The 270,786-nt window shown below is 37.9% G+C and overlaps 3 protein-coding genes across 3 annotated transcripts; 2 read left to right on the top strand and 1 right to left on the bottom strand.

Moving 5' to 3' along the window:
• The first annotated feature begins 38,191 nt into the window (after window positions 1-38,191).
• Window positions 38,192-40,274, top strand: LOC309809188 (intraflagellar transport protein 70A-like). Its single transcript, XM_082630078.1, has one exon. The coding sequence runs from the start codon at window positions 38,203-38,205 to the stop codon at window positions 40,201-40,203; it is 2,001 nt and encodes a 666-aa protein (XP_082486204.1). The 5' UTR covers window positions 38,192-38,202; the 3' UTR covers window positions 40,204-40,274.
• Window positions 40,275-49,528: 9,254 nt separating this feature from the next.
• Window positions 49,529-191,206, bottom strand: AGPS (alkylglycerone phosphate synthase). Its single transcript, XM_082630379.1, has 20 exons — window positions 190,860-191,206; window positions 155,273-155,362; window positions 143,955-144,045; window positions 141,767-141,887; window positions 141,597-141,671; window positions 137,176-137,247; window positions 135,373-135,452; window positions 134,065-134,145; window positions 124,678-124,803; window positions 122,054-122,162; window positions 109,670-109,797; window positions 99,815-99,866; window positions 95,427-95,503; window positions 93,439-93,551; window positions 87,107-87,176; window positions 85,968-86,029; window positions 82,129-82,218; window positions 71,196-71,295; window positions 68,989-69,046; window positions 49,529-53,207 (listed from the first exon to the last, which is right to left on the bottom strand). The coding sequence occupies exons 1-20, from the start codon at window positions 191,189-191,191 to the stop codon at window positions 53,086-53,088; spliced, it is 2,049 nt and encodes a 682-aa protein (XP_082486505.1). The 5' UTR covers window positions 191,192-191,206; the 3' UTR covers window positions 49,529-53,085.
• An 11-nt stretch (window positions 191,207-191,217) lies between these two features.
• Window positions 191,218-254,559, top strand: LOC309809313 (uncharacterized protein). Its single transcript, XM_082630383.1, has 2 exons — window positions 191,218-191,685; window positions 254,432-254,559. Exon 1 carries the CDS (start codon window positions 191,242-191,244, stop codon window positions 191,596-191,598), a length of 357 nt encoding a protein of 118 aa, XP_082486509.1. The 5' UTR covers window positions 191,218-191,241; the 3' UTR covers window positions 191,599-191,685; window positions 254,432-254,559.
• The last annotated feature ends 16,227 nt before the right edge of the window (window positions 254,560-270,786 follow it).

Raw genomic sequence — 270,786 nt, 5'->3', positions numbered from 1 at the left:
TGGGGCGCGAGGACAAGACCGCGATGGAGCCGAGTGCCCTCAGCATCCTGCATCCCCGGCGCAACCTAGGATGTTTTGAGATCACCCTATGACTAAGAACTACTACTTGCTTGTAAATGTCAAGAGGAATTATGAACATTTGTAGAAAAGTAACTGTTTGACTAATTTCCGGTCCTGTGGAGCAAATACACTACCCTATGTACTTAGAACCTGGCGCTGACAACTAGGCCGTGGCAAGCTTCAAGGTTATAGAATCATAAATGGGATTAGATAACCCAGATAGTGTGGCTCAGACTCCAGCACTTTAAAAATATTATTAAAACTCCAGAAAAAAAGGCAAATAATTTTGAAGGGAAAGTAAGATATAACAGACCCCCAGTAAAGAGAGAAAAGGAATTCTGGAGATGGTAGTAAGGACCTGGCAACCCCTGGAGGATTTCTAGAGTACATGTTAGAATAAATTAAATATTTTAGAACGTAAGACATAAAGAAACAAGTGGTGATTTATAGCTCAGAAAGATTTTTTTTTTTAGATTTGAGCTATGGCAAAAAGAAAAACAGAAAGAAAAGGAAAGGATGAAGAAAATTTATTGAGAAGACCAGAATTGGCAGTAAGAATTTGCAATTCCAGTGCACCACCTGGAAGTCTTTGCATTTTAAATTATCTGTTACTTTTTAATTGACCAGATTAATTATTTCCACCTTGCCACTTGGCAGATAGGTCATTGTTCCTTTTCACAGCATTAATGAACCCATCCACTTTTTTCTCCATGTAATTAAGACTGTGAGTTACAGATCACATTCTTAAATTGGCTTACTGTACAGCCAACTCAGTATTTATTAAACAAAATATATGACATCAGGTATTTCTCATTGACAAAATGTTGAGTTTCTACTGAGTTTTCCTCCAGTTGTTGTGAGAGTGGAGACTTTGTGTTTTTTGGGTTTGTTATTGTTGAAAAGAAATAAAGACCTATAAAGGTTATAGCATCCAGAGTGGTGTTTCATTCTTAATGTACTTAAAGTCTGGAGACTTAAAAGGCAGCTGATAGATTCTTGTTCAAGTATTTCTATTGCCACCCAAATTCTGACCAAGGCCTTTCATGAGCTTTTTGAAAAGAAATAACTTTGGGTATGCTGTTAAAGTTAGTTAAGTGAAATATATTGCTCTCTTCTGTTAGCTTTATTTCTAGGCCATTTAGGAAACCCTAGGAACATTAAGAGTTACTCAGTGCATTGAATACAGTAGCAGAACACAGTAGAGAAAGCTTTATTTGTGGTGTCTATAGCCCTCAGGAGACAAGCTTTAATTTAAGCCAACCCAAGCTGTCTCCTAAAGCATTCGGTTTCACTCAAGACTTCTGGATCTCAACTCGCTTCCCAGAGAAACTAAATTTAGAACTAAAGGTTAAGATGTTTTAATCTTTCAGGGCTTAAACGGGATTTTCTCCATGAAAATGAGTCTTGTGGAGCACCTAATCAAGAGGAAAGCTGTTGGACAGAAATCTTAATGGTGGTCATTGTCGCTGCAGGCAAAAAACGAGCAACACGAGTTCAAAATAGTAATGCTAGTTCATTGTTTTTACATACTGAAAGCTTTCGAGAAATTCTGTTTGCATTGTCTGAATACAATGGGATTGGGACCAAAGACGTAACAACTGACGTTTTTCCAATTCTTAACTCCATTTCTTTGTGGAAATGGAATCTTTTAGTCACAGGTAATAACTAAGCTCTACTAATCACTCTGTGACAGAACTATTCAAGTATGTAACATAACATAATTTCCTAACTTCTTTAATGGAACTTACATTTTGCAATCTTTTGTCTCGCAGTGGTAAAACTTTATGGTATTCTCCTTTTGTCTACTGAGATTTCAGGTGGTTAACTGCTGTATTTCCTTCCAACCCAAATGCAAGTGCAGTAATGATATCCATGTGCTTCAATAAAGGCACACTGGCCTGTGGTTATGTTTTCAATAAGTGCCTAAACACACATTCTCACATAGAGTCAGAGTAGCTGGAATGGCATTTCATCTTGGTTCCACGCATGGCAGACTCTGGTAGTGACAAAAAACATACAAAGCTAATTACAGCATGGCTTAGCGTAGCCCCGTCTTTTGCACTAAAAGGGACGACTTAAACGTGTGTCACCCATTGTTGCGATGGCTTGAAACAGCATGCAGTCTTCAAATGAACAGAGCATTTCAAATTCATGTCATAGGCATGTGTGGGAATAGAGGTGATGGGAAAAGAAACATATTCATTTCAGGAACTGGAGTCTTTACACTCCCTGTTGGAGTCCAGTTTGGAGCCTGGACCCAAATCATTTTGGGCTGGGTAAAGCTGAAGCCTGGGGCCCCGGAAAGCACAATAATTAAAGGGAAACCTGCTCAGAGAAATAAGGCTTTTCATTTCCAGGAAGCTAACCAAACTAGGAGACCACCTCAACACATTACCAGTTCTAGCTGGCCAATTTCACTACGGGGACAGTGTCATTCTAAATGACAGCAAGTCTATCTCTCTGCTGTCTCCTTCAGGAATAGGCTGCCAGGAAGCAAAAGCATCTGTTTTGAGGAAACCTTTGGGCATCATAAAAGTTCCCTGCTCCCCCTTCAACCAGATTTTACTTCTGTGCAGGCACAAGAAGGCTGCCACACACAGCACTTAGGAAACCTGCGTGTTGCAATGGCCAGCTCAGCGGCTCTCACTTCTGGCTTGGTTCTCTGGAGCCACATCTTTACCAACACCTCCCTCTGTGCCTCCTCCTTGCCTCTCTCCCTCCCCTTCCCAGAATTAGCTGGAGTCTGGATCAGGAGCCTTGGGGACTGGAAGGGGAGAAAATGGGAACCATGACTGGACTAGATTTGAGAGCTTACCCCTCTGTATAAAATACTGTACAGGCCGTTTTAAAATAATAATCATGAGGGATCTATCCAGTGATTGCAATACTGGTTTTCAGTTTTCTGATGTTTGGTATAACATGCTACTTTATGTTTAGAAATACTGACATTTTTATTGGTATAATAATGTTATTTTGGTCATCAGTTAACTGGGCTGTCTCCAATTCCAACCCCACCTGCCCCCTACCTATCTCCCACCCCTATCACTGATACCCTCACCACACATCCTCCTAGCCCCTCCGTACCATGCAGCACTTTTTTTTTTTTTGCAGTACGCGGGCCTCTCACTGTTGTGGCCTCTCCCATTGCGGAGCACAGGCTCCGGACGCGCAGGCTCAGTGGCCATGGCTCACGGGCCCAGCCGCTCCGCGGCAGTGGGATCTTCCCGGACCGGGGCACGAACCCGTGTCCCCTGCATCGACAGGCGGACTCTCAACCAGGGAAGCCCACCATGCAGCATTTTAAACTCTACTGTTCACCTCAACTGGACTTGGCGGCAGGAGCCAGATCTCTCCACAAGGGAAGGGGCGGGGTAAATCCTAAGTGGGTTCATCCCTCCTGGTCAGCGGGAGGAAAATCATACTTCCACAACTGGAAATTACTGGCCACAATTGAAGCATGGTGCAGAGATGGGGTTCCTGAGACCTCCACTCAAGAAAGCCAAACATGGCAGAAGGATGAGACCCGCGGGGCCAGTGACCTCAAAGGTGGCAGCTCCAAGGGAACTGCAGGGTGCAGTGGGGATGGGGACTGAAAGGAAACCGCCAAGCCAGGAGCAGATGGTATTTATATCAGAATGGCAGCGTATGCTTATCATTTATATTTGTATGACTTAATAGTTTTACTTGATATTTTTCAGTAAGTTAATAAATTTTTGTATATGAAATATAGTAAATGTTTGCTTTCACTGAACCTAAACATTTTTAAAATTAATTCTGAACACTTTTGAATAAAGTAACTTCCAAGAAGCTACTTACACAAAATAAATACTCCATCCCCAATACTGGTGGTGGTGTTTTGCTTCAGAATTGTGATTATTTTAGGGAGACCTCCTCCCCTTGCCCCAGGACCAAGACTTTCTACATCAGAGATAGTGCTTACATAACTGATCTGCATGATTATGATTAAACCACAGAGCCCAACAGGGTGCCTTCAAGCCATTTCTCTCCTGTTATCAATTTCTCTTTCCAAAGTTTCCATTTCAACTGACAATGCCCAGAAAGAGAATTGAGAATCTTGGATTCCCTGAAACAAGGAATTACATTGCTTGTTTATCCCAAGATACCTAATCTTGTCCATTTGGATAGCCATTTCCTCTTCCTCCTACAATGTGGCATGGTGAAAAGATCCAGGCAGACCTAGGTCTGGATCTGGTTTGTCACTTATCACCTCCATGACCTTGAGTAAGTTATTTGATCTCTTTGAATTCCAATCATCTCATCTGGAAAACTGTGATGACTTTACACACCTTTCAGGGCTCACGTGTGAGGACTGTATAAATCCCATATCTCAATATGTGGCATTTATTCTCCAAGTAAATGATAGCTTTTGTGATTATTGACTGAGACACAGAAAATTCTAACTGAACTAGGATGGTGGTCCACAGTAACAAGGAAAAAATTACCATAGTTTCATATACAAGTCTTAGAATTATTGAACCTTCACCCAAGACACATGATATAAGAGTGTTGAGGATTTTGTCTCAAAAAGAAATGAAATGCTTCCAAAATCTACCTGGTATATATGGGCCCATTATTAATCAGGATAGGCTAATTTTTTTGCAGGAAGAAAAAATTCCCTGAACTTCAGAGCTTTTGACAACTGAGGTTTATTTCTTGCTCAGGCTACATGCCACTTCATGTCAGCTGTGGCAATGCTACACCTTGTCTCCACTTCAGGAGCCAGACTAACGGGACAGCCCTTGTATGGGATATTGAAGGTCCCCTGAAAAAGGAGAAAGAAAACATTGGGAAGCCACATGATGCCTCTGAAAGCTTTTGCTCAGAAGTGGCACATGTCACTTCTGGTCACATTTCATTGGACAAAGAGAGTCATATGACCAAGTCTGACATCAACAGGGTGAAGAAGCATAATTCTGCCCCAGAAAGGATAAGTAAATATTTTGAACAATATTACAATCTATCACAGGTCAACTAAACAAATATATGAAGCTAAAAGTCTGGATATTAATGAAAATGAAAAAGGAAAGTTATAGGGAATGAAAAGACAAGACATCGGTCAAACTTGAGGAGCTAAAGAAAATTTGATGTCTGATCACAACAAAGACTGAGCAAGGGTCCAGGTCTCATGACTTACTTGGTATATTTTGTAAATGACCTGGGGGCTTCCCTGGTGGCGCAGTGGTTAAGAATCTGCCTGCCAATGCAGGGGACGTGGGTTCAAGCCCTGGTCCAGGAAGATCCCACATGCTGTGGAGCAACTAAGCCCATGCACCACAACTACTGAGCCTGCGCTCTAGAGCCTGCAAGCCCAAACTACTGAAGCCCGCACACCTAGAGCCCGAGCTCTGCAACAAGAGAAGCCATGACAATGAGAAACCCACGCACCGCAACAAAGAGTAGCCCCCGCTCGCTGCAACGACAGAAAGCCACGTGCAACAACAAAGACCCAGTGCAGCCAAAAAAAAAGATGCTATAAATGACCTGGAAAGAATCTGGCAGGACTGGCCATCTAGAACTTAGTACTGTAGTGCTCTGAAATACTTCTGGCAATATGGTTGCAGAATAAGAAAAGTTACAATTTGTTAATATCGGGGGGAAAGCTTGACATTTCTTGACAAACACAATTCATCAGTATGGTGATGTCTATAATGAAAGACGTCTAGGGCCACAGGATGGTGCTCAGCGGTTTGGTGGTGAATGCAGTGCAGCCCAGAAAGCAGAGTGCCGCCTGGAAAAAGCAAGAAACATGACAGGTGTAATGGGGCCAGTCCCAACGGGTGGGCAGCTCTGTGAGCTAGGATGTCTTTGATCCTGACATTCTGTTGGTTACATAATAGGCATTGTTGACCTCACTTCTCGGCCGGTGGCCTGGCACAGGAATCCCCTTCCAAAATCCAATAGAAAGGGCTGAAAGGTTCCTGCCTATTTGCTTGAGCCTCACAGAGCCAGCTAACAGCTCTGAGCAGGCTGCATCTCCTCTGTCCACCACCACCCCTGCCCCTCTGCCAGATCGTAAGGCAGAAGTTTCCATATCTGCTTCCACATCTGCCTGGATTATAGTTATTGTAGGCAACCCAGGAGTCAGCCTGAATTGTTAGCCTCTTCCCCTAAGGTTTTGGTGTTGCCTAGACATGACTTTGTGCTCTGGTACAACCCTACTGAGGCCCAACTGCAGGCTCCCCCACGGACACACTGGCCCCTGGAAGGCAACCTTAGTGAGGGGCACAGAGCATAGTAGTTCTCAGTTATGACCCTCTGGACTCTCACACCCAGAAACACTTAACTCAGTTGCATGCTCCCTCACAAGGTGATGGGATCTGGTTGCAGCTGCTCACATAATGGCACCTGCCGTTAACTAGAAGCCATGTAGCGCGCCTGTGCTGACATGCCCTCAGTGGCTCTTTGCCCTCTCCCCATCTGAGATGTGAGGATGGTTAATTGGAAACATCCTTGTTAGAAACCCACTATTATGCAGTGCCTGACTATTCTTCTGCATGCATTAATTCCACTTCTGTGTATCCCAGATCCTTTATGTAACTGGGGCAACTGGTTTTGAGGAGGAGTTCTAGAGCTGCCCTAAGCAAAGATGAAGCTCACTGATATGGATGGATTTGAAATAACTGGATCACATACCAGACCAGGAGAATGGTTCCAAGGTGAAAATGCCCCTAAGGCTCACTGGTCAGTGGTAGATATGCAGCTATGCCAGCTACCCCAATGCAGTGGAAAGCCATAGGGGTCCACCATTGTTATTTTTTAAATATCTTTCGCTCAGTACCCTTCTTCCAAAACACACCTGGTCTTCTGGAAGGCGTTCCACTCCACTGGCCACAGGAGTGGAAGCATGTAACACAGTTTGGCCCAATCGTGGTACTTCATACACTTGTTTCTAATCCAGCCGAGACTAAACAAAATCTTTCTCTGAGATTTTTAAATAACTTGCCTCTTAGATCAGTGAACTAGGTCTCCACTTGAGGATGGCTCATCCAAAAGATTTTCACATTATGAGGAAAGAGATTTTGTCTATTTGCTCACCATGGTATCCCTTGCTCTTTAATCACTTCTTCCCCATGATTTCAGCTTACACATCATTTCAGCCAGCCATGGTTCCAGCTCAACCTTAGGTCCGCCTTATAGCTTATGCTTCTGGACTGCCTGCATCTCTCCATATTTTCCAATTCAAAATTCCAGGAGCATAGATCAGATTGGTACAGCCCATATTTTACCACCAGGCCACACTGGGTCAGTCAACTGGATGGCTGCTCTGGGTGAGGTGCCCAGCCCAGGTCCAATCAGCCTGGGCTGCAGGGCAAGGTCACATGGTACCACATTGGGCTACCTTGGCAGGAGGGCTGTGATCATGGTATTTCCTTAGGGCATGGGGGTGAGGTGAGCCAGTGAAGCAAGCACAGAACTGATACATCCAGTACAGGTCTGAAGAGAGAAAGAAAGAAGCAGCAAGGACCACACTTTATTCTTTCTAGCATCCCTAATGCCCATATAGGGCTTTCATATGCATTCAATGAATGGAAGAACATATTTCATAAATGAAATTAATGAAGCAGAAGCAAGTGCTACTTGGAAGACAATTACTCTAACACCAGGACAAAAAGGAATCAGGACACTGCTCAGCAGCCCTCCTGAACTAGAGCTGTTCCTGGCATGCTCTTAAGTTCCCAAACCCCAGACCTGCCCTTCAGAGGCTGCCCTCTCAGAGAGTGAGCAAGGAAAAACCCTGTCTGCCAGATGTTTCACCCAGAACCTCCGAACCTCCCTCTGGCCCTGAAAATTGCCCCCTGCCAACAACAGGAGTTTGACCCAAGAGGCATCTGGAGTGAGAGGACTTTACCTGCACTCCCTAATCAATCTCAGGTTTGGCAAGAGTGACCAGGAGTGTCAAAAAATCTTTAGTCCAACAGATGCTTCTCCTGAGCTCTCACAACTAACAAAGTTGTCAACTATGTTAAAGAACAAGAAGCCAAAATACTATTTGAGTCCAGTGCCCTTGCTTGAGAGACATGGAAGGGAAAGTATTGGGCTTGGACCCCAAAGGGGTGAATTTGAGTTTGAGTTTGACCTTGAACAAGTCACTTGGCCCCTAAGGCCCTCACTTTCCTTTAAAAGTAGGATAATTACGTCTGTTCTCCCCACACCTCACTTGGTTATAGTAAAGACCAATTTAGACAACACTTGGGGACAGCGTTTGTAAATGGGTAAAATGCTGCCGAGATGTGAGAGATTCTTCCTAGCATGAGCACGCAGTTAACAAGAAGATGGACTGGTGGTAGCAAAATCCACAGGTAACGAGGTCAGTGAGGACGCTGCTGCTGGTCACCAGCTACAGGCAATGTTAACCTGAACCCAGGCAGAAGCAGTGGGAATGGAAGACAGGGACAGGGACCTTCTCAATTTTCTGGCCCATATGAGGCAACTAAGTTGTTTTTTTTGTGTGTGTGTGGTACGCGGGCCTCTCGCTGCTGTGGCCTCTCCCGTTGTGGAGCACAGGCTCCGGACGCGCAGGCTCAGCGGCCATGGCTCATGGGCCCAGCCGCTCTGCGGCATGTGGGATCTTCCTAGACCGGGGCACGAATCCGTGTCCCCTGCATCAGCAGGCGGACTCTCAACCACTGAGCCACCTGGGAAGCCCTAAGTTTTTAAATAAATGAAAGAAGTGTAATCTCAATTTGTTATAAAGAAATCATCTTATCAAAACATTACCTGTTTAAAAAAAAATTACCTGTTACAGTAATTTCCGAAATTCTGAGTTTCACTCCTATTTTGTAACACCAGTGAACTTGGTATATATTTTATTATTGTATTTATCATCTCGATATAATGTATTTGTTAAATTTTTCATCTCCTCTTCTAGACTCAAATCCCTGCAGGGCAAGGGCCATGTTTTATTAATACTGACATCTCTCTTGGTGCCTAGCACACCGCTTGACGCATAATAAACAAGTAATGTGCGATCCACAAATGAAAGATTAATCATATCACTATGGATTTATTTATTACTGCAAATCTTCACAATAGGTTTGCAAGGCAGGTATTTTAATTCCCATTTTAAAGATGAAGAAACTAAGACTCAGAGAGGTTAACAAAATAAGCTACCTAAGGTCCCATAGCTGGTAGAGTCTGTATTCAAGTGGGCTGTTCCAGAGTCCACATTGCCTCTGCCTGTTTCCTCAGGGCCCAGCTATTAGTAACAGTCCTGGAGGGTTGTGTCCTTGTGATTTTGCGTTTGTCTCCAAGTTGCCAAACTCCTGTGCAATCTGGACCTTGTTTTGGTTGGACACACATTTCACTTTTGGGAGAAGTGAAAGGGCTTCTGGGAGTAAGGCACTACTGTGAAGACCAAGGGAGGACTGAGTATATAAGACCTCCTCTGAAAATGACCATCTTCTTCTGGACCAATCCTCGGGGATAATGTCTGATACAAACCTTTAAACAAAACTAAAGGAACTGCACACTGTCCTCAGCTTGAGGAAACCTGGCATGTACCAGCTCGTCCTATGGGGTCTTGATCATTTCAAGACAAGGACAGCAATGGAGAGGGAGAAAGGGACTCCACATCTGTCTAGATGGGCAGGCAGCTGGCATCAGTTGTCCAGGTAGGAAAGGAGGTTTCTAGCACCACTGATGACCCAGAATGTGTGGTTTTACGGCTGCATGTCACTGGTAAGGAAAACCAAACTGCTAGTCTCTGCTTGCTATGTCCCTGTGTCGTGTTACTTCGGTTTTTGTCACATATCATGAGCACATCCGACCAGCTAATGCACTGATGCTCAAACATGTTCCTCTAATAGAGAAACCAGAATTCACTGTGCTCTCTGTAGAGCACCATTAAAAATTGCTACATTGGGGCTTCCCTGGTGGCGCAGTGGTTGAGAGTCTAACTGCCGATGCAGGGGACACGGGTTCGTGCCCCGGTCCGGGAGGATCCCACATGCCGCGGAGCGGCTGGGCCTGTGAGCCATGGCCGCTGAGCCTGCGCGTCTGGAACCTGTGCTCCGCAACGGGAGAGGCCACAGCAGTGAGAGGCCCGCGTACCACAAAAAAAAAAAAAAAAAAAATTGCTACATTGAATTTCACTATGAAAACACATGACAACCTTATTAAGAGACAAGGTACCAGGCGCTAGAGATTTAATGATATTTAACTAAACTCAGAGAGTAGAGAAAGGTATAAATTGTAAATGTACAAAAGGGTACAAAATGTAAAATGTATAAAATGTAAGTGTCTTCTTCCTGAACCGCCATCCGTCTTACTCCCTTCCAGAGAGAACCACGGTTGACAGTTTATGTATCCTTCCAGAAATGTTTCCATGTCTGTATAAACATATATAGAACATGTATATCCTTTTTCAAAAAAACAATAAGGAGTTCACATTACAGATGCTCTTTTGTACTTCAGTATATCCACAAACATGTGATAAATAATATAAACCATTTATTATTAAACAGTTTTGAATGAAATCATAAATGAGTTGTGAATGAGTAAAGGAATGAGATATACTATCTGCCTTGAAATGGCCCTGAAATGATCATTTAGCTGTAAACTATCCAAGGACCCTGCTCTTATTTCCCAGTCAGTCCCACCTTCTTGTTTTTGAAAGGTGCCCTCCCCTCATCAGTCAAGTAGGACCGTTTGTGAGCATTGACCTCCACCCCACCGTCTCATCCCGGAACCCCAAACAAAAGGAGAAGCAGTTTGGGTTTTTCTTTGACAGCCTAAGTACCCACCTCTAAAATCTCACTAATTTATTTGAAATGAGTCTGAGTTACAGGATAATTCAGTACATAGACTCTCACTGAGACTAAAAACATTTTTCTTTTCAAATAAAGTTCAGGCTTTCTTTTCAAATAAAGTTCTCCTGCTTTTTGAGGCAGGAGATCAAAGGTGAGTCTCTCCCTGCCCTCCCTTGTAAATGGAGAGACACCCACATATCTATAAGGAGAGCTGAGCATCCGAGGAGGTGTGTGATAAGCGTCAAAGAGTGGCACAGGCAATATCCTGATGGTACAGAACGTCTTGCTATAGAGCACAGGGAATTTAGAATCAGCCCTCAGAACAACTGTGTTCTGAGCTGAACCTGAGCTGAGCTTTAGACCTTGAGGTCAGTTATTTATGACCTTGTCTTTGTCCCCCACTAGAAGGACAACCAAGTTCCTCAAGGGATTCCCCGATGGCACCTAGCACAGTGTTTGGAACATAGTAGGTGTTCAATAAATGATAAAGTAAATTCACACTTAAGGCTATCAGTTGCCTGATATTTGAGACCCGATGTGCACATGGGATAGATAGTGGCTGCTGGCTCAGGGCAATTCTAAGGTTATTGTTATTTCTGTCTTTGATATTTCTTTGTAGAAATATAAGACACAAACATCTGTGTATAAATGCTCTTTTTAAAAATAATTAATTAATTTATTTATTGGCTGTGTTGGGTCTTTGTTGCTGCGCGTGGGCTTTCTCTAGCTGCGGCAAGCGGGGAGCTACGCTTCGTCGCAGTGTGCGGGCTTCTCATTGCGGTGGCTTCTCTTGTTGTGGAGCACGGGCTCTAGGCATGCGGGCTTCAGTAGTTGTGGCACGCGGGCTCAGTAGTTGTGGCACACGAGCTCTAGAGCGCAGGCTCAGTAGTTATGGCATATAAATGCTCTTTGACAGCTGACTTTTGGAGGGGGAATAGGGGTGGGGAAGGAAGTGAGAGGCCTCTTTGTTCAAAGGAAGTGCAAAGGAGTAGAGAGAGAGAGAGACAGAAGTGAGTCCTGATCCAACTACCGACAGATGTTCTGTGATCGCTCCTGGCTTCAGAGACACTGAGAGCTGCAGTTCTCAGGTAGCCACAGACCTGCCTGAAAGTGACAAGGAGGGCCATTCGTTAAAGCCCTCAAACCATTTCCAGAGGCCAGATTCAGGGTTCCGGGCTGGGCCTGCCTCTCCAGGCATGCTACCTGGGCCTTGAGGCCGGGAAGATTACCTTGATGGCCACAGCAATTTGGCAGAAATGAAAAGGCACTGAGATATTGGGCGAGCTATTAGTGGCTGTGTTTGTGATCTTCTGGCACCTGCAGCCCAGGCTGGCTGGTTTTGCAGCTTGCCCTGGTACTCAGGCCTGGCATTTCAGAAAGTTCTGGCAGCAGAACCTGGGAAATAGTACCTTTAAAAAAATGTGCAGAAAGCTAACGTCACATTGGCAAAGCTCACCTGGGGCCACCTCCAACTGTCGTCCCCTTTTCAGCTCACCATTTTTACTCTCCCTTTAGTGATCAGAGCCTATGTTGTCCTTTCCATGCCCTCGTTGGGGGGAGGCCTGTGGATGCTCTTCCACTGTCCACTGGTTTATTACTCCTTCCTCCCTACAGTTTGACAGCTGGGCAAGACAGCTGAAGCAATTCCCATATGGGTTGTCAGCAAAGACTGGGGTAGAGGGGAAATGGTTTAGACATGCAGCATACACACCGAACTCCCCATCGCAGGTGGGCCCAGGGGACTGTGCAGAGCACGAGGAGTGCCCTCAGGTCTCCTTCTGTAACCCAGGGCAGGCCGGACAGAGCTGGTGGTGGGACATAGGGCCTTTCCTGCTACCCTCTGGGCATTAGCTGGGGTTCCTTGGTTGCAAGCAACAGAAACCAAATATGGTAAGTTTAAGAAAAAAGAGTGTGCTGAAAAGATACATGGTAGATCACAAAATCAACACAAAGTCTTACAAAGGGCAGGAGGAAGGGAAGGACTTGAGATCCAAGTTATGAGGCATGAGCACTTACTACCCCCTTCGAAACATTTTTTTGTCCCAGTATCCAGCTGTTCAAGCCTCCTGGTGAATCAGATTGGCTTAACCAAGACTTCACAGAGCAGAGGGGAGGGCTTGTTCCCAAAGGGACATGAGGGTTCTACCAAGAGACAGTGGGACAACAGCTGGGTGGCCAAAAGGAACAGGTGTTCACCACCTCAAACCACAGAATCCCTTGCTCTTCACTCCCGTGTTTGCTCTACCTTGCTAATAACTAGATTTTACTATGAGGAAAATGGTGGGAAAGTTAAGGGAATCAAGGACAGGAGGGAACCCAGTTACTGTTGGCAACTCTCTGACAAGAGACCTTGAGAGGGGAGTCCTGGAGCTGTTTCCACTTCCTTGAAAACCTGAATAGAGGAATAGCATTCATCCAAATCAGAAACCTGGGAGACACCTAGATGCCTCCATTTTCTTTCCTCTTTTCCGCAAATCAGATCGGGTGCCAATTTCTTTCACTTTGTACCCTGAACACTTCTCATCTCTACACAACCCTTCAGGCCTCCAACTTTTCACCTGCCCAGGGCCAGAGCCTCCTAACCGGTCTCCTTGCCTTCAGGCTTCTCCCTCCAATACTCTCCCACGGCAGCCAGAGGGATCGCTTAGAAACCCACATCTGATCGTGTCTCTCCCTCTAAGGGGCTTCCATTGCGCTCAGGAGAGCCTTAGCACCACAAAAGGATCCTTATGCTTACTCTCTGGCTTACTTCTCCAGATCTCTTGCAAGTTTCTCCTTTCTTCACCATTTTCACCACTTGAAATTTCACATGAAATTAGTGCCTGCTAACCGTTTGCATTGAAGAGGTGGGTAAAAGAACTGTCTTCTCCCACTGCCTGAATACAGGGTGCTGTGGACTGGATTGTGTCCCTCAAAATTCATATGGTGAAGCCCTAATCTCTGTGTGATTGTATTTGGGAAAAGGACCTAGAAGGAGGTAATAAAGCTTCAGCGAGATCATACGGGTAGGACCTTAATACAGTGGGATTGGTGTTCTTATAAGATGAGGAGGAAGGACCAGAACTCTCTCTGTGTCACGTGAGGACAATGAGAAGGCAGCCATCTGCAAGCAGAAATCAACCCTGCCAGATGACCCTGATCTGGGACTTCTAGCCTCTAGAATTGTGAGAAATAAATTTCTGTTATTTAAGCCACCCGGTCTATGGTATTTTGTTACGACAGCCCAGGCTGACTAAGACAGGGGCATACTGTGAAATAGTCTGCATAAACCTTGACATCCCTTTGAAGTCTTTTGCTGTAGAATAAGTTTTGATATTCTTGCATTCTGCCTCATACTAGTCTCATTGGCTTGGATATACATGTATTGTTTAAAATCACATACAAAGTGAATCAGGCCATAGTTTTCTGCTGACTTCGAGTCTTCCCAGCCCAATACACCCCTCCTCACCACAGTAAGGAGGGTTTAGAACCCAGTTCAAAAGCCACGTCAGCTGTCTCCCCCTCAAGGCTTTTGCACCCTTTGTTCTCTGTTGGAACATCGTCTCCCTGACCGTCTTTTGTCTACTTGGGGAACGCTTTAAAGGAAAAACTCAGTTGTCAATTCCTCTTTTAAGATGCTCCCGGCCTCACACCTCAATGTGGAGCTGATATCCTCCTTCATGCACTCACTATGCCCTTGGCAGATATATAGCCCCTTATTACTCACACGTATGTTTACATGCCTGACCCCTACTGAATTGTAAGCTCCTTGAGGGTGGGCACAAGGTCTGATTTATCTGCAAGTTCTGAGGGTCTAGCAGGGGGCCAAGCACAAAGTACATGCTCCATAATTGCTGAAGAATGAATGAATGAATGAATGAATGAGTAAATCAGCTTAAATTACAACAGGAGTCATTTCGGTGGGATATACTTGGGGATGGTGATAAAACACAAAATGTTCCACAAAGACTGACAGTGAAATCTCCACAGCTGAAGAGCAGCAGCAGGGCAAGCAGAGGTCTGCCCCAGAAGGCACAGCCACTTGGCTCTCAGAGAAGTAGGGGGATGAGTTAGAGGGTCTCCTGAGATTTCTACAACTTGTATTAGTGGGCCTGCTCCCTAAATGCTCACTGCCTCTCACACTGACCCACCTTTCCAGCTCTATCTAAGGTAGTTGAGCCCCTTAGTATCTCATGCTTGCATTGTCACACTTATTTCTTAATCAGGACACTGGTCTAAAAGCAACCTCCCTCTTCAATCACTCTACATATCACCTGCCAGAAGCATTCACCCCCCACAAAATCCCACCCCAATCCTCCACATATCTGGAGAACTTGGTCTACGGAATTGCAGGTCTTCCAGTTTCTAGCCTCATCTTACTTCTCAACAATAGTCAACACAGTGAACCGGCAACACCAGCTCTAGTTATTCACAGCAGTGCATTCAATGGACAAAACTCCCAGCCCTTGGGGACCTCAGCTTCCAGCCCCACAGCCTCGTCTACCCCACCACGCTTCACTGTCTTTCCCACCTGCTCCCCACTACCTGAAAACACATCCTTAGTCCCACTTCCTGGCTCCTGCTCCTGCTCTCCCCTGGCCTAGAACGTCCCCTCTGCTGGAGCCGCACTTACCTGAATCTCAGTTCAGTGTCTCCTGTCTCTGAGGACAGCCATCTTTTTCACCTTCCTCTGAACTCCTGAGGCCCTCACTCAGTCACCACCCACTTGCTACTATTTATGTTATGCTACCCTTGTTTCTGGGCACATACGTACGCGGCTTTGTGTGGATATACATATGTGTGCATCTTTCTATCACTACGATGTAGACTGTATACCTAAAGGCAGAAATGGGTTTCTATCTGCCTCCTTCTGGGTCTCGCTCAGTGCCCTGCACACGGAACTCAATAAATACTGGTGGAAGCAGGGAAGTGAGTTGGCAGCGAATAGCTCTGACCTCGTTGGCTTCATTTCCCACTTCCCAGGATGCCCACTTCTGTCACTCTGCCTGGCTCTTGTCAGCTGAGGCACTTGCAGACATCTGTGAGTTTAGGGTGATGCCCTGCATCAGGGCACTGGTAATGGGAGAGGAACCCAAGTCTTGAAGGTGTCCCAAGGCAGACATTTTCCTTCAAGAGTGATAGAACTGGCCAGGTCCTTCTTCCTTTCTTGATTTCTTCAGAATAGAAGCTGTTATATATACTCTGGGATGTATTCTAGCTAGTGGAGATTCTCTTTTTATTTTTGTGAGGGACAAAGATGTTAGAGCAGAGAGGAAAAATCAGGCAGCAAGAGCTGGGGTATCCTCTCGGGAACTCAGTTACACACATGTGTATGTCCATGCACAAAGGCATGTACAGTGCTCTCAGGGAGTCCATTACACACACGTGTGCACACACACGCACAGAGACTCACAGGCCAGGGAACTCACAGCAGGTACTGCCACTAGAATAAAATCACAACATAGGTCTCAGCAGCACCATGTCCAGGTGGTTGCCCTGGCAGATTGGACAGAACCTGCTCAAACCACACAGGATGGGCTTAGTCTCTCCTTCACAGCAGAATCCACAGCCACTACCATTTCCTAGTGTCTCCAGCAATTCCTACCACAATCTGCCAAGAGGGAAGAAAGGGAAGCGGTTCACAGATATTATCACTTGTACAGCAATGTGGACTCCTCTAAACTGGCTTTCTTGTCTGCCAAACATGGCAGCCAAGACAGCTTCTGCCCTGGGACAAAATCAAAGAAGAATTTAAGAAAAAAAAAAATCTTCTCAGACAGCAAGACCCACAATGCTCTGGGGCCACGTCTAATTAACTTACAGCCTCTGATGTCAACAGCTTCCAAGGCTGGCATGGTGCATTTGCAAACACATTCCAGGAGGGTCAACATGATCTGGTGTTGACACAGGCCCGTAACTGTCAGAGGCAGTAGTTTTCGATTTATAGATGCTGTAAAGTTTGGCAATATGATTGCTACAATGTGTGGTGTGTTTTTGACAATAATCAGGAGGTGGGGGGTTGGGGAGTATTGGCTCCAGATTTGCCCATGGACTTGGGCTACTGAGGGCAAACCTGTAGTGATTTCTGCTACTGCAAAGCAACTGCAATAATGGTTCCAAACAATGAGCCCTAGAATGTTAAGCAGTTCTTTACTAGCAAACTCTAGACTTCTATAACAGACCAAAGGTACATTATTCATTCAATAAACATTGATTACCACCTATCATATGCCAGGCACATAGTGCAGAATGAGCACCATGGAAGCACCAAGAAATGGGGGGTAAGTTTACCTCCAGGGGACTCAATAAATGTTAGGTCTCATGGCTTCCAAGAACCCTCTTGGAAGAACAATGATGGAAGAAAAACAAAAACAAAGGAGAAGAATGGTGAACACAGCTGCATCAGCCTTTGCTCCTATCACCTCAAGATGTGAGTGTCCATAGGTGCAGGTGTGGGACTTGTTTGTGTGGGCTGAAAAAGGAAGAGTGACTTTTCATTGTCTGAGACCCAGAGATAGTACTAGACCTGATTATTGACCAAAATAAAACATCACTGAATATATTTTTCATTTATTATCACTTACAGAGCAAGGCCAGCATTTGGAAGTACTTAGAGTCTGGGGTTCGAAAGCCTGGACAATATGGTTCCCAGCTGTGCAGAAGAGTACCTGTTGTTTCTTTGTGTGTGCACATACACGTGCATGTGTGTGAAAAGGTCCATGTGCTGGTCTGAATCTCTCCAAATAGAGCCCTTATGGTTCTCAAAAGCAGAGGCAGACAGGTCATTGAGAGCCATGCAACTAGCAAATATTTACTAAACACCTCCAGGGTGCCAAGCATGCTGCTGAAACACAGGGGCTAAAGGACAAACTATGTTACTCTCTGAAGTTAATGTTCATCTGCTTAAGAACAGAGAGGAAATAACATATTTAGATTCAGATTCACATACTCATCTTCAGGAAATTCCAACCAGGAAAGGCTTTTATCTTTACCAAAAAAGAAAAGGGGAAAAAAAGGTTATCACTATCTACTAGAGTGGCTAAAATTCAGAACACTGACACCACCAAGTGCTGATAAGGATGTGGAGCAGCAGGAACTTTCACACACTGCTGGTAGGAGTACAAAATGGAACAGCCACTTTAGAAGACAGGTTGGCCGTTTCTCACAAAAATAAACATACTCTTACCATATGTTCCAGCAATCATGCTCCTTGGTATTTACACAAAGGAGTTGAAAACTGATGTTCACACACAGACAAAAAAAACCTGCACACAGATTTAAGGCAGCTTTATGCATAATTGCCAAAACTTGAAAGTAAAAATAAACTGTGGTACATCCAAACAATAGAATGTTATACAGTGCTAAAAAGAAATGAGCTATCAAGCCATAAAAAGACAGGGAAGAGGGACTTCCCTGGTGGCGCAGTGGTTAAGAATCTGCCTGCCGACGCAGGTGGCACAGGTTCGATCCCTGGTCCAGGAAGATCCCACATGCCGCAGAGCAACTGAGCCCATGCGCCGCAACTACTGAGCCTGCACTCTAGAGCCCGCAAGCCACAACTACGGAGCCTGCATGCCACAACTACTGAAGCCCATGCACCCTAGAGCCCACGAGCCACAACTACCAAGCCCGCAAACCACAACTACTGAGCCACGTGCTGAAACTACTGAAGCCTGTGCACCTAGAGCCTGTGCTCTGCAACAAGAGAAGCCACCGCAATGAGAAGCCTGCGCACCGCAACAAAGAGTAGACCCCGCTCACGGCAACTAGAGAGAAAGCCCGCGCGCAGCAGTGAAAGCCCCAGCGCAGCCAAAAAATAAACAAATAAATAAATAAATAAGGTGTTCCAAGCTGTGGAAACTTGAAGAGTGGATCTGATGGGTAAGTTTCTTATCTAGGGCCCTCAGCAGATTTCTTGGGTTCTTTTTGACATGGAAATATTTTACATTTTTATGTTGAAATTATTCCTTCTGAGAGCATATAGCCATGTTCAGAAGTGGGATAGTGATTCCAATGAGCCTGTACCCAGCCCCAGGAATTGGGTCATTGCTTCCAACCCAGGAGCCAGACAAGGTCTGTTCAAAGGAGCCAGTGCAGACAGGGGCTCTCAGTGCTCTGTGGCCAGAAAAAAACTGTATTGAAGAGTGAGAATGCTTGACCAGGCATGGTCACATGGTTGTGATATATTAAGTGAAAAAAAGTACTTTGCAAAAGAGCCTAAATGGGATGGTACCAATTCTGTTTGATCTTAGATGAAAGACATACCAATTGTTAACAGCAGTTGTCTCAGGGTAACAGGCTAATGTGTGACTTTTGTGTTCTGCTTTGTGCACCTCTATGTTCTAAATTTTTTACAATAGATATGTATTATTTTTTAATCAAGGGCAAGAGAGAGAAAGTATGAGAGAGAATAATTGTCCATCAACAGAGTCCACTGAGGGTTTGGGTTTATCAAGATGAAAAATAACCAATAGGAAACCCCTCATACGTCTGACTCAGGGCAAGACTCTGAAGGAGGACTAGGGTATGTGTGTTAAAATGAAAACTGTACACGTGAGAACATAAACCCACACGTGCTGTTTTTAAGTCAATTACTTGGGCCACAGCAGTAAGGATCTGCCCAGTTCTTATCCACACCCAGGAGAAGAGAATCAAAAGAGCACGAAGTATTTGAACGTGACAGGTTTCCCCATCAATGCCCAACCTCTTCAAGCATGGAAAGAAAAGTCTCACTCTAAAGCTATAAAAGGCAAGAATGGTAATGTCTGTAGCCCCAAAACAGATACAAATCAGACAACCAGAGTTATGGGCCTGAGGGTTTAAATCTTAACAGATTGAGAGTAGGGAGGTGAGGGAGGAGATAGAAATTAAATAATCCTGAACCACAGCCAGGGATCAAAACCTAACACCTTCTCCTTGATAAGACGGCTCTTCCAGGAGCCTGTTAACACCTCATAACTTAGCTGACACCCACAAGGGAAACACACAACAATCCACACACCCAAAAGTGATCACAGTCTCTGGAGCAGAACAGAGAATTCTTCCAGAAGGGCTCAGCAGTGAAGAAGAGAAAATGGCGGTATTTTTTAATGTCCCTCAATACTCCCGAATGTGGTTTGTCCTTTCAAATCTTCAGGTGCCTGGGAATGCACATTTTTGTATTTCAGTGAAAGGGCTCCTGTTTGAGGTAGTGGGCTTCCAGATACTGTCTAGGGGGCTGGATGAGAAGTCGAGGACGGGCTGTGACTTCCTATCGAGGGCTAGCTACTGGCTCCACTGAGGTGCTGCTACCCTGAGTCCTTCTAACATGGCGAGAAACATCCTGAGTCAAGGTCACTGCTGAGGTCGGAGCTCTCAGTTGAAGGCCAGATCTATGAGGGCAAGCAGGTGTCATTCCCATCCTGAGCCTACTTTTTAAAAAATAACTAGAGCTTAAAAATTCTCAGAAGTCATATGAATTGGCAAGATATTTCATCAGGGGTTGGACAAGTAGGATTAGGGTTAAGTATGTGTTTAATAATGGCCTTTTAGATTTTTATGATGTACGAATAACACTGATATTCATATACCCTTTATCCTTCACAACAAAGCTATATGGGAAGTAATAGTGTCACTTCCATTTTATGTGAAGAAACTGAGCCTCAGGGCAACTGACTTCCACAAGACGGTGAGCTAGTAAGTGACAGAGCTGGGATAGGAACCCAGACCTTCTCGCTCAGCATTCTGTCTGCACTGCCTGCCTTAGGGTAGCTGTCAGAGTACTAAGATCCCATAGCTACTTCCAAGCAGGAACTCCCAAGCAGGGCTTGCAATGGGAGCCTGGACAGTCTGGGAGTCTTTTCAGGACAGGGATCATGTCCTGTTTTCCTTTGTCTCAGGGGCTGGTGTGTGGAAGACTCATCATGAATAGTGAATGAAGGAGGAAGAGGGGCAGGAAAACTTGAGGCACCCAGTGGGACTCAGTGCCAGATCACAGACTAATGGGTTTTGGCCAGTCAGCATCATTCCCACCATGGGCTCTGTCAGGAGGTAAAGCAATAAAACTTCTTAGAGCACCTACTGGAGCAAATGCGGCACAGTGACTGCACCTGTGGGCATGTGTTAACCTCCCTCCTCACCCTTCGGGGACTTTCAGAAACCACCTTGGGCCACTTCTAAGGTCAGGGCATGGGGTCCTGCTTGAGCAGGTGGAGAAGGGAGGAGGAGGACTTGAGCCACTGAAGATTGAAGCAGGTGATATTTAAATTACTTTTGTGTTTAAAGATAGGATCATACCTGGTTTTGAACTTATCAATCTATAGTGGGCATCTTTCTAAATCAGCAAACATACACTTCTCTATCACCATGGTTAATAGCTGTATTGTTCTTCACAATATACAAGAATACAATAATCTATTTAACTGACACCCTATTGAGGGTCATTTATATTGCTTCCCCCCCACTTTTTTTTTTTTTTTTTTGCTGTGATAACCATGCTGCTGTGAACATCCCTGCAAAGACAATTTCTGAACTTAATAAAGAGGATTGGCTGGTCAGAAGAAAAAATGGTGTCTTTCAGCTTAGGGAGGAGAATTGGGGCAGGCTTCACGGCACACATGAAATGTGAGCTGGACCTGATGTTTAGGTATAGAGACTATGAGATGATAATGAGGAAGAAGTCAGCCCAAGCAGATGGCTTACTGAGAGCAAAGGTACGGAGGCAGGAAAGCATGAGGTGCCCATAGGGAAAGAGAACACTGTGTAATGAAATTAGAGCACAGAGAGGATGAAGCAGAGGGGCTGGAAATCAGATTCCCAAGTGGGCTGGATGGAACTCAGGGGGGCTCTGATCATCAGTCAAAGGGATCTAGTATTGTACAACAGATCAACAAGACGGTTTCAGGTTCATCCTCTTAGAGGTCATCCATCCAAGTGTCAGTACTCAACAGGTAACTCAAAGTCAATTCTTCTGTTAATGGTTGCAATGGAAAAAGAATGCCCTTGATTCTAGACTGGAAGACTTAAAAGAAAATACACAGACCCAAAAGTTCAGTGAGGTATGCATGAAAGAACTTGGCATGGACTTGTCACACAGTTAAGTGTTTAACAAAAGCTAACTCAGGCTGAACCATCATAACAAGGGGTTATTTTTTTTTTATTTTTTTTTTTTTTTGCGGTATGCGGGCCTCTCACTGCTGTGGCCTCTCCCGTTACGGAGCACAGGCTCCGGATGCGCAGGCTCAGTGGCCATGGCTCACGGGCCCAGCCGCTCCGCGGCATGTGGGATCTTCCCAGACAGGGACACGAACCCGTGTCCCCTGCATCAGCAGGCGGACTCTCAACCACTGCGCCACCAGGGAAGCCCCCAACAAGGGGTCATTTTTAAATTCTGAGATTATGAAGTTAGAAACTTAGCTTTTTTCATGTTGACTTTGTTCTGCCTGCTTTGTGGTTTTAGTTTCCAATAAAGTCGCATGGGGAGAAGGCAAGCTTGCTTCAAGGAGAGAGAAGGAAAAGCCCCACACATCCAGGCAGCTCCTGGAATTAGTTTTTGGATTGTTTATCTCTTTAGTATTCAAACCCTCGCCATCTGATCATCAAAATCACTCCAGTCTAAATTGGCCTAGGATTTTTTTTTCTGTGTTTGGAGTTTATATTAGAAATTAAGATTTACTGCCTTTGCAGGCCATTTTTAGCCTTTTTATGAAAAAAGTAGAGGCAATAGAGACCCACTTGTCCAATGTGTCATTTTAAACATGGTGGGCAAGCGGAGGGTGGCAGCTTTATTTATCACCACACGCTCACTGGAGTGCTGGTAAATGGAATTGCTTGCTCTACCAAGCACACAGGGAATAAGCACAGCAGTGAGGGGGGGTTTACAGCAGCTCTGTGATCTTGAATTATGAAAGGATTAGACAGGTTTGAGAGAAGGGAGCCTCTGCTGTTTTTCTTCCCTCTTCTGTAAAAATTTGAAGGTGAGGAAAAGCCTAGAAAAAAGACAATTTAAAAAGTCCACCAGATGATGCTCATTGGAAAATGGGGTGGGAGATTTCTGATTACTTCCTCTGGTTACTTGCCAAGTCAGAAATCACGATGCAAATAATGACTTCTCTCTCTAGAGTGAGGAATTCATTAGTGTTAGACCCACAGTCCTGCTGGGGCCCTGAAGCACTTGCTTTCACTGCCAGCCTTAAGGCCCACATAGCATTCTGTTTTCATGAATTTGAGTTGAAGCCCATGTCTGCTTAACAATGTTATTAGTAAGTGAACTGTATTTTTTGGAGCTGCTTTTCTCTTTGCTGCTAAATTGCATCAAATCCAATTGATCTGCAAGCTGATAGTATTTGGATATCTTTGCTAAGGAAGCTATGGCTACCACTAGTACCATTTTTAGGCCAATCCCCTACCTGCCTAACCTTTACACCATGCCCATAGGTCCCTCTCTGCTCATCCCAGTATCCTCAGGTGCCACTGCAAGGCACGCCCGACAGAAGCCTTCTTCCCAGGAACCTTATTCAGGGGCTTTAGTGCAATGAGCGACTCTCCTGCAGCTCCATCCTCAGCCTTCCTCTCCATCCTCATTGGGAGACACCAAGCTCCTTGAATTAAGTCATGTTCTCTCTTATTTCTGGGATAGAAGTAAAGGCTGGCCCTTGGAAAGAAAAACCCATCTGTCTCAGTCAGTGAGACTCATAACAAAACACCATAGACTGGGTGGCTTAAACAGCAGAAATTCATTTCTCACTGGCTGGAGGCTGGAAGTCCAAGATCAGGGTGCCAGCATGGTTGGATTCTGCTGAGGACTCTCTTCTTGGCTTGCAGATGGCTGCCTTCTTGCTGTGTCCTCACAAGGTGAAAAGAGAGAAATCTCTCTTCCTCTTCTTATAAGGACACTAATCCCATCATGAGGGTCCCATCCTCATGACCTCATCCAACTCGACCTCCCAAAGGTCCCATCTCCAAATATCATCGCATTTAAGGTTAAGACTTCAACTTATAAATTTTGGGGGGATACAAATATTCGGTTCATAACCATCAAATAGGCTTTGCTTTAGGACTTGACTTAAATGCTACTCCTGCTGGGAGTGTTTCCTAAAATGTCCAAGGCTATGTCTTCTCACAATATCCCATGATTATCATGGTACTTACCATACTGTTTGGCAGCAGTATGTCTTCTCCTACTGGGCTGAACATTTTGAGGGCAGAAACTGTGTTATTCACAGATGGGTCCCTACTACCCAACATAACGCATATAGTAAGTACTTAAATGCCTGTTGCCTTACTGCATTAGTCAGGGTAATGCTAGTTGTTTCAACAAAAACAAAATTTAAGACATAGAAGTGTATTTCTCAGTGCACAGTCCAGTGAAGTTGTTCAGCAGGCAGCCTTAAACAGGGTGATTCAGGGACTCAGATTCCTTCTATCTTGTGGCTCTGCCATCCCCTCGGGCTTTAGAGTACTATTCCAGTAGGCAGATGGGAAAGAAAGGATGGAAATGATACACCTGTTGCCTAATCACTTCTGCCTGGAAATGACATGCTTTTCTTCCAATCATATCCCATTGGTATGAACTGGCCTCAGCTAGGTGCAAAGGATGAGAGGGCAGGGGGAGCAGGCTGAGAAATATGATCCCTAATGGGCAGCTGCTTCCAAACAACTGCCCCTTACTATGGGATGAATGAATGAATGAAATCAAAGATACAGTACAGTGGAAAGAATGCAGGAATGTTGGGACCAAGAGGGAAACCATGTTAAATCTCCAAACACTCTGATTTTATAAAAGCAAGAGGTCCAAAGTAGATAACTGACTGACCCCTGATCACACAACTATTTAGTAGAAGACCTGGGGTTTAAACTCAGGTGACCTTGGTTCTTGCCCTAGTTTGTTGAATGGAAAAGTCACCCCTCCCCATACTTCTCTGAACCTGTTTTGTCATCTGTAAAATGAAAGTTTTGTACCAAATGCTCCCTAAGATCCAGCCCAGCAAAGGGGCTAAAACTAAGATCTTAGAGGTTTGTTCTGAAAATGGTACAGTTCAGATCCCTGGAATCACACTTCACCACCAATTTAGAAGTGAAAATTTGATCCATCAATCAGCTGTTTTATCTGCACATCCTCTGTTGATCAGAAATCATCCTTCAAAGAAATGAACCACATTGTGAAGGTGTTTAGAATCAGGCAGATGGAACACTGTTTACATGTCTTTATTCATCCAGATGTGGTCTGGGTTTGCACCTGAGGTCAGTGAGCATGGCCTGAATGCCTGTGTCATTCCTCAGGCAGACCTTAGACCATCACAAAGTGAGACTGAGAGTGAGACTGTTGCTCAGTTATTCGAGATAGGAATTCGACGTCTGATGGGATTCTTTTTTCCTTTTTTTTTTTTGTGGTACGCGGGCCTCTCACTGTTGTGGTCTCTCCCGTTGCGGAGCACAGGCTCCGGACGCGCAGGCTCAGTGGCCATGGCTCACGGGCCCAGCCGCTCCACGGCATGTGGGATCTTCCCGGACCGGGGCACGAACCCGTGTCCCCTGCATCGGCAGGCGGGCTCTCAACCACTGCACCACCAGGGAAGCCCTCTTTTTTTTTTTTTTTAATTAATTTTTATTGGAGTATAGTTGCTTTACAATGTTGTTAGCTTTTGCTGTACAGCAAGGTGAATCAGTTATACATATACATATATCCCCTGTTTTTTTAGATTTCCTTCCCATTTAGGTCACCACAGAGCACTGAGTAGAGTTCCTTATGCTATACAACAGGTTCTCATTAGTTATCTTTTTCATACATAGTATATATGTCAACCCCAATCTCCTAATTCATCCCACCCCATTTCCCCTTGGTATCCATAAGTTTGTTCTCTACATCTGTGTCTCTATTTCTGCTTTGCAAATAAGTTCATCTGTACCATTTTTCTAGATTCCACATATAAGCGGTATTATACGATATTTGTTTTTCTCTTTCTTACTTCACTCTGTATGACAGTTTCTAGGTCTATCCACATCTCTGAAAATGGCATTATTTCATTCCTTTATATAGCTGAGTAATATTCCATTGTATATATGTACCATATCTTCTTTATCCATTCCTCTGTTGATGGACACTTAGTCTGCTTCCATGACCTGGCTATTGTAAACAGTGCTGCAGTGAACACTGGGGTGCATGTATCTTTTTGAATTATGGTTTCCTCCAGGTATATGCCCAGGAGTGGGATTGCTGGGTCATATGGTAGTTCTATTTTTAGTTTTTTGAGGACAACTGATGGTATTCTGATTGTTAATACCAACCCTGTTCTTTCTTTTTAAACAGTTCTAACCATACATTTCATGCTATTCAGGTGTGCTCTAAATCTCAAATTTTAAAACAACTGGGTAGAAAAGATAAAAGAGGACTGAATAGCATGCTGACTTCATTAGAAGCCTATTTTAGGAAATAAAAAAAACCTTCAATGATAGAAGTTTTCAAATGAACTTCAAATGGAGACAAACTTACTAGTCATCTTTCAGAAGTTACTGAGAAACTTCAAATGTTTTTTGGCCCCAAGACTTTCTTTTAACTGTAATAACATTTTAGACTCTCATATAGATAAATGACTGAGGCTTTAGTCCTCAAAGTACAAATCAGTAAGAATGTGTCCTCGAACTCTTATTACAAGTTTCTATTTTCAGTTCAACCATTGTATCTCCTCAAGAGAAAATGAAAGGGATCCCGAGTGTCCTGAAGGCTGTATGTTCCCATGCATATATCTCAATAAACATAATCATAGTATCTCTTTATACCTCCCAAACTTCAAGTCCTTTCACTGTGAAATCCTGTTCTGACTTATGTGTCTTACTTCCATGTCCTATTTCCCTTTCCCTGCTCTGTATCCCTTGAGAAGAATGTCGACTGCCTGAGGATGGCAAAAGAGTGGCACAGAAACAACACCACTTTAAAAATTACTGGCAAAGCACTCCCTGGTTCCACCTGGCGAGAGGCCCCTGCCCCATCGCCTCCAGCCCACCACTGCCATTCCACACAATTTACCTTCCACCCCAAATAGGGAGCACCAGTCTATAAAGAACAAAGGAAAGAGCAAGCTGTCTAAAGAGTCTTAATTCTTCTTCATGGAAGAAAGCAACATGGTACTGTTGACCTCCAGGGGTTGGATTAGATGATTTTCCACATGGTTTATTGTGAAAGGTTTTATTGCACATTCACCTCACAGATCCCTCCACAATTTACTTGCCATAAAAATGGCTACCATATGTGGCAGGTTTTAAAAATGTCCATCAGCCAAATGGATTTGCTTCTCATGTGGCCACCCGGAGTGGGCAGCTTTTCCTCCACACACCTCAAGAAGGTTCTAAGCGAGTGGGTAGGGTCACCCTGATGAGCTGTAATGAATGTGGCTCCCAGGAGAGAGGTGACAGACTCTGCTTCTACGACCCTCAGAGACACATCTTGGTTACCATTTTTCTTCTATACTGGCGGGTGTTTTCTTTGCTTGCTTTTCTTCTTTGGGAGGTGAATTTTTAAAAACATTTCTCTGTAGGTCATAAAACACTTGTATTCCTAGATTCCATGAAGGCAGAATGAACCAACATGGCCCACAGCCACTATCTCAGTGGGCTATACCAATCCTCACACTCTCCCAAGTGTTCTCATTTATAAGCTACCAACATTACTAACCTATCTGTTAAAAACACAGGGAGAGAGATTTATCGTGATTTACTAGAAGCAATGCAGTTGTTTCCTTAGCAGGAAGTCATTGTCCATACATCCATTAGCTAGTAACAATACTAAAAAAAAAAAATCATATACATGGATGCACTTCTCTTTACATAACAGATGCTACTTCTCAAAGCGAGACAGCCTATTGAGAAATCCTTCAAGATCGAGTTAATTCATGCCTCCTCCATAGACCCAATAATCAGGTGTGATTTCTCTCTTGACCTCTCTTCTGTCACTTGTCATAGTGTCCCCTAGCTATTCCTGGGGGACCCAAAAGGCAGCCTCATAGGGGTCTGAGAACCAGCCTGTTAACAGCAGTGCCCCATCTTTCTTCAGTAGTGCTTCTCCCTCCTGCTGTACAACCCAGCCTGGAGAGGATACTTCTCATCAGAAGAACACCATTATCTGTCGCTGGGTGCCAGCAAGATTTCCCATACTGCAGGCACCAGAAGGAAGCTGGAGAAGGTCAGGGAAGGCGGACGGCCTCCTCCTGTTCCCTCAGAGCCTTGTCTTGTCAACTGGCTTGGGAATTTCCATCTAGGCCCAATAAAATTTCTCGTGAGAAGCTCCATCAGCTTCTGATCTTCATCCCTCTTTCCATAATGGCTTTAAATTGATCCAAAGGACCATGGAGGGTCCCTCCATTCGTCATCCTCTTGGCCCAACCGGCATTTTTTTTTTTTTTTTTTTGCATTACGTGGGCCTCTCACTTTTGTGGCCTCTCCCGTTGCGGAGCACAGGCTCCGGACGCGCAGGCTCAGCGGCCATGGCTCACAGGCCCAGCCGCTCCACGGCATGTGGGATCTTCCTGGACTGGGGCACGAACCCGTGTCCCCTGCATCGGCAGGCGGACTCTCAACCACTGCGCCACCAGGGAAGCCCCAAACCGGCATTTTTGATCCCCATCTCTCTCCCCTTTAATAACAGCAAGGGGGAGGGAAACATTGTTTTAGAAGTTAGTAGCAGAACTCACCAGGTAGAGACTTGCCTTTTGTTTACCAAGATAAGCCACTTTGGTTGAAGCAAAATGGTCCTTAGGACATAGGTAGGATGGAGACAAGAAGGTTTATAAAGTGAGAAGAATTTTTGAGTTTACAGGAGCAGTGCTGGAGGAAGAGGGGGCCTGGGAAAGGGGATAAACTAGGAGAGATGAGAAGGGATGGCCCAGCAAGAGAGGGGAGTCTATGACTCAAGGAAAAGAGAAAGTGAGTGAGAAACTCACAGTGAAGGATATGACAAATGGACTTTTTAGAATAGGAATTATTAATGTTTTCAATATAAAGTTGTTTATTCTGCCATGGACATCAGTGTTATATTAAAAGGAGCTCGATTAAATTCACTCAATGAAACAAGCTATAGGTTTAAAAATAATGATTATTAATTAATAAAGATCATTTAAATTAGTTCAACATATCAAAATATGTTACATATATAGGCACCCAAATAAACTGAAGTTCTTTTTCACACACAGCTACACATTGTACCTAGGGTACGAGACAGGGTTTCACAGCTTCTCTTTAACACAATTACTCTCACATACACCCCCCTCCTAATTGTTACTCCTACTCAGTACCTAGTGGGAATGGTATTTGGGAGAGAGTAAGGAAAATGAGTGTATTCCATATTTGTATAGCTATAAGACCTAAAGAGGGGATATGCAGCAAGAAGTAATACGTAAGAGAAATCAAGAATTCAGGGAAAGTGAAAAATCTATAAAATATTGGGGTGGGGTAGAGTTGCCAGATAAAATACAGAATGCCCAGTTAAATCTGAATTTCAGATAAACAAATGACTTTTTAAGTTATGTCCCAGGTATATTTCTCCTTACAGATGTCCTGTAGTTTTATTTGCAAAAGCTGGCAGACCTAGAGTAAGGGAATGCTGGACTACGTAAAAAACATTTTATATGTCACAGAAGAGTACGGCTTGGGTACAGTGAATGTCTGGGTTAAATAATATTGTACATTTTCAGAGGCACTGTATTTAGAGTCAGGCTCAAAGCCCTTCACAAACTTGTATCAGTTACATGGTTTTTCAGACTACGAAACACATGATGTGGATATTCTCTCTCAACATCAACACTAGCCATAAAACCTTCAAGGAGGTTCTAACACCACTGTCTTACTAATTGTCTAAAAAAACTAGCTATTCTATCTCTAAAGGGAATTGTTATTTAGACCCTTCAACTTACAGAGAAACTAATCACTAGAGAGGCAAGTGAATAGCTTGTCCTTCAGCTCCCTACATATAGGGTCAACAGAATGAAATGTAGCCTGGGGACTCTTACCTAACAAAACTAGGCCAGCTGAGTCACCATATAATCAAGTGAGGCCCTTACTACCTGGCTTTATCAGGCAATAACAATCACGCTTTTAAAATGTCCAAATTTTGTTTTACAAAAGATCTAAGCTATCCACAGAGGCAATGTGAAACAACAGGAAATACTTTTCAATTTAAAAAAAGGTTATTACAAATGTGCTTAATAAAATACAAGGTAAATGTACTTAATAAAGTTACAGCTTAACGTGAAATGTGGGGAACCTGTTTCATTTTTATTAAAGCTGGATTTATTGCTTTGGTTTATTGGTTTATGTTCTCAGAACTTAATTTAGACTCTAGATGATTTGCCCAAAGGAAAGCAGCTGGGTCAGCTGTGTGTTGGACTATACAAGCCAAGGGGTTGTAATATAGGTATTAACTAATCTTGGCCTGTGCCAGCATCCCCCAAACATACACAAAACATTCAAAAAAAATACCTTTCTAACTTATTCCTAATTTCAACAGGATGAACTTTCTACAAACATACCATGTGCTTTTCTTTTCACCTTTGCACTGAAATTCTACCTCTCTCTCTCTCTCATATCTGTTAGCTTAAATCCTACCCATCCATTAAGGCTTCTCTACAGTATCACCCCACTTCTCTAGCCTGTCAGCTCTCAATGGGGCTGCACTACTCTAATGGGGCATTTTGAATATTTGTGGGAATGTTCTTCTGGTGTTGGCCTGACCAAGCACTTAAACATATTAAACTGCATACTATTTTACTATAAGTCATTTTTCTTTTATTTCTTTATATTATAGTAGGGATATTATGTTGATTTTTAAAAATTAAGTGTGTAAGGAAAGATAAGGGACCAAGAATAGCCATGACACTTCACTTCTGAAAAAGGAAAGTATAGAGGGGGTATTTCCCCAACCATATTTGGATTTTTAATGGAGCTACAGAAATTAAGAAAATGTTATGTTGGTCCAAAACTTGATAAACTGACAACGGAATAGAACAGAGAGCCCAGAAACAGGCCTATGCATATATGTAACTTTGTATATTATAGAAGAGGCATGTCAAATTGAGGTGGACTGAGAGACTGTTCAATAAATGGACCTGAGAAAGAAGGGTTATCCATTTTGGAAAAAAATCAAATTGAATCTCTTCCTCACATCATAAATAAAAACCAACTCCAGATGTATTAAAAATTTAAGTGCAGAAACAAAACTTAAAAAAATATGTGAATAGAATTTAGCCATGGAGTAAGGAAAAGTTTTTAAAACAAAAATAAAAAGCATTGACTGCAAAAGGAAAAATTAATAAATTTGACGACATTAAATTTAGTACTTTATCTTAAAGAAAGTGAAACATTACAAACTGGAAGAAGATGTTTGCAATTCACATAACTGATAAAGGATTAGTATCATGAGTATATAAAGAGCTCCTAAATATCAATTTCAAAAAACACACACTAACAACCTAGTAGAAAAATGAGCAAAAGACAAGACAAAAGAGAAACTACATATGGCCAATAAACATGAATTCTAACAATATGAAGTATTAGAGATAATATAAATTTATAGAATCTTTTATACACTGCTGGTGGGAATTAAATTAGAGCAACTATTGCAGAAAACTACTAAAGTTTTATCTACTAAGGTTAAACATGCCAATACCCTAATGACACAATAATTCCACCTCTAGGTTTATATACAGGAAAACTCCTGACATGTATACCAAGACACATGTACAGAAATGTCCACAGCAGCACTTTTCAAACAGTAACTATTTAGAAACAACCCAAATGCCCATCAACAGAAGAGTGAGTAAGTCATGGAATATTCACACAATGTTATACAGTAGAGCAGTTAAAACCACTGAACCACACTGCCACATGTAATGATATGGATTAATCTCAGAATTACAACATTAACTGAAGAGTATATGCTACGTGAACTTTTTTCATAAGGCTAAAACAATTAAAATAAAAATATGTTCAAAAATGCATACAGATTCAATGAAATTATGTAAAAAGGGAAACAAGACAATGACCAATATGGAATTCAGGGTAATGGTTACCCAGGACAAGGGACACAGAAGGATGGTTCAGGAGCCATCTGCATCTCTAGAGTCAGATGTAGGTTATGGTAAAGGTCCTATCTTTTCTGTTGGGGGGTGGTTTCACTGGTAATTATTACATTATTTAAAATAACTAGCTAAACAAATAGAAGACTAGATGGGGACCATACATAGATCACTAATGGAGAGTGTGTCAATGATCAAGGATTATGATTAGTCAGCTCATGCACCTACAGTTTAAAAGAAAGATGAAAGGAAAGAAGGAAGTAAAGAAAAATGAGGACAAAAGAGAAAACAAATTATGTGTGCAGGATGTTATATATGATACATTTTATATATTATATATAAACTTCATTTCAAAATAGTAAAGAGGGCTTTGGAAGATATTTGTTATAAAAGGGAGGAGCAAGGTACCTGACAGGGTTGCAAAACACTGCTCTAGCCAAATGAGGGTTCATTTTTATTATAAATTCTGACCCTCCATGTCATGTTATATCACTCTTAAGGCACTGCATATATCGCCTGGGTTGTGATTTTTTTAAATGTATTTTTAGTGTCTCCCCTGGACTGTATGTATGTTTCTTGAAGGTTCTGAATTCTCCACAATGTACAGTGCCTTGGGTAGAGTAAGCACTCATTAATTTGTCGAAATAACAAAATATACTATTTAACTTGGTACTTTAATTTCTTGAAGAATCAGGTTCAATGAAGACACTAATTTATGCCAGATAACTGCCCTCCACATTCTGGAGTTTATCAGGCACTCAGGAATACAGCATCTGAAGTATCAGGAGAACGTCTACTCCTGGATGGCAGATGTTTAACTCAGTAATTTTGGTCCATACTTGTTTAAGCCTAAAATACTCTAATTTAAAGATTCCCAAGGAATCCCAATAGCTCCATTTATGTAATAATAATAGATAAAGTGTATTAAGTATTTACTATGGGCCAGATGCTTTGTATTATCTTGAACAAAGAAATTATTTTGGTCTCTTTTACCCATAAGGGAACCATGATACAGTGAGGTTAAGAACCTTTTCCATGTCTACATTGTTGGTGATGGCAGAACAGTGATTTGACTTCAGGTAGTTTTATACCAAATTAGCCTCTTTCAAATATGTTATGCCAGGGTTGCCAAGGCCAGAGAAGAACAAAACCTAGAAGTTAAAGGCTTAATGGGGTCCCCACAGTAAAACTCTGAAATAAGAAGGGAGATAAAATGCCTTGAAATCTTTGGAAGAGTTCTAGGAAGAGACGAGGGGAAGCCATTTAGGAGAAGTGTTGCAGATCCAGGAGAGAGATGGTGGTGGCAGAAACCAGAGCAATGGTAGTAGAAATTGGAGAGAAGTATAGAGAGTTGAGATATTTCAGAAGCAGAACTGTCAGAACTTGATTCTTTGGACCAGGGGAATGTGGGAGCAGGAGGCTTGAAGGACAGGTTTGGTTTCTGAGTTGGTCTCTTAGTCCACCAGCACAGGCCCTGGGTGTGTGTTCCATAACTCTCAACGGAGAAAGCCTTAAAAACTAGTACACTACTTTTCAGACAATTGGATAGCTGGTTATCAACACCATCATGGATGGCTCTCTGATGGAAAAACATTTTGGAGGCTTTGCAAGCCAGAAAATGTGTTCAGAGGCTGATGACATTCTTCTTTTAGGAATATCATCTTCTGACCACAGATTCAAAGACTTTCCCCATCCAATTTATTATTTTCATAGCTGTACTGCAGAAATGAAAACAAGCATAGACAGAATATATCTGACTATGAAAGGTACCAGTCTTGGAAGAAAGAAGTGATATTACGAATCATTTCTTGCCTCTTGTAAATGAGAGCAATGAAAAATGCTCAAGTGATCTGATTTAGGTAACAGTGCATTCCACAGCACACTCCAACTGCAGGGAATGAATTTTTCAATGGCAGTACCCAAAATTGTGTGTTCTCTGCTAATTCCTTTTCATAAATCATAATGTTATTGTGTTCTGCCTAATAAAGTAGTTTGGATAAAAACACCATAAGCCTTGAAATAGAAACCCATTTGATCAAAAGCAAGATAAATCAAGAAGAAAATATATTACCATCTAAAATATTAATAGAGCTGGAACTATCAGAGAAAAAAGATTAAGCTCTCAATGAGGTTAAATTTCTCACCATCTAAGCATAAACGTTCCCAAGTGTTGATTCAGCATACAGTCTTTTCCAAAAGTCTTAAAAGATTGAACAGTTGCTCCTAAAGGTCAGTGAACTACATCACATATTTGGCACTAATTTATTCTTTTCTTCCCTGATTATAGGTTGGGGGGTGGTGAGAGGTGAGAGGTGGTGGAAGAAGGGTCGGTTTTATCATCACCAATGGACACACGGGGACAAAAAATAAAGCTGGACTCCAGAGGAAGCAAGGAAGCTAAGCCTCTCAATCTGCCATCCTGCATAGAATGGCCTGAAATGAATAGGAGACAGAAATAACAACTTGGAAAATGATTTTGCAGAAGGTCTTCCTTTATCATAGAAGATGTTTAACCACAGCTGTGGTTGAAACACTCATAGAAAAACAATGTTTGTCAAAAAGATGTGGCTATTTTTACAAGATAAATAAAACAATCATTTCCAATTAGTTTTAAAAGAGAATGCCAAATAGAATATACATGGGATTTGATCATCTCACACTTTGATAGGCAGAAACATAAGCACGTTAAGAACCAAACATCATGCTTTTAGCCCCTATACATTTTGCCCAAATGGAATTCTCCTACATGGTAAACATGTCTCCCGTTATGCAACAAAATCCACCTGAGCCCAACACCATTTTTCCAAAGTCTAATTTCTTTCAATAGGCACTAAATCTTTTTATTGCAACCACCAAATGCTTTCTTATTGCTAGAAATGGTACAATACACTAACTTTTTGATATATACTCTAGCTTTTCAAGACTCTGTTGGAAACAAAATGATCCTTTATGACATTTTATAATATTCCACCCCATTTACTGCTTTCCAGAATTTCTATCATTAATTAAAGGGCCTTCTTTCACCATCCCCCTCCCAAAAAAAACCTAATCTATTCCCCAACTGCCTGCCATAGACTAAATAAAAGTCAGTCTATCACAGCAGCAGGGATGGTCATGCCAATTTCACAGCGTGATTTGTGCACTCATTTCATTTTGAAAATGACCCTGCCCTCCATCTGTCTAAGCCGAATGTCCTGCTTTTTCCAAGCCAGGCCTCAGGAGCAGCAGCACATGAAATAAGGAGGAAGGCACAGAACGTCTCCCTCCTGCCCGCTTCAGCAGCCACACTCACAGACAACTACCAGCACAAAGAGGGGAACCTCAACTGATGCCTGTAGGGGCTGGAGAAATATGGGGGACAGCAGAGATTCCTTCTATTTTGCTTACATCTCCAAGAAGCATTTGAAGGTGAATGCTTTCATGATGCAAATACAACTCTGAAAACCAGACTGATACACTAAACATATAAAAGGCAATTTCCAGTTTTCATGTTCTGTCTTCTTGATTTATTAACAACTTACCCAAAGTAACATCTCAATATAAAAAAACCTAAAATACGTAAGGACTTTAAAAGATTGAGCCTTTTAGATAATTTTTTCCCCTAGAGCTAAGTGTCAATCAGGCGAGCATAAAGGAGAAGACACCCTATTCCTTGATCATTCAGCAGCACTCGGTGCATCCCTCAAACCATGTACCTCTTTAGGTTGAAGACCAGAAACAGCTGCAGCCAGAGAATAAGAAGCCTCGAAGTCAGATTACAGTGGTCTTGCTCACCTGTTTTCTCTGGGAATCTTGCGTGGCCCACTCAACCCCTTTGGAATGGGTGCAGTTTGTCCCTTTCTTGGTATTCATGCAGTGGAAGGTTCCTTGTCCAGTCTCAGAATTCAGAAAAACACAGCTTTGGCAACCTTCGCAGCAAGGGAGAAGAATGTATGAGTACATGAAGTCAATCGCTTGACAGTGTAGCATTCAGATGCCCTACTGAAGTCTCTTTTTAGCTCTAACAGGTGACTAGGGATTTCACCACCTCCCACTTATCACTTCCTAACATCTGCTCACAGTTGCAACTCAGGGAAGGAAGTTCAAATTCTGCTACCCTAACCAAGTTGCTTGATTGTTTTAATGGGAAAATAAAAACCAAGAAAGCAAGACACTAGTGTTCCTTCAAAGCTGGGCCCTTATGTGATTCATAGATTGAATTAATTCATCAGTCACTATCTCCTAATGAACTTAGCTTTTGGATTTCATGGTTTAGCTGCTTCTTTTCTCCATCTGTGATATATAGAATACAGGCTGATTATTAAGATTAGAGATAATATGTGTGAATAGTCTAAGAGAGTGTCATGCAATAAATATGCCTGATGTTGGCTCTAAAATGTATATACAGAAAAGATTTATAAGTAGCAATACTATTAAGGAGGCAGATCATGGATTTGCATTGAAGTCTTTAATTATATAGCAAAGACATGCTTTTAGTTGAACTATGTTTATCCTGGGTGGTGGCAAGGCCTATGAAAGACCCTCACCTCAGGCCACCAGTGGAGGAACTGCATATGACAAATATTCATAAATTACAGCTAATTTTATTATCTTGAAAACTGCACACATACTACCTCACTGGGATAAGCCAGTTTTGTCTTTTGCTATCTTGTCTGCTTCTCTAATTCTTGACTGAAAAATTGTATTCATTTCCCCCAAATTCTGTAGTCTCCAGATCAGTCTAAACAATAGGTATTTTTTCTAATTAGTGATCCAATATAATTTTATAGGATAATTAAGTCCCTAGTTTTTCACTGCCCCATAATGGGCACTATTAAATTCAAAAGAATTTATACAAAAATAGCCCCCAAGGTAGTACCATGGAATCTAGAGCATCTATTCCAAATACATGACAAAGGAACAAAAGAAAATCCAGAATGGTTTCTTGTACAGTCCAGCAAATTTCCACAGAGATCTTCAAACTAAGAATCTGAGGGGGAAAAAAATTAAAGTGTAGGAAAATTTTCTTTTTATTTTAATTGAAGGAAAAGCCACTGTTTATCAGCATAACAATATCCAAAAACATTATTAAAGCCCGACAAGTACAGGCTGGATGTCTCACACACACACACACACACACACACACACACACACACACATCAGAGACTAAGTAGGTTGGAGAGGTAAAAGAGTAACAGTACACAGAAAAAGGAACACTTTGGGTCGTGCTTCATCCTCCCCTCCACCCTTCTTGGAAAACACGAGGTCATGGATTTCTCCAATGTTTCTACCTCGCAGTGAAATTTGGAGGATCAAGGCAGTATGTAGGGCCAAGTTTAAATGCTAATATGAACTCAGTAACATTTGTAGTTTTGGAAAAGGGCGGTGGGGTGAGATGCAGAGGCGCTTGGAACTAAAGCCAAACCTCTCCAAATACCAGATAAAATCCAAAGCATTCTTTCCTGCTGTCAACCTCTGGAAACGACAGAATAAGAACTCCTGGTCGCTGTACTTTTTTTTTTTTTTTTTTTTTTTGCGGTACGCGGGCCTCTCACTGCTGTGGCCTCTCCTGTTGCGGAGCACAGGCTCCGGACGCGCAGGCCCAGCGGCCATGGCTCCCGGGCCCAGCCGCTCCGCGGCATGTGGGATCTTCCCGGCCGGGGGCACGAACCCGTGGCCCCTGCGTCGGCAGGCGGACTCTCAACCACTGCGCCACCAGGGAAGTCCCGCTGTACTATTTTGTTCTTAGAAAGTGTGCCCTCGGAGCGGCTCAAAGACAGAAGCTCTACTCTAATTCTGGGAGAATACGAAGCTGACATTCATTCCTCTTTACCCATTCCCGTTTCTTTCACTAAAATAACGTGGAACGACAATATTTGTATGTATTGCACAGTGCAGAAGGCTCAAAAACGGAAGGGACTTCGGACCATAAACCTTCCTCCCCAGCGCCAGGGACCGAGGTGACACAACAATCCTTATTTACCATACGAAGGGAAGGCGACCCCGCGACCTCACCCGTGGGTCCGTGCGGCAGAGACTACGCCTCCCAGAATGCAGCACGACCACGTCCCGACGCCGGCGCCACCGGACCGATGCATGCCGGGAAGTAGAGTTTTTCCGTCTCTGAACGGCCCGGAGTTTCCTCTGCCCTCTAACGCCGCTCACACTCTGCAGTCTTCAGAGGCCAGGCCAGTAATAGGCACACTCATATTCGTGACTGTTTTAAACCCCAGCTTGGTCGTTCCGCTGCAAAGTAACTTTGGGAGCACGCAAAAAAAAAAAAAAAAGCCCACAAAACCCACATTCTTTGCAGTCCTACGTTTCCGGTTGGCTGGTTGCCGTGGTAACTGGGACGCACAGCGGCGGAGAAGGTTATGGCGGGGCTGGGCGGTGCGCCCATCCCCGACGGGGAGTTCACCGCGGTCGTGTACCGGCTCATCCGGGATGCCCGCTACGCCGAGGCCGTGCAGCTGCTGGGCGGAGAGCTCCAGCGGAGCCCGAGGAGCCGCGCCGGCCTGTCGCTGCTGGGCTACTGCTACTACCGCCTGCAGGAGTTCGCGCTGGCCGCCGAGTGCTATGAGCAGCTGGGCCAGCTGCACCCGGAGCTGGAGCAGTACCGCCTGTACCAGGCCCAGGCCCTGTACAAGGCCTGCCTGTACCCAGAGGCCACCCGCGTCGCCTTCCTCCTCCTGGACAACCCCGCCTACCACAATCGGGTCCTCCGTCTCCAAGCCGCGATCAAGTACAGCGAGGGCGATCTGCCCGGGGCCAGGAGCCTGGTGGAGCAGCTACTGAGTGGGGAAGGAGGAGGAGAAGACAGCGGGGGAGAGAACGAGCTCGATGGCCAGGTCAACCTGGGCTGTTTGCTCTACAAGGAGGGACATTATGAAGCCGCGTGTTCCAAGTTCTCTGCTGCCTTGGAGGCTTCGGGCTACCGGCCTGACCTTTCCTACAACCTGGCTTTGGCCTATTACAGCAGCCGGCAGTATGCATCCGCGCTGAAGCATATCGCCGACATTATTGAGCATGGCATCCGCCAGCACCCAGAGCTGGGTGTGGGCATGACCACTGAGGGCATTGATGTTCGAAGTGTTGGCAACACCTTAGTCCTTCACCAGACTGCTCTGGTGGAAGCCTTCAACCTTAAGGCCGCCATAGAATACCAACTGAGAAACTATGAGGCGGCCCAGGAAGCCCTCACGGATATGCCTCCGAGGGCAGAGGAAGAGTTAGACCCTGTGACCCTGCACAACCAGGCGCTAATGAACATGGATGCCAGGCCTACAGAAGGGTTTGAGAAGCTACAGTTTTTGCTCCAACAGAATCCCTTTCCCCCAGAGACCTTTGGCAACCTGTTGCTGCTCTACTGTAAATATGAGTATTTTGACCTGGCAGCAGATGTCCTGGCAGAGAATGCCCATTTGACTTACAAGTTCCTCACACCCTATCTCTATGACTTCTTGGATGCCATGATCACTTGCCAGACAGCTCCTGAAGAGGCTTTCATTAAGCTTGATGGGCTAGCAGGGATGCTGACTGAACAGCTCTGGAAACTAACCATACAAGTGCAGGAAGCAAGACACAATAGAGATGATGAAACTGTCAAAAAGGTAGTGAATGAATATGATGACACCCTTGAGAAGTATATTCCCGTGCTGATGGCCCAGGCCAAAATCTACTGGAACCTTGAAAATTATCCAATGGTGGAAAAGATCTTCCGCAAATCTGTGGAATTCTGTAATGACCATGATGTGTGGAAGCTGAATGTGGCTCATGTTCTGTTCATGCAGGAAAACAAATACAAAGAAGCCATAGGTTTTTATGAGCCCATAGTCAAGAAGCATTATGACAACATCCTGAATGTCAGTGCTATTGTGCTGGCTAACCTGTGTGTTTCATATATTATGACAAGTCAAAACGAAGAAGCCGAGGAGTTGATGAGGAAGATTGAAAAGGAGGAAGAGCAGCTCTCCTATGAGGACCCAGATAAGAAAATCTACCATCTCTGCATTGTGAATCTGGTGATAGGGACGCTCTATTGTGCCAAAGGAAATTATGACTTTGGTATTTCTCGGGTTATCAAAAGCTTGGAACCTTATAATAAAAAACTGGGAACTGATACCTGGTATTATGCCAAAAGATGCTTCCTGTCATTACTAGAAAACATGTCAAAACACATGATTGTGCTTCGTGACAGTGTTATTCAAGAATGTGTCCAGTTTCTAGAACATTGTGAACTTTATGGCAGGAACATACCTGCTGTTATTGAACAACCCCTGGAAGAAGAAAGAATGCATATTGGAAAGAATACAGTCACTTATGAATCCAGACAATTAAAAGCTTTGATTTATGAGATTATAGGATGGAATATGTAGTAATATCTGACAGTGGCCTTATCATAATGGCTTTACATCTGTTTTTCACTCTGTTTTATCTGTAGTTAGCTATTGGCCTCTTTAGATTTATTACATGTTGAACTTTGTAAACTTTAAAATTATAAAAATAACTAATATTTTGTTTTTAAAATCTTCACAAAGTGAAATATAAGAACTTTGACACCTAGAAAGACTTATGAAAAATTCAAAACTGCATGGAGACACTATTTCTATTAGAAATTGTTAGCACCTATGTTTCATCTCCTTTGTTATCATTTGTACTTCGTGCATTTTGAAAGTCCCCTGCACAAGGATTATGTTATCCAGGGATTTGGCACTATCAGGCCCAGAACTCAGTAGTTAAGGTATAGGATTTCTAGGCTCTTAATAAGAACCTCAGGGATTGTGTGTCCTATCCTCACAGCCTACCCTCATTATTATATTAATTTTAATGCATACATATTATATAGCATTTAGGGTGTTTTGTCAGGGTTTTTCAATATAAATGTAATGCTTTATGTAACCAAAATACATTATAAATGTTTGGTGTTTTTTCTTTTTTTCAAACATTCAAGAGTCACTGTGAGATCTTATGCCCTTAACAAAATTATGGTGCTGTGGTTTAGAGACAATAAACAATTGTCAAAGCAAGAATTTTACATGGTTTTCTTTTGTTCCATTTGTTAATAATTTGAATACATGAACAAGATATATTTACTGTTTTTTCATAACTGTGCTCTCATTTAACAATGAGGAATAGCAGAGGTATCATGAGAACTCTTTTCTTAATTCCTACCTTTGTGTTTGCAATTTAGGATATGTTAATGCTGGAGTTGTTTCTGTGTGGTGGCCTCTCAGGTAAGGAAAAATCTAAACTATTCCCATGACCCCACCAAACTTCTCTCCCACCTCCATCACTGATGAAAAGGTCGATTCTGAAACCTCATCTGGTAGATTCATAACGCTAGGCCATGCCCACAACCCTTCCAATGAAAACCCCACTCATTCTGCTTAGGCATTTTTATTTTCTGAACCATACAAGAGCTTTACTATTTGTTTCCCCACCCCTTTTCTCTCCATAAATCAACCCCAACTCGACCTTAGAGAAAAACAAAGTAGCTTTAATTATATGAAATTGCTGATTTTGGAAGTGTTTGAACTACAAAACTAGCATTTTTTTATGGTTCAACCTAATAGCATTCTACTGAAAGATAGTGAACCCCTGCCATGATGAGATGATGATTTCTTTCCTTCAAGGAGAAATCACTTAGCCACATAGGTACCCAGACAGGGACTCACATAGGTACTCAGCATAAATCCTCTGTAGCATGACCTCCTGGGTGCTCAAATCCTATTAGATCTATCAGAAAATGTGGCTTATTATGAAGTCCAATGGTTTTGAATTTATAGCACTTTTCATCTAATTATGTAAGCTGATACCATTTACCACTGATGTTTGAGCCCACACTGGGAGGACAATCAGTGTTTAATGACCTCTTCAGTGCATCCCTTAGCACAATTCCATCACTGGGAAATGTTCTTTAACAACTTTTGTACTAAAAGTGTTGCTGCTTCTTTGTGCAGTAGCTCTGTGCACTCTCAATCTTCATAGCCCCTTAAGATTTGGAAAGTAAATGAACTGAAATCTTATTTTTTAACAGCCATGTGAAAAAAAAATTTTTTTTTGCACATTTCCTCTAAACTTTTTTTCTTAAAAAAAAAAAAAGCATAAAATGTAAGTAATGTTAACCACCCAAAAGCAAATGTTTTCCAGATTCCCTTTTGCAAATAGCCCAGCCTTTATTCAACCACACTTTATTTACCCAGGTGCTGTGTGTTTGTGGTTTGCATGTATGTGTAATTTAGCTTTTCAGAATATAAAAAGCTTTTCAGAAGTTTTTAACCCTTTGCTGCTGGGCAGTTGGGATTTCCTCGTTAGTAACGCATCAGGAAATCCTGACTGCTCCTACCACTGAGTAAAGGAATAAAGGTCAATCATGGTGGCATTTGTCCCCTTCCTTACACTGGCTCTCCAGAGAGGCACCCACCAGGATTGACAGATTGCTGCCTGGCGACAGCAAAGACTCATGAACCAAGCCTACAAAACTGGCCAGCCGTCAGAGCCCTGGAGGAGACTGGGGAAGGGTCTAACTCCCCAGGCTCTTATTGTTCTTTATTTTCAGGATATACTTCTTTTTTTTTTTTTTTTTTTGCAGTACGCGGGCCTCTCACTGTTGTGGCCTCTCCCGTTGCGGAGCACAGGCTCCGGACCCGCAGGCTCAGCGGCCATGGCTCACGGGCCTAGCTGCTCCGCGGCATGTGGGATCTTCCCGGACCGGGGCACGAACCCATGTCCCCTGCATCGGCAGGCGGGCTCTCAACCACTGCGCCACCAGGGAAGCCCCAGGATATACTTCTTTTAAACTCACCTTCAAAGTACTCACCTCTGCTTATTGATACTAATAAGCAAGTGACTTTATGATGACTCCACATTGCCATTTGAATGAAGGCTTTCATCCCTAAAGCTCTGATGAAAAGCTTTGTTCTTTGCTCCTAGAACTTCATGTACTCAGTGCTAAAAGCACTTTTCTTGACAAAAAAAGATTTCCCTATATTTTTCAAGCCTTTGCTCCTTTAAGATTTCTTCATAATATCTGCACAGTGTATTTTAAAAAGATCAAATATTAAATCCATTATTTCATAACCTTAGTCAACCCATCTCCACACAAATGTTCAGAATATACGCATGTGTTTGTTGTACCCAAGTAGTTATTTCCATTTTCTCAGACATAAACAAAAACTTGTTCTGTGCAGAACCACCAAGCAGACTCATTTGATCAGTGACATGACATGCCTACAAAAGGATTCATATTTCTCATGACAGCCCCTCTTTGAATTTACCCTCAGCTGTGGCACAGATATTGACACTAATGTCATCTGTGAAGGTCAGGTGTAGAGTGGCTAACGCTGACCCATTCATGAGAAGCAGACAACTGGGAAAACTATGGGGATGGCAGAGATCATCGAGCAATGAGACAGCTGTAATCACAGAAGATGACAATCCCTCCCAAAGGGGTGATATAGGAACATAGAGGTATGGCCTCTCAGACCTCAGAGGAGCACCTCAGGTGGAATCCAAACAGAATTGTCAGTGATAGGTTTGGCCTGAGGTTAGAACAATTTGTGTGTTTGTTGAGGGCTATGGGGTAGATGCCCAAGTAAATAAGCTTCTAATGAGATAAGAAAGGGCAAATGAGAAAAAAATAATTTATTTTTAAAGAAAGGGCAAATGGCTTGGAGGGGAAGTGTTAAGAGAGTAACTTTCTGACCCTTCTGCCCTATAATCCTTGCTTGGGCTCATTTCCACACTGGCATTCGGAGGGTTAGCAGTGCTGGAAATCTGTTCGGGTAAGCAGAATATGGCTATCTACACTAACTGATTTTAAAAGGATAACATCACCAAAGACAAACCTTTCATTTCTGGTGAACATGAGCATTTTTAAATACAATCTTTGGTCTTATGTTCCTTTGTCTTTTTTTTTTTTTTTTTAATGACTATTGGTGATCTGGAAACATCTGGGAGGTTGTGCTTTCCTGAGGGTATTCTCTGCCACACTGAGCAGCTTCCTACCAATGGTGTGACTTGCAGCTCACTATCCACCATTCACTAACTGCCTCTTATCCCCTGCTGACCTACCACTGGGACTAATGTGACATTTGGGGCTTTCGTTTCCACTTATTGGGCTATATACCCTTAGTATTAGTTAAATAGCACATTTTGTAATGTGCCAGTAACTCTGGGTTCTTGGTTGTCCAACCACATAATCACCATGACTGTAACCATCAAGCTCTGTACTTATACCTTCATTCTAATTATAAAATATATGCAACTTTTTGAGTACCCTAATCCTACAGCAGCAACCTTAATTCTTAAATTAGCAGTTTTAAGGAACTGTGACTTTCCGAAGAACCTAGATTGGTCTTAGATTATAATAAAACATTTCTTTAATCTTAAATAGTTTTCAATTTCTAGTCTCTCTACAGGAATATGTATAACTTATAGTAACAGGTTACTCTTACATTTTTAAGTACAGCTCAAAGGAATACAATATTAAAGTTATAAAAATGCAAATTTATTAAGTCCATCAAACACAGCGCTTCCTTTCATGAGTTTCATATTAAATCTATAAAGGCATCAATGCAGGGATTACGCATTTACAGAGCATGACAGCATCTGGGACAAAAGGCTTCCTGGTATTTCTATGGCATGTAGTCATGAAGACAGCTGTTTCCCCTCTGTACTTGTGCCCTTCTGTAGAGGGCAATGACTAACAATCTACTTTAAAAAGCAGAAATTCTGTATACATCAGACTTACTACCTAGCACAAGCAGCCTAGAGCAGTGAAGCAGCCAGCACAGAGGCTGGATTTTGTCAGACCTGGCACCATCTCCTGGCAATGCCACTTCCCAGCTACTAACAGTGTGTGTTATTCAACGTCGCTAAATCTCAGTTATTTCACCGGAAAAAAGGGGACGATACCATACATTTCACAGAGTTGTTGTGATAACAATCAGAACCTCTTGTCTAGGGTTAAGTGCCCAGCAGTGTCTGGCTAATAACAGTTAAATTAGAAAATAAATTATTAATGCAATAATCAATTCTAGGGTAGTGTTTGACAAAAATACAGAGACTCATCAGAATCACTGAGACTGACTTAGAAGGGACCTCAGAGTTTTTCATTTTACAAAAGATATTAGGCCCAAATAGGAAAAGTGACTAGTAGTTTGGTAGAGAAAAATGGAGCGTCTGCAAAATTTCCAGAATAGAACCCTTTTCACTGTGTTCTTAGACTCAGAACTCCACCTTCTCCTAAGTTATTTTACAGCTTTACAGTGACAAATTTCAGTCATTTTAAAAAATTATCTTTCCAGATCTAATGTGGACACAATGAGGTACAAAGGAGGTGACAGAACTATGCAGGAATGGATCTACAGGTTGTCCATCAGTCAATACTACGCCCATCAACAGATCACATCAGAAAATGCAGCACACGATGAGTTTACGAGTATATTGAAAAAGAAAGAGACATGCCCCTGAAGGCAAACACAGGCAAAAGTAAATGTGATGGCAGTTATAAAGACTTCATTTGTTTTTCTGATAGGGTAGCACAGGAAATTGGAGCAGCAAGCTTTAGCAAAGGATTTCAGTCTGGCAGCTGGCGATGTTAAATCCAAGTAGACGTCATTTGCATGTTTAATGTTTGTCTGGCATAAACATTGATTCATTGAAAAAAGGCCTATTTGTTGACAAAATGTAAAAATATGAGGTGAACACGAGCATGTCAAGTGGAAATGTGCGCTAGCTGAACCCTGAATGCTCTTTCCTGGATGTGTTATTGGGCAGGCCCTTGTTGTGTGTTGCAGGTGCCTGCCATTACTTGGTTGAGAATCCAGACAGTACATGTCTCAATTCTATTGATGTCCCAAAGCTGGATGGGACAAAAAATACTCTGGGTAAGAGTCAAGATTCTAAAATTTTGAAAATCTGGAACTAAATACAGTAAGATACAAATTTTAGTAAGAATAAATATAAGTAATGAGGCTTTAAAAAAATCAGCCTCAGGGATTAATCTCCAAAATACACAAACAGCTCATGCAGCTCAATATCAAAAAAACAAATGACCCAATCAAAAAATGGGGGGGAGGATCTAAATAGACATTTCTCCAAAGAAGACCTACAGATGGCAAAAAAACACATGAAAAGATGCTCAACATCACTAATTATCAGAGAAATGCAAATCAAAACTACAATGAGGTATCACCTCACACTGGTCAGAATGGCCATCATGAAAAAATCTACAAACAACAAATGCTGGGGCGGGTGTGGAGAAAAGGGAATCCTCTTGCACTGCTGGTGGGAATGTAAATTGGTACAGCCAGTATGGAGAACAGTATGGAGGTCCCTTAAAAAACTAAAAACAGAACTACCGTATGACCCAGCAATCCCACTCCTGGGCATATACCCAGAGAAAACCGTAATTCAAAAAGATACATGCAACCCAATGTTCATTGCAGGACTATTTATAATAGCCAGGACATGGAAGCAACCTAAATGTCCATCCACAGAGGAATGGATAAAGATGTGGTACATACATACAATGGAATATTACTCAGCCATAAAAAGCAACAAAACAGTGCCATTTGCAGAGACGTTGATAGACCCAGAAACTGTCATACAGTGAAGTAAAAAAGAGAAAAACAAATATCGAATAATATCGCTTATATGTGGAATCTAGAAAAATGGTACAGATGAACTTATTTGCAAAGCAGAAATAGAGACACAGATGTAGAGAACAAATTTATGAATACCGAGGCGAGGGGGGAAGCCGGGGGTGGGATGAATTGGGAGACTGGGATTGACATATATACCTACTATGTATAAAATAGATAACTAATGAGAGAACCTACTGTTTAGCACAGGGAACTCTACTCAATGCTCTGTGGTGACCTAAATGGGAAGGAAATCTAAAAAACAGGGGATATATGTATACGTATAACTGATTCACCCTGCTGTACAACAGAAACTAATACAACATTGTAAACCAACTATACTCCAATAAAAATGAATATAAAATAAAAAATCAGCCTCCATGGAGATGCGGCCAAAATGGCACATGCAGAAAAGACAAACTGTTAAATTCAAGTTCAGTGTGAGATGAGAGTGCAATGTCCACCGTCCACCAAAAATGCAAGACTGACTAAAGAATACTGGAATAAGGAATAAGGGAATCATTGGTCCTATTCTGGAACATTCAGAACTCGACACCCCATTTTAAGAACATGAAAAGGGCACATATGGAGAGAGATCAGGATGACGAAGGGTCTAGAATAGACAGGAGCCACAGCTGACTGAAGAAGGTCTGGGGGAACGTGAGCTGTCTTTAGATGCCTGCAGAGCTGCCCTTCAACAGAGCAGCTGGGCAATTCTTCATGACTACACAAGACAGACGTTACGGTAATGGATAGAAGAGGGAGACAGATTTCAGTCTTATAAGTAAAAACCTCTTAATACCGGAAGATTTCAGAAACTGGGAAAAGGCCTGCTGGAAAAGCAGTAAATTCCCATGTGGTCACAGCACATGTTCACAAAAACTGGTGATCTATTTGTGGTCTGAGGGGTAGGGAGGTCAGATACCACTTGTGTTTGGGAAAAAGATGAGATGATTTCTAAGGTTCATTCAGTCTGAGCCTTATATGAGCCTGGCAGAAAACTGCTTTCTTTAACTAACTATAACTAACTTATATAAGAGCTGAACTCTTAGTATGGCAAGTTATTATTTAAATGTATCAAGTAAGACTGTGTTCGACAGGTCCAATCTTCAGTTATTTCAGAGCCCAGACAACTACAACCTTCCCTCCAGTGTGGGAGCCACAGGCAGGGACAAAATCAGTATCTGTGCACTTGTCATTCACTACTAGAGAGGCTACTTATGGGAACAGACTGTAAAGATTAGATGGAATCAACATGAAAAAAAGCAACAATTTCCGTAACAATGAATGGTTTTGGTATTGTTTTATTTTTTTCCCAGCACATCTTAAAAATCACACATGGGCATTTGCTTATAGAACAGTACATTCTAGGAAAAGCAGTAAAAGGAGATCCAAACATACACTGAAAGCACAGTTATATAGACTATATGTTGAGCCCTTTGGAAAACAGTATGGCTCAGTCTGAATTGACAAAGCTATGCTGGACTCCCTTAAGAATTTTCCTTCCCACTACATATCCACTTTTAAGACTATTAATGTAAAGAGAAGAACTATTTGTATGCTTAGTTACAGCAGTATAATGGCTTACATACAAGTGCTTACCCACACGTAGTTCCCAAAAGATGACTACAGTACTGGCAGGAATATGCACTGCCTTAGAGGAAGATTCAGGATAAGATATTATTCAAGTCAAGTTGTATCAGAGCCAAAGTATTTCACAGGCTTAGCGAAAAAGGACAAAAATTAAGAAATATAATCTACACATATTTCTCAGATTTATCATTGTTCAGAAACAGAAATATTCATTATTCTGAAGGCACCATCACACACAAAAAGGACTGACACCCAACATAAAGAATAGGAACCCACCCCCCTCCCCTCCTCCAGGCTCTCCTCCTCAGGGAGCTGTGTGAGCGAACACCCAAAACAGGTAGTGGGTGTCTCCAGGACTAAGTATGCCACATCCACCAAGCCACACCTTAGGGCTACTAAGCTGGGACAGAAGGAATGAAAATGCAAGAAAGAAAGTACATGTAAATCCCACTGACTGAATAGGTGTATGTGAGAATACAGGTCCACCACACCATTAGTTAAATATGCTAGAATAGGAGATTGAAACCAACACTGTGGAAAGGATCTTCTGTGTTTCCACACACAACTACTTCATTCCTGACGTGTTCCTGAAGAGGAATAGCCTTGAACTGCTACACAAGCTCTGGCCTTAAAGACTTATCCTCTCCCACTCATTTTAAATAATGGCTATTTCATGGAAAAAAAAATCCCAACAAGGCACTGTGAGCTTTAAATAGCTCAAAAAATAATTATTTAGAGAAACTTTACACCAGCACAAGCGTTTCATGTCCTTTTTGGATATGTGAACAAGACTGCTTTAGGGGTTAAACAACGTTTCATAGGGTGCTTACGAAAAACACTGCCAACAATAAGATGCCTTAAAAACATGTATATATGCTGCTTAGAAATCCACACTAAAATATTTTTTTTCCTTCTCTCTCTCTCTCTCTTGCTGATTTGGAAGTTCAGAGTCTTTGAAAAATGCTCTTAATGATATGTAATGTGTTATTTTTGTTGTGGGGAAAAAAAAAGTACAAAATAATCTCCTTTGGGAACCAAAAAAGAAACCTTTTCATGTTCACAGAACTAAAGTTACTTAATTCTGTGATGGTTCTTTGGCTTCAGTGGTCCTTACTCACGTTTGTTAAGGAATTCTTGTGGTTAGGAGAGCACAAGAGCGCTCATTCTTTGAGGATCTTCCAAGGTTCAAATGGGAATGCTTCAGGTTCACAGGAGACTAAACACCTCCTAGGAATATAACATTGATTTAAAATAATTAGAGAGTAATAAAACCTAGCTAACAATATATTCATCTATAAATCCAAAAGGATTTAGTTATATTTAGGTTGCACTTGATCATGCTTCATCAATAAAATTATAAAAATTAATTTTGTTTTCAAATCAGAGGAAATATGAAGATGAAAAACTAAAATCGAAAGACAAACCCAGACGCAAACAGAAGAATGAACAGCTTCACACCCCGTCTGAAGAAAAAAATCTCTTAAACCCAGGTCCATTTTATTAATAATATAAGTTTCTATAATCTGTTGACATTACAGGTAGTTTTTACAGTTAAATTTCACACTAAGACAAACACTGTTTGCTTTAGGGAGCAGAAAGCTGAGTAACTTACATCCTTCATGTTACACACTGTATTTCAATAGTTTAAAACAATCTTTTACACCTTCTGGATTTCCACATCAATGTACTATATGAAATTAATGAGGATTAAATGTATATATTGACAGGTGGCTCATTTGGGAACGTGAAGCCTTGGGCAAAGGTAAGCTTTCATAAAGCCAAAGGTGATTCTGGATTCTTCAATCCTATCCTGGCACTTGTTATTTTCGGCTTTTCTCCCACCACGAGCTAAACCCTAATTAAAATCGAAATCACCAAAGATTAAGTGGTAACAAAAAGCTATTAAAGATGTCCTTAACTCCTGTCTCAGTGCTTCTTAAAATGTAGATATGCTTTCCACAGAATTCCACCTTGGCTGCTTCAAGCACCAGCATGTGCAGTTTGTGCATCAATGCATAATAAATGTTTGCATTCTACGTTTACATAGAATAGATGTTCAACCAAACTCAGCCCATTTGAACAGCCAAGGTTACAGACTTCAGCTTGGGACCACAGGACTTCTCTGAGCAGCTATAGTTAAGAAGTTGCAGCTATAAAAGAATATGACAATGGAAAACCTCTGAAGCCAACATGCAAAAGTCATTTTCAAAACTGCAAGCTAGGACTCAGCAGTTACTAAGAGAATATTCTGAAAAAGAGGTTTTCTTGCAACCATCTGTATCTGGTTTAATACACACACTGATGGAAGTTCATCCTTCACTGAGTTTTTGTTTTCCAAAATACATCAACACAGCTATGTATACTAGAATGCTTCCAGCTTCATAAACAGCTTTTAAGTAAGAGTACTATAGTATGTAAGCATTTAGGAAGAAAACTCCCAATTCCTCAAGAGAGGAAAGAATTTAATCCTCTTTCTTTGTGGTAAAATGCTGGGTACAATAAACATGTGGCTTCTGCAATTCTTACTAAACTAAAAAAGCTCATGTTACTTAGCATAACACTAATAAACTCACTTATATACTGTAAAGTGCACCAAACATTAAGGCAGCTGTTTCTCTAGGGGTCAATAAAGCCTGTTCATACTGACTCTAGTATTCAATGCCATTTCTCACTAGCAGCAAGTTCCCATTCCCACTAAAATGTCAACCCAAATGTGACATCATCAAATAAAATATTAGAAATATGACTAATTTAAGAAAGACAAATTGGTGTTATGCAGTTATGCAGCTGAGGCACCTCTCAGAGGTGGGTGCGTGGAAGCAGGGAAAGCCTTTCTGATTTACTAAATCAGAGTGAAACAGTACTGATGAGTGTTTATGTGTTTCAAAATGATCCCTGTAGAAATGATTCTAAGTACAAAATGTAGTCCTCACTACAAAATCAAGGTTGGAGAGGCATGCATGCATGGAAGAAAACAAACGCATAAATCACTAATTTCTATAAGGTTCATGTAGAATAGTGAACAATTTCAGGTGTTACATTTCCTAATTCTGAGGTTATTGAAAACTGAACTCCCTAGGAAAGAATGTTATAACAATCACGTGCAAAGGAATGGATCTGCTTATGAATCTGTCAGTTTTATTTTTAAAAAATTACTCAGAAACATGTATACACTCCAGTGAGATATTAGTATCGTATTAAATTTTACATTTTGATCACCAATTAGAGAAATTACTTTCATGAATAGATGCATTTCATAAAGCTGAGATTTTTATAATTCTAGAAGTGTAATTTCCTCATCAAGTATCCAACTATTTCAAATATCAAGGGCTTGAAGTAAAGATCTGCTGGAAATTTTATAATTAAAAATAAATCACCAATGAAGAGAGGCAGCTTCTAATAAATAAATATTTAGTTTTTGTCGTTAAACTAATGTTTCATTTTGATTTGCTTACAGATTTTAAGTTTATTAGTTTGAGGCCAATTTTATTTGTTAAAAATTATTCATCATTTTGAAGTCTTAAAAATATCATTTTGTGAATCAATTTTAGATTTTCTGGTTAAGGCTACTTCAGATATAAAAGGTATCAAACTGCCCAAAAATACTTTGGAGCTGTTGCTACATAGACAGTGTGTCCTTCTAAAGGATAGTCTGCATTTTGACTCATATTAGCTGATCAAATATTAATTCTAAAAAAATTATCAAAAGTTAGGTATTGCATTAAGAAAAGAATCTGTCTCAAAATGTGAATCATGAACCTTGACAGACAGTGACTCAAAGTAATCATTTCATTTATTTTAATATCCAGGTTTGAATGTAAAAATGTTTGCTAAATGTGGTTAACGTTCTCCCTATTGTTTAAGAAATATGATATTTCAAACTTTTGATTATGGTATGTATATTAATACATTATTTTTTTTAATTTAGGTTAAACCAGTAATTCAAAAAAGACATTAAACCATTATTAAAAACTAAATTGAAACTTTACTTTTATATGGAAATTTATCATGTTGTTTGGGTTAATTTTTTTAAAAAAGGTTTTTTGTCATTGAAACTGTTGAGGTTTTCAAATTCAGTAGCTGAATGATGACTGTGTTTCTTTAGCCGAAACAGTTCTTTGAACTGGAGACATTCAGTGTAAGAAGTCTTCCCTCTTCTGCTCCTGTTGTAGCTTCTTCTGCATCTCAGCAACAAGAATGTGAAATGAGAAACATTAGAACTGTAAGTTGAATAAAGACATTCCTTTCATGGTAAACCTGTTCTTCACGTACAATGAATGATAAGTCAGCTTTTCTTATAAAACATATTATGAACGAATTAGGATATAACAATATGTTATCTCAGTGATACAAATACAACTCATACCTCAGTAGAAACAGAAACATGGAGAACAAAAACATGTCCCCTGACAGAATAAAGCATACTAATGATTTAAGGTTTTATAACTGTATACTAATTTCAAAGAAAAATGTAGGCCAAGCACCTTACAGAACTGAAGGCATCCTAAATAAGAGGTTGCCTATATTCTTTCATGGGTATTCTCCCTTAATGACCTATTCACACTAGAATGCACTCTTAAAAAAACATACATGTATATCACTCCTCAGTGGAATCCTTCCCTAGATAGCTGCTTCCCAGAAACGTCCTTTTAAAAAAGAGACTAGAGAAACAATAGATGACACCAAAATCTGGCTTTGTTCCTAAGAAGAAGCATCAATACAAAACAGCTGGCAGCATCTTCTGAAATTAACCACTGGCAGCCTTGTGCTGCCTGACTGAAATTTGAAATGACAACCAGTTGGCTGTAAACTGATACACCTACAATGAGAGAGATTTAGGAATACCATCTGTCAATCCATAGATGTAGAAACAAAACAAACTACAGAATGAAACAAACTTATTTTAAACCAACAAACAAAGGTAGCTGAAATAAAGTCCATGATATATCTGATTACTGGTATAACCATAGTTAAAGACTTAAAAAAAAAGTGACATTTTTCTTAACAATAGTAATGGATTTATAAAAGGTTTCTGTTTCCAAAGATGTTATTGGGGTCCACATATTCCTTGACAGACTTCAGCATCCCAAAGCCGACATCAGAGATACTTTCCTTTAGCCACTGCTTCCGTAACTTGCCCACTGGAAAAACAAAATAAAAAATGCTTCAATATACACTATGATGCTGGGAACCAATCAATCTTATGACCATGAATGAACAAACACTGTGTGATAAATGCTTTTATTCAAAAATGAGAAATGTTTTGCTGTATTTGATTTATTGAGCCCACCAGACTATCAAGCTCATTAAGCTCAGTGTACTCCCAGGGGAGCCTGTGCTCCACAGTGTCTCCTTTCTTTGTAAACTGTAAAATGGAGATGAAGGGAGCCTGCACTGAGATTATGGCCCATTTTACAAATAACAAAATGAGAAAAACATGCATTTCAAAAGAACCCACCTCCTGTCTTTACCAGAACATGCCAAAGTTTCAGAGAAAATAAAGTTAACTAAAGAAAACATATCCAGATGAATTTGCTGGGTGTACTACAGCAAAAACTGACAAGCTATATATCCATAAAATATTTTGAGAACAAAAGCTTTTAAAAAATTGAGAATATCTGAACTTTGGGCTTAAGAAAAAAATCTGGTTATGAGCTTTCCATTTGCATTTTCTTTTCATATGACTTTAAAATAAATTTGCCTGTTCAAATAATTGTTATTTTCTTCCTATTATTTTTCCAGAATTAGAGTTTTTTTAGGCACTAAATAAATCAAATACCCAAACCATCTTAAATTTAATTATCTGCTTTTATACACTGTATCATGTTCCCCTTCTTTGTTTCTAAGTCTTGCTAATTTATTCTGAGAATAATGAATATAATCGTTAGCAGCATAAATTATATTTAAAAAGGCATTCAACGAAAATGTAACCTTTTCTAAGCAGAACTTTTATAAGAAAGGATATGTACTTAATCTATAAAAGAATTCTGAAATGTCAATTTACTTTGGCATTAAAAAGCAAAGCAGGATGCTGATTTATCTATGGGAAAATGGATAAATCTTATTTACGGGTAGGATTATTTGTAGTTAGTATTTTTCAAATGTATTATTGTAATAATTGAATTCAAATGGTCATTTTCCACAAATGTTCATTAATGATCCAAAGTCATCAGCAGCGATTTAATTGGCCAACTAAAATGGGAAGCCTTCTTTCATTAAAGTATTCAGCCTGTCATTCTAAAATGCACTCTCATTTATCAGGCTTCAGTGATCCACCACAGCATCTGCCTTTTGGAAAACTTAAATACCATTTTAAGCTCAACTCAAACCGTCTTTTGTGTCCAGTACTCCAGGAAACCACCAGTTGTCGTTAAAATAATAAATAGCATGACATTCTCAGAAAGCAAAATATTTCTGCTTGGCTTCTAGAAATAAAAAAGCATTGCTGGTATTAAGATGAGGAAAAATGCTCTACAGAAGGAAAAAGAAATCTTAAATTCAAAATAAAAATTCTGTTTAAAAGAGCTCTAAAACCAGAAGCCAAACAGTACAAACTGCTATTCATGCAATCTCTACCACCTAAAAGATGTTCTACCGGGTCCTCCTACTATCTCCCTAAGGGACAACTCACCACAATGACTCAGCCTTAGTTTTCTCATATGCAAAGGGATTAGAAGCTACAGAATCTTTTCACTCCAAATATCCTACGATTTTTGCACTAAGAAAAAGTTACAAATCAGTTATTTCCAGATTTGCTCCAAGGTATTAAAAGAAAAAAAAAACTACTCTGTGAATGGTAGAAGTGGCATTATTATAAGCTACCGACACTGAGGCAACTCAAGAGAGTGGGATGAAAAGCAGTCAATGCCAGTCTCCACTGTTATCTGTAATATAGTTTCACTGAATGTGTCCTGTGGTTATGGATGTAATTGTCCTGAAAAGACTGCAAACAACTGCTCCGACAAGATGGAGCACATTAGAACCTCAGCAGGATGCCCAACAGCTAGCTCCTCTGCCTGGTTTTACACCTCTAGTAATAATCCAATTCCACAAGGAGCTGAACCATCCTCTGAGAAGCCACCCAACAGCCACTGCATATTTAATGAAGTCGCTCACCAAGCGCTGGAAAACAGAAGGTGCTTGAAGTGCATCATTAGTTCTGTCAGAAGGATAATTTACACATCTATCTTGTCAAATTTTCTATGGTTTATACTTTTACAATAATCAATCTAACATACATTTGATTAGTGAACTAGAAAGTTAAAAAAATAAAAGGCAGTACAGGCAGCATAGCTGTGGCCCCTCAAAAACATATCTGATAAAATAATTTAACCCCTTGATGGCCTGATGGCAGAGGTCTGTAAGCTTCTTCTGTTAGTGATAACAGAATTTGAACTGAGGTCAGAAATCACAGTTTATGCAATTAAAGGGACTAGAAATCTTTTTGGATTTGCTTAACAATTTAAGTCAACTACATTACAGGATAAATGTACACAGAGAAAAGAGAGTTTAAGTAAAAATGCTTAATGAGCGTTTATAATACAAGATTATAGGAAATAGTCTTCATAAAATTCTAGAGAACCTTCTCTGGCTGCCTCAGATGAATTGATAAATTAAAAAAACAACAATGAAACATCAAAGGCCCTAATCCCAAAGATGGGATCATACTTCAAAGTAGAAGACTTTTATTCTAGAGTTAAACAACAACAATAATAATGCCATTTGTACAATCTTTATTTGCACTGCTAGGCATTTTAGAAATTAGATTATACTGATCTGGACATGTGTAACACATGTGTGTGCACAACTATATAGTAGCTGCTTACATATCTGTAGACTCATTTTCAGAAAAGGAAGCATGCCATACTAAAGGGGAGAAGGGATGAATGAAAACAGCAAATAACAGGTGGCCAAAGACTACTTCAACATTCCTTGTATGTATAGTTATCCATGAAAAGTCATGTGTACCTTCATACCACATGAAGCTTATTCCTCTTTCCAGACTTGGATTATCTGATGTGGGATATTCATGACTACTGACTCAACTACACTCCTGTGACTTCTGATCCTCTAGAAGTGTAAACCTAGCTTGAGAGCCAACACTAGAGCTACAAAAAGCCAAATCCACCATTTCTGAAAATAAGAAAGAGACCCCGTATTCCATAATTCTCATTTTTTCTACATATTCAATGCTCAAAATACTTAAGCCAGGTATTTAAGAGTCTTAGATGTATTTTTAAAGGTACAAAAATCATAGGCCAGCCAAATACAGAAAACTAATGGAGGAAATTCTTTGTCTGCTTAAATTAAAAGTGGTGTTCACTTTTTTTTTTCTTTTTTTTCTTTTTTTTTTTTTGCGGTACGCGGGCCTCTCACTGCGGCGGCCTCTCCCGTTGCGGAGCACAGGCTCCGGACGCGCAGGCTCAGCGGCCATGGCTCACGGGCCCAGCCGCTCCGTGGCATGTGGGATCCTCCCGGACCGGGGCACGAACCTGTGTCCCCTGCATCGGCAGGCGGACTCTCAACCACTGCGCCATCAGGGAAGCCCCTGGAGTTCACTTTTTTACAATTTAATTTCTTATACTGTATATACAGACAGAATAAAATAAGTATTCTGTGTTTTTCTCCATAATATACAATACATTAAAAAATTATACTTTGGGGACTTCCCTGGTGGTCCAGTGGTTAAGACTTCACCTTCCAACACAGGGGGTGTGGTTTGATCCCTGGTTGGGCAACTAAGATCCCACATGCCTTGCGGCCAAAAAGCCAAAACATAAAACAGAAGCAATAGTGTAACGAATTCAATAAAGACTTTAAAAATGGTCCACATCAAAAAAAATCTTTAAAAAAAAATTATACTTTGGAACAGAGAAAATAGAAGCTTTTTGAAATCACAGGCTCAACAGTCCCCTTTGGATGCTAACAGCTTCAAGAAATAACACATTTTGTGGGAAGATCAACAGCAAAGACTGAACAGACATGTATATAAGAGGGATGGGTAATGGGAGTCTTTTGTGTGGAAAATGTGAACATGTTGGCCAGCCTAGCCACCAAAAATTATCTGGAACTAATCTTTGTGGTCTAAGGGACTGAAGACTTAGCAGAAACTACCTAATAATCTCATCTTAAAAGGGACACATCTAGGGTCTGCTAGCCAGAGTTCTTTTTAGCTAAATTAAAAACTCTCTGAATTATGAATTTGATTACAAGGCTGAAAAGACTTATTATACACTTATTTAAAAAACAAATCATGGGCTTCCCTGGTGGTGCAGTGGTTAAGAATCTGCCTGCCAATGCAGGGGACATGGATTCGAGCCCTGGTCCGGGAAGATCCCACATGCCACAGAGCAGCTAAGCCTGTGCACCACAACTACTGAGGCTGCGCTCTAGAGCCCGTGCTCCGCAACAAGAGAAGCTACTGCAATGAGAAGCCTGCGCACCGCAACGAAGAGTAGCCCCTGCTCACTGCAACTAGAGAAAGCCCGCACACAACAACGAAGACCCAACTCAGCCACAAATAAAAATAAATAAAATTTATTAAAAAAATTAAAAACAAATTATGAAATGGGCTGTACGTTTAGAAGATTACTGAAGCTGAAGCTCAGAAGGAGAATTTAGCCAAAGTTAAAAGCACCTAACTGTTACTGAAATAACAGTATTTTGAAAGTTCTACTTTGGGCATCCTGGATACCTTTTTAACACTATTCTACAGGTCAGATTTAAAAAAGAAAATCTGGATTTAGCTTCTTGTATGAGTGATCTGAGCACTGACTTTGTATTTCAAGATTTAATTAACCCAACTAAACTACTGGTGGATTATCTAAGGAACTAGCGCTAAAGGGACACCAACCTCTTGTCAGATGAGGTTCTGGCCCCACGCAACTTGATCTGTACTGATGAGAACAGAGAAGGACAATGGACAATTTCCACTCTTTCTGGTATCTGGTGATCTAACTATGATGATGTTTCTTTGGGAGGGAGTGGCGTGGGGTAGAACGTTCAACCTGAAAGAGGATTTAGTTGTCCGTCGGTTTGTGCTCTAAGGCATCTGTGTGTGTGTGTTTGGCTTTGGTGGAGGTACATGCTGAAGCCAACAGGTTTCCAGCTGAGGGATGCGAATATCCAGCTTTTAAAGACACATGAGATGGGACTATAACTATCGCGGAGTCTGATTTAATGGATACTTAAAGTCACGTTTGATTTATTAAGTCATCTGATGTATTTTCTACTACTAATGAAACTTCTGACATCAAGATGAAAGATTCATAGATAATTAAAATCTGGTATTATAAGATTTTTCTCTTATTAAATATTTTTATATGTCAGTTTTCTTTATGCTAAGGTTTTATCTGTGCAGTTTATATAGCAGCTCTAAGATCTTACAGATCCTTGAATAGGTCTTTAGAGATTATGAAACAGAAAAAAAAACCCTGAATCATCAAGATAATAACAGATCACAAGAGCTGGATTCAATCTGTCTTCAGAACACAATCAAGTGCTAATTCTGCTATACATCCCCAAAAGATGGCTTGACACGCTCGAAGTTTAAACCAAGTGGCAATTAATGCCTATACAACAGAGCTGAAAGCAAGTGAACAGGCCAAATAACATGAAATAGATAAGGACAGAAAAGGACAGTCAACATCATATGCTCCTTGAAGACTAGGGCCATGTTTTATTCATTTTTGTAGTGCTGTTGCATAATATAGTGTATGCCACACAGTAAGAATTCAAAAAATGTTAGTTAAAAAATAAATGTTGAACCACAGTTATCTATAAGCCATTTTAGATAAGATGTAGGGATGCAAATATCCAGGGAAAGGCAATCTGGGTTTCCTTAATTTCCTTTGGTTTTATCTGTCTTGCATTCCCTATATTCTGACATTATTTCTTGGATATACTCAGAGCTATTCTATATTAGCTAAGATAGGAGAAGGTATGCCACAGAACCTAACTCTCTTTTCCTTCAAATCTCTAGGAATCTTTGGACTATATCAATAGCTCTCAACAGAGGCAATTCTGCACCCTAAGGGACACTAAGCAATGTCTAGAGAAGTTTTTGGTTGTCGTAACTGGGGTGATGTTACCAGCATCTAGTGGGCAGAGGCCAGGGATGCTGCTAACATACTACAATGCACAGGACGGCCCCCACACAAAGAATCTAGTCAAAAATGTCAACAGTGACAAGACCAAGAAATCTCGGATTATATGTTTCCAAAGGTCTGTATCCTAGGAGCCCAACACTTTCCATAAAAGCAACATATCTTCACTGCTACAACCAACTGGATTAGCAGTGAATGGCTTTTACTATAGCAAGGTGACCTTGTTCTAAATTTGAGGCTACTGACCAAACTGAAAGAAATTCTGGAAAAGTGGTAGACAGAAGTTATACTCTGAGAAAACCTACCATTAATGACAAATGCTAGTTTATTTCAGAACTTAACTCCTAAAGACTTGAATCTAATATCTACTGAAAAAAACTTTTAAGCCGTATTTTTGGGCCATTTTCCCAGCCAATGTGTGAAAATATATATGAAATAAAGCTTCACAGCACTGTCTGGTAGAACTTCCTGTGTCGATAGAAATGTTCTGTATCTGCAGTATTTAACACAGTAGCCCCTAGCCACATGTGGATATCAAGCACTTGAAAGGTGGCTACTGCAAATGAGGAAATAAATTTTTATTTCATTTTATAATTAATTTAAATTTAAATAGCCACAAGTACCCTAGTGGTTTCTGTGTTAGACAACAAAGACAGAACATTAAAAATTAACTTTACCTAAAGTTACTTTTAACAGATCTTATACTTGAAAATATCTATTAGGATTAATTGTCTGCTAATCACCTGAAACTGACTATAAAAACTTAATTATTCTGTAACAATATAATAATGTAGTAGAGGTATTCTGAGACTAACATCTAGTACTTAGAGAGTCTTGGTCATAAAATTGCTAGGGAGAAAAAGTTCTCTTTAGAGGTCCAAAGAGAAGTGGTATTATCCAAGCCACCCATTCTCTCCTGGTGGCTGAGACAATACACCTGAAGCTGGAAGTTACTACAGGTACATATAGCACAAGGTAAGAGATGGCAAACACAACGTTGTCCCTGCCCTTTGTCTGGGACTGGGCATCTGTAATTGCAAGGGTAGGAAGGAGCAGGGATCAATACATTCTTACAACAGATTTTCTGTCAGCTCTCAAATCTGTTCATCCTATGACATAGCTGAAATAGTTAAATGTTCAATTACATCATGGATTAAATTGGCTTTTACAGTCTGGTCTTAGAATCTCACTATTTACAACATTGCTTCGGTGGAAAAATATTATAATCAACTTTAAGTTTTGTGAGAAAAAGCCAATAACAAAGAAGAAACTGAAGGAAAAAAAGTTAAGAGTAAAACAAACTTTCTGCTACCCTATGGTAATCTGATCAAGATTCAATATTGGAAAGGCTATACTCATCTGGTAGCTATCAAAAGACCAAAATCACAACCAGCATATTGACACTGATATAGTCAAGATACAGAACATTTCCATCCCCACAAAGATCCTTGTGTTGCCTATTTATAGTCATCCCCGCCCCACACCCAACTCCTGGAAACCACCAATCTGTTCTCTATTTCTCTAATTTTGTCATTTCAAAAATGTTATAGAAATACTATCACACAGAATGCAACCTTTCAGAATTGGCTTTTTTTCACTCAGCATAATTTCCTGGAGATTCATCCAAGTTGCTGCATGCGTTAATGGTTCGTTTCCCCTTACCACTGAGTTGTAATGTATTCCATGGTATAGACGTACCACAGTTTGTTTAGCCATTTAATGGTTGAAGGACATCTGAGCTGACTCCAGTTTGGGACTACTATGAGTAAATCTGCTCTGAATATACATATACAGGTTTATGTTTTCAATTCTCTGGTATAAATGCCCAAGAGTATAATTGTTGGGTTGAATGGTAGTTACATGTTTGATTTTATAAGAAACTGCCAACTGTTTTTACAGAATGACTGTACCACGTTATATTCCAACCAGTAACGTATGATTGATCTAATTTCTCTACATACTTGCCAGCATTTGACACTGCCACTATTTTTTTATTTTAGCTTTCTGATAGGTGTATAGTGGTTTCTCTTGTGGTTTCAATTTGCATTTCCCTAATGGTTATTGATGTTGAACATCTTTTCATGTAATTATTTGTCACTTGTATATCCTCTTCAGTGAAATGATTCTTCATATCTTTTGCCCAGTTTCTAATTGAATTGTTTGTATTTTACTATTGAGTTTTGAGAGTTATTTATATATTATAGATATAGGTCTTTTATTGGATATGTGGTTTGCACATATTTTCTCTTACTCTGTAGCCTAACTTTTCATCCTCTTAACAGAGTCTTCCACAGAGCAAACATTTTTAATTTTGATGAGATCCAATTTATCAGTTTTTCCTGTAATGGACTGTACTTTTGGGGAACAGTCTGAGAACTCTTTGCCCAACTCTAGATCTTGAATATTTTCTTTTTTTTCTAAAAGTTTTATTATTTTATGTTTTACATTTAAGTATATTATCTGTGTTGAGTTAATTTTGGCGTGAGGTGTGAGGTTCAGATCAAGGTTCTTTTTTTTTTTTTTTAACCTATCAATGTCCAATTGTTCCAGCACCATTTGGTGAAAAAGCTATATATTTCCTGCACTGGACTGCTTTATACCTTTGTCAAAATTGGTTGGACATATTCGTGTGGGTCTATTTCTGAGCTCTCTATTCTGTTCCATTGATCAATATGTCACTCCTCCAATACCACACAGTCTTGATGACTGTATATTATAAGTCTTGAAATCAGGTAAATTGATTCCTATGACTCTTTTTCTCAGAATTGTTTTAGCCATCTAGTTCCTTTGCCTTATCATATAAATTTGAGAATAATCTTTTCTATATCTAAGAAAAGTCTTTCTGAAATTTTGAAAGGAATTGTATTAAATAGGTAGATCAATCTAGGGAGAATTGACATCTTTATACTAGGTTGTTTTCTACCAATCCATGAACACATCTCTCCATTTATTTAGGTCTTTGATTTTTTTCATCAGCATTCTGTTATTTTCAGAACACAGATCCTGTATATATTTTATTAGATTTATGCATAGGCATGTACATATTTTGTTAATTTAAATGTCTTATTTGGAACATATGTAAATGGTACTTGCATTTTAAATCTCAGTTTCTATACGCTTGTTGTTAATATATAGAAATGCAATTGATCTTGGTGTGTGCTCTTGTACGCTGCAATCTTGCTGATCTTTTTCTAGTAGATTTTTTTTAGGGGGGGTTTCTACAAAGACAATCATGTCATCTATAAACAGCAATAGTTTCATTCATCCTTTCCAATCTGTATGTCTTTTATTTCACACTGCAGGTTTTTAACAAAGCTGATCTTTTGCTCATTATTTTGAGTAGTCTCTTTTTACTTTTAAAGTTCCTGATACTATTGGATTATGTTAAGACCACAAAAACTGTTAAGAGCAGCTACCCCATAATTATTCTCTGAACAATAGGAAATAATTTTGGTTAGGTAAAGACATCAATATTTAAACTAAGACTGGTTATATTTAATCAAGGTTTTTTACTTCCTGACAAGGCCTTAGGTATAATTTTAGCAAATGAACAACTTAAAAACTTAAGTCGTAAATTGAAATTTAAATATATGGCTGACATAAACGCTGCTGTTTAAACTGACCAGCTCGTCAGTTACAAAAACAAGCACTATGAAGATTAAGTTAAGCAGGCTTTGTATTTCCTATAGCCTCCAGTTCCAGACTACATCTGTTTTCTTTGATACACAAAACCAGAGTTAAAATAGCTCCATTTATCACAGCATGATTGTAGGCAGACAAACCAGCCTGTCTGTTTCCAGATAGTGAAAGCAACTGTTATTAATCACAATTACAGGCCAAACCCTCTAACAGAAACTACATCAATACTCTCCCAACCCCCAGCCCTTCTACTTTTGAACTCAAAAATGGTACTGAGAATGTCATGATACTGCCTGAAGGTCAGTAACTAAAGATGCTCCTATGAGGTTGCCTTGAGTTTTAAGTTCAGGATGCAAATTAAGAAAAATCTTTTCTACACATATAAAAAGCAATCTTTTGAGAGCTCTATTATTAACTTTAGAAGGATAATTAAACCCATTCTATTTAAAATTTATATGGAAAGATTTCTGCTTTATGAAACTATACTGAATAGCACAGGATATTTGAAATTTACAAATTAGGTGATTAACTTTAAGCAGAGAAGCATGTATGAAAATAGACATTTTTTATAGCAAATTTTGTTGCCAATTGTGCTGCTCTTTCATACAGCTTGTAACAGAACCTCCTATAGGGTGAGACTAACTGCAGGTTATAGATGAAAATGTTAAGATAATTACTGAATTATATTCCTTGAATATATGGGGTTTTTTCAAATAAACTGTAACCCTTTCTTCAATGGTTAGAGTAGGGGGTTAAGAATACAAACCAGAGTTTCACTTGGTGCTGTCTACTGCTTTTATTTTTTTAGAAGACTACTGTTTCTTAAGCACCTACTATATGCAGGACACTTCTGATGCTTTACATACATTATCACACTTAAGTCTTACAATAATCTGAGGTAGGTACTATTCCCATTTTGCAGATGAGAAAACTGCAGCTCAGAGAAGTTATTTCCCTAAGGTCACACAGGTAGTTAAGTACAGAGCCAAGAGTCAAATACAGATTTGATTCCAAAGCCTATGTTTTTCCCCTCTGTTTGTAAGCCTCTCAAACTTGCGTTTGTTTTAAGATAAAGCTTAAATGGGATCTTACATATACAATGCATCTACGGAAGAACACTAAAATGGCTGGTGTTGGGCAGTTGTAGTGAAAGGCACATTATTTTACCCTACATTTCCACTGAATAACTGACTCTGCTAATACACATTCTCAGAAATATTATGGAATAAACTGAGCCTTTTCATGATTAAACATGACCCTATATTCAAACAAGGCCTGATTATTAAACGTTTGAAATTAAATTAGCAAGGAGACTAATGCCATTCTAACATGAAAAATTCAGAGATGTCTGAGAATTTGCAAAATTGCCCCAAATTCTGTGAGCGCTTGGGCACTTAACTACTCACATAACATATTCATTGAGCATCTACTTCTAAGGAGAACAGCCAGTTACTGTTCTAGGGACTGGGGAACACAGTGACAGACAAGATACAGTCAGTAACCTCACTGAACTTATTCGAATGAGGGACACATAAACTATACAAGAGAATAAGGAAGACACCTCTAAGAAGGTGATATTTTTATCAGACATTTTCATGATGGGAAAGTGAGCCATGCAAATATCTGGGGGGGGGGGAAACAAGAGAAAGAACATCAGGAAGAGACAGAATAAATAGCAAACGCCTTGAAGGGGGAAGAGGGTTGATATGCCTGAGAAATAGCAAGGACACTACTGCTAGAGGGAAAAAGTAGTAAGAGATGAAGACAGAGAGATAAAACACACAATGTATATCCTTGAAGGACCTGATAAGGACTTTGGATTTTATTCTGAATGTGAGGAGAAAATACTGAGTTTTAAAAAGATTACTTGGGCAGCAAGAGAAATGACAGCAGGGGAACAGGAGTGAAGGTGGACAGACCAATTAAGAGGCTGCAATTGTCCCAGCAGGAAAAAACAGTGATTTGAACTACGGTGGTGGTGGTGATCCCTTCTGGTATTTGGGAGTCATCTGCATAAGGATGGTGTTTTAAGTCCTGGGACTAAAGTAATCATTGAGGGAGTGAGGAAACACGGAGGAACAAACTGGCTCTGGGCTGAGCCCTGGAGCACGCCAGTGTTTATAAAGCGGTTTAGAAGACAACCTAGCAAAGGGAAAGCATCTTCATTTTACCAGCACATATGAAATATATTTTATGTTCAGGCTTACCTAGTTTCTTTTTCTAAGCCATAGAGGAATCCAAGTGGTTCAGAATTTGTTTACACACAGTCATATTTTTGACTGCATGAAAATAAAAAATATGAGAAATGTGATAGAAATAAAAGATTCCTATTTAAATGAGGCAGAACCTCTCAATAAATTAATATGCAATCAAACCTTGCTACATTCAAGTTCAAGTTAATAATTTCTAAAATTAAATTATTTCATCAACCTTGGAGTCTTCAACAAAAAAAGGCTTATAAGCCTAGAACCTGAAAATGCACATAAATTATACAAGGAGTTTTATTGTAACATGATCTGACCTGCATTTGTTTTATTACCTGATACTGCTGACATGTTAGAAACCTATAATCAGGAAGTATAAAAACGACCAGAAAGTCAAACTGACTTACGTGCAAGAACTGAGAAAACAATGAAATAGCTATGATGAGGAAATTAAAATGTTCATTCATTTCTGTTTTAACATCTAAAGCAGGACAAGCAACTAACTTAGTGTCAAAATTAAAGAAACAGAGGTTTTACATTTTAAAAGAGAAAGACTAATGTTTAGTATTTCTTCTCATATACTTTTAAATGCATGTGCCTCTTTTCAAAGGCTTTCACTTTCAATCTTTTTAGCTTTTGGCCTATTTTCACTATTTTATGTTCTTAAGTCAGAGGACAAGGACCCTGAAGCAGGATGACCTGAGTTCAAACTCAAATTCTGGCACTAACAATTACTGCTGATACTTTGGAGTAAGTTACTGTACACTCAGAGGCTTAATACATCTTCATCTGAAAGACAGGAACAATATCTACTCCACAGCATTTTGATCGGGATTAAAGGAGACTGTCATGCAGAGCACCTAGCAAATACTTACAGCTTTATAAATGTTAATTCCTTTCCCAATTTTATCTTCCTTCTCTTTGATGTTTTAACATCTATAGCATTTACATGTTTATTAAAGTCACCTTTTGAGTGCTTTTCAAAGAAAATGGGAGACTCTTATCTTGGTTAAAATATGATGATATCATAATCCTACCAGTTTTGATCAGCAGCCTTTTGAAATGCTATAATATTTTACTTTACTGGACTGTAAGATCTTTCAAGGGAAGGACTACCATTCTTTGAAATTCTATTGTCTAGTGGACCAGTAATATTTATAATGTGGAAAACATATTATACAACATTATTAAAAAGCATTTGGCATACTTGGTATCAAAAATATCCCAGGAGCTATTTATATTTTTTGCTTTGGAATCAAGAATTGAATAATCATGATCTTTTAGTTAATGAAGGCTTATATCTTTTCAACTATTCTTTAAATTAATTTCTATTTGCGTTTACTGAATAATAAAATAGATGATTAACCATAGCTTTCACAAATAAAGTCTAAGTCTCAAATAAATTTGTACTAGAATTACTTAACTCTTTATTATTTTAAATTTGTGTGTATTTTTTTTTTCCTGTAATGACAGCCTCACACATACATTATTTCTAGTATGTTTATGTAGGTTCTGTTAGAGCCTGCTAAGAAGCTCTCAGTGTCTGAGGTGTACCTGAATAAGTATTGTCAACACTTCTGCCATACTAGACTTTCAGCATCTCACATATAGACACTATTGGCGGGACCTGAATATCCTCATAGATCCTAAAGGAGTAAAGTGTCATTAGCAAGAAAAAAAAGCGTTGGTTTGGCTTTCCTCCACAATGTTGCAGGTCATTTGGTCACTTCCATAACTTCTGTAGAATTTATCGCACTGTAAAGCTTAAGTAAATGAAGAATATCCTCTCACAATTAAGGAAATTAGTTCATATAACCCAGTTATCTAAATAACAATTAAGCCTCTATTTCTTTCTATATAGTACAAGATTTAGCTATTCTCACCCTCTTGCAGAATCACATCTCTCTCATATTTACTATCACAAACATAGCTCCTATAGTTCCTGACCTTAAAGGAAAAAGTGCACTTGTTGGCTGCTGACATGTACCAAAAGGCAAAATTGTTGGCTATGGAAAGGAAAATTCTTTTTTTCTTCAAATAAGTAAGTATAGCTAAATTATTCTGTTTCCTCCCTCCATGCAATCAATTTAGAATGAAGAACATATTACTTAATGATATTATGTAATTTTACAAGTACACTTGTAAATTACATAGTAATACAGTGGCACCCTAAAACAAAATATACAAAAAAGATTTAAAATAAAGTATATAGCTTTCTGAACACTTTAAAGGAAGGTGCTGAAATTCTAAGCACTTTTATGAAATACCTCATGTTTATAGTTCCAAAATTAGGTTTAGACTTTTAGATTAATCAAAAGTTTTTAATTTCACTTGAGACGTTTCTAATATCCAATTTCTTCCCTTCTTCATTTTTGTCGTTCTAACATTCATTAGAATCTCCATCAAAAGGTAATAAACAGGAGAAGGAGGAAAAGAACAAATTCATTCACTTTAATGCTTATCAGTCAGCTAAGTTAGAAATTTATTTGTGGAGGTTAAGAAAAAGTAGAGGGAATGCAAAAGATTAAATTGATACAATGATGTTGGGAATTGTCTTTCTATTTCATTCATCCACATTAGCAATCTTCTTCAGGCCTGGGTGCAATAATGTCATATGAACACAGATCCTCCACAGCCCACTCTGTTTTCTACCAAAGTTCTTTCAATCATCCTACAAACATGTATGGAGGGCTGACTGGGGCCAAGCACTATTCTAGGTGCTGGTACACAGAAATGAAACAGAAGTCCCTGTCCTTATGGATCCTACTTAACCAGTAGGAGGAGATAGCTAATCTCAAGAAGTATAAATATATAGCATGTTAGATAATGCTAAATGCTATGATGGAAAATCAAACAGGGAAACAGGGATATGGAGAATCCAGAGTAGGAGTATAAGCTGAAATTTTTAAATTCAGTGGTCATTTATCTTCATGCATTTCCCTAAAAAAATTTTTTTAATTAAAAAAATCTATACATCTATTTTCTAGGCACCAATTTATATTGAAGGATATATTAAAAACACTGGTAGATATGTCTAGGTAGATATAACATAGGTAGATATATCATAATTTTTATTACTGATGTGATCAACTCTCCAATAAAAATACTACAATGATCAAAAAGAAATACTAAAACAGAATTAAAATCTTGAAAAAAGATTTTTTCATATCCCGCCTTGATTAATTTGCTGAATTTTGGGTGGGCAGAACAAACAGCTATTCAATATATGGTACAACTGACTTTAGCTACATTCCAATAGTGGATGAAAAACATTTCGGTAGGGCTTCCCTGGTGGTGCGGTGGTTGGGAGTCTGCCTTCCAGTGCAGGGGACATGGGTTCGGGCCCTGGCCTGGGCGGATCCCACATGCCGAGGAGCAGCCGAGCCTGTGCACCACAACTGCTGAGCCTGTGCTCTGGAGCCCGTGAGCCACAACTACTGAGCCCGTGTGCCACAACTACTGAAGCCCACACCCCTGGGGCCCGTGCTCCCCAATAGGAGAGGCCACTGCAATGGGAGGCCTGCGCACCGTAATGAAGAGCGGCCCCCGCTCGCTGCAACCGGAGAGAGCCTGCGCACAGCAACGAAGACCCAGCACAGCCAAAAATAAAAATAAATAAAATAAATAAATTTATTAAAAAAAAAAAAAAAACATTTAGGTAGGTTCTTTTTCCCCCTTTAAAAATGTTTGCTCTAATGGTCAAATACCTCCCAGGCTTGCTGGGCTATCTTGGGTGACATGAAGTTCCTGAGAACTCAGAAGGCTGTCTAGGTTCTGTTATCTAGGCAGGCTTGTCAAATCAAGCTTCTGTCAGTTACTACCACAGCACAGGCAACCTCAGTGACAGACATAACAACTTCAAAGAGAGCCCTAGTGCTCTCAAATTACTCATATTATGAGCCCCCCAGCACTGTATCAAACCAAATATTTTAAACAGTAGGAATAGTAGAAATTCTACCCCCAAAAAAGAATACCTCCATGGTGATGCGACAGGCTCCCTCCATTAGCGAGGATTTCTTCTCTAGCAGCTGCCTAGAAACAAAACAACAAATTTGGAAACAAAACAACAAAGAGATCACTTTGAGGTGAAAGAGTAAGACCCAACTCCCAAAGGAGATACGTACTTTCTGGGTTAAGTAATAAACGAGAAGCCTAATTTTCCTTTCTCTTAGGTTAACTGTATTTAAAAAGCAATTAAAATATGCAGCCTAGCTTTATAAGTTTTTTTCTAGTGAATAGTCACAGTGTCTACAATTGTTACATCAAGATTCTAGAAAAGAAAAAGAAGGCAAAAGGATCAATTCATCAGCACTAAATGATTAATAACAATAAAAAAAAAGTTTTGTGAGGAGTCTGGTCCTACTCTGCAGTAAACATCTCATTATACCAACAAACATTAATTGACTGTATATGGTATGTCCAGAAAAGTACTAAGCAATTTACCTGGAATAACTCAGTTATTTTCACTAAAGCCTTATGGAATAATTTCAATTACTCCTATTTCACAGATAAAGAAATGAAGCTTAGATGGTTAAATTACTCACCTAATATCATACAGTGGGCATAAGACTCAAGATTACTTACAAAGCTATCAGGGATTAATGATAAAAACCCTTATGGAGAACATTTCTTAGGTCAATGCCTTGGGACAAATTACTTCTCAGGCTTATGGATATCTAAGTGTGAAAAAAAAAACCTTGTTTTACCCTCTTAACATGTTAGGCTCCAAATAGGCTCCTTATAGAGCAATAAGGTTAGAAAGATAAACACTTAAAGCAATATATAGAATGACTGAAGTATGGGGTGAAAGAAGGGTTACAGAAACTGGAATTATATTCAATTCATGAGTATATAACAGATATGAGGTAAAATCCCTACAGTGCCTTGAACCTCCTAGAACTACTTGGGTGTGTATAAACCATCAGAGTTAGGCCACAGTAGAAGAGGCCCTCTCTTCAGGAGGGACAGATGGACCACATCTCATTGCAAAGTAATTTATAAGAACCCTCTTCACTGAGGATTTAGGGGTTTTCAAATGAATCATACATATGCTAGCCCTACTCTAAGAGATTATGTCTTCTAAAAAATTATTTTAAGTAAAGCAATAACTACTTGAAACCAGCAGCACTTAGAGAATGGCAGTTTGGCTTGGGAAAGAAGGAACACCTTCATTTTTGTAGTACTACGGGGAAGGGGCCTTTGGGTAGCCAGAGGGCAATACCAAAACACTAAAAGGCTAAGGTGACAGGAAAGGACTCAAACTTTTGAGGATGATGGATATGTTCATTATTTTGATTGGGGTTACAATTTCACAGGTGCATACATATGTCAAAACCCATGAAACTGTACATATTATGTGCAGTTTACTATATCTCAATTATACTTCAGAAAAGCTGTTTTTAAAAAAAAAAAAAAAGAAAAGAAAAAAAAGGAGGCATAAGAGGGAGCCAACCATACTCTGTGGTTTGGGTCTAAAAGTGTGCCACTGAAAATCATCTTGTGGTACTACCTTTGGCAGGCAGGCAACAGAGTTAACACTAGGACACCTGAGGTTTTATTTTTAACAAACCCCAGTCTCCTCCTGCTTCCTCCACAGTCTAGTCTGTTTCTTCAACTCTAGGCATACTTGTCATCAGAAATATTGACTATCAAACAGAAGACGTTATAAAAATTAGACGCTTAAGGTCATTTAAGAAATGTAATAGAAACTTCTGGCAAATGAACCTCAAAGGCCTACATATAACTTAAGCAAACAAAAAAATTATAAACCTAGAATTAGGAAATTACAGCAACACAGGCCAAGAGCTTTAGAGCCGCTGACCTCAAAAGCAGTCACCATATGGAGCTGGCTGGGCTGCTGAAGTGATATCAAGGGTCCCTATAGTCTTCTGTTATTTAATTTAATCAGGTATTATGTACTATAAGTAATATCCAAAGAATCACAGGCAACAGAATATTAATTTTAGAATATTAATTGTAATATGTATAAGGAATATGAATTTTAGACTTCTAATTCAGTATTCAATCCAGTGTAAAAATTATGTTTCTCATTTCTATGGGCTATCAACCAGGTAAACCACAAGTTATTAAAGACAGTCAAACTAAAATTCATAAATTGATAGTAAAGTTTACTTAAATTAATAAAAGAATATAAGAGCTATATTCATGTATGCAAAATTACCTCAGTTTGTTCAAACACAGTCAGTGGGTCACTGATTCCCCTGTAGTTAAAGGCAAAGTAGAAATAGATACATGCACCTGCATCATAAGTCTGAGTCACCCTAAAAAAAAAACAGACAAAATCCCCCACAAGGCTTTAAGTGAAATCAGATTTAACATCTAGAAACTTAAAGACAAGATTGTCTGAATGATTTGCTTAAGCCATAATCTCATTCTCTACCCACCCTCTTACTCCGTGGATGGAAAACAGATTTGCTGGATAAAGGATATCTAAGAACTACTTGTACTATTTTTATAACTTTTTTGTTAAGTCTGGACTATTACCCTCAAAATTTTTTTTAATTTTAAGATAATGTAAATATTTCTCCAACTGGCCTGAAATAAACAAAATTCCACTTCCTCAGAAGGGATTTTTTTTTTTCTTTTTTAACAAAGTATACTGCAGTTATAGACAGCCCCAAAACAGACTACATGGAACTTGGTGATCCATTTTAAGTCTTCTAAGCTTCCTCAAAGTTAACAAATATATATGAGAACTTAAAACCAGAAAACAAGAAAAATGTTCAAATACCAAAAATGATCAGACTGGGTAAAACACAGCACCTTCACCAAGTTCACATTATTAGTAACAACTTTAAAAACAAATTGAATGACATGGCCTTAAGAGAGTATCTCTGAAGGTTTTACACTCTAGGTCCCATATGTGTGCATGTTGTATATGTATTTGCAAAAGATATCAAGAATGTTAGATTAATAAATCATATACATGATATATATCTGAGCTTTCAAAATGTAATTAGGTGAAGCATTTAAAAGGGAGCCAAGGTAATCACAGTCAAATCTCTGAACGCAATTTACAAAGGTTCCCACAAAGAATTTAACAGAAAGAGCAAATACAGAGGAAATACTTTTTTTACTACACAATACAAACAGAATCTAATCAATACTTTTTTTTACTACACAATACAAACAGAATCTAATCCAAAATTTTAATGGCCTTTTAGGCCAAATGTTAGGTGCCTCAGAACAGAAGAAATGAACTGTTTAACAATGCTACTGTCAATCTGCCAGCTGTGTTTTTCTTCTAGTGTTAATTCACCCATAAAAAAGATCCCTTGAATGTTTACATTTTAACTACCAGATTTAAAAGGTTAAGAAAAATTGGAAAACCATGTTAACTGCAAGGGCACTATCACTATGAATAACCAAATTTAAATAAATTTAAAGGATACATGAATGAAATGAGTTTACAGAAATTAGTAAAATATACATCACTCATATGAGAATCATTAATATCAGTAAATAGAAAATATAACTAAATATTAATAGAACATTGCCACCTTCCAACAAATCCAGGAGCTATATTACACAATACAGTTTGCAGTAGATAAGGAGGCTTCTAAAATTATAACAAAGCTTGAGTGATCAGTATCTCAAACAAAGTAGAAATAACATTTTTTGGAAAACCTTAATCTGGGGCCATTTCAGAAAGTGACAGAACTAATACCTTTTAATAGATCAATTCTATCATTTAAGACACTTAAACACTAATGTCTTCCAAAATCATCTGGACAAGAGAAAGTGTGGCTGCCAAAGTCATTATATTATTCTTTAATTTCTAAAAACTTTTTGTGCTATATACTTTTTGGAGTACTGTACTTATGTTAGACTCACTGGCTAGGAAGTCCTTCCCACAAAACTTCCTCAGAAAATTTAGGGTTAGAATTCCTATTCCAGTATACAAAGTACCTTTTAAAAGACAGAAATGAAATAAATGAACTTAATAAATGCATCCTACAGCTGAATTCTTTTCCTTGGGATCTCTGATTTCAATGAGATCTATAACTATTTTAAATTAATTTCAGAATAGCTTTTTAAAAAACTGGTTTAAAAATTACGTCTCATACATTCAACATTTATACTCAACACAGAATAATCTCCTTAGCCACTGTTAGTCAGCTCAAATCAAACTAAAGTAAAATCAAACTACAGTTAAGTGTTAATCAAGTATGTGCTATAAAAACTATATTTAAAACTCCTATTTAGCAAAATCATTCAATTAACTTAGACTTTGCACATTCTACACTTTGGTTTTATAGGATGATCACAGAAGCTAAGCGTTAGGCTTTTATCAGAAAATCCTTCTTAAAAATACAGCTATAGCCCCGGGAGGAAGATGGCGGAAGAGTAAGACGCGGAGATCACCTTCCTCCCCACAGATACATCAGAAATTCATCTACACGTGGAACAACTCCTACAGAACACCTACTGAACGCTGACAGAAGACCTCAGACCCCCCAAAAGGCAAGAAACTCCCCACATACCTGGGTAGGGCAAAAGAAAAAAGAATATACAGAGACAAAAGGATAGGGACGGGACCTGCACCCGTGGGAGGGAGCCGTGAAGGAGGAAAGGTTTCCACACACTAGAAGCCCCTTCGCGGGCGGAGACTGCAGGTGGCGGAGGGGGAAAGCTTCGGAGTAGCGGAGGAGAGCACAGCAACAGGGGTGTGGAGGGCAAAGCGGAGAGATTCCGGCACAGACGATCGGTGCCCTCAGGCACACACCAGCCCGAGAGGCTTCTCTGCTCGGCCACCGGGGCAGGCGGGGCTGGGAGCTGTTATCGGCTTTCAGTCGGAGCGCAGGGAGAGGACTGGGGCTGGCGGCAGGAAGAGAGCCTGAAGGGGTTAGTGCACCACGGCTAGCCCGGAGGGAGTCCGGGGGAAAAAGTCTGGAGCTGCCGAAGAGGCAAGAGACTTTTTCTTCCCTTTTGTTTCCTGGTGCGCGAGGAGAGGGCATTAAGAGGGCTGCTTGGGGAAGCGCCGGAGACGGGCGCAAGCCGCGGCTAAAGGCGCGGACCCCGGAGACGGGCGTGGGACACTGGTGCTGCTGCTGCTGCTGCCGCGGGGCCTGGGTGCGAGCGCGGGTCACTGTCCGCCCCGCCTTCCGGGGGGCCTGTGCACCCCCCCACTGCCGGGGTCCCGGGACCCAGGGACGGCTTTCCCGGGAAAGCGCACGGAGCGCCTCGGGCTGCTGCAACGTCACGCCGGCCTCTGCCGCCGCAGGCCCGCCCCACACTGCGCGCCCCTCCCTCCCCTCTGCCTGAGTGAGCCAGAGCCCCCGAATCAGCGGCTCCTTTAAACCCGTCCTGTCCGAGCGAAGAACGGACGCCCTCCGGCGACCTACGCGCAGAGGCGGGGCCAGGTCCAAGGCTGAGACCCGGGAGCTGTGAGAGCAGAGAAGAGACAGGGAAATCTCTCTGTGCAGCCTCGGAGGCAGCGGATTAAAGCTCCACGGTCCACTTGATGTGCCCTGCGTCTGTGGAGTGCATGAATGGACAGCGAATCATCCCAAATTGAGGAAGTGGACTTTGAGGACAAGATTTAAGACTTTCCCCCCTTTTCCTCTTTTTACAACGAATTATCCCAAATTAAGGAGGTGGACTTAGCAATATTTCAGCCTTCTCGCCCTTTTCCTCTTTTTACAACGAAGTATCCCAAATTGAGGAGGTGGACTTGGAGAGCAAGATTTTTTATTTTTCCCCCTGCTCTCTTTTTGTGAATGTGTATGTGTATTCTTCTGTGTAAGATTCTCTCTGTATAGCTTTGCTTCCACCATGTCCCAGGGTTCTATCTGTCCGTTTTTTTTTTCAATAATTACTTTTTAATTTTAATAACGCTACTATATTTCATACTTTATTCTATTTTACTTTACCTGCTCTTTCTTTTTTTCCTACCTTCCCTTCCTCCCTCCCTCCGCCCCTCCTTTCCTTCTTTCTCTCTTTCTTTCCTTCCTCCCTCCCTCCCTCCCTCCCTTCTTCCTTTCACTCTTTCTCATTCCTTCCTCCCTCCCTCCCTCCCTCCTTTCTTTCTTTCCTTCTTCCTTTCTTTCTCTCTCTCTTTCTTTCTTCTACTAATTCTTTCTTTCTACTTTTTCTCCCTTTTATTCTGAGCCGCGTAGATGAAAGGCTCTTGGTGCTGCAGCCAGGAGTCAGTGCTGTGCCTCTGAAGTGGGAGAGCCAACTTCAGGACACGGGTCCACAAGAGACCTCCCAGCTCCACATAATATCAAGCGGCGAAAATCTCCCAGAGATCTCCATCTCAACACCAGCACCCAGCTTCAGTCAACGACCAGCAAGCTACAGTGCTGGTCACCCTATGCCAAGCAACTAGCAAGGCAGGAACACAACCCCACCCATTAGCAGAGAGGCTGCCTAAAAACATAATAAGGCCACAGGCACCCCAAAACACACCACCAGACGTGGACCTGTCCACCAGAAAGACAAGATCGAGCCTCAACCACCAGAACACAGGCACTAGTCCCCCCCACCAGGAAGCCTACACAACCTACTGAAACAACCTTAGCCACTGGGGACAGACACCAAAAACAACGGGAACTACGAATCTGCAGCCTGCAAAAAGGAGACCCCAAACACAGTAACATAAGCAAAATGAGAAGACAGAAAAACACACAGCAGGTGAAGGAGCAAGATAAAAACCTACCAGACCTAACAAATGAAGAGGTAATAGGCAGTCTACCTGAAAAAGAATTCAGAATAATGATAGTAAAGCTGATCCAAGATTCTATTTCCAAGATCCAAAATCTTGGAAATAGAATAGACAAAATGCAAGAAACAGTTAACAAGGACCTAGAAGAACTAAAGATGAATCAAGCATCGATTAAAAACACAATAAATGAAATGAAAAATACTCTAGATGGGATCAATAGCAGAATAACTGAGGCAGAAGAACGGATAAGTGAGGTGGAAGATAAAATAGTGGAAATAACTGCTGCAGAGCAAAATAAAGAACAAAGAATGAAAAGAACAGAGGACAGTCTCAGAGACCTCTGGGACAACATTAAACGCACCAACATTCGAATTATAGGGGTTCCAGAAGAAGAAGAGAAAAAGAAAGGGACTGAGAAAATATTTGAAGAGATTATAGTTGAAAACTTCCCTAATAATGGGAAAGGAACTAGTTAATCAAGTCCAGGAGGCACAGAGAGTCCCATACAGAATAAATCCAAGGAGAAATACGCCAAGACACATATTAATCAAACTGTCAAAAATTAAACACAAAGAAATCATATTAAAAGCAGCAAAGGAAAAAAAACAAATAACACACAAGGGAATCCCCATCAGGTTAACAGCTGATCTCTCAGCAGAAACTCTACAAGCCAGAAGGGAGTGGCAGGACATACTTAAAGTGATGAAGGACAGAAACCTGCAACCAAGATTACTCTACCCAGCAAGGATCTCATTCAGATTTGATGGAGAAATTAAAACGTTTACAGACAAGCAAAAGCTGAGAGAGTTCAGCACCACCAAACCAGCTTTACAACAAATGCTAAAGGAACTTCTCTAGGCAAGAAACACAACAGAAGGAATACACCTACAATAACGAACCCAAAGCAGTTAAGGAAATGGGAATTGGAACATACATATCAATAATTACCTTAAATGTAAATGGATTAAATGCTCCCACCAAAAGACATAGACTGGCTGAATGGATACAAAAACAAGACCCATATATATGCTGTCTACAAGAGACCCACTTCAAACCTAAAGACACATACAGATTGAAAGTAAGGGGATGGAAAAAGATATTCCATGCAAATGGAAATCAAAAGAAAGCTAGAGTAGCAATTCTTATATCAGACAAAATAGACTTTAAAATAAAGACTATTAGAAGAGACAAAGGACACTACATAATGATAAAGGGATCGATCCAAGAAGAAGATATAACAATTGTAAATATTTATGCACCCAACATAGGAGCACCTCAATACATAAAGCAAATACTAACAGCCATAAAAGGGGAAATCGACAGTAACACACTCATAGTAGGGGACTTTAACACCCCACTTTCACCAATGGACAGATCATCCAAAATGAAAGTAAATAAGGAAACACAAGCTTTAAATGATACATTAAACAAGATGGACTTAATTGATATTTATAGGACATTCCATCCAAAAACAACAGAATACACATTTTTCTCAAGTGCTCATGGAACATTCTCCAGGATAGATCATATCTTGGGTCACAAATCAAGCCTTGGTAAATTTAAGAAAATTGAAATTGTATCAAGTATCTTTTCCGACCACAATGCTATGAGACTAGACATCAATTACAGGAAAAGATCTGTAAAAAGTACAAACACATGGAGGCTAAACAATACACTACTCAATAACGAAGTGATCACTGGAGAAATCAAAGAGGAAATAAAAAAATACCTAGAAACAAATGACAATGGAGACACAACGAACCAAAACCTATGGAATGCAGCAAAAGCAGTTCTAAGGGGGAAGTTTATAGCAATACAATCCCACCTTAAGAAACAGGAAACATCTCGAGTAAACAACCTGACCCTGCACCTAAAGTAATTAGAGAAAGAAGAACAAAAAACCCCCAAAGTTAGCAGAAGGAAAGAAATCATAAAGATCAGATCAGAAATAAATGAAAAAGAAATGAAGGAAACGATAGCAAAGATCAATAAAAGTAAAAGCTGGTTCTTTGAGAAGATAAACAAAATTGACAAACCATTAGCCAGACTCATCAAGAAAAAAAGGGAGAAGACTCAAATCAATAGAATGAGAAATGAAAAAGGAGAAGTAACAACTGACACTGCAGAAATACAAAAGATCATGAGAGATTACTACAAGCAACTCTATGCCAATAAAATGGACAACCTGGAAGAAATGGACAAATTCTTAGAAATGCACAACCTGCCAAGACTGAATCAGGAAGAAATAGAAAATATGAATAGACCAATCACAAGCGCTGAAATTGAAATTGAAATTGAAAGCTTTTGACAAAATTCAACACCCATTTATGATAAAAACCCTCCAGAATGTGGGCATACAGGGAACCTACCTCAACATAATAAAGGCCATATACAACAAACCCACAGCAAACATCATTCTCAATGGTGAAAAACTGAAAGCATTTCCTCTAAGATCAGGAACAAGACAAGGATGTCCACTCTCACCACTATTATTCAACATAGTTTTGGAAGTCCTAGCCACAGCAATCAGGGAAGAAAAAGAAATAAAAGGAATACAAATCAGAAAAGAAGAAGTAAAACTGTCACTGCTTGCAAATGACATGATACTATACATAGAGAATCCTAAAGATGTCACCAGAAAACTACTGGAGCTAATCAGTGAATTTGGTTAAGTTGCAGGATACAAAATTAATGCACAGAAATCTCTTGCATTCCTATACACTAATGATGAAAAATCTGAAAGAGAAATTAAGGAAACACTCCCATTTACCATTGCAACAAGAAGAATAAAATACCTAGGAATAAACCTACCTAGGGAGACAAAAGACCTGTATGCAGAAAAGTATAAGACACTGATGAAAGAAATTAAAGATGATACCAACAGATGGAGAGATATACCATGTTCTTGGATTGGAAGAATCAATATTGTGAAAATGACTACACTACCCAAAGCAATCTATAGATTTAGTGTAATCCCTATCAAATTAACAATGGCATTTTTTATGGAACTAGAACAAAAAATCTTAAAATTTGTATGGTGACAGAAAAGACCCCGAAGAGCCAAAGCAGTCTTGAGGGAAAAAAACGGAGCTGGAGGAATCAGACTCCCTCACTTCAGACTATACTACAAAGCTAGAGTAATCAAGACAATATGGTACTGGCACAAAAACAGAAATATAGATCAATGGAACAGGATAGAAAGCCCAGAGATAAACCCACGCACCTATGCTCGACTAATCTATGACAAAGGAGGCAAGGATATACAATGGAGAAAAGACAGTCTCTTCAATAAGTGGGGCTGGGAAAACTGGACAGCTACATGTAAAAGAATGAAATTAGAACACTCCCTAACACCATACAGAAAAATAAACTCAAAATGGATTAGAGACCTAAATGTAAGACCGGACACTAAAAAACTCTTAGAGGAAAACATAGGAAGAAGACTCTTTGACATAAATCACAGCAAGATCTTTTTTGATCCACCTCCTAATGAATAATGGAAGAGTAATGAAATAAAAACAAAAATAAACAAATGGGACCTAATGAAACGTAAAAGCTTTTGCACAGCAAAGGAAACCATAAACAAGACCAAAAGACAACCCTCAGAATGGGAGAAAATATTTGCAAGTGAATCAAGGGACAAAGGATTAATCTCCAGTATATATAAACAGCTCATGCAGCTCAATATTAAAAAAACAAACAACCCAGTCCAAAAATGGGCAGAAGACCTAAATAGACATTTCTCCAAAGAAGACATACAGATGGCCAAGAGGCACATGAAGAGCTGCTCAACATCACTAATTATTAAAGAAATGCAAATCAAAACTACAATGAGGTATCATCTCACACCAGTTAGAATGGGCGTCATCAGAAAATCTACAAACAACAAATGCTGAAGAGGGTGTGCAGTAAAGGGAACCCTCTTGTACTGTTGGTGGGAAGGTAAATTGATACAGCCACTATGGAGAACAGTATGGAGGTTCCTTAAAAAACTAAAAATAAAATTACCATATGATCCAGCAATCCCACTACTGGGCATATATCCAGAGAAAACCATAATTCAAAAAGACACATGCACCCCAATGTTCACTGCAGTACTATTTACAAGAACCAGGTCATGGAAGCAACCTAAATGCCCATCTACAGACGAATGGATAAAGAAGATGTGGTACATATACACAATGGAATATTACTCGGCCATAAAAAGGAATGAAATTGGCTCATTTGTTGAGACGTGGATGGATCTAGAGACTGTCATACAGAGTGAAGTAAGTCAGAAAGAGAAAAACAAATATCGTATATTAACGCATATATGTGGAACCTAGAAAAATGGTACAGATGAACCAGTTTGCAGGGCAGAAACTGAGACACAGATGTAGAGAACAAACGTATGGACACCAAGGGGGGGAATGTGGCAGGGGGTGGGGGTGGGGGTGTGATGAATTGGGTGATTGGGATTGACATGCATGCACTGATGTGTATAAAATTGATGACTAATAAGAACCTGCTATATACAAAAATAAATAAAATTCAAAAATGAAAAAAAATAACATGCAGTATAAAAAAAAAAAAGAAAGCACAATCTAGCAAATTTTAAAAGGTATCTGTCCCTATGGGGCAACAAGTAGAATTAAGAAACATAATATGGTAATAGGAAAGTACAAGATGGGAGAATGTAAAAAAAGGAAAAAAAAAATCATAGAAGAGATTCCAGTTTAAAGAGTACATAAGTATTTCTAGTCTTGCAAAGCAAATATACAGAAATTATCATGCTCTGTCAACATATCAAGAGGGCCTAACAATTGGATGCCTTCATGATAATTTGTCATTAAGGTAGAAAAACAAATATCCAAATTTTCCATACTAATACTAGTATGGATTGTCTACCTCAACCTTCATGTAACTACGTCACAATAATACATACGATGGCATTTATATAGCCCTTTATATGCTTTCTCATTTCATTCTTACAATAGTCCCTTCAAGGAGATATATTACCACTACTTTACTAATGATAAACTTAGAGCTCCAAGAGATTAAATTCCTAATAAATAGCAGAACAGTGCTTTCACTCTTTAGACACATGCAACGTTACAAAATAAAGAAATTTAAAAACTAAGCAGGAAGTTGCCATGGTGATGTAGCAGGCAGGAAGGCCCAGATCTGCCTTCCTAGGCTGATATCAAGTGGTTCCAGGCTAATCAAAAGAACAATCATCATGAATAGAAATATACAGAAATGCTGTTGTGCTGAAGCACAACTGCTGTTTCAGAGACCAGCACTTAACAAAAAAGATACTATGTTAATTCGAAAATTACCTAACTTTTATTCATGTTTATATTGTAAGTTTTTTGTTTGTTTCTAAATATTGGAGTTATATTCCTGAAAACCACACACACACAGAGAAAAAAAGAGAAGCAGTTATATAATACAGAATGTTCAATAAATTTTAAAGTGCTAGATTAGTACTGTATCATTTACTTTAAGGTTCCCCTTCTCATGATCTGTCCTAATTTCGCTTGATTCTCTATTCTAATTAATTTGGTAACTTCTGTAGAGAAGTCAAATGCTCAATTCAATCTTTATACATTTAATCTTCTGGTGTTCACACAGAAAATTAATATCAAAAGACTGAACACAAAGTGCCCCTTCTTAAGAAAACCTCCTTTGGGGCTTCTGCTATTTAACTAAGAGACGACAAAATCATCAGTTAACTGTGCTCCAATATGGATCATAACTGTCCCATATGGAAGATACTAGCCCCATGTGGCATTTTAAATTTAAAGTATTTGAAATTAATAAAATTTAAAATTCAGTTCCACAGTCATACTAGCCACATTTCAACAGCTCAACAGCCACATGTGGCTATGGCTATCCTTCTGGATAGGGCAGATACAGAACATTTCCATGATCACAGAAAGATCTATTAGAAAGCAACAAGTTAATCTTCATTTGGATCTTCTGGCTCCACTCATTCCTATATTCCATACCCACTGATTTAATCAACAACCGACAAAGTGGTTAAAGTGCCTTTTCTCTGTTAAAGAAAGGGCTACATTGAATGTGTGTGTAGTTTATAGCTTCTTGACCATATACGTAATTTATAGTTTCAGTGAATGAAGGAGTCCTTCTCGTACTCCAGCAGCTCAGACATCTGGCTCTTTACCATCATGCTGTCCAGACAGGGTGGAAGGCTCACTCATGGAAGGGTGTTGTTCTACTCCTATCGGGCTCAGGACTACTGTAAAAATCCTAGTGGCACAGTCCTAACAAGGTGGCAAGTGAAGTTTAGGAAAGCTTGCTAAGTGGAACAGACTGAAGCTTTTCCTCAGCTCACAAATTACACTTCTCCATTAATAAAAAAAAAAAAAACAGTTGGGTTTTTTTTTCAGAATAAGAAGTATAAGAACAACAACAAAAAACTCACCTGCATGTAGCAAGAGGAGCAAACTGAACACCTTTCTCTTTGCATTCCCTTGTTATTCTTTCTTTTACATTTCTACAGAGATCTACAACCCTAGAAAAAAATAATTGAATACAATATTAAGTTTTCACATAATTACAAAAAATCTAAATAGTGCTGATTTATCAGCATATTCAAGTCAGAAATTCTCTTAACTAAAACTTTCATACTCATTCCTTCAAGAATGAACAAGAGCTTTGATCATTCAAACTGGCCTTCCATTCATGACTTCAAGGGAGCAAAGTCCTTTCCCTTTTTGTCACAGGAAAGACAGAAGTCAGGGAAGTATACTCAAGTCTCCTGAAGGCAGTTTCCTAAGCTAAGGAAAATCCAATTTCAAAATAAATTTAATTACAAGATTCTAAAAGCTTTTTTAAAAGCTCTAAAGAAAATGTTAATGAAAATTCAATTCTGGGTTATAAGAATACCAATCTATATCCCATCTAAGAAGTCTTCCTTAATTTAAAAATAATTTAATTAATAATCATAGTGCTATACCAAATGTTCAATAGCCTATTTTCAAGCACTAAGCTAAAATCCAGCTCAACAAAGACTTACTGGACATGAACTACGTGTAAAGTTGTGCTAGACTGTTTAATATGTTCAATATGAACAATGAAAACAGACAAGTGAGGCATAGTTCTTAAAGGGGAGGGAAGATTGATAATATTTAAAAATATTAATCTGTTTTTTAATGTGAGCTGTAACATATTGTTATAACCATATATTCTGTTTCATCTGGAAAATAAAACTCTTAAAGTATATATGAGCCATTTTATTCTCCAATAAATATCCTGGCTACATATTGACACTGATTCTGTGTTTTAAACCTTAGTCTGTTTAGAATCATGAGAAAGGAAAAGATACCAAAGAAACTTAAAAGGTTGGCCCAATTTGATAAAAACAATAACATTTAAATGGATTATGCTTTACTGAACACATTAAAGTTATCTATATTTCCAATAAGAACAAAGAATAAATGATTAAAATATAAATATGAAAAAGGTTTTAGTGTTTTATTAGCGTGTCAATTTTTACTTTTATAGTATCTGAAAGTTTTATAAAATCTGACTTTACAAAACAGCACTCAAGTTTTAAGTTCTGCTTTATTCTGTGAGAGCTGCAGGCAGATACAATTTATCAATGTTATCTATGCCTTATTTATAGAATGGTAAGGATCCGTGTTTCTTAAAAATCCTTCATAAAGTATTTAGATTATTGAAATTTAATGTCTTTAATTGAAAATCCAACTTACAAAACAGATACTTTAAATATAAATAAAGGGACTTCCCTGGTGGTGCAGTGGATGGGACTCCGCGCTCCCAGTGCAGGGGGCCTGGGTTTGATCCCTGCTCGGGAAACTGGATCCCACATGCATGCTGCAGCTGGGAGTTCGCATGCTGCAACTAAGGAGCCCGCATGCAGCAACTAGGACCCGGCGCAACCAGATAAAAAAAATTTAAATATAAATAAAATCTACTAAACTTTAATATCTACAGGAGTTAATGAATATTACAAATTTATAAAAGTAACAAGTTCTTTATCATGACTCTAGAGAACAGAATTCAAGTGCTACTTGAATGAGGTACTTTCTAGAAATTATTTGTATGGAGTTCTGAGAGTATTTTCTAACAGAACTCATGCAAAGGTCAATACAGTCCATTTGGACCAGTCACTACATAGGAAGTAAACAAAACTGTGTATACCTTTTTTTTTTTTTTGCCGTATGGCATGCAGGATCTTAGTTCCCTGACCAGCTGGAAGCAAGGAGTCTTAACCACTGGACCACCAGGGAAGTCCTGTACTGTGTATACTTTTAAATTCTTACCTGACCTATTAGCAAATTTAACACTATTGACCATTTCCTCCTTGAAAAAAATTTCCCTCAGCTCCTCTCACAGCACTGGTTTTCCTCCAAATCTTCTAGATTTTATTCCCCAATCTCCTTTGCTAGCGCTTATTTGTACAACTTAAATGAATCCTTTGTTTGTATCCCTTAAATGTTGGGGTTCCTTGGACTTCTTTCTCAGGCCTTCTTTCTTTTCTCTTCATTCATTTACCTGTTAAGTGTTTGTATATCTCCTTTGGTTTTAATCACAAATCTCAAGCTGATGTCTCTAAAATCTTCAAATCTCCAACTCGGACCTCTTAGGCAGCTATTTTTATAGGCTACGTTCTTACACTATTCCATAGTTCATTCATAGGACTCTATGCAGAATATTCACTGAGCACCTAATAGGTGCAGTCATTGTGCTAGGGCCACAGAGGAATACATAAAAACTAGTAAGACCAATAATCCTTTAAGAAACTTATGCATGAAAAGGCCAAGCAACCTAATAATGTGTGAGGGTTGAAGACCCTGATCCCATGGGTTGCTGCTAAACAAGGTCTCTACCTAGCTAAAGGTTTGAAAGAGAAAGCAAGTTACTAAATGGTAACAAATAAATTTTATGTCAGGAATACAGCTGCTTTCCCTTAATTTTATTTATTAAAACTTCAGTTGAAGACGTTGTTTTAAATGAAAACCAAGTACGTAACCCTGTATGAAACATATAGTCAGTGAGTCAAAAAAGTATTTAAGAATATACAAGGAAAGTATAAAGAAAAATGAAAAGATAGTGCATGACTAGCTTCCACAGTTGGAAGAATTTAAAGACAAAATGGCAATCATAGGTAAGTAGTAATTGATGACAAGGAAATTCATACTACTGAAGAAGTAACACTACACTAACCCACTTTCCCCAGCAAGAAAAGGTATTAAAGACTAAAATGGTCTCTGAGACATCTATGAACAGCTCCCAAACTATATCTGCTGTTCAAACATGTCAGATGTTGATGAAGTGATAATTCTTTTTATTTATAAGATTTATTCCCCTTATTAAAATTTAGCATCAAAAATTGAATGCTGTGAATAACATATTGATACTATAAATTTGATTGCTGTCTTACAATGCATGGACTATTAGCATCAATACAGCAAAAGTCAAAACCCATAGTAGATGAAGACAATGTAGAAAAGTAAAAAGTTTTCTGGGGGAGTAAAAAAAGAGGTTAGGGTAGAACAAAAATGATAAGATAGGTAACATTTAACAGGTATATTCAGGGGGACTTGTTATATCCTATATACTTTATTATAGATTTAAAATAGTAAATTTTATAAAGAAAAAGTAAAATGTAAGGCATACTAGATTAAAAATGTGCTAACAACCTTAAAAATTTTTTATTAGTGAGTTAACTCACAAGTCTATCTTTAATAAAACCACTTCACATTTCCTAATCAGGTTTTATTATTAATTCCCTAACCAATATTTGTATGTATATATGTGTATAATTTAAAAACAGAAATTATACATAATTTCTTAAATTGGGTTTCTTTCAGAAATCACTTAAATTCAAGTTAGGATCTTGCTTAACAGTGTACGTACAAATATCAAAAGCTAAATGAAATACTACAAAAGAAGGTTATATTTTGGGGGGACTTTTTAGAGAACATTTAAGCATATTAACCATTTAAGAATTTAAATCAAAGCTAAGTAAAACCACATAGTGACATTTAGTGTTCAGTACAATTCTTTAAAATGTAAACTGCGGTAATAACTTCCTTCTATGGGACACGGACAAGTCTGTCTAAAATTTTAAAAATGGCTTGCAAATATGACATTCTGATGAAGATATTAAGTTAAATAAAAGTGATTACCTTGTTTCAATGCTTCCTTACAAAACTTACATATTCACACACAATAAATTATTTCAACAATTGTATAGCATATTTTAATAATATCAGGCATTTTATTTCATTTTACCTGTCCCAAGGAGCAGAAGTCTCAAAAGATTCCCCTAATACATAGTATTCCAAACCCAAGTCCTGTTAAGACATATACACAAAATTAAGAAATTACAACAGATGCAGAAGAGTCCATAATATTATTAGTATTTCATGTTCATTATTAGTATTTCATGTTTCTAATTCAACCTCCTGGGCTCTTTACTATTTACCTCAAAAGAGCATGGGAAAGTGGCCCCAAGTGTGAGATATAACCTCCAGAAGGACAGAAACTTTGTCTTGTTTTCCTCTGTGCCCTTGGCACCAGGCAGAGTGTCTGACACACGGCAGGAACTCAAATATTTCTCTAATGAATGGAGTCTCTATCCAGAAACTGTCTATGTACATGCAGAGAATACTAGCAGGACAGATTTTTAGTGGCCTAAACAGCAAATTAACCAATACCAAAAAGCGATCATCAGGATCAAGGATCAAAGGACCAGGGAGATAGGGAAGTTGGGGGAGGAGGGACTAGAGAAAGGAAAAGATATCTTTTAAAATCAACTTTTCTTGGGCTTCCCTGGTGACACAGTGGTTGAGAGTCCGCCTGCCGATGCAGGGGACACGGGTTCGTGCCCCGGTCCGGGAGGATCCCACATGCCGCAGAGCGGCTGGGCCCGTGAGCCATGGCTGCTGAGCCTGCGCGTCCTGAGCCTGTGCTCCGCAACGGGAGAGGCCACAACAGTGAGAGGCCCACGTAACGCAAAAAAAAAAAAAAAGAAAAAAAAATCAACTTTTCTTTAAAAATAAATTAGAAAATAGAGTGTCTCTCTTTGTAATGACTAAATAGATAGACTATCTGGAACCACCTCAGCTAGGAAAATATATTTTATAGTGTACAAGATATAATACTTATATGATAAGTAACTTATAATACTAAATTTTTACCCAGAGTACAATTCTGTTTTAATATCAAACTGGAAAGAGAAATTCATAAGCCACCACAGAAGTGTAAAGGTATGAAAGAAAATTTTATAAGGTAGAAAAATCCTGGACTCATATGAGTACAATGATGTGCTAAATTACAGTAGGTTAAAATTTAAGAAAATCATTTTATCCAATTATAGAAAAAGTATTGTTTGCAACATAAACTGATAAAAGAAATGTGAGATAACTTACTCGAATGTATGCAATGACATAGGTCAGCAAATAACCTCTCTGTCCATTATCTTCTCCAGCTGCCAATCCGCTGTAATTGAAGAACAAACTGTCAATATATTTCAAATGAACTATTAAAAATATATAAAACTAACCAAACTGATACAATACCTCAAGATAACTGCTTAACAGATTAACATATGTTATTTTACATCTCATTTTTATTTTAATCTCATTTATCATGAATGTATCAATGAGCTGTCAAGAGAATAGTCTTGGATAACAAAAATGTTTTTAATATTCAGTTTGGTAATTAATTTTATATCTACCAAACTAGTAAAACTGACTGATATGAACTCAACTACTTCTACTCATACTGTCAAAAGAAGAGAGAATTAGCCACGAGGAACAAGCTTAAATAATTGTCACAAGCATAACAAGATACTTAAAATACTCTTATTTTACTCATATTATATTTTTACCTGTATATTCACGTATTATAGTCTTATTCATATATAAAGATTTGCAATGACTGACTAGGATCTTCCAAACACCATGAAGTTTCTTGAATACTTGAGCACATAGCATTTGGAGTATTAGACATGGTGTTTACTTTATGGGATTTATGATTTAAAAGACAGACAAAACATACTTACACAGATACATTAAAATTTATGAAGCAACATACAGGCAAGTACAAGAGCAACAGTATGAACACATCCATTTCAATTGGAAAGTAGCTTTGTACAGAAGCTGTATTTGGTGATCTAGTTAGAATCAATCCCATATAACAAATATTTCAGTCCAAGTACTCTGCTTTGTTAAAGCCATTCTAATTTTAAAAGACTATGAATGATTACTGATTTCCACTACCTTCAGTAGAGAGTTTTTAATTTTGCTTTTTTCCATCATCAGGCAGAAATTAAATTTTAAGTAGTCTTAGTCAACTAAATAAAACTTATCCCAAATTCTCAAAGTACCCACTAAAAATCCCTCAATAAAAACAAATAAAAGGAAAAATATCTTTTCTTGTGCCTTTCTTGAGTCATGATTGATGGCTAATCTTTATGTCTCTCTTCTTAATACCCTAACTGCACCTTCTTGGTCTCAGGATGCTGAGCCCTTAACCATGGTGTTGCTTAAGACTCAGGTTTTGAACCTCTGTGATTTGAGCCTCTTCTCATTTCTCTTATGAATTCAGTTAACACCTTTCAGTTAAATCCTTTCTTTCCCCGATGTTTTGCCTGAATTTGGCAGTAAGTAAGTAATACAATGTAGATGTACCCTTGTTCTACACAAATACTGTAAGGTAATTTTCAGCTAGGATATATGGGCTAAATCAGATTTCCTGACTTTGTATTATAGTTGGATATACACGAATTAGTGTCATCCAGAAGGAGTGGCAAAGACTTGACAGGAGCAGCTCTAGTCTAGAACTACATGGGGAAAGGGTATAATGAAATGAAGGGGGGCATTTGTTACTAGAATGTTAATGAGCAAAGAAAACAACTTAGGTCAAGCAGCTAAGATTGAAAAGTAAGAAGAAACAGAAGACAATTCTGGGTTAGATGTGTATGGATGTTATGTTGGGGTAGGGAGTCAAATAAAGTTCCAAAACAAAAAGTAAACTAGTCAGAAAATTGCCGTGGCAGGTGCTTGGAGGAAAACAGATGAACCTAAACCTCAGGTAGATATGAATCTGAGTCAGACACTAACTCCAAGAGAGAAAAAACCCTACTGATCTAGGAAAGACACAGTTCATGCTAGGCCTACCGGCAGAAGGAAAGGAAAGGAGCATGAAGACTAGGAAAGGGTGCAGGAGACCATTGCTGGGAATCATACTCAGGTGCATTCCGCATATGTACTTGGTGAGAAGTAACAGGTATGAACATTTAGTAGGCCTGCCTCTCCTATATCAGGCCTACTGATATAAGATATAGCATCCTGATATATCAGGATGAGAAAAAATCCAACTCTGCAGTCCCAGGTCAAGCCATTTTTCTTTAGACCCTCTTCTAATATCTGGCCAAGGGGAAAAAAAAGATCTGTTCCACTTGGAATCTAGTGTGACAAACCACACAGAAATATGCATTTTCTTACCCAAAGCAGGAAGAAACTGGATGTCCATTCTAAATTCATAAACCCCCCAAAAGAATAAAGGTCATTCTGGGATTGCTTTTCTGAATCACAGGTTTCCCTGCAAATTTAGCTTCTTGGAGCCTCTCTTTTTTTAGCTTTCAGAACTATCTAGTCTTCCAGCCAAAATTACTTTAAGATACAATATGTAAACAATAGTAGGGTTTAGAAATTAAATGCTTCTAACTTGCCACTTTTGCAGCCACTCCAAAAAACTATACTTAAATTCAACTGCCTTATGTTAAAGTAGCAACAGCCATCCCCTACTTCCTTAAAATATCAATTAACAAGGTTCTTAAACAAACTTAAAGCTGTTACATGAGGAAGGACTGGGAAGACTACTAAAGAGGAATGAGAGATAATCATTTTATGTAAAAGAACCATCTGGTGAACCTAATCACCCTCATGTTGAATTACATTAAACAATTTAAGCACTTTAAAACTAATACTTTAAATATAACCCTTTAAAAATAACAATAGCATATTACCTTAAGTTGTATGGTAAATGTCAACACATCTGTCATGATTGGTGACAGGTAATGTTTACTCCGCTCAGCTCTTAGAGAAGTTAAAATACATTACTAGCAACCATAGATAAACAACCAAAATATGATTATTCAACATTTGGCTATTATATTCTATTGGATCATATGTGTTCAAAGATATTTAACAGTGTTCGCGTGGGAGTGGAAGGCAAAAAGGAAAAATGGCTAAGATAACTCACAAAAATGTTCTCAACTGTTGGGAGTACTTCATTAAAAACAATCAATTTAAAGCCAATGAGGTGGGCTTCCCTGGTGGTGCAGTGGTTAAGAATCCGCCTGCCAATGCAGGGGACACAGGTTTGAGCCCTGGTCCGGGAAGATCCCACATGCCGTGGAGCCACTAAGCCCATGTGCCACAACTACTGAGCCTGCGCTCTAGAGCCCACGAGCCACAGCTACTGAAGCCCCTGCGCCTAGAGCCCATGCTCCACAACAAGAGAAGCCACCGCAATGAGAAGCCTGCGCACCACAACAAAGAGTAGCCCCCACTCGCCGCAACTAGAGAAAGCCCGCGCGCAGCAACAAAGACCCAACGCAGCCAATAAATAAATAAGAAATTCTTTAAAATAAATAAATAAATAAAGCCAGTGAGGTGGTGGAAACAGGATAAAACAAAAGAACAGAAAACAGGGCTTCCTTGGTGGCGCAGTGGTGGAGAGTCCGCCTGCCGATGCAGGGGACACGGGTTCATGCCCCGGTCCGGGAGGATCCCACATGCCGCGGAGCAGCTGGGCCCGTGAGCCATGGCTGCTGAGCCTGTGAGTCCGGAGCCTGTACTCCGCAATGGGAGAGGCCACAACAGTGAGAGGCCCGCGTACCGCAAAAAACAAAACAAAACAAAACAAAACAAAAAGAACAGAAAACAAAGAATAGATTAACAATGTCCTAATTCAAAATAAAATACATGAGCTAAACTAACTTATGAAAACTTTATTAGAAAGAAACTTAGTGATGCTTTCCTCCAGCTAGTTATGCAGGAGAAATGATTGAGGAACGAGGGTTGGCAGGGTAGCATCTTATGAAAAATATCCTTGAATCTTTCAGTGGTTAGAACAAAGAACTAGTGCCTAGAGAGAACTGGGGGAAAACTGGGACTACTGCTGGAAAACCATGCGAAGATATACTTCCAAATATCAAAAAATCAAAAGAGCCCTAAGTCACCAGCCTGGTGATGGCCTAGGGTTGTTCAACACAGATTTCCGCATCTAAAAGAAGGGCGCCAGGGCTTCCCTGGTGGCGCAGTGGTTGAGAGTCCGCCTGCCGATGCAGGGGACACGGGTTCGTGCCCCGGTCCGGGAAGATCCCACATGCCGCGGAGCAGCTGGGCCCGTGAGCCATGGCCGCTGAGCCTGCGCGTCCGGAGCCTGTGCTCCGCAAAGGAAGAGGCCACAACAGTGAGAGAGGCCCGCGTACCGCAAAAAAAAAAAAAAAAAAAAAAAAAGAAAAAGAGAAAAACACAACTAAGAAGTAGCAAATAATAATAGCAAAAAAAATGACACTCCAATCAGGGTCTAAGTTTTTAATGCTTTATCCTTGCTTTAAAATAGATACCTCATTTAGTATAACCTATTTTTAATGGATGAATTTGATACAAGTTTGTTGTTTAGTTTAAGCAAATTGCTGGAATTAAATCAATAATTCTGGGGCCTCATTATCAGTATCCAAAGAGATCTGGATTCACCTTAAGAAAGATTCATTATTACTTTCAAGTTGTAAATGGCTGGTGTTACCTGAGAAAAACAAAACTGGCATTACGTGAAAAGCCAGTTCTCGACAGTTGGTGGCTCAAATTAAATAAAACTGACAACATGGTCCCAATAAATACCTAAAGATTAAAACATACTGTTTCAAGGGTGGCACAGTAATTAGGCATAAATAAAGTAGAATAAAAGATGTCAGGGAAAAATAAAGTATTCAGTTTCATAAATCCTTTCAATAAATACTTAATCAAGCATCTAGTATATACCAGGCATCAATGGTGAGGCCCCAAAAGAGACAGATCATGCCCTATAAAAAGTATGTGTACATTAGGACAAAAAGACCTTTTGTCATCATCCTATCCCAGTCTAACAGGAAATGCAGCACATTACTAACTAGTAATGATTTGCTGGCTACTCTGAATTGGAATTATAACTATAGATCCTACAAAGTGCAATCTCTGGGTGTGTGTATGTGTGTGTGTGTGTGTGTGTGTGTGTGTTGGAGGTGGGGGTGGGGAGTAGTGAGGTGAAATTAAGCAAATTTAAACTTACATACAGTGATTAAAATATTATTTCCCTACAAATGACTCTGGAAATTTTTGAAATTCCAAATAAATATTTAAATATATAAAGAAATAACTTTTAAAAGTTTCAGTCTCTAATATTTAAGGCTAAGTAGATATAAAAGACTTAATTTAGATGTAAAAGGTTTTCATTTAAAACTCCTTTACTGTTTGTTTCTCACTAATATCATGGGTTTAAAAAGTTTTTAAATCAAATTATATATGTACTCCACATAACTTAGAAACTAAAAAATATGTACATGAACATTTCAAAAAATTTCAGAGATAACCTGATATCCAACCCATCCGCTCATTAAATGAAACCTTACAGCACTCTTAACTAATTTAGCTAAAACATCAGTAATTCCCAAAAAGGTACTGTGGAGAAGAAAAAGTGCAAGATTACTGAATTTCACCTTTTACTAAAAAAATTATAATTCCACTTGCCAATTTCAGAATAGGGTAAAAATAAAACTGAGAGATTATTTTGCAATGCTCAAAAACAGTACAAAGGTAAAGTAAAAATTAAGTCCAAGATTAGATCTTTTTCTAAGAATACTGCACTTTAATACTAAGTTCAGAAAATCCTAAAAACAAAGGGCTGAACATTATATATGAGGAAAACACATAAAAGTGGAGCATTCTAAGTCATATGGCTCCAAATTTAGCGTTCATTTGTTCTCATAAAGAACAGCAAGGGGAAAAAAAGAAATAAAAGTAAATATTTACAAAGAACTCAGATTAAGGATAATGTGTATGATATATTTTAAGCTCTGAAATTAAAAAAAAAAAAGACTGGTATCCAGAAAACTGTTTATTATGTACTTGAAAAGGAAAGGAAAAAGATGTAGTCCTGATAAATGGCGCTTTCACTATAGTTCTCATCGATCAATCTTATAATCCATCAAGTGGACAGACAGAAACCACCCAATCATTATTCAGTTGGTTACAGATGTGAAATGTTTTCAGTTTCTTTATACCAGCACAAAACAGTAAGTGACAGGAAGTGGAGTATAGATAATTTATCAAATACTTTTGATTAAACACAATTTCCTTTTAAAAACATACTTATAGCATGTTTTATACATATACTATTACCACTAAATAGCAACATGACTATGAATTTTTTCCTATCTCACTTAGCACAACAAACAGAAAATATTATAAAATTATCATTAATGAAAAAATACAATAAAAAGATTCACTATGTCACGTATACCATTAGACAAGTAAGAGCAACATACCAGTCTAGCCTTCTACAAACTTTAGAAGTAAACCAACATAATATTTCAAGTTGACTACCATATATTAATATAAATTTAATACTGAAAAGTGTACATTAACAACTGCTTGGAGATATCAGAATTTTAGCTTAACTTTCTCTTGACATTATGAACTGAAAGCCATACCCAAATTTTGAAGCAATGTCATACACTTGTTTTTCATGTTGAAGAACCTTCTCACGGTCCCCCTCAAACAGTAATGTAGCGACACTTAGCTGATTTGGATCAAATCCTTTAAACTACAAAAGAATATTATTATTACAGATAAGTCTTAGCCTACAAAATAGTAAATCAAAATACATTTTGCTCTTTTTTTCTTCTGATCTGAGCTCAAACATACGAGCTCTTCAAAATTTGAGCTTTGGAACTTTACATGTCAATCAAAAATAATGCTTAATGTACCTATTTAGGTCATCACAATAGAACAGCACTCAGGAAAAACACTTCATTTTAAAGTATGCCAAGGTATCAATTATAATGACATATTGGTATGGAAATACAACAAATTAACTTGTAAGAATTATAACTGTACCAAAGAATCAAATAAAACTACCAAAATGATAGAACATAATAAAGTAGCAGGATGTTGTGGGGGGGGGGAGTAAAAACCAGCAGCACCCTTACATACATACCACCAATAACTGCTTATTAAGTAATATTTTCAAAGGAGACCTTATGTGTAAAACAATATAAAACATCTAAGAATAATCTTAAAAGGAAATATATAACTTCATTAGGAAAACATGTCTAAAAAAAAGATGAGAGAAACGTATGTTCCCAAATACATAAACTAAGTATTATAAATCGATCGACTTTTGCCCAAATTAATATACTAGTTTATTCCAATTTTAATAAAAACCTCAATGAGCTTCCTAAAATGATGAAGAGTTTCTAAAAATTTTCCAGGATACTGAACAGGTAGATAATGGTGAGAACAAGGAAAATTCTGAAAAATAAGAGGGAGAACTAGATCTACAGCAATTAAATCCATTTAATTTTTCAAGAACAAAAGCTCATTAAACAAAAGCTCTTTTCAAGAACAAAAGCTATTACATAAAAATGTCTTTTTCTTATATAAGTATATGAGAAGATGTCTTAGACATGGCAAATCAATATAAGAAAAGCAATGACAGGTTAGTGAATGGCGCTGCCACAACTAGTTAGCAATCAGGAGAGCAAGAGGTGAAGATTAACTTAGTTTTTTATCTCACATCATAAAATTGAAATAAAGTCAAACAGTAATAAAGACAAAACGTTTTAAAATTCCTTTTTAACAAATAAGTGAGAGAGAGAAGAAAATGGTCCTAATCATAGTTCTGGAGGAAGATAGGCTTTTCTAAGCTTAAAAGTAATTAAATAATCACAGGAAAGATATAAAAATTAGAAACTTTTGCACCAAAAGAAAAAGAAAGAAAAGAAAGAAACCTTATTAAAAAGGAGTCAACTGACTGGAAAAATTATTTACAACATTTATGAAAAAGGCATCTAATAATTCCATTTTTCAAAAGGCACACAGCAAGGCATTAAACAATTCCCCGCCCCCCCCCAAAAAACAAACAGAAGTTGTTTGTTTGAAGTTGCTAACCCTAGCAAAATAACCACATTCAACTAATTCACAAAAAATTACATCTAGGAAATACAGGGAGATGGTCAGTCTCATTAGAGTTTCAAGAAATATCAACTAAAATAAAATACTATTTCCCCCCTGGATTTCCTAAATTTAAAACAAAACAAAACAAAAAATCCCATGTATAATAGTAAGGATGCAATCCAAAAATGGCACATATGCATTGTCATGTGTCAAAAGTTTTAAAAAATGAATACTTTAATTCTACTTCTAGATATCTACTATGAAGTAAAAAATTCAAACTATAAAAAATGTTATATGCTAAAACTGTTCAATGCAGTGTTATTTTTAGGAACTTCAAATCTAGGAAAGCTTTTATATTTTCTGAAATTGAATGCATAATTGATTTACTTGATTAAATATTTACTCCAACAAAAAAAATAACAATTATGAAATGTACACAGCAACGTGGAAGAACATAGGTGTGTGTGAGGAAGAGAAGGCAGGAAACACAATTAATATCCTAAGCATTAAAAAAAATTCTTACCTTTGTAATATAAAACTTTTTTAATCCATCCAAAAATGATGTAAAAATAGAGGAAACCTGAGGTTTAAGAGCATGACCTAAGAAGAAAAAAAGTTCATATTTTAAGTTAATAGCAAATTAATTTATCTATGTTTTTCATAAGAGCAAGAGGCTACTTTAATTTAGTATCCTAAAAGAAAGTGAACATTTCCATGACTTTAGTTTTTAAAATCTCCTATGTTATACATATAACATATTGGTATTAAGATCTACATCTTTTAAAAAGTCACAAACAACTTTTTGTTTACCAAACTCCATCTTGGGTTTTTTTTTAAACTCAAATTACTATATGTAATTACTACTACATATAGTTTAGGTTATCTTTCAATGGTATAGTTTATACATAGTAAAATCACTTCATTAATTTTTATTTCATTAGGAACACCCAATGGTGGCTAGTTCTACTTTTATTTTTTTTAATTATGCAGAAACCATTCAGAACTATAACGAAATATGGAATCAATGCCAAGTTTAAGATTGTTTCTTAATTAATTCTTAATTCATCCAGAATTCTTGGCATAAAACTAGTAATTGCTTCCTTAATTATACCCAGAAAGTTAAAATTGCCAAAAAAAATAAATGGTGTCTCAGAGTCTGTTAAATTAACATCGTTGCCTGCAGATTAAGCTTAGTTGAGTGAAAGTCTTTTACTGTTTTCTCATTGTTTTCAGAGTAGCAACTTCTTAACTCTCATGACTATAACATTTAAGAGTCATGCATCTGGCCTTAGTACTGTGAGCCCAATTCAGAAAGATTTGGTATACCATTTATACAGAATTTTTATAAAGAGTTTTAAAGCCTCTAGTAAATCTAAAATTATCTCCAAATAAAACATTTATTTTTAAAACAGGCTTTAAGGTTTTGGGATTTTGTTTATTTTTAAAGTGTAGATCCCTCCTTTTAAAATAGGTGCAAACTAGCTTTTTTGAAGGAAAAAAGGGAGGGTGGAGAGAGATATTTCTGGAGGAAAAATGATCACTTGCAGTCTTTTTTTCCATTCATCTATTTTTTTAAAGTGAGAATCTGAATCTGTAATATTTATTACATTCTTACAGATTATAATAAGAAACTATACTACATAAAAGACCAAGTAACCAAATAAATCTTAACCAGAAGCTAAGAGTTAGGTAACCATGCTATAACCAAACAAAGCAAAAAACAAACAAACAAAAAATAAAGAGCAGATGACATAGAGATGAACCTAGCAATCTTTCTGAGATACTGGATCACAAGAGGTTTGTTTGGGGATTTTTTTTCTTTCATTGTAACCTGTCAGAGATGTTCTCTAGCATAACCAGTGTTTTTAAAAGATACCATTTTTAGCATGTATAAAGTTAAAGGTAACACATCATCAAAATATTCACTCGCTGTCCCAAATGGAATTCATCCTACTTTAACAGCAACTGGAAACAAATATATAAACATAAATGTGTGAGTGTGTGTATCTGATCCTCATAAAAGACTTCTGGTCCACATATTTTTACACAATGTATGAAGATTCCAAATATTACTACTCCGATATGGAATAATCCTTAAGGGTATATGTTCATCTTATCACACTGAAATTTAAATGCACAACTTTTATTAACACTACTGTGAGTTAGTCACATATATCCCTAATACTGAGTTGACATGATAGCTTGATGGAATATGCTTCAAGCATAATTATTGCAAAAGTGATACTAACTTTTAAGTGGGTCTGGTATTAGTATTAATTAAGAGGATATTATTATCTTTTACTTATTCTTAAATTAATGTTGCCTACCGAACTAATTACATTCTAAACATATTCCAGCTATTGTGTTTTATTTTATATAGAAAACAAAGGAACTGGTTCCTAAATTTACTAGCTGGACAGTATGATTAGTGAATTTTGTTACTGTTACAGTGTTAATTAAATAATTTTAAAGGATTCCATAAATCCTTATGTTTCAAGGAAGTGCTCCAAAGCACTGGAAAAAGTCAGGCTTTGGGGTCAGACAGATTTGGGTTCAACCCCAGTTCCACATATAACTTGTGGACTTTGGCCAAAGTATTTAGCCTGTGAATTGTTTATAAATTGGAAATACAACCTTGAGGAATGGTTGTGTGCTACTGATAATGTGCTTAGCACTACCCTATATGCTATTCAAGATTTTTTTACCCTCTTTTGCTAATTTGATGATTAAGTCAATCAACATGTAAGTGTCTGTTATGTGACAGGTGCAGGACACATAAAAATGAATAAGAAACATCTCCCAAATTTGACAAACGTTAGTTCACAGGGAAAATATGTAGATCGTTTCAATGTACTCAATGATATATATCATTTCAATATACTGAAAATGTATCATTTCAATATAATATATTAAGAGTTGTGTCAAGGAGAGGGGTGATAATAAAAATATTAACAACTAATAATAAGGCTTGTGCTGTGTTAACAACCAATACGGTACAAACACTGACCAATCAGCCATACAGTTGGTACAAGGTCCCGGACATCCCTTGCTGTGCTAAGAGTTATTTAGTTGGTTGATCATGAAGTCATGGCAGGATATGTAGGTAGGAAAGCTTCAATGAATACTGAGAAATCAAAAAGGTTACAGACAGCCAAGAAGCATGACCAGATCTGTACTGCTAAAGGATCACTTTGGTGGCCAAGTAAAGGGCAGAAGGAGAGGAGGCACACTAAAGACTAGCAAGAGTAGAATCAACATTAGAGCATGTTCCTAGGTACAGTAATGAGAATGTGGAACAAGGATGACAGATAACCAAAAGGATCTTGCTTTGAACCTACATTTAAATTGTTATAGATCCCAATTATAAATAAAATCTGGCCACATCATAATTAGTTTTACATAGGTGTCTATGTCCAACATAGTTTACTATCATTATAGCATATAAATGGATCACACAGTCTTATTAATCAGATAGATACATGGCTCTCTTCAGACCTAGATCTCTGAATGCAGGCCAAAACACAAAGGAGGCTTGGTTTTCATTTGATTTAACTATTTCATCATTTATAGGACACATTTATCTTAAACTTTTATCAGTAGTATAGTATTTTGAAAATAATTTACTTAAAGAAATAAAAGCTGTGACTTAGAAGAATCTAATTTTAAAACGAACCCTTGATATGTTATCAACCTGAGTTCCTTAGTTCAATTTCTATATAATTATGATAATCATTCTTCCCTAAATTAAAATCTAAGCTACTCGTACACCAAAGAAAAGCCTGCTTAACTTGGCCTTTAGTATTTATTATTGAGCAATCATTCTGGGACTATTTTGAGGGTACTTAAAGTCTATAAACTTAAATCCCAAACTAAATTTCAGCATATGGAAAAATTCAGAAGCAATAAAACTAGAATTGATGATAAATCGTGTCAGAAAGTTTAATACTTTAAGCAAAATAGGAAGAAAAAGAAACATGGTTAACTGTTACTGAATTCTCCACCTGAATATTCCATGGTCAACTTAAACACAACTCATTTGTAATGTCTTTTCCCCAAAATCATCTCTTCTTCTAGACTGTTACTCAATCCACCAGTCAATCAATCAGACATCAGGAGTTGCCCTAAACTCTTCCCTTTATTTAAACTTCCACATCCAGTTGGCAAACTGTTCTTTGGAAAATCTATTCTTTACTCTCTATCTCCACTGCTGCTGCCTTGAACAAGGCCCCCAGTATTTGCCTCTTTAACCATTTCGACTCCTCCTCCACGCTTGCACCATCCTAATCCATCCTGCATAATGCTAGCAGAATGAGCTTTCTATAAAGCTGATTTATTGTATTCCCTCTACAAAGATACCCCTCTTCTGACAAGATAAAACCCAAATCTATCCTGCAAAGCCCTAGTCCACCCATCCAGCTTTATCTTTTGTAACCACTTTCACCCTACAGTCTATTTGAGCCACACAGAACTATCTGAAGAAGTTCAAACACGCCATTAAGGTTTTACAATTTCATATTTTTTGCTGATAAGCGAACAAAAATTTGGTAGGAAAGAAGAGACTGTCTCAGGCAAACTTCTATTCACCTTTTAAGATTTTGTCTAAGCATCACTCCTTCAAGAAGCCTTTCCCCACGCTCTGGCTCAATCTCAAGCAAAATCAAGTAGGATCAACCCCTCCTTCATCTGCACCAGGGTATCCAGTGCAGTCTTCTTTCACATCACCTCTAACACTCCTGCACTCATTCATTTATACAACTGTCTGTCCTCATTAGACTGAAATTCCTGAAGGACAGGAGCTATGACATTTATCTTTCTAGCTCTGTACTCAGTACTCTTCCTGGCACATAACTGGTGTTTCGTAAGTTTTTGTGGCTTAGTGAGCAGATTTTTAAAGTACCATTCCTTACTTACCAAACTGAAATTGCTGGTTGTCCATGAGGCGAATAGATGCAGGAGCACATCTCTGTTTTAAAAAGATTTTAAAAATGTGATACAAATTTAATACGGTAAAGAAGCTAGACAGGTAGAAAATGAATGTCATCTTTCTGTATTTGAGATTAACAGCTTAGATCCTAAGGATACATACAGGAAAAAAAATCTTAACTTTTTATATAGTTCTATGACAACAAATAAAACATCAGTGGCCTCTATAAAGTATTTGGAGAGGTGAAATCTATGTACATAATACATACATACATACACATGTTGCCAGATCTTTAATTTATCTGCAACAAGATCTGCTTAATGCCTAGCAAAGACCTGTGGAAATACCTAAAAGAAATATTAGGCCTCAAAGTAGATTATTTTAAAACAAAGTAGAAAACTTATAAACTAAAATCAATGCCTAGAGCATTATGCCACTGATAAACTATAATGTGTCACTGCGCTCTTATACTCTTTTAAAATGAGGAAGATGGTGGTGGCATTTTTGTGGGCCAAAACACTTTAAAACTTTAATTGAGATGTCTTCATAGATAAGGACTTGTTCTTTCTTTTCATTCCTTCTCATAATCCATTTTAAATAGAAAAACTATCAGACAACGTGCAGAATTCTAAGATCTTTCAAGGTTACTTGTATGAAAACAGCAACAGAACTTGAAGCATAACATTATGTATCTAAAACATCTAAAACTGCACCTGTGTTATATTTATCTAGGCACACACTAAAAGCTGCAAGGAAAGAAAAATGAAGAAAGCAAATATTCAAATTAACTTTGTGATGCTACAACACTACCATACAAACACTAGCAAGGTTTAAGTTAGCTACAGTTTTTCCAAAGAATTTAAGTGAGCTTTACCCTAAATAGGATTTTTATACTCTGTGCAACTTTTTAACATGGTTAAACTTCCACCAAGAAGCTGCTTTCAGACCACAAAATTTTGACTGTCATAACCTTTTTAAACATTTATCTTCTGAATAACATTTATCAACAAAATCTTTATCAACACAATGTTGAGATTTATGAAAACAGAATCACTCAAAAGAACAAAACTTATAAATATATACCTTAACTGTGTGTTATAACATTTTTGCTATTATGTGCTTTTAATTGAACAAATACTTAATTTTATAAAACCACTCATAATACATACTTTATTTTACCCAACAAAATGACTGGTTAGATTCTTATTTTGAACACTGTATAATTTATTTCCTCATCTTTGATACTAAAGGTGAGATAATACAATCTATATTTTTAAAAAGTCATTGCCAAATCTGAAGAACAATATTAGGTCATTTATATACTTAACATAACAATAACCTATTGCCTTACATTTTATAGAATCCTATTGTGTACAAGCTGTTTTCATATGTCTTTATTTAATATAAGAAACAACTTTGTCGGGGTAGCAGAACTGGTATTATCCCCATTTTACAGATGAGGATGTAAGAACCAGAGAGACTAAAAGATATGCCTGAGGTCAAATGACTGTAAAACAGTAAAGACAGAACTAGGACCAAGATACCCTGACAGCTAGATGAACAATATTTCAAAAACGCCACACAGCCTCAAATAAAATTAAAAAATTAAAAATCACAAAAGACACACACGGAGCTTTCAACTCACATTTGAAACAAAAATTACATGAAAACCCTCTTACTTGCTATTTTGCAGTGTTAGTAAAAGTATATTTATAAAATAAAATAAAAAATCTACAACCTGAGTACTTTCAAATCTTGGTATAAACATATCGTTGTAGTTGGGTTAATGCTTCTAAAAACATTACCAGTTTCAAAATACTAAAGGAAAATCAATTTTCCTGAAACATTTTTATTAAAACAGGCACATCAACTTCAAATAAAACAAATAAAGCCTGAGTAGACCAAGTTTCTTTTCTTCATAAAATAAACAGAATATCATATAACATATGTATTTATATGTTTGGGCTTAAGCACACCAGTAAAATATGAGAAAGAATTCAGAGCCATTCTGTCATTATTAGAAAAAAAACTTTTAAATTCCTACCAACAACTTGTAAATTCCATCTCTTACTGCCACTCAGATTCTACTTCACCTGTATCTACAGCAGGTGTTATTAATGAAAACAACCCACATAGGCACACATATAACAGAAAATGGAAAAAAAGTATATTACATTTATAGTAAATTTCTAGTGGAATTCAATCTCTGAAACAACTAAAATACAATATGTAGGCCTTGATAAGATCTTAGTTTGAAAGACTATCCACAAAATACATTTTGGGGACAACTGGAATAATTGATTATAGAATGGCATTAAGAAATTACTGCTGGACTGACAGATATAGAGAACAAACTAGTGGTTATCAGCTGGGGGGGGTTATAGGGGTGGAGAAGTGGGAGGTACAAACTATTGGGTGTAAGACAGGCTCAAGGATGTATTGTGCAACACAGGGAATACAGCCAATATTCTGTAATAATTATAAATGGAAAGTAGTCTTTAAAAATTGTATAAAAATTTGGAAATTAATAAAAAAAGAAATACAGGGAAAAAAGTACTGCTGATTTTCTTAGACATGATAATGGTATTGTGGCTATAAAAAAGAACAACTTAATTTTCAGAAGATATATACTGAAGTATTTGGAAGTCAAATGTCATAATGCAACTTAATTTCAAATGGTCAAGGAAAAATACACAAATATGTAAAACAAACAGCAAAAAGTTAGTAATTTTTGCATATACAAGATGAATATACAGGTGACCACTGTACTATTCTTTCAAAGTTTCTGTATGCTTAAAATTTTCAAATAAAAGTTGAAAAAATACGTGAGAAACTTGCTTCAGGGCACTTGCTACATACAGCAACTGATATTCAATTATATTGAACATGATTTTAACTTGACAGCTGAGCTATATAAACTAGTCAGTCATCTACTGTTCCTATTTATACTGAGGCAGAGTTGATGATTACATACTAATATATCGAAAAAAGAATTAAAAGCTATAGAAAGCTTTTTGTATCTAGATAATAAATATTAAATTCATTTTCAACACTGACTTTTAAAAATTATCAAAATCAAACCAACAGCTTTAGTAAGTCTCATGTTTTAATAGTGCCACATTTTTTAAAAAGTCAGTGAGTGGAGTTTTTCAGTTATTGTCACAAGTAAATTCTCATAAGCCAAGCACAGCATCAAGATTGCTTTAGATTCTCCAGAAAATAATCTGTAAATCACCATGCATCATTCTAAAAGTACAAAGGAGGAAAAGTTTCTTAGAATTTTAAATCAGAAGTCATGACACCTAATTAAATAGGAGTCCTTATAATCAAAAAACCAAAATAATATTACTATTCTTAAAAAACAACATTCAAACTAGGTTACTATACTTACAGTTAAGATTAGGTTATATTTTAATGCTATAAAACTACTTTGGTAAGTTAAAAAAATTCAAAATAACTCCTTTAAAAGTTAAAGACATCACAGATTCTAAGAATCTGAGCTCTAAATTCAATCCCATGCTATACAATTATGCTCTGCTAGAGTATTCCATAGATGAGGAAAGGGGAAAAGGGTCCTTGAGTTAAAGTGCCCCCTGGTGGTAGGTGATCAGAACTAACCTGAGAGGGGATATTTTTACCTAGAAATTTTAATGGTGGGTTGATGATACATTCAGGGTAAACAAAAATTGCTTACTTGAAGTGGAGTTAATGAAATAATTGATTTTGTTTTTATTATGATAAATGCACTCTGACTAAAATCGCTCAGGTCACCTGCTTGTACTTTATACTTTAGTAAATAGTCTAAAAAACCATATGAGAAACTCATTATGGACTAATAAATAAATATCAATATCTTTGTTTTATCTGAGCAAAGAAGAAATGAATAAACCACAGTGACCTCAAAGCATGGGTATAAGACTGACTAAGTCAAATTGCTACCAACTTCTTCCCTTTAATGACGCTACAACCAGGAATTTACTTGAATACGTAACCTGAAAAATAAAAAACAACCACTCTAATTAGTCTTATTTACTTAGTAGAATTCTCGGCACTAACTTAAAAAGCAACCTCTTTCTCAATCTAACCATTTTCTCAAAAAAAATAGGCCCTATAAGAAACACATCAAAAGATTTCTGCAACATTTGTTTTTATGGAACTAAGTCATATTGCTTTCTTGTCACAGGGAAAACCAGAACTCGCACTTCAGATGAGACACACTTTGTTCGAGGAGGTATCTTAGTTTACTAGCTACTGGCGAAAGAAATTCAATATTAACATGTTTCATACATCTGCATGATTTCTTCTAACTTCATAAGGATAAACTATAAAATATAAGCACAACCTTTGAATTGAAAAGGTTTGTTTCTTCAAGGAGTAAATCAACTTTCAGTATAGACTCTGGAATGGCCCTAGTTCCTGAGCCTTAAAACTATTCTGGAGATAATCTACTAACATACTGTATCAGAAGCTAATGCTTCAATACCAAACCCCTTGTACACGGCTATACAAAAATTTAAGCACAGAAAATTTTATCATGATATGCAGTATCTTTGGTGACTGTTAGAAGACAGAAACCATGTCTATTTAACTTACGTAATATCAACTGCACTATGTTGGATATAAAGTTAAAAGCATACTCTCCCACATAAAAAACACAATAAAATAATTGATATTAATTTAATAAATTAATTTTAAAAGTTCAAAAAAAGGATATGTAAAAGAAGAGAATTCTGTTAAATACAAATTTCTAGGTATAAAAGCTTAAAATGTAGACAGAATTAGTTCTTCCTCTAATAATAAATCAGAATTGACACCACAGATGAAATCATGCAATATTTAAGGCTATTGGTAAACTGGTTAATCCTATTAGAAAGGATCTACTGGCTTATAGCCAGGAAACTACATTGTAAACAAGAACTTTTTTAGCAAGAGAATTATCTCTTGGTTTTAAAGAATGAAACAAATACATAATACAGGGTAGATATTTCCCTCCACTTATGTTAAGGGAAGGGGCAAAAGTTAATGCCAAACAGTCTCCTGGTCAAAACTGTACATTTTCAGTTTAGTAAAGGTATAATGACTAGAGCATGTCTCATAACTGTCCTCAAGTCTGATACATTTTGCTGGATCACACAGTAAAGAATCCAATTAACCAAACATTTGGCTAGGTTATTCTCTCTGCTTCAGAGGGAGAAAAACATGACATCAAAAAATGATTTCAAGTAACAATTCCATTTTCTATATGTAACAAATTATCTCCAAGAATTATCACTTAATATAAATAAGCTTTAAATGTTTTACAATATAAGTGCTAAACCTAACTCCTTTCAATTTATTTGAACCCCTACAGGATAAATCAAGTTGAAAACAGAACAATTTTCAGAATTAAGATATAACAGTCTGAAGTGTCAGACATGAACTATGTATATCTTCTGAAATTACGGTCTAAACTCACTAGAAAAAAATACCCTATCAGTTTAAAATTGTTTAAAATAAAAGTGACGGTAGGTAGAAAGGGCCATCCTTGTCAAAAGAAAAAGCTGCCTTTTAATCTGTAATTCTAAAAACCTAGTTCTGATACTGTGAAATACAGTTTTCAGAGGAATTTGTACTAATCCATGCCACAGACAGTCAATGTTTCCTCATAATGGAACAAATTGGTCCTCTCTCAATACCACAAGGCATAACTCCTAAGTTTTTATTGGCAAATGGTGGGGGAAGATCCCAAACTTTAAAAATTGCCTTTGAACTTGTTTCAACACTCCATGTTCCCTGCAACCCTTGTAAAAACATACTTGCCATTTTAAAACAAACAATAAAAGAGAAAAATAAAATATTATATCTGACACTGATATTCTGATTAAAAAACACAATTTTCCCCCCTCTTGAGAGGCTACAGTAGGAAATCTACTCTCTGAGAAAATCTTAAAAGCCACTTACCCATCTACTGAGTAAAGCTGGAGATTCTACTGGACTGCCACTTATGAGATAGAATCACATTAATCTTCCACTAAATCTTCCTTTCTAGCTCCTCACAAGGCAGTGAAGTACTGAAAGAGGACAATTCCTCACATGGACAAAGATCAGATGAGTGACCTTAGTAGAATCCTACTGCTGCCAGTATAAAGTTGCTTTATTTATTTCCTTCAGTAAGAATAGTGATAAAAATATACACAGAGCCCACTTAGCTATCTGTGAACAATCATGTCAGCTCCTTTCCAAAAGATACTCATCCAAAAGCAACCTGAGTCTGAAAATAGTGCAAAAATAGAAGTGCTATGAAATGACAGTGAGGAATTACAGGCAGCCAGCTCATTACTCAATCAAGAATTTGGCACAATTGTAAACCATGTACCATCTATTTTAATGGATCCTAATTTTCTTGCTATCAACTGAAATTCCAAATCACAAATTGAACAATGACTAGTGCCAAAACCTGATAATTTTCTCAATTTCTCTGCTTGAGAATACTGTTATAGAGCAGGGCAGCATATACAGTACCATTCTTGACACATGAGATTTGTATACTCTATAAACTAATATATAAATGTCCCTAAACATAATACATTTACCCATTTCCAGGAAAGGGAATGCCTCTCTATATGTGCAGTATAACAAGAGTAAAAAATGCAGGTTCCCCAAACAGTGGAATATTTCCAAATCCCAGTAACTATTCTTAGCAACTGTTTCATTCGTAAAAGCAACATTTGAGAATGAAATATTATCTATCTAGACTTTTCAATCAGTTTCAAGTAAGGCAAGCTTTCCAATTACATGGTATTTATGTCTCTAAAAATTATCTATTACTAATTACAGAGAACCACATTATTAAAACCATAGATTAGAAAGGAGCTTCTTTTTGACCTGGTTTTTAACCACAGGGTGGCACTTTCTATCAGTCATCACCTTTATCCCAAGATATATATATTCAATATAGTTTTGTGTAGTGAATTTAGATTATGGTCATATTGTAAATATCCAAAGAATTAAAAAAAAAAACTTTTATTGACTTATGCAAAGATGAAGGAAAATGTTACCACCTGCCTTTCATTATCACAAGTAGCTCTTATCTGTTACTTTCTATCAGGAGCATATTAAATTGTAACAAAAACCGCACCAAGGGCTTCCCTGGTGGTGCAGTGGTTGAGAGTCCGCCTGCCGATGCAGGGCACACGGGTTCGTGCCCCAGTCTGGGAGGATCCCACGTGCCGCGGGGCGGCTGGGCCCGTGAGCCATGGCCGCTGGGCCTGCGCGTCCGGAGCCTGTGCTCCGCAACGGGAGGGGCCACAACAGTGGGAGGCCCGCGTACCATAAAAAAAAAAAAAAAAAAAAAAAAAAAAAACGCACCAAATTGCACCAACTATTTATGTTTAAATTCAATATTTCCAATTTTAGTGAAATAATAAATTAAGGATTTTGACATATTTGTACACCATTTCTCATTAATGAAACCTAAGACAGATTTACATGTGAGTATTTTTAATGCGGAAAAGCAGATGGAACACTCAGGAAAGCATAAAATATGTCTACTTCTATTCCAAAGATCATATAACAACACTTTTTAACAAGTCTACTAAATCTGTGTTCAACAGAAGGGAGGTATTGTGAAGGGCAGAGCTGGCCAACATAGACTGAGTGTGTACTCATTAAGATCTTTTGTTAAAAATACATAAAAATCAGACTCGTTTTATAAATTCTATAATTATTTTAAAAATCTAATTTGGCATTCATGTTTATTTTGCCATAAAAAAATGGAGGCAATAATGGTCAACTAAAAACATGTCATTCAAAACTTGAACAAGAGGGACAATATAAACTGTATCTTTAATAATAAAGCTTTTCTTGGAGGGGATATAGTCAAGCTTGACAAAGATGAAAAGTAAATAAAAATAAAAGTACTTAACACAAAGAATGAACTACAATACAAAGTGAAAACACTAGAATAAAAAATATCTCATTAAGGAAGATTTGAAATTAATCAGAAAATATAAACTATTTATGGAAAATATTTGCTTTTATTTTGATTTTTAATTGGTGAATTTATGGTTATTTTCTTAAAAAGAACAAAAAAAACCTAGTTTCCCATTCTTCTAGGAATGAATTCACTGGCAAAACCGTAAGGCTCTTCCAAGTACTTCTTTTGTTTCTTAATACCTGAGGTATCTTAAATTCGAAGTTACTTCCTTGGCCTTTAAGTGATGGAAGGGTTTAGCAACAAGTTATCAGAACACACGTGAACTTTACCTCTCGGTGCTCAAATATTTACATCTAAAACTTATCTCCACTCCTTTACTCAATAATTCTACTTTTAAATATTACTGCCATCTCGTTATTTTAGCAAACATAGCATAATACTAGCTCCTTAACCGTAACATAATATCCTCAAAGTTCAAGTGAATTAGGGGCTCTTAAGGATTTCAACAACATCACTTCTGCGTTAACATCACCAAAGGAACCTGCCACAAGTTCAAGAATGTTCATTCCACGACTATATGTCTTTTAAAACTCTCCCTTTACCTAGGAGTAAGACAACCAAGATTAAGGAGCCTATGACTAAATCTTGATGGGGGAAAAAGCAATCTAATGATAAGTAACTGAAGCTACTTGGAAATTATAAAAATTACCCTTCTCAACTGTTAGATTAGGTGATCGTATAGTTGGACTTCTTAAAAGTGAGAAACTGTAAGAAAGAATGAGTGTCTCAGAAGGCAAAACTGAGTGTATGGAATAAAGAGCACTGGAAATGGTAAATATGTGGGTAAATTTAACATTTTTTTTACTCATTTTATATTTTTTTAAAACATTAATAGTGGTTTGGTTCTCTTGGAATGGTATGAAGATAAGACTCAGTACCTTACAAAGTCAGCAATGAAACGGAGTACTTGCTAGATAACACTCTTTTTCCTTATCAGATCCTCCCTCCACCCTACTCTGAATATGCAGAAGCTGACCTATATGGGTCACATCAGAAAGCTCCCTTGCACTCAAGATTCAAATTGGGTATAGCTGATGGGAAGTATTAAAGAACTCTGAGTTTGGAGAAAGCAAGAAGAGAGAGGCTGGAGTATATTCCCTTGACTTCCTCCCTTCTGGGAAATGTTGAAATAAGAATTTTTTCACAAACCATTATAGGTTAAACAATGAACCAAGTGTCTAAAGAAACGCAAGAATTCCACACTGATACACACAACTAACGCAGAAATAAAATTACTTGGCATTATTTAGTCTTTTAAAAACCTTGACAATATATCCCTTTTTTTAAAGAAGGGGAAAGTGGGAATTCTTCTTAGTTTATATCTAAATATCTTGTATTACGTTATATTATATTACTTAATTTAAAATATAGCTTAGGAAATATTAAAAAACAAGTAAGGCCTAGTAGCAGCACATTCTAAGAATTGATAAAGTTTGATTACTTATATTTAATTTCTGTATTTTGGGGCCATTAATATTCAGCCAATTATTTTAATTTCAATAAATATCAAGAAAAATGCAACATTACTGCAATTAATCACAAAATATCTTACCCAAAAATAACTTAAGAAAACATTCAACAAAAGGCAGAGACATTTGAAGCCATCAACTCAGGTACATACCTTACCTTGTCTTAAAATTGTACAGCATTCTTTAAACCAAGAAATAGGTGTATAATTACTCAAAGAAATAGCAACTGAACTTAAAGGGATGATTTTACAACATTACCTTTTCATATAGAACTGGGTAAAAATCACAAATATAACACAACTAAATATGAAGATTATATGTGACATATCAAAATTAATTATGCAGCAGAATTTTTAAAATATAAATATATATGGGTGGGTTTTTGTTTTTGTTTTTACCTGTTTTGCAATTTCTCTTAAACAGGCTACTCCTCGTTCAAAATTAGGGAAAGCTACTGAGCCATACTTTTGGTATTCAGGGATTGGTCTGATTTTTATTGTAGCTTCTGTTATCACACCAAGAGTTCCTGAAAAAGAAGGGGGAATAATCCAATATATCACATGCCAATTTTCTAAATCATATTTAAATCTACTTTATCTATTTATTCTACTAATTTATTCTATTAATCATATTTAAATCTATTTAATCTATTCTATGTGGGGAATAATGGCTACTCAAGTCCTTCTAGAAAAACATCTAAGCAAATTTTATAATTTCTAAAAAAAGTTTTTGGAATACATTTTTCTTAGTTATGTATAAATATTTTAAAACATTTTTAAGGTAACCTTTCTCCAAAGAGGTTAATTTTAAATAGTTTTTAAAGTATTACAACTTATTAAAATTTAAATCTGAAAAACAACAGGTTTTTGTATCTCATATGCATTCAAACAAAAGTATATTTTGATAGTTGAACCTATTTTTACTATGACAACAATTTATTGGGGCAAAAAGAATCTAATTTTCTATGAGAATTTAAGTTGACAGAAGAAATTAGAGAGACTATTACACTTTGCCTTTTTTCCTAAGAATTCATACGAAGAAAAGATAAAGGCAATATTAAGATGCCCTTAGAAGAAAAAAAAACATATTTCAGAGACAAAATAGTTACAAATAGCTAACAGAAGAGGACCATCAATGAAACAAATGTCCTTTTCTTTATTACATGGAGGAGTGGAGGACAAATCAGAGAGAAAAAATGCAAGTTAAATATAACTACATGATCTAAATAGCTATGCTAAAATATTTGAAGAGACATGGTTAAAAATAATTGCATTCAAAAAGCCAAGCTTTCAAAATCAGTGCTTTCTAATGTACAAATGATATGAATTATTATTAATACTATTAAGTAAATTTTCTGAGAATCATGATAAAAGAACGAAAGGGAAATCCGAAATTATAGAACTTAATTACAATAGTAGAAATAAGTTAAAAGTATCACAAAAATCAATGCTTCCAATAAATTTATAATACACCTAAAATAAAATGTTAATATATAATACTGTAGAAGATTAAAAACTACGAGTCCACAAAGAGTAAACTACATTATATCACAATATGTTTGTCAAATATACAAATGATTTCCTACTTAGATAGCAAATACAACCCTATTATGATTTGCAAAATCACAAAAGCTCTGCAAAGTTGGCCTAATATTTGAATAAAAAGATAGATATATCTTGTACATTTTAAAAGATAGTAAGAGTGACTAGACTTTCTCTTTTATTTTAGCATCTTTATTGCGATATAATTCACAGACAATAAAATTCACCTATTTAAAATGTAAAATTCAATGGTTTTAAACTATTTACAGATATATGCAACTATCACTACTAAGTTTACAACATTTTCATCACCCCAAAAAATAAATCCCATACCCATTTTCCCCACACACACCTCAGCCCTAGACAAACACCAGTATACTTGGTCTCTAGAAATTTGCCTATTCCGAGCATTTCATATAAACAGAATCTTACAATATGTGGCCTTTTGTGATTGGCTACTTTCACTTAAATGTTTTCAAGGTTCATCCATGTTGTAGCATGTACTAAGTACTTCATTCCTTTTAATTGCTGGATATTATTCCATTGTATGGTATGGACATTTGGGTTTCTACTTTTTTTTTTTTTAAACTCGATTACCAGCTTGTTATAAAAGGAAACAACTCAGGAACAATCAAACAGAAGAGATGCACAAAACAAAGTATGGGGGAAAAGGTGCAGAGTTCCCAAGCCCTCTCCAGATACACCACCCTCCCAGCACCTCCATGTGTTTACCAACCCAGTAGTCCTCTGAAACTCATAACTTAGGGATATTTATGGAGGCTTCATTACACAGGCATGATGACTAAACCACAGATCATGGGTGACTAATTCAACTTCCAGCTGCTCCTCTCCTCTCCTCTCCTTTCCTCTCCCGTCCCCTCCCTAGAGGTCAGGGAGTGAGGCTGAAAGTTCCACAGGTTTCCATATTTTGGCTACTATGAATAATGCTACTACAAATATAGGCGTACAAGTTTGTATGTGGATATATGTCTTCCTTTCTCTTGGATAGATACACGAACTTTCTTAATTTCAAAAAAACCTTTGACCCTATTCCATGTAACACTCTACCTCAGCTACCTTTCCTGAGACTAAGTTCTAGGCACGTGCAGCTAAGAGGTGAGGAGGGGCTCACTTCTTGCACCCAGCCTAAATTGGTGGGACAGAGGCTCTACTTTGAGTGATGCACTAAGTCTATGGTCCCAACCCTTTGCCCTGGCTTGTAAAGGGCTGGTATCTTGCCAGGAGAAGCAAACCAAGACCTACTTTCCTTCCTCCTTCTCCCCAGCACTTAGTTTCTAAAGGAAGGGTGTCCTCAGAGAAAAACATGCCACTGTCCCCACACCCACCTCCACAGCCTTAGCTCAGAGATTTTGCCCGAGGAAGAAATAAGCCATAGAACAGCTCCCAATCTTTTTTTCAAAGATTATTTGCAACAGAGCATGAAGAAGTTCAAGAAGTTTCAAGAATACTCTTGAAAACAGTGGAGGATGTGGTAAAAGGTAATTGGGAAGACATAGATAAATTTATTGGAGATACAGGCAAAATTGCAGGTCAGCTGTTTGCCTGGTAGAAACCTGGGGATACTGGAAGTCCTAGGTACAGCGACCAGGCAAGAGAAAAAAATAAAAGGCATAAAAACTGGAAAGGAAGAAGTAAAACTGTCTCTATTTGTAGATGACATGATTTTATATATGGTTGACTATACCATGCCATTTTATATAAGAGATAAACATCTGCAAATTCTGGTATCTGCAGGGGTTTCTGGAAGCAATCCCCTGCAGATACTGAGGAACAACTGTACAGAAAACCCTAAAGAGTCAACCAAAAAACTATTCAAACTAATCAGCAAATTCAGTACAGTTGCAGGATACAAAATTAACATACAAAAATCAGAAGCGTTTCTCTACATTAACAGTGAATTTTCTGAAAGAGAGATAAAGAAATTGATCCCATTTACAAGAGCATCAAAAGCAATAAAATACTTAGGAATAAATTTAACCAGGGAGGTAAAAGATCTCTACTCTGAAAACTAAGACACTGATGAAAAAAAAAATTGAAGAAGACACAAGTAAATGGAAAGGTATCGTGTGTTCATTCATGGGTTGAAAAAATTAGTATTGTTAAAATGTCAGTACTACCAAAAGACATCTATAGACTCAATGCAATTCCCGTCAAGATTCCAATGGCATTTTTTATAGGAAAAAAAAAACACACTCCTAAAACTTATATGGAACCACAAAAGACTCCAAATAGCCAAAGAAATTCTGAGAAAGAAGAATAAAGCAGGAGGTATCACACTTACTGATTTCAAGCTATACTCTAAAGCTATAGTAGTTAAAAGAGTATGGTACTGGAATAAAAACAAACAGATCAACGGAACAGAATCAAGATCTCAGAAATAAACCCAAGCATATACAGTCTTATAATATTTGACAAAGGAGCTGACAGTACTCAAAGGAGAAAGCACAGTCTCTTTAAAAATGGCGCTGGGAAAACTGGACATTGATATGTAAACGAATGAAACCTGACCCCTATCTTACACCACTCAAAAAAACTAACTCAAATGTTTAAAAGCTTGTATGTAAGATATGAAACCAGGAAGCTCCCAGAAGAAAACATAGGGGAAAAGCTCCCTGACATATGTATTGGTAATGATTTTTTGGAAATCACACCTAAAGCACAAGCAACAAAATAAAAAACAAGTAAGTGGGACTACATCAAACTAAAAAGATTCTTTCTGCACAGCAAAAGAAACCATAAACAAAGTGAAAAGACAACCTACAGAATTGGAAAAAATAGATGCAAACTATTTATCTGATAAGAAGTTAATATTTAAAATATATAAAGAACTCATACAACTCAATAGCAAAAAACAAATAATTCAATTTAAAAAACAGGCAAAGGACCTGAATAGACACTTTTCCAAAGAAGATATACAAATGGCCAACAGGTACATGGAAAGATGTTCAATATCACTAGGGGAAGGCAAATTGAAACCACAAAGGGATATCACCTCACACCTTCCAGAATGGCCATTATCAAAAAGATGAGAAATAACAAACGCTGGCATGGATATGGAGAAAAGGTAACCTTTGTGCACTGTTGGTAGGATTATAAATTGGTGCAGCCACTGTGGAAAACAGTATGAAGGTTCCTAAAAATATTAAACATGAAACTACCATATGATCCAGCAATTCCACTTCTGGGAATATATCTGAAAGAAACAAAAACACTAACTCAGAAAGATATTTGCACCCCCCATGTTCATAGCAGCATTAGTTATAATAGCCAACCACAGAAACAACCTAAGTGTTCATTAATGAATGAATAGATAAAGAAGTTGTGGTACATATATACAATGGAGTATTATTCAGGCATAAAAAAAAATGAGGAAATCCCACCATTTATGACAACATGGATAGACCTTGAAGGCAATATGTAAGTTAAATAAGTCAGATAGAGGAAGACAAGTATTATATGATTTCACTTTTATGTGGAATCTAATAAAAATAAACAAACAATAAAAATACACTAGGGGCTTCCCTGGTGGCGCAGTGGTTGAGAGTGTGCCTGCCGATGCAGGGGACACGGGTTCGTGCCCCGGTCCAGGAAGATCCCACATGACGCGGAGCGGCTGGGCCCGTGAGCCATGGCCGCTGAGCCTGCGTGTCCGGAGCCTGTGCTCCGCAATGGGAGAGGCCACAACAGTGAGAGGCCGGCGTAGCGCAAAAAAAAAAAAAAAAATACACCAAACTCACAGAAAAAGACATCAGATTTGTGGTTACCAAAGGCAGAGGGTGGGGGAGGAAGGTGGTCAAAAGGTACAAACTTTCAGTTATAAGATAAATAAGTATCAGGGATGTAATGTACAACATGATGACTACTATTAACACTGCTGTACGATATACAAGAAAGTTGTTAAGAGAGTAGATCCTCAGAGTTCTCATCACAAGAAGAAACATTTTTTCTTTTTTTTTTATTGTATCTATATGAGATGATGGATGTTAACTAAACCTATTGTGGTAATCATTTCACAATATATGTAAATCAAACCATCATGCTGTACACCTTAAACTTATACAGGGATGTATGTCAATTATTGCTCAATAAAACTAGGGTAGGGGGGAACAGTGGGGAGGAACCCTCCTAAGCTCACAAAAAATCTCAAACAATAACCCTAGGAACTATCCTTTCTAAGGGATACATTTTAAATAGGTGAATTTTATGGTATGTGAATTATATCTCAATAAAACAAAAGAAACTTCAGAGTTATCTTCTTAAACAAGGAGCTATGAGCCATACATTTTAGAAATAGGGGTATTTTTAGAAACAGGTATCTTAGGCTACAGAAAGAGTCTAAATGAACTCTAAACCTTTGCCAGAAAGAGGCATAAGGCTGACAGACTATGCTGCCTTCTCATCCACCAACACAGAATTATCTATTACACCTGTTCTTTCTTACCAAGACAAGTAGTATCACTTTAATTTTTAAAGTTGCTAATTCTTCTGCCACTATACTGACACCATCCCTAAGCTTATTTGTAATTTTTTCTACTCTTTTCAACATTTTTCGAAGTTCCTGGTACTCATAGAATTAACACCTCATGCTGAAAGTTGTTTCTACAAACAAACTGAAATTTGTCAGGCATAAGCTCCTAAAGGCATGAATCATCTTTTCTATTTATTCTAATCTCTCCGCAGACTACAGAAAATTTTAATAAATACTTGTTCAAACTCAAAAGTCACCAGGTTGAAATTCATTAAGGAAAAGAAGTTGGGGGTTGGGGATGGGAGGGAGGTCCAAGAGGGAGGGGATATATGTATACATATAGCTGATTCACTTCATTGTACAGCAGAAACTAACACAACATTGTAAAGCAATTTTTCTACAATAAAAAAGTAAATAAATAAATAAACTCAAGCGGGAAAACTGTGAAAAGAAAAGAAGGTTAGTATAAGCCTTGATTTTAGACAGGAAAATTTCTCTATTTAAAATTAAACTCCAGGGACTTCCCTGGTGGCGCAGTGGTTAAGAATCCGCCTGCCAAGGCAGTGGACAAGGGTCCAAGCCCTGGTCTGGGAAGATCCCACATGCCGCAGGGCAACTAAGCCCGTGCACCCCAAATACTGAGCCTGTGCTCTAGAGCCCACAAGCCACAACTACTGAGCCCATGTGCCACAACTACTGAAGCCTGTGTGCCTAGAGCCCGTGCTCCACAACAAGAGAAGCCACTGCAAGGAGAAGCCTGCGCACCACAACAAAGAGTAGCCCTCACTCACCGCAACTAGAGAAAGCCCACGTGCAGCAAGGAAGAACCAATGCAGCCAAAAATAAATAAGTAAATTTTGAAAAAAATTTAAAAGAATCTTAAAAAAAATAAAAATAAAAAAAATTAAATTAAACTCCAAGTTCCTGACTTTTTGTGAAATATTTCTTTACATCCAAGAAATAAAGCCATTTGAAAATATTTCTATAAATTACCGCATAAAATATAACCTAAATATAATCCAAAGAAAAAGTTAGAAACCATTTAAAAGCCAATCAATGAGGGTCTGCTTAAATAGAACAGAGTACATACCAATGGAATATCAGGTAGCTGCCAAAAAGAATGAAGTGGTTCTAAATGTGATGATTTGAAGTGAGCGTTATAAAATTAAGTATAAATCAAAGAGTAGTAAACTCCCATTTGTGTTTTTAAGAACACATACATATACGCTTAGAAATAGCAAAAGTGTTTACTCTGTGCAAGGGAGATGCCTAAAAAACAGGGATAGAAGGCAGATTTTTCCCTATACATCCTTTGTACCTTTTGAATTTTGTATATGTATGTACATATTTTAACTTTGTACATGTAATTACTTATTCAAAAAGTTTATTTTAAAATATATATGTATAAAACATTGGCAAACTTTCCTTAAAATTCTAATTCTACACCCAAATTCTAAGGTACTAGTAAGAAGTGACCATGCCTTAAATTTCTGTACACCCATATTGCCTCATATGTATAGCAGACATTCTAAAGTGGTAAAACCCACCATAACACTATAAGTAAGGTTAAAAAATAAAAATTAGTAAAATGAGACTTTGCATTGTTGCAAGGTTAATGAAATGACCAAGGCAAGTCTGTGCAACTATCCAGCTATGAGTTCTGCAGCAGGGGTTAGGGGTTGGGGGGGGGGTCCCCACTGTAAAAGGAAACTCCATCCAAGTCCCAAATGCAGTCTGGCACAAGGCAGTTCTTCCATTCACACTTATATTCAAATTAATCCAATCATAAATGTTTACATCTAAACTCACTTCATTGAAAGGCTCACTTCTGTTGGGCTTTATTATATTTATTGATTCTTTTGCTCTGGGAATTTTATGTCAGTGGAGTGAAATAAAACTACTTAGGTTACTTATCACTTGATTATATGCACATTATACCAATATTTTATATCCACTTTATATAACTGTAAACAACTCCATGGCAATGTGATATCATAGAGGCTTATATGTCATTCACTTTTCTTTCTGTTTCAATAAAAATGTTACTGTAAATTTTAGAATTTTCTGTTTTATAATTTCAAATATAGTGTTCTTAAGAAAACTGAAAGCTTCAACTACTAGCTAATACAAAATGCAAGTATTTGCTTGATGTAAATAAAATCTTTCATAATTTGAAACTATACGTTCAGGTGACCTCAGGACTGAGAAGAAAGGTAATCATTTGATTCTGAATCTTCCCTCTCCCTCTACCCCCCTCCCCCCAAACATGAAAATCAACAAGGAAAACAAATAAAACCACACAGGACATACACTTTAGTATTAAAAGGAGATAAGAAAACACTATGACTTTCTAATTACCCATAAGTAGAGATAAAAAGAAAAAACTCCAACAGACCTTCTACAGCCTTCCAGTTGCTACAAGCATATAAGGGCAGAAAGTGAGTAAGGGGGGATTTAGAAGACTCCTTAAGAAAGAGTAGAGGGTAGCGGAGGACTTAAAGTAAGCAGAGACTAAATCAACCCCAGAAAGCACAAGTGCAACAATAAACTCCAAATACTGTATAAGACTTGGTAATCCATAACCCTGGCTATGAGGAGGGTTTGAAAATGGAAGGAACTAGAAATGACACCCTTGGAGAAGTAAGGGAAGTATCTTCAAAGAAGCATAAAATTAGAGGAGTGTGGTACTCCTTGGAGACAAGGCAGTGGAGGGAAAGAATAAAATTAGGAGGAAAATTAAAGATCTGATAGAAATGAAAGAGAAACAGGACATGCCATGGCTTCTCCCACCAAAAACACCACCATCTATAAAGCAAATAGCACAAAAGAGGGTAGAAGTGACAGAATAGAACACGTTCAAACTAGGAACCCTTTCCAAGTAATAACAGGAACAGAAAAAAACAGACCAAATCCATACAAAACTACTGCAAAACATCAGAAAATGGAAATAATAGCTTTTCTGCTGATGAAAAGTATCCCCCACAAAACCAACCATGATCCTGAAGAAAACTGTAAACACAACATTTCAAGCTCAATTAAACACTGTCAAACAAGCATTTGGGGATATGAAAAAATAGCTGAATTAGAAACATAAACACTAAAAACATAAATGGACAAAAAACAAGATAAAATGAAATAAAAGATGACCAAACTCGGGGAAGAAATAGAGCAACAAAACATAAAAAAAAAAATGAAGGCTGGGTTACAAGGTATCCAAAGGAGAAGAGAGAATAGATTCAAATGAAAATTTAATACAGGGCATTGAAGAAAAGCAAGAAAATAACCCAGAGAATGAAAATAAAATAAAGAAAGAAGTTGAGAAAAAAAGAGAAATCATGGTTGAAACGGAAAATAAGCAAAGAAAGCCAGACAAATGTATAATTGGTGTCCCTGAAGAAAAAAAATCAAAACAGCAGGGGGAAGGGAATCCAAAACCCTAATATTTAACTCTACAATCCAAAGAAAAACTTTACAGAAATAAAAGAAGACCAGCATATACACAGAGAAAGGGTCCACTGGGTACCAGAGCAAAATGACCCACAACAATCAACTCTGAGTTGTAAAACTTTAACGATAAAGAAAAAAAAAATCCTCACTGCCTCCCGGCAAAAAGTCAAGAGAATTGGCATTAGATTTCTTTAAAACAACATACAAAACCAAAGCAACAATGGAATAGTATTTTCAAAAAACAAGGAAAAAAAAGTGTGACCCATGAATATTAAAGCCACTCAAGCTGTCCTGCAGGTATCAAGGTCATATAAAAGTAGTTTAGAACATTCCAGAACTCATGGGATATATGAATGTGCTTTTCCTGAGGAATCTACTAAAGGATGAGCTTTATTTAATCAAAAGATGAAGTAAAACTACACAGAAGGACTGATAGTAAGCTTTTCATCTATTTCATTTTAGAGCAAAAGCTAAAACAAGGGTGGGTAACGAGTTTAAAAAAATGTACTTTTAGCCATTTTTCAAATAAAAGAGCAAATCATTATAAGTTACTAGTAAATTCCACATATAGGAAAAGAATATAAAACATTTCAAATGCTTTATTTATTACGGTTTTCATTAATTGATCATGATACTATAACATCTAAAATGGGAGGAACCTGCTTGTCAAAATAATCATTATGAAAAATTCATAACACAAAACAAGATAAACACATTAAACTTAACTTGGTTAACCACATGTGGAACTCAGCAGGATGGGGGAAAATAGTTTTTTTTATAATGGTGATGCTTTCAAGGTTGTCATCAAATGATTTAACTATAGCAAAAGAAAGTATTTTCTAAAGCTCAAGGAAAAGTTTATGATTCATATTTAAGGCAGGAGGTTATTATTTAGATAGTTCAAAACAGCAGAGAAAATACATATTATAAAAGAATATGATTTCACATAAATTTACTCTCTCAGTCATGCTGTCTCCTGGCCTATATTAAGATTACTCTATATCCACATACATACAGAAATGGGGATTAGGGACCAGAAATATACTTATAAAGATCACTGATGCCAAAATAATAAACAGCCACAACAGTTTAACATTTGTTGAGTACTCACTACATGCTTATAAACTGTTTAGCATAATTTCGTTTGACCCTCTCAAAAAGCTGTTGAATATAGATACTTTTATTAGCCCCATTTTACAGCTGAGGACATTGGGCATAGAGAACTACCTAATTTACACAGTCACAGAAATATAAGTGGTAAAACCAGGATTGAAATCCAGATCTGAAAGATTTCAAGGTTCATGCTCTTAAATCAGTATGGCATTTTGCATGGATATTTATAATAAAATCTCATTTAAATATAGTAACTTACCCTTGTACATATTTTTCTAATAAACTGTATTTCTTTGCTTACTTTATTATAATAATGAGTTTGCCTTCCTTAAATTTGTACAATAATTTACTATTGAAGGAGGTAGTCCAGTCTTTTGGATAAAGTTCAAACTATTATAAAAGGGATAAAAGAGAAAATTATCTCTCCAGCCATCCTGTAACCCTTACTACTCCACACCCTGACCTACTGTCAACTCCACTCTACAATTAAATCTTAAGTTCCAGTCACACTGAAAAACTGGCACCTTCACGAGGCAGACACAGCTCTTTCTCACTTTTAAGCCTGTTCACGTGCAGTTAGTTCTCTGTAGGGCAACTCCCTCCCCACCTTATTCCCTCAACTCTGCCTAGAATTATTGTCTCATTATCATCCTTGAAGGACCACTTTAGGCACAACCCCTCTGCAGAAGTCTTCCTAAGCACCCATCAACATGACCTTTGTCTGTATTTCTCCTTCATTTACTTCTATCATAGAATTTATCTTATTCAATTTTAATGGTCAATTATTACCTGTGTCCTTGAGTGTGCCAGCACAGTACCTAGCAACCAGAATTTTTTAAACGCTAATTGATGGGAGAAAAAAATGTTTGATGTATCTACTTGAAAAGATAATTTACAGAGTTGACTCCAACTATGTATATACCAATAGTAAAATTAATAATTAACAGTTTTAATACCTATTTGTTATTCAATTTGACATTTGACTGGAAAAAGTTATATTCTTTCAGTTAACTCTTAGATGATGCATTAATACAAGAAGTTCCAAAATAATATTTTTTAGATAACTATATTATTTTAAAGGAATTTAACATTTTATTTTTCTCATTAAAAGTATAGTTCTGTTTTTCCACAGAGGAGTACACTGATCAGAAAAGGAATAAGAGAGTAAATTGGTGAAACACCTTGACAGAGGTTTGTCACTAATTATCATGAAAAATATCTAAGCTATACCACTGGTCATCAATTTAAGAGTTAACCTCTAGTACATCACTAAGACACATAATTTATTTTTTCCTTGATGTTACCATCAAAAATCAGAATTTATGCCCTAACATCCTAGTTTATCATAAGTGCACTTTTATCCATGAATATAGCTAGATGTTTTGAAAACCTTTTGACAGCTTGCACCACCTTCTGACTTAGTACTGAGTTCCTCTGGTAACTTGGAAACACTTTCATTTCTCTGAATTTAAGGGATAACCATCCCTCTCTACCATGCTAAGAATTGAAAAATATGCCCACCTTCACCTTATCCATAAAATTCACAGTGCCTACATACCAGTTAGTTTGCAAACTAGAAGGAACGTTAGTGTTTTTTTCCCCCTCATAGGTACAGAAATTAAATGTTTTGCATAAGATGAAGAACTATATTCTAATCTACCCAGCATTAAGTAACCAAGCAAAGGAGATGACTCAAGTAGTGAAAAAATAAAAGACCAACATAAGTTTTAAAAGATATGTGAATCAACAGAATTTAGCAAGTAGCAAAGAACAAAAGATATAATTACAGAAACACAAGGCAATAAGATAATACTTTATTAGTCCTTTTCTCCTGATAATTCAGAGATTAGAAAATACCATACCAATAAATGTAAAAGCAAACCATTTTAAACCCTAACAGCTACTCTTCCTGAAATTGATTAAAAACTCTAAAAGAAAAACAAAATAACACCAAAAGGACTAAGCTGGCTCTAAAAACATAAAAAAGCAAAATTCAAGAGAAAGTTTAATAAGATGTTCTTATAATAAAAATTTTATGAAGTACTAATAAATTAAAGTCATAAAACTTAAAAAAAAATAAATATATAAAACATGTCTTTCTTTCAAAAATCTGATATCACAATATCATAGATTTTCACAAAACTGAATCACTAACCTGTATTTTTTCATAATAAATTTGCAGTTATATTTACCTTCAGATCCCATGATGAAGTGATGGATATCAGGGCCTGTTGACATTCGAGGTCCTTGACAGCTTTTTTCTATTATACCTCTAGGTGTTACCATTTTTATATGAACCACCTGTATAATACAATGCATGATGTAAATTCTAGATATCTGTCAGTGAATGTTGTGTGTGTGGATATACATACCCATATATATTTATATAAAACACTATTTTTAAAATATTGGTTTAAGTGATAAATGGTGATTCCCTTCAGAATTCTAGTAACTTTTAGTAGTTCTTAGACTAAAAATAAACTGTATGTAACTTTAAAAGAGGGAAAAATTATTCTAAGATTGTTATTGGCCTAGGTATATTCATCATCTTAAAAACTGAAAAACACATTTTTTTAAACCAAAGCTAGTCTAGGGCTGTCCATGTGGTAAAGAACTAAAGGATGGAAAAAAATATGCAATGATCATATTTTAATAGGTTCGTTCTTTCATTTATTTAACAATATTTATGAAGCACTATTATTCATGTTAGGCACTATTCTAGATGCTTAGAATTCTAAGAAAAAAATTATTCTTGCCTTATCCCCACCTTCAACTTATCTACTTTGACCACTCAGTAGAAAAGAGTGAAAAGAATGAAGTATTAATTTTGATCACATCAAAACTGGGATGAAGAGGGAGATGTGGTGACTGAGTTAAAAAGAAGAAGAAAGATATGTGTGAGATACGTCTCACACATGTGAGAAATTAAGTACATTGTAGGGAGAGGGTCAATCAAAAAAATTCCTCAGATCTGACTCAGAAATGGTTAGGTAAAAACCCAACATATTTTCAGAATAATTTTTTGACAGATAAATAAAAATAGTCTATTGTTGAAGGAAGTGTGCAGAGGACATAAAGAACTCGCAAAATAAAAAGATAAAAATTGCTAATGAGGACATTTTAAAAGTTTACATTCACTAACAAATAAATATAAAATTTTAGGAAAAAAATATAAATAAAAGGTCCAGTAAAATCAAGATTCTCATAGTGCTAGTAAGAATGTCAACTGGCACAAAATTTTTATAGAGCAATTTGGCTGTAAGGGTCCAAGGACCTAAAAACATGCTTGACCCAACAATCCAAGCTCTAGGAACTTACCCAAAGAAAATGATCAAAGAGGTATGCTAAAAAATTACTACGGAAGATATTTTTCCCTTTATGTATTTCTATAATTTTGAAATAAAAATAATTTAAATATTCTTTAATAGGGAATTACTAAATCACAAATTATCAATAAAAGAGAATTATATGCACTTTTTAAAAATAATGGTGCAAATCTATGCTCATTGACATGTTAATAGATTGATAACAGTTTAAAGAGCAGATTAAACACAGTATGATTTTTTTATATTAAAAACTAGAGATAAACATGCAAATAAGTACATTAAAATGTATACTTATAATTTGTGGCCCTTAAATAACCCCAAAAAGGATTAAAATAAATTACATACTTTAGCAGTACTAAACGTGGTAGTCTATCAAATATGCTTAACTCTGATAAAGCTTTTAATAATCCAATAGCAAAAGGATCAAATTCTCTTTTCTGAAACTGAATTTATGTTATCTTAATTGCAAAAAGAAAAATGTGATTTCTAAAATATCTTCAATTAAAAAAAAGATAATGCAAACATTTTAAAAGTGTTCATAATACAGACACTTAAAGTCTTAAATTGTTGGGTGTTAACGATAAAAAACCAATATATTTCATCAACAATTTGACATTTCTATCAACGAAGACATTGATGAAAATGTTGAAACGCTAGATTTGAAAAACAAACCTAAATAGCTCTAGGAATAATGTTAGGAACACCATTTCAATAGTCTCATAAATTATTCTTTTAAATTGTTATCAAAATATTGATGATAAAGGGAACTAACATGTATGAAGTACCTATTACATACCAGTGATTCCGCTAAGAGTTTTCATTTTATGTCCTTTATTCCTTATAATAGTTCTATGCAACAAATAACATTATTCTATTTTATAAAGTAGGAAATTGAAGTTTAGAAAGGTAAACCAATTTGCACAAGGTCACACAATTAATCACTGGAAAAGCTACAAATGGAACAAATGATACCTAATTCCTAGCCAGGATGCCTAACTAACTCTCAAGAGCAATGACAACAGATCAGCTAAAACAAAATGATGTGCACATAAAACATTACATTAACTAGAACATTTTTAATTGGGCTCTTTAATTCTATACAGAAAATTTTGTTCAGAAAAATAAATATAAAATCTCATAAGGCAAAACAGTAGTAATAACAAGATCACCTAAGTAAATAGACTAAAATCTTGGTAGAGTTGAAGACCAAGGCTCCAAGGCTTGCAAAGTAATATTTAGATACATTATAAGTCAGATACTATGAGACATCTACAAAACTTAAATATGAGTTACTCAAAAAGAAGCACTCTTAAATAATGACCACAGTTGTACCTTGTAACTGTTTGTATTACACATAGTCAACGTTACTATAATCAAAAAGGGTATACTTTTGTGGGGAACTCTCCAACTCAACTTTTAAAGGCTTAACAACTTTATAATAATCTCCATAGACTAATTAATTATTATATAATAAATAGAAAAAAATTTACCAAGTCCTCAATATTGCCATAGATATTCTTTTTCATGCCTGATGCCCGAGTAGATACCCATCCTCCCACAGTGCTGAATTCCAGGGAATCTGGTTCATGACCTGTACAATAACCACTTTCTTTAAGCTGAAAAACAAAAATATAATATTTTACCAGTGAAAATGGCCCCGTTTAACACAGCACTCAACACGTTAACTCTTTCCACATTAAAATTTCCATGTCATTGCTATTCGGACTCATTAAAACCTATATAGAAAAAGAAATACTTTTATCATGCTAGTCTAAAAATATTTTTAAGTTTTTGCTTATTGGAAAAATATGAGCCAAAAGACAGTTGTATTTTCCACAGGTTCACCAGCCAATCTTACTCCTTACATTCTTTTATTTTAAAGCCAACTACCCTCCCTCCTTTTTTTTTTCCACAAAGAGACAATTTAACTACTTATGGAGATCAGATTATGCTTAAATAATTGCCAACTTCATTTAAACACTTTCAATAAATAAACCACTTAAATCTCTTATGCTCCCTACCCTAATATAATCTGCAGCAGGCCTGCAGAAAATCTGAGCAAATTGCCTGTACTTAATTCTCTCAAGGAGTCATGTGTTTTCATGTACAGCCATCTGGCTAGGTTTCCTGCATGTAATACCATCATGTATTTGTGACGCAGATCATGCATTCCTGTACATTAAATAGTCACTTGTTTCTCATTTTTCTACATTAGTGTGGCTTTGCCATCTGCACAGCACCTGAGGTTGGATGGATGCCCTTTACGGCAACAACACCAAAGCCATTCCACTAAAATCATTTTAAAGACTCAGCCATCTCATGTCAAATGGTACAGACGCTACCATCTGCAAACCCACTGTCTACTGCACTCAAGCCCATCAATCTGTGTTGACCATTTTGATAGTCATCCAATTAAGCAACTGTTTCTGTTTTTCAAGTAAGCCACGCAGAGATGTAGAATACGTCAGCTATGTTTATATCTGTGTATTTAAGTATGGTATGAAAGCTGTAATCCAGAACTTGAGAACCTATAGGTTGAATACAATTTGTTAGCTTTTGCAAACAAGCAATGAAAAATATTTATCATGTCTAATTTTGTTGCTAGGAAAACAAGATTTTAAAAGACATCAATTATTACATAATAGAATTTTTTCACTAAACATTCAATACATTTATTTAATTTTAAGAGGTTAATAACCACTCACAAATAAGTAGCTTAAATATAAGACTGAAAGCTAAAATGAAGATTATCAGACCATGATTTTTCTTCCTTAATTCCCAAATAATCTATATTCATATTATTTACTCTCAAAAGACTACTACCTTTCAATTTTTCTGAAAGTAATACACACACACACACACACACACACACACAAAGAACTCTTAAAACTCAACAATAAGAAAAAACCCAATTAAAAAATGGACCAAAGACCTTAACAGATACCTCACTGAAGATAGCAAATAATCATATGAAAAGATGTTCCACATCATATATCATCAGGGGAACACAAATTAAAATAACAATGAGATACTACTACACATCTATATGAATGGCCCAAATCCAGAACACTGACAACACCAAATGCTAGAGAGAATGTGGAGCAACAGAAACTCTCAGTGCTGGTGGGAATGCAAAATGGTAATTTGAAAGACTATCTGGCAATTTCTTACAAAACTAAACATACTCTTACCATACAATTCAGTAATCATACTCCTTGTATTTACTCAAAGGAGTCGAAAACATGTCCACATAAAAACCTGCACATAAATGTTTAAAGCAGCTTTATTCATAATTGCCAAAACTCGGAAGCAACCAAGATTTCCTTCAGTTGGTGAATGGATAAATAAACTGTGGTACATCCAGACAATGGAATATTATTCAGTGCTGAAAAGAAATAAGCTATCAAGCCATGAAAAGACATGGAGGAAAGTTAAACGCATATTACTTAATGAAAGAAGCCAATCTGAAAAGGCCACATATTCTATGATCCCAACTATATGACATTCTGGAAAAGACAAAACTATGGAAACAATAAAAAGATCAGTGGTTGTCAGGGGTCAGGGGGCTGAGAAAATGAACAGGGAGAGCACAGAGAATGTAGAGCAGTGAAAATACTCTGATATTATAATGAAGGCTACTCAGTGATCATTTATACATCTGTCCAAACCCACAGAATATACACCACCACAAGTGAACCCTAAAATAAACTATGGACTTTTTGTAATTATGATGTGCCAATGTAGGTTCACCGTTGGTAAAAGAAATCTCAATGTCATTATATCACTTTATGTGGAATCTAAAAAAGTTCAACTCATAGAAGCATAGATTGGTGGTTATCAGGGGATAAGGGGGTGGGGGAAATGGGGAGATAGTGGTCAAGGGGTACAAACTTCCAGTGATGTTGATAATGGGGGAGGCTATGCATGTGTGGGGGCAGGGGCATGTGGGAAATCTCTGTACCTCCCTCTCAATTTTGTTTTAAACCTAACATTGCTCTAAAAAATAAAGTGTTAAAAAAATATGAAAGAAAGATATTTTCAGACAAACAAAAGCAAAAAAAAAATCATCAACAGCAGACTCATACTAAAGATATTTAAAACAAGTCCTTCAAGCAGAAGGAAAATATCATCAGATTGAATTAAAAGGCACCATAAAGGGTAACTCGATGGGTAAATATAAAAGATGTTTTCTTACTGTTTAAATATCTTTAAAAGATAACTTACTATTTCAACAAACATTGTAACAATATACTATAGGTTTTACAATATATGTAAAAGTGGACTGTATGACAACACTACAAAGGAGAGACAAGGGGAAAGGGAAGTATCATATTTTATGGTTCTTATGCTAAACTCTAAGTGTTATATACATTATCACCTTAAAGCAGACTATTGTAAGTTAAAGATACACACTATAAAACCTGAAACCCTTAAAAGAACAAAACAAAAAGTTATAGCTAATGAAGAAAGAAAAAAGATTAAATGGTATCATTAAAAAAATATTCAATCCAAAAAAAGGCAGTAAAATTGGAAAAGGAGAAAACACAGATAGGAAAGATGGAAAACAAATTGCAAGATGACAGACTTTAACTGAACCAAACTGGTTCAGGGAAAAGGTCTAACTACCCCAATTAAAAGGTAGAGACTGTCACGTTAGATAAAAAGGAAAGACCCAATTGTATGCTGTCTATAAGAAAAACACTTTAAATATAAAAATATAAATTAGTAAAAAATTTAAAAATGGAAAAAGGAAAAAGATATACCATGCTAACAACAGTCAAAATAAAACTGGAATGGCTGTTTTAACATCAGATGAAGTAGATTTCAGAGCAAAAAATACTATCAGGAAGAAGGAAGGTCATTTCACAGTAACAAAATTGTTCATTAGTCAAGAAGCAATAACAATCCTCAGTATTTATTCCCCCAATAACAGAGCTTTAAATATATGAAGTGAAAACTGATAGAACTGCAAGAAGAAATAGATCTATAATAGTTGGAGACTGTAATTCCCTTCTGTCAATAATTGATAGAACAAGTAGACGGAAATTTTTTTAAATACAGAAGACCTGAACAACACTATAAATCAATTTGACCTAACAGACATGTATAGACCACTCCAACCAACAGCAGCAGAGGACAAATTCTTTTCAAGTGTACATGGAACATTTACAAGACAGACCATACTGTAGGCCATAAAACAAATATCAATTAATTTGATAGGATTTAAGTCATATAAAGAATGTTTTCTGAACACAATGGAATTAACATAGAAATCAGTAATGGAAAGATGTTTAGAAAAATCCCCCAATAAGTGGAAATGAAACAACAACTTGTAAGTACCTATAGATCAAAGAAAGAATCAAAAGGGAAGTAGAAAATATTTTGAAATTAATGAAATTGAGCAGACATATCAAAATTTGTAGGATACCACTAAAGCAGTAGTTGGAGAAAATTTATAGTACTGAAAACCTATATTAAAAAAGAAGAAAGGCATCAAATAAATCACCTCATCTTCCACCTTCAGACACAAAAAAGCATTTGACAAAATCCAAAATCCACTCCTAATAAAAACACTCTACAAACTAAGATAAAAGGAACTTCTTCAACCCCCCCTACACATTAAGTATTAACATCATACCTAATGGTGAAGAACTGAATGCATCTCTCTTAAATCACAAACAAGATAAGGGTGTCTACTTTCACTTCTTTTCAACAGTGCATTAGAGGTTCTAGTCAGTGCAATCAGGTAAGAAAAAGAAATAAAGGCATACTGATTGGAAAGGAAGAAGTAAAATTGTCTTTATTCACAAAAAACATGATCATAAATGTAGTAAATCTAATGGGAGCTAAAACTTTTAAAACTAATTAGTGAATTTAGTAAGATTGCTAGATATAAGAGCTATACACAAAAATCAATTTTATTTCTATATACTAATAAAGAACACTCAGAAATTGAAAACTTTTTAAAATACCATTTATAAAAATATATACTACTTAATGACAAATCTATTAAAAATATGAAATATTTGTACACTAAAAACCACAAGACACAGCTGAGAGAAATTAACAGACCTTAAAAAAACTAAAGTTATACCATGTTCATGGGTCAGAAGATTCAATATTAAGGTGTCAGTTCTCCCCAAATTGATGTAGAGTTGATGCAGTCCCAATCAAAACCCCAACAGGCTACTTTTTAAAATAGAAATTGACAAGGTGATTATAAATATCATATAGAAATACAAAGAACCCAGAATCACCAAGACAACTTTGAAAAAGATTTATGATAAAGCCACAAGAATCCAAATAGTGTGGTACTGGCATAAAGATATACAACAGATCAATGGAACAAAATAGAGTCCAGACTAGATGCACGTTATTATATATTACATATTATATAAAAATGACAACAGACATGTTTTATGATGGCGCAAAGTCAATTCAGTGAAGAAAGGATAGTCTTTTCAACAAATGGTGCTGGAACAACTGATTATCCATACGCAAAAAAAATGAACTTCAACCTATCCCTCATGCCATACATGAACATTAACTCAAAATCTTCAAAACTCATCAGACTTGAATAGAAACTAAAAACTATGAAACTTAAATGGGAGAAAATCTTTGTAACCTCAGGTGAAGCAAAAGTTTCTAGATATGACAGTAGAAGCATGATATATAAAGTAAAAAATTAAGTACGTTGTACTTCATCAAAATTAAAAACCATCTACTCTTCAAAAGGCTCTGTTAAGAGAATGAAAAGACAAGCCACAGACTGGGAGAAAATATTTGCAAAGTATATATCTGGAAAAGAACTTATGTCCAGAATATGTTAAAAAAAATTCTCAAAACCCAATAAAAGGGCTTCCCTGGTGGCGCAGTGGTTGAGAGTCCGCCTGCCGATGCAGGGGACACGGGTTCGTGCCCCGGTCCGGGAAGATCCCACATGCCGTGGAGCAGCTGGGCCCGTGAGCCATGGCCGTTGGGCCTGCGCGTCCGGAGCCTGTGCTCCGCAACGGGAGAGGCCACAACAGTGAGAGGCCCACATACCGCAAAAAAAAAAAAAAAAAAAAAAAAACCAATAAAAAGAAAACAATCCAATTAAAAAATTGGGCAAACAACTTGAAGAGACACTTCACCAAAGAAAACATATGGATGGCAAATAGCGCTTGAAAAGATCTCCAACATCATTAGTCATTAGAGAAATGCAAATTAAAACCACAATAAGATACCATAACAAACCTACTAGAACAACTAAACTTTAAAAGACTAACAATAACAAATATTGGCAAGGATGTAGATAAACTCATACAGTGCTAGCGTGAATATCAAATGATGCAATCACTCTGGGAAAAAGTTCGGTGGTTTTTCAAAAAGGTAAATATATATCTACCAAATGATTTAGCCATTTCATTTCTAGATACTTACCGAAGAGAAAGGAAGGTATATGTCCAAACAAAGACTTACATGTGAATGTTCAAAGCAGCTTTATTTGTAATAGCCCAAAACTGGAAATAATCCAAGCATTCAACAAGTGAATGGATAAACAAACAGTGGTATATCTATACAACTGAATACTATTGAGCAACAAAAAGGAATAAAATAATGATACATGTAACAATATGCATGAATCTCAAAATAATTATGCCTAGTGAAAGAAGCCAACCCTCGCCCCACCCTTGTAAAAAAAAGAGTATGTGATTTCATTTTAATAAAACTGTAGGACATTCAAACAAATCTACAGTGACAGAAAGCATATCAGTGATTGCCAGGGATATGGAAAAGGTGGGATGGAGAGAATTATAAAGAGGCCAAGAGGAAACTTTTGGGATTGGTGTATGTGTTCTATATCTTGATTGTGGTGATGGTTTCATGGTTGTATTCATATACCAAACCTTATCAAGTTGTGCACTTTAAATGACTGCAGTTTACAGTATTGTATGACAGTTATATCTCAATGAAACTATTATAAACAAAACAAAAGCAGGGACTTCCCTGGTGGTCCAGTGGCTAAGAATCCGCCTTCCAATGCAGGGGACGTGGATTTGATCCCTGGTGGGGGAACTAAGATCCCACATGCTGTGGGTCAACTAAGCCCCTGCACTGCAACTACTGAGCCCATGCGCTGCAACTACTGAGCCCATGTGCTCTGAAGCCCACGTGCCACAACTAGAGAGCTTGCATGCTGCAACTACTGAGCCCACGCGTTCTAGAGCCTTAGCGTCACAACTGGAGAGAAGCCCATGCACTGCAACAAACAGCCCGCATGCTGCAACTAAGACCCAGTGCAGTCACATAAATAAATATTTTTTAAAATAAAAACACCCTTTAGAAATACTAAAAAGAAAAAAAAAAAAGACTCAGGATTTTGGCTCAAGCTGCCCAAAGAACTGAATTTCTACCAACTGGGAATGAGAAGGCTGCAGAATAAGCAAACTGTGGAGGGAAAATTGAAATTCAATTTTTTAAAATGTTAAGTTTGAAATGGGTATTAGATATACAAGTGGAGACGTCAACTAGGCAAGTGGATATGCAAGTTTAGAGTTCAAGAAAGAAGTCTGAGGTGATACAAATTTAGGAGTCTTTGGCATACAGAAGAAATATTTAAAGTCAGCTGTGTCTGAATGAAGCAGATAGTACTCAATAAAAATTAGTGGAATGAATAAAAGTTCTAAGTACTTTACATTATTAACTTATTTCATCCTAACAAAAACTTTATGAAGTAGGTATTATCTCCATTTTATAGATAAAGAAACTGAGGCATTGAGAAATGCATCCCTAGTGGGGGGAAAACGTAAGTCACATATCCCCAGACTATTAACTAATGAAATTAAGTAGCCAAAGATTTAATAAACCTAGAAACAAATTCCCAAATCCAAAGTTAACATTTAATGACCTCCCTTAAATTTCATACATATTAAAAAGTGTAATCTACAAGTTAAAAAGATGAAAATTTGTGCTACCCAACTAATATATTTGTGTCATTTTAAAACTTCTAGAATGAAAAAGCAGGAAGTTTTAAGTTGGTTACCTCAGCTGAAGAAGAAACTGAAGAATACAGAAACATAATGAGGAAGAACTTGAACTGGGATTAACACAGCTGTAGAAACTATATTAGAGTCTACTAGAGGCAAAAAGAAATGTTCTATATTGGCATTTAGGGAAATAAACTAGTAGGTAAAATATCAGAAGTCCCTAGTCTAGGAAAATGTCATTTAAATTTCAAGGAAATATGTTCCTTGAATTTTAATTCTAACCTTTAAAAAAAAAAACTTGGAAAGATTAAAATACTACATCAAATGCTATAATAAAGGATATAAAATTATAGACATGAAAGGCCATCCTTTGTTATAAAAAAAATCACTGTGCTGATAATGCCTCTCAGCATAACAGAAGACTAATACAGGCCTTTTTACAGGTTTTTTTCATTAAATACTATTATTCAACCCACAAAGTTCATTATAAACTATAATTAACAAACCTAATTACCCTGAATTATATAAAACCTTGACTTACTGAAGATCTTTAATGCCTCAATGAATATGTTCAATTTTATTCTAGTTCTCTGTATCTTAGTGCATTAAATCAAAAATAAAGATAAAAGTTTAATAATGTTTTTCAAAACCTTTCATCCAGAATTGGTCACCAGCATACTAACTTCATTCAACTCTTTCCCATGAAATATGGAAAAAGACAATAAAAAAAAGATCAACAAGCATGTCACATTTCTCTCTGTGTTGTTAAAAGGTAGGAAGAAGAAGGAAAAAAAAAGGTAGGAAAGAGGGGTCTCTGTAACCCAAATTGAACAAAATGGTCAGTTCATCACCAGCGAACTAGACTTTCTAACTTTTGTTTACAAAAGCTGAGTTACAGTCATCTTGACCATATTTGAAAGGGCTGAAGAAACCAATACATTTTAATAATTACCAGCTTAAAATCCATGAAGAGAACCTCAAGTTTCCTAAAGTTCATTAGGATCCCAAAAAGTGCTATAAGGACTCCAGGAGTTCTACCTATTCATGAGATGAGCAGTTTTCAATAAAATTATGCTTTGAAAATTTCAATGAATAGCAAATACCAACATCTACCCAAATTGATCAAATTTATCGTTAATTTCTGAGAATTCTGTGTCCAACTTGTTCTGTTTCGCTCCATTCTTACGACTTTGTTTCAAGTCACCATCAGCTCTTGTCCAAATTATTGCAGCAGCCACTTAATCCACCTTTACGTGCCCATCCATCCTCCACACAGTAGCTCACGAAAACTAAGTACATAGGTAAAGTTCAAACTTTTGGGGCTTTATGATCTGACCTCTTCATGTTTTCCTGGCTTCACCCTTTACCACTACTATACGTACACTCATCCAAAATACAAACACCAAGAATATGTGTTCTCCCATATACACAGACTAGATCTCAGCCATATTCAGCTATCTGCAGATCACCCAAAGCAACAGCTGCCTGTAAATCTTCCACACACGCTGCTTCCCCTGACTGGACTGTTCTCCCCAACCCCATTTCCTTTTCACTCTCACTCATCCTAATTTAATCCTCATTTAAAATGCCAAGTCCTCTGTGATACCATCTTTGTTCAACTCCTTCTCTTCGAACCCCATTTGATGAGCCTTAACACCCCACATTTAGCCTTCACCTAGCAATTCTCACTGAGCCATACTGTCTATTTACCTAACTTTCTGTCATAATATAACGTAAGCTTTCATAGGGTAGGGGATGGGTGCCTTATTCACTACTGTGTTCATAGCATCTAGCTCAATATCTGACCCACAACAGAAACCGAACAAGCTTGTTCAGTGAATATATTGTGAAAAGTACTTTATTCATAGAGGGGATACACAGCAGTTTTGAAAATTTTAAATAACATACCTGTCTTTCCAACTCTTGTCCTGTTATGCCAGCCTCTACATGAGCTGTCAGATTGTTCTCATCAACCCAGAGGATTCGATTCTGTTGCAAAAGAAGAAAGAAGTCTCATCTCCAGGAACAGACATTCTCAGGAAACATAACTTCCTAACTGAAAGCAGCAAGTGACAAGATAGAAATTAAGCAAGTAGGGTTACCCACACTAGAAATTAAGCAAGTAGGGTTACCCACACTAGAAAGCTCCACTTGTTCCTGACTATACAACATGACAGACATAGTTAACACAGGCAGTATATTGCACAGGAGTTGGTTTAAAACATAGACATTCAGAAAGTGAGGAAGAGGGTTTCAGATAAAATGAGACTAAAAGAAACCACCAAAAGCTAATGCGGGCCTTGTCTGAATCCCCGTTTGAACAATGAAATTAATTATAAAATAAAGACAATTTTGAGACAACTGGAAAATGATGTGGACGGGATATTAAATGATATAAGGAATTACTTTTAATTTTGCCAGAAGTGGTAATAATATAGTGAGAAAATGTCCTTTTTAAAAGAAATACACAGAAATATTTGGTGTCAAGTAGCATACTATCAGGATTTGCTTTAGAAATAGTAGAGGAAAAAAGATAAAGCCAATATATGTAAATAATTATTTAATCTAGAGACTAGAAATACTATTCTCTCTACTTTGATGCTTGAAAAACTTCAATGAAATAATAATAAATATTAAATTTTTAATTATAATAAAAGATTATATAAACAGGAATATTGTTGACTATACAAAGATTAAGTTCATACCCAAACTAAAACCTTAACATAGCACAATGGCCAACTCTTGGACCATAATGAACCAAAATTTCACAAAATAATCCTAAAGTTTATTAGCACCTTTATTCATTTTAAGTTAATTTTAAAATTAATTAGCTCTTCTATTCTTCCAAAAGCAAAAATGCAATAGCATTAGTAAAAATTTGGGGAACAACTAAGTTTTGATGATTCAAATTAACATTAACAAATATTTTTTTTTTTTAACAATACAAATCAGGTCATCTATTGTATCACTATTCCAATCCATGCTTCTCAAATTGTCAATTTCACATATCAATTTGGTAGACTCCATCAAGATATATGACTTAGAGTAAGAGTGAACTTAGCTTTTAGAGGTCTGAAGACAAAGGTAAAATATAATGATGAAAAAATTTTAAACAAAGTGGACAATATACCTTTTTAAAAATAACTAAGACTGAGCCATAAAGACAACTTTTAAAACCAAACACTATCTTCAAATACATCTTAAATTATCATATACCATTTGTGAAGTGTCCAAAGAAATTATTGTTCTTGTCTCATCTGCAGGACACATGAGGCCATATGAAACACTTGTTCCTCCTGCCAAAATAGGAAACAACAACTATGCTTAAATATTTTAATTTTAGCTACATTTCTAGGGTAAATCCCTAAGACAAAGTATACAGATAGGCCCTCTAGGAAATAATACCTATTTCTACTTGGCAAAATGTAATTTGCAAATGCTAACACACTATAAGCAAACTCACCTTAATTTTATGGTGCATGCCAAAATGAAGAAATATTATGGGGCTGAAAGTAATGGGATATGGCTCCATCCCCCGGGCACACTCAAGTGAAGCCCCTAGCAATTTGTGGAACTCCAAAAACATGATTAGAAAAGTTCTAAGCTAATGATTACTGTGGAGAGATAGCGTAAAAGAAAAAATACCCATCCTATACAACTAGAGACACCATTATCTCCTTTCTGCCATATTTATGAGATTCACTTATTATTTAAAATATTATCTTATACTCCCATGCAAAAAGGCTTTAATAAATTAGAATATAAAGTTAAAACTGCCCAGATTATATGATATTCAAAAACAAATTTATATGTTCTTTGGTGAAAAAGTGATTTTAATATAGAATAATTAATATATAGAAGAATTTAAACAATGTACTCCTACTTAACATTTGTTGTCAAAGGAAAAATGCTTTCTTGATAACAATACGGAACAATACGGTGTTCTCAGTTCTTAACCAGATCTGTACCATTATATAGCAGAATAAAGTTTGAATTGGTACTTTCATATCTTTTGGACAGAATATAAGTGGAAGTCACCTTGATGCAAGTACAGGGGGTATTGATCTACACGGTGAAACAATGTTAACATGTCTGTGATTAGTAACCACTATTTCTTGTCAAAGTCATTTGAAATCAGAAAAATATTTCATTAAAAGTGGCAGTGTAGGGCTTCCCTGGTGGCGCAGTGGTTGAGAGTCCGCCTGCTGACGCAGGGGACACGGGTTCGTACCCCGGTCTGGGAAGATCCCACATGCCGCGGAGCGGCTGGGCCCGTGAGCCATGGCCACTGAGCCTGCGCGTCCGGAGCCTGTGCTCCGCAACGGGAGAGGCCACAACAGTGAGACGCCCACGTACCGCAAAAAAAAAAAAAAAAAAAAAAAAAGCAGCAGTGTAATGCCTTTTTTGCATGAATTCAACGGCAAGTATCAGCTGAAGAAGGTATCTGGAACTTCTGATTTGCAGAGGTTCCATTTCCATTCCATCAATGCCAATTCAGTCAGTGAAGGCAATTTCCTTTGGCTTGTGTAAGCTGTTAAAATGATGTGATTGGTGAATGATCAAGAGAGATTAAATTTGTCTTAAAATGTAAAATAATGTTAGTTTTCAGCATTAAAAGATATTACTGATTTGGTTATCACTGTCCTAGTTGCATATCCCTTCTTCTCAAAGATTTATGTTGGGTATAGTTAGCCTTTGAAAAATAATATTCTCTCTATTAAGATAAAGGTTAGAAAGTAATTACTAAAGCAGGAACATTTTCTTATTTAGGCAGTAAGTCACAGCTTCAATTAGTATCCACATGGGAAAGAAGCCATGAACTAAGGGTAAATCATGTCTCAAACAGTTTAGGTAGATCTACTCAGAACAGTAATAAACCAGCATAACCAATAAACACCATAAACCAATTTTTCAAGATAACCATTTCATAATTATAAGAATGTTTTCAGTGGGATGGCACAAATATTCAAAATAGAACAAATTTACATCACATTAAAATTCAAAACACACAATACCTACCACCAATTGGTATGATACAAAGGTTATATTTGCACGCTAGATTCACAATCTTAACTACATCATCATGACACGCTGTTGAAAAAAGGGAAAATAAATTAATCACAAGGACATGAACAAAATCTGGGTAACCCTGCAAAACAAGGGTCTATAGAGTTCTTTAGTGTCTCAACTTTTCCTTCATTTATTCACTCATTAACAATTAAATCACTATATTTAAAAAAAAACTGTTTTTTATCTTTAACTTTTCATTTTTAAATAATTTTATACTTACAAAAAAGTTGCAAAAATGGTACAAAGATTTCCTTCACCCAGTAGCTTCAAATACTAACATCTTATATAACTATAAAAACTATAAAAACCAAGCAATTGACACTGATACAATACTATTAACTAATCAAGAGACCTTTTTCAAAATTTGCCAGCTATTCCACTATGTCCTCTTTTATGGACCAGGATCACACACTGCATTTTAGTTGTCACATCTCCTTAGTCTTCTTTACTCTGAAATAGTTCCTCAGTCTACTTTGACCTTGACACTTTTGAAGAGCACTGGTCAGTTATTTCATATAATGTCCCTCAATTTGGGTTTGCTTATTTCCTTAGGATTAAATTCAGTTTATACATTTTGGCAGGAATTCCACAGAAGTGATGCTGTGCCTTTCTCAGTGCATTGTATCTGGAGGCGCATGATGTACATAAGTCTCACTGCTGGTAATGTTAACTTTCATCATTTAGTAATACAGTACAGTAGTCCCTCAGTATCCACAGGGGATAGGTTCCAGGACCCCTACAGACACCAAAATCTGGGAAGCTCAGGTCCCTTAAAGAAAATGACATACATACAGAGTGAAGTAAGTCAGAAAGAGAAAAACAAATACTGTATGCTAACACATATATATGGAATCTAAGAAAAAAAAATGGTCATGAAGAACCCAGGGGCAAGATGGGAATAAAGACACAGACCTACTAGAGAATGGACTTGAGGATATGGGGAGGGGGAAGGGTAAGCTGTGACAAAGTGAGATGGTGGCATGGACATATATACACTACCAAATGTAAAACAGATAGCTAGTGGGAAGCAGCCGCATAGCACAGGGAGATCAGCTCGGTGCTTTGTGTCCACCTAGAGGGGTGGGATAGGGATGGTGGGAGAGAGAGAGATGCAAGAGGGAAGAGATATGGGAACATATGTATATGTATAACTGATTCACTTTCTTATAAAGCAGAAATTAACACACCATTGTAAGCAATTATACTCCAATAAAGATGTTAAAAAAAAAGAAAAGAAAATGACATAGTATTTGCACATAACCTAGAGCACATCCTTCTGTATACTTTAAATCATCTCTAGATTACTTATAATACCTAATACAATGTAAATGCTATGAAAATAGTTGTAAATACAATGTAAATGCTATATAAATAGTTACTGGCATGTTGCCTTTATGTAATTTTTTTTCCAAATACTTTTGAACAGCATTGGTTGAACCTACAGATGTGGAACCCTTGGATCAGAAGGGCCAACTGTTAGGTTTCTCCATATAAAAACACTATAGGGCTTCCTGGTGGCACAGTGGTTAAGAATCCACCTGCCAATGCAGGGGACAGGGGTTCAAGCCCTGGTCCAGGAATATCCCACATGCCGCAGAGCAACTGAGCCCGCCTGCCACAACTACTGAGCCTGCGCTCTAGAAGCCAAAAGCCACAACTATTGAGCCCGCGTGCCACAACTACTGAAGGCCGTGCACCTAGAGCCTGTGCTCTGCTACAAGAGAAGCCACAACAATGAGAACCCCGTGCACCACAATGAAGAGTAGCCCCCGCGTGCCGCAACTAGAGGAAGCCCGCGCACAGCAACAAAGACCCAATACAGCCAAAAATAAAAACAAGTAAATAAATAAATTTATTTTAAAAAACTATAATTAATAAATATCTCGTGAGGAAATACTTTGATTACATAAATGTTTCATACTTTTGCCCACTAATTTTTGCATCCATTGATGATTCTTTATTGTTCTTTAAACAAAACTTTAAACATTATACATGATATACTGCATACAAACTCCTTTCTACTGTACACACCAAAGGGTACTTTTCAGTGTAAAAGTTAAGTAAGTATTAAAAACCTGAAGGCAGAAGACTTTAAACACCAAGCAAGAGGTGCTAAGACTCAATTTGACTAGCAAAAGGGAATTAAGGAGGGGAACAACATGGCAAAGAGAGTGTTTCAGAAAGATCAATCTCCTGATAAATTATGGAATGGCATGGAGGAAAAACAGATTTGAAGCAAGGAAACCATGCAAAAGTTGAGTATCACTTGCTTAGGACCTGAAAGGGAAATAAGGATACAAATGAAAATATACAAATTAATATCCATTTATGAAAGTAAAAATACTGTTCTATAAAAGTTATGATTATCATTTCCCAGGTTTTCTTAAAGCTAGGAATATATGTCATTTGCATCATTCCAAATTTAATAAAAATCCATTTTCAAGCTTTCAGATTAAGCCTATAAAGCTTACTATCTGTGGTAAAAATTTTTAATAAATGGAATACTAGTTCATTAATAATTAATAAAATACCCAAAGATGTCTGTTAAAAACCTTTAATAAGGCAAAACTATTTCAAGGATTGTCACCAAATCAGAAGCTTTCCTTACAATGTTATTTGACACATCACTCCCTCATCCCACCGCCCACCCTATTTATTCTCTATCTTTTTACTGTGCCTTGTTTTTCTTTATAATATTTACCACCCTTTGCTACATTAAATATTTTTTTATTGTTCTGTCTCCTCCTGCCCCCACTTAATTGTATAGCACCTAAGAATAGGGATTTGTGTTTTGTTCAGTGTCTTATCTTCAATACCCAAAACAGTACCTAGCACATATTTTCACAGGCTTAAAGTTTTGATACTTAGACTGCTGAAAATAATGCAGAAATTGAATAAGTGAAGTACTGCTAAAGGAGACTTTATTTTTATAAGTATACTTACCACAGACAACATACAATGTATAAGTAACTAACTACTTGTCCAAACTAAACGAAAGGTAGAAATAGCTACACTGTGTACAGATCACAATGGTGACAATTCCTGGTTTAAGTATGACTCCAAATCAGGAAAGTTACATATATTACAAGTTCTTACTCTTAGATAAGCCCTAGACATCCTATTAAAGCAACATGTAGAATTCAGACTCCAAATACAGACAGACTTAAAGACATCCACAACGATAGACTTCCTAGGTATGTATACATATGTATATATACAGATATGGTGTGTAGATATTTAAACTGCAAGATGAGAAAGCCACCTCCACTCTATGGAATACCACATTGTCTCAAATTGCCATATTGTCTCAAAACTTACCCTCATGCAAAGAAAAACCTGAACTTTATTACCAAAAGGAAATTTACATTAAAGTTAGATAAAGGCCTCAGTGAACTGACAACCTGTTGGGAAACAAACTATTTCCAAGAAGTTCTTATACTGGAAGATTCAACAGAACAAAATTTTAGACTTGATTTGGGCACCAATACACTATTCAGATAGATTGTTTTCTCCTTATATATGTCACCCTCCTTCCTATCCCCAAATTCAAGTAGGATTTTTCCCTCAGATACTCCCTGCAAAGGAAAAGGATCACATCTAAGAACTGAGAGTCCATGAATGAGGCAATTTTTTGAAAAATAAAACACTCTATATAATCCTTTTATGGAATCTGAAGAGAAAAAAGGATCAGAAGATCAATATAACTTCTTAAAAGGTAATTATGGACAGTAAGGAGCAGTATACCTGTATTCTGCTTTAAAGTTTCTGCTACAAGACGTGGATATAAAACCATATATATAAATATAGTGCCTAAGCATCAGCAAGAGCAAAACAATAACAGAAAGCTCATCCATCCTCCATCTCAAGCCAAATCCCTAAATGAAATTAATTTCTCAAAATTTAATTATTTATATCAAAGACAATATCCATATTAAACAACTTGTTCATCAAGTTGTTATTCATCTTATTCATCATTTGAATACCATATTTTTTAGCCCACAAGTTAACATCAATAAACTACTATTATTAGTTCAGTAATCAGTTATGTTAAGAGTTTCTATACATCTGAATATATCATTGATCGATAATAATTTCATTAAGCTTTCAAATTAGCCCAAAATACATTTTTCTACTGACTTCACAAAAGGATATGTACATACTAAATAAAGATTTAATCATCAACAAAATTAATCATTAAAACCAATCATTCAGGGATGATCATATTAAGAATGATATGACCTTTAGTAAACTCTAAAAATATAGCGATCTATATTTTTTATAGTTCATATGTTTAAAAGTACATATTTCCAATACTAAATTTACTTAAAATTTAACAATACTAAATAATACAAAGAAAAACAAGAACTTACTTGGCCATAAAACTATATCAGGAATTCGCTGAAACATTCCTTCCCTGAGCAAAAATATCTCATGAAGACAATGACCTATTTTGAGGTTTAAAAAAGAAAATGCAAAAACATCTTAAATTATAGGAAATTTACAAATTAAAAATAAATAGCACTTACGTAAAGTTGCTTACCATGAGCTCTAAATACTCGATCATCTGCTTCTTGTGAATATGAAATATTAATTTCTTTAAGGTCATGAAGAAAATCTTCATTTACAATAGAAGGAGGTGTATCACTAGGATTTAAGGATGCCTAGAAAATAAAATTGGTTTTCTTTGACTTATTTTTAGAAAATAATATTTGAATACCTATGTTACAGAGAGTGACTATAAAATGTAAATTTTTTTACATCCAAACTAGGACAGGAGAATAGGAAAATAACAAATAATACATATAGAAACCAACTCTGTGACAGTAACCAATTACAAATGCTCTGGTTAATCACATTCTGTAACATAAGTTATAAAAGCCTATGTTTTCTCTTTTGCTTCTATGGCCCACCTTTTCATTATTTCAAAGATTACAATTAAGGGGACTTCCCTGGCGGTCCAGTGGTTAAGACTCCCCGTTTCCACCGCAGGCGGCCAGGGTTCCATCCCTGGTCAGGGAACTAAGATCCCACATGCTGTGTGGCGTGGTCAAAAAATAAATAAATAAAATAAGATAAAAATAAAGATTACAATTAAGAACAAGGAAGATAACAAAGTCTCAAATTCGATTTGAGACTAGGGACACTGGGGGAAAGATAGTTAACTTTTGCATTAACTACGTTTTCACCTGTAGATAAAATTTATCATTTCCTTTTATTATTTTTAAATGATCAGCAAAAAGCCTCCCAATAAGTAATAAACCCATTTTTACAGGGCTGCTTTAAAACTCACAACATAATCATAAACTTCATACTTAATTTCAACTAACAGGTAACTTGAAAAGTAAATCTTCAACTTTAAAGCTATGTGACATTGGGCAAGTCACCCAACTTCTGCAAGCCTTGACTTCTTCATCTGTTAAATGAGACTATCACCATCATACAGATACCATCATACAGATTACTATTTTGTTAAGTTATTGAAAACTGAAAGGGCTCAAAACAGAAAAAAGAAGTGCATGTAAAACTGGTGAAATTTCTGAATATGGTATATAGATTGCATCAGCGTCAAAAAAGTAATCACAGGGCCTCCCTGGTGGCGCAGTGGTTGAGAGTCCGCCTGCCGATGCAGGGGATACGGGTTCGTGCCCCGGTCTGGGAGGATCCCATATGCCGCGGAGCGGCTGGGCCCGTGAGCCATGGCCGCTTGGCCTGCGCATCCGGAGCCTGTGCTCCGCAACGGGAGAGGCCACAACAGTGAGAGGCCCGCATATCGCAAAAAGAAAAAAAAAAAAAAAAAAAAGTAATCACAAATAGTCAAAAAAGGAAATAGAAGAGATCTTTAAAGAAAAGTTAAAAGAATTTGGTTGGAGAGGGATAGGAATTAGCTGTTTAGCCTAATTTAATACTAGAATAAAATGTAACTGTGGATTTATAAATAAACCAAACAAGCACTCACTGAATACCTACAGTCCTTAATAATATGTTGGATATAGTGGATAATATAGTGTAAGCCATAGCCCCTGCACTTATGGAAGTTATACTCAGTTAGAGGGATACAGAATACCATGCCCTAGTGAATGATACTAATAAATCATAAAGATTATAATTATATAAAGAAATGTTAACTATTTCATTAGTTTAATACGTATATAGTTTAAAGGATTCTAACCACCCCCATCAGAAAAGTGACACCACATGAGCAAACTAAAATTCTCTATCACTCATATCTTAATCAAACTTTTACTTCACTTTTTTCAATCTGCAAATATTCTAAATGTTGTTAGTAAATGTAACATTATATTTTTATTTTAAATTATTCTATATTAATTCTAGATTACTGTCAGTTCATTACAAAACCTAAAAATAAAAGCAACTTATATTTTTGTAACGAAGTTCTCTCACAGAATTCATTCATTTGAACTTCACTACTACTTGTGACACACAGGACAGACAGTTACAACTCTGAGGCTCAGAGAGGATTACAAATTTGCCAGATAAATCTCAGATAAATGCTGAGATTAGGCTCTGTATCTGTGATGCTAAAAGAAATTTTTTTTAAAATCACCCCTAGAAAGCCTAACAAAGCCAATATGACTAGTAAACTTCTTAACAAAAAAATAACAAATATATTAAATAACTATAACAAATTACTAAGATAAGTCTAATTAATTTGGGATTAAACACACACACACAGTTAAGAATATTATTAATCATTCTTATTTGCTTACTTTAGAGGTAGTTTTATGCTCCAGACTTACTCCAAGGGTATTTTGGATCCACTCTTTAAAAGTTGGCAAAATCATGCCACTAAGAGGGTACCTAAGGTACAAAGAAGGTAAAAAATTAGAGTAAAGTATCTTCATTTAAGTTCAAATCTTAGATTCTGTTTCTAGTAATGGTCAAGTAGTTCCTATCAAACCAACCCTCCCATACATAATGATAAGCTCTGGACAAAAACAAAACAAACAAAACCCAACTATTTGAGGGCAGTATAGATAGCCCCAAACCAGGCAAAAATAGGTGGTAAGGGAGTAAGAAGAAAACAGCCCTATATTAGTTTCCAGTTTCGTTTTATTTTTTAAACAGGCTTTAGCCTGAGGGAAAGCCCCAGCTAGTACCACAGAAAGAAAGAAGAATGCAGAAAACCTACAGTCTTCCTGGCTGAAAGAAAGAGAAGACAGTGTTCACAGTGAACACAACATCTAGGAAGAGTACAGAAAAATCACACAAATCCAGGAGTCAGTCAGAGGGACCTATGTATAAACTCTGTCCAAATGTCTGGCTGATCTTGAATTACACATGTATGGAGCAGACATTAAGCAGCCCAGCTAAGCTTAAAAGAACAGAACAGATAATTCAGCTGCTCACCACCAAAGAAGGAAACTTGAGATGAGTCAAGTTAATTGCTTGGTTTAAAAAAAAAAAAAAAAAGCCTCTTCAGAAGAATGTAACAGAATCCAGAGTTTCTACAACATATCATTAACAATGTCCAAGATACATTTCAAAATTACCAGACATAAACAAACAAGAAAATGTGATCCATAATCAAGAGAAAAGGCAATTAATAAGAACCCCAAGATGATCCAAGATACTGGAAATAGCACACAAGGATTTTAAAACAGCTATAACTACACTAAAGGACAAAAGGGAAAGTATGTTCCCAGTGAATAACAGAAAATAAATCTCAGCAGAGAAACAGAAATTATAAAAAACAAAATAGAAATTCTATAATTAAAATTCAAATAAAAATTCATTGGAGGAACTCAAGGACAGACTGGAGATGTCAGTGAACTTACAGATAGAGCAATAAATCATTTTTAACCTGAAGAACAGAGAAGAAGATTGAAAAAGAGAGCTACAGAGACCTGTGGAACAACAGAAAAATACTAACATACATATAAATGGAGACCTAAGAAGAAGAGGAAAGAGGGAAAGGAATAAAAAAAGTATTTGAAGAAATAGTAACAGAAAGTTTCCAAATTTGATGAAAGATATAACTTCGCAAATTAAAGAAGGTCAGAGAACTCTAAGAAGATAAGTGCAAAGAAACTCACAAAAGGCACATCATAGTCAAATTGCAACTTAAAAAAGAGAGAGAGAAAGAAATCTTAAAAGCATCTAGAGAAAAATGACACATTACATATAATGTAATAACAACAAAAATTATGACTGACTTCTCATCAGAAACAATGAAGTCCAGAAAACAACGGAACAACATTTTTAAAGTGCTGAAAGGAAAAGAATGCCAACCTAGAATTTTGTATCTGATGAAAATATCCTTCAAGAACAAAAGTAAAATAAAGACATTTTCAGATGAAAACTAAGAGAACTTGGAGCCAGCACACCTACAAGAAATGCCAGAGAAACTTCTATAAGCTGAAGGGAAATATAACACTAAATATACAGTGAAATCTTCACAACAGAATAAATAATGACAAAGAGTAAATATGTGAGTAAATATAATTGACTATTTTTCTTAATTTCTTTAAAGTATATATGACTCTTAAAAATTATAATATTGTATCGTGGAGTTTATGATTTAACAACTAGAAAAAGAACAGGGAAAGGAAAATAAACCAGATTTGCAAGGTGCTTATATTTCACATGAAGTGCTACAATAAATTTAAAACACACTAAAGAGCTCTATAGAGCAGGAATACTATGAAAAAATTAGATGTGCTACTCAAATTTCGTTTCCTATATCTTCTATCCCAAACTCTATTTAAATGAGCTTATATGAAACATAAACATTATTTCATATATACAAGAAATCCTTAATTGTATATATATGAGAATATTGGTGCAGAAAACTCAAGTGCTTAGAGAGGCAACTTTTCAGTTTTGGAAATACTGCTCAGAGATGGCAAAATATTAAATAGCAATACGTGCTAGAAATAGAGAGATAAAATAAATATCCTACCCTAGATGAGTGTAGTGAAGAAGGCTGATATGTAAACAATAATATTCCAATGTGTTACAGTGGCAGTAATAAAATAACTTTCCGAAAAGACCAAAACAAATTTCAAAATGTATATTTTATAATGGTACTCTTAAATTTTTATTTAAGTAAACATAAAGCGTTGTTATGTGTCAGGCATTGTTCTAAGTTTGTTATGTATATTAACTTATAATAATGTTATGAGGTTGATACTATTACCCCATTTTATGAATGAGGAAGCTGAGGCACAGAGAAGTTAAACAACTTAAGATGTTAGGTATGTTAAGTAACTTACTCAAGGTCACACAGCTAGTAAGTTACAAAACCAGGATATGAACCAGGTAATAAATAAGGTTAAATAAGTAATAAATAAGTCTATATGATGCTGCCTCTAGTCTGATTCTTTCCTTACCATCATTCCAAGTGAGATCATTATTCTAAAATTCTTTATTAATGAATATTTATAAAATCACAGTAGCTATATTCGGTAATTTTTTTCACTATAATGTTCTTGCAACTTCTCTACTTCCCTCTCCCTGCCATGATGACAGAACAGCCAAATAAAACTACACTATATTATGGCTGTTTTATCTTTGTTTAATTTTATAAATATTTTATTTATAAAATATTGAAGTATAACATGCATACAAAAAGTAAGTGTATAGTTGAATGAATTTTTACAAAGTAAACCTCCCATGTAATCAGCATGCAGATCCAGAAAAAGAACATTACCAGCACCCCAGAAATATCCCCCTCCTTGCCCCTTTCCAGGCATTATCACCTTTCCCCACACCAAAGGAACAACTATCTTGTTAACTTTATATAAATGAAATCATATAAAATGTACTTTTGTGTCTGCTTTCTTTTGTACAATATTATATTTGTGCGAGTCATCTATGTTTGTGTACATAGTTGCAGTTCATTCATTTCCATGGCTTAATTCCACTGTGTAAGTATAGCATAATTACTTTATCCATTGTATTGGTGACAGAAAATAGAGTTGTTTACAGTTTTTGGTATGTGCAGAGACGTTCTTGAACTTGTTTTCTGAAGATCACATATCACATGTTTCAGATAGCTATATAACTAGGGTGGAGTTCCTAGGCCACAATCTATCCACATGTTTAGCTTTAGGAGGTGCTGGCAGATAGCTTTCCAAGACGTTAACAGCCAGCAATGTATAAAGAGTTCTACTTGTTCCACACCTGGTATTGTAGTTATTTTCATTATGAGACATTCTATTGGTAATCTCTTGACAATATTAATTTGAATTTCACTGATTACTCAAGAAACTGAACTTCTATTCATATCTATTGTCCATTTGCATATCCTGTTTTCAATGCCAGTTCATCTTTTACTCATTTATTATTATGTTTTTATTGATGTATAAGAATTCTCTATATATTCTGAAATCAAGGATGTATGTATTAAATATTTTCTCTCACTCTGTGATTTGTCTTTTCACTCTCTTTAAGGAGTCTTTTCATGAAAAGAAGTTCTATATTTTAATGCTGTCTGATTCATTTTTTTCCTTATATTAATGCTTTTAGTTCCCTGCTTTTTGCCTACCTCAAATTCAGAAAGACATTCTGTATATTCTTCTAGCAATTTTATAGTTTTAGCTTATGTATTTAGGTCTATAACCTACCTGGAATTGGTCTCTGTATTTGGTATGAAGTAATGTCAGAAGTAATTTTTTTCCAAGATGGCCATTTACGTCCTCAAAGCTATTTTTATTTTTGTGTTTAATGGAGAAAACTGTGTGTTTAAATGAAGAAAAGAAGAGATACTCTAGTAGTCACTATCTATTCCAGATCAAAGAACAATTAAACCAATACCGAAAACAAACCAGAATAGACTGTATATTCGTCTTAACACCTATGTTGTACAAGCTATTTAAAATGTTCAAGGGACTTCCCTGGTGGCACAGTAGTTAAGAATCTGCCTGCCAATTCAGGGGACACAGGTTTGATCCCTGGTCCGGGAAGATCCCACATGCTGCGGAGCAACTAAGCCTGTGCGCCACAACTATTGAGCCTGTGCTCTGGAGCCTGTGAGCCACAACTACTGAGCCCACATGCCACAGGTACTGAAGCCTGCGCACCTAGAGCCCGTGCTCCGCAACAACAGAAGCCACCGCAATGTGAAGCCTGCGCACCTCAACGAAGAGTAGCCCCCACTTGCCACAACTAGAGAAAGCCCATGCACAGTAACGAAGACCCAACACAGCCAAAATAAAATTAAATTAAATGTTCAAACTGTAATACTTTTTTTTTTTTTTTTTTTTTTTTTTTTTTTGCGGTACGTGGGCCTCTCACTGTTGTGGCCTCTCCCGTTGCAGAGCACAGGCTCCGGACATGCAGGCTCAGCGGCCATGGCTCACGGGCCCAGCCGCATGTGGGATCCTCCCGGACCAGGGCACGAACCCGTGTCCCCTGCATCGGCAGGCGGACTCTCAACCACTGCGTCACCAGGGAGGCCCTTTTTTTTTTTCTTTGCGGTACGCAGGCTTCTCACCGTTGTGGCCTCTCCCATTGCGGAGCACAGGCTCTGGACGTGCAGGCTCAGCGGCCATGGCTCACGGGTCCAGCCGCTCTGTGGCATGTGGGATCTTCCCAGACCAGAGCACGAACCCATGTCCCCTGCATCGGCAGGCGGACTCTCAACCACTGCACCACCAGGGAAGCCCCTAAAGTGTAATACTTTTGCTCAAGATTATTTCCCACTCATTTCATCAGAGCTTGAATAACTGCAAAAGCTTTCAGCAACTAGCCTCAGAAGTTTACTTTGACTTCACAAAGATAGCCAAAGGGGGGGGTTGGAAATCACTGTGTAATATATAAATTCTGTACTGAAATTAAATATATGTTTATAATACAGAATTCAATATTAAAGGAGCCAGTGTGGGGCCCTATCCAAAGGAATTTTTAATTGGAAGTGACAAAAAGCACTCATTTTGTCATGTAATTTTAACAGTTACATGGTATTGGCTGAAAGGACGTCACTTCTTATGATGACTTCATATTATATAACAAAAATACCATCTAAAACTCTCAAATAAATCCTTACATAAAGGTTAGCAAAACAAAAATAATAGTGGAATGAAAAAAATAAATGTTTTATTCAACAAGTTCCTTTTTTATATTAAAAAATCACAAGTGCTGGGCTTCCCTGGTGGTGCAGTGGTTGGGAGTCCGCCTGCCGATGCAGGGGACGCGGGTTCGTGCCCCGGTCTGGGGGGATTCCGCATGCCGCGGAGCGGCTGGGCCCGTGGGCCATGGCCGCTGGGCCTGCGCATCCGGAGCCTGTGCTCCGCAACGGGAGAGGCCACGGCAGTGGGAGGCCCGCGTACCGCAAAAAAAAAAAAAAAAAAAAAAAAAAAAAAAAAAAAAAAAATCACAAGTTCTAACATTCAAACTGAAATGGAATATTTAAAGTATTATATAATAATACCTTTTTCATAAATTTAAAGAAATTGGAATGAAAGAAAGTATAAGACTCACAGCTAAAACAACTTAAGACATTCAGCATATAAAATTTTCTTCATCTTACCTGACAGTAAAAGTATAAATTCTGGGAAATTGGTTATAACACATATGCTACTATGTGTTAAAATGTCCTACAAAAAGGCCAATTTGGAAATATTAGGTTTTAATCCTGGGCCCTTATATTTTAACCATACAATTACTTTGGGTCTCTGTAATATATAGGAGACTCTTGATATTCATGGAAGGATAATATTCGGACCTTTGTGAATCCCTTAATTCACAAGTAACATTACCCACAAAATAAAAAGGTAACCCCCCCTTCAAGACAATTGAACCAAGAGAAACAAGGTTGGTATTACTGACATGTGCAAAAAATCTACATTCTACCATTAAGATAACCAGAATATACTTCTACATCTGAATGCACAGTATTTCAGACTCTGAAGAAATATCTTATTTGGCAGGACCTTGGATTTAAGACTTTGCTCCATTATCTATAATTCCCGCATAAAACTTAACACAGTTCAAAAAGAGTTCCATGTAAGAATGAAAGCTTTTCAGGCTTCCCTGGTGGCGCAGTGGTTGAGAATCTGCCTGCTAATGCAGGGGACACGGGTTCGAGCCCTGGTCTGGGAAGATCCCACATGCCGCGGAGCAACTGGGCCCGTGAGCCACATCTACTAAGCCTGCGCGTCTGGAGCCTGTGCTCCGCAACAAGAGAGGCTGTGATAGTGAGAGCCCTGCGCACCGCGATGAAGAGTGGCTTCCACTTGCCACAACTAGAGAAAGCCCTCGCATAGAAACAAAGACCGAACACAGCAAAAATAAATTAATTAATAAACTCCTACCCCCAACATCTTCTTAAAAAAAAAAAAAAGAATGAAAGCTTTTCAACTGGACTTTTTCTTGCACTTAATGCCCTGGGATTTGAAAAACAGTAAAAGAAGCTTGACTTAATAATCATAAAGCCTAGCATACTGCCAAGGGCCCCAAAAATCTCATAAAATATCATGAGGTAAAGGAGAAAACTCTGAAATCAAAAAAGTAAATGAATGGAAAAGAAACATAAGAAAAGTTAAAGGAATTAGAGGTATTTAACATAAGAAACAGCTTTGGAATGACTTGATTCTTACAGCAAAATAATTTGGATTTACATCCAGAACTATAAATAAGCATTTATTTAACACTCATGAGACTGTACTAAGCATTGCAGGACACATAGAATTGGTATTACAGTATGACTCCTGTTCTTAAGAAACTTACAACCTCGTTTAGTCAAAGCTACAAAGACATTTAATTTGTATGGCGAACATATGGGCAGGAAACATGCAACTTCTACCAGAAAGCCAAATGCCCATACCAACTGTTGAAACAAGGTGACCACTGAATAGATCTTTACCACGACTGAAGACTGGTTTGAGAACTTTAAGAAATGGTTTTTGTTGTAAAATATAAGGTGAGGTCAATTTACCACCTTTCCTTAAGATCAAAGTAGACTATATTGTAGAAGATACAGAACCAGAGCAAACTTTCAAAACCAGTGAAATCACTGTATAATGGAAAGAAAACTCTGTGGACATAAATATCCAAGAAGCAAGTGCACATCAGGATTTAAGGTGACTAAAGACAAGGTGACTCTCACTCTGGGGCAGTGCACAGAGGCAGCAAAATATTAGTAGACGCAACCATCTATTCTCAGTGAGTTCCACTATTGCTAACCAATTTAATAGCTTTTTATAGGAGGTAAAACTTTAAAAATTATGCCACTGAAAATACAAAGTACAACAAACCCAAACAAATTCTCTCTACTTAATCACTAACTTGTGCCTTGAAAGCACCAATTAATGTATAACACTTTTAAAGTCAACGAATAATGACACTTTTCAAAATTTTTTGTTTATAGAAATCTATATAGCATTAGCTCTGAAGTACTGCCTTCTGCTGCTTAAACCTAGGAGGACTCAATTCATCTATATCTAGGAGGAATAAGAATCGCAAGATTATAAACCTAGGGATTTATAAACTGACAAATTACAAGTCTGTTCAGAAAACAGACTGTGCTCAGGGAAAAACATGATTTTTCCCTGACATCTGTAATAGCTTGTAATTGCTTCTAATTTAATGGTTGGGTTTGAAATGCCAAAGTTATGCTCCCCAAAATATATACAGACAACCAACCACATTTACTCATAAAAATTTTCTACCTTTTCAATGTTCTGTGGATCAAAAATAGGGGAACCCCCATAAATTTTCACTGAGAGTCACTCTTAGTTTCTGGCACCTAAGGATTTCCCTTTCTTTCTTTCCAGCTCTGTTATTATTTCTTTCTTGTAGTATTTTATCCATGTTTTCTACCTGGTTATAGAGGGCAAAGGGTCTATATTTGTTCAGTCTACTACAATGCCGGAATAGAAAGTCTTTACAAAGAATTTCAAAAACTGGCCTTAAAATCTAATATTATTAATACAACACGGTGAATTGATATTGTTTTCTTGTACTCGTCCTTTCTAATCACAAATTCCATTTTCTCTTTTAGGAATATCACAACCTTCTTACGCTTCTGCCCTTCATGCTCCTCTGGAGCAATAGGAACTTTTGTCATAGGATAACTTTTTACAATATGACTAACTCTACTGTACTGGTGTATAGAGTGTAGAAGCCTCCTGTAAAGTGCTTCCAGAGACTGGAAAGAGAATAAAATCAATACAGTGGATGAGTATGGTACCTCATTAGCATAGTATAATAGAACGAGCACAAAAATGAAGCTTAAAACACTTGTTTTTTAATCACAATTTCCCACTGCACAGCTGACCTCAAGTAAGCTATCTAACCTCTCTCATCCTCAATCTCCTGATTATTTCTAAGAACGTATCACTACCCACTTAGGGTTATTTTAAGATAACTGAGTAGGAACTCAATAAGCAATAGCTATTATTATCTTAAATAATGTTTCTAAATGTTTTCTGATAAAAAAAAATCAGAGAAATCTACTAATTCAATCATTAGCCCTAGGAAACTAGACTAGATATAGAGAAAGCTATGATCCAATTCAATCCGGTTTATTATACTGTCTGTGGCAAGATAATGGTGCTTCTGGAAGCACCAAAATGAGAACTGAATATTATTTAGTTATTTGGTTTCAGTTATTAAATAGTTTATGTATAACATATTTAATCCTAGAACATTTAAATTCCATTTCTGTGTTTGCAGAATTACCCTCTGGATAATGGATAATTCAGTAGGAAGCAAAGGTTACCCTTGCAGGCTCTGCCAGTCAGATGTACCCTTGTTCTCTTCCCCTCTCCTCCACTGGACTTGGACTCAGGAGTCAACAGTGCAAAGAAATGAGGCCTTTAAGAAATCCATTCTGGTTGTAGGGGCAGCAGCAGTAATCTTCCAAAGTCTAAAGTCAATGGAAAAATTCTCGAATTCTACTACAACCTGGATAAAAATCTCTCTCAAGACCACTGGATTCCCTTTGCTCTGAATTTATGCTCTCCAAACAATATATAAATTACAAATTTTGTTTTCTACATATCTTAATATCAGGAAGGGCATTAACAAGTGTTCTACATCCTGAAAAAGAAATAATCTAATCATAAGTGAACACACTGGGGTTCTATTTTTTTTTTAGTATCTTATGAGTGTCGCACATGTATCAGCCACCTACAATCTGATCCTCTCTGGGAAAATTGGCAAGCCAAGTGCCAGAACACCCAAAATAAGAGCCAGATTCTAAACCCATGGGTATAAAGGTTCATACACTAAGGTATAAATAATTGTGACACTTCCTATGACTAATCATTCACTTCACACACATACACTGCTAACATAAACCAATGCATAGCCTACAGTACCCTACAGAAGACAGTAAGTATCTTATGCTTTCAATGGCACACTGCACAAGTGCCTATTTGCCCCCTCACATAAAACAAAGATGCTATAACTTCAAGGTCCAGAGAGAGAGAAAGAGAGAAATGAAGACAGTATCTAAGAAGAGAGGAAGTTGGTTTTCTAAGTTCAGAAGATTCACTTTTTCCCCCTGAAGATTCTGTAAAGCCAATCTCTACATGACAAGTTTCTACTGTATTAGACATTATTCTATTTAAAACATAAAACACTCAATGTTTAGAACACTGCTAAATTTAATTTTAACCAGAAATTCCTTCTACCTGAATTACACAATTTCTCAACTAAGCCTCCACCAACATGCTGTCCAGTCACACTAAAGAATGGGAATGAGAATGCAGTTAATTATTTTTCCTATTAAAAAGCAAATGTAGGGGCTTCCCTGGTGGCGCAGTGGTTGAGAGTCCGCCTGCCGTTGCAGGGGACATGGGTTCATGCCCCAGTCCGGGAGGATCCCACATGCCGCGGAGCGGCTGGGCCCATGAGCCATGGCCGCTGAGCCTGCGCGTCCGGAGCCCGTGCTCCGCAACGGGAGAGGCCACAACAGTGAGAGGCCCACATACCGCAAAAAAAAAAAAAAAAAAAGCAAATGTAAAGTGTATATCTTCACACCTTCATTAAAATTAGTTACTAATTACCATTCCTGAGGTTTTGTTTCAGGTACGAAGTACGTTTAAGTTAAAAACAAAAATGGAATGGTTATGTTGTAAAGAAAAAGAATTTCTCCAAAGAAAACTTTTCTTGCTGAAATTTCAATATACTGATATACCATATACTTGTTTTAAAAACAAGTATATTAATGCCCAATAGATATGAAGTCAAAGTGCAATACTAGAACAGATTCATGATATACCTAATCCAATTTTTTACCTAGTCTCAATTTTTAATTTATTTTTAGAGCCACATTTAAATATTTTGTATTTGTACTCACTGTCTTTCCAAGTTATATCAAAATTCAATAGACAAACCCAAAACACCAGCTTCGGCAGAGTCAGTGTTGCTTAAAATCAATTAAGAACTCATTTTACAATTCTGTCTACATCTGGAACAGTAACAATACAAATATTCTTTAGAATTCTTATCAACATTATTACCAAAAATATTTCAGAATGTGAAAGTTACCACACAAATGACTGATCTTTCTTCATCACTTCTTCCCTAGTATAGCTCAGAAAACTAATTTTAAAAATACTATTTACATTCACAAGGACCTTCCATAATGTTCACCTTCCATAATAACCCAACCAAAATTATATTTCCAGTCTTAAACAAAGAGTTACTTTGAACAAGCCAATGTTATGTGGATTACACGGTGGGTAACTGCAAACCGTTTTGGATCCTGATTCAAACTACCTACAGAATGATATTTTTTAGACAGAGAAATGTGAATGTGAATAATCAGATATTACAAAATTTCTGTTATTTGGGGGAGTATGATAATAGTATTATATGATTGGTTATATTAGGTCCTTATTTTTTTAAGGGATACATATATAAATATTTAGAAGTGACATGACAATGTCAGAATTTGATACATAACAGAAAAAGAAAAGCAATTATGGCAAAATGTTAATAACTTTTAAATCAAGGGGGGAGTCATTCTATTATCCTATTTTTATGTATGTCTATTATTTAACATTATATTTGTTATGTTTAAAATTTTTCAGAGAAAGAGAAATAAAAGGAATAAAACAAAGAAAAAACCAGTTACCTTTTCCCAGTCAACTCAACTTGTCCTTTCTTATTGAAGAAGAACCTGGAATCATTATATCCCCATCCATTCCATTTCATAACTTCTTGCCTAATAAGCAGAAAAATATACATAAATGAGATCTATACTAAACATCTCAAAACTGAACACTGCATCATTAACTATTACCTTTCACAATCATTTAACAGAAGACTTATTCCGACCTTATTCCACTATGATGTTGCTTTAAATAAAATGAATATATACTAAAATATCTATATATTAATATTTCTAAATATAGAATCACTCTGATGAGCAGCACCTGCTTCACAAAGGGCTAAAACCACTAAATTTAACGCATTCAAAGGGAAAAGGAAGAAGGAGAAAAATATTCTTAGAGTATAAATATGCTTCATTTTGCACGTTATTGAGTTTATATTATATGACGGACTAAAATATTTTGCAACTAAAATAAAATTCACTTAACAGGAAACAAGTTTTTTCATATATTAGAAAAATTGCAATTATTAATCTTCTGCTAGAATGAAAAAGACCAATTTACAAAGTAAGTTCACTAGCACTGACACTATCAGTAGCAGGCACTTTCAATAAAGTAGATTAAAAATCTGAACACTGGGTTTACAAACATTCTAAATCCTTCAACTTCCATGTAAATGCCAACATCTACCTTGATCTACATATTAACATTAACATAACAGTTAATGACCATACCAGTTTTCAATGTTCCAAAACAATGTTATCTTTAATTTCCAAAATGCCAGTATTTCATAGTTTTAAAAATCGTTTTCATCAAAATCCATCACTCACTCATTCAATTTTACACATTACAAAAGAATTAGATTGGTTTGGACCCATGCAGAACACAATAAGCAACCACACCGAACTACTGTGTCAGCATTTAATACATATTTTAGCATGGTGCCCTAGTATACTGGGGCCACTGAAATAAACTGATGGTGAATCTTCTTACTGCAAATTCAATGACTGTAGTTTATGATGAAAATACTTGAAAATACATCATAAGGAAGAACTCTGTAACTATGTGTGGTGATGAATGTTAACTAGACTTATTATGGTGAAAAATTCACAATATACACAAATATCGAATCACTAAACTGTACACCTAAAACTAGTATAATGTTACACGTCAGTTTTACCTCAATTTTTTAACGAAATTTCAAAATAAACAAAGACGTACTATTAAAAAGTGTTCTAGGGATTCCCTGGTGGCACAGTGGTTAAAAATCCGCCTGCCAATGCAGAGGACACAGGTCGGAGCCCTGGTCCGGAAAGAACCCACATGCCGCGGAGCAACTAAGTCCGTGTGCCAAAACTACTGAGCTTGTGCTCTAGAGCCTGTGAGCACAACTACTGAGCCCACATGCCACAACTACTGAGGCCTGCGTGCCTAGAGCCAGAGCTCGGCAACAAGAGAAGCCACCGCAGTAAGAAGCCCGTGCACCACAATGAAGAGTAGCCCCTGCTCACCTCAACCAGAGAAAGCCCACGTGCAGCAATGAACACCCAACACAGCCAAAGAAACAACTGAATAAATAAAAAATAAAAAAATAAGGTGTTCTTGGGCCTCCCTGGTGGCGCAGTGGTTGAGAGTCCGCCTGCCGATGCAGGGGATACGGGTTCGTGCCCCGGTCTGGGAGGATCCCATATGCCGCGGAGCGGCTGGGCCCGTGAGCCATGGCCGCTGAGCCTGCGCATCCGGAGCCTGTGCTCCGCAACGGGAGAGGCCACAACAGTGAGAGGCCCGCGTACGGGGAAAAAAAAAAAAAAAAAAAAAAAAAGGTGTTCTAATTCTCCATAATTCTCAAGGAAGAAAATGACTACTGACAAGCAAGCAAATTTTTTATTACAACCATAATTCTTCTTCCAGTTCAAGGGCTTTTCAAACAAGTAGAACACTAACATGATACAAATGAACCAAATACAGTCATTAATTATGTAATGAAATACCCATCTATACATAAAATTAAAAAGAAACTAGGAATGCTCTCTTTAAAATTAGTTTGCTAACAAAAAAAACTATATTTCCTATACAAAAACATACTGTTCAAATACATCTTGATCAATCTATCTATCTATCTATCTATTTATTGCCGCATTGGGTCTTTGTTGCTGCATGCAGGCTTCCTCTAGTTGTGGTGAGTGGGGGCTACTCTTCGTTGCAGTGCACGGGCTTCTCATTGCGTTGGCTTCTCTTGTTGTGCAGCACGGGCTCTAGGGTGTGCAGGCTTCAGTACTTGTGACGCACAAGCTGAGTAGTTGTGGCACACGGGCTTAGTTGCTCTGCCGCATGTAGGATCTTCCCGGACCAGGGATTGAACTTGTATCCCCTGCATTGGCAGGCAGATTCTTAACAACTGAGCCACCAGGGAAGCCCTCAAAAACACCTTAAAGAGTAACAAATCCAGAGATTAGATTTGTAGATGAGCCTGTTAACTATCAATCAATATTTTCTTATTTCACAATTCTACCTCACTGTAGAGGGAGGTTTTGAAAGAGAGCTTTTGGAAAAAATCTCTACAGAAAAATCTCATGACTAATGACATGTTGACAATCCACTTGTTTTATTTTATTTTTCACATCTTTATTGGAGTATAATTGCATTACAATGCTGTTACTTGCTGCTGTATAACAAAGTGAATCAGCTATATGTATACATATATCCCCATATCTCCTCCCTCTTGTGTCTCCCTACTCCCTACTCCCTATCCCACCCCTTTAGCTGGACACAAAGCACCGAGCTGATCTCCCTTTGCTACGCAGCTGCTTCCCACTAGCTATCTATTTTACATTTGGCAGTGTATATATGTCCATGCCACTCTCTCACTTTGTCCCAGCTTACCCTTCCCTCTCTGTGTCCTCAAGTCCATTCTCTACATCTGTGTCTTTATTCCTGGCCTGCCCCAAGGTTCATCAGAACCTTTTTTTTTTTAGATTCCATATATATGTGTTAGCATATGGTATGTTTTTCTCTTTCTGACTTACTTCACTCTGCATGACAGACTCTAGGTCCATCCACCTCACTACAAATAACTCAATTTCCTTTCTTTTTATAGCTGAGTAATATTCCATTGTATATATGTGCCACGTCTTCTTTATCCATTCATCGGTAGATGGACACTTAGGTTGCTTCCCATGTCCTGGCTATTGTAAATGGAGCTGCAATGAACATTGTGGTACATAACTCTTTTTGAATTATGGTTTTCTCAAGGTATATGCCCAGTAGTGGGATTGCTGGGTCGTATGGTAGTTCTATTTTTAGTTTTTAAAGGAAATTCAATACTGTTTTCCATAGTGACTGTATCAATTTACACTCCCACCAATACTGCAAGAGGGTTCCCTTTTCTCCACACCCTCTCCAGCATTCACTGTTTGTAGATTTTTTGATGATGGCCATTCTGACTGGTATGAGGTGATACATCATTGTACTTTTGATTTGCATTTCTCTAATGATTAGTGATGTTGAGCATCCTTTCATGTGCTTGTTGGCAATCTGTATTTGGCAATCCAAACCTTCTTTGGAAAAATGTCTATTTAGGTCTTCTGCCCACTTTTGTATTGGGTTGTTTGTTTTTTTGATATTGAGCTGCATGAGCTGCTTGTATATTTTGGATATTAATCCTTTGTCAGTTGCTTCATTTGCAAATATTTTCTCCCATTCTAAGGGTTTTCTTTTGGTCTTGTTTATGGTTTCCTTTGCTGTGCAAAAGCTTTTAAGCTTCATTAAGTCCAATTTGTTTATTTTTGTTTTTATTTCCATTTCTCTAGGAGGTGGGTCAAAAAGGATCTTGCTGTGATTTATGTCATAGGGTGTTCTGCCTATGTTTTCCTCTAAGAGTTTTATAGTCTCTGGCCTTACATTTAGGTCTTTAATACATTTTGAGTTTATTTTTGTGTATGGTGTTAGGCAGTGTTCTAACTTCATTCTTTTACATGCAGCTGTCCAGTTTCCCCAGCACCACTTATTGAAGAGGCTGTCTTTTCTCCATTGTATACTAGAGACGCAATGGTTAAGAATCTGCCTGCCAATGCAGGGGATACAGGTTCGGGCCCTGGTCCGGGAAGATCCCACATGCCACGGAGCAACTAAGCCCTGCGCCACAACTACTGATCCCACACTCTAGAGCCTGCAAGCCACAACTACTGAGCCCGCACATCTCGAGCCCGTGCTCCACAACAAAGAGAAGCCACCACAATGAGAAGCCCGTGCACCACAACAAAGAGTAGCCCCCGCTCGCCACAACTAGAAAAAGCCCACACACAGCAACAAAGACCCAACACAGCCATAAATCAATCAATTAATTAAAAAAACAAAAAAAAAATATACACTGTGCCCATTGTATACTCTTGCCTCCTTTATGGAAGATAAGGTGACCATATGTGCGTGGGTTTATCTCTGGGCTTTCTCTCCTGTTCCACTGATCTATATTTCTGTTTTTGTGCCAGTAGCATACTGTCTTAATTACTGTAGCTTTGTAGTATAGTCTGAAGTCAGGGAGCCTGATTCCTCCAGCTCCATGTTTCTTTCTCGGGGTCTTTTGTGTTTACATACAAACTGTGAACGTTTTTGTTCTAGTTCTGTGAAAAATGCCACTGGTAGTTTGATAGGGATTGCACTGAATCTGTAGATTGCTTTGGGTAGTACAGTCATTTTCACAATGTTGATTCTTCCAATACAAGAACATGGTATATCTCTCCATCTGTTTGTATCGTCATTGATTTCTTTCATCCGTGTCTTATAGTTTTCTGCATACAGGTCTTTTGTCTCCTTAGTTAGGTTTATTCCTAGATATTTTATTTTTTGTTGTAATGGTAAATGGGAGTGTTTCCTTAATTTCTCTCTCAGATTTTTCATCATTAGTGTATAGGAATGCCAGAGATTTCTGTGCATTAATTTTGTATCCTGATACTTTACCAAGTTCATGATTAGCTCTAGTAGTTTTCTGGTAGCATATTTGGGATTCTCTATGTATAGTATCATGTCATCTGGAAACAGTGACAACTTTACATCTTCTTTTCCAATTTGTATTCATTTTATTTCTTTTTCTTCTCTGATTGCTGTGGCTAAAACTTCCAAAACTATGTTGAATAACAGTGGTGAGAGTGGGCAACTTTGTCTTGTTCCTGATCTTATTGGAAATGATTTCAGTTTTTCACCACTGAGAAAGACGTTGGCTGTGGGTTTGTCATATATGGCCTTTATTATGTTGAGGTAAGTTCCCTCTTTGCCTACTTTCTGGAGGGTCTTTATCATAAATGGGTGTTGAATTTTGTCAAAAGCTTTTTCTGCATCTATTGAGATGATCATATGGTTTTTCTCCTTTAATTTGTTAATATGGTATATCACATTGTTTGATTTGCATATATTGAAGAATCCCTGCATTCCTGGGGTAAACCCCACTTGATCATGATGTGATCCTTTTAAAATCCTGTTGGACTGTTTGCTAGTATTTTGTTAAGGATTTTTGCATCTATGTTCATCAGTGATAGTGGCCTGTAGTTTTCTTTTTTTGTGACATCTTTGTCTGATTTTGGCATCAGGTTGATGGTGACCTCGTAGAATGAGTTTCGGAGTGTTCCTCCCTCTGCTATATTTTGGAAGAGTTTGAGAAGGATAGGTGTTAACTCTTCTTTAAATATTTGATAGAATTCACCTGTGAAGCCACCTGGTCCTGAGGCTTCGTTTTTTGGAAGATTTTTAATCACAGTATCAACTTCAGTGCTTCTAATTGGTCTGTTTATATTTTCTATTTTTTCCTGTTTCAGTCTCGGAAGGTTGTGCTTTTCTAAAGTACTGTCCATTTCTTCCATGTTCTCCATTTTATTGGCATATAGTTGCTTGTAGTAATCTCTCATGATCCTTTGTATTTCTGCAGTGTCTGTTGTTAATTCTCCTTTTCCATTTCTAATTCTATTGATTTGAGTCTTCTCCCTTTTTTTCCTGATGAGTCTGGCTAATGGTTTATCACTTTTGTTTATCTTCTCAAAGAACCAGCTTTTAGTTTTATTGATCTTTGCTATCATTGCCTTCATCTCTTTTTCATTTGTTTCTGCTCTGATCTTTATGATTTCTTTACTTCTGCTAACTTTGGGGTTTTTTTGTTCTTTCTCTAATTGCTTTAGGTGTAAGGTTAGGTTGTTTATTTTAGATGTTTCCTGTTTCTTGAGGCAGGATTGTACTGCTATAAACTTTCCTCTTAGAACTGCTTTTGCTGCATCCCATAGATTTTGGGTCGTCGTGTTTTCATTGTCATTTGTTACTAGGTATTTTTTGATTTCTTCAGTGATCTCTTGGTTATTTAGTAGTGTACTGTTTAGCCTCCATTTGTTTGTATTCTTTACAGATTTTTTCCTGTAATTGATATCTAGTCTCATAACATTGTGGTCAGAAAAGATACTTGATATGATTTCAATTTTCTTAAATTTACCAAGGCTTGATTTGTGATCCAAGATATGATCCTGGAGAATGTTCCATGAGCGTTCGAGAAGAAAGTGTATTCTGTTGTTTTTGGATGCAATGTCCTGTAAGTATCAATTAAGTCCATCTTGTTTAATGTGACATTTAAAGCTTGTGTTTCCTTATTTTCATTTTGGATGATCAGTCCATTGGTGAAAGTGGAGTGTTAAAATCCCCTACTATGATTGTGTTACTGTCGATTTCCCGTTTTATGGCTGTTAGTATTTGCCTTATGTATTGAGGTGCTCCTATGTTGGGTGCATATTTACAATTGTTATATCTTCTTCTTGGATTGATCCCTTCATCATTATGTAGTGTCCTTCTTTGTCTCTTGTAATAGTCTTTATTTTAAAGTCTATTTTGTCTGATATGAGAATTGCTCCTCCAGCTTTCTTTTGATTTCCATTTGCATGGAATATCATTTTCCATCCCGTTACTTTCAGTCTGTATGTGTCCCTAGGTCTTAAGTGGGTCTCTTGTAGACAGCATATATTTTGTATCCATTCAACCAGTCTATGTCTTTTGGTTGGAGCGTTTAATCCATTTACATTTAAGGTAATTATCCATATGTATGTTCCTATTACCATTTTCTTAATTGTTTTGAGTTTGTTATTGAAGGTCTTTTCCTTCTCTTGTGTTTCCTGCCTAGAGAAGTTCCTTTAGCATTTGTTGTAAAGCTGGTTTGGTGGTGCTGAATTCTCTTAGCTTTTGCTTGTCTGTAAAGGTTTTAATTTCTCCGTTGAATCTGAATGAGATCCTTGCTGGGCAGAGTAATCTTGGTTGTAGGTTTTTCCCTTTCATCACTTTAAATATGTCCTGCCACTCCCTTCTGGCTTGCAGAGTTTCTCCTGAAAGATCAGCTGTTAACCTTGGGGATTCCCTTGTGTGCTATTTGTTGCTTTTCCCTTGCTGCTTTTAATATTTTTCCTTTGTGTTTAATTTTTGATAGTTTGATTAATATGTGTCTTGGCATGTTTCTCCTTGGATTTATCCTGTATGGGACTCTGCACTTCCTGGACTTGACTATTTCCTTTACCATATTAGGGAAGTTTTCAACTATAATATTTTCACATATTTTCTCAGTCCCTTTTTTTTTTCTCTTCTTCTTCTGGGACCTCTATAATTTGAATGTTGAGTCATGTAATGTTGTCCCAGAGGTCGCTGAGACTGTCCTCAATTCTTTTCATTCTTTTTTCTTAATTCTGCTCTGTGGTAGTTATTTCCACTATTTTACCTTCCAGGTCACTTCTCCCTTCTTCTGCCTCAGTTATTCTGCTATTGATTCCTTCTAGAGAATTTCTAATTTCATTTATTGTATTGTTCATCATTGTTTGTTTGCTCTTTAGTTCTTCGAGGTCCTTGTTAAATGTTTTTTGTATTTTCTCCATTCTATTTCCAAGATTTTGGATCATCTTTACTATCATTTCTCTGAATTCTTTTTCATGTAGACTGCCTATTTCCTCTTCATTTGTTTGGTCTGGTGGGCTTGCTCCTTCATCTGCTGTGTATTTCTCTGTCTTCTCATTTTGCTTAACTTACTGTGTTTGGGGTCTCCTTTTCCCAGGCTGCAGGTTCATAGTTCCCGTTGTTTTTGGTGTCTGCCCCCAGTGGGTAAGGTTGGTCCAGTGGGTTGTGTAGGCTTCCTGGTGGAGGGGACTGGTGCCTGTGTTCTGGTGGATGAGGCTGGATCTTGTCCTTCTGGTGGGCAGCACCACATCCGGTGGTGTGTTTGGGGTGTCTCTAAACTTATTATGATTTTAGGCAGCCTTTCTGCTAATGGGTAGGGTTGTGCTCCTGTCTTGCTAGTTTTTTGGCATAGGGTGTCCAGCACTGTAGCTTGCTGGTCTTTGAGTGGAGCTAGGTCTTAGTGTTGAGATGGAGATCTCTGGGAGAGCTTTCACTGTTTGATATTACAGGGGGCCAGGAGGTCTCTGGTGGACCACTGTCCTGAACTTGGCTCTCCCACCGCCAAGGCTCAGCCCTGACACCCAGCCGGAGCACCAAGACCCTGTGAGCCACACGGCATGAAAGAGCATATTGCTTTGGAGGCTGGTAGCCAGTTAACTTGTCACCTGATCTTCATATGCAAAAGACCTTTATTCCACTGGTCTCTGAGATCTCCTCATGCTCTTTAATCTTCTTTCCTCAACTCCTAAACTTCCCCCCCGCCCCTGGCCTGTATAGTATTGTTACCTCAATGCCCTCTTGCTGCAAATGCAAAACAGGCTTCCCAGGGGTAGAATATTTGGGTCATTGCCAGCCAAGAGATGGCTTTTTATCACGCAGAATATTTCTCTGTTGTTGTTATTATTGCTGTCCTCTTTTTCGTTTAGCAGTTTATTACAAGTTATGATAAAAGATACAGATGAACATCCAATGGTAGAGATGCATAAAGCAAGGCATGGGGGAGGGGCACAGAGCATCCATGTCCTCTCCAGGCCCAAAACTCTGACCAAATCTCCAAGTGTTCACTGACCTGGAAGTTCTCCAAACCCCATCCTTTTGGGTTTTTATAGAGGCCTGCACTTGTTTTCTTAAGTTTATACTTTGTAAAAACAGATTAGGTTATTGTCCACTTTGCTTTTTTCATGATTATATTCTCTGCACTTTTATGAATATAATTTACTTACAATTTTATTTTTATTATGTTTCCATAATAATTTACATGAGAATATGTACATTTAAGTTAACATCTTTACTTAGTATTTTATAATATGTGCATACATTTTTGTATATGCAATGAATTTTATTAGTGAATTTAAACATTTGTCATGAAGTCTGTACTCTATAAAAGAGAAGTTTCATATTATACAAAATAAATGCAAAAATACCAATATAGTCATTTTGCCTTGGTATTACAATCACTAAGCATGGGAAATTATTTCAGTACAGATGTTGAATTTGGCAGGTTTACATAGCTTAACAATGAGAATCATTTTCCTTAAAATTATTCTTAGAATTTTAAAAAATTATTCCCAGATGGCCTCAAAGTAAACGTGATTACATGTGTTCACTCTTAACACTTCATGAGAAAAATGAATCAAGGTAATAAGCAGGAAATATCTGCTGCTGTACACTGAAAAATGAAGAGATTTACATACTCAAGACTCTGGAACTTAAATTTTCAGTTGGGTAATATCTTAAAGAACCTCCAAGTTTTTAACTGTAGGCTAAGGTACCTTTTTCTTTCTTTTCATCTCAACCAGAAAATTCTGCCTATGATATAGGCCTTACCATATTTATACCAAGTTTTGGAGGCTTCCCAGAAGTTGAAATACAGGCATTTGTAATGCATTTGTGCCTCAAAAAAACAATGTTATGTTGTTTAAGTAGTATGCAATTAAAATCTAGATTACCCCCAAACCAATCTTCTGTTATTTTCAAAGTACCCCACACATTAAACAAAAGGTAGGCAAATTTCCTAGGCTTCTGGTTTTAAACTTTTATATACATGTATCCCTTCAAATTACTAATATTTTCTATGACAGTTAAACTTTACTATGTGATTGATTACATTAAACTTTAAAATAAGTTCTTATACACAAGAATGTAATGAGTACACTGAAGGGCATTTTATAGCATTAACATTTTAAAAATTAGAGTAAAACTTTACACTGTCATAGAATTCTAAAACTAAAAAGGTCCTTAGAAACCATCCAGTACAACTGCTCATTTTTCAGATGAAGAAATGTGTGCCCAGAGAAGTACTCATGATTACAGAGCTAAGTTAGTCTTGTCATTCTTTCTCTTCAGAGGTAATATTCGAAACCCACTAAGTCATGCTCTCAGGTAGTTAAAATGATTTAAAGGAACCTCTTCTTCATCACATTAATATTTTTCTAAGCACTATTACATGTTATTATCATAGTCATTCTTCTGCACTTGACCTAAAGGAAAACATTTAAGAATCAAGGAATCTGGTTGTATTAGGATACCCAATGCCTTGTACTCCCTTTATAGGATAATGAATTTTGCCATTCAGCATAATGATTCCAAAGCACTACAAGCATCGAAATGAAGAATGATCAAAGAATCACCAACTTTCCATAAGATTCAAATAAAAGAATTCAATTCTCACCTAACCATAGAAATCAACTAACCAGACTGATCTCTCCCACTTTCCAATTCTTAGAGCTAACTACAAATTTAATGTCTTCAAGATATAAGACTCCCCCCCCACCAAGAAACAAGAAAAGCTGAATTGATTTTACTACACACACACACACAAGTCCATCTTTTACACATTTACACATCTGACCACAGTATCAAATAGTGAAAAAGCACATTGTATTAGCTAGCATAGCAAAAGAAAAAGGAGACACTAAAATAGCACCGCACGTACACAAGGTGGCAGTATTCTCCCATGCTATACATACTCAGTATTCTGCATTTCCCAGTGCTGATTTTTGCACAATTTTTAACTGAAATTTTAGATTTAACATTATCTTTATCAAAACCATAGAGTTCCTTTCTTTATTCTTAAAATGGGTAATTTTCATTTTTAAGTCTCTGTACAAACATAGATTAAGTCAGATTACTATTCCTCTACTAGTGATTTAAAGGAACCTCTTCTTCATCACATCAATATTTTTCTAAGCACTATTACATGTTGCAAGCATCCCGATATAAATGCATAGTTCCTATCATTACTATTTCTAATCATGATAGTTTTCACTAGAAAATAAAGAAAAGGAAAATATGCTTTGAGCTTTTATTTGGGGTTAGCAATAAAAAATGTTCAGCTAGCTGATAACTAAAAAAAAAATATTTTTCCAATATAATTCCAAAAATCAAAATTCTAATACAAGATACTTCACTGCTCAGTTCAGATAAAAAACCAAATTGTTATCTATATTTTCTAATTTAAACATGAGAAAAAGATCATATGATCTCAGACCTTTTGAAAAATAAAAACTGAAGTATGAAACTTAAGCCCCAATCTGGATTTCTACTAACAAAGCTCAGTACCAGTTAAATTCAAATTAATTCCATATGTATTATAATCTGTAGAAGTTAAAAAAAAATTTTTTTGATCTTTCAAGGAGTTTTTGGTGCTAATTAAAATCCTCATTATCTGGTAATGTGTTTAATTACTTTAAGACCCAAATAATCCAAAGGAAATCACGAAAGTGAAGTAAAAAATAAAAATGATGAGAAAGATACCAAGATCTGCTAAATAAAATGAATATTTCCCTGAAAAGATATGCTACCAAAAAATACCTATAAATGAAACAATCTTCCTACTAGCTTCTTTTATCTAAAAAAATTGAAGCTGAGTTCCCATTAGAAATATAAAGGCCTAATGAGGGGAGAAATCTGCAGAATACTGTTTAATTCTAAATTTAATTTAACATGTGTATGCTTTAAAATACATTTAAAACCATGGTCACATCTAGTCTACAGGTCCCACAAAATTATTTCTAAAAACTAAATAGCAAAATTCCCATACAACTATTTACAATGCTTATTGTCTCAATCTAACAGTGCAACTAATCCCCTTTCAAATAGTTGTTAATCCAAGTAGCTTAGTTATAAGTGTAATAATTTATGCATACTATAAAAGAAAGCCCCTTTACAAAAAAAAAAGAATAGAAAAACTCAAACAGAAGACATGGATAGATAATCACCACTTAATTTACACTGCTACAACAAATCTTGCAGTTCTAAGACTGTTAAAAAATTTGACTTAGGGCTTCCCTGGTGGCGCAGTGGTTGAGAGTCCGCCTGCCGATGCAGGGGACACGGGTTCATGCCCCGGTCCGGGAAGATCCCACATGCCGCGGAGCGGCTAGCCATGGCCGCTGAGCCTGCACGTCCAGAGCCTGTGCTCCGCAACGGGAGAGGCCACAACAGTGAGAGGCCCGCGTAAAGCAAAAAAAAAAAAAAAAAAAAAAAAAATTTGACTTAGAAAAAAGATAAATGCCATCAGGCTCTGAAAGCTTGACACTATCAAACATCTGAATCATAGAATATTTCCTCTTGCCCTGATATAAAACTCACTAACTCTTCTAACTATACTTTATTTCCTACAGAGAAAAACTGGCCAACAGAAATGTCCAGGGGGCTTGATAATTTTATTTTTTCATCATGAGTTTGTCTATTGGCACTCTAACTTTGGTCACTAGTGAAGGTAGTTAACACAAGTCAAACTACTTAACTACGATTGATTCCGGGACCCTAACAAGATCAGGTTTCTGGACAGGTCAACAAGATAACATCCGTGCCCAACAGGACAACAGTGTGCTTCTCCTTGCAAAACCTGGACATTACCATGCAACTCTGTGAACTTCAACAGGAATTTCACACTTCCCTCAATATCCCCTAAATTAAAACTCTAGCTGCCATAATAAAAATTTGGCCCTTCCATGTAATAAGTCAATCAATTTTCTAATTTTATCCAATGTGATAGTGTAAAATGGATAAAATATAAGACTTTAGACACAAAGTTGTTAGCAACAACATGGAAAAGAGAAACAGAAAAGCATTACTGGTAAACCACTCCACAGAGCAATGGTGTGCTAACTTTTCGTAGGTAATGGCATTTCTATGGTCCAACTATACAGCTCCTGGGTATACATTTGGGAGGAATTCACACACAGTTCCATAAGGAAACATGTGTGATATATTCTCTGGAGCATTATTTGTAAGAGTAGCTGGAGGCATCACTAAAGGATTGGATGAGTGGTAAGTAAATTCCCTGACACACTATGCAGCAATCAGAAGCAGAGAGGGAGATAGATATAGATACAGAAACATGAAGAGATTTTTTTAAATAGTAGTGAACACAAAAGGAGAAACAATATGATCTATAGCATAATACAATTTAAGCAAATAAAAATACACACACCAAATAATACTGCATATTTTATAAAAACACATACACATGTATTTAAGAACATTCATGGGTGCCCATGGGAGGCGGGGAGATGGGATTAGAAACCAGAGATTGAGGAAATAAAAATAAAAGAGGCTTCACATTTGTTCATAGGCAAATGCCATGAACTAAAGGACTGTGATTACCACAACTCTGAACCTGAAGCAAATACGCTGCTCAGCCCTTGAGTCTCAGTGCAGTTCCTCTCTGTTCCAAGAAGACAATTGTTTCTTTCACATACATACAGAAATTCCACAATGGTTCATTATAAAACCCATTGTTGGGTTACTTAGCAATCTCTACAAGTTTTGGGGTTTTTTTAAATGATAGAATTCCATTACAAACGAGTCAGCTTCAAACATACAGCATATCAAATACATATTTAATTTCCTACAGTCAACTCTTTATAGTTTACAAGAATCTGGTACTGTGAAGAAAGTTTTGGTACTGTGAAGAAAGAACCTGAATTCAAGGGTCAAAAGTTGTGTCCCCAAGGTCCAATTCCCATTATACTCACAATGAATTAATGAATGGAAGAAAAAGGAATATACAGGTACGGGGGAAAAAATCTTATAGACAGAGGCACAAAGAGTTGGAAAAGAAGGGAGGACTGGGATAAATAAAGCAAGGCCAACCTTACCCCTTGGCAGAATAATCTGGCACTCACTACTCACTGCAGGCTCATCGGGGACGTTCCCTGACCCCCAAATTTGTCTTACACCCTACCAAATTCTACCAATTGGAAATTCATTATTGTTTGAATAATCTCTTTGAAAATGAAAATACAGACTATTAGTCATTCATACTTACAGTCATACATATTCCAAATATTTTGTGCTAGGGTAGGCATGTATGCATGCACACACTCACACAAACTTGGTATCTGCCATTCTGAAGGCCTGGAAAGGCACAACCATTCTATTGTTCACCCTCATGTGTTGGTCTATGTAATGAGGAAAACAGCCCAAATCAGTATCAGGTAGTTGTCTTAGCAAAAGACAAAGAACAAGAATGTATACTTCCCTTGACCACGTGTGCTCCCTGAACTATACTTTAAATTTCATAATTTGTTTTCTCCACTGTCCACCTGTAAACTAATCAATGTGGCAATTTAGGTAATCAATTCCAGAATTTCTCTACAACCAACTGTGAAAATGTTACTTAACTTTCATTGCTGCCTCCTGCTTCCTAGTAATTGGAAGAGGAACTTTATCACAAGCTACTGACCAACCTATAAGCGACCAAAGGCCACTTCTGATACAGCCTTTCATTTTTGTAAAAACTATAAAACTGAACAAGAGAATATGAATGTCTCTAAAAATCTGTATGTCATTTTACCATGAAAACCAAGTCTCTGAGTTCCCTTTCTTAGGGAACAAGTTGTCTTCCAGGGGACAACTCAATACTCTTGACAAGACCCTAAAAAGGCTAAGACTGAAGTCCACGTCTGCTTGATATACATAGCATTCTAGCTGTAACAAATGGTTTTTTACTTAAAATAATAACAATAATAATAAGCAGCAGCCACTTCTACTTTAAATGACAGGTAGTTGGGATTATTACCTTTGCTTCTGGAAAACTCACAGAAAAAAATGAACCCCACAAAGTTTGGGGGGAGAGAAAAGGAAATATTAAAATCAGGACCCAGTCACAACCACAGAGGTTCTCAAACTTCTTGGGAGTATAAATGTCACCTTGGGTGCTCACTTTAATTTTTTTTTTTTTTTTATTTTTGGTTGTGTTGGGTCTTCAATGTTGCAGGTGGGCTTTCTCTAGTTGTGGCGAGCAGGGTCTACTCTTTGTTGAGGTGCGCAGGCTTCTCATCGCAGTAGCTCCTCTTGTTGCGGAGCACAGGCTTCAGTAGTTGTGGCACACAGGCTCAGTAGTTGTGGCTCACGGGCTCTAGAGCACAGGCTCAGTAGTTGTGGTGCAAGGGCTTAGCTGCTCCGTGGCATGTGGGATCTTCCTGGACCAGGGCTCAAACCTGTGTCCCCTGCATTGGCAGGCAGATCCTTAACCAATGCGCCCCCAGGAAGCCCTGGGTGCTCACTTTAAAAGCAGAGCACTGATGTGGAGAAAAGGGAACCCTCATGCAGTATTGTGGAAAACAGTGTGGAAGTTCCTCAAAAAATTAAAAATAGAACTACCATATGCTCCAGCTATTCCACTCCTGGGTATTTATCCAAAGAAAACGAAAACACTAATTTGAAAAGAGGTATGCACTTCTATGTTCATTGCACCATTATTTACAATAGCCAAGATATGGAAGCAACCTACAAAGACGTGACTGACACACGTATAATCGAATATAACTCAGTCACAAAGAAGAATGAAATCTTGTCATTTGCGACAACATGTACAGACCTAGAGGGTATTATACTAAGTGAAATAAGTAAGAGAGAAAGACAAACACTGTATGATTTCACCTACATGTGGGAATCTAAAAGACAAAACAAATGAACAAAGTCATAGCAACAGAGTCACAGGTACAGAAAACAAACAGGTGGTTGTCAGAGGGGAGGTGGGTGGAGGGGTGAGAGAAATAGATGAGGGAGATTAAGAGGTACAAACTTCTAGTTACAAAATAAATGAGTCACCGGTATGAAATGTACAATGTGGGGAATATAGTCAACAATAATGTAAATGATTTAAAATCAAGTTGCTCTCACCCAAACTCTATCGAAATCAGGAGGGACTGGATATGGAGGAAGGGGAAAAAATTAAAACTTTAAGCTCACTGCACTATAGGAGAGGATTGATCTGAGTAGAGTTTTGTAACAGAACAGGGCAGCAAGAAGACAAAGTGGGGGCACTCATCTTGTGGAAGACAGAGGAAAGGGATAACAGGAAATGGAGATTTGGTTACATGACAGAGGTGGTGAACAGATCTATATCTAAATTTTACAAAGGATTATCCTGGAAGGGGGGAACAAGAGCTACACGGAGGCAATATTTTCTGATCCAAATTTTGGAAAGTTGACCTGTTATGGAAATTTCCTAGTTAATACATTTGCAATACATAAAAATTAAGAGAACGATTTATCAAATAATTTGTCTTTTGGACAATAATATGTTTATTCACATTCCAATATACGTGGTAAACAGGGCCACATATCAAGTAGAGGCAGCAGTGGGCCATGACTCCTAAGAGCAACTGAGAAGAGTTGCAAAATGAGAAATAACGTAAGGGTGACCAACATGTGCATGATACTGACCAGCAGCGTACTATGTAGTATGTGAAACTGCTGATGCTCTTTACTCTTCCAGTTCTTCCTTTCCTCTCTAATGCATAAGGTGATATTTATTAGAAATTTGTTCTTGCTATTAAAATGCCATGCTTTCCACTGACGACTTCCCACTTCTTGCTGTGCTTCCACCTTCAGAAACTATTTCAGCACAGGATTCTTATTACTCCTTTCTACACAGTTTACTGCAACAGTAACAGTATTGCATAATGCTGTAAAATAAAGCTAAGCATTTTCCAATCATTATCTCATTTACTTCTCACATCAATCCAGTGATATACGTGTTATTATCTCTATTTAAATCATGAGAAAACAGGTTGAGAGTCAGTTACTTGTCCAGGGTCACATAAACAGCACAGGATACAACTAGGATTTAAATCTTGGTCTTCTGGCTCCAACACTCCTTAACTATCAAGCTATGATTTCAATTTTGCAATATGTTTAAATTTTTTCAAAATAATATGTTGGGAGAAAAAGGAAACTGCTAAGACTATAATCCTTGAAGTGTATCACCTCATATAGAGGGATTTGTCTAAACGGTAAGTATGAGCCAACTGAATAAGTGTGGAGTATACATTATTTACTGATAACAATAAGCGGTTTAAATTGGCATATCTAAGCCAGTTGGCTCAGCTCTCTCTCCTTCTCATCACCTCAGAGGCCCAGGCAGGGTAAAGAACAGTTTCCTAGGCTTCCTATGGTCATTATTTGGTTTCCCACTAGCAACTCAGGCCAAAACATATAATTTCCTTTTATCTGAATTTCTAGAAAGCTGCTTTCTTAAATTATATGATAGAAATCAGCTCAAATACAACAGCAGTATTTCTCCTAGGATTCCAATTATGTCCAATTCTTTATTTTTGGTCAAAATTAAGTCCAAACAAGCAGTTGTCCTTTATTTCTGGCTCTGCCAACAAAGTAAATGAATCATGTATTCCAATGCTAAGCCTTTTAAAAAATGTGCCTTAAAAAAATTCTTAAGGATTTAATTGTAAAAAGGTTATCATAGCATTCTTTAAAATAGGGAAAAACTGGGAATATATTCTATGATCACCCAAATCTTCTCATCAATGTTTTCACCCTCAGATATAAGAATTTTTCCATCATGACATAGAATAATACTCTTCCAACTCTTCGAATCCATGTTTCTTTGAAATGAAGCTGCCCTTCCACTGCTGTACCAGTCACCGTTTCCCTCTCATACATCTGTTATAGCACTTAGCACCTTGCAGTAATAAAATACACATCACTCTTCCTTAGTAGAACTGCAAGTCCCAGAAGGCAAAAACTATGTTCTAATCCACCTCAGTGCTTAGCACATAGAAAACACTGAATAAATCACCAACAAATTTGGGTAGGTGAAGTTTCAAAGGGGTGAGGAGATGGCTAAAGAGTATCCAACTGATTTAAATGAAGTAAGGCTCCAGGCCTAGATGTTACATTGCAGGATACTTAACAGTATTTTTCTTTTAAGAGTTACTGTTCATAATATGAGAAATCACAGGGAAGAGGTAACAGACTCAGAATGCCCTCCCCTCAATTCTCAAAAACAAAAAGAAAAGATTCCCCAAAACAATAAACCCTGAAGCCTGGTGTCAAATAAGCAAAGGTTTTTTTTAGAGAATGGCACAAGAAAAGGTTTGGAAGTTAGAAAATGTGATGTGAATAAGAGACCTTGCCTAGAACAGAAGAGACAGGTAAATTAGAAGCTGAGATTTTAAAGGTACAGACTTTGAACGGTGGTTGGGGGTAGGAGGTTATGACTTCACTCCAGCTACACTAGTCTCATTGTTACTCTCCTAATATGACACATGTGGGCCTCCCATTGGGGGTCTGCACCCTAAATCAGTTGGATACTCTTTAGCCATCTCCTCACCCCTTTGAAACTTCACCTGACTATTCTTCTGCCTGGAATACTCATCTAATTAGATATGAATGCAGCTAACTTCTGTCATCTTCAAATCTTTGTTCAAACGCCATGTTCTCCCGTAACGTCCTGTTTAAAATCTGAACCTACCTCCTCACTCTGCTCCACTGTTTCTTCTTTCCACAGCACTTACCACCTTCTAAGAGACTTAACAAGTTAACTGAACATAATAAATAAGTAATTACCCATGTCACTCATTAGAACATAAGCTCCATGAGGGCACAATCTTTGTCCATTTTGTTCACTGATACAACCGAAGCACCTAGAACACAAATGACTGATAAATACCTGTTTAGTGCACAAAATGAATATGAAAAAGATTGTGAAGAAAAAATGAAGACGACTTGGTTATATCAGTGTAGTATAAAGGAAAAAGCTCTAGACTTGAGAGAAAAGGTCTGGACTCAAATCTAAGCTCTACTCTTACTAGGTAAGAGGAAAGTGACTATTACCTGGCAAGTGTCTGTGAACTTCAGTTACTAATCTATAAAATGGGTGATTGTGAGGATCACACAAGACAAACATGTACAAAAGCAGCAGAGCGACCATAGAATTAATTATTAATTTGAATAATTCAAAAGAGAGTTCAATGTTAAACGAATGAAAAGAGGGGCATAGCCAAGATGGCAGAGTAGGAAGACCCTGGGCTCACCTCCTCCCACAGGCACACCAAGATTATAACTATTTACAGAGCGACGATCTATGAGAATCACCTGAAGATGCAGAAAAGGTTTTCCACAACTAAAGATATAAAGTAGGAACCACATGATTGGTAGAAGAGGCAGAGACATGGTACACTCAAAACCCACATCCTCAGATAGGCAACCCACAAACAGAACGATAACAGAATCCATGGAGAGGTTCTCCCCAAGGAGTGAGGGGTTTGAGGCCCACACCAGACTTCCTAGCCTGGGGTCCTGCACTGGGAAGATGAGGCTCCAGAATGGCTGGCACTGAAAGCCAGTGGGGCCTGCATATGGGAGAGCTGGAGGAAACAGAGACTCCACTCTCAAAAGGTGCATACAAAATCTCACACACTCTTAGTCCCAGCACACAGGCAGTAATTTGAAAGGAGCCTGGGTCAGACCTGCTTGCTGATCTTGGCAAGCCTGGGAGAGGCAGGAGGCAACTGGGACTCCCCCTGGGGACAGATACTGGTGCAGACATTTTGGGGAGCTCATTCTACAGTATGAAAACAACAGTACGGGAAAGTGCCATTCTGGAGTCCTCCCTCTAGCATATTAGCACTTGGGGCTTATTTGCCCACCAGTGGGCAGGCACCCAAGACCCCCCCAGCCCCACAGTCAGCTGCCCAGGGAACCGGTCACTACCACCACCAGACCAGGCCCAGACCCGCCCACAGTGGACAGGCGCCAGCCCCAGGATTCCCCAGGCCACAGAGCCAGCCACACCAGGAATGAGGCAGATAAAGGAAACAGGGAATATGTTCCAAACAAAGGAACAAATCAAAACCCCAGAAGAAGAACTAAGCAAAGTGGAAATAAGCAGTCTCCCCAGTAGAGTCCAAGGTAATGATCATATATATGCTCAAAGAATTCAGGAGAAGAATGGATGAACACAGTGAAAAGTTTAACAAAGAGATAGAAAACATAAAGAACCAGAGATGAAGAATACAATAACCAAGATTTTAAAATACACTCAAATCCACAGCAGATTACGTGATACAGAGGAACAGATCAGCAAACTGGAAAACAGAGCAATGGAAATCACCTAAGCTTAATAGAAAAAAGAAAAAATAATTTTTTTAAAAATGAGTATAGTTTAAGAGACCTCTAGAACAAAGTCAAGTGTGCTAACATCTCATTATAGGTGTCCCAGAAGAGAGAAAGGGGCAGAGAACATAGTTGAAGACATAATAGCTGAAAACTTCCCTAATCTGGGAAAGGAAACAAACATTCAGGTTCAAGAAGCACAGATAATCCCAAACAGGATCAACCCAAAGAGGACTACACCAAGACACACTGTAATTAAAATGGCAAAAATTGGGCTTCCCTGGTGGCACAGTGGTTGAGAGTCCGCCTGCCGATGCAGGGGACATGGGTTCGTGCCCCAGTCCAGGAAGGTCCCATGTGCCGCGGAGCGGTTAGGCCATGAGCCATGGCCGCTGAGCCTGCGCATCCAGAGCCTGTGCTCCGCTACGGGAGAGACCACAACAGTGAGAGGCCCGCATACCGCAAAAAAAAAAAAAAAAAAAAAGGCAAAAATTAAAGATAAAGAGAGAATATTAAAAACAGCTAGGGGAAAGCAACAAATTACTGACAAGGGAACTCCAATAAAGCTATGAGCTGACTTTTCAGCAGAAACTCTGCAGGCCAGAAGGAAGTGACATGATACAGTTAAAGAAATAAAAGGGAAAAACCTAGACCAAGAATACCCTCCCTGGGAAGGATTTCATTCAGATTTGAAGGAGAGACTAAAAACTTTACAAACAAGCAAAAGCTAAAGGAGTTCAGCACCATGAAACCCCTTTATAAGTAATGTTAAAGGGACTTCTCTAAGCAGAAAATAAAAGGCCACAACTAGAAATATGAAAAGTACTGGGATGTCCCTGGTGGTGCAGTGATTAAGACTCTGTGCTTCCACTGCAGGGGGTATGGGTTCAATCCCTGGTTGGGGAACTAAGATCCTACATGCCACGCAGCATAGCCAGGAAAAAAAAAAAGGAAAGAAATAAGAAAAAAAAATACTAAAAGTACAAAAGGAGGGGCTTCCCTAGTAGCACAGTGGTTAAGAATCCAACTGCCAATGCAGGGGACACAGGTTCAAGCCCTGGTCCGAGAAGATCCCACATGCTGTGCAGCAACCAAGCCTGTGTGCCACAACTACTAAGCCTGCGCACTAGAACCCGCAAGCCACAACTACTGAGCTCGCGTGATACAACTACTGAAGCCCGCGCACCTAGTGCCCATGCTCTGTGACAAGAGAAGCCACTGCAACGAGAAACCTGCGCACCACAACAAAGAGTAGCCCCCACTCTCCGCAACTAGAGAAAGCCAGCGCGCAGCAACGAAGACCCAACACAGCCAAAAATAAATAAATAAATTTATTAAAAAGAAAAGTACAAAAGGAAAAATCTCATTGGCAAAGGCAAAATATACAGTAAAGGTAATGGATCGACCGCTTATAAAGCTAGTAGGAAGGTTAAAAGGCAAAAGTAGTAAAAATCATCTGTATCCACAATAAGCGTGCATCCACAAAAGAATGTAAAATATGATGTCACAAATAGTGAACATGGGGGAGGGTGTAAAAACGCAGGATTGTTAAAATGCATTTGAACTTCAGGGATCAACAACTTAAAATAACCAAGTATATATGATTGCTATATATAAACCTCACGGTTACCACAAACCAAAACTCTTTAATAGATACACACACAAAAAAGGGAAAGGAATCCAAAATAACACTAAAGATAATCATCAGATCACGAGGGAGAAGAGCAAAAGAAACAAAAAAACAGAAAAAGAACCACCAAAAACACCCCCCAAAACACTGAACAAAATGGCAGTAAGTACATACCTATCAATAATTACTTTAAATACTCCGTTCAAAAGATATAGAATGGCTGAGTAGAAAAAAAGCCAAGACCCATATGTATGCTGCCTACAAGAGGCTCACTTCAGATCTAAAGACACACACAGACTGAAAGTGAGGGTATGAAAAAGGCATTCCATGCAAATGAATATGAAAAGAAAGCCAGGGTAGCAATACTTATAACAGACAAAATAGACTTTAAAACAAAAACTAACAAGAGACAAAGAAGGATATTACATAACGATAAAGGGATCAATCCAACCAAAAAAATGACAATTGTAAATATATATATACCCAACATAGGAGCACCTAAATACATAAAACAAATATTAATAGACATAAAAAGAGAAATTGACAGCAACACAGTAATAGTAGGTGACTTTAACACCTCACTTACATCAATGGACAGATCATCCAGACAATCATAAGGTAACACTGGCCTTAAACAACACATTAGACCAGACTGAATTAACACCTATACAGAACATTCCATCCAAAACAGCAGAATACAGATTCTTTTCAAGTACACTCAGAACATTTTCCAGGATAGATCACATGCCAGGCCACAAAACAGGTCTCAATAAATTTAAGAATATTGAAATCATATGAAGCATCTCTTCCAACCACAATGGTATGAGACTAGAAAGCAGCTACAAGAAAGTAACTGCAAAGAAAGTAACTGCAGCTACAAGAAAGTAACTGCAAAAAACACAAACATGTGGAGTATAAACAACATGCTACCAAACAATCAAGTCACTGAAGAACCCAAAGAGAAAATCAAAAAATACCTGGAGATAAGTGAAAATGGAAACAAAATGATCTAAAATCTATGGAATGCAGCAAAAGCATTTCTAAGAGGGAAATTTATAGCAATACATGCTTACCTCAGGAAACAGGAAAAATCTCAAATAAACAATCTAACCTTACATCTACAGGAACTAGAAAAAGAACAAAACCCAAAGTTAGTAGAACAAAAGAAATAATAAAGATCAGAGTGGAAATAAATGAAATAGAGAGTAAAAAGCAATAGAAAAGAAAAATAAAACTAAGAGCCGGTTCTCTGAAATGATAAAATTGATAAACCTTTAGCCAGACTCAAGAAAAAAAAAAAGAGAGGGACCAATTAAATAAAATCAGAAATGAAAAAGAAGAGGTTACAACCAATACCACAGAAATACAAAGGATAAAGAGTTTACTACAAACAACTATACACCAACAAACTGACCAACCTAGAAGAAACAGATGAACTTCTAGAAACACATCTCCCAGGACTGAATAAGGAAGAAATAGAAAATATGAACAGACTGGTTACTAGTAATGAAATTGAACCAGTAATTAAAACAAAACAAAACAAAATCTCCCAACAAACAAAAGTCCAAGACCAGACAGCTTCACAGGTGAATTCTACCCAACATTTAAAGAATAGTAATACCTATCCTTCTGAAGCTATTCCAAAAAATTGAAGAGGAAGGAACACTTTTGAACTCATTATACAAGGCCAAAATCACCCTGACACCAAAACCAGACAGACACCACAAACAAACAAACAAAAATTATAGGCCAATATCACTGATGAACATAGGAGCAAAAATCCTCAACAAAATATTAGCAAACCAAATATATTAATATATTAAAAGGATCACACAGCATGATCAAGAAGGACTTATCCCACGGATGCAAGGATGGTTGATTATCCACATACACCACACTAACAAACTGAAGAATAAAAATCACACAATCATCTCAATAGATTCATAAGAAGCTATTGACAAAATTCAACATCCATTTATGACTAAAAATTCTCAAAAAGTGGGTATAGAGGGAACATACCTCAACATAATAAAGGCCACAAATGACAAACCCACAGCCAACATCATACTCAACAGTGAAAAGCTGAAAGCATTCCTCTAGGATCAGGAACAGGACAAGGATGCCCACTCTCACCACTTTTATTCAACACAGTATTGGAAGTATTAGCCACAGCAATCAGGCAAGAAAAAGAATCCAAATTGGAAAGGAAGAAGTAAAACTGTCACTGTTTACAGATAACATGATACTACATATAGAAAATCCTACAGATGCCACCAAAAAACTACTAGAAATCATCAATAAATTCAGAAAAGTTGCAGGATACAAAATTAATATACAGAAATATGTTGCACTTCTATACACTAATAACGAACTATCAGAGAAATTAAGAAAACAATCCCATTTAAAACTACAACAAAAAGAATAAATAGGGCTTCCCTTGTGGCACAGTGGTTGAGAACCTGCCTGCCAATGCAGGGGACACGGGTTCGAGCCCTGGTCTGGGAAGATCCCACATGCCGCAGAGCAACTAGGCCTGTGAGCCACAACTACTGAGCCTGCGCTCTGCAACAAGAGAGGCCGTGATAGTGAGAGGCCTGTGCACCGTGATGAAGAGTGGCCCCCGCTTGCCGCAACTAGAGAAAGCCCTCGTACAGAAACGAAGACCCAACACAGCCAAAAAAATAAATAAATATTAATTAATTATTTTTTTAAAAAAGAATAAATACCTAGGAATAAACCTAACAAAAGAGATAACAGACTTGTACTTTAAAACTATAAGACAATGATGAAAGAAACTGAAGATGACTCAAACAAATGGAAAGATACACTATGCTCATGGATTGAAAGAAGTAATATTGTTAAAACAATCACACTACCCAATGCAATATACAGATTCAATGCAATCCCTATCAAAATAAAAATACCAATTGCATTTTTCACACTAAAACAAATAATTCTAAAATTTGTATGGAAACACAAAAGACCCCACATAGCCAAAAGCACCTTTCTCTACTTGAGAAAGAACACAGCCAGAGATATTACACTCCTTGATTTCAAACTGCAGTAATCAAAACAGTATGGTACTGGTACAAAAACATACACATGGATCAATGGAACAGAATAGAGAGCCCAGAAATGAACCCACACTTATATGTTCAATTAATCTATGACAGAGGAGGTGAGAAAAAGCAGTCCCTTCAATAAATAGTGCTGGAAAAACTGAATAGCAACTTGCAAAAGAATCTGCCTGGACTATATTCTCACACCACATACAAAAATAAACTCAAAAAGGGTTAAAGACTTAAATTTAAGACCTCAAACCATGAAACTCCTAGAAAAAAACATAGGCAGTACACTCTTTGACATCAGTCTTAATACTTTTTTGGATATGTCTCCTCAGGCAAGAGAAACAAGCAAAAATAAACAAATGAGACTACGTCAAACTAAAAAGCTTTTGCACAGTGAAGGAAACTATCAACAACTGCCTACTGAATGGGAGAAAATATCTGCAAACAATATATCCAATAAGGGTCAACATCCAAACTACACAAAGAATTCACAATTCAACATCAAAAAGCCCCAAACAACCCAATTTAAAAATTGGCAGAGAACCTGCATAGACATTTTTCCAAAGAAAACATACAGATGTCCAACAGACACATAAAAAGATGCTCAACATCACAAATCATGAGGGAAATGCAAATCAAAACTACAATGAGTTATCACATCACAACTGTCAGAATGGTTATTATCAAAAGGACAATGAACAAGCACTGGTGAGGATGCAGAGAAAAGGGAACCCTTGTGCATTGTTGGTGGGAATGTAAATTGGGCAGCACTATGGAAAGCAGTATGGAGGTTCCTCAAAAAACTAAAAATTGAACCACCATATGATCCAAGATATATGCACCCCTATGTTCACTGCAGCATCATTTACAAAAGCCAAGATATGGAAGCAACCTAAGTGTCTATCAATAAGTGAACAGATAAAGAAAATATATGGCACACACACAATGGAATTATTACTTGCCATAAAAAAGAATGAAATCTTGCCATTTGTGATGACATGGAGGGACCTAAAGGGTATTATGCTAAGTGAAATAAGTCAGACTGAGAAAGACAAATACTGTATGATTTCACTTATATGTAGAATCTAAAAAACAAAACAAACGACAAACATAAAATTTAAAAAATGAGACTCATTAATACAGAGAACAAACTGATAGTGGTTGCCAGAGGGAAGGGGGTTGCAGGGGATGAGTGAAATAGGTGAGGGAGATTAAGAAATACAAACTTCCAGTTATTAAAAAAAATTAAGTTATGGAGATGTAATGTACAATTAAGGATTATAAGTCAGTAATATTGTAATAATTTTGTATGGTAACAGATGGTAAGTAGACGTAACCTAGTGATCATTTTGTGATGCATAAAAATATCAAATCATTACGTTGTACACCTGAAACTAATATAGCATTGTTAAGTCAATTATCCTTCAATTTTTAAAAGTTGGAAAGAAAAAAAAATGGAAAGAAGTTCAAGAGTAAGGGCTGAAGGATGTGACTATAGAACTGGTGCTAATACTTAGAGAAATAAGAAAACTCAGAACAGTAACTTCATTTGGGAACAAGAAAAGATAGATAATGAGTTAAGTTTCAAACTATAGCTGTGCTAAAATAGTGTCACTAGCCATATGTGCCTATTTAAATTTAAATTAATTAAAAGTATACAAAATTTAAAACTCAGCTCCTCAGTCACACTAGCCGCTTAATCGCCCCTTAATTTCAAGTGTTTAATGGCCACATGTGCTTAGTGGCTACCGTATTGGACAGTGAAGACCACACACAGAACATTTCCATCATCACAGAAAGCTCTAGTGGACGGTAATTTATAAAATATGAGTTGACAGCAGAATAGAATTCAAGTGGGTGTCATTTTAATATCCCTGATGCTGGATTCCTAAAAAGTTCAAACATCTTTAGAAGAAATGAAAAATCCAACCACATAATCAATCTGACTGGGAGTTGCAAACTGTGAATATAAAAATTAAATAATTCACATTACTTGATTACAAGGTCCTGAAATACATGAACGCTCCCCACTTGGTGGTATGAGGTGGCTGACATGGCAACTATAAATAGAGTTTGGAGAGTCCCAGTAAAGTTACTGACAAGAATCCGGTCAGCATCCTGGCCCAAATCTCTGGTTAGTAAGTTGAGATATGCTGGCAAGGCCAAATATTATTTACAACACAGTATTTTTTTTAGCGAGTGTTAAGATGATCTCACTCAAGAGGCAAAACTCCCTTGTCAAAAGTAACTGCAGTTACCTAGAATGGTAACAGCCTTCCTTAATGAGTAAGCATATTTCAACTACAGAAAGACCTAGAATTAAATATACGAATGCTTAAGAGAAGAGAATCAAAGTCAGACATTAATCTTTTTCTTTTAAGAAAGCTAAGCAAAGGGACTTCCCTGGTGGCACAGTGGTTAAGAATCTGCCTGCCAACGCAGGGGACACAGGTTCGATCCCTGGTCCGAGAAGATCCCACATGCCATGGAGCAACTAAGCCCGTGCACCACAACTACTGAGCCTACACTCTAGAGCCTGTAAGCCACAACTACTGAGCCCGCACGCCACAACTACGGAAGCCTGTGCACCCTAGGGCCCGCGTACCACAACTACTGAGCCCACACGCCACAACTACTGAAGCCTACGTGCTCCAGGGCCTGCGTGCCACAACTACTGAGCCCGTGTGCTGCAACTGCTGAAGCCCGCGCACCTAGAACCCATGCTCCACGGCAAGAGAAGCCACTGCAATGCAAAGCCCATGCACCACAACAAAGAGCAGACACCGCTTGCCGCGACTAGGGAAAGCCCACGCACAGCAACGAAGACCCAATGCAGCCAAACATAAAATTAAAAAAAAAAAAGTAAGCTGTAAACTTCAGATTTGTGCACTTACTTTTATAATAAATTTGTAAGAGTTCAATAAAGGTTAACAAAAATAAGTATATATACAAACATTTATAAATATGCAAATAAGGTTTGTACCGCCAGGACCATCACTGCTATGCGTACTACACTTTGAGACACACTAACATATCAAACAAAGCAAAGGGGAAGGGAAGACGATATTCTGGTAACAGCAATAATTCTGGTATGTAGCTAGAGTACACAGTAGGTATCAAGGAAATAAGAGACAGCCTGGAAAGGCTGATTTAGACAGATCCTCCTGGAGGATGCTAACTGCCCTACCAAGGAAACTATAATATATTCAGTAGGCAACGGGGATAATATATGCAAATGATATAGGTGGAAGACTGTTTGTTTACCAAAAAGTTTTCAGCCCTTTCCCTTAATTTCTCCAAAAACGTTCCAGCAAAACCTCCATTCTCCGGTTTCCCATGTGGAGGGACTTCAGAAAGGTAACAGTCCTGGCCTCTCCTCAGCCCTCACACATTCACTCTTTCTCATGGAAAGAGTGACTTACCTGGTTAGTGGCTTCTGAGAGGAGGCACTAAGCACCTGGGGTCAGCTGTTTTTCTCTCTCTCCAATCTATCGGCTATGGAGAGGTTATACTCTAGTCTCTCGGTGCCATGTATGAGGCTTCCCAGAGCCGACTCTGCCCTTGCAGAGGAAATCTGCCGCCCAGCACCACCTGTGACTGAGCATAGCTAATTCAGGGTAAATATTAGGTAGCCCAGATCCGAGCCATAATCTCCAACCAGCTTTATTGGTAATAAAGCTGACATTTTTACTCCATCGGTCTATATTCTGACTCTTACTTCTCAACTGATTCTGAACTCAGATGTGGGACAGAGGTATAACTAAATATTACCCCTAAAGCCCAACAAATAAAGAGAGTAAACCCTACTCAGAATACCTTAATTTGGTTTGGATTTGAAATTAACATAATCGGTTGAAGATTAGTTTATTATTAGTATCTTATTTCAGTAATTAGAAAATAAAACCAAAAGGAGTAATACTTGCTTAGCACTTGCTATTTATTTATTTATTTATTATTTTTGGCTGTGTTGGGTCTTCCTTGCTGCACACAGGCTTTCTCTAATTGCGGCAAGCGGGGGCTACTCTTCATTGCACTGCGCGGGCTGCTCATTGCGGTGGCTTCTCTTGTTGCGGAGCACAGGCTCTAGGCGCGTGGGCTTCAGTAGTTGTAGCACACGGGCTCTGGAGCACAGGCTCAGTAGTTGTGGCGCACGGGCTTAGCTGCTCTGCGGCATGTGGGATCTTCCTGGACCAGGGATCGAAACTGAGTCCCCTGCATTGGCAGGTGAATTCTTAACCACTGCACCACCAGGGAAGCCCCAGCACTTGCTTTTAAACGGTTCCATAAAGTATCTCATCTGACTACAACAGCACTCCATTTCTCTGCATCCTAAAAAAAGATCACTTAATTCATTACTAGATATTTTTATTAAGTGACCAGAAGGTAGATGGCTCTATAGTAGAAACTTCCTGACATAATGGTGTCTATTTACAGAAGATGTGGTCCATCTCAAAATGATACTTCCAATCTAAGAGAAGTATGATACCAAATAACCATGGAGATTAAGTCTTCAGGGTTTCTTATTCATTTATAGTCCAAAGATAGTTAATTTACACCCAGGCAGTAAATCCCCCATTACTTCTTCTCCTCTCCTCCTTTCTCCTCTGATCTGGCATCTTCCACAGTCCTCCTCCTTCTTTCCGTTTTATTCTCAACACCATTTTCTCTCACAAGTCAAACAGCAAAATTCACTCACAAAAGGAAACAGGTTGGTCTATCTTTTTAAACAATGCATTATATTTTCTTTTTTTTAAACATCTTTATTGGAGTATAATTGCTTTACAATGGTGTGTTAGTTTCTGCCGTATAACAAAGTGAATCAGCCATACATATACATATATCCCCATATCTCCTCCCTCTTGTGTCTCCCTCCCACCCTCCCTACCCCACCCCTCTAGGTGGTCACAAAGCACCGAGCTGATCTCCCTGTGCTATGTGGCTGCTTCCCACTAGCTATCTATTTTACACTTAGTAGTATATATAAGTCCACACCACTCTCTCACTTCATCCCAGCTTACCCTTCCCCCGCCCTGTGTCCTCAAGTCCATTCTCTATGTCTGCGTCTTTATTCCTGTCCTGCCCCTAGGTTCTTCAGAACCATTTTTTTTTTTTAGATTCCATATATATGTGTTAGCATACGGTATTTGTTTTTCTCTTTCTGACTTACTTCACTCTGTATGACAGACTCTAGGTCCATCCACCTAACTACAAATAACTCAATTTTGTTTCTTTTTATGGTTGAGTAATATTCCATTGTATATATTATGAATTTCATTTTGACAGGATCATATATTTTATAATTTATATAATAAGTACAATATAAACTAATGTTCTCTTAATTATGACACTGTATATGATCATGATCTATTCAATAACAAAAGATTTACAACTTGGATGACAAAGAAAATAGCTTGATGACAACCAAGTAGGTAATTTCCCCTAGACAACAACATCAAGTGCAGTAATATTGCATAGGGGAAGAAACGCAGCCTCTGGAGGAAGACAGATCAGAGTTGAAATGCTGTCTCTTTTGTTTCATAACTGCATGACTTTAGACAAATTAACTACTCTAAGCCTCTACTTCCTCACCCGTAACATACATATAGTGTCACCTCCTTTTCAGAGCTACTCTGAAAATTAAATGAGATAATGTACATATAGCCTCAGCAGGGTACCTGGTATATTAGGACTTAATCAAATTAAAACTCCTATTACTACTATTACTAGAATTCCTAGCTAGGAACTCAATGCAGGCTAAGTATTTCATTCAGCATAACTACTAAAATAAGCTCTAATTTTGCCAAATGACATTAAATTGTAAGTCAGGTCACTTGTGCAAATAACCTTGTTGCAGAAATGCATCAGCTCTTACAGGCTTCAGATGTCCTCCTGGGAAACATTTACAAGAGGTTAACTCAGGTTTTTCCTTCTGGAAAATATCTACCAAGGTTTCTGGTAAGTGTTAAATAATACATTATTTTTTAAAGAATGGTGTGTATAAGTAACAGTATGGGCAAGTAAATTAAGTAATTAATAGCTTTCTTAATCAGATATTATTTTGATCTGAACCATAAGAGTTTATAACCTCTGTAAAAACTGCCATAGAACAGTTCTGACTAACACAAACCACAAAGAGGTTGGAGCCAAAATTACAACTGGAGAAGTGGTTATCAGTATGGAGGGACAGATGTGAACAAGGGCTTTTTCCTTCTCTTTTTCATAACACTACAGTAACTTAAAAAAAAAAAGGAAAAAATCCAAAACCAAGACATAAAAATGTCACATATTTAGTTGACATTTATTATGATTTTTAGGGATCTAAAACTCCATTCAGAAGCAAGAGCAAAAAGAAATTGTTCATGGAGTAACATGCACTTAAAGGAAAACAGAGGTCCAAAAGTAAACCATCATCCTCAAAACTCTACTATGCAACTTCAAATAATGAGAATATATGTTCCTGGATAGAAGTAATTAGAACCAACTCATAGGAGACCATGTGACAAGTGTAACAGGTTTTAAATATCACCTAATGCACTAACTTCCAAAATGCAAATCCATCCTTTCCTCTCTATTCTCACTGCCATCATCTTGGTTTAATCCTTCATTATTTCTCACCTGTTCTGCTACAACAGCCTCCCCGAATGGATCTTCCAATATCCATCCTCATCCTTCTCCAATCCATTCTGAACACTAGCCAAAGTGACTGCTCTCAAACCCAAACCCAATCTGATCATGCCCCTTCCCGGCTTAATTCCTTCAAAGGCTCTCCATCATCTATCCTCCTACATTGCTTCATTTTTTTCTTCATCATACTTACCATCATCTGACATACTGTGTCTGCTCACTATCTCCACTCCAATTAGAATGTAAGTCCATAACGGCAGTTTTTGTTCAGTTATGTGTTGCATAGTAAGCAAACATTCACACTAAACGAGTGAAAGAATGAATGGACTGATGACCTACAGGCCAAAGGCCTCCATGACCTGCTTGTGCCCTCCTCTTTTCACTTTACTCCCACCTCTACCAATACTGAATTATTTAGTTACCTAAATACAAGATGCACTTTCACAGCCCCCTGCTTTGCCATGTGCTATAACTTCTGTCTGGAATACAAACTCCCCTCACCTTCCAATCAACCTTCCACACTATCATCCATATTTTTAAACTGTCTTCAGAAAGCTTCCCCTGGGCCTCCCTGGTGGCGCAGTGGTTGAGAGTCCGCCTGCCGATGCAGGGGATGCGGGTTCGTGCCCCGGTCTGGGAGGATCCCATATGCCGCGGAGCGGCTGGGCCCGTGAGCCATGGCCGCTGGGCCTGCGCGTCCGGAGCCTGTGCTCCGCAACGGGAGAGGCCACAACAGTGAGAGGCCCGCGTACCACAAAAAAAAAAAAAAGAAAAAAAAAAAAAGAAAAAGAAAGCTTCCCCTGACCCCCTAGATAAAGTATATCACTCTTTCTTTCCTTTGTGCTGCATCTATACCTGTATCTACATTGACTCTACCCAAAATGTACTGGCATGTGCATCTCCCTTTCTGTACTGAATTCTTTGAGGCCAAGGACTATTATCATCTCTTTACCTCCAATACCTAAGAACCTAAGACAGTAGGTCATAAAGCAACTACTCTATAAATGTTGAGTAAATTAACATGCATGACTACTCGGTAAGAGGAATGAAAGCATGGAGTTTCAAGAAGTCACTCCTCCAATTCCATGATGATAATCAGTCATGAGATAAAAGAATTACAACCAATGACATCATCCAAGGTAATAAAAGAGAAGGAATTATACGAATACTACACATCACCAAATGCTTCCAAAATAATGACATATAGTCACACTCACACTTTACTAGATATACACACTGGCTCCTTCCTGCTCCATCACTTGCCTTCCCTTTAGGCTCAGTTCTGATGTTGGCAAACTGAGCCCCAGCTAAGCAGTAGATCACTCTGTGAAGAAGCTTCTGGTGTTCCACCGAATACAAGTTTTTGTGTTCCCTCATATTTTGATTCAAACTTTAAAACAGTTGTACAGGATTAAATTTTACCACTAGCCACACTTAATCCTGAATGAAAGACCAGAGCCACTGATGACATAGATTACATACAGTTGGGCCTTCAGTCCATGGAACAGCCACAGAAGGCCTCCCGGACCAGTCACCTTCAGCCATGAGAAGCCTCATCCATTACCCCAATGTGCCTTCCAAGCATTACTATTTTTCTCCAAATGCTGCAGACAAAGGCCCCTAAATCCAGCCTTAAGGAGCACCTGTCCTAACTACTTAGTTCTGAGAGTGTGAACCTGCACATAAATGTACAATCACACAGATGCACACAAATGAATGGACATAAATGTACATTAAGTCATTAGAAAAATTAAAAGTTTTAAATCCAGTCACAGCCAATATAACTTCAAATGAAGCCAGAGGCCAAGATGTGATCCTTGATTCCTTCCTCCCCCACCACTCAGTAACCAAGTTATGGAAAATTTACCTCCTAATACTTTTTTCAAATACTTTTTCAAACATTATGCCCTAGTTCAGAATCACAGCATTTCTCACTAGGATAATAGTCTTCTAAACGGTCTCCATGTCTCTGGACTCAATCAAAACTGCATCTCCCATTTGTTGAGGGGTTATGAAACAGGCATTGCACTAAGCGCTTGATCACTTTATATTTTCCAATTCTCACAGCAACAATGCAAAGTAGGAATTATTGTCCTCATTTTCAAAGATGAGGGGTCTAAAGCTCTGAGAGAGGTTAAGTGACTTGCCCAAAGTCATGCAGCTGGAATTGTGAAGGAGAAATTCAAACTCAGATCTATGTTTCCAGAAACTATATGTTCAGCTGCTTAAACCTTCAATTCAATCGTCAATGTGACCTTTCTAAAAAGTAAATGTAATCATGTTTTACCCCACATAAAATCCTGCAAACAAGACCACATCTCCAACCCTCATCCCAAGTCATTCTCACCTCCTCCTGCAACACTTAACTGTTGGCAATTCAACCTCTCACTGCTTTACCTGTGAACACAGTCTTTCCACCAAGAATGCTTTTCTCTGGACTTCCCTGGTGGTGCAGTGGTTAAGAATCCGCCTGCCAATGCAGGGGACACAGGTTCAATCCCTGGTACAGGAAGATCCCACATATCGTGGAGCAACTAAGCCCGTGTGCCACAACTACTGAGCCCGCGTGCCTAGAGCCCGTGCTCCGCAAAAAGGGAAGCCACCGCAATGAGAAGCCCGGGCACTGCAAGAAGAGTAGCCCTCTCACCACAACTAGAGAAAAGCCCACACGCAGCAACAAAGACCCAATGCAGCCAAAAAAAAAAAAAAAAGCTTTTCTCCTTTGGCAGGCTCCTTCCAATACAACCTTCAAGATTTACTCAGGCAATCCTTACTCTGGAAAGCCTTTGCCCTAACAAATAAATACCCAAATCCGGGTTAAGTGACTATTTGCTACGGTTATCAGCTAAGTTTCTTATCTCACTGTGTTATAACATTACTTTACTAGGCTATCAGTTCCTTATGAGTAAATACTGCATTTTTAAATCTCTCTATTCTTAGTGCAGTGAGCATGTATTGAAAGAAGGACTCATGAATGTTGAATTAATGAATGAATTCATCGGAAGCAGTACTGCTTAAGAATTTGGCCCTTAAGTCAACTTGACGCACTTTCGAAATCTAACCTGCCACACAGTGTACCTGCCAATCCTGCAGCAGGCCTCTAAATCTTGTTTATTTCTTCATCTGTAAAATGAGAGATAACTGCACCTACCTCATAGTTTGGAGAGGAGTAAAAGAAATCACAGATTTAGCACAATCCCTGGCACATTGAAAGTACACATTAAACATTAGCAACTTTTTTTTCCACTTTAAAAGTTTATCCATGTTGACAAAACCACATCTCAAAAAATAGCTTTTCCTTGTGGCTTCCATCAGAGCTTAACATTTCGCCAAAAAGTCGTAGTCAAGATGCCTTACAAAAAACCTCAACCACAGACAAGGATCTTTCACCTTCTGGTTATACCAGAGCTCAGTAGCTACCACCACACCCTAAATCACTAACTAGTGTCCGCTGTTTATTGCTTCTAACCCACCCATCGATTTCCTCCCTCAAAGTCAAAGACCATGTCCCTAAGCAAGCAGAAATCTACCCCACAGAAACCAGTCAGCCGCACCTTCTTCCAGAAACCACTTCTCCCCGCACCCAAGCTTGAGCGAATTAGAAGAGATCCATCATTTAGTACGAACCTAAATTTCTTTAGAGGATCACAATAAAACCCCTTCTATTTATTCCAAGACCTTGGCTTCCAAAGTATTAATTCCGTACAGAGAATGAATTTCTCGCATTATGAATCCAAGAAAAGGTCCCCTGAAAGCCTTCCCCAATAAGAGTTCTTCAGGTCTAGTACTCTCAAACAGTCACCAAAATCCACCATTTCATCCGTCCCCCTTACTGACAGAGTCCAGGGTCTCATCCACGCTCTCTTAAAACCAGATGGTCCGCACTTTCAGGGACCCGAATGCCTTCCGCCCACCCGTGTCACCTCCCTTCCCATCTCGCCGGTGCCCTCCCTCAGCACAGGCCCGGACTGGTCCCTCACCGCCAGCTCGCTCCACAGAGCCGCTACTCACCGCTTCTTGGGGATGGTGCCCGACTCCTGCGCGGCGGGAGTGGCAGTGGGCGCCGCCGTGGCGGCCGCCGCCGCCGCCGCTCTCCGCGCTTTGCACTCATTGGTACTCAAAGCCTCCTGGGGCCGGCCCAGCAGATGGCCCGAAAGAACCCGCAGCCTCCGCCCGGCGCGGTCCCGCTCCCTGTCCACTGCAGAACCGGAGCCCGCGCCCGCGCCCGTCCCGCCCGCCGCAGCCGCAGCCACCGCCTCCGCCATGGCTTCCGCCTTGTGCCGCCGCCCGGGACCGCTGGGCGCGGGTGAAAGGTCACTCAAAGCTGCGCCCGGCGCGACCATTCGTTGCGGCGCATCCCGGCAGCCACCGCGGCGACTGGGCGGCGGGTGCCATGCGCCTGGAGCTTCATAGTCTCAGCTCCCGCCCACCGCACCCGCCCGCCTCCGCGGTCACGCCCCAGACCGCCGACACCTGTCAAGCAGGTGAGTTCGAGCAGTCCCGGGGTTGGTTCGGCCCGGGATGGGCTAGACCGGGAGCCAAACCGCAAGCGTCCCCGAGGTGTCCTAGTGCCCTGGGTGGCCTCCTCGAATGTGGCCTGAGCCTCTGGAGTAGCTTTCGGGAGCAAACGCCTCGGAGCAGGAGACATGGGCGGTGCTGGGGACCTGACGAGCAAACCAACGCCATCCTTTCCTGCTGCTCCACCTCTGCTCCCCCTTCCTGCGGAGTCACTAAACTAACTCAAAACTGATTCGTGCCTATAACCATTAGAGCAAATAGCTATCATTTTCTCGTCGCCTACTTCGTGCCTGGCGCTGTGCTTAATGCTAGATCTCAAGTAAGTAATCTCCATTTTACAGATGAAAAAACTGAGACTCCGAGACACTAAGTTGCCCGAGGGCGTGCAGCTAGTAAATGCTAATGCTAAGTTGCAACCTTGGTTCTCTTTCCGTGGTTACTGGGTGCTGTGCCCTTCCTTTCCCTAATGGTGCCAAAGTTTTGTGTTGCTAGAGATAGAATTACTCTACAGCTGCTCTTACGACTTCTCATTTAATCTACAAATTGACTTCATTTCTGGAGAGTGGCACCTGGTGAAATTAGGGGCATATCAGTAGGACAGTGCTCCACAATCGTTTTCAGCCAGTTGATTAGATACACTTTCATAAGCCACCTTGCAGACCTCAGCCATCAGAAGTAGAGTTCCTTTTTGCATAATGTGCAAAAGATAAGTCTTGGGAATGGCAAGAGAAAGGGTTGCCATAAGCATTCTAAGCCCAGTGAAGTCACCTCCTTTCTGAAGAGCCACCTTCTTGCTAACACAGTCTCTGTGAAAGAGTTAAGATATTCCAGGAGTTATTTGACTGATAGAAAAGAACTATTTAATAGTTCTGAGACAATTCACGCAACAGTGAAGAGGACTTGGTTTGTATGCCTGATCTCCAGATCTTAAGAGAGAGTTCAGCGTTAAGCGTCCAGTCTAACTGCAGAATCCCTGAGCCCCACTCCTGTTTAGCTGCTGCTTTAAACCACTGGCTATTTCAGATAGACTAGGAGTGAAAAAAGGGGGCAGCAATAGTAAATTGCTGAGTGCTCTAAGGAAAAAACTCAAGTCTGAGAGTTCAGCAACTCTAGTCTTTGAGCTTCTCACACTCTATCTAGATGTTTCTAGAACAACATTGAAACACCAGCTAGCACATTTGCTCGCAGTCATGTAAAATGCATAGATTTCTAGCCAAAATGCTGTATAAGCAACAACTTCATCAGAATCTTTTTGGAATAAAACAGATCTATTAATTTTTGCTTGACTCCCAGAGAGCTCAGTCTAATACTATTGGCATGCCTTAAATGTAAATGTAGTTAACTGACTTGTACAGTCTTTTCCATATTGAGGTTGAACATGCTTCTTGCCAACTCTCAGGAGACAAAATTTATAAATTTTGCCGATATCAACAGAATAACGAAAAGCCTTTTCTCCTGGGTGATGGAAAACTTGATGTAAACCAAAATTACAGTTTTTGTGTAAGCCATTATAGCTGTGGAAAAACTGCTGATTATATATATTTCAAATATGTGTACGGTAATGAAACACATGTAGGCAGTAAAAACACTTGTTGAGAGCCTATTATGTAACTAACTCATGTGCTATGAGATGCAAAAGTACTTAAGCCTATGCTTCATCTACATGGTAGAATTAGCTAGTTAGGAGTTAGGATATATGTGGGGAACAAACTGTGTGATACTATCAGGTGGAATAAGTGTGATGTAGGTGACTGTGGTGAAGGATTTCCTAACCCCTCTCCTTTCAAGAGCAAAGCCCAAACAGAGTGCCCTGATACTTATTTCATGCTACCTAAGAGGAACAAATGTTTCACATGAAGCATGGTCCATTGAGATACCCACCAAAGGCAAAACCTCAGTGATATCACATTCAGGAGGGCCATCTCTGCAAACTTATTCCTTCTGAGTCCTGGAACACTTGGCCCTTAATAACCTAGATCCCCATGGAGAGGAGACCATAAGTACAGATTCAAACTGTGAACCCATAACATGTGGAATTTAAATGGAGTGGCCTTTATTTGCATTTACAACATCTCTTCTAATATAAGGCACACACAAAAGTGAAATTAACTCCTGAAACATGCACCAAATTTCTTTATTGCACTGACTTTCATTACTTATCTTATTACTTTCATTACTTACAATTAATGGAGTTGTTTCCAGTTTGGGACTACTGTGGATAAGGTTGCTATAAACATTCTTGAATATGTCTCTAGGTGGACGTGTAGATGAATTTCTGTAACATACCCATCTAAGAGTGGAATTTCTAGGACATCAAGTATGCATATATTTAATAGATAATGAAATGCCAAACTTTTCCAAAGGGATTGTACAAAATCGATTCCAGCAGCATGGGAGAGTTCCCATATGAGAGTTCTGACATGTTATTGTCAGTCTATTTAGTTTTAGCTATTATATACTATTATCTTGTTATGGTTTTAATTTGTGTTTCCCTAGTTACTAATGAGATCAAGTGCCTTTTTGTGTGTGTTTATTGGCCATTTGGATATCATCGTTTGTGAATGTGTAATAAAGATAGATCTCCTGTATTACCTTCTAGAAGCCTTACAGTTTGTCCTTTCACATTTACACCTACCATTTACCTGGAATTGATTTTTATTTATGGTGTAGAGATCAGGTTTCTTTTTTTTTTCCGATATGAGTATCCAGTTGTTTCAGCACCACTTGTTGACAATATGTTGTTCTATAATACATAGCCACCTTTGTCATAAATCAAGTGTCCATATAGCATTAGTCTGTTTCTGGGCTCTGTATCCTACTCCATTGGTCTTTATCTACCTTATGCCAGTATCACACTGGCTGAGCTACTGTATATTCTTTTAGATCTTCTACATACAGTTATATCATTTGTGAATAATAACAGTTGATTTCTTCCTTTCCATCCTCATACCTTGTACTTCTTTTTCTTGCTTTAGCCAATTGGCTAGGGCCTCCAGTACAGTGTTGAAGAGAAGTAGTAGTAGCGGCACCTCTATGTTGTTCCTGATTTCAAAGGGAAATCCCTCAACACTTCACCATTGTTTGAAGTGGGTTGCTGAGTGTTTGTTTTGTTTTGTTTTTTAACAAACGTTTTCACAGGTTAAGGAATTCCCCTTCTAATCCTAGTTTGCTGAGAGTTTTTATCATGATTGGATATTGAGTTTTATCAGATGTTTTTTCTGCACTGGTTGAGATGATCATAGGATTTTTCTCTTTTATTCTGTTAGTATGGTGAATTACATGGATTGGTTTTCCACTGTTCAACCAACCTTGCAATGCTGGCATAAACCCAACCTGATCATGATATATTGGCCTTTTTATGTATTACTGAATATAGAGTAGTATTAAAATTTTGTTTAATATTTTGTGTCTATGTTTACAAGTAAGGTTGAAACATGTCAGGTTTTGCTGGCCTCATGAAACATGCTAATGAGTACTTCTTTGTTTTCAAGGCTCAGGAAGAGTTTGTGTAAGATTGATCATTATTTCTTCCTTAAGTGTTTGCTAAAATTCACCAAAGAAACAATCTGAACCTAAAGTTTTATAGGAAGTTTTTTATTAAAAGATTAAGTAGTTTAATGCTATTCAGATTTTCTATTTCTGCTTGTTTCAGTTTTTAACAGTGTTTTTCTAACACATTGTCTACTTCATTTACATTTTCAAATTTATTGACAAAGTTTTTCGTAGTATCTTCTATTATCATTTAATGTCTGTAGGATCTTTGGTAATGTCCCACTTTTTAATTCCCAACATTGGTTATTTTGCTATCTCTCTCTTTTTTTTTAAAATCAGTTTGCCAGGCATTTAACAATTTTATTACTTTTTTAAAGGACCAACCTTTGACTTCGTTGATCCTATTATATGTATGCTTTATTTTTTATTAATTTCTGCTAATATTGCTTATCATTTCCTATCTTACACTTTTTTTCTAATTTTTTGAAATGAATGCTTAGCTCATTGGTTTCTCAGACTTTCGTTGTGTTTCTTTTCTGATATATGCATTTAGGACTATAAATTTCTCTATAAGCAATTAACTTCAAGTTTCAATAACATTATTTTCATTATTATTCAGTTCCAGATAGTTTTCATTTGTATCTGAAAAGAATAATTTGTATTCTCTCTTGTTTAGGGGTGCAGTGTCCCCCAAATACAAATTTGACCTAATGACTGTCATGTTCAAGTCTTTTATATCCTGATATTTTATTTAATTATTTTATCAATTATTGAAGTATGTTACGATCTCCCACTATCATTATGGATTTATATCTTTTTCCTTGTACAGCTAATCTTTCTTTTCTGTACTTTGAAGCTATATATCAGATATGTCAAAATTATTATATTTTCCTGATTAATTGAACATTTTATAATTATCAGATATCTCTCTCTTTTTTCTAATACTGATTTTTGTCTTAAAGTTTAGCTACACCAACTTGTATGTGTGTGTGCAGGGCAGTGGTGGTCTTATCCTATGACTTTTAATCTTCTTGTATTCATATATTTTAGATGTGTCTCTTGTAAGCAGCATTTAGTTGTTTTCTTTTAGGAAGTATTAGCACATAATCTTGGATCATTTAGCCTATTTAAATTTAATTCACTTACCAATATATTTGGTGTAATGGCTAAGAGAACTAGCCTCATTGCCAGACGGACTTGGGTTTGAATATTGGCTCCACCATTGATCAGATGTGTTGTCTTAAGCTTGTCCCATTAATGTCTTTGGGCTCAGCTCCTTGTCTGTAAAATTAGGATAGTAATAGCTAATTCCCAGGGGTATTAAAGGATTAATGAGAAAAAATATAGTAAATCCTAACTGCTCTTATGGAAGTGGGAATGAGACTGGTATAAGGATGACAGCCCTCCTGCATAAGTTAATGCGTGCTAGAGGGAAAAGAAGTAAGGTTGAACAAGAAATGTGAGACCAAATCTGGGGAGCATTGAAAACAGCAGAAGAGTAAACGCTTGATCTGGTGGAAGTTATTTTAAGTTCTTGAGCAGGGAATTATCATGACAATCCTGGAAAGACCACTACTTTGGAATTCATTCTCAAGTGGAAGTCAGCCTATCAGGTATACCTGAGAAGCTGTCCACAGTTGTAAAAAGAAGCTCTACCAGCAAGTGATGAAGACACAAAGAACTCCTACAGGGACTTCCCTGGTGGCGCAGTGGTTAAGAATCCGCCTGCTAATGCAGGCGACAGGGTTTCGATCCGTGGTCCAGGAAGATCCCATATGCCACGGAGCAACTAAGCCCGTGCGCCACAACTGCTGAGCCTTTGCTCTAGGGCCCGCGGGCCACAACAAGAGAAGCCACGGCAATGAGAAGCCCACACACCACAACAAAGAGTAGCCCCCGCTCCCCGCAACTAGAGAAAGCCTGTGCGCAGCAACGAAGACCCAATGCAGCCAGGAAAGAAAAAGAACTCCTACAAAAGAAGTTAGTAATGTTTTTGAATGAACGGAAAGTATTGAACTGTGCTTAGCTGTCTGCTCCAGTAAAGGGCACTGAGTTAGCTCAAGAAATGAAGATGTTTAATGTGAAAATGGCTACAGGTGGTTATGCATTCTATTGCAATACCATTCTATTTCAGGATGTCACAATCACCCTATGTAGGGTAAGGAGGAACTGCATTAATTAGCCAAATTATTGGGCTAGAGTTGAAAGTACTTTATGTTTTTTTGCTACTCTGCTACTAACTTGCTATGCAATCTAAAACTGTTTCTTCATTTCTTGGTACTTTAGGTAAGAATAATTTATGGCCTGCCTACCTCTCACATTTATTACAAAATGATAATTGTGCAAGGACTTTGGAAACCAAAGTCAAAAGTTACTTTAAAATAATTATTTTCTTTAGAACATATAAAATCAAGATTTGCTATTTATCAATTAATACTCTAAACCAGTAAACTTTTAAACTTTTGCTTTTAGGTAAACTTAAACTCTTTCGTCTCTAGGACGTCTTTATAATCTTAAAAACTGAGAACCCCTAAAGAGCTTTCATTTATTTTCCCCCCATGCGTCTTTTTTTTTTAATTGGAGTATAATTGCTTTACAATGTTCTGTTAGTTTCTGCTATACAATGAAGGGAATCAGCTATATGTATACATATGTCCCCTCCCTCTTGGACCTCCCTTCCACCCCCACCCCCATCCCACCCATGTAGGTCACCACAGAGCACCGAGCTGAGCTCCCCGTGCTATACAACAGGTTGCCACTAGCTATCTGTTTCACACATGGTAGTGTATATATGTCAATCCTAATCTCCCAATTCGTCCCACCCTCCCCTTCCCCGCCACCCACCCCCACCCCCGCCATGTCCACATGTCAGTTCTCTACATCTGTGTCTCTATTCCTGCCCTGAAAATAGGTTTATCTGTACCATTTTTCTAGATTCCACATATATGCATTAATATACGATATTTTTCTCTTTCTGACTTACTTCACTCTGTGTGACAAACTCTAGGTCCAGCCACATCTCTATAAATGACCCAATTTCGTTCCTTTTTATGCCTGAGTAATACTTCATTGTATATATGTACCACATCTTCCTTATCCATTCATCTGTCTTTGGACATTTAGGTTGTTTCCACGTCCTGGCTATTGTAAATAGTGCTGCAATGAACACTGGGGTACATGTGTCATTTTGAATTATGGTTTTCTCAGGGTATATGCCCAGTAGTGGGACTGCTGGGTCGTATGGTAGTTCTATTTTTAGTTTTTTAAGGAACCTCCATACTGTTCTCCATAGTGGCTGTATCAATTTACATTCCCACCAACAGTGCAAGAGGGTTCCCTTTTCTCCACACCCTCTCCAGCATTTACTGTTTGTAGATTTTTTGATGGTGACCAGTGTGATGTGATAACTCATTGTAGTTCTGATTTGCATTTCTCTAATAAGTAGTGATGTTGAGCATATTTTCATGTGCCTCCTGGCCATCTGTATGTCTTCTTTGGAGAAATGTCTATTTAGGTATTCTGCCCATTTTTCGATTGGGTTTTTTTTTTTTGATATTGAGCTCCATGAGCTGTTTATATATTTTGGAAATTAATCCTTTGTCCATTGCTTTGTTTGCAAATATTTTCTCCCATTCTGAGGGTTGTCTTTTTATCTTGTTTATGGTTTCCTTTGCTGTGCAAAAACTTTTAAGTTTCATTAGGTCCCATTTGTTTATTTTTGTTTTTATTTTCATTACTCTAGGAGGTGGGTCAAAAAAGATCTTGCTGTGGTTTATCAAAGAGTGTTTTTCCTATGCTTTCCTCTAAGAGTTTTATAGTGTCTGGTCTTACATTTAGGTCTTTAATCCATTTTGAGTTTATTTTTCTGTGTGGTGTTAGGGAGTGTTCTAATTTCATCCTTTTACATGTAGCTCTTCAATTTTCCCAGCACCACTTTTTTTTTTAACATCTTTATTGGAGTATAATTGCTTTACAATGGTGTGTTAAGTTTCTGCTTTATAACAAAGTGAATCAGCTATACGTATACATATATCCCCATATCTCCTCGCTCTTGTGACTCCCTCCAACCCTCCCTATTCCACCCCTCTAGGTGGTCACAAAGCACCAAGCTGATCTCCCTGCCAGCACCACTTATTGAAGAGGCTGTTTTTCCTCCATTGTTTATTCTTGCCCCCTTGTCATAGATTAGGTGACCATAGGTGTATGGGTTTATCTCTGGGCTTTCTATCCTGTACTATTGATCTATATTTCTGTTTTTGTGCCAGTACCATACTGTCTTGATTACTGTAGCTTTGAAGTATAGTCTGAAGTTGGGGAGCCTGATTCCTCCAGCTCTGTTTCTTCTTTCTTAAGATTGTTTTGGCTATTCGGGGTCTTTTGTGTTTCCATACAAATTGTAAAATTTCTTGTTCTAATTCTGTGAAGAATGCCATTGCTAATTTGATAGGAATTGCATTGAATACGTAGATTACTTTGGGTAGTATAGTCATTTTCATAATATTGATTCTTCCAATCCAGGAACATGGTATACTTCTCCACATGTTTGTGTCATCTTTGATTTCTTTTATCAGTGTTTTATAGTTTTCTGAGTACAGATCTTTTGTCTCCTTAGGTAGGTTTATTCCTAGGTATTTTATTCTTTTTGTTGTGATGGTAAATGGGATTGTTTCCTTAATTTCTCTTTCTGATCTTTTGTTGTTAGTGTATAGGAATGCAAGAGATTTCTGTGCATTAATTTTGTATCCTGCAACTTTACCAGATTCATTGATTAGCTCTAGTAGTTTTCTGGTGGCATTTTTAGGATTTTCAATGTATAGTGTTATGTCATCTGCAAACAGTGACAGGTTTACTTCTTCTTTTCCAGTTTGGATTCTTTTATTTCTTTTTCTTCTCTGATTGCCGTGGCTAGGACTTCCAAAACTATGTTAAATAATAGTGGCAAGAGTAGACATCTTTGTCTTATTCCTGTTCTTAGAGGAAATGCTTTCAGTTTTTCAGCATTGAGAATGATGTTTGCTGTGGGTTTGTTGTATATGGCCTTTATTATATTGAGGTAGGTTCCCTCTCTGCCCACTTCCTGGAGAGTTTTTATCATAAATGGGTATTGAATTTTGTCAGAAGCGTTTTCTACATCTATTAGGATGATCGTATGGTCTTTATTTTTTAATTTGTTAATATTGTTTATCATATTGATTGATTTGTGTATACGGAAGAATCCTTGCATTCCTGGGATAAATCCCACTTGATCATGGTATATGATCCTTTTAATGTGCTGTTGGATTCTGTTTGCTAGTATTTTGTTATCCTCATCAGTGATATTGGTCTGTGATTTTCTTTTTTTGTGATATCTTTGTCTGATTTTGGTATCAGGGTGATGGTGGGCTCGTAGAATGAGTTTGGGAGTGTTCTTCCCTTGGCAATTTTTTGGAAGGGCTTAAAAAGGATATGTGTTAGCTCTTCTCTAAATGTTTGATAGAATTCACCTGTGAAACCATCTGGTCCTGGACTTTTGTTTTTTCGAAGATTTTAAATTACAGTTTCAATTTCATTACTTGTGATTGGTCTGTTTATATTTTCTCATTCCTCCTGGTTCAGTTGTGGAAACTTGTACCTTTCCAAGAATTTGTCCATTTCTTCCAAGTTGTCCATTTTATTGGCATAAAGTTGCTTGTAGTAGTCTCTTATGATCCTTTGTATTTCTGCACTGTCAGTTATAATTTCCCTTTTTTCATTTCTAATTTTATTGATTTGAGTCCTCTCTTTTCCTTGGTGAGTCTGGCTAAAGGTTTATCAATTTTGTTTATCTTCTCAAAGAACCAACTTTTAGTTTTATTGATCTTTGCTATTGTGTTTTTCATTTCTATTTCATTTATTTGTGCTCTGATATTTATGATTTCTTTCCTTCTACTAACTTTGGGTTCTCTTGTTCTTCTTTCTCTAGTTGCTTTAGCTGTAAGATTAGATTGTTTATTTGAGATTTTTCTTGTTTCTTGAGGTGAGATTGAATTGCTGTATACTTCCATCTTAGAACTGCTTTTGCTGCATCCCATAGGTTTTGGGTTGTCGTGTTTTCTTTGTCATTTGTTTCTATGTATTTTTTTAATTTCCTCTTTGATTTCTTCAGTGATCTCTTGGTTATTTAGCAGTGCACTGTTTAGCCTCCATGTGTTTGTGTTTTTTACAGGTTTTTTCCTGTAATTGATTTCTAATCTCATAGCATTGTCATAGGAAAAGATGCTTGATATGATTTCAATTTTCTTAAATTTTCCGAGGCTTGATTTGTGACTCAAGATGTTATCTATCCTGGAGAATGTTCTGTGTGCACTTGAGAAGAAAGTGTATTCTGCCACTTTTGGGTGGAATGTCCTATAAATATCAATTAAATCTATCTGGTCTATTGTGTCATTTAAAGCTTGTGTTTCCTTATTTATTTTCTGTCTGGATGATCTGTCCATTGGTGTAGGTGAGGTGTTAAAGTCCCCCACTATTATTATGTTTTTGTCAATTTCCCTTTTTATGGCTGTTAGCATTTGCCTTATGTATTGAGGTGCTCCTATGTTGGGTGCATAAATATATATAATTGTTATACCTTCTTCTTGGATTGTTCCCTTGATTATTATATAGGTGCTTCCTTATCTCTTATAACAGTCTTCATTTTAAAGTCTATTTTGTCTGATACGAGTGTTGCTACTCCAGCTTTCTTTTGATTTCAATTTGCGTGGAATAGCTTCTTCCATCCCCTCACTTTCATTCTGTATGTGTCCCTAGGTCTGAAGTGGGTCTCTTTTAGACAACATATATACGGATCTTGTTTTTGTATGCATTCAGCCAGTCTGTGTCTTTTGGTTGGAGCATTTAATCCATTTATATTCAAGGTAATTATCAATATGTATGTTCCTATTACCATTTTCTTAATTGTTTTGGGTTTGTTTTGGGGGGTCTTTTTCTTCTCTTGTGTTTCCCACCTAGAGAAGTTCCTTTAGCATTTGTTGTAAAGCTCTTTTGGTGGTGCTGAATTCTCTTAGCTCTTGCTTGTCTGTAAAGCTTTTGATTTCTCTGTCAAATTTGAATGAGATCCTTGCTGGGTAGAGTAATCTTGGTTGTAAGATTTTCCCTTTCATCTCTTTAAGTTTATCCTACCGCTCCCTCCTGGCCTGCAGAGTTTCTGCTGAAAAATCAGCTGATAACCTTATGGGGATTCCCTTGTATGTTATTTGTTGCTTTTCCCTTGCTGCTTTTAATATTTTTTCTTTGAATTTAATTTTTGTTAGTTTGATTAATATGTGTCTTGGTGTGTTTCTCCTAGTGTTTATCCTGTATGGGACTCTCTGCACTTCCTGGACTTGAGTGACCATTTCCTTTCCCATGTTAAGGAACTTTTCGAGTATAATCTCTTCAAATATTTTCTCAGACTCTTTCTTTTTCTCTTCTTCTTCTGGGACCCCTATAATTCGAATGTTGGTGTGTTTGATGTTGTCCCAGAGGTCTCTGAGACTGTCCTCAATTCTTTTCACTCTTTTTTTCTTTATTCTACTCCTCGTCAGTTATTTCCACCATTTTATCTTCTGGCTCACTTATTCATTCTTCTGCCTCAGTTATTCTGCTATAGACGCCTTCTAGTGTATTTTTCATTTCAGTTATTGTGTTGTTCACCACTGCTTGTTTGTTCTTTAGTTCTTCTAGGTCTTTGTTAAACATTTCTTGTGTTTTCTCGATCCACGCCTCCATCCTATTTCTGAGATTTTGGATCATTTGTACTATCATTACTCTGAATTCTTTTTCAGGTACGTTGCCTATTTCCTCTTCATTTATTTGGTCTTGTAGGTTTTTACCTTGCTCCTTTGTCTGTAACATATTTTTTTGTCGTCTCATTTTTTTTGATGGGTGGGGCTGTGTTCCTGTCTTACTGGTTGTTTGGCCTGAGGCTTCCAACACTGGAGTTTGGAGGCAGTTGGATAGAGCCAGGTCTTGGCACTGAGATGAGGACCCCTGGGAGACCTCACTCCGATTAATATTCCTTGTGGTCTGAGGTTCTCTGTTAGTCCAGTGGTTCTGACTTGGTGCTTCCAACACAGGAGCTCAGGCCCTACCCACAAGCTGCACGACATGGCAAAAAAAAAAAAAAAAAAGAGCAAAACAATAACAAAGAATACAAAATAAAATAAAATTAGAAAAATAAAAAATATATTAGTAAAAATATAAATGAAACAACAGCAAGGTAATACAGAACCACAATAGCAAAAATAAATAAATAAATAAAAGGCCTTGGCTGTAGTGGCAGAGCTTAGGTGGGAGCAGGGCTTAGGCAGGGTGGGGTTTAGGCAGGGGCGGGGCCTAGGCTCAGGACCTGTGTAGCTGGAAAAGGCCCTGTGGGGTGTGGGGCTTAGGCTCAGCACAGCCAGAGGGGGCCTCAGAGTGTGGAGGTTTAGGCCTGGAACCCCAGTAGGCTTGTCGGGACCCAAGTGGGCGGGGGAAATACTGGCCGTGTTCCCTTCTCATCCTCCAGTCCTCTGCGGGCCTCTCCCCATCCCCACTGATCCCCTCACTGAGGGTGGGCCCCTTCCTAGTGTGGGAACCCCTCCCCTCCCCAGCCGCCCCTCAAAGACACCGGTCCTGCCCCACCTCCACTTCTCCTCCCCCCTTGCTACGCCCCACGTCCTACCCAGTCGCTCAGGGGTTCCTCCCATCCCCTTAGGTGTCCGAGGTCCCCCACCAGTGCCTGGAAGTGCCCTAGTTGTGAGGAGATGTGAACTCCCTGTTCTACTCTGCCATCTTGACTCCACCCCGGAGCTTTTGTTTATGTTTATGTCTACCTACCTGCCTATCTATACCATATTAGAAATTAAAACTTTAAAATATTTAAGGTATTCCTTTATCAATTTATTTTAAAATAATAATGAGAAACCTATACATATTTATATAAATAAAATATTTTACTAAAAATAACTGTTTTCTGGGGGGGGAAGAAAACACGAGAAAAATGGCATTCATTTAATTTTTGCAAAGTCTTTAATGTCTTGCTTAATAAAAGACAGTTGGATTCTTATATCTGCTTCTGAATTCAATCTGTTGAGACACCACATGCCATGTAACTACTGAAAAGCTCTATGTTATACTCATAAGAGAATCAGAATGAAAAAGACAAATAATGTCTTAGTCTTATTATGAAAATAGTTTTGACCTTGCTGACCCCCTGAAAGGGTTTGGAGGACCCAACAAAGGTTTCCATACTACAACTTGAGAACTGCTACTCGAAAGCATTTCTATAGGAGTCTACTAAAACGTTTGCTGGGTAAGCTCTAGACAACTGAATGCTAAAAGTAGCTAATGCTCTTGCCACTACGTAGTATGAAACGCCACTAGTGATAAAACAAAGTTGTCAAAAACATTTAAGATGTAATTTCATATTTTGATACATTCTATATGAAATACATACTTTTAAATTTCGTACAATCACATTTTAAAAGTGATTCCTGCACTTTTTAAAATTAATTAATTTATTTGTTTTTGGCCTTGCTGGCTCTTTGTTGCTGCATGATGCAGGCTTTCTCTAGTTGTGGCAAGCGGGGGCTACTCTTTGTTGCGGTGCACGGGCTTCTTATTGTGGTGGCTTCTCTTATTGAAGAGCATGGGTTCTAGGTGCACGGGCTTCAGTAGTTTTGGCACGCGGGCTCAGCAGTTGTGGCTCGCGGGCTCCAGAGCGCAGGCTCAGTAGTTATGGCACACAGGCTTAGTTGCTCCGCAGCATGTGGGATCTTCCCGGACCAGGGCTCGAACCCCTGTCCCCTGCATTGGCAGGCAAATTCTTAAAAATCAACTTTAAAAATCAACTTTCCAAATCCAATTCATATATGAACAGAAACTTAATTCTTATAAATGGGGTAGCTGAATTTAGTGTGACTTTTGTGCCATAACATGATTTAAGCTATTTTGTAAAATCAGGCTCACTCCAGTGTTAGGCTTACAATGTCATTTTTATCACTGCATTTAGATTAGTGGTAAATAGTTAGAAGGATGTCCTGGGCCAGTTGTTTCCAAGGTCATTTTTTTAATGCTTTGGAGACGGGAGTTTGGAAATTATTCATTCACAAATCCTAGCATTTGGACTTTTCATACGTCTAGGTTCCTTAGCCCCACTCGTCAGTCCCTTTATGTGTGGGGCCAGCAGCAGTGGAGCTCCTAGCAGCAAGTGATATTCTCAGAGGCAAGTCTCTTCTGTGCTAATGCAGGACAACTCCCAGCAGAATTGTTTTCTTCCCATTGATCAGAAGTATGCTTTGGGGGTAAGAAGAGGAAGTGTCTTTGAGTGCACTAGGACTTCTCCAGAGCACCAGAGAGAGCCAGGTTTGAGGGTATTGTGGCATAAGTCAGGGATCTCCAGGGGCCTATACCAAATGCTAAATCTGGCTAAATCTGCTTCAGGACGGTAGACTCTTTTAGAAATCCCTACTCCATATTCAGGAGAACTTACTAAGGAGGTAATTTATCTGCTTAACCCTACCAAGTGGCCCTCAGCATTATCTCTACTCTACATTTCCCATTATTTTCTTTGAAATAAGAAACTGACTTCTGAAAGGGGACCCCACTAATTTGGGTTAGAGGGTTATAGTGTAAGAAGCTACTGTGAGTATATTAGGGGTATATACACACCTCTAATGGTCATCCCATCCTTATGCTTTTACAGAAAGTGAAGTTTTCTCTCTAGTCTAACTGAACCATGGCACTACCTCCCACTACTCCAACAGTCACATCTCCTTGAAGCCTGAGGAGGTATATAAGCTACTTTGAATTAGGTGTGGGGTTTTAGTTTGTTCTTGTTGTTGTTTTGGCTGCACCATGCGGCATGCGGGATCTTAGTTCCCAGACCAGGGATTGAACCCTGGATCCCCTGCAGTGGAAGCATGGAGTCTTAACCACTGGACCACCAGGGAAGTCCCTGAATTAGGTGTTTAGCATGACCTATTAACCACCCATGCAGTGTTTCCACTGCAGCCCTACATCTACCATTTAGAGTAGCAATATCTGGTTTTGCAATCTACTTTTTAATTTATTTTTTTTGAGTTAACAGTATTTGTATAGTTAAAACACATGACAACATCAATGCAAAAGGCAGAGGGTTAAATGGAATCAAAGTGTTGCAAAATACTATTTTTATTGGAGAAATGATAAATGTGATACACTTGATTGTTTTGTCTTTTGCAATCTACTTTTAGCAATATCTGGTTTTGCAATCTACTTTTTTATTTATTTATTTTTTAGTTAAACAGTATTTGTATAGTTAAAACACATGACGACAACAACAATGCAAAAGGCAGAGGGATAAATGGAATCAAAGTGTTGCAAAATACTGTGTTTATTGGAGAAATGATAAATGTGATACACTTGATTATTTTGTCTTTCGCAATCTACTTTTTTAAATGTTGACATCTTAAATGACTATTTTTCAAGCTAGATATATGGTAGCTTCTTCATGCTCTTCTTACTTTTTTTTTTCCTCATTTTTTTAACACCCCCTCCCCTTCCTATTTTTTCTTTCTTTTAAACCTATCTATTTCTCTTCTGTTTTTTTCCACTTGGGTCAATATAGTGCAAGACTAGAGAAAGGTGAGAAAAGTAAGTATTCAGGGTCAGTAAAATGAGCAATAAAATTGATCCATGAGCCAAGAGACAAAATCATAGGAAGACACCCAAGGCTAATGCCAAGAGGTCCCCCTAGGAGAAGACAAAGCAGGAAACACACCTCAAAGTAGAGCCCCTGCATAGAACCACTGATAGCCAGACCACAAAGCAGGAGTGTGAAGATGGTCATTAGGAAGCTGACTAATTCTGCTAAAGGGGGTCCTTTTTTAAATATGCTCTTCAAGGACATTGTCTGACCCTCTGAATATAGACCTCAGAATAGATCCTTGATCCAGCTTACTTTAAGCTTGTATGCAAAATAATGTGTTTGAAGTATTAGATAATTTTTCATTTCTGTTTTGAAGGCATTCAAATAGCAGGCACTATCAGCATATTCATTGCTTATTTCTTTAAAAAAATGCCAAAGCTATTGGATCAAAAGTATTGATAATACTCTGATTTGCTTGTATGTGGTAGGAGGAGGACAGAGTTGAAATTCATGTAACTGGAATTTTAACTATAGTCAGTTCTAACACTATTTTTGTGATGAGCCATATGATCCATAAGCAGCTTTCAAACCCACCCATTTAATCACAGTTGTTAGAAGCAGAGGTTGTCTGTGTAGCATAGGGTCATAGGATGAGCCCCCATAGAGCAGGCAGGAGGCTGGTAGAGGGTTGAATATCAAGAAGCCTCCTACAGGGAAGCAGTGCACCTGCTGGAAAAACATGACACCAGATGCAATAATAATCATGAAGAGACCTAGGCCCTACTGCAGCCAGGGGTTCTACAAAAGGGAGGGGAAGATATTTGAGTGAATGAGCCACTTTTCATGCTCGTTCTGGGTGTTACTTATAAAGCACTAGGGGTCAAGAAAATCAGCCTTCAGTGGCTATGCACCAACCTGCCCTTTTGTGCCTTAGCTACAGGTACATTTGCAGTCATGGGAAGCACCATCCCAAGTTCTAGCTACAATTTTCTAAGAATCCCTCACTGAGAGAGCTTGTTTATTATAACTAATCTACAGATCTTCCAGCTCTCCAGCAGATCTTAAAATGTCAAAGAAAAAATTGCAGAAACTCAGAATTCAGTATATGAATGCATAAAATCATCACAAAAATGTGTGAAAATTCAGTTTTACCTTAGAAGAAATCATGCACTAAAGGATGATGACCAGTTATGCAACTTGCCTAGAATAAAAACATATTTCTGCTAAATAACATTTTCCTTGGAACCAGTCCTTGAGAGCAACAGGTAAACTTCTGCTTCGCAGATTTGAAATAAGATTATTAAAGTTACCTTGTCTTCTGGAGGAATATGATGTTTTGGATTTGCATCCAACTAATCCAATGCAGGTGGCAAGCAGGGGAGGCAGTAAGAGGTCTGGAGAACAGATCAAATAAAATAGGCCGTGTTAAAGGCTACACAGGGATTCATATACTCTCTGCTTTTGTGTATGTTTCAAATTTTCCACAATAAAAACTTTAAGAATTATATTGAAAATTTTTAACTTTATCTTTTTTATTACTCTTTCAAAAACAATGCCGATTGCAAAACATCTAGGCGGGATAGTAAAGTGTAAAGAAGGAGAAAAAAATTTTAGCGTGCATGACCTTTCCCAACATTCAAAACTCAAATATGATAATAATGTCATTACATAAATGTACGCTGATCACTGATCCTAGTAGCCTCAACTAGACCTTAACTTTAATGCCGTGATTTTTCCAGTATTGACTGAAATTGATATTTCCCACATTTCTGAAAGTGAGAGATGATAAAAGCAGCTGTAAAATACATTGTGCTACTTAACCACACAGCAGTTGTGATAATTACAAGGTCAGGACCACTGGTGAACCAATGTGAGTGAACAAATATCTTAGAGTAATGTGTTTATCCTCCACGATTTGAAGGAACTCTGTCAGGGAACCAAGACATCATCAGGTCAATTACTGTCTGCAACAGCTTTGCAAAGTACCTTGAAAAAAGCACTGGTGAGCAGTTAACTGCCACCTGCAGAAACAGCAAGAGAGGTTATTTCTTCAACCTAACATAAAACCACTATTTCATATTCCAATACAGTTATATACTGGTTATCTCTTGCTGGCTAACAAACCATGCCAAAATTTAGCAGCTTAAAACAGTAAATGTTTATCATCTCACACCTTTTCTGAGGGTCAAGAATCCAGGAGTGGCTTACATAGGTGGCTCTAGCTTAGGATCTTGTAACAAGTTTCGATCAAGTTGTTAGCCAGAGCTGCAGTCATTGTAAGGTTTAACTAGAGCTTCAGAGCCACTTCCCAGTTTACTCACAAGATTAGCCAGCCTCAGTTCCTCACCACAAGGGTCTCTCCATAGGCTGCCTGAGTGTCCTCATGACATGGCAGCTGGTTTCCCAGAGAGTAAGTTATCAGAGAAAGTAAGAAAGAGAAAGCGAAAGAAAAGAGCACCAAGTGAGAGTACCCAAGATAGAAGCCACAGTCTTTTATAATCTAGTCCTAGAAGTAACACACCATCATTTCTGCCTTATTCTGTTGGTCATACAGACCAACCCTAGTACATCGTGGGAGGGGAAACACAAGGATGTGAGTACCAAGAGGCAGGAGTCACTGGGGACCATTTTGGAGGTTGGCTACTACATGGAAGATAGAAGAAGAGAAATAACCCTTAAATATTAGAGATAAGATATATAAAAATGGATTTGCAGGGGTTGTCTTTAAGTGAAGTATAGTTGGACCCCAATCCATCTGGGATGGTTATATTACTGAAGTAAAGAGGGAGCCAAACAATAACTTCCAGTTATTTAAAACTTTCAAAATACCTTAAGGCTGTAAATCTCCATGTACAAAAGCAGAGTACCCTATCAAACAATCTAGAGGAGTGCTAATTTTATCTGCCTTCAGAGCTGAAGAGAATAGCAGTGGCAATTTCTGCTGAAGTCTGTTTTATCCCCACTATTCCCAAATGCGGTTATGCATATGCCTCTGCCACAGTTCAGTCCCTAGTTTCTGGTTACATTCCTGACAGACTTCAGTCTGACTTGGCATAAGTGTTCTAGCCTGGCTGCTTGTTGATTCTTAGTCTTAACCATCCCAACCAAAGAATCATGTTAGAAGAGAAAGAAAACGCAGCATATGGTTTTTGCCTTTAACTTAAAATCTCAACAAAAGAAGAAACTAGTCACTATACCCACAACTAGAGTCCTTGAAAAAAGCATGAGAAACTTTATAAACTGATAGTCCCTAGCTATCCTTAGGCCTCAGTTTATATATACCAAATTAAAAGTTATACTTCAGTCTCTTTCTCTGTATTCCTCTCTAAATCCACACCTATGTATTGATTCGTAGCACCAGTAGGTTTAAAAAATAGCAGTTTCAGGGTTTCCTACTGTACTTTCAGAATGCAAATCATCATTGCAAATAACTTGACCCAATAACTTAATAACTGATATGGGTAAACAACTGAAGTAGTAAATTCCACAGTCCATCCAGAGAATCATATTTTTTCAACTGTGATATTGACCAGATTATAATAAGGCATGTGATCTATTGGCAAGCAGATATCTGCTCATCAAAAATAGAGACTAACAACATACTCCAAAGTAGCTCTACACTTGGTAAACTGTGGAAACTAAAGAGTGTTATACAGATATAGTAGAAGGGAAAGGGAAAGACGAGTGATATCTTTTCACTTTCATAATAGCTATCATGGAAGAAATAGGCTTTATAATAATTTTACTCTTTGGTAAAAATGAGATTTAATCATTTTTACAATTAGTTGAATAATAAATTAACTCTCTTCAATGAAAAGAGTTTGATGCAGGGCTTCCCTGGCGGCGCAGTGGTTGAGAGTCTGCCTGTCGATGCAGGGGACACGGGTTCGTGCCCCGGTCTGGGAGGATCCCACGTGCCGCGGAGCGGCTGGGCCCGTGAGCCATGGCCGCTGAGCCTGTGAGTCCGGAGCCTGTGCTCCGCAACGGGAGAGGCCACAACAGTGAGAGGCCCGCGTACCGCAAAAAAAAAAAGAGTGTGATGCAATGACCATCCATTCTGAGTCTAATAGTCACTATTAATCATTATCTCCTTCCAACCCAGTAGTACTCTCAATACCCTGCAATTCTGAGGTGCAGATTGCTTTTTGAGCCCTCTCTTGATGTTATCAAAACATGTCGAATTATATTGTTGTCAGGTATTTTCTCCTTGTCAAGATAATTCATTGCTACCTCTTCAAAGGAGATTTTTTTGGGTTCTACTCTAAAGCATAAAGCATCTATACTACATCCCCTCCCCCACCAAAATTAAAATAAAATATTTTATTCTTTAACAGAGAATAAAATAGTTTAGGATGAAGAGGCTCTCCTCTCTGATTCATTCTCTATGTGTTGTTATATTTATACAGCCAAATTATGTGGGTTTTCTTTTTAGGTTCGCTTTAACAGACACTTTCTCCTCAGGAAAAACAGTGTTGTTGATCACAGCAGTAGGTCTAATTCCTTTCTCATATGTTTATTTTTGAAGAACTCCCACAAACTGGCTTGGCCTCAGCCACAGATAGACGTTTATTCTGTAGGCTTTGCCTGTGTGTGTGAAGTAAGGGGCAACAAGGGTAGTGTAGGAAATAAATCTTGTTTTATGCAAACATGTAATAGAACCCTCAAATACTCTAGATAATTTCTCACCAAAGAATAAATGATTAATGTCAGATTCTTTCCTAAGAGCAAGTTTTGATAGTCCAGGAATAGAGATACCACAAGAAAACAGGCACCTGAAACAGGGTTAGGAGAGGTCAGGCAGAACAGAGCTACAGCCAAGATTAGTCGTCTGTCCTTCTCTCCAAGTTCTGCCTCCGGCCATACCTCCCCAATGACTTCCAAATATTTGGAATTTTTAAAATTTTCCTTTGAAGTTAAAATGAATATATGCAAATATTCCTTCACCTTATGACTTCAAAACTATTGTCTACTCAGTAAAACTCTTTTCCTTATTTTTTCATTATAAAAAACTAATTTCACAATTACTCTCATGTTTCAGGGAATTGTCCCTGATATCCAGACAAGACTCCTTGAGGCTAAATTGCATAAGAGTAACATGAAGGATGGTCTTCATTTTATAGGGAAAGATGAGAGAAAGATAAGAAATGAGATGCAATCTAAAATGGATATAAAGTTTAACAGAAAAGCATTCTTCAATTACACATATTAAAGAAAGAGGAAAATCTTACACATACTCCCAAACAGGAAAGGAAAGTGCCTACAATTGACCATGTAAAGATAATTGTTTTCCTTTTTTTTAATGGTTTCTGGGTTGTGGTTGTTTTATCCCCATATTTTATAAGATAATTTATTTGGTAAAACAGTTGGTCTTGGTGAAGTAAAGTAGAAAGCCAAACATTGGGCCAGGGATAGAAATGGCTGGTAAATATTTTTACTTATTGAATATATTTAGTATGAGGACCTGAATGGGATATATCTCACTGTACTAGAGAGAGAGAAAAAAAAAAACCTCCTGCTCTTATAGAAATAACTCAGAATCGTGAGTCAGAAGATCTGGATTGAAGTTCTGGTTGTGCCGCTTAAAAAGTATATGACCTTAGGCAAACTTTTGTTCTATTTCTTCATTTCCTTAACTTTGTTCACCTAGTTTACCTTTTGGGTAGAGGTCTTAATTCCTATTAACCTTTGGAGAGGTCCCATTCCTGGTTCACCTATTGAGATATTGTTAGAGTCAAATGAAATAATGCATATAAACGTACTTTTCAAAGTTGAGTCCTGTAAAAATATCAGTATTCCTAAATACATGTTGTCATTTGTCATTCTTTTTTTTTTTGGCCTCACTGTGTGGCTTGTGGGATCTTAGTTCCCTGACCAGGGATTGAACCCGGGCCCTGGCAGTGGAAGCACTGAGTCCTAACCACTGGACTGCCAGGGAATTCCCTGTCATTCTATTTTACACCTTGGAAGAGAAATAAAACCTCTTAAAAGATAGCAAAAGGCTAAATGGAATACCTAATGCTAAAAAGAAGGGAGAGGACAACTCCAATTTACTTTAGTTTTCATATACATAAAAATACTAAAACAAATCAATAAAGTAATATTATTAATTCTTTAGGAAAGTACTAATCCCCAGCTCAGATAGCAATTAATATGGTTTCTTAAAGAGTAATGATGCTAAATAAGTTTATTTTATAACATAATAACAGACCATCCACATAAGGAAAAAATAACAGGTAAGTCTGCTTCAAGCCACAGTTCAAATGCTCACAAATATTTAACATGATTGGAGAAAAACTAATAAAGCTTTCACTCTGTTTCACATTCTATTTCTTACTCTATGACTAATAATCGCTGATCAGCGTAGGCAAAACTTTTGGCTTTAGCCTTGAGCTGGAGTGTTGGGGTATCTAGGGTGATAAATGGGAAATTAAATATAAAATATTTTTTTAAATTGAAGTTTCAGTACAATTGTAAAGTATGTACACAAACACATACAACGCACACACACACACACACACACACACACCAAAAAAACAAATGTAATGTAATAGGAAGAACTGTTTACATTAAGGATCAGGATTCTTACATTCTACCCTAGGACTCATTAAGTGACCACACGTTAGTCTGGTAGCTGTACATCTGGTTCTGATGTTCTACCAAGAGTTGTTCTAACCCCAAAATTCAACTGGGCACTTTCCAGAGACCTATGGAATATTCTGCACTTTTCCCTTGGGGAGAAGAGAAAAGAAGAATATGGATTGCAGAAATCTGCCACTTCGGAAATTTAGCTAATTCGAGAGTCCCCAGTGTAAGTTCTGTAAGATGCTAGTTCTTCTGGGGGCCGGGCATGTTTCTGCGGTTCTGCTGTCATAAATTTGGAAAACACTTCCCACTACAACTCTGCCCCCTTGAAGTCACATTACCTATTAGCTTATTAAAGGTTCTGAAAATTCTGTAACAGTGCGCTTTATAGAGAAAGCCACAGAATGCTTTTCCCCTAACACCTATTTATATCCCTTTGGGATGCGTTGGCTTAAATTATAAAATCCTACAGAGCAAGTGCTCAAGATATGAATAACCAAAGCCAGCACCCAAAGCACTATGATCATTGATGAATCATTTTGTGAATGGTGAGCCAAAGTTGTCGGTCCAAAATTTAAATTATTAACATCCTGGATGATGGTCATGGGAGCATATTTTTAACATTTGAAGATGATACTAAGACTAAATCTATGTAATGAAAACTTTTTTTCGTAGCTGTAAGGTTAAGTTCAGCCAATTGTACAGAATTGAGCCTTTTAGACAAACCTAGAAAGCTTATTGCACGCACAAACACTCACATGTACACATATAAATTCAATGTTTTTATACATTAAAGCCATAATCAAGATGGGTGACCAAGGTCTGTGAGTTTGCTAATTTCCTGGGTGAACGAAAAAGAATTCAAGCGATATTGAAACATTCAACAAACTGTGGTGTAGAAGAAACAAAGAGTCTAGTATTTCTTAGCTACAATGAAGGAAGAGGTACAGATTTAGAAAAATGTTGTAAAAAGAAAAGGAAGGGATTTAACAATATCTAAGCACACAGAAAGTATCATGATACTTCCAAATGTATTCCTGTGTTCTTATTTGAGAGGATAATGTTTGCTCTGATAGGACAGTTGTATATGGTGGGGGATGAGATTAGCAGCTCTGTCTTTGATATTCCACTTGAATTAGCAACAGTATTATAGACAGAATGGGGTTCAGATAAAGTGTCATGTTTGTATAAAATGGAGAGGTTATCTCCTACCCTAAATTCCATGAATAATCCTCATTATCCTCTTTCAGCTTTTTTTGTCCAGAAAAAGAAAAGAATCATCTTTGTGCATTTGTCCATTTGTTTAGAAAGTGACCTTCTAGGACTGCATCTTTGGCATGTTCTGGGTGGGTGTAAGCATCCTGGGGGTGTTCAGCAAGTAATGATAAAGAAGCTTAGATGAAGAGCACAAAGTCAGAAAGTTAATAAGGTCCAATTCAGGATTCTTAATGCCTGAGATTCCTGCAAAACCAGCTCTCACATCACTTTTAAACTGGGCTTTAAAGCATATTGATTTTGTTTCCTTAAGGTAATTTACTCAAGTAGCTCTGTTAAGTGTTGACTTGCAATGCCAGAAAGTTTCATTGTGCTGAATTATTGTGGAAAGACCAAATATTTTGAAGACATGTACAGTCAAGGACAAGTTTTGCTCTATTACTTTCCCCTTGGCTGGGGAGAAAGAGGACTTGCTACAGCACAGCAGAATTAGTGGATCACAAAATGAATTACTACTCACTCATGCGAAATCACGAACTTCTCCTTACTGTTTTCATGGTCTGTCAGGCATAACATTTTTACCAAGCCTGGCCTGAAATTTATGCAAGTTATTTAGTCATTATTTTCTACCGGGCTCCTCAAGTCAATGATGTCAGCTCACTTGTTAGATATATTCTTTAAATTTCCAATCAAAGTGTCTGTATAGTCTATAACTTACATAGTAATTAGTTTTACAGTCTTCCCAATATATTCTAGAGTTGTAACTTCCAAGAGCTTATATTGGTGGCACCTCTAGTAACAAATTTCTTCAAATTTGCTGGTGCTGCCACTGTTCTCCCAGTCTCTAAAGAAACCCGAAAGCTCTCCCTGACTTGTCTCCTGACCTTCCACTTCTATTTCAACCATCACCAAGTTACACCCGAAAAGGAATCACCTTTTCCTCACTATTCCCACTACCATAGCCTATGCCAGGCCAAATCTCCTCACTCCTGGCCAATCTAACTCTCTCCAGGTTCCCACTTTTGAATTACTCTTATATACATTCCTGCGAGAATAATCTTAGTAAAGTACCATTTATAAAACCCTGTAGTAAATCTGACTACTCCAGACCTTGGTAACCTCAGAGGACCCATAGTACTTATAGTCAGACCCATACATCTTAACGCTTAAGGATTCCCAGGTGGTTTCATTTGAATTCATTTTGTCTTCCTTGAGGAGAGTGTGTCTCATGTTCCTTTTCAGCTACTATAGCCCTAACACAAGACTTATTCAAGATCAGTCCTCAGGGTCAAATCCTACACAATTATTAATACTTTATTTTTTAAATTTATTTATTTTATTTATTTATTTTTGGCTGCGTTGGGTCTTGGTGTGCAGGCTTTCTCTAGTTGCAGCGAGCAGGGACTACTCTTCCTTGCAGTGCATGGGCTTCTCATTGCAGTGGCTTCTCTTGTTGTAGAGCACGGGCTCTAGGCACAAGGGCTTCAGTAGTTGTTGCACACGGTCTCAGTAGTTGTGGCTCACAGGCTCTAGAGTGCAGGCTCAGTAGTTGTGATGCACGAGTTTAGTTGCTCTGTGGCATGTGAGATCTTCCCAGACCAGGGCTCAAACCCGTGTCCCCTGCATTGGCAGGCAGATTCTTAACCACTGCACCCAATTATTAATACTTTAAATGTGCCGTAGAATATTCTGTGCTGTGCTTGGAAGAGGTAGGTTACCATACCTTACTGTATTAATTCACTCATCAGACATTTTCAAGCAAACTCTGTATGCCAATCACAGTGCAATGGATACAAGAGATGTAAGCCTTGTCTTGAAGGAGCTTGTGGGAGAATCAGACAAGTACAGTGTGGTGAGGACTAGAATCGAAGTATGTGTGGGTGCTTATGGGCACCTGGAGGAAACACAACTAAATCAGACTGGGAGTAGTAAGGAAGGGAACGTTATTGTCCAAAGTGTGTTTCCCAGAGCACTAGTCCTGAAAAATTCTCCATGAAAAAAAAAAAAAAACAAGACTATGGTCAAGTAAATGTGGGAAACCCTGGACACTCTCACTTCCTTTCCCAAAGAGCCAATCACAAAGCCCATTAGCACACTAACTGTGTAAAGAAACCTGTGGGAAACCCCGGTTGTGAGATAGAGATTTCCCAGTTATGGAGAGAAAAGTGGTGGTTGAAACCTTCTGAATAAGGTCACTGAGGGACTGACAGAGAAGAACAGTGGGCTGGGGCCAAGGTCAAGGAGAATACCAACATTTAAGCATGGAGTAGCCCACAGGGAGATTAAGATGAACTGGCCAGGGATGTGGAAACATCCCAAAACAAAGTGGAATACCAGGAGCAGGGGGAGAGGAGAGAATTTCAAGGAAGGGTTGGCCAGAAACGTCAAAGCCCCACATGAAGACATTAGAGTGTCCCCTAGACTTAGCAATCAAGTGGTTATTAGGGACATTGGCAAGACTGTTATCAAGGGAACATTGGAAGGAAGGGGGATTGCAGTGGACTGAGGCTGTGAGGAAGTAGAGACAGTAAGTATAGACTAGCCTTTTGAGAAATTTGGCTGTGAAGGGTTGGGATTAATATAAGAAGAGAGTAAGAGTGTTGAAGGAGTGTTATTTTACAGTGAGAAGATATGAACCTCTTCGTATGCTAAGGGAAAAGAGCCAAGTAGGAAAGGTTAAGATATGGGGAATTGGGGTGAGAGGTGCTTGATAGAGGCTAGATAAGGCTAGAAGCCTAAGGCTAGATAGCTGAGAAACAGGGAGGAAGGGACGAATCACAGGTGAGGTGAAATTAGCCACTGACAGGAAAAGGGTGACCTTTTCTGCTGGGCAAAAAAAGAAAAGACAAAACAGGCTGAGAGAGAGAGAAAGCTGTAAGCGGTGAGAGAGAAAGTTATTAATACCATTAATATTCATTGAGGACCTACTCCGTGCCAGGCATAAGTGGCTTACATATAAGTTGTCTCATTTAATCCTTACAGTAACCCTTTAGCATCACACTAATATTATCCCAGTTTTGCAGAGGAAGAAATTGCAGTATGGAGTGAGTAAGTACCTTGTCACATAGTGGAGTCAGGGTGCAGAATCAGGTAAAAAAATATATATATAGATCTCTTGCCTAATGAATACTTTCTAGGGAGGAAGTTCTTCTTTAAGTGTCCTCAATTGTTCAGGATTAAGTGGACGGTATGGCTGTTTCCTGAGAGTGAGCCAGCGTGGTGGCAAGGTAAGGGAGCTGAGGAACGGGGCACTCTCGACTGGAATAGCTGTGGAGAAGAATGGGAGAGAGCCAACCAGGGGCACGGGAGTGAGCACAGCTGAAGCTGAGGAGCGTGCTCCATTAGAGACTTCAGTTCCTATGGTTTGTGACTTCCACCCCACCCCCACCTGCTATGCTGGAGCCTGGATAAGAAGACAGGGAAAAGATAGGCTGAGACTTGGAGGCTCTTTGAGAAGAGACGCACACATCCTCAGAAGTGACCACCCGTAGACTGAAGGTGCTTTCTCTCCTATAGATATAAGCAAAGGGCTGCCAGGGTACAGAGGAATTCGCTCTGATTGAGGGAACTGGAGAAATCTGAGGGTGTGGGGGAAATTTAAACTAGGTCTTGCCATATAAAACTGAGCAAATTTCAAGCCTGGTTTCCTGAGAAATGAACTGACGTAGCACAAAAAGAAGAGCAGGCTTGGGGGCAAACTGTAAATTCAGTTTTCAGATGTGTTGATTTTGAAATGCCTACAGCTTCACCACATGGAAATGTTTGGACTTGGAAGTTATCACCTAAAGATAATAGTTCAAGATTTCACACACCAAGTTGCTGGCTCACAGAGAGAGTGAAAAAGTATCACAAAGGGCAGAAAGATAATATGGCCACCTGACTATGATCAGAGTAATATAACGGTACTGCCAAGCACCAGAGCAGAGTTCTCCGGCAATGAGACCAAGGTGGAAGAGGAGAAAAAAACCTTGGTAACTTGTGGGGCATGGAGTGGGTAGTGTCACTGATATGGCCCTTTAAAGTGAATGAGAGATTGCATAAGGGGTATATGAATGATTTAATATTATGCAGAGGGAAGTGGCACCTGGAGCAATTGCAAAAACAAAGTTAACTTCTTTCACAAGCTTGCCTGAATCCAGCCGTACAGGAAATTATAGCAAAAATATTCTGGGTTCGATAGCTAGGTCAGTATGATTGGGTAAGGCCCCAAGGCACCAATGCTGTCTTCTAACTTTTTTCATGATGTCCTCTGCTATCGTCATTGAAGTTCACGTACAATGCTCTCCCAGTCTCACTCACGTCGTCTCACATATCCCTCTTGACCCTAAAATCTATTTTAAATGTAAAGAAACCCAAAAGTAACAAAATTGTAAAAGATAATTATTTTACTGTTGTGTAATAAGTTCCAAACCCTGTGTATGTTTCTGTCTGGTTAAATCCTGAGCTTAAATCTTAAAATTCAAAAGCGCGGCAGCAACAAAAGAACTCTTTAGGAATAGCCCCTGGAAGTCAGATTAGGCAAAAACCCCCTCAATCACATCTGCCAAGTACGTAACAAATTGCTGGTTAGACACCACTTACTTTATCTACATTTGCACTTATCCCTGAGCACAAACCTTTTTTATTGGACACTACTTGCTGTAACTTAAAATTAGCTACCATAATCCAGTTTCAACTCCATCTAAGAGAGCACAGCCACCAGAACTCTTAAATTCTAGTCTCAAACTCATTGTTAGCTACCTACGCTATCATAAACAGGTCAATCTCTCGGAGCCTTATTTCTTCATCTAAAAATAGAAGTAATGTACCTGCTCCCCTTCTTCACATGGTGGCACTGAATCAAACCAGATTGATACTAGATGGGAACATTATTTTATAAGGTGACTATCATGATACAAAAATAAAGTATCATTATAGTTATAATAATTTCATTAGTCATAGTAATAATTGTTATTATTAATAACAGTAGGAAATATGAGGAATTTATTTTCACACAGTCTCATGGCATAATTCCCAAGGGTTATGTACTAGGATCTTAGCGAGCATTAACAGGCCCATCCATCTGGTACATCATTAAGTTCAGTAAAGGGCAGGGAGAGAGACAAGGAGAAAAAAAATGTAGTAAAAAGAAAAAGGAAGGGGGGTAGGGAAAGGATGAGGAGGAAGAAGAGAGGGAAGGAAGACGGGTGACAGAGCAGATGGAGAGAAAGGGGCAAAGGGAATCCAGAGAAATAGGGAGGATGAGAAGGAAGGCCTTCCTTTGGCCTCCTGAAACCCCCTTTATCAGAGTTACTAAGAGGTGGTTTTCAGAAGGGATTTTTCCATAAGAGGTCATCGAAATCATGACCTACTAATCCATTGTGTTTTGGATAGGTTCTGGTCTTCTACCTGGCCCCTGGAGAAAGAGATACCAAAGAGGGCAGGTTTTTTTTTTTTTTTTTTTTTGGCTTCAGTAAATTTTAATTCAACAAATAGCCTGGTTGAACAGATGCATTCACAAGCCCCAGACCATGCAACACTCAATCTGTTTAACGGAAATGTTGTTCTATTTCCATATTTGTGCTTTCTTTTTTTTAAAATATTTTTTATTAGTTTCTGCTTTATAACAAAGTGAATCAGTCATACATATACATCTGTTCCCACATCCCTTCCCTCATGCATCTCCCTCCCTCCCACCCTCCCCATCCCACCCCTTCCAGGCGGTCACAAAGCACCGAGCTGATCTCCCTGTGCTCTGCGGCTGCTTCCCACTATCTATCTACCTTACGTTTGGTAGTGTATATATGTCCATGCCTCTCTTTCGCTTTGTGTGACTCTACTTCTGTTTTGTAAATAAGTTCATTTTTTAAAAGGGTATAAAATGTTCTTTCCTGATTATAAAGTAATTCATGAGAAAAAATTTAATTAAAAAAATTAAATTAATGTTCATTGTAGAAAAATTGGAATGTACCAAAAAAGATAAGGAAAAAAATTAAAAATAGTTTCTAATTCCACACCAGGAAAGATGTGCTGAGAGTATTTTCTTGTATTTCTTCCTAGTATTTTTTTTCTTTAATGCTAGACTGTCTTTGCTTAGTACAAGAAAAATACTGTCATTTGATGCTTTCAGCACAGGTGGACAAGAAATGAATAAAAAACACGAAAATAAAAGAGAAACAATAATTGCATCCAGTTGAACTGTGGGAAGCTGTACCAGCCTCCAGAACTAAGTATTCCAAGAAAGAAGGCAGTTGTGAGAAATCAGCAGAGTGCAGTGGAAAGAATGCACAGAAGTTTCTGTCCTAGTACTGTCTGACTGTTACCTCACTCCATGACCTTGGGAAAATCATTTTCCTTCTCTAGCCTTCATTTTCTTCATCTTTAAAATAGGGGCCTGCAGTTCAGCAGTTCTGCAAACTTTATAAAGTATTTTGCCCTGTGCCGCAAGCCAGAGATGGCAGGCAAGAAGCTTCTAATGTAATCTAGTGGGTTTTGCAACTTTGAAATGAAATTCAGGTAAAATTTTGTTATGTCCCTGAGATGCCCCCTGAAATTTAAAGGAAGATAATTTTCTAATTCTTTGTTTAGTGGAATGGACCAGATGCTACTCAAAGTTCCTCAGGCTCCAAAATTCTGTAATATAGTGTCACCAAAAATCAAGCGCATCTTTAAGATACCACCCTGAACCAATACTGACCATTCTCACACCGAGAACAATCAGTAAATTTATTGAGAGTCTAGAAGAACCCTACTTTCAAAGCAAACAGAAACCAGAGGTGAATATTCTGTCAATTCAATTGTCATTATATATTCCCTAAATATTACCAAAGGCCAGGCTTTCACAAAATAGGGTAGTAAAAATCTACCCTTACTCCAAACCTTTTTCCTCTGATCCTTCTCTCCTCAACCAGTTCTACCTTAATCTAGGAATTCAGCAACTTTGAATTTTCTCTTCCATCTCCTATGAAAACTTATTGGAAAGTGGTAAATATGAGTCATTTACAGCTTAGTGTGTTTCTCCCAAGGATATTTGTACTAAATTTTTGTATGTACTTGCTTAATAAAAGTGTTTTTTTCCCTGTTGAAGGGATTTCATATATCAATGAGTAGGTGGGGAAGGTATATGTAGAGGTAAGACAAAAGGACTTTCTTCAGTTCCCTAAATTCATACCAGATATGGGGAGCCTTTGTCCAAGAGTCTTTCAAATTCAGGAACAATGTTGGTTCTGTCTTTAATATGGTCAGTCCCCAAAATTCACTAATAAGGACCTTTTCTTCCCCCACCCCCCACTTGGAGCTACATTTAAACATAGTTTCAACTTTTTTTTTTTTTTTTTTTTTTGTGGTATGTGGGCCTCTCACTGTTGTGGCCTCTCCCGTTGTGGAGCACAGGCTCCGGACGCGCAGGCTCAGTGGCCATGGCTCACGGGCCCAGCCACTCTGCGGCATGTGGGATCTTCCCAGACCAGGGCACGAACCCACATCCCCTGCATCGGCAGGCAGACTCTCAACCACTGCGCCACCAGGGAAGCCCCAGTTTCAACTTTTTAACAACTTACAGAAAGACCACCCCAATTACGACAAGCCTTAAAAGAAATGTAATATCAAAGAATCATTTCAAGAAATAGAAAGAAGAGTGCTTGCTTTTTTTCTGCTTTTTGTAGTGAGGCTGAAAGAGTTTAGGGAGGTGTCTCAATTTAAATGAATTAGAAATTGAATTAGTAATTGATATATTTATAAATAAATGACTCTTCTAAATCAGTGCTTTCCAACAGAACTTCTATGATGACGGAAATGCTCTATAATCACACTGTCCAATAGGTAGCCAGTAGCTCCATGTGGTTATTGAGTGCTTGAAATATGGCACTTGAGATTAAGAAACTGAATTTTTAATTTTTATTAATTTAAATTTAAATAGCCTCATGTGGCGAACGGATATCATTTTAGGCAGAACAGCTCTAGATGATTCTTTATGGAAGCTGGTTGGGTGCCAGATACCCCATTCTGAACCTGACAAGGGAACTTCATCCTAGTAAGGTGAATATGTCTTTAGAATTTCAGTTCTACTGTAATTATATTAGTTGCCCAGGCAAAGACAGTTGTTATTGAAAAACCAGAAAATCTACAGAACTGCCATGGAAACCCTACCGGAGAAACATAGGACAAGGTAACATATTGCAGTTTAACTGAGCCTGTCCCTCAGAGTGATCCAAATAATGCCAACTCAGTGCTTTTTTTTTTCCTTAAATTTGTGTCTACTGGAAGTTTTTCATGTTTCTATGTTAAGCCTTGTTACAGGATACCTTGAAAAGATCTCCTATGACCAAAGATTCACTCAAATCACAATTTTTTTTTTTTTTTTTTTTTTTTTTTTTTTTTTTTTTTGCGGTAGTTGGGCCTCTCACTGTTGTGGCCTCTCCCAGTGCGGAGCACAGGCTCCGGACGCACAGGCTCAGCGGCCATGGCTCACGGGCCCAGCCGCTCTGCGGCATGTGGGATCTTCCCGGACCGGGACACGAACCCGTGTCCCCTGCATCGGCAGGCGGACTCTCAACCACTGCGCCACCAGGGAAGCCCACAATTTTTTTTAACTAATGGAATTAGGAGACTATGACTATTGTCTGTTGTTCATAAGCAAGACCTTTGAGGCCCTTTGAAGTAGTAGCTTGAATATCTATTATAAGGAAGGAGACTTATACAGTGTCTAAAGGCCCTTTGTTGAAATTTTGTCTGTTGATAATTATGTTTTTATCTAAAGGCTCTTTGTCAAAAATTCCTCTTTGAGAATATGCTTGCTCCATCCTCTGATATGAGTTTCTATTTAAAAAAGAAAAGATAAAGGAAAAGCTTGCACATCAGTGTTTCAAATAATTTAAGATTATGATAAGATATTACCACTGGTCTTTAATTTCTATCCTGATTAAAACATTAAGGGATTCCAACCATTGCCCCTACCCCTTTTGGAATGGTTAAGCTTGCCAGTGTCTCAGTTACCTGTGACTTGTAGCCCAAAGCCCAGTGAGGTCCACAAGCTGCAAAGATCACTGTTTGCAAGAGCAGATATGCATGGAGATCCCAGCTAGCCTCGCCATACTACCCTCATTGCCACATGCAGAGAATAGAAGTCATTAGAAGTTATAAAATTTTATTTATTTCTAGGGTTTAAAAAATAACTTTTTCCTTAGCTATGAAAAATTAAGTGGCCTGTAAAGGAAGCCTGAGGCTTAGCCACCCTGGGTAAGGACCCTAGGAGGCTGGGGTTGAAGAATCTTAGATGAAACGAAGTCCTTGTCAAGGCTGCTGGGCTTCCTATGTTGTGAAGAGAGTTGCTGGGAAACTGAGGACTTTAGTGAATGGAGAATACTTGTTTCAGACAATAATAGCTGCTGGTATGAATAAAAATGTGACAGGAATCACTTCCTAGTCAGGAGCCCAGAGAGAAGAATACACATTTGGATCCTGTCTCAGTTTAAGATTGAAACAGAGTAGAGAAGCCTCCCTAATTGCCTTCAGTAATTGACTTGCTTTCTTTTCTTTCTCCACCTGAATCTAAATAAGATTTTGGGCTTTACTTTCCATAGACTTTACTTTCCTTAGACTAAAAATTACACTTGGAGCCCATGTTAAATAATCCCCCTACTTTAAAACAGAAAACAGAGACAAAGACTTGTCAAGGGTCAACTAGTTATTACTAGAACTCCTGGCCCAGAACTTACTTCATATGCCACAAAATTCCTGTTTCTACAGCAGTAACCAAGCCCCTATCTGTTCCCTATTTCCTTCTCCTTTCCATAACGAAACGATAGAAGTTGGAGATTCTAAACTGTGCTGAGAATATAGAGCCCTCCAGATCTTGGAACAGCCTGTCTTACCCTTCGTTATGATTCAGTTCAACAAATATTTACTGAGTGATTGCAAGGCCCAAACCCTAGTACTAGGTGTTGTTCCATCAGATAAGAGCCTCAAACTAAAGAGTGACTTTATCTATCTCCACCCAAAACAGGAAGGCCTGGGGAACTTGTTTCAAAACATATTTCTGACTCAGTACAATTAACACATATTTACTCATCTTCCTTTTCTTTCTAGCTGATTACAGGTTTCCTCTTTCCCCTTACAGTTTCCTAGCATCCTTGACTGTTATCCCTGTTTAAGGTTGAGCACAAGGTTCTAGGAAGGGAGTGAGAAAGCCGAGGGTGTGACCCCACAAGCCAAATCTTGCACAGTTTCTGTAAATGGGGATAAGGAAAAGAATGATTCTTGAAGTTCTGGTCTGATTTTGGGCCTGGCTTGGGAGTGTGGGGATTATGGCGTGAAGGAAAAGAGAGTATAACTAAAAACCGTGCAGAATTGTTAAGATAACGTCTAGTTCCTGCTTACAGAAATAATCTGATCCCTCTCAGTCCTATGGAACACACACACACACACACACACACACGCGCGTGCGCGAATGCAGGCGCATATTTGATCTTGTCAACCCATGCTCTGTCTTCAGATTGTGCCCTCCTTCTCCCAACCTTTCTTCTGGACTCTCTCCAGCCCCACTGTCTCTACCCTGGTGCAAGTCACCCTCATTTCTTTGCCCAAACTCTAGGCAGGCCTATAACCTGCTGACTGGCCTTTCCACACCTATATTTGTCTCACTTTGATCCTTTCTCCATTCCACCCTCAGAATGACCCTTCAAAAATATGTTGCTTCCCACCCACACACCTATGGTCAACTAATCTATGACAGAGGAGACAAGGATATACAATGGAGAAAAGAGTCTCTTCAATAAGTGGTGCTGGGAAAACTGGACAGCTACATGTAAAAGAATGAAATTAGAACACTCCCTAACACGATACACAAAAATAAACTCAAAATGGATTAAAGACCTAAATGTAAGGCCAGAGACTATAAAACTCTTAGAGGAAAACATAGGAAGAGCACCCTCTGACATAAATCACAGAAAGATCTTTTTTGATACACCTCCTAGAGTAATGGAAATAACAAAAATAAACAAATGGGACCTAATGAAACTTAAAAGTTTTTGCAAAGCAAAGGAAAGTACAAACAAGATGAAAAGTCAACCCTCAGAATAGGAGAAAATATTTGCAAACGAATCAATGGACAAAGGATTAATCTCCAAAATATATAAATAGCTCATGCAGCTCAATTAAAAAAACAACCCAATCAAAAAATGGGCAGAGGGCTTCCCTGGTGGCGCACTGGTTGAGAGTCTGCCTGCCAATGCAGGGGACACAGGTTCATGCCCCGGTCTGGGAAGATCCCACATGCCGTGGAGCAGCTGGGCCCGTGAGCCATGGCCACTGAGCCTGCGTGTCCAGAGCCTGTGCTCCGCAATGGGAGAGGCCACAACAGTGAGAAGCCCGTGTACCGCAAAAAAAAAAAAAAAAAAAATGGGCAGAAGACCTAAACAGACATTTCTCCAAAGAAGACATACAGATGGCCAAGAGATACATGAAAAGCTGCTTAATATCACTAATCATTAGAGAAATGCAAATCAAAACTACAATGAGTTATCACCTCACACCAGTTAGAATGGGCATCATCAGAAAATCTACGAACAACAAATGCTGGAGAGGGTGTGGAGAAAAGGGAACCCTCTTGCACTGTTGGTGGGAATGTAAATTGATACAGCCACTATGGAGAACAATATGGAGGTTCCTTAGAAAACTAAAAATAGAATTACCATATGACCCAGCAATCCCACTACTGGGCATATACCCAGAGAAAACCATAATTCAAAAAGACACATGCACCCCAATGTTCATTGCAGCACTATTTACAATAGCCAGGTCATGGAAGCAACCTAAATGCCCATCGACAGACGAATGGATAAAGAGGAAGTGGTACATATATACAATGGAATATTACTCAGCCATAAAAAGTAATGAAATTGAGTCATTTGTTGAGATGTAGATGGATCTAGAGACTGTCATACAAAGTGAGGTAAGTCAGAAAGAGAAAAACAAATATCGCATATTAACACATGTATGTGGAACCTAGAAAAATGGTACAGATGAACTGGTTTGCAGGGCAGAAGTTGAGACACAGATGTAGAGAACAAACGTATGGATACCAAGGGGGGAAAGCGGTGGGGTGGGTGGGGATGGCGGTATGCTGAATTGGGTGATTGGGATTGACATGTATACACTGATGTGTATAAAATTGATGACTAATAAGAACCAGCTGTATAAAAAATAAGTAAAATTAAATTTTTTAAAAAAGGAAAGAAACAGCACTTGAATCTAATATCCACAAAGGTGTATTACTGAAACATAGTGAAACATAGTTTTTCTCTTTAAGATTACCCCCATTGTTACAAAGAAAGTCAAATGAAGACTAATTTGTTTGCAAAGTAAGTCTAGATTCAATAAACTTGGCCTGATAATCACATAAGTGTAGCAAGAATAGCAATTGCTCTTATAGGCTCTTTTCAATCTGCTTTGTTGGAACTTTTTGTAAGGAATCTCAGACTGAATGTTTAAAGTCCTCTTAAGGCTAGAAAGCCAAACCAAGAACATATCCTCAGACTTGCCTGCAACACCTACAGATTTGGGTGAAATTCTTTCTTCTTGAAATCCCCCAAATATCCTGAGGTTCCTGTACCTGCCAGGAAGTGACCTTCATTACCTCAAAGGCTGTTGAGAACCCTGTAAGCAACATAGCAGGTAGTTTTTTTAAGGCACTTTATTGACTCCATAAAGTCAATTCTCATTTCCTTAAAGCCATCTGATCAAATCTGAGTCTATGCATGACTCTCTCAAATATGCATTACGGTCGAAGCCTTGGTAATATAACCAGTTTCCAATTGTAATTGTATTACAAGGAGAAGAGATTCCTATTGTACTTGTGCAAATAGCTAAGTTGCCATGAAAATAAGAATACTTACTGAGAGTTTCTGAATTCTGGAGGAATCAGGTTGGGAGAAAAAGTAAAAGTTTCATCTTTATTCACAAAGGCATATCTTACCAAATTGTTGATAGCTTAAGAGAAAAGAGACAAAGATTTCCTTAAATCTGAAAAGTCAAGCATTTTTAAAAAAATTAGTAATCTTTCAAACAAAAAAGTCATAAAGAATTATAATCATCTTCATCAGTTCATTCATTCCCATGTGATTAATTCTTGTGGCTCTTCATCTTTTGTTAGAAGTTTATAAAGCCATAAATTTCTCCATTAGGGTTCTGTAAATTCTTGTATTCTAGAGTACTTGTTAGATTCCTTTCCATAATTTTTTCTGAAGATGAAACACATTTGCAGGCAGATTTTGTAAAAACATCTGAGTAAGACAATAACTGTCTATAAATAATAAGACTTAAAATGCCCATTATTAGAGTTCATTTGATAAGGAAGTATAGTTATTTTTGTGATGTATGACATTTTACTATAACAACTGACATTATGAGATTATATAAAACATATCAGATTTTTAGGTATTTCACATAATTTCTGGAACATTTATAATATATGCCTATTCACACACAACATAAAGAATGCCTAGTATTACTTCTTATTTGACAATGCTCCTCATGTAATTTAATATATCAAATAAGCCAAATTAGTTTAATATCTCTCTTTTATAAAGAGAGAGAGCAAATCCAGCAAATCCCAGGGACCCTCTGGGAAATTTTAAAGTTAGTTCAAGGTAAAAAGAGAGAGAGAGCTTATCTAGTATTTGGTTGAAGTTTGTCAAAAATATTAAAAGGCTTTAAAACACTTGATCAAATAGGAAAATAGATCACTATGAAACAATACTTAGATATCTATTTAACCATGGTGACAATTAAAGACATTGTAAGTAAATACAAAAAGTTAAATAATTGTAAATAAAATTCAACTCTTGTAATATTAATATTAAGAAGATTCAATTTTAAGCAAACAAAGACCTGATGGACACAGTGTGAAGCACAGTTGGTAAGACCTAAAATCTTTGCTTTCTAGGCAAAAAATTTTCATAACATCTTATCAGGAGCAGACCCATAGTTCAAAAAATTTTTGGTTTTTTGGCAGAAAAAAAACTAGGTTTTAGTTTTACATAAATACACTGTTGATGTTAAAGCTTATTTCTAAAATCCTTATAATAAATCAATTCAATCTTATCCAGCTTGATCATGCACAAAATTTCTTTTCCAAGATTTCTTTTTTCATAAACCTTTTACAACTTTCTATGTCCAGAGTTTGTCCTTTATTTTCCTCTTTCTCATTCTGGAATACCAGCTATATTTTAGGACAAAATCACTTTGTTTTCCCTCAGTAAAAATGCATCTCCATACCTCATAATTTTCTTACCCAAAAATTCATTTTATTTTCCTTGCATACATAATTGTTTCCCTTATTATTTTTAGTAATTTAATTACATATATTAATTAGAATTCTTAACCCTTAGAAACCCTAATTTTTAATGAAAACTAAGTAAGCAATTATGAACTGTCTTTTACATTAGCATTTTTGTGAATTGGCAGACTAATATTTTTTTATAATTTCCATAATATGTTTCTTGTACCATTTTTCAAAGCACAAGACATGTGTACTAATAAACACAAATTTATCTTTTAATTCCTTTGTAATAGGAAGCCAAAAGTAGATAAACCTATGTTCAATAATTAATGTACCATACTTTGTCTTATTTGGAAATGATCTAGCTATTTAATAAATTTACATCATATAATTTAACTAGCAAAACTGTAAAGTTTCAAGTTACCAAAAGATTTTGGAAGCTGTTTTTTTTTTTTTTTTAAATTAATTAATTAATTATTTTTGGCTGGGTTGGGTCTTCGTTGCTGCATGTGGGCTTTCTCTAGTTGCGGTGAGTGGGGGCTACTTTTCGTTGCATTGCGTGGGCTTCTTATTGCTGGGGCTTCTCTTGTTGCAGAGCATGGGCTCTAGGCGCACAGGCTCCAGTAGTTGTGATGTGCAGGCTTCAGTAGTTGTGGCTCGCAGGCTCTAGAGCACAGGCTCAGTAGTTGTGGCACACAGGCTTAGTTGCTCTGCAGCATGTGGGATCTTCTTGGATCAAGACTTGAATCCATGTCCCCTGTGTTGGCAGGCAGATTCTTAACAGCTGCGCCACCAGGGAAGCCCTGAAAGCTATTTTTAAGTACACCTACAATAAAACAGAATTATTATACCTAAAAACTCTTATCTTATATCTATTTAATGTATTAGTTTTCAACAATTTTGATATGAAAATTTTGTCATACCACATTTTTTTTTTGCTAGCGAATTTTGTAACAAAGGTAAATTTGATGCCAAAAATTTAACCTCTGTGCACTAGGGCCAAATTGAATCTCACAGACAGAGTTTTGGGTGAAGTAGAAAAGAATAACTTTATTTCTTTGCCAGGCAAAGAGGGACACAGCAGACTCCTGCCCTGAAACACTGTGTGTCCCAACCCAGGAGGAATTGGTGAGTTTTTATAGCAATGGTTCAAGGGTGGATTTGCTGATAAGATTGGGGTGTGTGCAGGGCCTGCACTCCTTTAATCTCATCTCAGGTGGTCTCCTAATCTTGATGAGCTTCTCTGGTTCCTTTAATCTTGCCTCAGGTCTTGCCTCTTGTCTGCTCCTCCCTTGTCTCTGCATCCCCTCCCTTCCCCAACTAGCAACCAGTTGGAATCTGCCCTTTGGAATTCAGGGAAGGTCATGGGAAGGTCATGGGAAGGTCATGGAGGCTGGAGTCTGTTCCCTACAAACAAGAAACTGTACAGAAAGGCTTCTGTGCCCAGGAGCCCCACAGGGTCCTGCTGGGTTTCAAAATGAGCTTATTTGATTAGTAAACCCAGGTAGAATAAAAGTTTTGTATTTAATGCTGATAACTCTAAGCCTTGTCTATTTTTATTAAACCAACAAGTTTAAATTAACTTTAATACTCAGTATTTTCCCAGATCATGGAAACTTGAAAAACGTTTGGGTTAGTTTTCATCATATTTCTGAGAACTTTAGGAATACTTAATGTATAAGTATTTAATTCTAAACAAGTTAAATAGAGATGTTTTAAAATTAATTTTGACAATACTGTTACCCGAAAACTGGGTTTGCCTCTTGGTGGGTGTCAAGTCAAAAAACACAACCAAGTCAAAGATCAGGAGAAGGAAGAATTTATTACTTGCAACAAGTAAAGAGAACACTGGGGATCTTTCCCAAAGCAGTATCTACCCAAACAGCAAAACTGGGGAAGTTTTAAGTGAAGGGTACATGCATATTCGTGAAGGGGCTAGAACAGAGGATAATTCAGCATAGAATTGGGGCAAAGGTTAACAGAGTCCAAGTTTTAGTTGATTGAAGTCACTAGGGCCAAAAAAGTTCAACATCATCATTTCATCCTCCACCGGGGTTGGGACCTTAGTTCCTGCAGAACTCAAAGATATATATCAGATTGTTACATATATCCCTTGAGAAGGAACTAGGACTCTGTTTTATCACTGTACTATTGTTTCTCGACTGCTTTTCCTTTGTTCCTGCATTCCCCCACTTCCTTTAAGATCATTAATTACTGAGACCTATTCAAGGGCAAGCATTGTGGCCAGGCTTAGATCACAAAATGGCTTAGGTCAAAATGGCTTCCTTTTTTTATCTTTTAATTGAAGTATAGTTGATGCTGTACAGCAAAGTGATTCAGTTATACACATATATTCATTCTTTTTTTATATTCTTTTTCATTATGGTTTATCACAGGATATTGAATCTAGATCCCTGTGCTATACAGCAGGACCTTGTTGTTTATCCATTCTATATATAATAGTTTGCATCTACTAACCCCATACTCCCACTCTCTCCATCCCCCACCTCCCCTCCCCCTTGGCAACCACAAGTCTGTTCCCTATGTCTGTGTCTGTCTCTGTTTCGTAGATAAGTTCATTTGTGTCATATTTTAGATTCCACATGTAAGTGATATCATGTTGTATTTGTCCTTTTCTTTCTGACTTACTTCACTTAGTATGATAATCTCTAGTTCCATCCATTTTGTTGTAAATGGCATTATTTCATTCTTTTTTATGGCTGAGTAGTATTCCATTGTATATATGTACCACATCTTCTTTATCCATTCATCCGTTGATGGACATTTAGGTTGTTTTCATGTCTTGGCTATTGTGAATAGTGCTGCTGTGGACATAGGGGTGCAGGTATCTTTTTGAATTATAGTTTTGTCTGGATATATGCCCAGGAGTGGGATTGCTGTATCGTATGGCAAGTCTATTTTTAGTTTTTCAGGAACCTGCATACTGTGTTCCATGTTGACTGCACCAACTTACATTCCCACTAACAGTGTAGGAGGGTTGCCTTTTCTCCACACCCTCTCTAGCATTTGTTATTTTGTAGACTTTAATGATGGACATTCTGACTGGCGTGAGGTGGTACCTTATTTCAGTTTTGATTTACATTTATCTAATAATTAGTGATGTTGAGCATCTTTTCATGTGCCTGTTTGCCATCTGTATGTCTTCTTTGAAGAAATGTCTACTTAGTTATGCCCATTTTTCAATTGGGTTGTTTGGTTTTTTGTTGTTGAGTTGTATGAGCTGTTTGTATATTTTGGAAATTAAGCCCTTGTAGGTCTCATCATTTGCAAATTTCTCCCATTCCATAGGTTGTCTTTTCGTTTGTTTATGGCTTTCTTTGCTGTGCAAAAGCTTGTAAGCTTGATTAGGTCCCATTTGTTTATTTTTGCTTTTATTTCTATTGCCTTGGGAGACTGACCTAAGAAAACATTGGTACAAAACATTAGAGAACATTTTTCCTATGTTCTCTTCTAGGAGTTTTATAATGTCATATCTTATGTTTAAGTCTTTAAGCCACAAAATGGCTTCTCTTATGTCAAGAAAGCCATGCCTGGTTCTCTTTCTCCAGGGATCCCATACCCTATCTGCTTACAATACCATCTGAAGGTAGAAAAATATCACACATCCACAACATATGTATACAGATACACACAAACATATGGGCAGATGCAGAAAACTTACAGCTCTCATTTAAAAAAAAATTTATTAGGGAGGTACAGTAGTACAAAACTCACTAGTTTATAAAAGAATAGTTGGATTCAAATTTTGTTTTGGCAGTTGGAAAAAGTTGTGTTCACCTGTTCAGATGACTAAAGCCTTTTTACTAATATTTATAGATAAGATTTTTAAGATTTCTCATTTGCCCCATTTCCAAATATTTCCACCCTTCTTTTTGTTTTGTTTTGTTGGATGAGAAACATCTCCCTAAAGTTTGAATTTCAAAGAATGGCTCTTAGGTCCTAGAGAAGATAGGGGTAGAAAATCTACATCACAAAGGCACAGTTCAATGTCCCAGTAACTACAAGCATTTTGAGATGAATAGGCAGGCAAGGTTTGGGGATTGGCAAAAGGACAGGTGAACTTTGAACCACTTTCTAGAGCTACACCTCTGGTCCTGTAGAGATTTCCAAGGCAAAGACAGTTGTTTCCAGTTTTCCAAAGAACTGGGTTGCAGCCTGAATGATAAAGAGACGGACCCACCCTTCCGACTACCTTTTTTCCAATTTGCTTCTTTTCTCTGGGTACATAGTTTCATTTTAGCTTAGGGGAGAAAGCCTAAAAAAATTCCTGTCAGGCTCTGAGTGTCAGCTATTGTCATTCACCCTAAAGAGTTTCCCCACATCTAGCCTTGATTGCATTCCTGTGGCATCAATTAACATGTTTCTCTGTTCCCTTTAATCATCTACAAACTTCCAGTTAGATCTAGAGGTTTGATCTTATTAAGCTTTAACTTTTTTAAAAAACAAAAACATGTCATAAGTGGTAATAAGCTCTTCCATCAGGAGATAGTGATATCTAGTGTTTTTCTTTTTATGTTAACAGTTCTCAGTGATAATTGCCTAGTTCCATTATTTCCATTAAGGGTTTGCAAAATGGTAATATTCTAATTATATCTTTTCCTCTTCATTTATTAGCTATACTATTTCTATAATATCTATTTGTATAATTTCCCTGACCTCAACTATTTAACTACCAAGAGGTAAAGCTCATAAGAGAAAGGCAGGCTAAATGCTTGATTCTTTCCCTTTACTTACCAGTTTTCAGAGTAATGAGTTGGTTTACTAGCAACCTCCAAAGGTGACCAATGAAATTCTTTTAAAAATACCATTATGATCTCATGGATTTTAACATACTTGATATGTTTAATCAATTGATGTTATTCTTATTGATGCTCAAATTGTGGGAACCTTCTCAAGTTAGCTCCTGAGTCCTTCTACATGTAGTAGTCTTATCGAAGAAGAAGCTACCAAGCTTCTTCACTGTTTGTATGACAGTATTTCCAGGCTCATCTTATACATTTCTTGCTCCAGATCTCAAAGTAGCCGTTTCTCTAAGCCCTAGAGACCACAGTCTAGGCCGTGGTAGTATTTATTTCTCTGAGGTTGTTCGCTGTTTCTGAGCCTTTTCAGTGAACAGAACTAGGAAAATAGAAGTTTAAGGATAAAAATGCTTTATGAGTTCATACTCATATTTTCAATACAAACTTGAGTACAAAGTTTTGCTTCTTTGGTTTTGTAGTTGTATTTCTTTTTGCTAAAAATCCTGGTCCCTTCTTTTAGACTACTTTAATACTTTCAGAATTTTTACTGACAATTTGGTGATCAAAGATGACATAAGATTTTTTGTAAGTTTTTTTTTTTTTTTGTCCTGAGGGTGTATCCCACTAGGAATCAAATTACATAAGTTACTGTGTTTAATATCACTGATGCTCAAAATATTAAACAACCAGTTGGAACTAATCAACCCCTACTATGCCAAGAGCTAACCTTTTAGTTGTTGAACTGTGGAGAGCTGGAGGAAGGGTAGTATCTCAGGTCAGCCCCAGCTTACCAACCCATTTAGTATTGTTCCAATATTTTAAAAACTGGGAATGCCATACTCTGCATCCCAACTTGTTATAAGTCTTGCTGTCATTGAGTTCCCTTCTAGCTCCAACAGGAACCTATACAATCACTCAGATGAGGTACCCTTTTTGTGCTTCCTTACCCTACTAGCCTTTATTTATACATTTATCTAAACATTTTACAATGATACAAATGATTATTTTACATGATTCTTGAAGTTCTGGCCAATAAAATAAGCAAATACAGAAATATGAGTTATGACTATTAGGAACTTAAATTAACTGTATTTGGAACCAATATCATTAGAAACCTAAAACAAAACAAACAAGAAAATCTTAAGTAGAAAAAGCAAATTATGAGCACAAATTTGTAGGCCAAGCAGGCCTAAAAATCTCTTATAGTGGTGCCAGCTATAGTGTTAGCAGGCCTGGATCAATTAGTAATTAAAATTGAAGTTAAATATAATTAAAAATTACACAATTTGCAACTGTTTTTATCTAATATCACTAAAATTATTTAAGAATTACTTGAGTGATTGTCTGTGATACTGCCTTCCCTAAAAGCTCTCTTTCCTAAGAAGTGGTATCCCTCTCCCTCTCTACCATCCACATGGTTGTAGGCAGAACTTTTCTTGCTTACATGACCCCACTCCCCTGGTAACACTTATTGGGTCCAGGGGTAGGCACCTGGCCTAAGACAGTACAGTCAGAGGCTTTCCTCTGAATTTTTCAAGTTGGAATCAAGAAAGAGAAGCAGCCACATGGTTATTAAAGAACACTGACCCAAAGAACTGTTGTTACCCTTGTTTTCCGCTTTGTGGGACATCTTGTCTGCAGTGAGAGCAGATGTAGGTGACATGCAAAGGGGAGCTGAGCCAACTGTCAAAAGGAATTTTGATGGCAGTGGAGTTCCTGCAGTCATACGTGAGGCCCAACTGCAGCCCTGCCCATCTCTTAGGTTGGTTTTTCTTAATGCTTCCTTGGAATCCATAAGCCAATAATTTCTAATTTTTCCAAAGCTAATTCAAATTTGATTTCTGTCTCTTGCTATCAAAAAAGTTCCCACTTCATTGACAAAGGGAAATACACAGAATAAATTTTCTATAAGTAATAGATTTATATTTTAGTAATGTCTGTTTTATTATATAATACATAAATCCCCTCAGTTCCCCCAATATTAACAATAAAAAATCCAGAATGTTAAAGGATTTTTGATTATGTGATTTTTTTTTTAAACATAGGTTTCATAGTCTAGGATGTAGTGGGAGAGGCAGGACGTAAGTCTAGAAAAGTAAATTGAGATTAGAACATATAGAGCCTTAAGGTTATGTTAAGGAGTTTGGACTTTATCCTGTAGGTGGTAAGGATCCAGTTGGAAATATCTTTAGGATATTTGGATAGGTCATTGTGGTGGCAATATGGACCTTCAGTTAAAGTGGGAAAAAGTTGCAGACAGGTCCTCATTTTGGAAACTTAATCATTTGAAGGCTATTCCAGGTATCAGAGGCCAAGTTGATGAGAGACTCACCTAGGAAAGTTATCCTGAAAATGGTTGAGAGAGGGAAGAATTCAAGAGACATTTCAAAGGTAGACTTGACACTACTTAATAACCACTTGGACACACGGAATGAAAGTGAGGAAATATAGAAGGACTGTGAATAGATGGTGATACCATCAACACAGGAGAAGGAGGAGGAACAGATTTGAGAAGAAGACACTAATCTAACTGAACATCACCACTGACCTTTATGGTCCATTTTAGCAAGTATGGTGTTGTGCCCCCATGTAGCACTCACAGTCTCTGTCATTTCAAAGACAGCCATAATATGATTCTATCTTGGAAGTTTGTTTGAACTTTATTGGAACGCCTCCGCAATGTAGGAGACCAAGGAAGTCATTAAGTTCTGGAAAGTTAGCATTCCTACTTGGAAGACATTAGTTGTGGTTTTGTCATGCTGGTGTGTATTAGTCTAATATAATATGTTTTATATATTAGATATGTAATATATATAATGATATCTTTTATTTATTTATGGGTTTGATTTAATGAATATTGTAAAAGAATGATTATAGCCAACCTAAAATTTTATATATCAAAAAGAATATCATTTCATTATAGAGGAATTAAAATTTTATAGTGAAATAAAATTAGAAATAATATGATAAAGTGATATAAGCCTCAGATTTTCTCTTTATTTATTTATTTATTTATTTATTTATTTATTTATTTACATTCTTTAAGGGAAGTAATTTCATTTTAACAACCTTTAAGTGTAGCAGCTATTCAAAAGTAGCAACCTCCCCTTATAAGCCTCAGATTTTCAAAGTAAATATTTCTATGTTCAAAGCAAGTAACCAGTAAGCCCTTTTCACTGTACTTTCCCTGGGGAGCTAAATTGCTTTTGTCCACCTGATTTCTAAAGCAAAATTATCAAATACCATCAATGTAACTTGTTCTGTGTTAAAAGCAGTATTAGACACAGTCCCGACTTACTGCCATTCCATTATTTTCTGAAAAATGAAAAATTCCAATTTGCGGATGGTGATTTTGTCAAAAGTAAAAGCTCAGCAGCTCATAGACTGGTGAAATAACTGACATCTTTAATATTTTGACAGCTCTAATGAACTACAGGAAACTTTGTCCAAATTCCATTCAATTTGATTTGGTTTTCTCTCATCAACACTGATTAAGGGAAATAGAAAGCAAAGTACAAATGTCATTTTACACTTTCTAATAGCCACACTGAGGTAAAACAACATGTAAAATTAATTTAAATAATATGTTTTATTTAACCAAAAATTTCCAGAATGTTATCACTTTAACATACAGTCAGTATTTTAAAATTTCTAATGAAATATGTTACATTATTTTTTCGTACTAAGTCTTCAAAGTCTGGTGTATATTTTATACAGCACATCTCAATTCAGATTAGCCAAATTTCAAGTGTTCAAAAGCCTCACGTGGACAGTGCAACCTTAGATAAAAGTCACAGCTGGAGACAGCAACATCTTTCAGAGATTTATACTGCCTTCCCCTTAAATTACACGATGAGTACAACACTGAGCACAACGTTTACCACTTGTAGCTCGAAGGCCATTCCAAGTCTGAGGGGAAAATGTATGATGCAGATTATAAATATACGTTCAAATATTTAATGTTTTTTATTCTAGTGTCTGTACCTGCAACTCTCTTTTCCACGTTTCGAAGAATAGAAAATGGTGCTACTTTTCTGTCATCATGAGTTACGGATTAGATAACAAGGAAGGGTGGAGTTACCATTAAATGGCATTTATTCCCAGTTACAGAATATGCTGTTCTGGTGAGGGCACTAGCTTACGAGGCAGACTTGAGTTTTCATTCTGGCTATGCCACTAACAGTATGACTTGCAACAGGTCAAGTCAATTCTTTGAACATTTTCTTATCTCTAAAATGAGGATGGACTATATTAGTAGCTTTAATCATACTCTGAGTAGCCTACGGGTTTATAAGGGAAGAGTGAGAAGGAAATAAGTAGAATTTTTGTCACACACGTACACACTCCACCAGAATCAACCACTGCAGGATCAAGTTTATTTGTTTTATAAATTAATCATCAGTGTAAACCCCAAAACTAATTAAAATTTTAAATACTGTTACCAGGAAATATAATCATCTCCACTTTTCAACAATATACAATATGATATTCTCATCTTCTGGCCCATACCTAAAGGTCCTTTCACATACCTTTTTCTCAAACTTCCTTGTCACTAATCTTACTCCTTCCACGTTGCTCGTCAAGTTACCAAATCATTAGCCACTACTGATTCCAGGAAGATTGAACAATGAGATACATTTGTTCAAAATCTACCCATTGTAAGGACTGTCTTTTTGCCTCGTCCATCTGGTCTCTAAGTGAGCTATAAATCCTAAAGCAATCCACTCCAAGCCAGTAAGACACATCTGTAACCCAGGTTTTAATTTTTTCCTCCTAAGTTAATTGGTCATAGTGAAAGCCCCCATGAGGCAATATATGTAAGTTGGAGAGGAACAGCAAGGCTCACAGGAATAGGCAACAGGAGAATATGAGCACCTTGTTCATTAAACTTACTTGCTTTCAGGACCTGTCCAGGCCTGGTTCTATATTTACCTTTTCAACTTGAGGTAGGAGTCTCAGATAACACCTGGATCATGATGAGCAAGTGGAATTGCAGTTGTTTGGTGTTCCAGGGTTAGATGCTCCTCTTGGACCCAGTAGTAAACCACTAAAATTCAAAGAGGTCCACCAAAATAGTGTCTCTTCTTCATGGGAAAGGGCTCAAGTACAATGTTTAACCCTTACTTTAGAATCACGACCAAACATATTCTCTACACCACTGAACCCTTGAACATTTTTCAAAGTTTCAAAGATATATATACTTTCTACTCTTTTGTCCCGATCTATGTAGTGTTAACAGTCTAATGAACCAATGTGATGTCCTGTAATGAGGAAAATAGCAAGTTTTCTGCTTGATTGTGGCCCAGAGCCTGAAAGGTGATATAATCCTGTGGCAAGAAGGTGAAACTGCGTGTGCTATTGTTCATACCAGATGAAAGCAAACTATTTCTGCTTCATCATTAACAATTATCCTAATAAATGGCCACATGTCCCTTTGCATAATGAAAGGAAGATTCAAGTAGGCACTGCCTCAAGAGTACTCAGATTTCCTTAAACTGTGTCTAAGAACTGATTTGTATCTGAAGACTAGATAATGTTTCTCTTTTCCAGCCCTGAAGGGTTTTTGTTTGTTTGATTCTTTGATAAATAAAGCAAGTAGGACCTTAGTGGGCTGCACTGCTATTTCAGTCCTAGGGACTCCATGACTAGCTAGTCACCTCGAAGAACCTACGGGTCAGACGATTTGGGTTTTCAGACTGACCCTACTACCTTTCAAGTTAGCCACAAATGAATGTTACATGCTGCTACTCGGATCATGCTTCTCTGGGATCCTCTTGTAACTGTAAGCCAAATTCAACTCCAGCTTCTCTCATCACCATCCCTAGTCTAAAGAGAACATATTCCAAAGCACTTTAAAATGTGCTGAACTTCTTTTTGTAGATTTGTTTCTCAAAGCCTTTGTGAAGAGTATCTTCTGGACCCTTTGGAAAGATACAGTTGAGGTGAATGGTTGGGTCAGAAATGATAAATCCACTCCTGCATTCCTATCTCCTGAAATTTTTAAATTTGTTCTTTTACATTTTACCAAAGAGATTTGCATCTCAACTTCATTTTGCATGAGTCACCATTGTGTCCAGATTTAAATCAACTGTGAGCAGAACAAACAGAATTATGCCCAGTTTCTCAAGCTAACAGTTAATCCAGAATCTCTTGTGAAATCTGTAAAATCAGCCCACTCTAAAATTGTGTCCTTCTCTTTTTCATTCAACATTCTTAAAGTCTATTCTAACCCACATTCCATGATTAATCAGCAAAGTTCTTCAATTCCTTTGGTGCTTAAGCCATCTATTCCTGAATTTCACTTTGTAATTGGTCCCTTGAAGCATACTACAATTTGACTCTGATTAAAGATCTGAAGATAGTGCAGGGTGAGAAAAGGGCATAAGAGAACTGGCCTCCTCTTATAAGGTAACTCCCTTCGGTATCTTCAGACAAAGGAGAAACACTCTTGTAAGCAAAAGGAGATACTGCTTCAGCTGGCAAAGGAGGCTTAGTGGAGTTTGGGGGTGGGAGTCCTCTAACTTCTCCAAATTCTATCTTATATAGCATTTCAATTTTAAAGCTGTAACTCTTTTTTTTTTAAATTGATGTGATAGGATTTGCATTTTATTTATTTATTTTTTATTGAAGTATAGTTGACTTACAATATTATGTTAATTTTAGGTGTACAACATAGTGATTAAAAATTTTTATAGATTATGCTCCATTTAAAGTTATTATAAAATATTGGTGAGGTTTCTAGTGCTGCACAATATATTCTTGGAGCTTATTTATTTCATACATAGTAGTTTGTACCTCTTAATCCCCTTCCTCTATCTTGCCCCTCCTCCCTTACCTTCGCCACTAGTTTATTCTCTATATGAGTCTGTTTCTGTTTTGTTGTATTCATTCATTTATTTTTTAGATTCCACATATAAGTGATAATATACAGTATTTGTCTTTCTCTGTCTGACTTATTTCACTAAGCATATAATACCTGCCAGGTCCATCTATGTAGTTGCAAATTGCTAAATTTCATTCTTTTTTATCACTGAGTAATACTCTATTGTGTGTGTGTGTGTGTGTGTGCATATATATATATATATATATATATATATATATACCATATTTTCTTTATCCATTCATCTATTGATGGACACTTAGGTTGCTTCCATATGTTGGCTATAGTAAATAATGCTGCTATGAACACTGGGTGCATGTCTTTTTGAATTAGTGTCTTCACTTTCTTCAGATATATACCAGGAGTAGAATTGCTAGAGCATATGGTAGTTCTGCTTTTAGTTTTTGAGAAATCTCCATATTGTTTTCTATAGTGGCTGAACCAATTTACTTTCCTACCAACAATGTACTAGGCTTCCCTTTTCTCTACATCCTCGCCAACATTTCTGACAGGTGTGAGGTGATATCTCATGGTTTTGATTTACATTTCTCTGATGATTAGCAATGTTGAGCAGCTTTTCAAGTGCCTGTTGACCATGTGTATGTTTTCTTTGGACAACTGTCTATTCAGTTCTTCTGCCCATGTTTTGATCGAGTTGTTAGTTTTTTTGATATTGAGTTGCATGAACGCTTTATATATTTTGGATATTAACCCCTTATTTGTCATATCATTTGCAAATATTTTCTTTCATTCAGTATGTTGTTATTTCATTTTGTCAGTGGTTTCCTTTGCTGTGCAAAAGCCCTTAAATTTAGCTAAGTCCCATTTGTTTATTTTTTCTTTTGTTTCCTTTGCCTTTGGAGACTGATCCAAAAAAATATTGCTATTATTTGTGTCAGAGAATGTTTTGCCTACATTTTCTTCTGGGAGTCTTTTTGTTTGTATTTTGTGGGGGTTTTTTTTGCAGTACGCAGGCCTCTCACTGTTGTGGCCTCTCCCGTTGCGGAGCACAGGCCCCGGATGCACAGGCTCAGCAGCCATGGCTCACGGGCCCAGCCGCTCCGCAGCATGTGGGATCTTCCCAGACCTGGGTATGAACCCACATCCCCTGCATCAGCAGGCGGGCTCTCAACCACTGCACCACCAGGGAAGCCCCTTCTGGGAGTTTTATACTTTCCAGTCTTATATTTAGGTCTTTAATCCATTTTGAGTTTATTTTTGTATATGATGTGAGAATTTTTCTAATTTTATTATTTTACATGTTGCTGCCCAGTTTTTCCCAGCACCACTTATTGAAGAGACTATCTTTTCCCACCATATATTCTTTCCTTTGTCACAGATTATTGACCATAAGGGCATGGGTTTATTTCTAGTCTCTGTTCCATTGATCTATGTGTCTGTTTTTGTGCCAGTGCCATACTGTTTTGATTACTGTAGCTTTGTAGCATAGTCTAAAGTCAGGGCGCATGATACCTCCAGCTTTGTTCTTTTTCCTCAAGATTGTTTTGGCTATTCAGGGTCTTTTGTGGTTCCATATAAATTTTAGGACTATTTCTTCTAGTTCTGTGAAAAATGTCATGGGTATTTTAATAGGGATTGCATTAAATCTGTAGATTGCTTTGGGTAATATGAACATTTTAACAATATTAATTCTTCCAATTCACAAACATGGGATATCGTTCCATTTCTTGGTATCATCTTCAATTTCCTGCATCAGTGTTTAATAGTTTTCGGCTTATAGGTCTTTCATTTCCTTGGTTAAGTTTATTCCTAGGTATTTTATTCTTTCTGGTGTGATGTTGAATGGGATTGCTTTTTCTTTCTGATAGTTCATTATCAGTGTATAGAATAGCCATAGATTTCTGTATATTAATCTTGTATCCTGCAAATTTGCTGAATTCATTTATTAGTTCCAATAGTTTTTTGGTGGAGATGTTAAGGTTTTCTATATATAGTATCATGTCATCTGCAAATAGTGACAGTTTTACTTCCCCCCTTCCAATTTGGATGCTTTTTATTTCTTTTTCTTGTCTGATTCCTGTGGTTGGTTCTTTTAATACTATGTTAAATAGAAGTGGTGAGAGTAGGCATTCTTGTCTTGTTCCTGATTTTAGAGGAAAAGCTTTCAGCTTTTCACCATTGAGTATGATGTTTACTATGGGTTTGTCTTATATGGTCTTAATTATGTTGAGATACGTTCCCTCTGTACCAACTTTGATGAAAGTTTTTATCATGAATGGATGCTGAATTTTGTCAAATGCTTTTTCTGTGTATATTGAAATGATCATGTAATTTCCATCCTTCCTTTTGTTAATGTGGTGTATCACATTGATTGATTTGCAGATACTGAAGCATCCTTGCATCCCTGGAATAAATCCTGCTTGATCATAGTATATGGTCCTTTTTATATATTGTTGAATTTGGGGGGGGTTGTTTTTTTTTAATTTTTAATTTAATTTTACTTATTTTTTTATACAGCTGGTTCTTATTAGTCATCAGTTTTATACACATCAGTGTATACATGTCAATCCCAATCACCAATTCATCACACCACCATCCCCACCCCCCCGCGGCTTTCCCCCCTTGGTGTCCATACGTTTGTTCTCTACATCTGAGTGTCAACTTCTGCCCTGCAAACTGGTTCATCTGTACCATTTTTCTAGGTTCCACATATATGCGTTAATATATGATATTTGTTTTTCTCTTTCTGACTTACTTCACTCTGTATGACAGTCTCTAGATCCATCCGCATCTCAACAAATGACCCAATTTCATTCCTTTATATGGCTGAGTAATATTCCATTGTATATATGTACCACTTCTTCTTTATCCGTTCGTCTGTCGATGGGCATTTAGGTTGCTTCCATGACCTGGCTATTGTAAATAGTGCTGCGATGAACATTGGGGTGCATGAGTCTTTTTGAATTACGGTTTTCTCTGGGTATATGCCCAGTAGTGGGATTGCTGGATCATATGGTAATTCTATTTTTAGTTTTTTAAGGAACCTCCATATTGTTCTCCATAGTGGCTGTATCAATTTACATTCCCACCAACAGTGCAAGAGGGTTCCCTTTTCTCCACACCCTCTCCAGCATTTGTTGTTTGTAGATTTTCTGATGATGCCCAATCTAACTGGTGTGAGGTGATACCTCATTGTAGTTTTGATTTGCATTTCTCTAATAATTAGTGATGTTGAGCAGCTTTTCATGTGCTTCGTGGCCATCTGTATGTCTTCTTTGGAGAAATGTCTATTTAGGTCTTCTGCCCATTTTTTGATTGGGTTGTTTGTTTTTTTAATATTGAGCTGCAAGAGCTGTTTATATATTTTTTCCTTTTTATATATTGTTGAATTTGGTTTGCTAAGATTTGTTGAGGATTTTGCATCTATATTCATCAAAGATATTGGCCTGTAATTTTCCTTTTTTGCTGTGTTTTTGTCTGGTTTTGGTATCAAGATAATGGTGGTCTTGTAGAATGAATTTAGGAGTGTTCCCTCCTCTTCAATTTTTTGGAACAGTTTGAGAAGGATAGGTATTGGGTCTTCTTTATATATTTGGTAGAATTCCCTTGTGAAGCCATCCAGTCTTAGACTTTTGTTTGACGGAATTTTTTGGTTACTGATTCAATTTCACTACTACTGATTGGCCTGTTTTTTATTATCAGATTATCTATTTCTTCCTGATTCTGTCTTTGAAGACTATATTTTTCTAGAAATCTATCCATTTTTTCTAGGTTGTCCAATCTGTTGGCATATAGCTGTTCATAATATTCTCTTATGATTTTTTGTGTCTCTGTGATATCAGTTGTAATTTCTCCTCTTTCATTTCTTAATTTTTTTGTGTCCTGTCTCTTTTTTCCATGATGATCCTGGTAAAGGCTTATCAACTTTGTTTATCTTTTCAAAAAAAAATGCTCTTGGTTTCTTTGATCTTTTTCTTTTTAATAAATTTATTTATTTATTTATGGCTGTGTTGGGTCTTCGTTGCTGCACGTGGGCTTTCTCTAGTTGTGGTGAGCAGGGGCTACTCTTCATTGTGGTGCGCAGGCTTCTCATTGCAGTGGCCCCTCTTGCTGTGGAGCACAGGCTCTAGGCATGCGAGCTTCAGTAGTTGTGGCACGTGGGCTCAGTAGTTGTGGCTCGTGGGCTCTAGAGTGCAGGCTCAGTAGTTGTGGCACACAGGCTTAGTAGCTCTGCGGCATGTAGGATCTTCCCCAGACCAGGGATCGAACCTGTGTCCCCTGATTGGCAGGCAGATTCTTAACCACTGTGCCACCAAGGAAGTCCTCTTTGATCTTTTGTATTTTTTTTGTTGCAATTTTATCTATTTCCTCTCTGATCTTTATTATTTCTGTCCTGCTGACTGTGGGCTTTGTTTGTTTTTCTTTTTCTAATTCCTTTAGATGTTAGGTTAGATTGTTTATTTGAGAATTTTTCTGTTTCTTGAGGTAGACCTGTATCACAATAAACCTCCCAGTTGGAACTACTTTTGCTTCATCTCATAGATTTTTGGAAAGTTGTGTTTTTATTTTCATATGTCTTGGAGTATTTTCTGATTTCCTCTTTGATTTTTTCATTGACTCATTGGTTTTTTAGTGGCATGTTATTTATTCTCCATGTATTTGTGTCTTTCCCATTTTCCTTCCTATAAATGATTTCTGGTTTCATACCATTATGTTTGGGGAAAATGCTTGATATAATTTCTATTCTTTTAAATGTGTTGAGACTTGTTTTACAGGCTATTCTGTAGCTCTGTCTTGTTTTGTAGATCTATCCTAGAGAGCGTTCCATGTGTACTAGAAAAGAATCTGTATTCTGCTGTTTTTGAATGGAATGTCTTCAATTTATCTATTAAGTTCAACTGGTCTAATGTGTCATGTAAGACCACTGTTTCCTTGTTGATTTTCTGTCTGGATGATCTGTAATTGATGTAAAGGGGGTGTCAGTTTCTCCCTTTATGTCTATTTATATTTGCTTTATATATTTAGGTGCTCCTATAATAGGTACGTATATGTTAACAAATGTTATATCTTCTTCTGTTGAACCCTTTATCATTATATAATGCCTTACTTTGTCTTTTGTTATTGTCTTTTGTTGTAAAATCTATTTTGTCTTATATGAGTATTGCTACCCCAGCTTTCTTGTCATTTCCATTTGCATGAAATATCTTTTTCCATCCCTTCACTTTCTGTCTGTGCGTGTCTTTAGCTCTAAAGTGAGTCTCTTTTAAGCAGCATATATAAGGGTCTTTTTTTTTTTTAATCCCATCTGCCATCCTATGGCTTTTGATTGAAGCATTTAATCCATTGGCATACATTTAAAGTGATTATTGTTGTGCATGTACTTATTGCCATTTTGTCATTTGTTTCCTGGTTGGTTTTGTAGTTCTTCTCTGTTCTCTTCTTTTATTTTCTTCCCTTTTGACTTGATAATTTTCTTTAGTGGTATGCTTATGTTTCTTTCTCTTTAGTTTTTGTGAATCTATTGTAGGTTTTTGATTTGTGGTTACCATGGGGCTCATATATGTTGACCTAAAACTACATCTACTTGTTATAAACAGATAGTCATTTATGTTCAAACACATTCAAAATATCTATGTCTTTTACTCCTCTCCCCAACATTTTGTGTTTTTGATGTCATATTTTACAACTTCATTCTTATCCCTTAACTGTTTAGTGTAGTTTTAGTTGATTTTACAATTTTTGTCTTTTAATCATTTAACTAGCTTATTTAAGTGGTTGATCAACAGACTTTACTATATATTTGCTTTTACTAGGGAGATTTTTCCTTTCCTAAAAATTCCTACTTTGTATAGCCTTTTCTTTTCCACTTAGAAAAAAACCTTTAACATTTCTTTTAGGGTTGGTTTAGTATTGATTAACTCTTTACTTTTTTGCTTGTCTGAGAAGTTCTTTATATCTCTTTTAATTCTGAAAGATAACCTTGCAGGATAGAGTATCCTAGGTTGCAGGATATTTTTCCTTTCAACACTTTAAATATATCATACCATTCCCTTCTCGCCTGCAAAGTTTCTGCAGAAAAATCAGCTGACAGACTTATGGGGGTTCCCCTGTATATGACTCTTTGTTTTTTTTCTTGCTGCTTTTAGAATTCTCTCTTTAACTTCTGCCATTTTAATTATGTCTTGGTGTGGGTCTCTTTGGGTTCATCTGTTTTGGACTCTCTGTGCTTCCTGTATGTGAATATCTGTTTCTGTCTTCAAGTTCAGGAAGTTTTCAGCCATAACTTCAACAAACACATTTTTAATCCTTTTTCTTTCTGTCTTCTCTTTCTGGGACCTCTATAATCCGAATATTAGTACACTTGCTGTTGTCCTAGAGGCCCCTTAAACTATTCTCATTCTTAAATTTATTTTTCTTTTTGCTTTTCTGCTTGGGTGATTTCCATTATTCTATCTTCCAGACCACTTATGTGTTCTTCTGTATCACCTAGTCTGTTGTTAATTCCTTCTAGTGTGTTTTTCATTTCAGTTATTGTATTCTTTACCTCTGACTGGTTCTTTCTATTATTTTCTAGTTCCTTGTTAAAATGCTCACTGTGTTCATCTATTCTTTTTCCCTAATTCAGTTAGCATTCTTATTACTTATTACTAATGCTCTGAACTCTTCATCTGATAATTATTTATCTCAGGTTCATTTTTGTTTTTTCAGGGTTCTTTTTCTTGTTCTTTCACTTGAAACAAATTCCTCTCTCTTCTTATTTTGCTTAACTTTCTCTGTCTCTACGAAAGTAGGTTAAACAGTTACCTATTGTGGTCTTGAAGGGGTGTCCTTGTGTGAGAGCTTTCATATGCAGTCTATGTGTGCCCAGTGGCTTTGGTGGGAGAGCTGAATCTGATGTAAGCTAGGTCACATCTTCCCCCAGGGTGTGCTGGCAGTTATCACCTTGGTGGCAGGTGGGGCTGGAGATGGAAGGGCTAGAGTCAGAGCCAGGTGTGAGCTTCTCCTATGCTCAGTGACCATAACTGCCCCATGGGGGCAGGGACAGGTCCCAAGGTGCTAGAGCAGAAGCCCTGAGGTTGAGGTCTGGGCTGGTTCTGTTCCCTCTAAATGTGAGTTCTCACCTCTCCCAACATGGTCACCTTTGCCCCAGTGGGGAGCAGTGCTGAAACAAGAGGGGCTGGATCTGGTGCCCTGTGTGGGATGGGGTGCTCACTGGTGTGAGCCCAGTACACCAGTCAGAGTTCCAGACTGCTCCCAAAATGCTGCCTCTGTGAGTGCCAGCAATGGCTTTCCCCACCCTGTTCAGATGCAGTACCAGGTCCAAGTTAACTATGTCCCCATCAAATGCACACTCTCCTTGGCAATGGCAAACTTCACCCTAGTGGGAAGCTGCCCCAGAACAAGAGAGGACAGTGTGGGTGTTCAATGTGGGCCAGAATATGAACTGGGATGGTCTTGACACACCAATCAAGAGTTTCAGACAGCTCCCAATCTGCTGCCTTTTTGAATGCCAGTAATGGCAGCCACCATCTCATTCAGATGCAGTGTCAGGTCTGAGCTGGCTCTGTACCCCCCAACGGCACACTCTCCTTGGCAGCTACAGCCTTTGTCCTAGTGGGGAGCTGCACCGGAGCTAGAGGACCCAGAGCGGGTGCTTTGCATGGGCTGGGGCACATTCTGGGGCAGTCTCAGGAAACCAGCCAGAATTCTGGGAAGTTTCAATCTGTTTCCCCACCTTGTTTCTGGGAGTAAGCAAGTTTGTGCAGCTCTTTACTAGTGGAGTCTAGGTTTCTTACAGCCCTCCTGTTAGCCCTCCTGGTTTCCAAACCAGCTAAGGGGATTCATCTTCCCAGTGTCAGACCCCAGAGCTAGGGTACTCAATATGTAGTTCAAAGCACTCACTCTTCTAGGAGGATCTCTGAGCCCATGATATCCCTCTCCTCTTCTGTGTCCCCTCCTAGGGATGAAGATCGTGACGCGATCTCTTCTCTTCCCTTCTTACCTGACTCCGTGTGGATCTTTCTTTACAACCTTGGTGATATAAGAGTCTTTCTGCCAGTCTCCAGTTTGTTGTCAGTGAGAATTACTCCACATGTAGATGTATTTTTGATGTGTTCGTAGCAAGGAGGTGAGCTCCACATCCCCCTACTCCACCACCTTGATCTCCTCCAAAGCTGTAACTCTGTCTGGATTAGCACCTTAACGTATGTTCATATAAGACCCCAGTTAAGGAGGTGAATTCAACTGATTTGCAAATCAGCAATCAATAAGAACAAATGCTGGTTTTATAGCTATCTCAATCCTAGGGCTATAAGAATTTCTTTTAATAATTCACAGTTTGGGTTTCAGTTCATATTTTAAAATGAGAATCTAGAGATTTCCACTTGTTGATCCTATCAACTGAAGCAGCTAACTTCAGCACACAGCTCTTGAATTCCTCATACCCCTCATATTGTTCTATGGCAACAACAGTTAGGTTCTCCATGGTCTTGTCTTCAATGCCCACCTTAGTCCTAATATTCACAGGCATTCATTTCTTTTTTTAAAATATTTATTTATTTGGCTATGCCGGATCTTAGTTATGGCACACTGGATCTTCGTTGCGGCATGCAAGGTCTTCATTGTGGCGTGCGGGATCTTTTTAGTTGTGGCATATGGGATCTTTAGTTGCGGCATGCAGGATCTTTTAGTTGTAGCATGCGGGCTCTTAGTTGCAGCATGCGGGATCTAGTTCCCTGACCAGCGATCGAACCTGGGCCCCCTGCATTGGGAGCATGGAATCTTAACCACTAGACCACCAGGGAAGTCCCCACAGGCACTAATTTCTTTAGCTGTTTCACTATAACAGGCCATGGGCTTCCAGCATCCCATCTATCTTCAAACATAATGAGTCTGGATAACTAGAGTCTCCTCATTTCCCTAAGAATCTGTTGTCTGTAATCAGCTCCTCATACAAGTTTCTGTACACGTCTGGAATCATAACTGCAAGCTACCAACTCTAGGTAGCTTAAACAGAATGGAATTTGTTGGAAGGATGCCAAATAGCTCACAAAATCTATGGGAAAGTTAAAAACCAAACTCAAGAAACAGAAGCCAAAAGAGGCTGGCAACAGATAACTCAGCGAAGGACCTCTGTTGGAACAGTCTAGTTAGAATGCTGGCAGAACTTGGCCAAGACCTGTTAAAGGAAGAGTCTAGGCAGAATGCTTCCAGTGACACTGCTACCACCAGGCATTCTCTTCTCCTGGGTTATTGACATCACCACTCTCTCTGTAAATAACTTGCCGGTCCCTGTACCTTTGCATCACTCCTGGATTCAATGTCAGAATCTCACTGGGTAAACCTCAGTTATATGCTGATGCCCTTTCTATTTAGAAGGAGGAAGATCTTCCCTTCTTCAGTTTCCATACGGGGAAAAGCATTCATATGCTAGGTAACCAAAACACACACACACACACACACACACACACACATCCAGGCCATCATACTTGGATTTATTTCTGGACTTCCTATTCTATTTTATTGGTTGTTTATTTTGTTGCCACTATGATATTGTTTCAATTTCAGCCATTTTATAATTTCTTTTAAAATCTGATCATTCAAATCCCCTTCCCTCTCAAAAGTTAAAAAATTTTTTTTCTTTGCTCTTCTTAGCTTCATTTTTCTCAATGAATTTCAGAACTCCAAGAATATCTAATTAGAATTCTGATTGGAATTTTATTATATTTATGAATACTTTGAGGGAATAATTTAAAATTTTTACAATGTTGAACCTTCTTATCCAAGAACATGGTATAGCTCTCTATTTAAGCCTTCTTTTAAACTCTTGGTTAGTTATATAGTTGTCTTCATGTAGATTTGGCACATTTCTTAAATTTATGTTTTTGTTTTTAGGGTAAATGGAATTTGCTCCATTTTGTTTTCCGTTAAAAGAGTGTCAAGCCCCTCTTTTTGGCCCAAGCAAAATCTTAACATCTCATAACCTTACTAAGCAAATAGTTCTATGATTATTCTACTAAGCTATATTAATGATCATTGAGCTAAATTCTTCCTAGGCTTATCCAGCTTCCATTATAGAATTAAATCTTACACTTTGTAGTATAAATTTGAGTTTGAAAGTTAAAAGTAAGGAATGTCCATTTATTCACATAATTTTGGTGTTCTAGTGTCAGAATATTCAGAAGATTGTCAAAGGAAATGGAAAAACCAATTGCTCTCTTTGGTAAACATGGTGTGAATCACTCAGAAAAGAGGGACATCCTAACTTGTTCTTTCCACTATGGATGCCAAATCTGAAAAAAGAGAATGGACTACCAGATTGGACAGATAGCAAAATTCTGAGTAAAAGAAATTACATTAACTGTGTGCCTGGTGCAGGTTTTCTTATCCAGTCCCTGCTCAATCTAATACAACCCAGGCTTTAGCCATGACTTAAGGAGTCACTGGAGAGAGTTAAGAAAACATTTGGAAGACCTTTGAAGCCTTCTGAGGACTGGTCAGAGATGACCTTCAGCATCACCCAGTCACTGAGGAACTCCTGCTGCCAATTCATTCTTGGTAACTGAGACATTAGGAACTCTACTCAGTACTCTGTAATGACAGATATGGGAAAAGAATCTAAAAAAGTGTGGATATAGGTATATGTATAACTGATTCACTTTGCTGTACTGCAGAAATTAACACAACATTGTAAATCAACTATACTCCAATAAATTTTTTTTAAACATATACTTCAAAAAAAAAGAAAACGGAATGTTTTTCAGGGGAGTAAATTTAGAAAAAAATATCAGAATTGGATAAACTGGAAGACAGTGGCCACTGTACTAGTACTACAGTACCCCCTAGTGGACACAAAGAAACATGGTCTTGTTTATGCTAAGAATGACCCCAGTCTCTTCCACAGTCATTTAAAATCTGGAGGGGCCTTAGTGGTCAAATAGGTCAACATCCCTAGCTCCAGAAAAGGAAACTGAGGAACAAAAAAGAAATGATTGGCCCAAGTTTACATAGCCAACCCAAGGCTAAAGTCCAAGATTCTTAACTCTCACTTTTCTTCCTTTCTCCTCCCCTTTCTTTCTTCCTTCTTTTTTCAACATGTACCATGCACCTATTATGAAGCAGAGTGCTAAGAATACAAATATAAAAAAATATTTAGTCTTTGCCTTCAAGTCTAGTTTTCTTTCAAAGGTACTTCTTTTAACACATTTCAGGGAATGAATTTGCAGAGAATGACCAAACAACCATGTAGGCGAAGGTTCTCAATCATCCACAAATTGACTCACAATGTGATTAACTATTGAGAATGGACTGGAACACACATTTGCAAATGTGGAAAGGGCCCTTGACCAGGTTCAGACCATTTCATGAAGAGAGAAGACTTTACAGATTTATAACTGAATTCTATTGCAAAAAATGGCAATAGAGTATTGAAGGTTTTATGTGTGCCCAGCACCTGATCCCAAACATTATCATTTGAGTGCACTCCACTGAGCAAATCCTTATTGAGGACCTACGTGCAAGGCATGTACTAAACACCAGGTTTAGTATGGTAAAGAAAACAGATATGGTCCTATGGTTTCTGCTCTCATAAAGCTTACAGTCTCCTGTGTGTGTGTGTGTGTGTGTGTGTGTGTGTGTGTGTGTGTGTAATTCTCTAAATCCCAGGAAAACTGTTTCCCCCGTTTCACTTTGGGAAGTCTTATTTTGATATTATGGAAATCAGGTAGTACGCAAACATTTTCTAAAATTACTCTGCCCCCACCATAAGGGAAATAAATAATAAAGATTTAGGAACAGATAGGACTGGAATTGAATCCCAATCCCACTATTTACAGGCTATTAGACAAAGCAATTCATGGGCTTCCCTGGTGGCGCAGTGGTTGAGAGTCTGCCTGCCGATGCAGGGGACGCGGGTTCGTGCCCCGGTCTGGGAAGATCTCATATGCCGCGGAGCGGCTGGGCCCGTGAGCCATGGCCGCTGAGCCTGCGCGTCCAGAGCCTGTGCTTCGCAACGAGAAAGGCCGCAACAGTGAGAGGCCCGCGTACCGCACAAAAAAAAAAAAAAAAAAAAAAAAAAAAAAAAAAACCCGATTCACTTCTCTAAGCCCCAGTTGCTTCTATAAAATGAAAATAATATTTATCCTTTGGGAGAGATGATGTTTTATCATTATCCTTATTAATTCCTAAACAGAGACATTATTTCTTGAGTCAAAAGCATGAATTATATATTCTTTTTCCTAAAGTTCAGATAGATTATCAAAAGGGAAGCATTAATATTGTTCACTCAGTTTCACAAAGAATGTCATTTTCCAGGATTAATACAGGAAAATATTCATGGCCATTGACATTTTAATTAAAAAAAAAGTCAGGTAAAATCCTCTAACAATGGCTGCTATTACAAAAGCATTTCTTAATTTTTTAAAATTTATTTATTTTGTTTTATTTATTTTTGGCTGCATTGGGTCTTTATTGCTGTGCACGGGTTTTCCCTAGCTGCGGCAGGCACGCGGGCCTCTCATTGTGGTGGCTTTTTTTTTTTTTTTAAAAATACTGGCTTATACCTTTTTTTTTTTTTTTGATGTTAGGGGTAGGAGTTTATTAATTAATTAATTTATTTCTGCTGTGTTGGGCCTTCGTTTCTGTGCGAGGGCTTTCTCTGGTTGTGGCAAGTGGGGGCCACTCTTCATCGCGTGCGCGGGCCTCTCACTATCGCGGCCTTTCTTGTTGCGGAGCACAGGCTCCAGACGCGCAGGCTCAGTAGTTGTGGCTCACGGCCTAGTTGCTCCGCAGCATGTGGGATCCTCCCAGCGCAGGGCTCGAACCCGTGTCCTCTGCATTAGCGGGCAGATTCTCAACCACTGCGCCACCAGGGAAGCCCCGTGGTTACTTCTCTTGTTGTGGAACACAGGCCCTAGGCGCACGGGCTTCAGTAGTTGTGGCTCTCGAGCTCTAGAGCGCAGGCTCGGTAGTTGTGGTGCACTGGCTTAGTTGCTCCGTGGCATGTGGGATCCTCTGCGACTTGGGCTCAAACCCGTGTCCCCTGCCTTAGCAGGCAGATTCTTAACCACTGTGCCACCAGGAAAGCCCCTGCAAAAGCATTTCTAAAGGCTATTTTCTTCCATGGGTGAACATGGCCTTGATCCACAGAAACAAAGCCTGTTATTTCAGTTATGATGAATAAACCTGGTATGACCATTGTTTAAAGGATTTTTTAGTATATTGTATCTTAACTTACCACTCCACCTATTTAATGGTTTGTCAAAAGCAAGAATCATGTTTTACTTTCACTATCCTCCCTGCCCAATGGTACCTTGCATAGATTTAGAGCATGCTAAATGTGTGCTAAGTAAAAAGACTATATCTTATTATTTGCTATTTGATAAGTAAGCTGAGAGAGAAAATCTGGCCTACGTTATAGGTACACTTACTTTGTCATACCTGCAAGTAGCAATTATCTAACAAATTCCATTCCTATAACATTCCTTCTAGAGGAATGGAGGACTGGTATGTTTGCACATGGCATGCATGCAGCAGGCCAACTTCCTTTCCCTGATATAATATTTCCTAAAGCTTGCTCCACACAGCACCGGTCCTATGAAAAGCCCAGGGTTTCAAGATCCAATAAGTTTGGGAAACTTTTCCCAGCATTTTCCCCTCTTGCAACTTCACAGTGCACACTGGTAAACTAAAGACTATTAGAAGTCCTGGCTGTAATAAAGAAAACTGTTTAAAATGGTTTTACCTAGCATTCCCCAAATTTATTTGACCAATGTTTCACCTATAAACATTCTGCAGAACTAAGAGCTTCTGTGGAACACACTGACTTCAGAAAACTGACCCTGAGTCTTCAAAGGACCTCTTTATCTTGTTAACACACACACACAGAGAGACACACGCACACGCACACGCACACGCACGCGCCTGCCATTTCATCTCCAAATCTTTCAGGACTGAGAATATGAGCATTTCCAGCAACATCTTAACTATGGAAAAATTACACCACTTCAGAGGTCCCAGAAAGTTAACACAATTTAACTTTATTTATGTAAGAAGAGTTCAATTTGAATACAGGAAATGGCTCCGCAGGAATGCCTGTCATAAACACCGGTAACAGATATCCAAATTCTGTTTTGTATCTGGGAGGGACGGAGAGAGAGGGGGGAAAAACACAAAATTATCGCCACCAAATCTCCCTGATGTTTCTTACAGTTTTCTACAAATCAGTATACAGTGTCCATTTTCCCATAACTCCATCCTGGGACTTCCAGTTTATTTTTCCAGTTTATGAGTGTTTCTCATTCTCTTCTCTAGATGGCAGCACAGATGAAAAAATGCCAGAAAACCTCAGAGCAGTCTGGCCTCAACCACCGCAAACAGCTCTCAACAGCCTGCCCCCAGCTCACCCTTCCTTTTCATAAAAAAATAAACACAGAACCTGAGGTATGATGGTTGACATTTAATTTTTTCAAATAGATTTAATCAGGTATATGAGGATGGAAAGAGTTAATGACAAAGTGATATCAGTGAGTGAGGAAACTGACTACTTAGCAGCGTCTCTCTCATGCTAGTTGCGTTTTCTGTATCTTAATGTTATCAATGTGCAGGTCATGCATCCTGCCATATAAACTTATAAGCATCATTACACTGGGTATGTGAAACAGCCAAACTCCAAGCCACTTGGTTTGCTACAAGTATTGGATTCATTTAAGATACATAATGCTATTTTACTGATTCTTTTGTCAACCGATGCTTTGAACGTGCTGTAAAGTGATTTCCATGTCACCAGATGCTGCACAAGCTTAGAGCTTAGGAAGTTAGCATGAAGGGAACACTGCATTAAAAGCTGAAAGTTACAGTTACTTTAATAAGGCAAGAAAAAAAGAAGTGGAATGGACTTAGAAGATCTTTATATCAAAGCCCCACTAGGATTTTCTTAAAACCTCCCTTTTCCTGGGGTCATTGAATCTCTTGATTAAACAATAAAATGGGGTCTACCAGCAAGATGTTCACTAAAAAATCTGCTGACAGAGAGAATGTAAGGAAGATGAAGCCCTCAACTTGTGGCATTTCAAGGGTTCAGGAGTACTCCAAAGAACACTAAATTGTTCATGTGTAGTGAACTGGACAGACACTAAAGTGTGACCTGTGCCTTTTAAACAAACAAAAAAACTCACCATGTAGAGTGAAAATAAATATAGTGTGTAAATAAACCAACCTGAGGCCAAGAGTGCATTGTGGTTCATATTTAAGAAAAAATCGATTTGCAGTGATCAGTTTCCTTTATAAATTTCCACTTTCTCCTTTTGGTTTTTCCAAATATTGACATATTTTATTATTCAATATCAACAATTACATTTTTTTGGAATTATTGAATTTTATTTTATTTATTTTTTTATACAGCAGGTTCTTATTAGTTATCCATTTTATATATATTACTGTATTTATGTCTTTTCTGGGTTCCACATATATGCGCTAATATACAATATTTGTTTTTCTCTTTCTGATTTACTTCAATCTGTATGATAGTCTCTAGATCCATCCACGTCTCTACAAGTGACCCAGTTTTGTTCCTTTTTATGGCTGAGTAATATTCCATTGTATATATGTACCACTTCTTGTTTATCCATTCATCTGTCAATGGGCATTTAGGTTGCTTCCATGACCTGGCTATTGTAAATACTGCTGCAATGAACATTGGGGTGAATGTGTCTTTTTTTTTTTTTTTTTTGTGGTACGCAGGCCTCTTACTGTTGCGGCCTCTCCCGTTGCAGAGCACAGGCTCCAGACGCTCAGGCTCAGGGGCCATGGCTCACGGGCCCAGCCGTTCCGCGGCATGTGGGATCTTCCCGGACTGGGGCACGAACCCGTGTCCCCTGCATCGGCAGGTGGACTCCCAACCACTGCGCCACCAGGGAAGCCCGAATGTGTCTTTTTGAATTATGGTTTTCTCTGGGTATATGCCCAGTAGTGGGATTGCTGGATCATATGGTAATTCTATTTTTAGTTTTTTAAGGAACCTCCATACTGTTCTCCATAGTGGCTGTATCAATTTACTTTCCCACCAGCAGTGCAAGAGGGTTCCCTTTTCTCCACACCCTCTCCAGCATTTGTTGTTTGCAGATTTTCTGATGATGCCTATTCTAACTGGTGTGAGGTAATACCTCACTGTACTGTTGATTTGCATTTCTCTAATAATTAGTGATGTTGAGCAGCTTTTCATGTGCTTCGTGGCCATCTGTATGTCTTCTTTGGAGAAATGTCTATTTAGGTCTTCTGCCCATTTTTTGATTGGGTTGTTTGTTTTCTTAATATTGAGCTGCATGAGCTGTTTATATATTTTGGAGATTAATCCTTTGTTGATTCATTTGCAAATATTTTCTCCCATTCTGAGGGTTGTCTTTTCATCTTATTTGTACTTTCCTTTGCTTTGCAAAAACTTTTAAGTTTCATTAGGTCCCATTTGTTTATTTTTGTTTTTATTTCCATTACTCTAGGAGGTGAATCAAAAAAGATCTTGCTGTGATTTATGTCAAAGATTGTTCTTCCTATGTTTTCCTCTAAGAGTTTTATAGTGTCCGGTCTTTAATGCATTTTGAGTTTATTTTTGTGTATGGTGTTAGGAAGTGTTCTAATTTCATTCTTTTACATGTAGCTGTCCAGTTTTCCCTGCACCACTTATTGAAGAGGCTGTCTTTCCTCCACTGTATATTCTTGCCGCCTTTGTCGTAAATTAGGTGACGATAGGTGCATGGGTTTATCTCTGGGCTTTCTGTCCTGTACTATTGATCTATATTTCTGGTTTTGTGCCAGTACCATACTATCTTGATTACTGTGGTTTGTAGTATAGTCTGAAGTCTGGGAGCCTGATTCCTCCAGCTCCGTTTTTCTTTCTCAAGGTTGCTTTGGCTATTCAGGGTCTTTTGTGTTTCCATAAAAATGTAAAATTTTTTGTTCTAATTCTGTGAAGAATGCCATTGGTAATTTGGGAAGGGTTGCATTGAATCTGTAGAATGCTTTGGGTAGTATAGTCATTTTCACAAAATTGATTCTTCCAATCCAGGAACATGGTATATTTCTCCATCTGTTTGTGTCATCTTTGATTTCTTTCATCAGTGTTTTATAGTTTATTGAGTACAGGTCTTTTGCTTTCTTTTCTTTTTTTTTTTTTTTTTTTGCGGTACGCGGGCTTCTCACTGCTGTGGCCTCTCCCGTTGCGGAGCACAGGCTCCGGACGCACAGGCTCAGCGGCCATGGCTCATGGGCCTAGCTGCTCCACGGCATGTGGGATCCTCCCGGACCAGGGCACGAACCCGTGTCCCCTGCATCGGCAGTCAGACTCTCAACCACTGCGCCACCAGGGAGGCCCTTTTGCTTTCTTAAGTAGGTTTATTCCTAGGTATTTTATTCTTTTTGTTGTGATGGTAAATCGGATTGTTTCCTTAATTTCTCTTTCTGATCTTTTGTTGTTAGTGTATAGGAATGCAAGAGATTTCTGTGCATTGATTTTGTATCCTGCAACGTTACCAAATTCATTTATTAGCTCTAGTAGTTTTCTGGTGGCATCTTTAGGATTCTCTATGTATAGTATCATGTCATCTGCAAACAGTGACAGTTTTACTTCTTCTTTTCCAGTTTGTATTCCTTTTATTTCTTTTTCTTCTCTGATTGCCGTGACTAGGACTTCCAAAACTATGTTGAATAATAGTGGTGAAAGTGGACATCCTTGCCTTGTTCCTGATCTTAGAGGAAATGCTTTCAGTTTCTCACCATTGAGAATGATGTTTGCTGTGGGTTTGTCGTATATGGCCTTTATTATGTTGAGGTAGGTTCCCTCTATGCCCACTTTCTGGAGAGTTTTTATCATTTTGAATTGAATTTTGAATTTGAATTTTGTCAAAAGCTCTTTCTGCATCTATTGAGATGATCATATGGTTTCTATTCTTCAATTTGTTAATATGGTGTATCACATTGATTGATTTGCGTATATTGAAGAATCCTTGCATCCCTGGGATAAATCCCACTTGATGATTTTGTATGATCCCTTTAATGTGTTGCTGGATTCTGTTTGCTAGTATTTTGTTGAGGATTTTTGCATCTATATTCATCAGTGATATTGGTCTAATTTTCTGTTTTTTTGTAGTATCAGGTATTAGGGTGGTTTTGGTATCAGGGTGATGGTGGCCTCATAGAATGAGTTTGGCAGTGTTCCTTCCTCTGCAATTTTTGTAAGAGTTTGAGAAGGATGGGTGTTAGCTCGTCTCTAAATGTTTGATAGAATTCACCTGTGAAGCCATCTGGTCCTGGACTTTTGTTTGTTGGAAGATTTTAATCACAGTTTCAATTTCATTACTTGTGATTGGTGTGTTCATATTTTCTGTTTCTTCCTGGTTCAGTCTTGGAACGTTATACCTAAGAATTTGTCCATTTCTTCCAGGTTGTCCATTTTATTGGCATAGAGTTACTTGTAGTAGTCTCTTAGGATGCTATGTATTTCTGCAGTGTCTGTGGTAATTTCTCCTTTTTCATTTCTAATTTTATTGATCTGAGTCCTCTCCCTCTTTTTCTTGATGAGTCTGGCTAATTGTTCATCAATTTTGTTTATCTTCTCAAAGAACCAGCTTTTAGTTTTATTGATCTTTGCTATTGTCTTCTTTGTTTCTATTTCATTTATTTCTTCTCTGATCTTTATGATTTCTTTCCTTCTACTAACTTTGGGTTTTGTTTGTTCTTCTTTCTCTATTTCCTTTAGGTGTAAGGTTAGATTGTTTATTTGAAATTTTTCTTGTTTCTTGAGGTAGGCTTGTATTGCTATAAACTTCCTTCTTAGAACTGCTTTTGCTGCATCCCAGGTTTTGGATCGTCGTGTTTTCATTGTAATTTGTCTCTAGGTATTTTTTGTTTTCCTCTTTGATTTCTTCAGTGATCTCTTGGCTATTTAGTAACCTATTGTTTAGCCTCCATGTGTTTGTGTTTTTTATGTTTTTTTCCTTGTAATTGATTTCTAATCTCATAGCATTGTGGTCAGAAAAGATGCTTGATATGATTTCAACTTTCTTAAATTTACTGAGGCTTGATCTGTGACCCAAGATGTGATCTATCCTGGAGAATGTTCCATGTGCACTTGAGAAGAAAGTGTAATCTGCTGTTTTTGGATGGAATGTCCTATAAATATCAATTAAATCTATCTGGTCTATTGTGTCATTTACAGCTTGTGTTTCCTTATTAATTTTCTTTTGGATGATCTGTCCATTGGTGTAAGTGAGGTGTTAAAGTCCCCCACTATTATTGTGTTACTGTCGATTTCCTCTTTTATAGCTATTAGCAGTTGCCTTATGTATTGAGGTGTTCCTATGTTGGATGCATATATATTTATAATGGTTATATCTTCTTGGATTGATCCCTTGATCATTATGTAATGTCCTTCCTTGTCCCTTGTAATATTCTTTATTTTAAAGTCTATTTTATCTGATAAGAATATTGCTACCTCAGCTTTCTTTTGAAGTCCATTTTGCATGGAATATCTTTTTCCATCCCCTCACATTCAGTCTTATGTGTCCCTAGGTCTGAAGTGGGTCTCTTGTAGACAGCATATATGTGGGTCTTGTTTTGTATCCATTCAGCGAGCCTGTGTCTTTTGGTTGGAGAATTTAATCCATTCAGGTTTAAGGTAATTATTCATATGTATGTTCCTATTACCATTTTCTTAATTGTTATGCGTTTGTTTTTGTAGGTCCTTTTCTTCTCTTGTGTTTCCCACTTAGAGAAGTTCCTTTAGCATTTGCTGAAGAGCTGGTTTGGTGGTGCTGAATTCTCTTAGCTTTTGCTTGTCTGTAAAGCTTTTGATTTCTCCATCGAATCTGAATGAGATCCTTGCCGGGTAGAGTAACCTTGGTTGTAGGTTTTTCCCTTTCATCACTTTAAATATATCATGCCACTCCCTTCTTTAACCTTATGGGAGTTCCCTTGTATGTTATTTGTTGTTTTTCCCTTGTTGCTTTCAATAATTTTTCTTTTTCTTTAATTTTTGTCAGTTTGATTACTATGTGTCTCGCCATGTTTCTCCTTGGGTTTATCTTGCCTGGGACTCTCTGTGCTTCCTGGACTTGGGTGGCTATTTTCCTTCCCATGTTAGGGAAGTTTTTGACTATAATCTCTTCAAATATTTTCTCGGGTCCTTTCTCTCTCTCTTCTCCCTCTGGGACCCCTATAATGCGAATGTTGTTGTGTTTAATGTTGTCCCAGAGGTCTCTTAGGCTGTCTTCATTTCTTTTCATTCTTTCTTCTTTATTGTGTTCCACAGCTGTGAATTCCACCATTCTGTCCTCCAGGTCACTTATCCGTTCTTCTGCCTCCATTATTCTGCTATTGATTCCTTCTAGTGTATTTTTCATTTCAGTTATTGTATTGTTCATCTTTGTTTGTTTGTTCTTTGATCCTTCTAGGTGTTTGTTCTTTAGTTCTTCTAGGTCTTTGTTAAACATTTCTTGCAGCTTCTCGATCTTTGCCTCCATTCTTTTTCCGAGATCCTGGATCATCTTCACTATCGTTATTCTGAATTCTTTTTCTGGAATGTTACATATCTCCACTTCATTTACTTGTTTTTCTGGGGTTTTATCTTTTTCCTTCATCTGGTACATAGCCCTCTGCCTTTTCATCTTGTCTATCTTTCTGTGAATGTGGTTTTTCTTCCACAGGCTGCAGGATTGTAGTTCTTCCTGCTTCTGCTGTCTGCCCTCTGGTGGGTGAGGCTATCTAAGAGGCTTGTGCAAGTTTTCTGATGGGAGGGACTGGTGGTAGGTAGAGCTGGCTGTTGCTCAGGTGGGCAGAGCTCAGTAAAACTTTAATTCGATTGTCTGCTGATGGGTGGGGCTGGGTCCCCTCCTTGTTGGTTGTTTGGCCTGAGGCAACCCAACACTGGAGCCTGCAGGCTCTTTGGTGGGGCTAATGTCGGACCCTGGGAGGGCTCACGCCAAGGAGTACTTCCCAGAACTTCTGCTGCCAGTGTCCTTGTCCTCACGGTGAGCCACAGCCACCCCCTGACTCTGCAGGAGACCCTCCAACCCTAGCAGGTAGGTCTGGTTCAGTCTCCTTTGGGGTCACTGCTCCTTCCCCTGGGTCCCAATGCACACACTACTTTGTGTGTGCCCTCCAAGAGTGAAGTCTCTGTTTCCCCCAGTCCTGTCAAAGTCCTGCAATCAAATCCCGTTAGGTTTCATAATCTGATTCTCTAGGAATTCCTCCTCCCATTGCTGGACCCTCAGGTTGGGAAGCCTGATGTGGGGCTCAGAACCTTCACTGCAGTGGGTGGACTTCTGTGGTATAAGTGTTCTCCAGTTTCTGAGTTACCCACCCAGCAGTTATGAGCTTTGATTTTATTGTGATTACACCCCTCCTACCTTCTCATTGTGGCTTCTCCTTTGTCTTTGGATGCAGGGTATCTTTTTTGGTGAGTTCCAGTGTCTTCCTGTCGATTATTGTTCAGCAGTTGTGATTCTGGTGCTCTCACAAGAGGGAGTGAGTGCACATCCTTCTACTCCGCCATCTTGAACAAATTTTTTTTTTTTTTTAATGAAAGCAACCATTCAAGGAAATTACTCTAAACACTGCATCTTTCCTTAAAGGAGTACTCTTTGATACTCCTTGGGTTGAAATTAGTTAATGCTACATTGAGTCAGGCTATCTGCTTTTCCCAAAACATCTCCTGGTGCTCTAAGGTTACAGAATGCTTTTTCCTGGGCTCTAAGTTTAGAAACAAAACCAAGCCCTAAAATGAACAGGCATAGAGGCACTGAGATAGTGCAGAATATGAGGGAGTGAAGAAAGCTGGGATGTTGAGTATCAACCAGCCACCGGCTTACATAGGTCACAAGGGTCATACCATCCCACACCATCCAGAACTGCCAACCAGCAGCCCTCAACTCTAGCCTTTTTCTGGAGTCAAGACCCAACTCATTCCTTCCATACACCCATGAATCTTGGAGGTGTGACACACCCAGGACAAAGCTGAATCCCGAGAGGTCTGACCTATTAATTCTCCTGCATCAATGCAGCTGCCAAACCACCATCCCTCAGATGCCTGATATCCCTGATGTGTGCCCAAGAGAGAGCCCCTTTCAATGAGTTATCCTCTTAGGAACGCTCATCCTTATACCTGACTCAGTGTTCCACTCCTCCCTTTTCTCCTTCATTTTTCCTCTGTGACCCCTGGAATCCCATTGCATCATCAACAAAGCCCCTGATACCCCCATCCTCTTCCCTTAGAAAGCTGGCTTTACCCCAGGCACAGTGCTTCCTCTGCAGCCCTCACAAGTGGAGGCTGCCGGGTCAGGTCCTTTCTGTCATACACACCCATTTCCATGGGTCTCAGTTCTCTGCCCTCTGAGACCCAGGCAACATAGCCATTATGCCACACTCTCTACTCCAGCTGTCATCTTCTGACTGGCTGGTCATACCCTTTATTTATTGAAGTCATTGGCAATGGGCCCACAGTATTCCTTTTCATTCCAAATTCTGCCAACAATCTGGCCCATTTGGTATGTCCATGAGGCTTTTTTTTTTTTGGTGGTGGTACACGGGCCTCTCACTGCCGCGGCCTCTCCCACTGCGGAGCACAGGCTCCAGACACGCAGGCCCAGTGGCCAAGGCTCACGGGCCCAGCCGCTCCGCGGCATGCGGGATCCTCCCGGACCGGGGCACAAACCCGCGTCCCCGCATCGGCAGGCGGACTCCCAAACACTGCGCCACCAGGGAAGCCCCATGAGGCATTCTTGACCTCTCAGTTCCTTGATTCCATCTCCAATTACGTTTTCCATTCTGTTTCAATCACTCAATCCCATGGTCACTCCCAGACTTTGTCATCGAGAAACCACAGCACTGGGAATTCCCTGGTGGTCCGGTGGTTACGACTTGGCGCTTTCACTGCCATGGCCCGGGTTCGATCCCTGGTCAGGGAACTAAGATCCCTGCAAGCCGCCCAGTGCAGTGAAAGAAAAAGAAAGAAACCACAGCACCTCTGAACCTATGACTTTCTATTCCTCCAATTCTTCTCACTTGGTTATTTTCACTCTATCAGTTTTCCAAAAGTAGAATCTTTCCGGTTTTTTTCTACCTCCTTATTTATCATCCACTAGCTGTCTACTTTTCCTTCTCTACCCGGGAAGGACCATGCTTCATACCATTAGCCTTTGACCAGTGTCCTCAACTCTATTGCTCCATTACTCTTCTGTTTCATCTGCCTGACAAGACTTAGAACATATACCTTGAATCCAGTTGTCTGCTTTGACCATTCCTTTGGGCAGCTGGACACTGCTGGAGAAAGCCACATACTCACATAGACACCCTAAATTCATGTTTGGCAACATCAGTGGGACTTTGGTGTGGCCTGTGATCCTGTCACATTCCCCTGACCTGCTTACTCTTTCTTTCTGAGTCCCCAGAGGGGCTATGTCAAGAATTCTCCTCTCTCCAAACCTCCATGCCTGCCCTCTCTACATTCTCTGTTTGTGATTTTATTTCCCACTTATCAAGGTGAGGGGAAATAAAAGTTATCAGATGTGAGCAGCCTCAGTTTTCCATGGTAACCTATAAACTTACTTGCATCTTTACCCATCCTGCTTCTTATTATAAAAAAGGTTCTCCTCCCCATCTAAGGCCGATCTCTTGACCTGTGTCCTGGATCCCATCTCCTCCTGACTTCTCATTGACCTCACTCTCAGTTATTCCTTCTCATTCTTATCTTTATAGTCAACCTCTTCCTCCATATTGGCTCCTGCCTTCTCAGGTTAAAAGAAGCCGCATTCCCCTCCATCCACAGCCCTCTCTTCCCCTTGCCAGCTAAACTCTTGTAGAAGTTGTCTCTACTCACTTTATAAAATCACTTTCTCCAAGATAAGCAGTGATCTCCATGCATCTAAATTCAAGGGACACTTTTCAGTTCCCTCTTTATTTGACCTTAAGTGGCCTCTGGCATGTCCTCCTTCTGGATACTTTCTCTTTCCTGGGCATCTATGACACTATCTACATGCTCCTAGATATGACTATCTACACCAGACCTTTCTCTTGAGCTTCAGACCCAGATAGCTACCTTTTAGTCAGCCCCACCTACAAGTTCCATGGGCATCTTAAACTTAACTAATTTTCTCTTCAAACCCGTATCTCCTCCTGAATTTCCCCTGAGTGGTGAGCACTACCTTGGACTCATTTATTTAGCCAGAAATTTGTGTATCATCCTGACTTCTTTCTTTCCATCATCTCTCATGTCCAACTGTGTCACCATGAACTCTTGATTCTATTTCCCTTATCCTTTTGCTTATCTCCTTCCTCTCTGCCACCATCGTGCCTCACCTAACCCTGGTGTCTCTGTTTTTATTCTTCCTCTCAAACCATTCCCCACACAGTAGCCATGTGATTGTAACAAGCAAGGAATGTCACAGTTACAAGAATGTCCAAACACTCAGGTATGCAAAAACGAAACATTTTTTCCCAGAGTCAATTTAATGTCTGAATCTGAACCTCCAGCCTTCTTCCTGGCAGACAACTTAATCTAGATTCTCTCAAATAAATTCAGTGAGTTGGCAGAAACTGAAATTATATAAGTATTTCAGTTTAGAATTCAATTTCAGACCTTCTTTCCCCTCTTCCTGCCTCTTACTCTTGGGTCTCCTTGGGTTGACTACCCAAGGGAAGTGGAGAAGGGGATGGTGGTTCATGTCTGATTGGCTGCATGTGGCGATGGAGTGGGAACTACCCATTTAGTCTCATCTGGGGTGGTCCTCATGCTGGCGCCAGCTGCTAACACTGCTGTTTTCTATCCTCTCCACATGGGCAGGGCCCCCTGTGCTCTCTAGGTTTTGGACACTGCTGGCTCTGATGGGTGGTGATGGGTTGGCTGGGTGCACGTGCAGGTCCCGTGTAGCTTCACCTCTCAAAGCGTCAGCCACTTTCCTGCAACCCCAGCAAGCAATCCAGGATCATTTCTTCCTTTTGTCCAACACATCCCCTTTCCAAGCCAGGTCATTTCTTCTCCCCTCCCAGCACGGAGGGAAAAAAAATCAATTCACATTTATGCATTTGTGTGAATTGTTTAATCTCATTAGTTTAATCTCTGAATTAAAGTTCAGAACATTTTATATTTGAATTTTGTAGTGTGGAGTCTGGGTCTCTCTCAGCAGCAGACTGCCTCCTCAAATGTGCTTTTCACTCTACTAACAAAAGAGTCTGGTGAGTGTGTGTGTGTTTGTTGGTGAGGTGACAGGTGCAGGCTGGTAGCTCAGAGCCCAAGGAGAGAGATGAGCACAGAGAGTACATTCCATTAATACTTCACATATCATCCTGTCACATATTCTTTCAAAATCATAAATCTTATCAGGTCACTAACCTGCTAAAAGACCGTCTGTAGTTTCCTATTGCCTTTAGAATAAAGTGTAAGCTTTTAAACTTGACTTAAAGTTAAGCTCTGTCCCCAGTTTACCTCTCTTACCTTATTTCCCACAATTTCCCCTCTTCTTTCAGTTCCTTGGGCTCACCATCCCTTCTTTTGCCTCTGGACTTTCTCACATTCCTAGAAGATTTTCTCCATCTTTTCCCTACACCTGGCTAATTCCTCCACATTCCTGTGGTCTCCAGTTAAATGCCACCTCCCTAGGGAAGTCCTCTTTGACCTCCCTCCTACCCCTGACTTTGATGTGTCCCTTCCAGGCACTCCCATAACCTTCTCATGTCATAGCACTTATTGTATTTTAGTTTGTTTTATTTGTCTGCTCTCCCACTAGACGATAAATGCTTTTAAGGCAAGACTGTGTCTGTCTGGATCACTGTTCACCCTCCAGCACCTAGCATATGGTAGGAGCTCAGTAAATACTTGTTAAATAAGAAATAAGTGAATGAATGAGGAATAATTGAACACACAAGCCAGATAAAGGCAAGTGAACTCCACAAAGAAGAGGTACGCAATGTAGATTTGACTGAAATTTTTATGAAGAGACAGAGGAGAGGGTTTGAATGCAAGCATTTCTAGTCTCCCCTCAGTGTCCTTCTTTGGCTTCCAAATTTTGGGTCTCGCTCTCCTTTGACTCTTCCTTCCTCCCCCACCACAACTCACCCTTCCCTTCCCTAAGAAACTATCCCTCTGAGAAGACTATTCAGTATGAATTGGAGAGAGATGAGGCTAGTATCAGTGAATGCCATTTAGGAGACAATTGAAAAAGACCAGGCAGAGATGGTGAAGGCCTGAACTAAGAAAATGACAAAATAAAGAGGAGAGGGTGAGTTTAGGAACTGTTTTGGAGGGAAGATCAACAGGATGTGGTTACTGATTAGATTGGGGTAGAAGAGAAAAGAAAGAAGAATATAAGGTACATCCCAGGTATTGGTGTATGTGAAAGAAAGAGAAAGTGAGAGGAAGGAAGGAAAGAAGGGAGGTAGGGAAGGGAAGGAAAGAAATGATTGGAAGACAGTGAGAGAAAGTGTAGAATTGAGAATGCCATAGGATTAGATTTATTACCAAGAGAAGTAAGAGAGGGGGTTAAGCAAGGAAGGACAACTCTAAGAATTATTACCTCTTGAGAGTATAACTGAAGTAACAGACCAAAATTGCTGTTGGCACTAGTCCGCATAAGTGCATGATTTTCTTTAATGACTTGGATTATTAATGGTAAGAGCTGAGAAAGTTGGTGGTAGATTGATCCAAGACTTGGAATTTGCTGGGAAGATCTGCTGGGGCAGAGGGACCAAGGGGCAAGGGGATTGATGATGCCATGAGAAAACGTTCAAAGTGACGGGCAATGGCCCCTAGGCTCAATAGTGACAGAAGTGAGCCAGGAAGACTCTGATAGACTGCGGGGGGCGGGGAGGAGTAGAAGAGGGCCCAAGGAGTCGGATGTTTTGATGTCGTGAAGAGTAAGTAAGAAAGCCAGCATGCTAAGAACCAAAGGATATAGAACAGAGACGGGACCGTGTCTGTTTGCAGGGAGTAGGAATCCACAGACTCCAGGACCCAAGAAGAAAACAAACGTCGAAAGGAAAGGGTTCCCTCCTTCCTCTGAAATGAGAGGGAAGGAGAAAAGGAAATATCGTGTTTCAATATTTCTTAGCAGAGAAAAATCAGAAAGAGGAAGCTGACATTGTAGAATCTTGATCTCTTCCGTCAAGCAAGATGGGAGTGATATTGCAGGAGGTGGGACCACAGGAAAGATGAAGAAAATGTGGTGGGAAAGCACCTGTCTTGATTGAAAAAATCAGACAGTTGCCTGTTGGTAGTGAGGGCTCAGCTGGAACAGTCAGCTGACATTGGCTTGGATCAGATTTCTAAATTTTCTGCAGCAGCATCTTCTGCTTTACAGCAGAAACGGAAAGCACGTTGTGGATTGCATTTGGCATGGAGAGTACCAAGATAGGAGTGGATGAAGGACCAAGGGGATAAGGGCACTTAGGATTATTGCTGAAATCATCCGCACTGGTAACAAGCTGAGCGGAAGACAAGCAGGGCCGATGGGTCCTCGGTGCTATGAGAACAGCGGTGGTGAGGTATCAGGGCTCACTACAAGGACAAACAGAGAGTTCAGTGGCCCTGATAAAAATAACACCAGACTCTTCCAGACATTTTCCCCATAAAATAAAAAGGTGAATGCCCCTTTAAATCATTAACTAAACCAGCATTCAAATCCGGGCAGACTCTCCCAGGTTGGGCTGTTCTGCTTTGCCAGGAATCAATAAGCTTCTGTGAACCCTCCAGGGCAAGTGAGGCATGATCCATCTTCCCTGTCTGAACAAGCTTGATCTGGCCTCCCTCCTCCTGCTAAAGCAGGCCTGAGGTATGTGCCAGGATTCTGTGTTTTAGGCTAATTATCACATTCCAGAATGTTCTGGACTCCTGCTGATATAGCTTTTCAGCTTTTAGGGGGCCCTGCTCTAACCCTCCCTGGCTGTACCCCTCTCAGAACCCACATTGATTCCCTCTAGACCACACTCTGGGTACCTTGGACCATTTCAGAATTCCTTGCCCAAATGCCCCAAGCTCACTCTCCAGGCCTGCCTACACTTCCTTCCCGGTCCCATCCTCTCAAGAACAGACCATGCCAATAGTACACTCACTCCTCAGCCTGAAGGTCATGAGGGGATGTGCACAGTGTGGATGTTTGGGCCAGGGCATATACTCTTCTGCAGGAGGGGCCCTTCTCCATCAGAGCCAGGGGTGGGAAGAGAAGAGGGGCAGCTTCATCCTGGGGCCCAGCTCACCCCGTGCCTCCATGTCCTATTGCAGGACTCCAAGGAGTTCAAGAATTATACATTCAGACTTGGTCTTCAGATCATTAGGAAGATAGAGTTATCAAATTAGGAAAATAGAACATATTTTATTTATAATTTTACATAGTTAGACATGGGATGCAGACCTCCATTTGTACTTTCCCTTGGTTTCACAAATGTCAGGGGTAGTCCTGCCTCCAACAATGTATTATTTGCTCATTGTGAAGAACAGCTCTTCAAAATTATTATTCTAAGTTTATTTGACATCTAGTTAGGTCCAAATCATATCCCAGGATGGTGAAAAATAAAAAGCCATTTAAAATCCTGTCTGGATTTCTAAAAAGTTTTGGTAGCCTCAGCCCTTTCTCTAATTTTTCTTTTTTTAAATTAATTAACTTATTTATTTATTTTTGGCTGCATTGGGTCTTCATTGCTGCACGTGGGCTTTCTCTAGTTGAGGAGAGCAGGGGCTACTCTTCGTTGTGGTGCGCGGGCTTCTCATTGCGGTGGCTTCTCTTGTTGCAGAGCACAGGCTCTAGGCATGCGGGCTTCAGTAGTTGTGGCACGCGGGCTCAGTAGTTGTGGCTCGTGGGCTCTAGAGTGCAGGCTCAGTAGTTGTGGGGCACGGGCTTAGTTGCTCTGTGGCATGTGGCATCTTCCCGTACCAGGGCTTGAACCCGTGTCCCCTACATTGGCAGGAGGATTCTTAACCATTGTGCCACCAGGGAAGTCCCTTAGCTTAATGTTTTCAAGGTTCATTCATATTTCAGTATGTATCAGCACTTCCTTTTTATTGCTGAATAATATTCCATTGTATGGATATAATATATTTTATTTATCCACTTATCAGTTGATGGAACTTGAGCTGTTTCTACTTTTTAGATGTTATGAATAGTGCTATTATGAACATTTGTGTACAAGTTTTTGTGTGGACATTTGATTTCATTTACCTTGGGTTATATACCTAAAAAGGGAATTGTTGGATCACAGGGTAACTCTATGTTTAGCCTTTTGAGAAAGCCAGACTGTTTTCCTAATTGGCTACATTTTACATTTCCACTAGCAATGCATGAAGGTTCGAATTTCTCCAGTCCCTCACCAACACTTGTTATTATCTGTCTTTTTTATTATAGCCATCCTAGTGGGTGTGAGGGAAATCATTGTGATTGTGATTGCCATTTTCCTGAAGGCTAATGATCTTCTTTGGAGAAATGTATATTCAGATATTTTGCCTGTTCTTAAATTGGGTTGTCTTTTTATTGTTGCGTTTAAATTTTTTTTATGTATTCTAGATACAAATCTCATATCAGATATATGATTTGCAAATCTTTTCTTGCCTTCTATAGGTTTCTTGCTGGTGTCCTTTGAAACACAAAAGTTTTCGATTTTGATGAAGTCAAATTTATCTGTTTTCTTTTTTTGCTTGTACTTTTGGTGTTACGTCTAATGAGCCGTTGACTAAAGTTACAGATTTATGCCTGGGTTTTCTTCTAAACTTTTATAGGTTTAGCTTTTACATTTCAGTCTTTGCTTTTGGGGGGTTAATTTTTGTATTTGGTGCGAGGTAAAGGTCTAATTATATCCTTTTGCATGTGATATCCAGTTGTCCCAAACCTTTTGTTGAAAAGACTATTCTTTCCTCATTGGATTATCTTGGAACCCTTGTCAAAAAACCAACTGACCATAAAAAATAAAAATTAAAAAAAACCCAACTGACCATAAGTGTGTGTAAGAGTTTTTAAAATACGTTTTTTCCTAATATCTATAATTTCTTTTCTAAAAGGATAAGTAATAGGTCACATCGCAGGTTACTATGACACTTTTAAATCAAAAAGTTCAGAATAGAAGCATTTTAACAATTGTTTTGTTCCCCTAGAGCCATTTAGAAAATTCTACTTGCAGCTAAAACATTCTTTCCCGTTAGAGGTATTTCACCCAGATAGAAAACAGAAAGCTAGATAAACTGGGAAACTGAGGTCACACAAAGGATCTCCTTAATCTCTTGGGTACGTGTTCTAGAGTCCCCCTTTTTGCACTCTTTTTTTTTCTTTTATCCAGAAGAGTAATATTAACTTTTTAATAAAATTCATAGAGATCAATCAGCTATCTAGTGTTCAGGCCCAGAATGTATTTCTTGGCTAAAAGATCTCTACCCCACTTCCACATGTGGAAGGAAATAAAACATGGGACTCTAATCTCATAAATGAGTAACAAGGGTTGTTTCCTCAAATGAGACAAGGATTTAGGATGAGAACATGTTTTGAATTGAGATGGTTTTCATAAATCTGATTAGCTCTGATTGTAGGCTTATTTTATTGTTCACTGTATTTTGTTCCCATTTATAGCAATCAATAATAGATTTGTGATCTATCATTTATATCATTAATATTTCCCCTAGGTTTGAGTGCTGTGAAGTTCTCCTT

This window comes from Mesoplodon mirus (genome assembly GCF_964341445.2).
Source record: "Mesoplodon mirus genome assembly, chromosome: 8".
Classification (NCBI taxonomy): Eukaryota; Metazoa; Chordata; class Mammalia; order Artiodactyla; family Ziphiidae; genus Mesoplodon; species Mesoplodon mirus.
This window is presented reverse-complemented; position numbering and strand designations above follow the sequence as displayed.

Excerpts from the sequence above, each read along its gene's own strand:
- LOC309809313 (XM_082630383.1), top strand. The coding sequence starts at position 191,242 with ATGCGCCTGGAGCTTCATAGTCTCAGCTCCCGCCCACCGCACCCGCCC.
- LOC309809188 (XM_082630078.1), top strand. The coding sequence starts at position 38,203 with ATGGCGGGGCTGGGCGGTGCGCCCATCCCCGACGGGGAGTTCACCGCG.
- AGPS (XM_082630379.1), bottom strand. The coding sequence starts at position 191,191 with ATGGTCGCGCCGGGCGCAGCTTTGAGTGACCTTTCACCCGCGCCCAGC. Across the intron at positions 137,248-141,596 it reads TGATATAGTTTTATGGCCAA|CGTGTCATGATGATGTAGTT; the intron begins GTAAGTTCTTGT and ends TTTTTTCAACAG. Across the intron at positions 122,163-124,677 it reads ATGGCAATATTGAGGACTTG|GTGGTTCATATAAAAATGGT; the intron begins GTAAATTTTTTT and ends TGTATTATACAG.